Raw genomic sequence first — 281,525 nt, 5'->3', positions numbered from 1 at the left:
GATGTATCTCCGGCGAGGCTGGAAAGTGATGTCCGGGTGGCAGTGGAGCGCCGCCGGCAGTGGAGCGCCGCCGGCAATGGGAGCGACAGCTGTCCGCGAATGCGCAGGAGCTCAGCGGATATATAGCGGAGCAGTCCAGCATCAGGACAATCCAGAATAGTGCCGACCAGCTCAAAAACATCTCGGCCCACATCTATCCCAAAAAGGTAGACATCTTCAATGTCCTCGATCGACAGTCCCGCCAGGCACACGACACTCCAGTTTTTCCACCCGTCCATCGTGTATCTGGCAAGGAATGTCCTTCCAAGACAATCAGGCTCCCCTTAATTCAGCTTTCATCTTTCTTTTTGTTATTATATTTGTAGACTTGCTTTTCTGAACTCAATAAAAGCTGCTTTTGGATATATGGTCCTCACAAGTCAGCCACTAAAAACAAACCTGTCACGGTTCTGGGTCAGGTTGACCCAGTATTTTGAGTTATGTTTTGGTTTATTTTTGAATGATTGTTCTTTATGTTTCTCTGGTGCTTTGTTGGGTTTTGTGATGAATCTGCCTTACAAGTTACTTTGGTGTGTTTGTTTCCTTATTCTCTTAGTGCTTTTGATGATTATGATGATGTTCTATGTTCCAGCTTATTCTGGTTTATTCTTAGTTCTGCCCGTGTTAAGTCTGTGTTTCTTAGTCTGCATCCTTGTGTCTTATTTCCTGTTTTATTGTGAAAGTCTATGTCTTATGTTAGTGTGTGCCGCTTTGCTCCCCCTGTCTCGTTAGTCCAATTTCTCCCAGCTGTGTCTCCCTCCTGTTGCCCATTCCCTGATTACCACCCTGTGTATATTAGCCCTGTGTTTTCCTGTGCTCAGTGTCGCGTTGTACCCTCAAGCTTTGTGTTTCCTCGTGTGCCTCGCTGCAAAGTGTGAGTTTATAGTTTTCCCGGTTTAGTTTAGTATGCTTTTCCCCTGTCAGCAAATAAAGCTGAGTTTTTTTGAGTTCATCCCTCGAGTCTGAGTGCCTGCATCTTGGGTCCAACTCCTGCCTGCCACACAGTGATTCATGACAAAACCATTTTAGAATATAATTCATTATTGTAACCTACTTGAAGTACAATTAGAGAATCATTCTGTGAATTTTATTTGTTTCTTTCTTGAGGTTTTTCTGCTTTCCCAAAAAAGGAGCAGTTCTAAAAACCATTCTTACAACACCTATTACTGTTGGCACCTAATAATTGGCCCTCCATGATGCAGGCTCTGCTGGAGCATTCTTCTTGTTAAAAGGGAGTTTTTCCTTCCCACTGTCTATTAGATCGATATGATACACCACATTAATTGCACTGAAAGTAGCTGTTCATAACGCCACGTCTGTGAGACAGTTATGAGTATGAGTTGTGTGGATTTTTTTTAATTTTTTTTGCAGAAAGCTCCACGTTTTTGAACAGGACATGGGAAACAAAAGCAAAATTATTATTGATGTAACTGGAAATATTACAAAGGATTGTTGTGGAAGTTTTTTAAATGAACTGCAAATGCTTGATGAGCGTCTTTTGATCTGGTTTAATCACATGCTACAGCATGGAGAGACAGCAGCCTGGTAAGACGCCCATGCTGCTTTCTCTGAAGATGAAAACGGCGCTTCTTTAAATGCAGGGGGAGACAAAAACATTCCACAGCTCTTATGTGTTGCCCCATCACAGGAGCCTATACCTTCAGCTCTGTCCTTGAAATCTTCCATTCAAAAACGAATTACGACTATGTTTTCCCACTTAGCCATCACCTCTATTCTTCTAGAGATAAGCAGGAGGGCCCATGCTATATATCTACAAGAGGGCCATATAAAATAAGTAAACATACAGAGTAGCACATTAAACATCATGAAAACAGTGTGAACAAACTGATAACACTCAAATGTCACATGATCTGATTGGTTTCTTCTAATTAGTGGGGTGTGTAAATAGTGACATTTGCTGGAAAAGGGAATGGGCATTTAGAGGCTTTGCTGTTGACCGTTCTCTCTTCTGTTCTCTCAGTTTTCATGTACACCTCTAGACATGTAGCCACATCAAATTAATTTAAGGTGGCTGTGAATGATTTAAAACATTTTTTTGATGTTTTTCAGTGTTTTTGCGGATATGAAAATCTGACAGGAAACAACTGTGCTAAACAAAGACACCATGAAAAGTCATTGCAACTACTGCAGGTTTCTGAAATCTTCTTTGGAAATTTCAAAACTATCACTGTCACCATGCTGGTTTCTAAACAATAAACAATAAACAAACCAAAAAAGACTTGATGAGGAGGTCTAAGTTTGACAGTGAAACAGTTTGCTAAACTTGTCAAATACACGCCGTAAGTCAATGAGCTTAAAACTGATAATATTTCTTTCTCCATTCTGCCCATTACCCAACTTAGGATAGGGAGCCATCTGGGCTAGCCTACTCCACACCCCACCTCTGTGAGCAGACGACAAAATCAGCCTTGACCATCTGTGCCCCTGGCCTATGCACCACCTTAAATTTAAAAGGCTGGAGAGCCACGTACCACTGGGCGATCCAGGCATTGGCATCCTAATAGCGGAGAGAGTCGACTGTCCATTGGATGGCCAGGAACTACTTCTTCACCGCACAGAACCAAGCGTCTCCACCAACAGGGTCCTTCTGATATACACCACAGGGTGGTGCCCCCAACTTACCTGCAGGGGCAAAACGGCCCCCCTGTTCGAGGAGTCTCTCTGCAGAATAAAAGGGAGGGGGAAGGGGTTCCCCTACAGAGAGCCTTCTTAACCTGCATGAATGCCTCCTGGGACTGCTCCGTCCACTGGACCAGATCTGGGGCACCCTTTAGGGTGAGATCAGTCAAGGGGCTGCTCAGGTCAGCCAGCGCCAAGTACCGCCTCACCTCCTTTTTGGCCATGGGAGGTGGGCAGGATATGATGGCTGCTGTTGTATCCATCTGCGAGAGCACCAGATATCCCAGATAGAGTCCCTCTCTCTGTTGAACTGCGAACTTTTTCAAATTAGGTTTAAGTCCAGCATGGCCCAGGGACTCCAGTAGTGCGGCCACTCGCTGGACATGCCCCACCCAGGTGTTGCTGTAGATGATAACATCCTCCTAATAAAGCAGCATATTATGCCACGTGTACATTCAGCACCCATTCCATGTGGCGTTGAAAGGTGGCTGGTGCTCTGAACAAGAACAGAAGTGTGATAAATTCGTAAACACTGCACGTTGTGAAGAAGACTCTTGGGAATCTGCCAGTGACCCTTGGTTAAATCAAGTGTAGAGACAAAATGTCGGTCCAAGAGCTCATCGACACGGGCATCAGATCAGCATCAAACTGTGACACTTAATAAACATACACAGATACAGAGTGGTGCATGAAACATTATGATAACAGTGTGAACAAACTGATCACTGGGAGTTGCGGTCACATTATCTCACTGGTATCTTCTGCACTCAAAAAAAGGAAATTGGGTGGTTGTTACATTTACAAAAGTCTAACTTGTCATTTGAACAAAATAATTTTATGTTTCTATGGAGAACACAATTAAATCATGTTGGATCTGCATGAAATTCAACAACTTTCTTCTTGTTCAGATGACATGACACAATCTAGGAAGAGTGGTTAGTTGCCTGGACTCACGAAATTCACAAAAACACACGAGATTTCAAACCACAGGAAAATCACTGGGGTTATAAGAGGAAGACAACCACACACACACACCACGTGTTGTTACTATTTATTATGGTTTAACTTGTCAAGGACAAAAACATAAAGAAAATTCTGCATCATAGGTTTCCTACATTTGTTAAGTCTGTATTAACAGCTCAATGCCATGGTGGGTCGTGCTGTTGACCTCTCCAGGATGTAACCTGCCCCTCTTACCAAATCACTTCCGGAGCCCAGATAGATAAGAAGATGGGTGGATTGGAAGTTGCTGTAAATCCGTTGAATTTTTGTTGAACATTATGTAATATGAATACAACATGTACTACAGATGTAAGTTACATTTGTTCATTCAAGAAGATTATCGTTGGTGTAACAAACAAATATTTTACTAGGTCATGTAACAAGACTGACTTTTGACGTGCCAAAGTGATATAAAATAAAAAATAAATAAATTTAATTAGACTAACTTGGTACAAACATGTGGATTGAATAAAAGTCAACTTAATTGAATGTTAATGTTACTGTTATGTTAAACCTACAAACATATCGTGTTGAAACAACACATTCAAGATTGATTAATAGAACATGATTTGTTTCGATGGAATATAAGTGGCAAGATAAAATTACGTTCATCCAATGAGTTATTTTTTTTGAGTGGGGTGTGGAAATAGTGACTTTTGCTGGAAAAGGGAATGGGCATTTAGAGTTTTTGCTAGTGAATTTTCTCTGTGTTCAAATTTTTTCATGCATACTGCTATACATGGAGCCACATCAAATTGATTTAAGGTGGGTGTGAAGGACGTTAAGAATGGATGGTTTTTTTTAGGGTTTTTGCACAGATGCATTGTGGATTCATCTCTGGCCTGATGAAAAACTGACATGGAACCATTGTGGTAAAACAGATGGCATAAAAAGCGGATGTAACTACCACAGTTTTCTGAAATCTTCTTTTGAAATTTCAACATGATCACTGTCACCATACTGGTTGCAAAAAAAAAAAGAAACAACAGTTTGCTCAACTTGTCAATTACAAGTCATGCCAATGAGCTCAACACTGATAATCCTCCTTTCTTATACATTTTATGACTAAGTTTTATCAAATAAACTTCATGTTTTTTTCAATATGATCACAAAAAAGTGACTGAGTCCATCCGCTCAGCAGGAAAGTGTTAGGTACATCTGTGTGACAGGTGGAGGGTTAGAGGCCAACAACTGTGACCACAATGTGGGACATAGAGGGGTTAGAGTGACAAATGAAGAAACTTAAAAACCAATTTAGAGGAAAGCTTTAATAAGGGTCAAAACCTGCTATGTCCATTTTAATAAAACAGGTAAGCTAAACAGATTATCCAATCTCCCTGTGCCCCCCCCTTTCTTTTCACTTTCTTCTTATCTCTCAGCTGCTCACAGCAATAATTAGCTTTTCCTCATCCAGGCTCTGCTGGAGGTTTCTTCTTGTTAACCGGGAGTTTTTCCTTCCCACTGTCAGCAAGGGATTGTTTATTGATTAGGTTCTATTTTTTAAAAGGTTTTGGGGGTTTTAAATTACAATACATTATTGTTGTGATTTGGTACTACATAAACAGAAGTGAATGGAAATTAATTACAAGCACCACCTTGATTTTTTCCATTAATATATTTATTCTCCTGAAGATTCACTTCAAACCATGTGCTCTAACCTTTTAATTCAGCTTTCATCGTTCTTTTTGTTATTATATTTATAGACTTGTTTTTCTGAATTCAAAAAAAGCTACTTTTTAAAGATATATGGTGCTCACAAGAAAGCCACTAAAAAGCAACTATTTTAGAATATAATTCATGATTATACACAGGACTCGAACACAAAGAGTGAACTTAAAATGGTAGCTTTATTGTTGGGAGAATCATTCATAGAAACAAACTAAGACCCTGAACATGAAAACTAAACTAAACCACTTGGAAACCAGAAAGACAGCCAGATTTACAACACATGAGGAGGTACGGCGTGAGGAAAACACAGGGCTTAAATATACCAGGGAATAACGAGGGGATGGGAAACAGGAGGAGAGCACAGCTGGGACTAATCAAACATGACAATCAAAGGGGCAACACTTAAAACACAGGACACAGGACACAGACTATCAAAGAAAAAGAGGAAACAAGAGACATTCACAAAGACGCCGACTTGACACTGAGACAACTGACTGGGGGGACAGAGGGAACAGACAAGTGACTACACGAGGAACACGGGGAAGGCAAAGTAACAGAAACCTAAGGAACTAAGAATAACACAAGCAGAACACAATAAAGAGAACGAAAGTAACAATAATCAAAGAATATAAATTAACCAACAAACATAAAACCCTGGGTCACGGACCCAGCACCGTGACAGTTTAGCAGTATGTCTGTTACTGTAACCTACTTTAAATACAATTAAGTGCAATTATACATTTTTTCTGTGAATTTTAGATGTTTTCTTAATGTGGCTTTTCTGCTTTCACAAAAAAGGAACAATTATAAAAAACATTCCTCCAACACCTATTACTGTATGCTAATAGTTACTACTTTGATGATTACTACTCACATAATGTTAGACAGGTCTGCAGGAAGGAGAGCAGAAAGGTGAAGATGTCCGTGCAGAGTGCAGGGAGATCCATGAGGACTCCACCTTCTCTGCTTGTCTTTCTGTAAAAGTCACCACACACCACTGATTCAATTCAATTCACTTAAATTTTATTTAAATTCGCGTCAAATCACAACAGTCTTCTCAAAGCACTTCTAAGGCGCCCCCAACATACAAACAAAACCGACCAATCAGAAGACCCCCTGTGAGCAAACACTTTGGAAACAATTGGAAGGAAAAGTTCCCTTTAATAGAAGAAACCTCCAGCACAACCAGGCTCAGGGAGGGGTGGTCATCTCCCGTGACCAGTTGGGGTGACTTACTTTACTTACTTACTTACTTTACATGCTGTGGAAGCGTGCCAGTGGTAATTAATGATGTATGATTCAATGCAGAGAGGTCTATTAATTAAGAAGCAGAAAGTTAGACGTCATCCAGGTCTTTATGTCTTTAAAACATTCCTGCAGTTTAACTTATTGGTGTGTGTTATCTGGCTTCATGGATTGATAAAGTTGGGTGTCATCTGCATGTGAAAATGTATGCTATGTCTTCTGAATGATACTGCTTAAGGAAAGCATGTATAATGTAAAATGGTGTAGAACTGGTCCTAGCAAGGAACCCTGTGGAGCTCCATAATTAGAAATTTATAGTGTAAAGAAGACTCTCTATTTGCATGAACAAATTGTAATCTATTAGATAGATATGATAAAAACCACTGCAATGGTACCAAAATTAGCTGTCTTTAATGTCACGTCTGTGAGACACAATTATGAGTATTTTTTTTCCTTCATTATTACAAGTATCTATCATTACTAGTTAACATTAAAGGAATGATTGGCTCAACAGTGTTTTGACTTTTTGTCAGCCTGCCTACAGTGCTGAAGAGAAACCTAGGGTTGTTCTTATTTTCTTCAGTGATAATTAATAAGATGTTCTAGCTTTATGGGGGTTGTTGAATTAAAGAAAGGAATTAAAGATGGCTGTAAAGGAAGTTAGGATGTTGAAGCTTGTCAGGTTTATAGTCTAGCTTTTTTTTTCTTTTTTTTTTAGAGATTTTGCACAGATGCAGAGTGAATACATCTCTGGTCTGATGAAAAACTGACAGGAAACCATTGTGCTAAACACAGACAGCAAGAAAAGCCGATGTAACTACCGCAAGTTTCTGAAATCTTTTTTTGAAATTTCAAGATTATCACCTGAACCATCCTGGATGCAAAAAGAACAAAAAAATCAGACGTGATGAGAAGATCTCGAGCTGACAGTGAAACTGTTTATTTGACTTGTTGATTAGCAAATGAGCTTAACACTGATAATCCTGCTTTCTTACACGTTTTATGACAAAGTTGTATGAAATAAACTTCATTTAGTCAATGTGACCACAAAAAAAAAAAAAAAAAAGAAAAGAAAAGAAAAATGACTGAGCCCATCAAGTCAGCAGGAAAGTGTCAGGTACATCTGTGTTGGAGGCTGTGTTGATGATGGCGACATTCTGGGAGCCAGCAGCAACAGCAAAGTTGATGGGACTTTATTTTTTCCAGCCTGTAAGCTATTTAGTTCATTTATAAGCTATGTTTTGCTTCCAGGCTGTGACAGATGTTTTTATGCTGTCTGTGAGCCCAGAGGACTGAACAAGAAATGCTTTGAAATTAGAATAGAATAGAATAGCTCTTTATTGTCACTGTTACAAGAACAATAAAAGGCAGTTTGGCATCTCTCCGTGTGAAATACACAATAGCCTAAGTAAGTATTTACATAATAACACAGACAGCTTTACATTTACACAAGAAAGATATGTACAACTTAGTCATACACCTGCATACATATAGATACACCCATACATACATACACATATGTATATATACATGCATATACGCATGCGTACGTACACACACACACATATTTCCACATACACACTTACACATATTTATACAGACCCATGCATGCCATCTGAGGAGCAAGTGCATTGTGAGGTGCAGCGTGTGATCAGTGATATTGCACCCATATTGAGTGGGGGGTGGGTCGTACTGTTGCTACTATAATAAATATGGTTATTATAAATACAGTTTACAGAGGTAGGAAGGTTGGTTGCATTATAGTATAAATAGAGATATGATGAATAAATAAAATGTAATGTCCATGAGTGCAGTTATCCTCTAATCCTACAATAAGTTACAATCTGTGCATTTGCAGAAATGGAGCTAGCATTAGCTAGCTAAAGTAAAACATGAAGCACACCTAGACGCTCGGCTTGACACGGGGCAGGAGGAAAGAAACAGACATAGGGATGAGACAGACAGAAGAGATAGAGAGGGCAAGAAGCATGATGGACTGGGGAGAAGGCACATGACAGACAGCGGAGACATGGAATGAAACACAAGGAGGCGAACATGTGAACAGAAAAGGGAGACAAAACATAAGGACATGATTAGGACCTGGAGAACGAGGGAGTGAGAGACACTGAGGGGGAGAGAGCAATCATGGACACAGAGGAAGACCAAACACAGACATGACTGTGGAAATATACACAGAGGACATGTGTTGGTTCTTTTATGAAAGAAGATGATCCACACATACTCTAAATATGACTTTATCTTTTCTTTATTCAGGCTATCAAAGGTTTGAATTAAAAATCTCTTTGCTCCGTAGATGATCTAAAGGAACAAAGAGCACCATACCCAGACTGTAAATGCTTTTTATTATGTGTGATAAACAGGACACTGAGGTGATTGTTAAAAAACTTGGATGAAAGCCACGGTTCTCCTTATTTGGCTGAGATCCAGCACTTCAGCTCACATTTCCTCTTCTGCAGTTTTTGGGGCATCTCATTATGTGGAGACGCCACCTCACCCATCACCGTGGCAACCACCTCTGACCCTCTGGTCATACCTGCATAAACAGATAGTGAGAAAAAGGTCTGGAAGATGAGTGGATGATGGGGTGGGTGCAGTTTTCTCTGAGGTGGGGTCAGGTGGGCTGTCCCGGGCTCTGTGGGGCTGAGCGGCGCTGCTGCACTGGGCCCCCTTTCCCTGGAGGGTTGCAGAGTATGGGGGTGCCTACTGGGGTCAGCGGGGGAGCTGGCCACAGGGAGGGGTCACTTGCCCCTCCCTTCCTTCCCTCCCCATCTCCAGCTGCCTCCCTCTTCCTGCTCCACCACAATCACCCACACATGCAGGGCCTTGGGGTAAAGATGTGTCACCAGGGTGCAGGGGAGGCATCTCCCCCCCCCCTCTGTCCCCATCTGGCTGCCTGTGCCTCAATTTTATCCCACAGCTTAGACATTCTCATTACTCACACTCTCATAACACATACATATAGGATCTTGGGGGTGGGCACGCTACACGGAATCCAAAAGACCATCAGGGTGTCGTCGTTGCCCACCTCTCAATTTTAAATACACGTAGACATTGAGGGCTAGCAGGAAGGGCTATGCGCTCACCTGCTGCTCTCTGGCAGGTAGCTCCATGCCCTCCTGGGTTTTAAAGGCACCTTAGAACACACATGCATCAACACTACATATGAGCGGGCGGAGGGAGGTTTGGAGTCTTCACACACCCCCGTTCTCTGCGGCCTGCTGGAGCGGGGGGGCTAGGAGGAGGAGTTGGCTGTCCGACTGGGGTCTGGAATGTACCTGCTGCAGAGACTCAGGTCTTTTGGAGTGAAGGGCCCACTCCTGAAGACCTTCTATGACTCTGTGGTGGCCTCAACCATCTTTTATGGTGTGGTCTGCTGGGGTGGCAGCATCTCTGCCGGGGACAGGAAGAGACTGAACAGGCTGATCCGAAGGGCCAGCTCTGTTCTAGGATGCCCTCTGGACCCAGTTGTGAAATTAATATTTTTATGGATTAAAATTGCTACTCCTCTTTGTCTAGAATTATAACAGGCTGAAAACACATTAGGAAACTCAGGTGTTTTAAGTTCATTCAAACCTGTGACAGGCCTGTGAGTCTCTTGTAATAAAACAACGTCTGCCTGCAGGTTTTTAAGTTGGTTAAATTTTTTTTTTAACCTTTTTTCTCTGGAGCCAGCTTCGTGCACATTCCATGTGACAAATCTTAGTGCGACCGTAGTTGTGTGTGTATGGTGAATGATGTACGCTGTGTGTCTCGCTTAGACGGGTGAGGAAAATGGAAACACATCATTTGTTTGTAAATAAAGAGAAGAAAAAGAGGAAGAGAGAGAGGAAAAAAGGAATAAAAACGGAAACATTCAAATTAAGGCATTGACTGAGAGTGATGGTGACGGTATACTGAATTAGCAAACTGATATTACAAAGTTAAACAGATGTTAATACAAGAGAGTGTGAGTAAAGAGAATCGTGTAGCGGTGTGCGGTCAATACAGCCACGGAGTGGTGCCGGGGTCGCAGTAGATCTGTCCGTCTATGTAGGGCCGGTCCACGGCGATGACGGGAGCCTTTCTGGATAAAACTACGTTAGACTGGGAACAGGACCTTGCGTCGTTCCAGTATCTCTTTGGGGAACTGGTCGTTCACGCTGAAATCCGTTCCTTTCAGCTCTCTGCCTCTACTCTTCACCTGCTCCTTCTGCTTGAAGTGGCCGAATTTGGCCACAATAGGACGTGGTCTCCTGCTTCCTGTCTTCGGAGCCCCAATGCGATGCACTCTCGCTTCGACTTCTGCAACAGCCTCTACTGTGGTGTTACCTTGTCATCTATTGGCCGACTACAGCTGGCTCAAAACGCTGCAGCAAGGCTTCTGACTGGCACGCGCAAATGAGAGCACATATCGCCTATACTTGCCTCGCTACACTGGTTGACAGTTTTCGAATTGATTTTAAGATTTTGACACTTGTTTTTAAATCATTGCATGGACTAGCTCCTATTTGTCTTTCTGATCTTTTAAATTGGTATAATCTTTGAGGTCTGTGGACCAAAAGCTGCTAGTTGTTCTTGGGTCTAGATTAAAACACAGAGGAGATTGGGCTTTTGCTGCAACTGCTCCGAAACTGTGGAATAAACTGCCTTTACATATCAGGACCTCTTCAACATTGGATACTTTTAAAACTCTTTCTAAAGATCCATTTTTACTCCTTGGCTTTTAATTCTGTATGAGTCTGTCATTATTTTATTCTAATTTTTCTCTCATCTTTGATTTTACTTTCTTTTAAAAATTTTGTAGAATTTTATTTTATTGTAGGCCTACAGTACTTTGTTCAACACCTGTTGTTTTTAAAAGTGCTATATAAATAAAACTGATTTGATAAAACCCTTTTAAGTTCAAAAACATTTGTGCTTTGTGTGATTAAATGTGATTAATCAAGATTAATTAATTAATTACAAAGCCTCTAATTAATTAGATTGTTTTTAATTGAGTCCAATCTGGGTGTCTTTTGTCAGCTAGCAGCTGGTTTATTTGTGCTGCCAGACGCTCGTGGAGTGCAGTCAGCTTCTTAAGCCAGTAGGCGTGAACCATGTCAGAGCCTGGTGCTGTCCAACTCTTCATACTGGAAACCCTCTCTTGGATATCTGCCACTGTGATGGTTACTGGACCCTGTTCAGGGTGGTCACTGTGGTCTGCCCCCAGATCCACTAACCACTGAGCATTACCGTTATGGGTTGCGTCCTTCTCCCATATGCTTTTCCAGTATTCCTCAGTCTCCAGCCTTGGTGGTGCTGTTCTCATATTCCCCTGCTACTGAGTATACACCTTGGCTGTTTCTGTGGAGAACAGCTGGTTTATTCTCCTGCCTTCGATCTCTCTGGTGTACCTCTTCAAGCTGCGAGTTGTTGCTTAGCAGTTTCCAAGGCCTCAGGTATGGACAGCTTGCTGTACTTCTTAGGCACCTTCTTCATCGTACCTTTCTGCAACTCCGATAGTTGGCTAACCTCCCTCCGTGCTACCTTGTTCTTAGCCTCTAGCCTCCTTCTCCATGGAGGGTACTGCCCCTTGTGGCTGTTCAACTTGTAGACAAGCATCTCACTGATCACTGCTGCCATATTGTAGATCGGCTTGTTAGTCTCGGTAATGGTGGCTGTAGCCTGTATCTAGCAGACCTTCTGAGGGGCTTCACGTAGTCTTGGTACGGGGGTCCAGGTTTCAAGCTTGGCCATGATCTAGTGATGGGTAGATGAGGCCTCGTGAAGCGTTTCAGCACATTCCCCAAACTGTATCGATACTGAGTCGACACAGTGTTGCTGTTTTGCTCCATACTGTCACCTGCTGGACCTTAAGTATCATTGCAGGCAACTTACTTGAGACTCACAACAGACACTGATTCAATGACCTAGTCATACTTGTATACACTGTAAGGTATTGTACTTTCCATGGAATCATTTTATATTTTTTACATTGCAAATATTGTAGACATCTTTAAAATATATTGTGAATGACATTAAGTGAAAATTAAAATGAAGGTATTGTGAATGTAACATTACCCATTTAAATGTATTTGACTCAGAGTTTATTATAAATTTCTATTCAGAAAAATAAGTTCATCCAATGTTTTTGCATTCAGTCCATTGCGTTTTTGGACACCATTTCCTCAGCTTTGGAAAACACACGCTCATAGGGCACAGATGGAGCTGGGGTACACAAAAACTGTAAACCCAGGTGGAAAAGGTTCGGATAAGATGTCTTCCTATTTCCCCAGTACGTTAAAGGATCCTCTGATCTTGGAATGTTTCTCTCCAACACTTTCCACAATACTAAGGGATTGTCTTTTATAAAAAAAAATAAATAAAAAAATTCAGGACTGCCTGGTCAAAAACAGTCTTCCTAGATGCTTGATTTCAAAATAATAAAACACAATGAAAAAAAAAATGATGATAATGCTGCTCAATGTCTATATAGGCCTACCTGTGTTCATTCTCGGTGTGTTTGTCTCCTCATTTTCATGTTTGGCTCTGTAATGCCTAAACATTGAGGAGGTGCTTTTGTTTGTGTAAGAAAGCTCCGCAGAACAGATGCGACATTTAACCTGCATAAAATGAAATCATTTACACAAATATAAATAATTTACACTGCAGGTCACATTGCTGTTTTTCCTATTCTGATAGATTACACTGAAACAAAGACAGACAGTTACCTTATTTGCAGTTAAAAGATCGAAATGATCCCACACAGCAGAAACTTTTCTTTTTCTTTTGGGCTCCATTTTTTATGGAGAGATATGTATTATCTGTTTCTTTGCGAGAGTAATTTTGTTTTGTTTTTTTGGTGGCGACTCATTCCGTTGACAGATGCAGATGTGGTACCTTTTAAACACAGTTTGGAGCGTTGGCAATGATCGACACAGCAGCTGTATCGATCACGTGACTTTTTCTTAAAGCGACACACGCACCGATACAGGCTTCGCTCTGTGAGCTTGATACATGCGCTGGTGGGTCAGTGCTGCTGGACCCATCACTACCATGATCCTATCTTTCAGGTCAGTTCCTCTCGCACTCAACAATCCTTCTCCTATCGCACTTGGGGCTAAAATTACCAGTTTATGATGTATCTGCTTCACATTAACACATCAAGTAAAAAACAAAACAAAACAGTTTATTTGTTTATTTGCACATAACGATTAGATTGTTACTTGTTTTCTTCTAGCTCTGTTTTGCCCTCCACCACTCCTGAGAGAAATACCTGGTTTTTCAAATGCTATATGATCCGTACCAACTTTTCTCTCACTGTGTCTGTGAGTCTGTCTGTGAGAATTTCTGTGGCTGTGCGGTTTAGCACAGAAGTTTCCTTTCTCTCCGACAGCTTAGACTCTCAGTCAGTCGTACTCTATCCGCTGACAGTGAAGGATCTCTTTCTGCTTTTTGTGTTCAAAAATAATTCATGTACATGGATCTCCTTCCAGTTAGAAACCCACAGTCTGCTGTGGGCAATTTCAGGAAGAGAAATAGAGACAATTCACTATCTGCACCCTTGCCAGGACAGTTAGTCCTTTCTCATGTCACACTCTAATCACTCTTTCACACAGTTTGCATGGTTTCACTAAGGACACTCACAATCATGCTCTCATACCGTTTACAATAACACTATAAGTTGCAATAGCACTGATGTCAATGAGAAAATCACTTTTTTCCCTTTAACCCAGACATCTCGTAAGGTTAACCTCCCTTTTATGAGCCACGGCAAATATTTCACATTAGAAAAATCATCAGGGAATGATCTGTGGACTCGACTACAGACAAAGGGCAAAGGACTCGTGATCACCGGTTTCAACTGTGACACGCAGAAGGTCGGGTGAATCCTAAGGGAATGCGGGCAACTTCAGCCTGACCGCTGAGGGGCTGATCTTCACTTACAAGGTTTTAAATAATCAGGCCCCATCTTATCTTAATGACCTTGTAGTACCATATCACCCCATTAGAGCACTTCGCTCTCACACTGCAGGCCTACTTGTTGTTCCTAGAGTATTTAACAGTACAATGGGAGGCAGACCCTTCAGTTTTCAGGCGCCTCTTCTGTGGAACCAGCTTCCAGTTTGGATTTGGTTTAGTGTATATATACACTAACAGTAACAAATTTATAGCAAACATGTTCTGCAGTGTTGTATTCTGGGTGCTACTGAGAGCAGACTTTATATTTCCTCCTTCTAATATTAAACAACAGGGGAACAGAAGAAGACCAAACCAGCAGGGTCACCAAAGATGGCGGCCAAGCCAGCGGGAGCACAGAAGAAGAAAAAAGATGAGCCAGACAGACAACAGAAGAAGAATGTGGGAACAAAAAGGAAGCGAGGGCAGGCACCCACACGCCAACCAAGAGAAGACGTCAGGATGTTCAATATTCATGATCTTACTATTAATTTTAAAAAGAGTTACTGTAGTTAGATGTAGTACTTGTATTAAAACGTCAAAGCTTCTATTTGTTTGGCTTATTAGAGATTTAACTGAAAACCACATCAGGTGGTTCACTGTGATACCAAAATACCCCCAGTTAGTCTTTTGTATTCATTGTTCTAGATAAATCAGGATTAATGTACTGTAGAAGTGAAAAAGAGTTTAGAGATATTAGTAATGCATGGAATTAATTTTCCATGGTAAACTACTTAGATAGGTAGTTATTTGAAGTCATAATAAATATTGTTCGTGCACAGAAACAATATTTGAAACATTTTCTTTATTCTGCATTGAGAGCAAACATTGACAGAGGCACAGCTTACACACTTACAGTGTGCTGACGCAAAGCTTTGTGTACGAAAACAATATTTGAAACATTTTCTTTATTCTGCATTGAGAACAAACACTGACAGAGGCATAGCTTACACACTTACAGTGTGCTGACGCAAAGCTTTGTGTAAGATTTAACTTTTTCCCCCCTGGAGAATCCTCCTGATCCAGTGAAGGTGTTTTGAGATATCTGTATAGACATTGGGGGCATCCGGATAGTTACAATTTCCCAGCTTGGTTCCAGGAAGCCGTTTGTTGAAAGAAACAATACCGACAGCCATTCCCTTGCAGACCAGAGGGCCACCAGAATCACCCTGTAAGGAGGAAGTATGTATTTTGTTCATATGATACTTAATGCAGGCTGCTCATATATTCCTCAACAAAAGAGCAGTTAGCAAGATTTTCCAAGGAAAGGACAGAAAAGGTACCTGACAGAATCCTTTTGTTGTGTTGTATCCACCTGCACAGATAATATTGGGAGGAAGACCACCCCATCTTTCCCTGCAGACTTGTGGGCTGACGACCGACACACGCACCACTCTCAGGTCATCAACACTTCTACCGTAAGTGTTTATCTTACCCCATCCAGCCACTCGACACTTCTCAGTTTCATTTAATGTCATTTCACGGAGGGGAAGTCGAATGAATTTAATTGTTTTGCTTGGTCGGACAGGTCTAGACAGCTAGAGGCACAGAATTAAAGAGTAAAGATTAAGAATACGTGAAAACCATGTAACTGCAATACAGAACATCTATCATTTATCTTTTTTTTAAGTAAGAGCTTTTTACCTCAACTAGAAATGTGTTTTTCAATCAGCATATTGTAAATGCAAACACTCAAAGATATAAAACTTCCAGTGTGATGTGAGAAAACAAAAATGATGAACCTTACTTTTAAAAGCATGATGTCGTATCCAGAGTTAACATTCCGATAACATGGGTGTTTGTATTTCTCGGCAATCATGAGCTTATCAGCACTCCTCAGATGGTGGTTACCAAGGACTACGTACCTAGGATACCTGAATAAAATATAATTCTAAGATCATCAGCAGATTTTCTGAAGTTACATAAACAACATGATGAATAAAATATGAATACATTTCTTTATAGTTAAATTCAGTTTTACTTCAAGATCTTAGCATAAGTTTTATAAAAATTCTCATGGTTTCAGTTTGTAAAGGAAGAACTGCAACTTAAATTATGACCATTACATTATACAGTAGTAAATATATATACATGTATTTATATATATATTTATATAGGACATTGGGACATTTTGGGGAAAAAAATGGTCTAATTAGAAATTTCCCTCGAGCAAAGATTACTTACAGGTCACAGTGTGCAGCAGTCATTACAAAGTTCTCAGACACGAGAAATCCTCCACAAATATGGTTGCCTCTGTTATCCTGCACTGATGCCATATACAGCATTTTGTTGTCTGGGGCTATTTTCCCATTTATAATTTCACTTCCGAGGACTAATAGCATTAGGAGGAAAGAAAATAAAAATAAAAAACATAAATATTCCACATGCAGGCTGGAGAAGAGTATTCATGGTGCAACTTACCATTTTGCCCGAGGAATGTCAGCGCATGAATCACCGCAAATTGTTGCAGAGCAAACATCTCGCTGGTAAAATGCTCGATCTGTTAACTTGAGAGCGACGGGTCAGTCCTTTTAAGCAGTTTGTACTGACTAATATCTGACTTTTAACGACTTCCTGTGAGTAATGTGGTTTTGAAAATTTTCACAGCAAATACTTCACTACTCCTATCTATCACCATCTGTTATATGCGCACCCATTTCTCATTAACAGTATTGAATTTCAAACAAAGTACTGCTAAATGTTCTGCTTACTCTCTTTCTTTTTCTATGGGTGGACAAGATGCTTTAGCTTGGAACTAGAAAAACCAAAATCAAACTGAAGGGCTCAAATAGATACTTGAAGATTTTCACATTTGTTTTTTGTTTTAACAAGAGTCATGTTGTCATGCTGCAATCTTGGAGAAAGAGTAAATTAGATGCTTTCCAGATGGTAGTGCAAGATGAATAAAAACTCCACTGGCTGAAATGTACCACCATTTCTTGTAATGTAATGTGTATGTGTTAGTCCCCATAGGGAAATAGTTCCTCTGTATTTAACCCATTCACCCAGTGAAGCAGTGGGCAGCCACCAATGCAGCGCCCGGGGAGCAGTGTGTAGGGACGGTCCCTTGCTCAGGGGTACCTCGGGGTAGCCGTGTAGTGGAGTTGAACCCCCGACCTTCCGATCATGGGGCCACCACTCTACCTACTGAGCTATCCCTCATTATTTTACCTCCTTCCTGACTTCCTCTGTCTATATTGGATTCATGATTCAGACCTGTTGCCACTGATATCTGTGACATTTGATCCTTTGACTAATCTTCTCTCAGCTTATTGAAATGACTATAAATAGAAATAAGTAAATTTGGATATTAGGTTATTACAAATATGCAGAAAAAGGCTTGGGTTCCAGATTGTGTTCAGTTACAAATGCTGAAATGACCATCTCTTTCTTATTTGTGTGCGTATTTTCTTTCTAAAACCAGGTTTGTGTTTGTTTAGAGGTCCACCCATTTGGTGGTTGTGGGCAGTGTTTTCCGGTTTTTAATGTTTCATGTTAGAAAAAAAAAGCAACCCAATTTCAGCATGGTTAAGCATGGTGCAGTTTAATATTTAAAACTGGTGTTCGTTATGGCCAAACTGTTGTTTGCCAGTGGTGCAACGGATCAAAAGTCTCACGGTTCGGATCGGATCACGTTTTTTTCGTCACGTATCAAATCAATTTTTGGATCAGCAGAAAAAAAAAAGAAGACAAAAATTTAACTTGCCATTTACTTATTTAAGTATTTTTTGCCTATTAAAATCATTCAACTCAAGACTCATTCCACGCAATTATATAAAAACAAATTAAGCAATATAGAGCAGTACAGGGCTTTCTATCTACCACTCCGCTGTGATATAATGAGCGGTCACGGTCACGTAGCTTTCCGTTGTCCTGGAGGTCCACCCATTTGTAGTTAGGGCAACAGAAGATGCCTCAGCCATAACTTTAAACTTTTCCTGTTCATACATGCTTGGAGCAATCTTGTCACTAAGGTGGACGCGCAACAGGATGTCATAGCGTGGCTCAAGCACCTTCATCATAGTTTAAACTAGTGCTGTCAGCGTAAATCTAGTTAAAATGACGTTAATGCCATAACTGCATTAACGCGGCAAATCTCCGTTAACTAGTTACCGCGGATCACCCCGTGCGTGGGGCTGCACGGCATCAATGCGTCAACTAACGCGTTGTCTAGTTTAAACCCCTTGTTTTGCACAACAGAATACGGCCTCCCGTCTGCAGCTAAACACCCCAATAGCTTTTGCAATAGCTTTAGCCCGGTCGGATAGGGCAGCAAAAGGCTGCTTAAACACCGCAAACTCCTCTGCTCCTCCAGCGCTGACCATAGCTATTGCTTGACAGACTGACCACGCGCACCATACACATACTTTTTTCTTCTTTTTCGAATCTTCGGATCACTTGCGTGCCGAACCGTGGAGTGGGATCGGTTCGGATTACGGATCAACCGTGATCCATTGCACCACTATTGTTTGCACAGAAGTCCAATAACAAAACAGCACTCGGGTTCAGATCCGAGAGGCCGTTCCTCCCAATCTCGCCCTTCCAGGTCTCACTGTCTTTGCCCACGTGAGCATTGAAGTCTCCCAGCAGAACAACAGAGTCCCCAGGGGGAGCACCCTCCAGTGCCCCACCCAGGGACTCCAAGAAGGCTGGGTACTCTGAACGCCGCTCGGCACATAAGCACAGACGACTGTCAGGACCCATTCCCTGACCCGAAAGTGAAGGGAACAAACCCTCTCGTCCACTGGGAGAAACCCCAACATACCAGCAGCAATTTTGGCACAAAAGTGGCACACAGTGAAAGTGGTAAATGTAAACAAAACCCTACACATGAACTAAGGGTGAGAGGGAAAACACTTGACCTCTGAATTAAATCAACCTAATAAACTAACGCAAGCTTCACATATGGGCTCTAAGTAGCTGTAACTAAATACACACTGAGACTGGCAAAAACTACAAGACAAAACTCCTGCGAGGGATGCTGAGAAAGTAAACAAAGCTATTAAGCACTAGACTAGGCTAGAACAATCTCCACGATAATAGTCAAGCATGAACACAAGAATCACACCGCGTGTGCGGCAGCAGAGTCCAAAGGGAAAAAGTCTCTTTAGTTGGCTGGGGAAAATAGCCTGAGCACGACACTAGGTATTGTGCGGAGCAGGCACACAAGGTCGAGGGTTACAGGGTTACACTCTCAAAGTCACTTGTGTAACACTTCCAGCTCTTCAAAAATCACAGACGCTCAGAAAGATTGGCTTTTCACGATTTATTCCTGCAGAAGACATAAAACACACTCAACAGGTGTCTTCTGATGGTACCAGCAATTGTAGCTCCCTCACAGTGCAAACGCGTGCTGTCTTGACAGACTTACAATTAACTTTTTAATAAGGAAAAGATGGAAAATAATAATTTCTCCCATTTTACAGTCTGTCACACTGAACTTGTATACAAAAAGAAACCTTATGACTAATAAAATACATTTCACAATCGTGTAAAACAAAATAACAGGATAACAGAAGCATCACCGACTAAACATTTCCCTCTAGTGGACAAATTAACAATAGCGCATTACATTTTCACTTGCTTGTGCTTTACAGACAAAATGACTGTTAACAAGCTCACGTACCTGCAGAAGACATAAAACACACTCAACAGGTGTCTTCTGATGGTACCAGCAATTGTAGCTCCTACAATGTAAAACAACATCACAAAAAGCACAGAAAAACAGTAAATCCAAACACATTTCCTGCTGTGCGCAGCAACCACTAGGGGGCTGACAAAGACTTACTGCCAAAGAGCATAAATATGGCAGAAACACTAGTTAACAGCAACCCGCCTTTGTTTCAGTTACACAGAAACTTTCTAACATCAATATGAACCTATATACATCGACATGTACAACTTATGTAACAACATTCACACCAGAAACCATAAAAATGCCAGAGCCTTTCATTACAGGACTTACCCTCACAGTGCAAACGCGCGCTGTGAGGAGCGGAAGCCTTAGCAGCTTCTAAACGTTAGAGTGAGATCCGGTTTCTGGGTTTTCAAAATAAAATATAATAAAAAAAATGATAAAATTCACACTTAAAATGATAATTAAGAACAGGTAAGTGCATGTTTTTCATATGTATTTTTAACTCCGTTACACTCACCCCCACTGAATTTTATCAAATTTGAGCCTCAGGTACCCACACTAGTATGCACCAACCAGCCAGAGGTCAAAAATCACAGACACCAACTAAACGTATCCCTAAGGATGAAGTGGGATGGGAGCAGCGCCAAACTCCCAACCCAGCAACTGGCAGCAGGGTGCCCGAAATACACCCTACTAATAACCCCTTACAAGGTGTGTACCATGGCTCAACAGAAAGAAAAAAAAAAAACAAAAGCAAAAATGTAGAGTACATAACAGCAAGTACAAATCCCATCATTCAGGTAGGCATATAAACAGAACATTTAGTTAGAGAAGGACGGGATCAAGGACTTACAAACTGACTTCACATCAAACCTGTCACGAACCACGACTTGATTTGACATTGTCTGGATCAGTCTATTCACAGGTTTGACAAGTCGCCCAAGTCTGGTTCTGATCTGGGAACCATTCCCGGTTTGGCTATAGTCAACCATTGGGGACTGAGCAGCAATGGCAGGAGCAACTACATCCACCACTACGTCAGGTGTAGTAGAGCATACTTGTACACCCTCCCCACAGCTCGTAGCAATATTGACCTCCTGGGACGCCATGCTAGAACCGGTTTGGTCAAAGTCCACTTCAACAGACAAGGCCGATGCGGCTGGCAAGACTGAATCCACGCTTGAAACATCAGTAACATCTCCCTGAGACCGGCTGGACTCCGTCAACTGCGACACCCATGCAACTGTCCTCTCTCCAGGGTCCAAAGGTTCAGAGATAACCTCCAGGTCAGCTGTCCCACCCATGGCATTGGGTGAGCGGTTACCATGAGCACCAACACAGCTCACAGCAGGGGCATTCAAATCCCCCTCCCCAGACGCAGCCCCATCATCATCTTCAGGCGCCGTGTTTACATCCCACGTAGAGGAGACGTGATCCGAGGTTCCAGCATCATCCTCCAGGGGCAGGAAATTCGCCACCAACAGCAGATTCCGGTGGACCACTCTCTCTCGTCCGGAAACAGAATCACGGATCTTGAAAGTGTGAGTATCATGGTTCACATCGATCACGGTGTAGACCGTTGACTCCCACCGATCAGCAACCTTCTTCTTTCCCCTCTCTTTCTTGTTAGCAACCAGGACTCTGTCACCAACCTCAATCCTGGAACCCTTCACTCTCCTGTTATAGAGTTGCGAGTGACGACGCTTCTCCTGCGTAGCTCGGGCGCGTGCAATGACCATTGCTTCCTTCACATCTTCCCTGAGGGAAACCACATACCTGTCATAACAGGTAACAGCTGGATCGCTCAGGACAGAGCGGAACAGAATGTCAACAGGCAACCGGGGCGTGCGACCAAACATTAGGTAAAAGGGTGCAAATCCAGTTGTCTCATGTGCGGTGCAGTTGTACATGAACGTCAGAGTCTGTAGGCGACGTGGCCAGTCCACTTTCGAGTCTGGTGGTAGGGCACGAATCATTCCACCCAGAGTCCGGTTGAAGCGCTCCACACTGCCGTTCCCCATCGGGTGGTAAGGTGTCGTGTGTGTCTTCTTCACACCAGAGACTCTGAGGAGCTCACTTATCAATTGGCTCTCAAAATTAGCACCCTGGTCGCTGTGTATCCTTTCCGGAAACCCGAATACACAGAAGTACCTGTCCCAGAGAAGCCTTGCAACCTGTTTAGCCGACTGGTCCTTGCATGGGAAGGCCTGCGCCCAGCCAGTGAAGTGGTCTGTGATGACCAAGACGTCGACGGACTTGTTGTGTGAGGCCTCAGCCGACCAAAAGTCGATGCAGACCAACTCCAACGGTCTGGACGAGGACACGCTGACCAAAGGAGCACGCCCGTCTGGTTCGATAGTCTTACTGACCACACAGCGCTGGCATCCCCGTACATGGTCTCGCACGTCACGCCCAAGGTTCAACCAGAAAAATCTCTTTCTAGCCAGGTCTAAACTCCTGAACTGGCCCTGGTGACTGGCATCATCATGGATCCCTTGGAGGACCTCAGCCTTCACCGAGTCAGGAACCACGAACTGCAGTCGTCTGTTACCTGATATCTGGTCTCTGGAGACTCTGTACAACACACCATTGTTGAGGACCAGCTTCTCCCAGTGGCTCAGGTATCTTTTGACAAGGACTGGGTCCCCTACCCGCTCTCTCCTCGAGGGTCTCCTGTGTCTCTCAACGTAGAAGACGACGCGGGAAAGCACTGCATCCTGCAGCTGTGCATCCCTAAGTTCTCTCTCTGAATAGGCAGGTAAGGCCTCCAGACCGGGGGACACCAACTGTGGCAGGTGATGTAAAGCCTCTATTGCTCTCCCTCTTGGGCCGACATCCCACTCGACATGTGACTGCAAAACAGCTGTGACAGCATCTTCAGCCAGAACCAGGGGATTCAGACTCTGCATGCCTTGGGTGTCGGTGGACGACCGAAACGCCCTCTGGATTGATGCATGTGAAACTCATCAAGGAAGTCTGCATATCTCTCAGCCAGCAGTCTGTCACTTACATTATCCTTCACAAAAGGCAATCGGCTCAGGGCATCTGCCACAATGTTCTGACGGCCTGGGACATATTTAATGACAAAGTCATAGCTTGCAAGTTTAGCCACCCAACGTTGTTCACAACAGTCCAGCTTTGGCTTGGTTAAAATGTGGGTCAAGGGGTTGTTATCAGTCCAGACGGTGAACTTGTGACCTTTGAGCCAATGACTGAACTTGTCGTAGACCGACCACTTTAACGCCAGAAACTCCAACCTGTGTGCTGGATAGTTTCTTTGAGACTGAGACAGGGATTTGCTGGCAAAAGCAATCGGTCTGGGCTTAGTTCCACCGTCCTGGATTTGAGCCAACACTGCTCCAATGCCATCCAGTGATGCGTCTGTCGAAAGCAAGAAGGGGCGAGAGAAGTCTGGGTGAGCCAAAACGACTGTATTTAACATCAAGCTCTTGAGCTTCTCAAAAGCCTCCTCTTCTCTGGATGTCCAATCCGAAGCACTCATCTTCCTGCATGGCCACCTCACCTTAGTTGTTCCCTTGCCCTTCTTCACAGCACCTCTCAGGAGCTCAAACAGAGGTCTGGCAACAGCAGAGTACATGGGGACAAAGTGTTGGTAGTAATTAATCATCCCCAAAAATGATCTGACCTTTCGTTGGGAAGGAGTCACTCCATCAGTGTCCATGAGGTCCACGCTCCTCATGTTCGCGATAACTTCGACTTTGGATGGGTCTGTTGATACCCCATTTTGATCGATGATGTGACCGAGGAACTTCACGGATTTCCTCAGGAAGAAGCACTTTCTGGGGGCCAGCTTCAAGTTATGCCCGCGCAGCCTCTCAAACACCATTTCCAGGCGCTGCAAGGCAGTGTCCTCGTCTGGAGCAAACACCAGGAGATCGTCCAGGTAACACAACAGGCTCAAATAATTCTGGTCACCAAAGATGCTGGTCATCATGCGCATGAAGCTCGCAGGGCTGTTGCACAGTCCCTGCGGCAGCCGATTATACTCATATAGACCCATGGGCGTGGTGAAGGCAGAATATTTCCTGTCATCCTGCTTAGAAATTATATTCTCTGTTTTTTTTCCTCAGATATTTTTATTAAAGTTTCTGCATCCATTTTTACAAAAGACAAATTGAACAATATGCCGTTTTCTTGAAATTATATTCTCTGTTAACTGTAGCTTGGATCAAAGGGGATCAAACGCTAGCTTATTTTGATAAACAACATTTTCATATGCAAAACTCGAGTGGCATTACGGGTGGCAAGAGATTATTTTAGGGTGGCACATGCCATAGCAATTTACATAGCATACTGCGTAAAATCAGTACATTTGAACGAGGTATCAGTGAGTTAACCCCTAAAGGGTGATAACTTAATATTGCGTTGCTTAATATAATTTCAAAGGCTATAATTTAATTTAAAAATTATATTTGCTGAAGTAACTGTGATATCATTTGGGTTAAAAAAAAGTGTGTGTTTTTGTGCATTTTTATTCTGCACTTAAGTTCAGTAAATGTTCCATTCTTATGCTAAAAAGTTGTCTGGGGTCGATTCTTTTGTTGTCTAAACTGCAGGCAAGGGGTTTACTGTTAGTTTCTCTGATTCATGTCTATATAAGAACTATTGTGGTATCTGTTCTACACTGTAAAATCTAATGAGTTCCCAGAACTAAAAAAAACTATACAAACTCGTTGCCTCAAAAAAATTGAGTAAAGCTTACTTACCGTCCCGTTTAGTTCTTTAGCCATCAGAATTATTGTGTGAAGGCCAAGAAACATGCCCAACGGATTTAATTTACCAAGTGCATCATTATGGCCTTACCGCATTGGTCCATTTGACTAACCTTTGTTATTATTATTTATTTATGTGACGTCATTTCCAGAGTAAAACCGCAAAGGATTGTAGGTACAAGTGGCGAGCTAGAATGGCAAGAAGCAGTTGCATTATTAACTGCCATAGCCGGTCGCATGATTTGAACCTAATTTGTTGCGCTATGCTGCTTTATTTACTGTGGCTTTGCGGGCTAATGTTGGTTGTGTTTTGTAGGTAAACTAGCCAACAAAATGCTGGAATGCGATCCAGACTGGGCACCCTCTATCAACCTGGGTCATACCGAGTTTAAAACTGCTACCACAGATTTGATCGGTTAAGAGGTAGACCGATATCAAACAGTCACGAAAAGTCCTGCATTCCTTTTCATTCCATTTCTCACTATTTTAATATCCTATGATATGATGGATATATTTCATCATATTTTCACAGAACATTATTCCACAGTTTTCTAATGGGTATTTCTGAAGACAATTTTTGTGACTGGTAAACTTACCTTTGTACAGACGACGGTCTTATGTTCTACTCTGAAGATTTCCAGGTCCTGTACCCATCCTTCAGTAAACTGGACCTGGGCTTGTTGCAGGGATCTGAAGTTACCAAACACTTCATGAGTGTATGCCCTCAAACTTAGGCCCATATAATTAATGAGCGTGATGAAAGCTGGGCAGCACGCTAACGTCCTTACGCCACTCTGTATGCTTGCATGGGTCTAACTCTTTCACTCCTTTGATATTTTCCTCACACTTTTTTTTTTTTCCTTTTCATCAAGCCTGTCTTTGTACGGACCTGCCGTGTTCTCCTTCATTTTGTACATAACTGTTTTTGGGACAAATAAAATGCAAGTAGGGATTAAAACCACAGAATTAATGGTTACCAGTGTTGGAAATGCTAGCACTTGATGCAGTGTTTTGATTTTGCTGCCACTCGTACCTACAATGCAATGCTCGAAAGTCACATGGTCTGTCGATTTCTATATGTCTCGGCTGGTGAGGCAAGCAGTGTGAGGTTATTAAGAAGGACCCAAGATGCAGGCACAGACTTTGATGCGATGAGTGACACGAGGTGAAAGTACAGACTGACACAGACTCACAAGCTATAACCTAAACTGGGAAAATCGAATGAATGAAACTGAAACCGTGGGCAGCACGGTGGTTAGCGCTGTTGCCGCACAGCAAGCAGGTCCTGAGTTCAATTCCACCATCAGGCCAGGGGTCTTCCTGTGTGGAGTTTACATGTTCTCCCCGTGTTTGCGTGGGTTCCCTCTGGGTACTCCTCCCACTGTCCAAAGACATGCAGCTTGTGGGGATAGGTTAATTGGATAATCCAAATTGCCACTAGGTGTGAATGTGCGAGTGAATGTGAGTGTGAATGGTTGTCTGTCCCTGTGTGTTGGCCCTGCAGACTGGCGACCTGTCCAGGGTGTACCCAGCCTCTCGCCCTATGACGGCTGGGATAGGCTCCAGCGCCCCCCCGACCCTGAAAAGGAGAAGCGGAAGCGAATGGATGGATGAAACTGAAAACTAAACTCACGGGAAGACATGCAGGGAAAAAACAGAAAGAAGCGCAAAGGAAACAGACAGACCCGTGACGAGCACAAGAGGACACGCACTATAAATACACACAGAGGGACACGCAGCTGAACTGAATTTACATGAGGAGACAGAACTTAGAGACACGACATTGACAGAACAGGGCGAACACACGGGCAGGGATGACTAAACACTACGCCGAGGAAGAACAGGACCCAAAACCATAGCCAGAATACATAGTAATAATAATAACAAACACAAAATGCTGGGTTAAATAACCCAGGACAATGAAACAATAAACACGACACCACAGCAATAACCTAGATAACATTTAATACTAAATATTCAATGTTATTTTGTAGCATGTAAGACTGACAGCGCACAATGGGCTTTGAGGGAGCAGCCAAGAAAGATATAGTTTGTGTCTGTGCGCACCCATGTGTGCACCTGTGTGCATACAAAAGGTTTCTCCATGTAACGATCTGCTAGAAGGCGTGGGGAGCCACAGCCCCGCCTCCCAAACATGCTCTATACCGCACCTCCAGAGAGGTGATGGTGCCTAGACCCAGGAGATGTTACCCTTTTTCCTAGGGTGGAGACAAGCAGACTACTCCCGGTCCGGCAGCAGCAGGGAGGCCCTGCATCCAGACCCCGATCCGGTGGAGATGAAGCCAGCTGCAGAGGTGTGCAGGTGGATAGCGAATGAGCAACAGCTTCTAACTTTTCACTAGTATTCATTTATTTAGAATATCAAAAATAAAAGTGCTACCTCTACCACACATTACTTGAGAGCTCACTAGTCTGCATACACACGGAAGAATCCATTACAGAGATGATACAAAGAAGAACAAAAACAGGGGTGACACACCAGTTATGAGACCGGAGGCGCCACCATGCGGCGCTGCACTGCATTACAACAGCAACTGCTACATGCTGCGTGCTGTTCTAAAGTGCATTTAAAACAACACTTATATTAATATTACATATGCAATTTAAATAAAACAATTAAATAAACTTCATGTAATCAGCCCAACTTTTATTTTCAAATGCAAAAAAGTATATCAGCCAACATACTGGACACCGTTCTGCTGAACAACAAGCAATTATATTGCCATCATTGTTGTAATCTTACAGTAAAACAAAGTCTCCGATTTAAGATATAATTGCAAATGTAATTGCAGAAGAAAGTTTTTAACATTGTCCCAATTTCCCTTAAGTACAGTGGCAGTGGATGTGGGTTGGAGATGCAATGACCTTGAATATGCAGGTGACCATCTTCACTGACCAACCATCTGTGACAGAGGACTCATCTGTCCTGGTGTCCTCTAAGCAAACCATCATATTTTTAGAGCACTAACTTATTTGCTGTCTAAAACATTTTGTCTGCATTTGCTATAGAACAGAAAGACAATTCAGACAATCTCAGGCTCCCTCCCCATCCGAGAGCTGACATTCAATGTCCCGTTTATCAGTCTGCATAGCCCTGACCACCACCCAACACACAATAATGTCATGAAAGCATATTTTTAAAGAGGCTATGCAAACATGGGCAATAACTTTTCATTCTGATGATCTGCAGAATAATTTGGCTATAATCATTGGCTTCCTGTTAAATCCAGAATTGACTTCAAAATCCTGCTCCTCACATACAAGGTCTTAAATAATCAGGCCCCATCTTATCTTGATGACCTTGTAGTACCATATCACCCTATTAGAGCACTTCGCTCTCACACTGCAGGCCTACTTGTTGTTCCTAGAGTATTTAAAAGTAGAATGGGAGGCAGAGCCTTCAGTTTTCAGGCCCCTCTTCTGTGGAACCAGCTTCCAGTTTGGATTCAGGAGACAGACACTATCTCTACTTTTAATATTAGGCTTCAAACTTTCCTTTTGATAAAGCATATAGTTAGTGCTGGAAAAGGTGACCCTCCCTTAGTTATGCTGCAATACGTGTAGGCTGCTGGGGCATAGAGATGTGTCGGTTGCGAACGAAATGGCTCTTAGAACCAGGTCTTTGAAGGGAGCCATGTTTCTTTTTTTTCTTTCTCTCACCCTCTCTCTCACTTTTTTCACTTCACACCGCAAGTGAGCCTTGTGTTTGCGCTAAACAGAGTGGGGAGGGGAGCAAACACAGCCTTATTTTTGCGCTGTCGTTCAACTTGGCCGAGTTTCAAAATATGAGTTTAAGCTGACCAATGAAGTGAGACTCACTTATGTGTTTTTCTGAGCTCAAATCGGACATTATTTGACAGTTTTATTTTAAAGGAAAGCATCAGTGTTGTCAACTATATTTACTCTCTAAGGCACTCAGCATCACTGACCATTACCCCGTGGAGGTGGAGCTGAAGAACAAAGCAGGAAGACAGAAAAGGATGGCTGTGCCTGACGGGACAGCGATGACATCTGGGGAAGAACAGTCTCAGAAGAAAGGTGTCTGAGACGGTTTAATAAAGATGAATTTCAATACGATTTTAGTTATTTTATAAAGGAGCAAATACCTCATGAATCTCATGGCTGATTTCAGTTCAGTTACATTCTAATTGATTATGTAGAGTTGTGTAGATTTACTAGTAAATTTAAAGGGTTAAGGTAAATTTAAAAAGTAGAGTTACTGGAGTTACAGCTGATAGTATTAAAATGTCAAAGTTTCTGTTTGTTTGACTTACTAGAGATTTAACTGAAAACCACATTAGGTGGTTCACTGTGATACCAAAACACCCCCAGTTAGTCTTTTGTATTCATTGTTCTAGATAAATCAGGATTAATGTACTGTAGAAATGAAAAAGAGTTTACAGATATTAGTATCGCTTGGAATTCATTTTCCATGGTGACCCTGAATTTAGATAGGTAGATATTTGAAGTCATAATAAAATATTATTCGTGCACAGAAACAATATTTGAAACATTTTCTTTATTCTGCATTGAGAGCAAACACTGACAGAGGCACAGCTTGCACACTTACAGTGTGCTGACGCAAAGGTTTGTGTAAGATTTAACTTTTTTTCCCCTGGAGAATCATCCTGATCCAGTTAAGGTGCTTTGAGATATCTGCATAGACATTGGGGACATCCGGATAGTTACAATTTCCCAGCTCGGTTCCAGGAATCCGTTTGTTGAAAGAAACAATACCGACAGCCATTCCCTTGCAGACCAGAGGGCCACCAGAATCACCCTGTAAGGAGGAAGTATGTATTTTGTTCATGTGATACTTAATGCAGGCTGCTCATATATTCCTCAACAACAGAGCAGTTAGCAAGAATTTTCAGGGAAAGGACAGAAAAGATACCTGACAGAATCCTTTTGTTGTGTTGTATCCACCTGCACAGATCACACTGGTCGGAAGAATGTATCCGGGAACATGTTGAGCCCAAGCATTCTGGCAGACTTGTGGGCTGTTGACAGACACATCCACCACTCTCAGGTCATCAACACTTCCACCGTAAGTGTTTATCTTACCCCATCCAGCCACTTGGCATTTCTCATTTTCATTTAATGTCATTTCACGGAGGGGAAGTCGAATGAATTTAATTGTTTTGGTTGGTTGGACAGGTCTAGACAGCTAGAGGCACAGAATTAAAGAGTAAAGATTAAAAATAAGTGAAAACCATGTAACAGCAACACAGAACATTTATCTTTTTTTAAGTAAGCACTTTTTACCTCAACTAGAAATGTGTTTTTCAATCAGCATATTGTAAATGCAAACACTCCAAAATATAAAACGTCCTGTGTGATGTGAGAAAACAAAAATGCTTACTTTTAAAAGCATGATGTCGTATCCAGAGTTAACATCCCGATAATATGGGTGTTTGTATTTCTCTGCAATCATGAGCTTATCAGTGCTCCTCAGATGGTGGTTACCAAGGACTACGTGTCTAGGATACCTGAATAAAATATAATTCTGAGATCATCAGTAGATTTTCTGAAGTTACATAGACAACATGATGAATAAAATGTGAATACGGTAGATAGACAGACAGACAGACAGACAGATAGATAGATCATTTTGAATTTTTTTAAATCTAATTAGAAATTTCCCTCGAGCAAAGATTACTTACACGTCACAGTGTGCAGCAGTCATTACAAAGTCCTCAGAAACAAGAAATCCTCCACAAATATGGTAGCCTCTGTAATCCAGCACTGATGCCATATACAGCGTTTCGTTGTCTGGGGCTATTTCCCCATTTATAATTTTACTTCCGAGAACTAATGGCATTGGGAAGAAATTTAAAAAATTAATATTCCACACTCAGGCTGGAGAAGAGTATTCATGGTGCAACTTACCATTTTGCCCGAGGAATGTCAGCGCATAAATGACAGCAAATTGTTGCAGAGCAAACATCTCGGTGGTGAAATGCTCGATCTTTTACGTTGAGACTGGCAGTTCAGTACTTTTTAAGCCTAACAAAGGATGTTTGTTAGTTTGTACAAAGGACTCAAAGGAAGTGGTTAGTTAACCACTTCCTTTGAGTTTTGAGTTTTGAAACTTTCCACAGCAAATACTTTCCACAGCAAATACTTCACTACTCCTATCGATCACCATCTGTTATATGTGCACCCCTTCCTCATTAACAGTACTGAATTTCAAAAACACTACAGTTAAATCTTCTGCTTACTCTCTTTCTTTTTCTATGGGTGGACAAGATGCTTTAACTTGGAACTATAAAAAACAAAATCAAACTGCAGGGCTCAAATAGATACTTGATAACCAATAGATACCCAAACAACCACCATATTCACTCATGGCACTCCCACCGGCATCAGCTGGAGGCCTGCCAAGGTCGAAGCTGACTAGAACAAAAATTGTTCCCTAGTACAGTAGCCCACCGGTTGCCCGGGGCGGCATCGTGCTGGGGGGCGGCATCACGGTCAAAAAAGTAAAAAATTTGCTCGTACTCATGCTGCCCCGACGTCATGCCAGCGCATTTTGGGAATGTCATAAGCACCGATCGGTTTTCTATCGCCCATTTGCTGGAAATAAGGGTACCCTCGATTGCGAGGTGCGCCTGCTGCTTGCGCGGTGCACCTGCAGCTTGCGCAACCCATTCTCACTCCCGACGCATAAAATACCGATGATTTATCACGGGTTGGCTTGCGGCACAGGGAGGAGAGGGCGGGGCGGCGGGGGATTCTCTGGCTGGTTGGAGCAGCATTTAATAACCAACTTTGAAAATAAAATAAAATAAAAACAAACCAACAAACACGAAAACACCAGACATAATGATACAGACTTATAATTTACACCGATGTTTTTTCGAAATTCTGTATGCAAAAAGTGAGCGCGAGAGCCCTCGGTGCGCCTGCTTGCAGCTGTGCTGAAGTCAAAGTAAACTTCTGTCATCTCCGCTACAGTCCAGTATATAGACAGACGAGACGACGAGGCCCCAGTTACAGCAGTGCAAGTAAACAAACAATAAATATAAGAAGAGTAAGAAAATAAATATACACTTTAGGACTCGGGGTAAAGGATCAATAACAATTTAAAATTTTTTATTTTACAGTTTGATGATTTAAAATCTCCCACACAACCTGTCGAAAAGGGGAGGGGGGGCGGCTGCTTCCAAATAGAGCACATTTCATTCATAATGTTGTAAATCCAAGCCCATTATGTATTCATGATTTGAATCCTGGGTTGTGCGAAATCCCAGAAATAAACCCTAGACAAAACAAATCTGTGAACTAAGGTGTAGGTCTATTAGGTTATGTTGTGGTGATCCTCGGGTTGGGGGACTTGTGTTCATACTGGAGTGCAAAATTAAAACCAATGGAAGATGGACAAGACAAGTTCAAAGCCATCAGGTCCTCAGTTTAGAAAAAAGAGAAAAGAAGAGGAGAAACGAGCAAAAGATACAGGTAAGCAGATGTGTCGTTGGATAATGGCAGGTCATCCTGAAACAATCAGAATCGTATTCAGAATACTTTATTAATCCCTAAAGAAATAATGTGGGTTAGTGTTGCTCCAAGAAGAAATTCTAAAAATAGTAACAGTAACAGACTAAACTCCAAACAATACATTATGTAACAGATTTTACACATTTAAGAAATAGCACTAATATATACAGATCACTCAGTTATAAATATCAAGGATTATCAGAGGTGATTATAAATAAATATCAAGAAAATTGATGAGAATATTCCAGAGTAGAAAAGAACGTGTATAAAAAGGGAGTAACTATTGCAGGGTTCATGGATGTTAGATGGACAGGGAGATGGCCAGGCAGGAATGATTTCCTGTGTCGGTCAGTGGTGCTTTTTCGTAATCTCAGTCTCTCACTGAACGTGCTCCTGTGACTAGCCAGCATGTCATGTCATGTCATGGAGTGGGTGGGAGGTATTATCCAACAATGTCTTTATCTTGGACAACATCTGCCTCTCAGACACCACCCTAACAGAATCCAGCTCCATCCCTACAACATTACTGGCCTTGTGGATCAGTTTATTTAGTCTGTTGGCATCTGTGACTCTCAACCTGCTGCCCCACCATGCAACGGCATAGAGGATAGCACTGACCACAACAGAGATACAACAAGATAACATTAATTATCCCTATACTGTAGACTTGTTGACCTTTTCTCTCAGCTGAACACGGGATACACACACACATATGCATGTAATTGACCCCCCCCCCCCCCCCCCAAAAAAAAAAGAAAAAAAAAAAAGAAAAACAAAACAAAAACAACCTCAGAAGATTCTCCCAGCTGGCGTAGGATGGCAGCAGGACGGGATGGCTGTTTGTCTACACCGGCTCACTCCATACCCCCGTTGCTAGTCATGTCTTCAGATGGTGTAAGAGGTTTAGATTAATGTGCTTTATGTGCTGAGGTGTTTTTTTTACTGACCTCAAGCTGCTCTCCTAGTGGAGCCCAGTCTGAGTAGAGTCCATTTTTTTCTTCTCCTCCTGTCCCAGATGTTGTGTATTTCCATTGTTTTTCCTAAATGCTACTTATTCTGACCTGTCTTACCAATGTGATGTTTGTGTAAAATATGTATGGTTGGAAGTTGTCCATTTTCACTACAGGCAACTGCAAGTGACAAATAAATAGGGTTGGGTTTTGATTATCGATTAAAATCGATTCTAGCTTGGATAAGGTGATATCGATTCATTAAAATCCTGAATCGATTTTTAAATATAAATTTATTTTGCCCTCAGGTTAAAACTCACAAAATTTCAACAACCACCAAACAGCTAAAACAGTAAATGAGAGCAGTTACACGGATTCTGAACAAAGACGTAAACACACAGCGGATCAGAATCAGTGAGATGTCGCCTTTCTCACCCGACGGCACAGACACGGTCGGGGCTGAAAGCAAACAGCTCGCTGATTCTGGTGTTTCAGCGGGTCCGTGCTTTGTGTTTACGTCCTTTTTGCGCTGACTCTGAAGCTGCAGCTTTTATCTCTCTTCAAACAATATTGACTGAACCAGCAGCAAAAGAAGATCCAAACTACGCTTCACATAAACATCGTCATGAATTCCCTCGTATTTTTGCTGTTTTGCTTCCATCACGATAAAATCACAATTCATGCACAGCTCTCTCTGTCTCTTTCTGTCTCTCTCTCTCTCTCTCTCTCTCTCTCTCTCTCTCTCTCTGTGTATTTCAAGGACAGTTTCCCATCTAAAAATCTGTGTTTTCTCCATTATTCGCTTGCTTATTACGCACAAGTCTACCGTTGTTTACAGCGCTGTTGGCCGCTGTTTTTTTCCTTTTACTTACTTCCGACAAGAAAGCCTCATTTCTGCTGTTCAGTAGGCTACTGAACAAATTTAAATTTTTAAAATTATGCAAAATTGCAAAACGCTTAGCTGTGTCTCTAATAAAACCTCTGTAACTTTGCTCTGCTTCACTTCAGCAGCATCAGGTAATGTTCATATGTTGATTAATGGTTTTCTTTTGTTTGTGATCTACTGCAGAATATTTTTAAGGTCATCTGCTATAAAATCCCAGGCCAGGAAAATCTGCTTCATGCTTTTCTGTGTTTTATCCTCAGTTACTTTGACATAAAGGCATCTGCTGTGATGCTCACACCTTGAATGAAGTATCGCAAGTGTCAGCTTTCTTTTAAAGACAAAAAAATATGTAAATGTACTGATGCGTGATCAGAATGATAACATTTCTAACTGTCTGAGGCAAAATTTCCCCGATTCGAATAGAATAGAATCGTGGATCGAATCGATTCTAGAAATCAGTGACGATACCCAGCCCTACAAATAAAGGCTTCATTCATTCATTCATTCATTATCAAGAGTCATGTTGTCATGCTGTGATCTTGGAGAAAGAGTAAATCAGATGTTTTCCAGATGGTAGTGCAAGATGAATAAAAACCCCACTGGCTGAAATGTACCACCATTCCTTATGGATGGATGTAGACACTCATTATTTTTCCTCCCTCCTGACTTCCTCTGTCTATATTGAGGATGATTTAAACCAAAGATTTCAAATTTGGATTCATGACACCATCAGACCTGTTGCCACTGACATCAGTGACATTTGGTCCTTTCATGGACTGACTAATCTTTTCTCAGCTTATTGAATTGACTATAAATAGAAAATAGTAAATTTCGATCTTAGGTTATTACACATATGCTGAAAAATGCTTTGGTTCAAGATTGTGTTCAGTTATGAATGCTGAAATGAGCATCTCTTTCTTATTTGTGTGCGTATTTTCTTTATAAAACCAGGTTTCTGTTTGTTGTAATCAGAGCACCACCTATTTGGTTGTGGGTAGCTTTGTCCTGTTTTCATGTTTCATCCTAAACAAACATTTCAACCCACTTTCAGTATGGTATTATTACTGCCGGTTGAGCTCTGACGATTAATTTTTTTTAAAACCAGGTTTCCTGTTTGATGTATTTAGAGGTCCACCCATTTGGTGGTTGCGGGCAGTGTTTTCCGGTTTTTATGTTTCATGTTAGAAAAAACATCAACCCAATTTCTGCATGGTTAACCACGGTGCAGCTTAATATTTAAAACTGTACATCTCCTGCACTTTCAACATATATATATACACTACCGGTCAAAAGTTTTAGAACACCCAAATTTTTTCTTTTTGGGGGGAGGGAGGGTTAGCTGCTGCTGCCTCTGGTCCCTTCACCTCAAAGCATGCAAAGAAGTGGTTCAGCTCCTCCGCAAGCGCCGCATTGCCCTCAGTCAATGTGGTATTGCCAGGTTTGTAGTTGGTTAAGTGCTGAACTCCCTGCCATACCTGTTGTGAGTTGTTGTTGCTGAAGTGGTCTTCAGTCCTCCTCTTGTACGGTGCCTTGGTGTCTCTGATACCTCTTTTCAGCTCAGATCTGGCTGCACTGTAATGCATACCATCACCGGATATGAAAGCGACATCACATTGCTTCAGCAGGACCTGGACCTCTTTAGTCATCCAAGGTTTCTGGTTGGAATACACCCAGAGACGGTTGTAGACAGTGACACTGTTGACACAGAAGTTAATATATGAGAGCACTGATGTTGTGTGCTCTTCGAGGTCCTGGTGTTCAAACACATCCTAGTCTGTGTTTTCAAAACAGTCCTGCAGCTGGTGTGATGCACCTTCTGGCCAGGTTTTCACAGTCTTTGTTGCTGGGTAGGGCTCTCCTCCTAAAGGGAGTGTATGCAGGGATCAGCAGCATAGACATGTGGTCTGACAAACCTAGATGTGGTAGAGGGGTTTCTCTGTAGCCTTTTTGGATGTTGCTGTAGGCTTTATCCAGTGTGTTTGTTCCCCCTTCTTGCACATTTAAAATGCTGGTCAGATCTGGGGAATACTGACCTTAAGTCAGTACGGTTGAAGTCCTCAGCTATAATGTGCACTGCTTCAGGATGGAAGTTCAGCTGAGTGCTAAATGTCTTGTGCAGCTCCTCCATGGCTGAGTTGGTGTTAGCATCGGGTGGTACATACACGGCCGATGACAGTAAACTAGCAAGGTATGTAGATGGGTCTGCATTTCACAGTCAAATATTCCAAATCCAGGGAACAGTGGCTGTCTACAGTCTTTGTGTTTTTGCACCAGCTGTCATTGATGTAGATGCATAAACCCCCTCCTTTTTTCATACAAGAGTGGCTGGAGTGCGGCCTGTTAGCTCAGTAGCCGAGTCTGGATTTGATTGCTGCAGCCAAGTCTCTGTGAGTAGTACAATGCTGCTGTCCCGTACACACGTACTTGTTGACTGCAAACTGTAATCTCAGTTTGTTGTTGTTGTTGGTTACAGACCTGACGTTGGAGAGGAAGATACTCGAAAGCGGTGGCTTAAATGGTTGTTTCTTTAGCCATGCTAGCGGGCCCGCCCTGCAGCCATGCTTTTGCCTCCTTTGTTTACGTTTCCTCTTTGGCTTGCCACTGGGAAGAACCAACCACAGAGACCCTGGAGTTCTTGTCATTTCCTCCAGTGGCGAAAGTCTTACATAATGTTCCTTGCACAGCTTAATCCCAAACAGATCCCTAATCTGCCTCTTTGGACTCTGGGACCACAAACACTTTAACGCACAGTATTTTGCTCGTATCCTAGTTGTCAGAGTCTAGCTCGTGCTCTTGTATATAGTGTAATTCCTGTATTCATTTTCACAGTATCTTCTCTCTCGTGACAGCCCAAGCTCTCGTTCATCTTCTTGTATATAGAATTCATATTTGTAGTATTTTGTTCTCGTCACAGTTCAAGCTCACTAGATTTTTTCACTGCTCACAGTTTAGTGTTTTTTGCTCTCGCCCCTGTATATAATCCCCGTCCCTGTTTCATGAGTGTAGTTCTGTGCTCACGGTCATGGTTGTTTCACACCCCTGGTATATGGTCACTGTACATGTCACAAGCTTTGCCACTGTTCCACTTATTGAAATAAAAGTCATGCTACTTATTTTTTCAATTTAATTCAATTTTCTGTCCTGGGTGATAGGCGAACCTAGCCGTATCTATCCACTCCAGTACTTTAGAGAGTGCTGCCCTGGGCACAAAATGCTGACCTGCTGGCACTGTTCCTGGATCCGGTTTGGTTCTGAGGGCCTAATCAATGGCGTCTTGTACCTCCCACGTTACTCCTCCAATTCTGCAACTAGCAGGCAGAACCGGGACGTCTCTCCGGAGTCTCCTCACCGGAGTTGAATTGATGTGAAAGCGCAATGGGCTTGATGTTTCTTGACCCAGGACAATAAGAAATAAAGAAATTAAAGCGAGCAATAAAATAAGGACCATCGGGCTTGGCGTGCATTCAGTGTCTTTGCATCCTGCAAAGACCGTTCTTATGGTCTGTCCATACAATAAATGGGTGCTCAACGCACTCTAGAAGATGACACCACTCTTCTAGGGCGTCACCGCAAGCAGCTCCCGATCCCCCACATGATAACTCCAATCCGCTGGCGAGAGCCGACAGGAGAAATAGGAACAGGGTTGTAACTTGGACGAGGGACCTGAGCGCTGGGACAGAATTGCTCAAACCCCCACATCGGAGGCATCCACCTCGACAATAAAAGGTTTGCTGGGATAAGCCTGTGATTTGGTACTACATAAACAAAAGTGAATGGAAATTCATTACAAGCACCACCTTAATTTTTCCATTAATATATTTATTTATATATATTTAATATATTTATTATTATGAAGATTCACTTCAAACCATGTGCTCTAACCTTTTAATTCAGCTTTCATCTTTCTTTTTGTTATTATATTTGTAGACAGCAGTAGAGCATGACATGTTGTAGAATTTAAAAAGTATGTTTGAACAGTTTAATCTGCTTGTCTCTGGTGTTTCTACAGCACCACCTAAAGGTGGAAACCCATTACAGTTCTGCAGGTTTGTGTGTCATACCAAACAGCTTCATTTGAGCTCTGACTCATTTTATAAAAGGTTCAAAGTAGTCCTTGGAAAAGATTTTAAGATATAATCCGAAACTAATGGGGAATGGGGATCCAGGGTTCTTAAAGGGAACAGGCATCCATAACATCCACCTCTCTTCAGGTCAGTACACTCTTAACTCATGCAGGCTCGCTGCACTACAGGGAGTCTGTACACAGGGAAAAACAGAGTAAGTTTCCTCAAAGCATAAAGGCCAGCAAATGACTTCAGGTGCCAGCCACTACCTTAAGCTGATAAGATCATGTGAGACAGGTGGGTGATTTCCTCAGGTGTGTAGAGCCAAGGCCAAGACCCTGAAATAAGGCTCAACAGGGAGCACAAACAACAACAAAAATCACAGATAGAAGAGAGGAGAGACAGAAACTGAAGCAGAGAGAAAGAGACGAGACAAAACCTGAAGATGTCAGCAAGGAGAACTAAAAGACCACAATATAACATTTTGTATGAGTGCTCTATATTTTGCTTTTCCCAGAAACATGGAAGAAATCAAGTGACATGACTGACTTTGTTGTAAACACTTTGTTACCATTGTTACTAAACAGTTTCCCCTTGAAAATATGACAAGACGGAAACATCAGTTTGCTACAGCGTTTGCTAAAAAAAGGTCTTGCCCAACTAACAGTACCTCATCTTGATAACTGGCCATATATTTGTCATTTTTAACTATAACTGAAACTGCAAACACATATTTAAAGTTTACATCGTTAGAACAAATACAAAAGCTTCTGTTCCAAGGTTAATGACGTTAATGATGTCGATACGTTGAATATTAACAATCCAGTTGTTTCTTTCATTCAACCAACCACTTTGATCAAGTTGTATCACTGGTGGGATGCTTTAAGTTTCTGTCAAAGATTTATGCAGTTGACAAAAATCTGCCCTGATTCATATACAATGTTTCTTCAGATATTATCAATGAGCCAGCTTGAGGATTACCAACGGCCACTTTACTGTTTGAAGAAAAATAAAGAAAACAAAAGTATATAAAAAAAACAACCACAAAAAACAGTCCACTGAAAACAGCACCAATTGTTTCAGAGAACAACTCTAAAATTCTTCATACTTTCAAACAGAAAGTTTGTGTAAATATTGTGGATATTTTGAGGTGACAGAAAGAACATCCTGAACTTTTACACAAAGAGTATATTCTCTTTGGCAGATGCTGAAAGCATCAAATATTCTTAGGAAAATGTCGACTGTTGACATGAGATTTATCTCTGGTGTGTCATAAACATTCACAGAACACATTTAACATCTGATTAACATGATTCAATCATTTACAAACTTTTTAAAGATACCTTTACACTTTATGTTATAATTGTTCACATAAGTACATGTATACAATTATGTAATGTACATAAAGCATACATGTATATTACATACATAAAGGGCTCCCAGGGTTATGTGTGCACTTTGCCTATGTGTATTATTCTATCACATAAAATTACACATCCAGTCAAAGAAATGTGTATTTCTTTGTTTCCATTTAAAGATTTTTACTTCTCTTTTAGCTCGGTTTTGGACTCCACCGCTCCAAAGGGAAATATCCAGTTTTTCAAATGCTAAATGATCCGTGCCAGCTTTTCTCTCACTGTTGTCTGTGAGCCAGTTTTATTGGCTGTGTGGTTTAGCACGGACGTTTCCTTTCCTGCTTAGACTCTCAGTCAGTCGTCCTTTTTCCACTGACAGTGAAGGACCTCTTTCAGCTCTCTGTCTTCAGACATTTGAGTTTGTTGATCTTAACCTAATTGGTGAGTTCTTTTCTTTATTTTCGGTTTGTTGCTTAAAAGAATTGCTTTAGCATTCAAAGTGGTGATTGAGCTGCTTTTCATTTTACTGGACTTTTGATTGTTTGATGCCAGGTCAGAATTGGCAGGAAACCAGACAGACATTTTCTCTCAGCCTCTTATATTTAGTTGTTTTCATTTTTCTTTCTTTGAATTTGAATTTTACTTTTGAAGTTTGACTTCAAGTTGACATTGTAAAATGGTTTATTTTAAGTCAAACAATTATCAATTTGGCAGCCAGGTGCCCAAACCAAACTAAAAAGTGAAAGGAAAGGTCTAATATATCCACCACCATCACTTTCTTAGTGGCTTACCTGAGTTAGGGTTAAAGTCAGGGCTGAAGCCTTTCACAGGTCTCTCTGGGCAAGTGTGAGCTTAGACACAAAGCACTGTGTCCAAGTATGGTCAGCATTCTCATTGATGTTAAAGCCTCTGAAATTATGTAAATGCTGTTTGGTTTTACAGTCAGAATGAAGATCGCAGCCTTCAATGTCAAGAATCTTGGAGTGAGAAAACTCAATAAAGATATTGTACGAAATAATCTAATCAAGGTAAGTCATGAGACATTTACAACTTAATTTGATTAAATTATGATGCTGTTTTATTGTTGAAGTGTGTTTGTGTCATCAACATATTCAAACATTTAATTATAGAACGTATTGCCACAATAAGAGTTGCTGACTTTTAAGTGTGTGACGTCAGGCCATTTATACAGAGTTATTTAAGTTTGTTCACACTGGCTTGTAAAAGTTGATGTGTTGGATTCCCAGTGGTTGCTGAACTGTTGCACCAGACTTTTATTTCTTAAATGTATTTTTACTAAGTGGGTTTTGTGTTTCTCTTAGATTGTGTCTCGGTACAGTGTGGTGGTGTTACTGGAGGTCCGGGATCCCAATGACAGGGCAATGAGCAAATTTCTCACAGAGCTCAACAGACACAGGAAAGTCATCACAAACCACATTAACAGGCATTTACACCTGCTGACCTCTGGAACTAACTGACAACAACAGTATTCCTGCTGTAATGCCGAACACACAATATGTACAAAACCTCCCAAAAATAAAACTGAACTACAGTTATGTCTCTTTTTGAACAGGGGGAACAGATCTCGTCCATACAGGATGGAGATTGGTGCCCCAGTAGGACGACATTCCTACAGGGAGCAGTTTGTCTTCTTCTACAGGTACAATCATCTGACATTCATGTTTCATAGATTTCTCACATGTCCGGAATTAAAAGCTCAAATCTGTCAAGACAGATCATTGCATTTAGGAGAAGATTTTAAGGAAAATAAAAACATTTTTTAAAAAGTTTAAGATAATCCACAGAAATGATTTCAGATATTCTTCAAACCAAAATATTAACTTTTATTCTTCTACCGTCCATTTTATGCTACTTATCCGGGTCCAGAATGCAGGAGCAACAGTCTAAGGCAGAGGTGGGCAACTCCAGGTCTCGAGGGCCGGTGTCCCTGCAGGTTTTAGATGTGTCCTTGAACCAACACAGCTGATTTAAATGGCTAAATTAGCTCCTCAACATGTCCTGAAGTTCTCCAGAGGCCTGGTAACGAACTAATCGTGTGATTCAGGTGTGTTGACCCAAGGTGAGATCTAAAACCTGCAGGACACCGGCCCTCAGGGCCTGGAATTGCCCACCTCTGGTCTAAGGGGAGACTCTTCAACATTTATTGCATTAGATATTTTTTCCTTTAAAAGAAATAAAAGCAATCTATGAATGTTTAAGAGAATAGGTGAACATGGCTTTTAGAAAAACCACCTCCTCTCCCTCACCTACTCCAGCTGTTCTGGGAGGACACGGAGGCGTTCCCCAGCCAGCAGAGAGACATGATACACCAACCCTACACCAGCCTGTCTGTCCCCAACACCCCGACACACTAAGAGTCAAAAACCTGGAATGGGGACTCCACCCCATTCCTGGCCTCAGACTTCCTCAGACAGCACAAGATTCACAACAATAAGCAACTTCTCACGATATAAGTCATCTCAGTTTGGGCTGAGACCTTGGCTATATGTTAGCATGAGGGAAACAGATGTGTGTGTATTTTCTGTCTCAGACAGGATGAAATGAGTGTGACTGACCGTTACCAATATGAAGAAGAAAACAAAGATGTGCTTGCCAGAGAGCCCTTTATTGTGCAGTTTCGCCGCCGTTCAGCCAGACGTATGTATGAGTGTGAGCTTTTGTCCTCTACTTCTACATTCACAGGGACCAGTTTGAAACTGGTGACGCTGCTCCTTCTTCCAGGATACAGGATAAATTGTCCATGAATGTCCATACACGTATACAAATAAACAAGTACTACTGTGCATGTTCACCTGTAACTAACTGGTTATGTTTGTGCTTCCAGTTGTGAAGAAGCTTGTTCTGATTCCCGTCCACACCAAACCAAAGGATGCTGAACATGAGCTGCGTGCTCTTCACAATGTGGTCCAAGATGCAAGAAGGAGATGGGGCACTAATGTAGGCTGGAAATGAAAGAGTGACGAATTTACAGAATGGATTTGTTTACGATGCTAAATAACAATAATAACAATAATATGTTGATTAGAGCAGAAAAGGTCATGAAATGATTGATAGTTACAATCATTGGTCTGATTGTCATTCTAGACTCTTCAAGCACTTCACAGCAGCAAGCTGTGGACAAATTAGTTTTATAAAAGCACAATTTTATAACAGTAAATTATTTTTATTCGTTAAGATAAAGTTATTGTTGACAAGAAGTCAAAATAATTTGCTTCTCAAGTTATTTAAATTAATTTGTTCTTTGAAAACCAAACCTGTGCCGTTATTATGTTTGATATATGAGCGTAACTAAAATGAAAAATCTGAAATGTGCTCAAACCTAAAGACTGGAGAACAAAATTATATTAAATGATATTGTTATAAAATATTTACCTTTGTATTTTCATATATATTGTCTTTCAGAGCATCATGATTTTGGGGGACTTCAATGCAGATGGACGTTACCTGTCAAGTACTAAAAGGACAAACATCAGAATGAGCTCTCGTCCCTACTTTTGGTTGATAGATGAAGACGCTGACACCACTACTAGTGACCTTAATGACCATACATATGACAGGTATCTTTTCTTTATGTTGTTGTTGTCTTGCTGAGAGTCACACGATTTTATTTTTAGCTTAGAAAATATTTGAATATCTAAATTATTATTATTTATAAATATAAATACTTTCCTATTTTAAGATTAGGAAATCCGGGTGGGCAAGATCTGTTTCTATGCTGAAAAAACAATCAGCGCCCCTCCTGCCTCACAATGGTTTCACTGCCTACACCTCCCTAGTTCTGTTTCATTACAGTCTTAAAACAAAGAAAGTGAAATGCTTCTTGATGGCAAATTGTCATCTGCATGTTAAAAAAACAGGCAAAGTCAAATGAATGCATGATTGTGACTCTATTTCCTGCCAACAGGATTGTGGTGTTTGGAAAGAGGATGAATGACGCAGTTGTTCCTGGCTCTGCAAAGCCTTTCGACTTCAAAAGAGCGTACCGCCTAAATTGTGACACAGTAAGACTTTTAATATTGAAAACATTTAATTTAACATGGCAATGTTTACGTGCAAACATCTCACTTCACCGCTGTTTGCCATGTTTTTCTACTTGTAGACTCGATCCGTCAGTGACCACTACCCCGTGGAGGTGGAGCTTCGGGACAATTAACGTATGAAGAATCGTAGAAAAAAAGCGTTATTTTTAAATTGAGAACCTGCCTTTAAGTGAGATAGCAAACAAATTTCACCCCCAGTTTTAATCAGGAACCATGTGTTTTTCTTATATGTGTAGTTATATAACGGTTCATGTTAAAATAGTTTTTGCTGTCTTTTTTTTCATATTATGTGCAATTTTATGTCAAAGAAGAGTAAATGAGGCACTCTGCCTTTTAGTAAAATTAACAACTGTGTTTTTGGAGGAACTTCATAGAAAAAAACAGGATTGAATTGATCCCCTGGGTTTCAATCAACCAACACTATGGCAAATAAACCTTTACATCCACGCACAACTTGCTTTGTTTTTCTTTCATGTTCAATTTTATGCAATGACTGGACAAGTGGAGCATGAATTGTCAGGGTTCCTGCGTTTTCAGCTTGTTCAGGTTCAGTTTATTTTGTCACTCGTTCTCATTTTCTGTTGTTCTGTTCCTGTTACTTCTATGTATCATTAGTTAGATTATGTTCAGCCATTCACTCACCGGTCTCTAATCACTAATCATTCAGTCTGTGTATTTAAGTCCCTCAGATTCATCAGTTCATTGTCGTGTCATTGTTGTTGATGTTAGGTTGTCACTGTATGCTTTGCTCATTCAGTCATTCCGTCTGTCCGTCCGTCCGTCCGTCAGCCATTTCCTGCTCCTGTTCTGTTCATTCACTCCATCTGCACTAAACACCGGCTTTCACCGCGAGTCATGCCTGTTTTGAGTCATCACTTCCTCTCCTCCACACACGAAGCCCTGACATGAATGAGATGAAATATGGTTATCTAAGTGATTTTACAGGTTTTATTTAATCATATAGTTTTATATTTTAAATAATCATTTTGTTTATTTATTGTATTTTTGATTTGGATTGAATTTTGCAAATGTATCCAGTTACCTCATTAATGTTTCCACCCGGGGAGGGAGCCTGGCCCAGCTGTCACAGGGCAAGAAGCAGGTTACACCCTGGACAGGTCTCGACAGGGTGCCAGACAGTGGCAGAGCTACAAATGCAACTATAAATGTTATCTTTGAAGCAGTCCTTGCAGACAAAAGTGACACCAGACAGAAATTTAACGCCCCGGTCGCAAGTTTAACTTAACCGTATAGATGTAATATTCTTCTGTGAGAAAAATACACCCCTCTCATTTATCCCATGGACACATTGGCTGTTTTAAGTGCTGCCTTTCTGTATTGTTTTGTTTATTTGAGACAGAAGCGACAATGTCATGTAGTGTTAAGATAACAACTGCTCTACGCACACTGTAAGTAACAAACTAATAAAGTATTCTAATTTTACCAAAACTGGAAGAGAAACTTGTTGAACAGCAGACATCCTGACTTTCTGAGGTAACACAGTCCAAGTTGTTGAGCTGAAGAAAACAAATGTCTGTTTGTATTTATACTAAAGTTTTAAATTCTCTGTATGAATTTGTACAGAAGTCTTTAGAAGAAAGCTGCAAACATTTTGTTCTACTGTAGAACATTTGAACATCACTTTTTAATCTTTTCATTTTATTAATGATATTGATGCAAAGGAGCTGTGAGCATTATACCTTTTGTTTGGTTATATTTAGTATTTTGTCCAACAAAGAATTAAGAACCCAACTAGCATGACTCATTTGTTCTGTTAACACTTTGTTGCCATTGTTATTATGCCGTTTCAGACAGGCAACATAACAGGAAGGAAACAGCTGCTACCACAGCGTTTGTGAAACAGCCGCACCATCCAGACAAGATGTCTCAGTGGTGTGGGTGTGGAAGGACATTTTTTGTTTTTTTGCACATCAACAGGAAGCATCCTGTATTTTAAAATGACCGGGAAGCAAGAAAGAAGCGGGAATATTTGTGTGTAGGAAGAGATGAAAGGCACAGCTTGAGTCACAGTGGAGGAAAGAAGATTTTTTTATTACCAAGTGAAGCTTTATATATCTCTGAGGATAGAGGAAACTATATTATGTATTTGGTATATGAATGGATTGTCATGACCACAGCCATGGATAAAAACATGTCACACAGCCATACCTCACTGACCCTTTAGACATCTATGTGTTATCCTGAGGCCCTTTCTAACATCATTTCCACAAAAGAACGTCCTCTCGTTTTGTGCTGACAGGAAGCACCAGATAAATATAAAGTTGTGAAAATGTTGCTTGTAATCAATGATTTTATGATTTGAATACTCGCCCTTTTAGCTCTGCATTTGGTCTGTGCCATCTCTCAGGGAAGTGTCTGCTGCATGTATGAGCATGCTCATACTGCGCGGGCTGTCTCTCTGCCTGCAGAAACAGTCAGTCAGTCCCACTGATAGCAAGGACAATTCAAAAGGACATCATAGCCAGACTGGTGAATTCCTGTTCTTAGTTTTCTGCATTTTCTACAGAAAAAGGTAAGTTTGAGAAATAATTGCAGGCAATTGAGCAACTGTTTATTTGACTGGACTTGCAAAATTTGCATTGTGTAATTCAAAGTTAGAATTGGTGGGAAACCAGCTCGACTGCTGTGAAGCTGCCAAAATGATTTTCAGATTATATGCATTTTGTCAGGGGAAGTTTTTTGCAGGTGGGAGATATTTATCTGCTAAAGTCAGCCAAGCAGAAAAAGAAAGTAATAAGTAATAATAATAGTAATAATAATAATAAAAATACTATAATACTATAAAAAGGTCTTGAGGTGTCAAATAAGAACATATACATCATAATAAAAGGTGTTAATAAATACATATTTCAGGAACTGTTAGAAGAACGCGACTGGTTTTGACAGTTCAGATTTGTTTCAGTTTTAAATGAAAGAGTTTCCTGTCTGAAAACCGCACAGTGTGCCAGTTTTAGTGAAGCAGAGTCATCTTCACTGCTATGATCACTTTATTATTCATCTATTGAGTGAACTGTTGAGGATCTGCACCTGCAACTTTAAATAGACTGAATGAATAATAGTTTATTTCTATTCATGAACAGTGTTTATGAATAGCATGTGCATCCTCCTGTGTCAGTATTTCTTGGTAACGTGTCAACAACACTGCTGTCTGCTTTATGTCTCTTGTGGCTATTAATGAATAAAATCACACTAAGAAAAACGCTTTGCACTTTTTTCTTCTACTGTCTTGTACTTTTTCACTCTGTTTTATTTAAAGATAAGGCTAAATGATATAATCTTTCCATGCTAATAAAACACATATGATAATAAATTAAATAATCCTATTTTCTTTACACTTCTGTATGGTTGTGATCATGGTTACACGCGGTAAAGCCAAGTTGTTCTCTAGGTTCACCGTCCCAAACAATAAATGTGTAAATTTAATCAAGATATTTGCTCCTTGTTTGTTTCCAATGACTAAATTTAGCTCTGCACCTCTCACAGAGGCTCTTGACCAATTCCTCCCTGCTTTGCATCTTTTTATCACCGCCTGAGTTCTTGTGCTCTGGTTTAAATATATATTTTTTATCTTAAAATGTTTAAACTAATACTTTGGGTGTAGAACTACCAATATTTGCAATGTATTGGACAAACATGCAGAACATCAGCACACTCCATTATCCCTGAGTTGCTAATAAGTTGCTAAACGGTGTTATTGTTGCTGAAGTCTCTGTTGTTAATTTTGTTTTTACAGTGACCATGAAGATTGCAGCATTTAATGTGAAGAACCTCGGAATGAAAAAAGTCAATAATGACAATATACTGAAAAACCTTATCAAGGTAAATCACAGTCGTGGAGCACACTGTGACCTTTTTGACTTACTTAGAGTTTTGATTGTGTTTATTAGTTTCGTGCTATTGAATGCAACATGAGGTTAAATTTGTTTGGTTTTTTTTAAACACAGTAATCCACCACTACAGTCTGTGCCCTGTTCCTTTTTTTCATATCTCACAAAAATAAGTATATTATCTAAATGCTAACAACACATAGCTGATTATAGGACCATTTATTCCTTTCATTTTCCAGATGTTGTTCACGCTGGCTCATGAAAGCTGATGCATTGTTTAAATTTGTGGTGCTTGCTTAATTGTCTTTGAAGCTTCTTCAAATTACTTCTAATATTTTCTTTTATGCTACAGTCTTTAAACGTGTTTTTTACCGTGTTCATGTGTTTCTCGTAGATTGTGTCCCGGTACAGTTTGGTGGTGATGCAGGAAGTTCGGGATCCCACTGGCAATGCGATGAAAAAGTTTCTCACGGAGCTCAATAAATATGGGTGATTTATCTCGAATTATATAACCTGTAACTATCACAGAACATCTGAGAGGTTTACGACGAAGCAACTGTGGCTTAGCGAGTTGTTGTTTTAGAACAATGTGACTACCGCTGTTAGCCAGTTATTAAACTGGGTGGGAGGAGTTTTGGTTTAAAACTGGCTGGAACCTTCATGTTTTTGCTGATTTTTTCATATACAGCATGTTTTATGCACGTTCAATACAGATTCTATGCTCAAGGAATAGGTTTGATACTTGAAAGCTGTTAAATCGTTTGTTACTGAAACCACAGAATGAAGGCCAGCTGTAAAGTTTCAGCAGCTGTGCGTCACATTTTCACTGGGATTTAAATCGCTGACACGTTTAGTCACACAAAAAAGAATAAAAGTTAAATCGAGCTGTGTTGTGTTTTTCAACAGAAAAAACAGATATCATCCATTTAAGATGCTGAGCAGTGAACCAATAGGACGAAACTCTCGCAAGGAGCAGTTTGTCTTCTTCTACAGGTATCCATCACGAGGTTCACAGTTGTGTTTGTCATTGTCATCTTTTTATATACAAATAACATTATACAATGTACAAAAATGAATAAAAGGACAGAGACTGATTAAAAACATTACAATTTGTTTGTGTGTGTATCTCAGATAAAGGGAATAAATGTTATTTTGTACCGAAAACTATTTTTTTCTTTTAACTTTTTAAAAGGTTAAACTGAAATCTTTGAACCAGTTTTTGAAAAAACTAACAAATTAACTTCAATTTTAATCTTAAAACTAAAAATAAATATGAATATGAAATAATAACACAAAAGTACAGGAATTGTTGTTCATAGCAATAAGTAAGTCCTTTTCATATTTCAGTGTTTCTGTTTAGCGTCCAGGAAATTAATCATTGTCAATCTATCATCCCCAGAAAAGATTAAAATACAGCTGTTTATCTTTGTGTCTCAGACATGATGAAATAAACGTGGCAGATTACTACCAGTATGAAGAAGAAAACGAAGATGTGCTTGCCCGAGAGCCCTTCATTGTGAAGTTTGAATGTCCAAATACAGGTATGTATGTGTATATGATCAGAATCAGAATCAGAATACTTTATTAATCCCTGGGGGAAATTATTTTTTGTTACAGTGCTCCATTTTAAACCAACATTAAGACAAGACAGACAATACACTAACTAAGAATAGTACAATATATACATATATACACATACATACTTCACTCATAAATAAATAGTTGGAAAAGAAACATGTGTAGCTGTAGCAGCAAACAGTGTGTTAAGTGGATGCGTTGTACAGGGAGATGGCCACAGGCAGGAATGATTTCCTGTGTCGTTCAGTGGTGCTTTTCGGTAATCTCAGTCTCTCACTGAACGTGCTCCTGTGACTGACCAGCATGTCATGGAGTGGGTGGGAGGTGTTATCCAACATTGTCTTTATCTTGGACAGCATCCGCCTCTCCGACACCACCTTGAGGGTGTCAAGCTCCATCCCCACAACATTGCTGGCCTTACGGATTAGTTTATTAAGTCTGTTGGCATCTGCGACCCTCAGCCTGCTCCCCCAGCATGCAACAGCATAGAGGATCGCACTGGCCACAACAGACTCATAGAAAATCCTCAGCATTTTCTGGCATATGTTGAAGGACCTCAGTCGCCTCAAAAAATAGAGACGACTCTGGCCCTTCCTGTAAAGTGCTGTGGTGTTTTTAGCCCAGTCCAGTTTATTGTCAATGTGTACTCCAAGGTATTTATAGTCCTCCACGATGTCAACACTGACCCCCTGGATTGAAACAGGGGTCAAGTGTTTCCTGGTCTTCCTGAAGTCCACGATCAGTTCCTTGGTCTTTGCCACGTTGAGCTGCAGATGATTCTGCTCACACCACGTGACAAAGGAGTCGACCACAGCCCGGTACTCTGTCTCATCATCCCTGCTGATGCATCCAACCACCGCAGAGTCATCAGAAAACTTCTGAAGATGGCAGGTCTCTGTGCAGTGGCTGAAGTCTGTGGTGTAGAGGGTGAAGAGGAAGGGGGAGAGGACAGTCCCCTGTGGTGCCCCTGTGTTGCTGATCACCTTGTCAGACACACACTGTGGGAGACGTACATATTGTGGTCTTCCTGTCAGGTAATCAACAATCCAGGACACCAGAGAAGCATCCACCTGCATCGCTGCTAACTTATCACCCAGGAGGGTCGGCCTGATGGTGTTGAAAGCACTGGAAAAGTCAAAAAACATGACCCTCACAGTGCTCGCCGGCTGGTCCAGATGGGTGTAGACACGATTGAGCAGGTAGATGATGGCGTCCTCAGTTCCGAGACGAGGCTGATAAGCGAACTGAAGGGGATCCAGATGTGGTCTTACAATGGGTCGCAGCTGGTCCAGGATGAGCCTTTCCAGGGTCTTCATGATGTGGGAGGTCAGTGCCACGGGCCTGTAATCCTGGGGGCCACTGGGACGTGGCGTCTTTGGTACAGGGACGAGGCATGATGTCTTCCACATCACTGGGACCCTCTGCAGACTCAGACTCAGCATAAACAGTTTATGAAAGACTCCACTCAGCTGGGGGGCACAGGTCTTGAGGACGAGGGGACTCACTCCATCTGGTCCAGCAGACTTGCCTGAGTGAAGTCTCCTCATTTGCATCTCAACCTGGTATTGAGTGAAGGTGATGGGTGGGGGAGGGGTGTCAGGAATCTCAAGGGAGGCAACATGTGAAGAGAGAGGCTGGCACAGTGGTGTGGCTCTGGATTCCAGGCTGACTACAGGTGAGGTTGTGGGGGTGGGAGCAGACACTGTGGTGTCGAATCTATTGAAAAACAGATTCAACTCATCACTCATCACTCATCACTGATCTTTGCTTCAGATCAGTCTGACTTGGTTCTCCCGTTTCAGGATAGACACTTAAATCCATTTACTATGATTTAAATGTATTATTTATTATTGTTAAATTAATGGCACAGATATGACCAAGAACAGAAGAAGTACAACAATTTTACTATAAAAATCTACTCTAAGTGCCCAAAGTAAATAAAGTCATTATGTAGGATCATATATTAACCATCCATCCATCTTCTTAACTACTTATCTAATTTGGCGACACAGGTGTTGCGTGTGTACCATCTCATTAGCCCTTTGGCAAAAGGCATGGCACATTCAGGACAGGTCACCAGCCCATCACAGGGCTACAGACAACCACTGATGCTCACACTCTAAATTCACAAGTTAACATAGCATACATGTCTTTGGTCTGTGTGAGGAAGCCAGCGTACATGAAGAGAGGTCATGCAGTCACAGCGAGGACACGTAAACACAGGAAACTCCCAGCCAGCCAGTAGATTCATACCAGAGATGACTGCAAAATTAGTGTGTACATTAATATTATAGCTGGGGATTTTTTGAATTTCTCAAACATATATGAATTACTCATATACTTTGTAGCTTTAACCATCATAAAGCGGCCAATAGATGCCTTGATGCTCAATCATCCAGGTAGAAAATCTCTAAAAGTTTCTGTAACGTTTTCAGTGGAAAATGCTACATCCAGGTGAACAGAATCATCTTTTTGGGCATATCTTAATATATCATTTATTAGTAGATTTATATTTCAAAATATTAAAAGTAACAATTGTTTTGGTGTGCAGTATTTTGGAATCCAAAATAAAGAAGAAAGTAAAAAGCATAGAAATAAGGTGCAAGAATATTAAAGCTGTACTTCAGGAAAATACTTGAATAGATATGCAACAGATTTTTCACTGTAAGACTTACAGTATTATAGACAAGGGGCACCGGGGCAAACCATATTTCAGGCTCAGTCTGTGCCACCCAATACAGTCAACTTACTAAAGTCACCGGTGCCACCTCATCAAAAGTAAATCAGTAAATCGTATGTTTATAACGTCTCTTTGTGCTTCTAGTTGTGAAGAATCTGGTTCTGATCCCAGTCCACATTGATCCAGATGATGCTGAAAATGAGCTGGAAGCTCTGGATGATGTGGTTGAAGATGCAAGGGAAACATTGGAAACTGATGTAAGCTTTAAATCAATAACATATAATCGATATGTTAAATATGGTACAAAAATAATAAATATTTTATTTGATTATCAAGCAATCACATTTTATTTCATAGCACATTTCACACAAGTTAGTGCAGTTTAAAATTCTTCATTACCTCTGCTGATGTTAGACAAGCTGATAATAAGACACAGAGCTGAAAAGGTGTAAGCAGGATGAAGGTACATCAAAATAAAACTAACTTAATAAAAATATCGTTAAGAAAAAACCTGAAATGCCCACACTGAAGGTTCACACTCAAGCGCCCGAGCTATTGTCCTGAATATCATTACTTATCCTACTGATATAAACTGACCTGGTTTGTACACAGGGTTATACGGCTGATATAAGGTAGGATAGAGAAGAAATACATGTGTTCTTAATTATATAATTTATATAATTAGATATTTAATAATTATATCATTATATAATGTTTTTTAAATCCCAGTTTTTTAATGCCAATATATGTGCTCTGTGTGGCGGTCTGTTCACAACCATAGATAGGAGGCTTCCTTTGTGCAGGAGGTAAGAAATATGAGACAAGAATCCTATGTAGAGCATTCGACTTACAATGTAACCAAACAGATCCATTATTAAAGTAAAAACGAATTCCTTGTATAAAGTTAAATGCAATATTATGAAACATGTTAAAGCAAAAACACCATTTCAAATAAATGCACATAGTGAAAACAGCAAATATCAGATCAGATGACATCTCAGCTTTGTGCCATTACTTAATTTACTGCTGGCTCAAAGCCAGCCTGTCTGACATTACATGTATTATGGACCATGTTTGTTTTTTTAATAATTTTGAACTGACAGCATAAAAGATACCGTTACTTCTAATAATAATAATTGATCATTATAATAGGTAAAAAAACAAACCTCTGCTCTAATCCCAGTAAACACTTTCTTGATGACTTTTATCTCAGTCACTCATTTAAGTCATATTCAATAAAACGATATTTCATTTTGTGCATTGTAGTCATTTGAAGTGTCTGAAAAAAACAATAATCCATGATATGCTCACATGCTAACGTCTTATCAGTCACATCTCAGTCATTAGGCAGGGAGAGCGCAGCTTCAAGTCTGAACCTCTCCTCATTCATAACATCTGGTTTAAAAACACCAAGGGCCACATTAACTAACTACTTACATCGGCTCAAACTGTGTTTGGGCATAAAAAATGGATTAATGTGGGTATTTACAGGCTTCATAAGAGGATTCCAAAAAGCCTCGGCTGGTGTTACATTGTTTATATTGTTCCAGCCATAATTTTAGTGGATCTTGCAAAAGTTATTATATAATGTTAATTGACACTTTCCAAATACTGATGTGAATTTAAAAGACATTTTTAATGAAAAAAGAATAATAAAAAGCGTAAAATGAAAATCGATAATAGCACTGATGTAATCAATATGTGTTATAATTTACAATGCAAATTTTAATTTTGCTTTTTTCTGCAGAACATCATGATTTTGGGCGACTTCAATGCAGATGGACGTTACCTGAATGATGAAACTAGGGAAGCTCTAAGCATCAGTTCTGCTCCTTATTATTGGCTGATAGATGAAGATGCTGACACCACTACTGGGGCTAATGACCATACCTACGACAGGTTTATTCAGATTTGCCATGTCTAATTCTACTGTCACTGTCTGCAGGGACTCTGTATTTTTTTCACATATTCTTCATCTCTGGATATAGTGTGTGTTGTATTTTGTATATATATTTATGGTCGTTTAGCAGCAATGTGGGACAGTACGCTGTACGATTGTACATAGTATGACAATAAAGAATTAAACTTAAGGTCAAGTTACATTTATAAGATTTAATCCAAAATTTCATCTTTGTGTCATAATTCAAGTTATCAAGTGTTAAAAGCAGACAGGGGGGCAGGGCCTTCTCTACAGTGGAACCAGATCCCAGTTTGATTTGGGAGGTTGACTAAAACTTTCCTTTTGATGAAGAATAAAGTTAGGGTTGTATCAGGTGACCCTGAACCTTCCTTTGGTTATGCTGCTATGGTCTTAGAGTGCCGCGTGACTTCCTGTGACACACTGATGGACAGCATTTCTTTTCTACTAAGTCTCTCTTTACTTCTCAGGTATTTATAAATCACTGCTCGCTAATTAATGTGTCTTCCACATACTGTGTGGTCCTTATGCTGCAGTATAAACCAACATGTTGTGATTTGGCACAATAAAAATGAACTTGAATATTTCAGTCTAGTTTTCTTAATCACTGAGCGTTAACGGACTCATTGCTGCCCCCAGATGTAGACGAGCAGTAAGCACCCACTGGAAGCGAGGAACAAGTGCAATCATAACCTATTTATTGACCCAGTACATTACAGAAAATTTTGGTTGAACAGTACAAAATATTTCAGCAGCCCTGCAGACCAGCTTGCTGGTTTGTAAAACACATCTGTTTAACCGCCTGCTGTTGAAGAACAGTGGACAGCTGTTGCCTTGAGCTTTGGTGTATCACTGAAAACATTTGTATAAACTGGATTCCCTGCATTGCTACTTGTCACTAGAAAAGTGTGAATGATCTGATTACATATAAATCTTTCTCAATTCAAATAAACGCACAATGGTGTATTAAACCCGATTCGTTGATCCCCATGATAGAACAAAGAAAACCCGACTCAGGAGTGGTCAAAACGTTTATAATTCTTTATTCAATCATCTTCCGGAAGAGAGAGCCCTGCACAGTCCAAAGCCAGTTGCAGAATCTCTAACATTAGAAGCTAAAAATGTGTCTCATATAGGTGTTATTTTGGTCCTTCACACGTCACACATCGTTTCGATAAAAACAAGTCCTTGTATGCAGTGTTGGTCAAGTTACTTGAAAAAAGTAATCAGTAACTAATTACTGATTACTTCCCCCAAAAAGTAATCCCGTTATTTTCAAAAGTAATTAATTACTTAGTTACTTAGTTACTTTTTAAAAACACGATTTACAACCTGAATAGGTAAAGCGATAGATCTTTCAGCCCAATTCTACTTTTTCTGCATAATCCATCATACAAAATGTAATCAAATGGAAAAGTCTCTTTTTAAAACTTGTTTTATTAGTTTTAATCTTTTAACTTTATGTATCAAGCAAAAATTAAATTATATGCAACATTCTCTGACTGGAAGAAATTTGTTTAATATTTAAACCTATTTTCTGCACATTCCAGCACATAAAATAAAATATTTTTTGTGTTTACACTCAGTCTTTCAAATAGATGCAAGTAAAACACAGCAGAAAATAAATAAAGTCAAAGACTCAGCGGTCCTTTTGCTCTATTTTCACCTGTAAAGCAGGAGTGGGGTAGGCGGAGGTTTACCCTGGTGCAGGTGTGCCGCAGCGGTCAGTGGAAGAATCCGCGAGTTTCTCTGTGAATTTCCCATTACATCGTTGCGCACTCGGTGCTTGTTGGAAGTTTAGGGGTTTTTTTTCGCTGTAAAAAGAAGTTTTCTTCCCACGCACGATGGACGTTAATTATTTGTCACTTTTTATGGAATCAAACTTAAAGTAAGGTCAGTACTTCCACGCTTTAAACGCTGCATGCTCATACTCTTTCCTGCACTCGATATAGGGCTTTGGAGCGTGATGTCATGGGGGTGGGCGTGGAAAGGATTTTGGCCCGATCCGCCATTTTGGGGGTCTAAGTGAAAAAGGAGCGAAAGCATAGCCATGGTTCGTATTTGCTGTGTGGTCGGCTGCAATGTTCGATCGCACGACTGGCAAGAGAATAAGCTTGAAAATGGTTTATCTTTTCATTCTTTCCCAATCTGGAAGCAACATGAGGCAGCTCGTGTATCGATGTTACCAAACGAAGGCGTCTAGCCTGGATAGCAGCTGTGAGACGAGCTGACGTGCAGTTCTCTTCCATCTCCATATATCTGTTGGTGCTCCAGACATTTTCATTCCGGTAAGTTCTAAATATGTTCATATCACTCTTTATAGCCTATTAGTTTTATTTTCGATGCACCCTGAGCTCATAGCAAATTAGAACAAACATCCTACTGAGTGATTTTGCAGAACTACCTTCTACTTATAGAGTTGCTAATTATTTGGCATTATTGCAGCAAACCAGCCAATGAAATGGATGAAACATCGTGACTGGGTTCCAGCGCTACACAATGTACCTGCTTCAAACATACCACCATGCCAATCAGATTACTTCTTACAAGTAAGGCGTTACTGCCCATCTCTGCTTGTATGTACTAGTTCCGCTTTTCTGTCTGGTTTCATGTATTCTATTAATATACCTCTGCAACTCTTCCCCAGACATCCTGTTTTTCAGTCTGGCTAAGCACTTGGTTTATGAGTCAAAAGTATCCTTGCTTTACAAACCTTCATTATTAAAGTACATAAAACAATATAATCAGAAAATAAGCACTAAGAATATATTAATTACATGACAGTTCTCTCCCTTTTCGTGTTTCCTAGGAAACACGACACAATTCCTAATTTATCCCATTAAGTTTACTTGCTTGTTAAAAGGCTAAAATATAACAAAAGAGATTATGCTAAACAAAATGAAACCTTTCAATTGCCCAACCCTATCCGTCCCCTCAACGGGTTGTATGTTTTCAATGTTCCCTTATTATTTTGTCATAATTACTTCTATCCACAACAAATAAATCAAGCTCTATTACAGCACCTGTGAAATGTGAAATGTCCTAAATCTACTTCCTACACCCCCTTCTTTACCCAGAATCCCAATTTAAACCCACTTCTGACTTCCCTCAGTGCTCACTGTAAACTCCAAACAGATACAATTAGCTTTTTCTGGTAAAAGGTCCTAGATTATTTTGTCAATCTTTGGAAACATTCTCTATAGTAGTGATATGCGGATCGATCCTGAAATATCGATTCCTCCGATACCAATCATTTATGTTCTAGAATCGATTCTCACATTAAAATATCGATATTTTAGTAATTTAGGGTAAATTTGTAGTTTATCATTAACAGGAACACAGTGGAAAGAAACTATAACATTCGGATCGTTTACATTCAAAGGAACTACTTCCTCTTCCGCCTTTCATAGTCATGTGCGTAATACGGCTGTATAAATGTCTCACAGCCCCTTGGCGTGCGCACTCACAACAATGGCTGAGCGTAATTGTGCGGACGTATTTTACCTCCACAAACAGCTGAGACGTGGTTTGCGATACATGTGGCAAAAAAGTGAGGTGTTGTGGCCATACTTGCCAACCTTCAGACCTCAGAATTAGGGAGACATTCAAAACGGCTGTTGGGGTGGGGGTGCTAAATACATTTTACAGTGTTGATTTATCAGATAAAATACAGCGGGGGTGTCCAAATTCAGCGGCTGCTTCCACCTGAGGACCCGGCCTTCGTGGTCTAAAGAAAGCCGGGTAGTACGTCATGAGCTCCCTCGGTGGAGTGAAACTCTGCCGTCTGCTCCTTGCTATCTAAAATATAACCGGGCACTGACGTAAACTCTCGACCGTCTCACACTTCTGTTTAATCATTTTCTGTTTGACGTTTATTCAGCTGTGTGAAAACCCCGGAGGAACCCTCCCGAGAGATTAATAAAGTTAAATTTAATTTAATCTAATCTAATCTAATAACTTCAATCTCAACCAAACCGATTTACTCACGAACAAATAAAACACTGAAAAAGCCAAACAATAACATTTTTAAGTTATCAAAGTGACTTGTATATCATGTTTAACCCGACTAGTGAAAGACCGTGGGGGTTTGAAGACGATGTGTCGATCGGCTCAGATATTTGAAGTTTAGTTTAGAATGGTGGCTCTGGGAGATTTTCGGGAGGGGCACTGAAATTTGGTATTCTCCCGGAAAAATTGGGAGGGTTGGCATGTATGGTTGTGGCAACATCACTAGCCTTGTCAAACACCTCAGAGTAAATCATATCACAGAATATGACGAGCGTATGTTGAGGCAAACTGAAGAGGAGGAGTGGACAGGTGCTGCTAGGGCGAGACAGACGTCTCTCACGGAGTCCTTTAGTGCTGCAGGCAGGCAAGGTGTTCAAATAGAGCACAACTTCAATTTTTTTATTTCAATATGATGAACTCTGCATTACTAAGTGATAAGAACAAGTACTCTGATGTCCTGTAAACATTATGATGCTATAATTTGAGATACAATAAATAAAATACGTTTTTGTACAAAGTATCGGTATCGGATCAGTATCGTCGATACCACCCTGAATATTACTTGGTATCGGATCGGAAAGGAAATCAGTGGTATCGCACATCACTACTATTTACAACTACATGAATGTACTATTGCTGTGATTTATTACTGTTACTGAAGGTCCGCGGCTCCGAACCGTAGTAAAGAGACCTCTGGCTAATACGGTGGGTTCTGTGTCGGGCTCGTAGCCAAAACCTAGCTTTAATTTGTTGTCTGGGTCAACTTTGCTAGCGAGAGACAGAGAGAGGCGTTGAAAGGCTGCTCCAACGGAACTTATTGTTTTTGGAGGAAAACACGAACACAGCGTACAGTCGAGTCTTAATAGCTTACTTACAACTGGGCTCGTCAGGCTCTCTTCTTGGCTGCAGTGGTTATTATTATATTTACATGCTTCCAGCTCCCGTTTCTGCTCGATGACAACTCATACTTTTCCTTTTTCTCCCTCCCTCGCTCACAGACACATAACGTGCATGGCAGTCCATTCTCCCTGCAGCACGGACTACACTGCCTATGATGCTACATTCTTTAGAGCTATACATGTAGCATTCTGCCTATTAGCTTACCACAACAACAACAAAAAGGCCTCTCTCACCCAGGAAACACACAGAGAGAGCGTCACCCTGTAACCATGGCGACCGTAACGCTGCCACCTGGAACAACAGAACGTAGCTGTCAAAGAAAACCCAAACAGTCCTGACCCGCCACAATATGAAACAGGGAAGTACCGCCGTGTAATCCATTTATTTCAACAAAGTAACTGTATTCTAAATACCACCTTTTTAAACAGTAACGGAATACAGTTACTCATATTTTGTATTTTAAATACGTAATGGCGGTACATGTATTCCGTTACTCCCCAACACTGGCTGCACGGCAAGTATATCAAACTCAGCTTAGTAGAATTTGTTTGGTATTGCTTGACCACTATGGATTGGATTTTACTGAGACGGTAAGGCATGGAATCCCTAGCTATGAAGGCAAAGCACGTCGTCTGTCAGTATAAGGTGCAGTTACTATACAGCTAAACCAGCCGCTAGCTTGCTGGCTAGCATTGTTGTTGTTCACTAATTTGTTAGCTGCCAGCTTTCTGTGACCGTGTAAAAATAGCAGTTGCTACACGGATAGTTTCTACACTGTTAATACCCGTTAGGCGGCCACGACAACCAGCTGCCACTGATGCATCAAGGGCTTCATAAAAATAGCGACATTATCAGTTTATGTGTTGTATAGAAGGTTGCAAGTTTCAGTTCAGAAATTATAATGCTTGTAAATGTCATGTTTACCGCCATCATCAATGGTCATCTGCTGTGTCACAGTGTCTGACTTTGCAAGCACCCTTTATATGTCAACAACCTTATTGTCAGAAACAGCTGATTGATCTGAAAGACCTATTCTGTCATCTAAAATCTCACATTTCAAGAAGAGAGGAAGTGCATTGCCCATTTAAAAACTGTGATAAAACCTTTTCAGTGGTGTTGTCTTTCACAGCCCACTTATCTAGAAAGCACAAACACTCTACAGCTGTCCATGTCTCTCGTTCATACTGTCTTCCTTCAGTTCCTAGTGAGGTTCAGTCCCTTGTTGCTGAAAGCCAGTCAGATGAAGGGTCACAGGATGATGTCTCTGAGGAGGATGTACTAGCCTCCTAAGACCCAAACTCTTTCATGGCATGCATTTTAAATTTTTCTTTGCCATTTGGGTTGATTGGGGCCTGATGAATGTAAAATCAAAGAATTACCACATTTGTTTTTGCCTAATTTTTGTTTCTGAGACAAATGAGATCCACATATGAGGACATTGGTTTTAAATTTTGATAGAACAGTGGCAGTATAATGTCCTCGTAAGTGAATATCAGGCCCTTGTAGAGAAAAATTAAGTATTTTCGTCTAGACGTCCCAAAATGTGATGTCCACATATGTGGACGCCAGGTCCTAGGAGGCTAGACATTGCACAAATGAAAATTTTGTACATGAAGAATCTATGCATGTCTTACATTAAATTGCAGGAAAAATACCTTATCCTTTCCTCTACAATACAGCTGATCGTAGAAGAAATGAATAGTCTTAATGGAATGTGCCTGCAATACACAAAGAATCAACTTGAAACATTGTTACAAACAAAAACCGAACTATCTGAGAAAGAAATGAAAAATGTGTTGGAGACCCTAGATGAGATACACTGAACAAAAATATAAACGCAACACTTTTGTTTTTGCTCCCATTCCCCATGGGATGGACGTAGAGACCTAAAATTCATTCCAGATACACAATATAACCATCCCTCCCAAACAGTGGTCACAAATCAGTCCAAATGTGTGGTAGTGGGCACATCTGCTATATTGAGATAATCCATCCCACCTCACAGGTGTGACACATCAGGATGCTGATCTGACATCATGAGTAGTGCACAGGTGTACCTCAGACTGCCCACAACAAAAGGCCACCCTGGAATGTGCAGTTTTTTGCGCTATTGGGGGTCTGGGGACCCAGAACCGGTCAGTATCTGGTGTGACCACCATTTGCCTCATGCAGTGCAACACATCGTCGCATGGAGTCTATCAGATTGTCAATTGTGGCCTGTGGAATGTTGGTCCACTCCACTTCAATGGCTGTGTGAGGTTGTTGGATATTCGTGGGAACTGGTACACGCTGTCGTATACGCCGGTCAAGCACATCCCGAACATGCTCAATGGGTGACATGTCCGGTGAGTATGCTGGCCATGCAAGAACTGGGACATTCTCAGCTGCCATCTGCCCTGAACAATGTGAACCATGATTCATCCGTGAAGCGCACACCTCTCCAACGTGCCAGACGCCATCGAATGTGAGCATTTGCCCACACAAGTCTGTTACGGCGACGAGCTGGAGTCAGGTCAAGACCCCGATGAGGACGACGGGCATGCAGTTGAGCGTCCCTGAGACGGTTTCTGACAGTTTGTGCAGAAATTGTTTGGTTGTGCAAACCAATTGTTCCAGCAGCTGTCTGGGTGGCTGGTCTCAGACGATCTTGGAGGTGAACCTGCTGGATGTGGAGGTCCTGGGCTGGTGTGGTTACACGAGGTCTGCGGTTGTGAGGCCGGTTGGATGTGCTGCCATATTCTCTGAAACGGCTGTGGAGACGGCTTATGGTTGAGAAATGAATATTCAATGCACGGGCGACAGATCTGGTTGACATTCCTGCTGTCAGCATGCCAATTGCACGCTCCCTCATTGCTTGTGGCATCTGTGGCATTTTGCTGTGAGACAAAACTGCACATTCCAGGGTGGCCTTTTGTTGTGGGCAGTATAAGGTACACCTGTGCACTACTCATGATGTCCGATCAGCATCCTGATGTGGCACACCTGTGAGGTGGGATGGATTATCTCAATATAGCAGATGTGCCCACTACCACACATTTGGACTGATTTGTGACCACTGTTTGGGAGGGATGGTTATATTGTGTATCTGGAATGAATTTTAGGTCTCTACGTCCATCCCATGGGGAATGGGAGCAAAAACAAAAGTGTTGCGTTTATATTTTTGTTCAGTGTAGATATCCATGCATCCTGCAGCCCAGCCCTTTCCACAGAGTACAAAAGAAAACAGTATTTTGAGGAGAATTTTTCTTATGTACATCCACAGCCCATTTTTTGGGGGGGTTTGACAGAAAGGAGCAATATGCCCAATATGTACCCATAAAATATACATTTAAAGCTTTGCTAAAAGACACTGATATGCTGGAATAGGGTTCTACTTCAAAGAATAAAAAGTGCACCTCATATCTTAAATAATGTGTGCGATGGATCTGTATTTAAATCCAATCGTCTTTTTTCTGAGTCAGGTCTCACTTTAAAAGTGATACTGTATCAACATGCTTTCAGGGTGGTTAATCCCCTTGGATCAGCAAAGAAAAAACACAAGATGCTTGGTGTCTGCTTCACTTTAGCAAATTTTGATGCTTTTCATCGATCCACTGTTGACAACTTGCATCTTTTGCTTGTGTGCCGAGAAGCAGATTTCATAAGTTTTGGCCATGAGAAAGTTTTTTCTCAATTGATAGCAGATCTTAGAGAACTGGAGACAAATGGACTGAATGATCATGGAAACATTGCTAAGGCAACTGTCTTTTGCATTGCTGGTGACAATTTGGTCACAAGAAAATTTTAGTACCTCTCACTATTTCTGCCGTTATTGTCTCATAACCAGAAGTGAGCTAGAAAATTTTGAACACCATGCTCCAATCCATACAGTACAAGAGTACAATGACACTGTTCAAGAACTGCAAAATGGTGATGCAAGTATAGTAAGAGGTTTGAAATTTAACTCTGTCTTTAATTCACTGGCGTTTTTCCATGTTTGCCAGCCAGGCCTCCCACCCTGTATTGGCCATGATCTGTTTGAGAGTCATCATTACCTCACTCATTACCCTGCCTTAATACTAAAGTTTGGCCCACTCATTCGACTGTGGACAATGAGGTTTGAGAGCAAAAGATGTGTGAGAAGGACACAAAACTTCAAAAATGTATGACACACACTTGCAAAGAACCATCAGCTACTGCAGGCGTACCTACATTCTGGCAAAAAATACTTTTTTTGCACCCTTATTGGTGGTTAAGAACTCCACTCCTTTCCATGCTGAACTGTATAGCGAAGCAGTGCACTCTGCAGTTGGACATATTTTAGTCAAAGAACCCAATGTTTTGTCAACTACTGAGGTGCAGTGGAAAGGCACCAAGTTCAAAAAGGGACGCTTCCTGTGTCTAAACCAAGGTGAGGGCACTTGAATTCAGACAGAGAGAGCTCATGTTGGTGAAGCAGGACCAGCATGTTTATTTTATTGTTACACCTCATGATGTGTCCTATATGCCAGAATTTGGATTGTATGAAGTGAAACAAGCAAGGCAGAGCATGAGGTGTTGGAAACCTGGGCTAAGACTAGATTATTATCCTTTGCCTGTGTACAAGCTTTGTGGGACAAGAGTAATTTCACTGAAGCATAGCATTCTTGACTCAGAGAAAAGATTGAGTTTTTGACATTTTACACTCATGCTTAAAAAACAGTCTCTAATCCCTTTTAGTCATCCTAGTCATGGATACAGAAAGTCCACTTCTGTCCTTCATTAAGTCAAGTCTACCTAAACTGAAAGACCCTGAGCCTTTGCTTGAGCTTCTGCAAGATTTAGGAGTTGAGGGACTGGAGGACCTGAGCTATCTGAAGGAAAGTGACCTCCTTCCTGTCCTGCAGCCAGTTGAAGTCAGAAAACTTCTCTCACAGCTTAAAAAGACAAGTATGTATTTCAATTCTGTATGTAACAAAACTTTCATGTCATAAAAATATGCATATACAAATATACTTACTGGCAAACTTGTTGACACAGTTAATAGTGGACGGTAGTTGTGTTGTACTGCACGGCATTATAGTGAGAGAGGAACACTTCGAAGTGTATCAATTGAGCTGAGTGTATAATTATGTTAACTACTGATATTCCCAGATTGAGCTTTGCGATGTCTGCGTACAAATATAAGACGTAATCCCAGTACTGTGTCCTTTATTAGGCCATCAAGATGTGTTTGACAGTCCTCCAAGCAACCAACAGTTCGGCCAGTACAAGTCCAGTAGCACGGTCTGACGCGATGCTCATTTCTGGTGAGTACATGCCTCTGTTTTACAGAACGACTCTCTTAAAGTGTTTGATAAGATAGGTTTATATAGACTGTAAAATCACTCATGAATGTTCTCAGACTCAAAAAAAAGAAGAAAAAAACTAATCCAACAACAACAACAACAGCAGCAACAACAAAAAATAGTCAGGTCTCGCAGTTGACAATAATAAGGGGAATTTGTCAAAAATGGCATTTATAGCCCAATGCTAATAACAAACCTCATTGATCTGACCACATACCTTATCCTTCCACAGAAGTGTCACTGGTTTTCTTTTCCTTTTCTGCAGTCAGTATCAGTACTAACTCTGTTGATAAGAATGAACTTTGACAGTCAAAATAATGGATGTTATATTATATGAATTGATGGCTTTAAAGTGTTGCATCATTATGTCATAACATCTTATGTTCTATGTTTCAACTCTTCAGGTGGTTTTAGCTCAGCAAGTACAATCTCAACGCAGTCAAGTAGTTCCATGGATATGGATTTCAGACCTCGTCGACTGCCTGACAACAGTTGGCATTTTAAATTTCAAATTCCTTGGGATCATCATCAGAAAGCTGGAAACAGGAAAACGGCCAACAAAAAATGAGGGACTTGAAATCATCCGACTCATTGTCAGTGAAATCTTAACCATATGCCCAACACCTGGGAAGAAACACCTCAGTGAGATAGCAAGAAAGATGACATTGACCTACCCTGTGGCATTTACTGATGTAATGGAAGGGGAAGCTGTAGGCAGTGGGTATGACACTCTCACTAAAAAGATGGTCAGCAGAGTGGATAACCTGAAGAGAGGAATGACTTCACTTTCCTTAAAGAGACAGCTTATTAGCAGCAGTGAAGAAGAGGGTAGCCCCACTCAAAAGAGAAGGCTAGACAGTTATGGGTGCATAAACTGGCAACCAACACGGCTTGATGAAATCCCTGAATTCTAAAAACATGAAAAAGAAGAGTAAAAAAAATATACAGCGAAAGATGCTGTGACACCAAAGCTATTGAGAAAATGATGAGGGTCACCTTCGTCACTCAGAGAAAAGACATTATTAGTGGAACTGAGACTTATGACTTGACGAAGGAATGGCCATATTTGCTTGAGATAACTGGCATGAAAATTCATTTTAAAGAGCTCACCGGCATGGATATGGGCGAGAAAAACAACAATGCAAATAAATGTGCCAGAGTTGTTTCATTCCTTAAAAACAATGACAAGACCGAGAGAATGGCGGCTATCTTCAGAGAAATGGAAACATCTAGCAAGAATGTTGCAGATGTCAATGTTGTAGTGTTACACAAATTTGCTCGTTCTGACGTGTTAATGCAGATCAGTCGCATTGACGTGATTAATGTTAATAGCACTAGTTTTTTGTGTTTCTTTTGTGGTTGTTTGTTTTTAATGTGATGTAAATATGATTGTGTTGAAAGTGTCATGGCTGTGTGCAGGCAGGGAGAGAGGACCCAAAATGCAGGGCTCACGGAGGCAAACTCAAAACACTCGGCTTTATTGCTGGAAAGCAACTGAATAGAAAACTAATTAAACTGAGAATACAAAAACAAACTAAACAGGCAGGCAGGCTGGCAAACGGAACACACAGTGAAAGTGAGGGTACGACGTGACAACAAGCAGGGGAAGACGTAGACAATAAATACAAGAGGTGAACAGGACTAAGAGGAAACAGCTGGGAGACAAGGCTTGTCATGGAACGGACATATTATAGTTGTTTAAGAAGTGTTACTACCACCTAGTGGTAACTAAGCAGAATGTCTTTTTTGTAGAGGAAGTGGTATACAGGAAGTAGTGTGCTCTTTAGCTGCTGCAGTGACAGCATTTGTAATCTGATGGCAATCTCTGCAATCCTGGTGTTAAAGTCCACAATATCGGCTTCATCCTAAGTTCCAATACATTTAATGTGTATTAGTAAGTTTTGACACTGTTTTGAGTTAAATCATATGGAGGCAGGTAGATGCTTGTATTTTTTCAGCAGATGCTTCATCTGTGGTCGTGTGTTTTTCACTAGAGCAATGTTATTCTCCCAGTGTAATGGAACATGTCTTCATTGTGTATTTTGTATTCCTTTTCTTTGTACAGTTTTACAAAAAAGAGAGAGAGAGAAAATTTATTTTCATCATTAAATCCTGCCAAACACAACAAGCGGCCTGTTTCTTGGAGGATGAAGTGCTGGGAATAAACATTGTTAAGATAGCTGTATAGCTGAAATTACGTTGTCTGCAACAAACTTTAGTGAGGACAGCATAAGGCTGATGCTGATTACACTGACGAAACCGGGAGAGCACAAACAGAACACACTGACAAAAGACACAGACCTTCAAAATAAAACAGGAAATGCACCTACTGAACTCAAAAATGTGGTACAGACAGAAGAGAGGGAACACACATGGGCAGACACAAAGGGAGCGCAAAACCAAACCTTTAAGAACCAAAGGGTGTAAACCCAAACACACAATCAGCATAAGCTAGAACAAAGAATCATAATAACAACAACAAAATAATAACAATATAAATAAACAAAAAGCTGGGTCAAATGACCCAGAACCGTGACAAAAAGTGAAAGTCTATCTCTCTCTCTACTCATATAAGTCACTGTAGGGCACTCTTTCTCTCGTGCTCTTATACGATAGTAATTACACAATAACATTATATGTAATAACATTTTGGGATTTCTGTGTTTGGTAGAATGGATAGCTTAGATTTGTCTTCATAATCCACAGCCACAATAATGATATTGTTTTGTTAACGTATAAAAGTGGTGTGTTGTACCTGTTTGTCGTTAAAAGAAGGACCAGCCCACCCAAAACAGGAATCCTGTTTTTAACAGTCTTTCTTTGTTCTCGCATCGCTCTTGTGACTGAATGATGTAACAATGAAAGCACGAGCGAAACTAACCCACAGACTGGTTGTACCAGATATTTTAATGCTCCTTCCATCTGACATTAGATACTCTCTGCAAACAGGCCAGCAGTCTGAAACTCCACAGACTGCACAAGCTGAACTAGAATTTCCCAAAACCAGCTGTGCGTGGAGCATAAAGTTACCTGTAAGGGTGACTAATGCCCAATAACCAATTATTCAAAAAAACAAACAAAAAAAAAAAACAAGCACTGCCATAACCAATGGCCGGCATAGTATACAGAAACATCTGTGGTGAGTATGCCTGGAAGTGTGGCAGGGTGGTGGAGAATTACCGAGTTAAAATCCTGTGGGACTTCCAGATACAGACGGCCAAAATAGTGGTGGCTAACTAACCGGATATAGTGGTGGTGGATAAACAGGAAGACGGCCGTAGTGATAGATGTAGAGATAGCAAAATCAGGAAGAAGGAACATAAGAAGGTGGACAAGTACCAAGGGCTCAGAGAAGATCTCAAGAAGATGTGAAGTGAAGCACAATTTGGCCCCTAAAGTGACTTTTTTTTTGTTAAGGAGGCTTTGGTTTTTGTTGAGTACAATGTTAAAATAAGTTCTTTAAAAAGCAAAAATGTATTTAATACCCATATGGAAAAGATATATATAAATCTTATAAAGTTTGTATCTGTCTTGTGTGAAACTTGTATGAAAAGCATACAAGAGTGAAAACAGATATAAGATCCCTTGAAAGATTATATAATGAAACTTGTATGTTTTGGATACTTCCTAAAACAATATATGAAAGTAATGAGAAAGTGGCCACTTTCATGAGTAAATCATATAAGTTTTTACTATTTCTTTTCCATATGGGTATGAACGCATAATTTGCAGAGAATAGCAACATTTTGAGGGATTGGCTTTGTTAGTTTAGTGAGAGATTCAAAAGCTAATGTGTACACTTATGTCTGCATTTTTATTTTGCTAAATACGAACAAAATTATACAAACAATATTGCTAAAGTTAGAAGATTAACATTTTACATAAATTTAATTACTAACTAGATGTCACGGTACTGGGTCTGTGACCCAGGGTTTTGTGTTTACTGGTTAATTTATATTTGTGGATTTTTGTCATTCTTAGTTTCTGTCATGAACTGGCTGTGTGGAGGCAGATGAGGACCCAAACGCAAAACTCACGGAGACAGGAGCTGAACTCAAAATACAGCTTTATTGCAGGCCTTACAAAGAAACAGAACTAAACTGGGAATGCTAACAGAAGACCGAGGGAACACAGAAAGGCACACAGGTTCGGGGAGGAGACATTGATGACACGACACTGAACTGAGGGAGACATGCACATGAATGCACACGGGGGACACAGTTGACACAGATAATCGTAACGAGACAGGGCAGGAGTGAACACAACATGACACATACTGACAAGAGACTGTCAAAGTAAAACAGGAAGTACACAGAGGTTCAGACAGGAGGAGAGAGAGCACAGACATAACGGGCTGGGGAAAACATTGAATGAAACACAAGGAGGGGAAACGAGGGCTCACAGATACAGAGGGGGACACAGGGGGTAATCAAATAAGGAACATCTTTAACAGAACCTAGGAACCACGGCATAAATAAGGAACAAAATACAAAAATACAAGAAAACTAAGAATGCTGGGCCAACATGGCCCAGGACCATGACAGTTTCCTGCTTGTGTTTATTCTTAGTTCCGAGGATTTAGGTTTCCGTTACTTTGCCTTCCCAGTGTTCCTTGTCTAGTCATGCGTCTCTATGTTCCCTCTGTCTCCGGTGTCAGTCATGGCTCTGTCTCAGTGTCAAGTCCGAGTCTTTTTGAATGTCTCTGGTTTTCTTGTGTTATTTTGATAGTCCCTGTCCCATGTGCAGTGTATTCTGCTTTGCTTTCTTTGTCTCTTTATGTCTAATTAGTCCCCGCTGTGTTTCCCTTGTGGTTCCCGCTCCCTCCTTACTGCCTCTGTATTTAAATCCTGTGTTTTCCTCTGATTGTTGCTCATCTGTGTGATTTTTTTTCTATGCTGGAACAACAATAATTGCTTCTCATGCCTCACAATGGTTTTGTTCACTGCCCACAGTTCTATTACTTAAAAGACTAGACAGAAAGGACTTAAAACAGAGAAAGTGAAATGCTTCTTGATGAGAAATGATCATCAAATGAATGCATGATTGTGACTCTATTTTCTGCCAACAGGACTGAGGTGTTTGGAAAGAAGATGAATGATGCAGTTGTTCCTGACTCAGCACAGCCTTTCAACTTCAAAAAAGAATGCTGCCTAAATTATGCCACTATAAGACATTCAATACGCAAGACATTTAATATGGAAATGTGTACATCTAAACCTCTCACTTCTACCACTGTTTGCCTGTTTTGTTGTTTTTCTTTTACTTGTAGACTCAATCCACCAGTGATCACTCAGTGGAGGTGGAGCTTAACGTACGAAGAATCACAGAAAAAAGGCTATTTTTTGCTTACTGGTCACATTGGATAATAAGTGAAGATGAAAAGATGACTTTGATAAACAATGTTGGTTAAAATGTTTAATTAACAAAAAAAAAAGGTCTTCTCATCTCAAAGATCAACTAGAATCAAATATGGCCCTTTCTCAATTCTCATGATGATGTCACTCGTCCATAGTTTTTACTGCTGTCCCCTCTTAATTTAACTGTGATTAATATGTTATGAAGCTTAACTTTAATCTCAGCCAAACCGATTTAGTCAGGAACAAACAAAACTCTGAAATAAACCAAACATTAACAAGTGATGTAAGTGACTTATATACCCTGTTTAACCTCAGTAGTGAAATTTCTATTAATAAAAATAGTGTACATGTATGCCTTAATAAAAACAAACAGGTGAGATTTTAGAACGCTTTTATTTTTATTTTAGTGGACGATCAAAAATTACAATAGACAGCTGCTGGGGTTTGGAAGAGAACTGAACAAATATTTAAAATATAATCTGTTCATTTTGAAGCAGCCTTCAAAATCTCCACGTCTTAACATGCTGCTTTTGTTCCCAGTGAAAATGTTTCCTCCTGAATTGAAATATATCTCAGCCAAACCGATTTAGTCAGGATCAAATAAAACACTGAAATAAACCAAACATTAACATTTCGAAGTTATTTAAGAGACTTATATATAATGTCTGCTATGAAGCTGGCGGGTCACAGACGTCTCAGAAAACGTCGGAGCACGTTTGGAAATATATGATTTCTTGATAAATCAAGCAGATATTTGAAGCTTACACAACTACATTTTCGCTTGAAAATAAGTTAAAAGTTTGTTTTGTGACCCAGAAAGAGTAATATTTAAAGTTTTTAGCCACGCTCCTCCGCCATTGCTGCGTTTGGATGCATTCTGGGATATTTAGCTGTACCAAGTACACACAAGTCACCACCGATACATGCTCAACGGTCTGTGACTGTTTCTTTTGTTTTTTTTTCTTTTCACCTGGGCGTTGCCTTTAACTGCCTGATCAGCCAGTCACATTCTCAGCTACTGAAGACACTTGCACCTACATCGTTTCCCTCTGACTGTCGCAAGTATCAGTCTCATTTCCATGTCTGCAGCCTCGGGCTCAATCTGATACACTGTTGCTTTTGTAAAAGCCGCCTGTTGTGGAGACTCTGTGAAGACCCCAGGACCGGTATGTAACTTCTGAACTCATCATCTTTGCTTTCAACATAGTTTTCTAACTGGCCTAACTGGTGGTCAAACAGATGGGTCCTAAATCATTCACTTTATATGTGCTAGACTCTGTGGGAATGGACGTTAGTCTGTTAGTGTTACTCTTTGACATGGTGACAGTCCAGTTAGTTTAGCCTGTAGCACACCTGCACCTGAGACCTGTACTAGGAACCAGAATTTCGTCGGATTCAGGTAACTTCATAGTTTTCTACGAAGGTGTTTCACTTTTCAACCAGGTAAACCTACGTACAGTATGTAATGCACACTAGAGATCAACAGGTATGAAGTCACCGCCCATACCATCCTGTCAGTTCTTTCAAAAAAAATAATAATGTAATTTTACAGCATGAAATTGGATTTTACCTTTGCTTTATGTGATTTTTGCTTATGGTATTGTCTTTAGCACAGATATTACTGAAAAACATGTGAATTCTGATTTAATTTACTGTATAGCCTATATCAGGGGTCAGCAACCTTTAACACCCAAAGAGCCACTTGGACGCGGTTTCCACGCAAAAGAAAGCACTGGGAGCTGCAAATACTTTCTGACATCTAAAGTGAAGATAACACTGTATATATTGTTGTTTTTTTTACCTTTATGCTTTGTGTAAACAACTAAAGTGTGTTGCTTATGAAATCCATGAAGTGCTACCGAGAAAATTACATTTTATTTATGTAATTAACACATTTTGAACTCTTAAAGAAATATACCAAAAGGAAGTCAAAGGAGCTTGCAAAGAAAAGCGTCTGGACTTCTTTAAGTTGCTTGAAGACGTTTCACATTGTTAAGCCGCACTCAAAGCCGCACTCAAAACGTGCGGCTATCCTAAATGGGCGTTCTTAAAGTCAGCAAAGAGGCACAGAAAAGAAGACCAGACACCAGCGAGGGAGGATAAGAAGGACAGACGCAACAACATTGTCATCCCCTATGTAGCCGGTGTATCAGAAAAACTCAGGAGAGTTTTCTCCAAGCATGACATCCCGGTTTACTTCAGACCCAGCAACACGCTCAGACAGAAACTGGTTCACCCGAAAGACAAAACGCCAAAACACAAACTTAACAATGTGGTGTATGCTGTACAGTGCAGCGAGGGATGCCCAGACCTCTACATCGGAGAGACCAAACAGCCACTTCACAAGCGCATGGCACAACACAGAAGAGCCACCTCCATGGGACAAGACTCAGCTGTCCATCTGCATCTAAAGGTCAAAGGTCACTCTTTCGAGGATGCCAATGTTCACATTTTGGACAGAGAGGACAGATGGTTTGAAAGAGGAGTGAAAGAAGCATCTATGTCCACTGTGAGCGACCATCTTTGAACAGAGGCGGGGGTTTACGACACCAACTCTCTGCCATCTATAATCCAGTTTTGAGATCCCTTCCCAGACGCCTTAACGCCCACTCACATCCTGGGCCATCTGACCTCAGGAATTCGCATGATAAGGTGGGGCCAGGTTTCACAATGAACTCACCCGAAACTCTGGCTGATTGGGACCCACGCCCAGTTTTACACCTTGGCTCAGGCGATTAGAGGATCATCAGGGGGTCCTTTTGTCCCTCTGTGGGGGGATACTCCCACTAGGCTTATATCTGGGACTCTCCACCATTTGACCTTAGAACTGAAGAAGCTTCTCGGATGAGAGGTGAAACGTCTTCAAGCAACTTAAAGAAGTCCAGACGCTTTTCTTTGCAAGCTCCTTAGACTACGATGACCTGGATGACTGAGAACCTTTACAGACATACCAAAAGCAAAGACACCCAGCTGAACTAAAATGATCCATGTAGTAAACAAAAACTGTTGTGAGCCACCAACCTCATATCGCCTTTGGGCTTTTGGAGCCTTGACCTGACTTTTAAAAAGTAATTGGAAAAAAAGCACTATGCTGCTGAAAAATGAAAAATAAATATTTGCAAAATTCTGCCTAAATATGCATTTTACCTGGTTAATGTATGTGCCGAGGCGTGGTCTGCAGTGCCGCTGCATGGGAGTCGGAGCGGCACCTGCAATCACGCCTCGCCGCCTTAAAGTCTGTCCTCTCTCTGCTGTTGTGTTGTCGGGCTGTGAGCTGAAAAGCTACAGCAACCATGTGTGAAAAGTGGTCAATAAAGAGATGCTGAAAAGCAGCGGGTTTGTCGTGATATGTTTACAATGGGACTTCTGCTCCTGAACCTCTGTTCACAGCATCTGCAAATCGGGGCTGTACGAAGTCACTTTCATCTTTATGCAGCACTGTAAGCTGTCATCTGTGAGGCGTGAGCGGTGTTTGTTTTTAACATAGTTCACGGTGAAGAATAGTTGCTGACATAATGTGGAGCATTATGATACTATACTATATAAAATACTATGATACTATAAAAAGGTCTTGAGGTGTCAAATAAGAACATATACATCATAATAAAAGGTGTTAATAAATACATATTTCAGGAACTGTTAGAAGAACGCGACTGGTTTTGACAGTTCAGATTTGTTTCAGTTTTAAATGAAAGAGTTTCCTGTCTGAAAACCGCACAGTGTGCCAGTTTTAGTGAAGCAGAGTCATCTTCACTGCTATGATCACTTTATTATTCATCTATTGAGTGAACTGTTGAGGATCTGCACCTGCAACTTTAAATAGACTGAATGAATAATAGTTCATTTCTATTCATGAAGAGTGTTTATGAATAGCATGTGCATCCTCCCGTGTCAGTATTTCTTGGTAATGTGTCAACAACACTGCTGTCTGCTTTATGTCTCTTGTGGCTATTAATGAATAAAATCACACTAAGAAAAACGCTTTGCACTTTTTTCTTCTACTGTCTTGTACTTTTTCACTCTGTTTTATTTAAAGATAAGCTTAAATGATATAATCTTTCCATGCTAATAAAACACATATGATAATAAATTAAATAATCCTATTTTCTGTACACTTCTGTATGGTTGTGATCATGGTTACACGCGGTAAAGCCAAGTTGTTCTCTAGATTCACCGTCCCAAACAATAAATGTGTAAATTTAATCAAGATATTTGCTCCTTGTTTGTTTCCAATGACTAAATTTAGCTCTGCACCTCTCACAGAGGCTCTTGACCAATTCCTCCCTGCTTTGCATCTTTTTATCATCGCCCGAGTTCTTGTGCTCTGGTTTAAATATATATTTTTTATCTTATAATGTTTAAACTAATACTTTGGGTGTAGAACTACCAATATTTGTAATGTATTAGACAAACATGCAGAACATCAGCACACTCCATTATCCCTGAGTTGCTAATAAGTTGCTAAACTGTGTTATTGTTGCTGAAGTCTCTGTTGTTAATTTTGTTTTTACAGTGACGATGAAGATTGCAGCATTTAATGTGAAGAACCTCGGAATGAAAAAAGTCAATAATGACAATATACTGAAAAACCTTATCAAGGTAAATCATAGTCGTGGAGCACACTGTGACCTTTTTGACTTACTTAGAGTTTTGATTGTGTTTATTAGTTTCGTGCTATTGAATGCAACATGAGGTTAAATTTGTTTTTTGTTTTTTTAACACAGTAATCCACCACTACAGTCTGTGCCCTGTTCCTTTTTTTCATATCTCACAAAAATAAGTATATTATCTAAATGCTAACAACACATAGCTGATTATAGGACCATTTATTCCTTTCATTTTCCAGATGTTGTTCACGCTGGCTCATGAAAGCTGATGCATTGTTTAAATTTGTGGTGCTTGCTTAATTGTCTTTGAAGCTTCTTCAAATTACTTCTAATATTTTCTTTTATGCTACAGTCTTTAAACGTGTTTTTTACCGTGCTCATGTGTTTCTCGTAGATTGTGTCCCGGTACAGTTTGGTGGTGATGCAGGAAGTTCGGGATCCCACTGGCAATGCGATGAAAAAGTTTCTCACGGAGCTCAATAAATATGGGTGATTTATCTCGAATTATATAACCTGTAACAATCACAGAACATCTGAGAGGTTTACGACGAAGCAACTGTGGCTTAGCGAGTTGTTGTTTTAGAACAATGTGACTACTGCTGTTAGCCAGTTATTAAACTGGGTGGGAGGAGTTTTGGTTTAAAACTGGCTGGAACCTTCATGTTTTTGCTGGTTTTTTCATATACAGCATGTTTTATGTACGTTCAATACAGATTCTATGCTCAAGGAATAGGTTTGATACTTGAAAGCTGTTAAATCGTTCCTTATTAAAACCACAGAATGAAGACCAGCTGTAAAGTTTCAGCAGCTGTGCGTCACATTTTCACTGGGATTTAAATCGCTGACACGTTTAGTCACACAAAAAAGAATAAAAGTTAAATCGAGCTGTGTTGTGTTTTTCAACAGAAAAAACAGATATCATCCCTTTGAGATGCTGAGCAGTGAACCAATAGGACGAAACTCTCGCAAGGAGCGGTTTGTCTTCTTCTACAGGTATCCATCACGAGGTTCACAGTTGTGTTTGTCATTGTCATCTTTTTATATACAAATAACATTATACAATGTACAAAAATGAATAAAAGGACAGAGACTGATTAAAAACATTACAATTTGTTTGTGTGTGTATCTCAGATAAAGGGCATAAATGTTATTTTGTACCAAAAACTATTTTTTTCTTTTAACTTTTTAAAAGGTTAAACTGAAATCTTTGAACCAATTTTTGAAAAAACTAACAAATTAACTTCAATTTTAATCTTAAAACTAAAAATAAATATGAATATGAAATAATAACACAAAAGTACAGGAATTGTTGTTCATAGCAATAAGTAAGTCCTTTTCATATTTCAGTGTTTCTGTTTAGCGTCCAGGAAATTAATCATTGTCAATCTATCATCCCCAGAAAAGATTAAAATACAGCTGTTTATCTTTGTGTCTCAGACATGATGAAATAAACGTGGCAGATTACTACCAGTATGAAGAAGAAAACGAAGATGTGCTTGCCCGAGAGCCCTTCATTGTGAAGTTTGAATGTCCAAATACAGGTATGTATGTGTATATGATCTTTGCTTCAGATCAGTCTGACTTGGTTCTCCCGTTTCAGGATAGACACTTAAATCCATTTACTATGATTTAAATGTATTATTTATTATTGTTAAATTAGTGGCACAGATATGACCAATTTTACTATAAAAATCTACTCTAAGTGCCCAAAGTAAATAAAGTCATTATGTAGGATCATATATTAACCATCCATCCATCTTCTTAACTACTTATCTAATTTGGCGACACAGGTGTTGCGTGTGTACCATCTCATTAGCCCTTTGGCAAAAGGCATGGCACATTCAGGACAGGTCACCAGCCCATCACAGGGCTACAGACAACCACTGATGCTCACACTCTAAATTCACAAGTTAACATAGCATACATGTCTTTGGACTGTGTGAGGAAGCCAGCGTACATGAAGAGAGGTCATGAAGTCACAGCGAGGACACGTAAACACAGGAAACTCCCAGCCAGCCAGTAGATTCATACCAGAGATGACTGCAAAATTAGTGTGTACATTACTTTAATATTATAGCTGGGGATTTTTTGAATTTCTCAAACATATATGAATTACTCATATACTTTGTAGCTTTAACCATCATAAAGCGGCCAATAGATGCCTTGATGCTCAATCATCCAGGTAGAAAATCTCTAAAAGTTTCTGTAACGTTTTCAGTGGAAAATGCTACATCCAGGTGAACAGAATCATCTTTTTGGGCATATCTTAATATATCATTTATTAGTAGATTTATATTTCAAAATATTAAAAGTAACAATTGTTTTGGTGTGCAGTATTTTGGAATCCAAAATAAAGAAGAAAGTAAAAAGCATAGAAATAAGGTGCAAGAATATTAAAGCTGTACTTCAGGAAAATGCTTGAATGCAACAGATTTTTCACTGTAAGACTTACAGTATTATAGACAAGGGGCACCGGGGCAAACCATATTTCAGGCTCAGTCTGTGCAACCCAATACAGTCAACTTACTAAAGTCACCGGTGCCACCTCATCAAAAGTAAATCAGTAAATCGTATGTTTATAACGTCTCTTTGTGCTTCTAGTTGTGAAGAATCTGGTTCTGATCCCAGTCCACATTGATCCAGATGATGCTGAAAATGAGCTGGAAGCTCTGGATGATGTGGTTGAAGATGCAAGGGAAACATTGGAAACTGATGTAAGCTTTAAATCAATAACATATAATCGATATGTTAAATATGGTACAAAAATAATAAATATTTTATTTGATTATCAAGCAATCACATTTTATTTCATAGCACATTTCATACAAGTTAGTGCAGTTTAAAATTCTTCATTACCTCTGCTGATGTTAGACAAGCTGATAATAAGACACAGAGCTGAAAAGGTGTAAGCAGGATGAAGGTACATCAAAATAAAACTAACTTAATAAAAATATCGTTAAGAAAAAACCTGAAATGCCCAAACTCAAGCGCCCGAGCTATTGTCCTGAATATCATTACTTATCCTACTGATATAAACTGACCTGGTTTGTACACAGGGTTATACGGCTGATATAAGGTAGGATAGGGAAGAAATACATGTGTTCTTAATTATATAATTTATATAATTAGATATTTAATCATTATATAAGTTTAAAATGTTTTTTAAATCCTAGTTTTTAATGCCAATATATGTGCTCTGTGTGGCGGTCTGTTCACAACCATAGATAGGAGGCTCCCTTTGTGCAGGAGGTAAGAAATATGAGACAAGAATGTGTAGAGCATTCGACTTACAATGTAACCAAACAGATCCATTATTAAAGTAAAAACGAATTCCTTGTATAAAGTTAAATGCAAATATTATGAAACATGTTAAAGCAAAAACACCATTTCAAATAAATGCACATAGTGAAAACAGCAAATATCAGATCAGATGACATCTCAGCTTCGTGCCATTACTTAATTTACTGTTGGCTCAAAGCCAGCCTGTCTGACATTACATGTATTATGGACCATGTTTGTTTTTTTAATAATTTTGAACTGACAGCATAAAAGATACCGTTACTTCTAATAATAATAATTGATCATTATAATAGGTAAAAAAACAAACCTCTGCTCTAATCCCAGTAAACACTTTCTTGATTACTTTTATCTCAGTCACTCATTTAAGTCATATTCAATAAAACGATAATTTCATTTTGTGCATTGTAGTCATTTGAAGTGTCTGAAAAAAACAATAATCCATGATATGCTCACATGCTAACATCCTATCAGTCACATCTCAGTCATTAGGCAGGGAGAGCGCAGCTTCAAGTCTGAACCTCTCCTCATTCATAACATCTGGTTTAAAAACACCAAGGGCCACATTAACTAACTACTTACATCGGCTCAAACTGTGTTTGGGCATAAAAAATGGATTAATGTGGGTATTTACAGGCTTCATAAGAGGATTCCAAAAAGCCTCGGCTGGTGTTACATTGTTTATATTGTTCCAGCCATAATTTTAGTGGATCTTGCAAAAGTTATTATATAATGTTAACGGACACTTTCCAAATACTAATGTGAATTTAAAAGACATTTTTAATGAAAAAAGAATAATAAAAAGCGTAAAATGAAAATCGATAATAGCACTGATGTAATCAATATGTGTTATAATTAACAATGCAAATTTTAATTTTGCTTTTTTCTGCAGAACATCATGATTTTGGGCGACTTCAATGCAGATGGACGTTACCTGAATGATGAAACTAGGGAAGCTCTAAGCATCAGTTCTGCTCCTTATTATTGGCTGATAGATGAAGATGCTGACACCACTACTGGGGATAATGACCATACCTACGACAGGTTTATTCAGATTTGCCATTTCTAATTCTACTGTCACTGTCTGCAGGGACTCTGTATTTTTTTCACATATTCTTCATCTCTGGATATAGTGTGTGTTGTATTTTGTATATATATTTATCGTCGTTTAGCAGCAATATGGGACAGTACGCTGTACGATTGTACATAGTATGACAATAAAGAATTAAACTTAAGGTCAAGTTACATTTATAAGATTTAATCCAAAATTTCATCTTTGTGTCATAATTCAAGTTATCAAGTGTTAAAAGCAGACAGGGGGGCAGGGCCTTCTCTACAGTGGAACCAGATCCCAGTTTGATTTGGGAGGTTGACTAAAACTTTCCTTTTGATGAAGAATAAAGTTAGGGTTGTATCAGGTGACCCTGAACCTTCCTTTGGTTATGCTGCTATGGTCTTAGAGCGCCGCGTGACTTCCTGTGACACACTGATGGACAGCATTTCTTTTCTACTAAGTCTCTCTTTACTTCTCAGGTATTTATAAATCACTGCTCGCTAATTAATGTGTCTTCCACATACTGTGTGGTCCTTATGCTGCAGTATAAACCAACATGTTGTGATTTGGCACAATAAAAATGAACTTGAATATTTCAGTCTAGTTTTCTTAATCACTGAGCGTTAACGGACTCATTGCTGCCCCCAGATGTAGACGAGCAGTAAGCACCCACTGGAAGCGAGGAACAAGTGCAATCATAACCTATTTATTGACCCAGTACATTACAGAAAATTTTGGTTGAACAGTACAAAATATTTCAGCAGCCCTGCAGACCAGCTTGCTGGTTTGTAAAACACATCTGTTTAACCGCCTGCTGTTGAAGAACAGTGGACAGCTGTTGCCTTGAGCTTTGGTGTATCACTGAAAACATTTGTATAAACTGGATTCCCTGCATTGCTACTTGTCACTAGAAAAGTGTGAATGATCTGATTACATACAAATCTTTCTCAATTCAAATAAACGCACAATGGTGTCGATGAAAATGCACAGAATGGTGACTGTATTTTCTGCCAACAGGATCGTGGTGTATGGAGATGAGATGTATGATGCTGTTGTTGCTAACTCAGCGAAGCCTTTCAACTTCCAGAAAGCCTACAAATTAGGGAAGAAAATGGTAAGACTTTTCACATGGAAGTGTTTACATGCAAACACACGTATTATAACGTTGTGCATTCTCCACCATGCTGTCTTCAAAAGGATTTCTGACTTGTTTACATTCAGGCTCAATCCATCAGTGATCACTACCCTGTGGAGGTGGAGCTTGAAGAGGATTAACATTTGAAAATGAGCTCATTGAACCTCCAGCAAAGAAGAAAGGTAATTTTTACCCTATGAGGAATATATAGGTGAATGGGTCACCTCAGAAATATTTAAACTTTACAATAGAGATAGCAATCCCCTCAGGAGACGTTTGTAGAAAAGATAATAAATAAGAAAAGCCCACTCTGCTCACTGAAAAGAAAACTACAAATACACTTCCATTTATATCTAACGCAGACCCGAGCACACATGGATCACACCTGGCTAATCGATTATCCTCGTCCTGTGTGAGGTCAAGGAGAAATTAGGATCCAAAACAAAATAAGTGCATATCATGCATTTTTTTTTCATGCAATTTGAATCAGATGAGACTAATGATGCAAATAAAAACAAGAACTCAAGTGATGCAGAGCGAGAATGGACATTAGGAAATTTGTTAGCAAAAACTGCAAAAGCAGCAATGACTTTTTTACGTAACTTTACTCTTCTAATGATCCAGCTTTCCCACAAAATCGAAAAACATGACATTCTCTGAAAAAAAAACTGTTTGGTAGATTCTGCTTTGCTAGAATGAGAGAATGTGAAAACTATAACAAGACGGATCGGGGACAGTGAAGGAAATCTGAAGCTTCAGTTAAAAAAATGTTAAAAGTAAAAAAATTTGACTTTTTCTCCTTGGTTCTGGATGAGCGCTCTGATGTCTGACACAGTTAATCATCTGTTTATGTGGGACAACACAAGAGTTTGACATTATGGAGGAGATGCTATCAAAGCACTCAATGAAAACTTCTATGATCCCCAAATAGGCGTACACTGAATTCAGACAAACTGGGAGGTGATCCATCTGATGCCTGTCCAGGCAAAATGTCAGACTTTTGAAGCAGAAGATAGAGTGACTCAAATGAACTCAGTCCTGAAATTAGTATTTTTCATACACAAAGGGGGGGGTATCAGTCTGTGTAAACATGAACCATGTGTAGATGTTAACGTCATCAGGGTGAGAGCACTTCAAGTCAGTATCACAGCTGGATTTTTATTCTTGCTCACGACATCAGATGTGAACAAATCATTTCATATTTTTTTAATTTATCTTATTTTTTATTGAAATATTCTTACTTTACTTTTAGTGTAGTTTAACGTGTGTTCTATTTGTGTGAAGTTTGGGTGTTTTAATACATTTTTTGTGCTTAATCAGTTCATATTATTTTTTTCTGTTTTATCACATTTTGTCACATCGTATTATTCGCTTTTAATTGAAGTATTTTGAACCTGCATGGAAGTTGCTGTACACATAAGCTTTCATTGATAAAACTTTTGAACGCTTAGATGAGATTAATTCTATTTCTGCTTCTGTTGTTTTCATTGTACCTTTTTGTGACTCTACATCAAACAGGTTCAGAGAAGAAGGCTGCACAGAGTTTTTATTGTTTTATCTGCAATAAACTAATCTGAAAGAATCAAATCTGGTTTGAAAGGTTATTAATTTTTGCATTTTGTTTTTCCACAATGGTGGCTGCTTGTCAGGGCCTGGCACCTATGGCTCGGTCGGGCTCCTTCGGGGCTGGGGTGCCCTTGGCCTCTGGGGCTTGGTCCACTCTGACACAGCTGGCTGCCGGCGGAGTGGACCGAGCCCGTCACTGCAACCCCCCCTGGCTTCTGCTCCACAGCTGCTGGGTGACCCCTCATCTGGGGCTCTCCTCAGCTCTTTCCGGGAGAGTGGCATGGTTGCCCCTCTGTTGGTCTTCCTTGGTCTTTTGTGCTCTGAGGGTCTCTGGATGTCTGGAGCCTGGATCTCCTCCATACCTGCTTCATGCCCTGGAGGACGGGGCTATGACTCCCCACACCCTCTAGCAGATCGTTACATGAAGGAAGCTTTTGAATACAAGCATAAATACAAACATTACCCACAAGGGGTAGTGGATAATGTTGGGAAGCACTAATGTGGCAAGGTGTTCTCAGGTTGCCTCTGTGGTGGCCATCTTGTTTTCCTTGTAAGGAAGGAAGGCCCGCCTCAGTTGCAGCTCTTTTATAGGCCAGTCTGGATTGAGAAGGCGTGGTCTCTAGAGTATTCAAAGCTGGAAAGAAATGGATAGGGGGCCATTTAGAGAAGTTGCTGTCTGTATGTGCAAAAAATTGGCAAGAGACAATAAAGTAAATACTTCAGTTAAGGCAGAATGATGTCTGATGTTTTCCTCACCACACGTCTCTGCGTAACATCCAATCATATTAGTGGAGGTGAGGCCAACAAACATTGACTGGCTGCAGGTGCTACTGTCAAGGTAGCTGTCAGTCAAAGCAGCCACGTGCATAACGTTAAACCTTAGTAAAATCCACTGTGGTTCTTCCCTTGTACAGCTGTTATAGCCATAAAGACTAAACCTTTTTGGTTTAATTCAGGATGTTTGCTTTTTTTTTTCTTACAGCCTGGAAAAAATTGTTTCTTTTAAACACTCAAGTCTGGTGTTTGACCTCCTTTTGAATCCAACTTCAAGTGGTCACAAAAAGAACTACAGTTCTTGGCACTGCACAGTACAAGATTCCCTTTTTCCTCCTTGGGCTGGAGGCCTGTATCTCTGATGACTACAGGGCGCCCTCTATTGGTGTCTACCAGCCAGTGAACATGAAACGGGTATTTTAGGTTAACTGAAGGTAAACGTTTTCCCATGACTGCAGCAGAGTGCTGCGGGTTGATGATAAACCCCTCAGCTGTATGCAGACACAGGAAACACCGCTGCTGATAACAGACACAGATAGGCGTGGTGTGGTTTTGCATATGCATGTAGTGTGTGTGTGTGTGGTTAAGAACTTCCTAGTCCAGTTTGTTTCTGCAGAAGTCAGCTTCAGTCTGTTTGCTGGCAGATTAGCCGCTTCTTTCATTTTTCATTCTGCTGTTTAGCCACACTCGTGAGTATTATTTTTACATTTTTAGTTTTCTTACTTTTATAAAACTAAATGCTCATCTGCATTAGTTAGAATTCCTCACTTTAAAAAAATGAGTAAAATATGTTTTGCATTCATTATAAGGGGAGTCAAAATGAAACCCAAATACTTCTGTTTGTGCTCATTTGTAATGTTTGAAAACCTACAATGTCAGCGAATGAACAAAGAGCTGTTATATCTATAGAGTTATATCTCTACTTAGTGGCCATTCAAAGAATCCCTTATTTAAAAAGTTTTAATTCAAGTGAAATAAAACAAGGAACTAAATATAAGGGTTTTTTTTACTTCCTTGTATTTCTATATTTTTAAGAAAAATATACATCAATTATTCTGCACGGATAAAAATGTTTTAAACAGCAACCATGCCATTATCTTAGTTTGGAATACTACATATAATAATATGCCTCATTACTAATAAACTATTTCTGAGCTTCAATCTATTACTTTTGCTATATTGAGCTAATTTTGCTACTAAAACCTGCTGATGAATTAGACAGGTGGAGTTTAGTATTGGTCAAATCAAGGAAAATGGTGGTTTTTGGGGATCTCGATGCCATCTTGACACTGTCACTTGAGCTGTCTTTGTTCTCGCCATATTTGTCTAGGTTCCCATGGAGACAGGATTATTTGGGAATCTCAAAAGATTTTTATAGTAAAGTAGCATAGGAGTGGTCATATATGGCACACATCATACAGAGGTCATACCGAGGTCAGAGCGTGCCTAGAGAGAAGCCGCCATGACCCAGACACTAGAACAGGATGGTGGAGTGGTTACGATTGTCACCACACAGCAAGAGGTTTCCTGGTTCATGTCACGCTGATGTCATGCAGTGGTTGGACCCACGCGCAGGACTCAGAGATGGAATATTTAACTCAAGGCGGTAATATTTATTCACTGGCAGAAAACAAACTTTACATGAGCACTAAAACAAAATTCAAACTAGAAAGTATGATCTAAACTGGGAGTTCATGATTTGGCATGACATAACCTGACAAAACATGACGACTGAGGAAAACACAACTAACGCAGAGGACGCGACAACGACAGGGAAAAACACAGGGCTTAAACACATACTAGCGTAATCAGGGAATGGGAGACAGGAGGGAAATGCACTCATGACGAGACACAGGGGAGCAGAACTGGAACCATAAACATGGGACAAGGACTACCAAAGTAAAACAGGGAACAAAGACAAAGCACCAAGACGCAGACTAGACACTAAGACATGGGAACAAAGGAACCTGAAGCACAAAGATGATGCAAAACAGAAACCACAATCCAAGGACTAAAGATGTAACAGAAAACCATAAATCATAATAATTATAGTTAGAATTATCAGTTTACCAATAAATACAAAGCACTGGGTCTGTGATCCAGTACCGTGGCAATTCAAATTCAAGCTGTGGCTTTTCTGTGTGAGGTTTGAATGTTCTCCATTCACCTGTGTGTGTGTGTGACTTGTAGTTAAAAGCACTTTGACTGATCAGTTTTATTTTTTATTTCACCTTTATTCATACAGGTAGTCCCATTGAGACTCAATGTCTCATTTACAAGAGAGACCTGTTGCAGACAAACATATTAAAATTAGATTAGATTAGATTAGATGAAACTTTATTAATCCCTCGGGTGGGTTCCTCCGGGAAATTCAGTTTCCAGTAGCAAAGCACCAAAAGAAGTTGCATGTTACAGATACAGATACAGTTACAACAATAAAAAAGACATAAGTAAATAATAAAACAAACAATAAAATGGCTAAATATGTCTAAAGTAGAAAACAAGAACAAGTCCCCAGAGACGATATCACCAAAACATTTGTACGTCTTTTGCAAGTCAAATCAATTGAGAGAGCTTCAAATCCTTCTGCAATGAATTCCAAGAAGTCGGGGCAGAAAAGGAGAATGCTTTCTGTAACGATGTCCTGAGACCGCAGTCTGTGACTAAACCTTTTGCATAACATGTACTCTGATACCAATAAAATGATAAAATGATACTGATGAACCATCCTGCATAAGACCAATGAGGACCAGTCTACCAGACAATAAAGTACAGTGTTGCGTTAAAGGTTTACAGACAGTTATAAAAAATAGTGACCCATGATAGACAGAATCCAACAGATGAAGAGAGTGAGCAGAGACAGTGATATAAATTATATCACTGTAATCCAGGATGGGTGAAAAAGTGGCAGCAAGCCTTTTCGTGGCTGTGAAAAAGAAACATGATCTGTTTTTGAAAACGAACCCCAACAACCTCAGTTTCTTTAAAAGATCGTCAATGTGTGGCTTAAAGGAGAGACTCAATCACAATTCAATCAATCAATCAATCAATCAATCAATCAATCACAATACCTAGGTATTTGCATGAGGCCACAGTTTCAGTAGAAATGCCTTGAGTAGATACAAGAGAAGGAAGTACTGCCGGCACCCTCTTTCTGTTTGAGAACAGCTTGACTTTTTTTCCCCTTTATTTAAAAGAGCACAACAATAAGTAATTGTATCATGTGCATAAAAATGAACAGGCATCTAGATTTTGTCTCACACTGTTTACATAGTAAATAGTAGTATTTCCTATGTAAATAATGTAGGCCCCAGGACAGAACCCTACGGGACTCCATTAGTGACATTTAAAAAAAAACTGGAAGAGAGACCACTGAGCTGCAACTGCTTTGTTTGAAAGTCCAATTTCCAGTTATCTCTGACGTAAAACTCTATAGTCAACTGTTTAAAAGCTTTGAATAGATCAATAAAAAGAGCTGCGCAGTACTTATTTGCGTCCGAGGCTTCATGGGGGTCATTGAGAAATTTTAGGGAAGCTGTGACCGTACTGTGTAGTTTCCTAACTCTAGATTGGAAAGGAGATAAAATACTATTTTCCTCCCGATAACAAAGGTTGATTATTAACCAACCTTAGCTAAGACAGAGTTTGGAAATTGGACTGTAATTATTATTAACCATTGAAGAATCACCACCTTTCAGTGGTGGGAGTACAAAGGCACACTTCCACATCTCTGGTAAAGGACAAGTGTAACATTTAAAACATAAATTATCCCTGCTCTCTGAAACCTTTATTTAGGATTAAACATACATTTAATATAAACTTATTATTGGGAATTTTTACCCAAGGTTAAAAAAAACCTTTCATGTGCCAAATGTTACTGCAATGAGAAACCGCATTAGAGGAACTGGACTCCCTGGAACTTCTCCATTTTCAATAAAAGCTGCAATTTCTCAGGCCCTTCACCTGGGAAATTGTAGCTTTAAAGTGATCAGAGACATATTTTAGAATATACATGTCGCAAAATAACCAACCACAGTTTTTTCAGTGTTTAAGTTTTAGTTTCTCTTTCTTCCCTTTGCTTTGGTTTCTTCTTTTTTCTGCCACGCTTCTCCATTTTCTTCCTCTGTTTTGATTCAGCAGACGTTTGAACAATTCATCACACACTGTGTGTTGGTCGTCTAAAACAGAGTTGATCTCTTGCAGAATCAAGTCAGAATGAAGATAGCAGCCTTTAATGGCAAGAACCTGGGACATAAGAAAGTCCATGACAAGTCTGTCATCAAACACCTCACCAAGGTGATAATAATTTTACCTTTACAACAGAAAGCTTTAAATACAACACCAATGACGAAATGTGCAACACTTAAATGATGTGTTTCCTCCAGATCATATCTCGGTACAGTGTGATTGTCCTGCTGGAGGTGGTGGATAAGAGCGGCAAAGCCATGGAAACGTTACTTCAAGAACTCAACAAAACTGAGTGAGTTCCCTGCAGTGATAGTGTGTGAATTTAATTATTTTATTTATAATATTTTTATGTAGAAAACTGCATGTTTACGTGGCTCTGTTTTCCTCGGCACTAACAGAAAACACCCCTACGTAAAGACTGCCAGCAAACAACTGGGGCGAGACACCTACAAGGAGCAGTATGTCTGTTTCTACAGGTGTGTGAGTCTAAGTTCACTCGAATACAACATCTCAGTGGTTATTAATCAGACTTTAATTTGTGTGAATGTGTGTGCACAAAATGTGAGATTCATGGCCAGACACACTGATGTCTGACTATTTGTGTTTATCTCTCAGACCAGATGAAGTGACGCTGAAGGACTCCCACCAGTATGAAGACAATCAGGCTGGAGATGAAGATGCCTTTGCCAGAGAGCCCTTCATCCTGCGGTTTGATTGTCCAACTACAGGTTTGTGCTTTTTACTGTGTTTCAGTAACGCTTTAGGTTACAAAACAAAACAAGTGGAAGTGCCAACCACTGCAGTTCTACATTTTAAAACTTTTGTTTAACCCTGCTGCTTGTTTGCGCTCCAGTTTTGATGACAAATCCTTTTATTTTATCAGTTTCATAATTCATACTAATCAGTGTTGAGCCTTTAAATAGAGAGTTTGTGAGGCAAGATGAAGAAGCAGTATGCTGCTCTTGTCTTCAGTCATCTGTACTGAGTTTCAATTACAAACAGTACCACCTCATCCACATTTTCTTCGCATGAATATAGTCAGTAGCACACTAACACATATTTCACATACATTTCTACAGAAATCATATTTTAGGTAGTGCATAACATGAACTGTAAGCTGGAACATATGCATCTTTTTGATTTGAGCTGACACTTTAGCTGACTTCTCACAGTATCGAAATCATAGTTTTAGGAATTGCAGAAAATCTCTCAATAACTAGCTTACATGGAAATAATGTCAGAAATTAAATGAAATGTCTTCGTCAGAAAAATGAAATGCAAAACGAATCGCTGTGGAGGGTTTGTGTATCCCAGGGATCCTGAGGACTCTGATGTTGTGGGTTTTCTATGATGGCAAATTCGTCTTGGGTGATTCAAAAGCCCCTATGAGTATAAAAAATAGGAAACAGTTCATTTTGCCCAGGATAGAGTTACTGGGTCCCTCCCTGGAACCAGGCCTAAAGGTCAGCGCCTGGCTGCTGGGCCTTAGTCCATGGGGCACAGCCTGGAACAGCCCGAACAGGGGACATGAGCCCACCCTACTGTTGGTCCACCACCAGCAGGAGGTGCTGTAGGGGTTGGATGCAGTATGTGCTGTATTGAGTCCAGGAGCACAAGCACCCTGGCAGATCAATCCCCAGCTACCGGGACTAACGACCGGGACATTGAATGTCGCCTCTCTGGTGGGGAAGCGCTTCTAACGTCAACTGAAGATACTGTCGGGTTGTGGCAGAAACACTCTGACGACCTCCATATTCCCACTGACACATCTTGGGAATGAGGGGGACGACTTGTCCATCACTGGGGGGTGAGGTGACTGTGGCAGTTAAACAACTCCTTGGTGGCAGGGCCCCTGGGGTAGATGAGGTTGGCCCGGAATTGCTGAAGGATGTTCGAGGGCTTGCTGCCACTTGTCCTCACCTGGGCTAAGTTGAGCCACTGAACAAGACCTCTGAACCGTGTTTATGGAAAGACTAAACTGACACTGTGAAATTGTAATATTTACTCTATTCAGGTGTACTTTGTATTGAGACCTCTTTGCTTGTGAACTCTTTCAGTGGTACAAGATCTGGTCCTGATCCCTGTGCACACAAAGCCAGAAGACAGTCTGAAGGAGCTGGACGAGCTGCACGATGTGGTTGAAGACATCAGGAAGAAATGGAAAAATGATGTAAGTTTGAGACAAGAGCCCTAAGAGTTTAGTTCCTGTGTCTCTCTCCTCTCTGAGACACCTTCTTTAGATTTTGGTTGCTTCGTGGTTTGATCATAGTAATTTGTTGAGTTGTAGATGAGATTATTTTTTCCTTCAGCGGTAGCAAAATATTGAAACGCATACATTAATAAATTATTTTATTATAAAAATTGTGTGAACACACACACTCCACATCTTCTCGGAGCCCTTGGTATTTCTCCAGCTTCTCGTGTTCCTTCTTCCCGATGTTGCTGTCATTGGGAACGCTACATCGATCACTACGGCCGTCTTCTTCTGTTTGTCTACCACCACTATGTCCGGTTGGTTAGCCACCACCATTTTGTCCGTCTGTATCTGGAAGTCCCACAGGATCTTAGCTCGGTTACATATATATATATAAAACTTAAACTTCATGCATGCATTTACTGTATTACACTTTATAGATGTTTTGCATGTTAATTACATGTAAATTCTGTCTGGGTTTGATAAAGCGTCACAGACCAAAAACCATCTTGAAGATAAGCTATGCAGGAAACATTGGAGTTTGAAAGTGAGCAAGACAAATTTAAAAAATATATCTTTTTATTATTATATTATGTTATTATTACCTTTTTTTAATCACATAGTGAATCAGAATCAGATTATATTTTAACTATTTGATTTTGTCTTTCATGTAAACAGACTGATAACAGCGGAGTTGAAAAAAAAAACAGCTTTAAATACACAAATGCATAAAGTTCCTGATTCATCGTATCCTGATTCTGTGCCTTTCAATTGGCTTCTTACAGTGAAGTAATTTGCAGTAAACCACAGAGAGTGGTATTCAGTTATTGTTCTGCCAGCTCCTCACAGAATTATGCAATAATAATAAATATATGACACCACATAAACCTTGGTGCTGTTATTTAATCAGTCTGTCATTGTATTAAGTGAGTTCTGCTCTGTCGACATTTTCATTTCTTTTGTAGAACATTATGATTTTGGGGGACTTTAATGCAGACGGACGATATCTCTCCAAGAAGAAGAAGGAAAAGATCCGCATCTGCTCTCCGTCCTACGATTGGCTCATTGATGACGATGTCGACACCACAGCTAGCAACAACAATGATAACACCTACGACAGGTGACACACATGATAATGACATAGGAGGAAACTAAAGACTCATCTTTATTTGGCCAAGTTTGTGCAAACAAACAAGGAATCTGACTCCGCTTCACTTTTCTCTCTTCATGCTGTGAAAGAAATGTGTGTGTTTATATATGTACACACACAAACACACACATACATAAAAAGCAGCGGGTTATTTCAGCGTTCATCAGAGTGACAGCGTGGGGGGAAGAACCTGTCTCTGTGGTGGCAGCATGTTTAGTAAACAGCGTCTGTAACGCCTGCCTGAAGGCAGCAGTTTGAACATGCGAGAGCTCAAAAAGAGGAAGATACTTCTACAAGAAATAATATTAATGAAAATTAGTGAGTATATTACTCTTCATACTATCTGCACTATCACTCCACATTTCTCCATATAAGGACACAAGTCGAGGTAAAGTGGACGGAGTGACGACTTTCTTTCAAGAGAGAAATCTGCACCACTGAAGCAAAAACCAGGAGAAAGAAACAGACGAACTAATTCATATAGGAAAATATTCATGAATCACTGATTGATGTCTGTACAGTTTACTTTGTGGGGAAGCACTATTTGTGTATTTTTGTGAGCTGAGCGACAACAAAGCCTCTGCAACATGGCCGACAGGCCTTTTTTTATTATTAAACAGAGTGCCTCTCACAGCTAACGTCTAATGTTAGGGACATTAGGGAATTTCAAACTGAGAGAAAAATAAAGGGATAAAATTATTGGAACTTCACACTGAAAAGTGTACAGAAAGAAGTTCTTAATTTTTTTTATGCGTCTCCTCTTCCTCAAACAGAATTGTTGTGTATGGAGAGACCATGTCGAACGCCATCGTCCCCAACTCGGCCAAGTCTTTCAACTTCCAGCAAGAGTTTAAGCTGACTGATGAGGAGGTGAGACTCACTTATGTGTTTTTCTAAACCGAAAGATAGAAATGATTTGACAGTTGGCATCATTTTAAAGGACAGCATCAGTGTTGTTGTTCAACTATATTTACTCTCTAAGGCACTCAGCATCAGTGACCATTACCCCGTGGAGGTGGAGCTGAAGACCAGAGCAGGAAGACAGAAAAGGATGGCTGTGCCTGACGGGACAGAGATGACATCTGGGGAAGAACAGTCTCAGAAGAAAGGTGTCTGAGACGGTTTAATAAAAATGAATTTTATAAAGGAGCAAATACCTCATGAATCTCAGGGCTGATCTCAGTTCAGTTACATTCCAATTAATTATGCAGAGTTGCTGCTTGTTTCGGAATCAAAGTGATGTGACATATCTCATTTTAACTGAAATACACTAATAGTAACAAATTTATAGCAAACATGTTCTGCAGTGTTGTATCCTGGATGCTTCTGAGAGCAGATTTTACATTTCCTTCTTCTAATATTAAACAACAGGGAAACAGAAGAAGACCGAACCAGCAGGGTCACCAAAGATGGCGCCCAAGCGAGCGGGAGCACCGAAGAAGAAAAAAGATGAACCAGACAGACAACAGAAGAAGAAGAATGTGAGAGCAAAAAGGAAGCGAGGGCGGGCATCCAACACGCCAACCAAGAGAAGACGTCAGGATGTTCAGTGTTCATGATCTTACTATTAATTTTAAAAAGTAGAGTTACTGTAGTTAGAGCAGATAGTATTAAAATGTCAAAGCTTCTGTTTGTTTGATTTATTAGACCACATCAGGTGGTTCTCTGTGATACCAAAACACCTTCTGTTAGTCTCTAGTATTTATAGTACTCGACAAATCAGGATGAATGTACTGTAGCAATGAAAAATTTGTTTACAAATATTAGTATTGCATGAATTCATTTTCCATGGCAAACTGATATCAATGTTTTATAGACATGTTTTTGAAGTCATAATAAAATATTATTCATGCACAGAGACAATACTGTTCAAACATTTTCTTTATTCTGCATTGAGAGCAAAAGCTGACAGAGGCACAGCTTCCTGTAAACACTTACAGTGTGCTGACGCAAAGCTTTTTGTAATTTTTTCCCTTGAGAATCTTTGTGATCCAGTTAAGGTATTTTGAGATGTCTGTATAGACATTGGGGACGTCCGGATAGTTACAATTTCCCAGCTCGGTTCTTGGAATGCTTTTGTTGAAAGAAACAATACCGACAGCCATTCCCTTGCAGACCAGAGGGCCACCAGAATCACCCTGTGAGGAGGAAGTATTTACTTTGTTCATGTGATACTTAATGCAGAGTGCTCATATATTTCTCAACAACAGAGCAGTTAGCAAGAATTTTCAAGGAAAGGACAGAAAAGGTACCTGACAGAATCCTTTTTTTGTGCTGTATCCACCTGCACAGATAATATTGGGAGGAAGATTGTATCCAGGAACCTTTTGAGCCCAAGCATTCTGGCAGACTTGTGGGCTGATGACCGACACATTCACCACTCTCAGGTTGTCAACAACACTACCGTAAGTGTTTATCTTACCCCATCCAGCCACTTGGCACTTCTCATTTTCCTTTAATGTCATTTCATGTAAGGGAAGTCGAATGAATTGAATTGTTTTGCTTGGTTGGACAGGTCTAGACAGCTAGAGGCACAGAAATAAAGAGTAAAGATTATAAATGAGTGAAAACATGTAACAGCAATAGAGAACATTTATCTTTTATCTTTTTTTAAGTACTTCATACTTTAACTAGAAATACCTTGTTTTAAATGAGCAACTTGCAAAATAGAACACTCAAAAATGTAAAAATTCTTATGTGATTTAAGAAAATAAAAAAGACAAAAAAAGACAAAAAGCCTTACTTTTAGGAGCATGATGTCATATCCATGGCCAACATTCTTATAATCTGGGTGTTTGCATTTCTTGGCAATCTTCATTTTCTTATCAGCCTTCTTGAGGTTGTGGTTACCAAGAACTACACGTTTAAGATCCCTGAATAAGATATAATTCTGAGATCATCAGAATTAGATTTTCTGAAGTTGCATGCACAACAAGATGAACAAAAACTAAATGATAAATTTCTTTTTTATTAAATTCAATTTTATTTATTCACTGCAACAGTTACTTCAGGGTTCTTAGCACGATTGTTGCAATAATTCAGATGGTATCAGAATTATTATATTATTATGATCATTAGATACATATACTCACAAACACACACATACAGTATATATATATACATATATATATATATACATATACATATAGATAGATAGATAGATAGATAGATAGATAGATAGATAGATAGATAGATAGATAGATAGATAGATAGATAGATAGATAGATAGAGAAGCATAGGACATTTTAAGGCAATCATTTGTTTTCCTAATCAGGAATTTCCTCAAAGAGGTGATTACTTACAGGTCACAGTGTGCAGCAGTCATTACAAAGTCCTCAGAAACAAGAAATCCTCCACAAACATGGTAGCCTCCGTGATCCTGCACTGATGCCATATACAGCATTTCGTTGTCTGGGGCTATTTTCCCATCTATAATTTTACTTCCAAGGACTAATGGAAGTAGGAGGAAAATAATTTAATTAAAAATATTAATATTCCACATGCAGGCTGGAGAAGAGTATTCATGGTGCAACTTACCATTTTGCCCGAGGAATGTCAGCATATGAACGACCACAAATTGTTGCAGAGCAAACATCTCGGTGGTGAAAGGCTTGACCTGTCAGCTTGAGACCGAGGGGTCAGTCCTTTTGAGTCATGTGTTTATACATTTACAACACATGACTTTTAACCACTTCCTAGGGAAGTGTGGTTTTGAAACTTTCTACAGTAAGTACTTCGTTATTACTATCTGTTATATGTACACCCCTTTCCCACTAACAGTAATGAATTTCAAACAAAAGACAGCTAAAGTCCAAAGGCATAAACCAGATTAGTGGCCTGTTAAGTCAGCGGTCCCCAACCTTTTTTGCGCCACGGACCAGTTTATGCACGACAATATTTTCACGGACCGGCCTTTAAGGTGTCGCGGATAAATACAACAAAATAAAACTAGTACCGGTACCGAAAAAAAAGAAGATTTATTCATAACACACGTGAAAAGATCCAGGAAAACCGAGTTAACGATAAAAATAACAAAATAACGCTGAAAACCAATAAAAACCCTGAAAACCACACATTTCACACCCGAGCCTCAACTCTCACGGCCCGGTACCAAACGACTCACGGACCGGTACCGGTGATTAGATTAGATTTTAATTGGGGAAATTTTGCCTCAGACAGTCAGAAATATTATAATTCTGATCAGTTATCAATACTGATACTCGTGATACTTCATCAGCGATGTGAGCATCACAGCAGATGCCATTTTAGTCAAAGTAACTGAGGATAAAACACAGAAAAACATGAAGGAGATTTTCCTGGCCATAAACATTAAAAATATTCTGCAGTAGAACAAAAATGGAAGAAGACCATGAATCATGAATCTGATGCTGCTGAAGTGAAGCGAGGTTTTATTAGAGACACAAATATTTGCGTATTGCAATTTGGCATAATTTCAAAAAGTTTCTTCTTCATTTCTTCAGTGTTGAACTGAAAAAAAACCATCATCTGACAGCACTGTACACAACGGTAGACTGTCACGTAATAAGCAAGCGAATTGTCATGGTCCTGGGTCGGTGACCCAGTGTTTTTGGTTTTTGTACTTTTACTTTTGATAGTTTTATGTATTATGACTGTTGTGTTTTGGGTTCCCTGGGTTTAGTTTGGGTTCCCTCTGTTTGGTGTCATCTTTGCCTGTGTATCCCCTTTTGTGTATTAAGGTCTCTGTGTTAGCTCGCGTCTCTGAGTCTGTGTGTGTGTCTGATCTCAGTGTGTTCAGTTTACTTTTCCCCTGTCTCGTTATGCCTGAGTACTCCCAGCTGTGCCCTCCTTTTGTGTCTCATTCCCTTGTTATCCTTCTGTGTATTTAAACCCCGTGTTTGCATCTGTTAATTGCTGGTTTGTCTGTGTTATTTGGGGTTTTCTTGTCAGTGAATCTCCCTCCATCATCCTGTGAACTCTCCCTGCAAATTGCTTTCTCTCGTGTTCAGGTTTGTTGTTTAGGTTTTAGTTTTCCCAGTGTAGTTTATTTCTAAGTTCTGTTTTTCGCCACACTCACCTTTTGTTTGTTATCACTCGGGTTCTGTGTCAATAAAGCCCTCTCACTTCACTGCATATCCACAGCAACCCGTGACACGAATAATGCAGAAAACTGAAATTTGAGATGGGAAACTGAGAGACAGAGCTTTGCAGGAAGTGATTTTATTGTGGTGGAAGCAAAACAGCAACGGTAAGGGAGAATTCATGACGATGTTTAACAAATATGAAGCGTAGTTTTGATCTTCTTTTGCTCCTGGTTCAGTAAACTTCAGTTGGAGAGTGACAAAATCTGCAGCTTCAGAATTTGAGCTGTCGGCTTTCAGCCCTAGCGGCGTGTCCATGTTCGTGCCGTTGGGTGAGAAAGCCGACACCTCACAGATTCTGATGCATCGGGTCTGTGCTTTGTGTTTACGTCTTTGTGTGGAGTTTGTCTACCTGCTCTCATTTACTGTTTTAGCTTTTTGGTGGTTGACGAAATGAAAGCTTTATCCTGAGATTCCTTCGTTTCTGGTGAAATACATTTATATTTAAAAATTGATTCAGGATTTCATGAATCGATATTGTGTTATTCAAGCTGAAATAGATTTTAATCAGAAAATGGATAATTGAAACCCACCCTAGTTATAACAGTTGCACAGCCATTAAAGATCAAAACAGGTTCTAAAAAATTTTCAGGGTTTTCTTTCCCTCTGTTTGCTTCTTACTGTCTTTGAGGCTCAGGACCAGCACTCCCCACATTATATCAAACTCTTACAAGTCTAGAAAAGGAGCTGTTAGACAGAAAGACATCAACTGAGTGGTATGTATTTTTGGTTTTCCAAACTGTCTAAACTGTATATAGTGAAGTCCGCAAGTTTTTGAACATTAAATTTTGATTTGTGCCCAAATTATTCAATTCAATTTTATTTATATAGCGCCAAATCACAACAAAAGTCGCCTCAAGACGCTTTATAGATACAGAGAAAAACCCACCAATCATATGACCCCCTATGAGCAAGCACTTTGGTGATAGTGGGAAGGAAAAACTCCCTTTTAACAGGAAGAAACCTCCGACAGAACCAGGCTCAGGGAGGGGCGGGGCCATCTGCTGCGACCGGTTGGGGTGAGAGAAGGAAGACAGGATAAAGACATGCTGTGGAAGAGAGACAGAGATTAATAACAGATATGATTCAATGCAGAGAGGTCTGTTAACACATAGTGAGTGAGAAAGGTGACTGGAAAGGAAAAACTCAATGCATCATGGGAATCCCCCGGCAGCCTACGTCTATTGCAGCATAACTAAGGGAGGATTCAGGGTCACCTGGTCCAGCCCTAACTATATGCTTTAGCAAAAAGGAAAGTTTGAAGCCTAATCTTAAAAGTAGAGATAGTGTCTGTCTCCTGAATCCAAACTGGAAGCTGGTTCCACAGAAGAGGGGCCTGAAAACTGAAGGCTCTGCCTCCCATTCTACTTTTAAATACTCTAGGAACAACAAGTAGGCCTGCAGTGTGAGAGCGAAGTGCTCTAATAGGGTGATATGGTACTACAAGGTCATTAAGATAAGATGGGGCCTGATTATTTAAGACCTTGTATGTGAGGAGCAGGATTTTGAAGTCAATTCTGGATTTAACAGGAAGCCAATGGTTATAGCCAAATTATTCTGCAGATCATCAGAATGAAAAGTTATTGCCCATGTTTGCATAGCCTCTTTAAAAATATGCTTTCATGACATTATTGTGTGTTGGGTGGTGGTCAGGGCTATGCAGACTGATAAAAGGGACATTGAATGTCAGCTCTCGGATGGGGAGGGAGCCTGAGATTGTCTGAATTGTCTTTCTGTTCTATAGCAAATGCAGACAAAATGTTTTAGACAGCAAATAAGTTAGTGCTCTAAAAATATGATGGTTTGCTTAGAGGACACCAGGAAGGATGAGTCCTCTGTCACAGATGGTTGGTCAGGGAAGATGGTCACCTGCATGTTCAAGGTCATTGCATCTCCAACCCACATCCACATCCACTGTACTTAAGGGAAATTGGGACAATGTTAAAAACTTTCTTCTGCAATTACATTTGCAATTATATCTTAAATCGGAGACTTTGTTTTACTGTAAGATTACAACAATGATGGCAATATAATTGCTTGTTGTTCAGCAGAACGGTGTCCAGTATGTTGGCTGATATACTTTTTTGCATTTGAAAATAAAAGTTGGGCTGATTACATGAAGTTTATTTAATTGGGTTTTTTTTTTAATTGCATACAGTGTAATATTAACATATGTGTTGTTTTAAATGCACTTTAGAACAGCACGCAGCATGTAGCAGTTGCTGTTGTAATGCAGTGTAGCGCCGCATGGTGGCGCCTCCGGTCTCATAACTGGTGTGTCACCCCTGTTTTTGTTCTTCTTTGTATCATCTCTGTAATGGATTCTTCCGTGTGTATGCAGACTAGTGAGCTCTCAAGTAATGTGTGGTAGAGGTAGCACTTTTATTTTTGATATTCTAAATAAATGAGTACTAGTGAAAAGTTAGAAGCTGTTGCTCATTCGCTATCCACCCGCACCTCTGCAGCTGGCTTCATCTCCACCGGATCGGGGTCTGGATGCAGGGCCTCCCTGCTGCTGCCGGACCTGGGGTAGTCTGCTTGTCTCCACCCTAGGAAAAAGGGTAACATCTCCTGGGTCTAGGCACCATCACCTCTCTGGAGGTGCGGTATAGAGCATGTTTGGGGGGCGGGGCTGTGGCTCCCCACGCCTTCTAGCAGATCGTTACATGGAGAAACCTTTTGTATGCACACAGGTGCACACATGGGTGCGCACAGACACAAACTATCTTTCTTGGCTGCTCCCTCAAAGCCCATTGTGCGCTGTCGGTCTTACATGCTACAAAATAACATTGAATATTTAGTATTAAATGTTATCTAGGTTATTGCTGTGGTGTCGTGTTTATTGTTTCATTGTCCTGGGTTATTTAACCCAGCATTTTGTGTTTGTTATTATTATTACTATGTATTCTGGCTATCGTTTTGGGTCCTGTTCTTCCTCGGCGTAGTGTTTAGTCATCCCTGCCTGTGTGTTCGCCCTGTTCTGTCAATGTCGTGTCTCTAAGTTCTGTCTCCTCATGTAAATTCAGTTCAGCTGCGTGTCCCTCTGTGTGTATTTATAGTGTGTGTCCTCTTGTGCTCGTCACGGGTCTGTCTGTTTCCTTTGCGCTTCTTTCTGTTTTGTCCCTGCATGTCTTCCCGTGAGTTTAGTTTTCAGTTTCATCCATCCATTCGCTTCCGCTTCTCCTTTTCAGGGTCACGGGGGGGGGCGCTGGAGCCTATCCCAGCTGTCATAGGGCGAGAGGCTGGGTACACCCTGGACAGGTCGCCAGTCTGTCACAGCACCAACACACAGGGACAGACAACCATTCACACTCACATTCACTCGCACATTCACACCTAGTGGCAATTTGGATTATCCAATTAACCTATCCCCACAAGCTGCATGCCTTTGGACAGTGGGAGGAGTACCCAGAGGGAACCCACGCAAACACGGGGAAAACATGCAAACTCCACACAGAAAGACCCCGGCCTGATGGTGGAATTGAACTCAGGACCTTCTTGCTGTGCGGCAACAGTGCTAACCACCGTGCTGCCCACGGTTTCAGTTTCATTCGTTAGATTTTCCCAGTTTAGGGAAAGGATGGGTACAGGACCTGGAAATCTTCAGAGTAGAACATAAGACCGTCGTCTGTACAAAGGTAAGTTTACCAGTCACAAAAATTGTCTTCAGAAATACCCATTAGAAAACCGTGGAATAATGTTCTGTGAAAATATGATGAAATATATCCATCATATCATAGGATATTAAAATAGTGAGAAATGGAATGAAAAGGAATGCAGGACTTTTCGTGACTGTTTGATATCGGTCTACCTCTTAACCGATCAAATCTGTGGTAGCAGTTTTAAACTCGGTATGACCCAGGTTGATAGAGGGTGCCCAGTCTGGATCGCATTCCAGCATTTTGTTGGCTAGTTTACCTACAAAACACAACCAACATTAGCCCGCAAAGCCACAGTAAATAAAGCAGCATAGCGCAACAAATTAGGTTCAAATCATGCGACCGGCTCTGGCAGTTAATAATACAACTGCTTCTTGCCATTCTAGCTCGCCACTTGTACCTACAATCCTTTGCGGTTTTACTCTGGAAATGACGTCACATAAATAAATAATAATAACAAAGGTTAGTCAAATGGACCAATACGGTAAGGCCATAATGATGCACTTGGTAAATTAAATCCGTTGGGCATGTTTCTTGGCCTTCACACAATAATTCTGATGGCTAAAGAACTAAACGGGGCGGTAAGTAAGCTTTACTCAATTTTTTTGAGGCAACGAGTTTGTATAGTTTTTTTTAGTTCTGGGAACTCATTAGATTTTACAGTGTAGAACAGATACCACAATAGTTCTTATATAGACATGAATCAGAGAAACTAACAGTAAACCCCTTGCCTGCAGTTTAGACAACAAAAGAATCGACCCCAGACAACTTTTTAGCATAAGAAATTTACTGAACTTAAGTGCAGAATAAAAATGCACAAAAACACACTTTTTTTTTTATAGCAGTATGCTATGTAAATTGCTATGGCATGTGCCACCCTAAAATAATCTCTTGCCACCCGTAATGCCACTCGAGTTTTGCATATGAAAATGTTGTTTATCAAAATAAGCTAGCGTTTGATCCATTTTGATCCAAGCTACAGTTAACAGAGAATATAATTTCTAAGCACAGGTTAAGCTCAGTTGGAGGAGCAGGCCGGCCCCTAGTCAAGTGGACTTGACGGGGAGAACATGCAAACTCCACACAGAAAGACCCCGGCCTGATGGTGGAATTGAACTCAGGACCTTCTTGCTGTGGACTTGACTAGGGGAGACAGCAACCATGGAACACAGAAACAGAAACCAAAGACAAGAAAAGATAAACAATGAGAAAATCAAAGTTCAATAATTATACAAAACACTGGGTCACTGACCCAGGACCATGAGAGTTTAGGAAGAGGGGAAAGTTAGTTTGGGGAGTGATGGCAGCAAGAGAGAGAGAGTGAACAAGAGACAGCGAGAGATCGACAGCGACTTTTGAGAGAGATTTGTGACTTCTAGCGTGTGTAGTTAGTGTGCAGTGTAGTTGTTGTTTTCTTTTGTGTCTGTGAGAGTACCAGTGAATATCACAGTTGCTGCTAAAAATCCACCAAAGGCAGACTGCAGTGTAAATGCTATCTTCACAAGCTCTGTACGAACTGATGAAATGGTGAATCTTATGATGCCTGAGACCGCAGTCTATGACTAAACTGGTTGTGTAACATGTACTCTCATAAATAGAAGGTCAGTAAAACCTAAATAGATTTATATATAAAATCATACCAATGAACCATCGTGCGTAAGACCAATGAGGCCCTGCTGCCTTTAAAACGGCGGTGGTGAGGCCCCTTCTGAAGAAGAGCAGTTTGGATTGTAATGATTTTAATAACTACAGACCTGTATCCAACTCACCATTTTTAAGTAAAATCTTAGAAAAACTTGTTTTTACTCAGATTAATGACTTTTTGAATGATAGACAGATCCTGGAGATATTCCAGTCTGGATTTAGGGTGAACCACAGCACAGAGACGGCTCTCCTAAAGGTTTTAAATGATCTGAGATGTAACTGGGACTCCCAAAAGCTCTCAGTCCTGGTGCTACTGGATCTAAGCGCAGCCTTTGATACAGTAGACCACGCTATTCTTTTAAACAGACTGAAACACATGGTGGGCCTCTCTGGTGCTGTACACAACTGGTTCACTCCCTGTCTCTCTGACAGAACTTTTATGGTGAGTATGGATACATGCTCCTCTAAGATCCATAAAATGACATGTGGTGTGCCTCAAGGGTCGGTTTTAGGCCCTGTACTTTTTAATTTGTATATGCTCCCTCTCGGCGGTGTCATCAGGAGGCATGGAGTGAACTTCCACAGTTACGCTGATGACACGCAGCTGTACATCTCCGTGTCTCCTGATGACACCAGACCAATGGATGCCCTTTTTAACTGTATTCTAGATATAAAATCTTGGATGGCAGAAAACTTTTTACAGCTTAACCAGGACAAAACTGAAGTTTTAATCATCGGTCCCGAGGCTCAGAGAGAGAAACTCTTGTCTAAATTAGAGGCATTTTCACTATGTCCTTCACTACAAGTGAAAAACCTGGGTGTTATTTTTGACTCTGAGCTTGGTTTTATCCCACATATTAAACATGTAACCAAAATTGGATTTTATCATCTTAAAAATATAGCCAGAGTCCGCCCTATTCTCTCTCGGGCCAACACGGAGATGCTGATGCATGCTTTTATTACCAGTCGCATTGATTACTGTAATGCCCTGCTCTCTGGTCTTCCTAAGAAGAATATTTCAACTTTACAACTTTTGCAAAACTCGGCAGCTCGTGTGCTGACGAAGACCAGAGGGCGGGCCCACATTACACCGGTTTTAGAATCGCTGCACTGGCTCCCCGTGTGTTTCAGGATCGATTGTAAAGTTCTTTTATTGGTTTTTAAATGTCTTAATGGTCTCGGGCCTTCTTATCTCTCAGATCTGCTTTTACCATATGAACCCTCGCGGACCCTGAGGTCCTCTGGTACTGGCCTTTTGATTGTCCCTAAAGTCAGGACACATGCTCACGGAGAGGCAGCTTTTCAGTGGTATGGTCCTCGTCTGTGGAACAGCCTGCCGGAGGAGCTCAGGGCCGCAGAGAACGTACATGTTTTTAAGAACAGGCTCAAGACCACCTTTTTAATTTAGCTTTTACCTAACGTTTATTTATTTTATGCTTATTTATTCTTTCCTGTTATTCTATTATTAATTTAGGCTTTACCTAATATTTATTGATTTTATTCTTATTCATTTTTTAATCTTCTTATTCTATTTATATTTATATTGTATCCCGTTCTTATTTATTTTATCGTTTTACCCTGTATATATCCTATTGTGTCATATCTCCAGTGTTTCCTCAGAGGGCGCTCTCTGCACCGGGGCTTTGATCGACCGTGGCTGCTGGGGCTCTGGGGGTCCTCTCAGCCTGGCTGGGGGGCTCCTTTGCCTCCCTCCTGCTGTGTGCCCAGCCTGGAGGCTGCAGTCTGTGACCGGCTCCCAGTGCAGACGGGTCCCTGTGATAGTGTTTCCTCACTTGGCTCATGCGTACCCAGCCCAATTTTACTCTTTAAGTGTGTGTGTGTGTGTGGGGGGGGGGGGATATGCGTGTATTCACATCGTTTATGTTAATGAGAGTGTGGGGAGTGAGTTGGAGGGTGGGGTGGGCTGCTTTTAACCATGTAAAGCACTTTGTGCTACATTTTTTTTTCATACAAAAAAAAGATTGATTGATAATAAAATATTATTCGTGCACAGAAACAATATTTGAAACATTTTCTTTATTCTTCTTTGAGAGCAAAAGCTGACAGAGGCACAGCTTCCTGTAAAAACTTACAGTGTGTTTGAAGCAAAGCTTTGTGTAAGAAAACAATATTTGAAACATTTTCTTTATTCTGCATTGAGAGCAAACGCTGACAGAGGCACAGCTTGCACACTTACAGTGTGCTGACGCAAAGCTTTGTGTAAGATTTAACTTTTCCCCCCCTGGAGAATCCTCCTGAACCAGTTAAGGTATTTTGAGATATCTGTATAGACATTGGGGACATCCGGATAGTCACACTGTCCCAAGTTTTCACCAATTGCCTTGTTGAAAGAAACAATACCGACAGCCATTCCCTTGCAGACCAGAGGGCCACCAGAATCACCCTGTAAGGAGGAAGTATGTATTTTGTTCATATGATACTTAATGCAGGCTGCTCATATATTCCTCAACAACAGAGCAGTTAGCAAGATTTTCCAAGGAAAGGACAGAAAAGGTACCTGACAGAATCCTTTTTTTGTGTTGTATCCACCTGCACAGATCACACTGGTCGGAAGAATGTATCCGGGAACATGTTGAGCCCAAGCATTCTGGCAGACTTGTGGGCTGTTGACAGACACATCCACCACTCTCAGGTCATCAACAACATTACCACGAGTGTTTGTCTTACCCCATCCAGCCACTTGGCACTTCTCATTTTCATTTAATGTCATTTCACGGAGGGGAAGTCGAATGAATTTAATTGTTTTGGTTGGTTGGACAGGTCTAGACAGCTAGAGGCACAGAAATAAAGAGTAAAGATTAAAAATACGTGAAAACCATGTAACTGCAACACAAAACATCTATCATTTATCTTTTTTTTAAGTAAGCACTTTTTACCTCAACTAGAAATGTGTTTTTCAATCAGCATATTGTAAATTCAAACACTCAAAAATATAAAACTTCCAGTGTGATGTGAGAAAACAAAAATGATAAACCTTACTTTTAAAAGCATGATGTCGTATCCAAGGTTAACATCCCGATAATATGGGTGTTTGTATTTCTCGGCAATCATGAGCTTATCAGCACTCCTCAGATGGTGGTTACCAAGGACCACGTATGTAGGATTCCTGAATAAAATATAATTCTGAGATCATCAGCAGATTTTCTGAAGTTACATAGACAACATGATGAATAAAATATGAATACATTTCTTTATAGTTAAATTCAATTTTACTTCAAGATCTTAGCATAAGTTTTATAAAAATTCTTATGGTTTCAGTTTGTAAAGGAAGAACTGCAACTTAAATTATGAACATTACATTATACAGTAGTAAATATATATACATGTATTTATATATATATATTTATATAGGACATTGGGACAAAAAAAAATGGTCTAATTAGAAATTTCCCTCGAGCAAAGATTACTTACAGGTCACAGTGTGCAGCAGTCATTACAAAGTTCTCAGACACAAGAAATCCTCCACAAATATGGTTGCCTCTGTAATCCTGCACTGATGCCATATACAGCATTTCGTTGTCTGGGACTATTGTCCCATTGATAATTTTACTTCCAAGGACTAATAGCATTAGGAGGAAATAAAAAAAAAAAAAAATTAATATTCCACATGCAGGCTGGAGAAGAGTATTCATGGTGCAACTTACCATTTTGCCCGAGGAATGTCAGCGCATGAATCACCGCAAATTGTTGCAGAGCAAACATCTCGGTGGTGAAAGCTCGATCTGTTATGTTGAGACTGGCAGTTCAGTCCTTTTAAGTAGTTTGTACTGACTAATATCTGACTTTTGACCACTTCCTGTGAGTAATGTGTTTTTGAAATTTTCCACAGCAACTCCTATCGATCACCATCTGTTATATGTGCACCAATTTCTCATTAACAATATTGAATTTCAAACAAACTAGTGTTAAATCTTCTGCTTACTTAAAAATGCTCCCTGTCTTTTCCTATGGGTGGACAAGATGCTTTAGCTTGGAACTAGAAAAACCAAAATCAAACTGCAGGGTTTATATAGATACTTGAAGATTTTCACATTTGTTTTTTGTTTTATCAAGAGTCATGTTGTCATGCTGTAATTTTGGAGAAAGAGTAAATTAGATGCTTTCCAGATGGTCGTGCAAGATGAATAAAAACCCCACTGGCTGAAATGTACCACCATTCCTTATGGATGGATGTAGACACTCATTATTTTACCTCCCTGCTGACTTCCTCTGTCTATATTGAGGATGATTTAAACCAAAGATTTCAAATTTGGATTCATGACTCCATCAGACCTGTTGCCACTGACATCAGTGACATTTGGTCCTTTCATGGACTGACTAATCTTTTCTCAGCTATTGAATTGACTATAAATAGAAAATAGTAAATTTGGGTCTTAGGTTATTACAAATATGCAGAAAAATGCTTGGGTTCCAGATTGGGTTCAGTTACAAATGCTGAAATGACCATCTCTTTCTTATTTGTGTGCGTATTTTCTTTCTAAAACCAGGTTTCTGTTTGTTGTAATCAGAGCACCACCTATTTGGTTGTGGGTAGCTTTGTCCTGTTTTCATGTTTCATCTTAAACAAACATTTTAACACACTTTCAGTATGGTATTATTACTGCTTTCCCATCAGAGATGAGCAAAACCATTTGGTTGAGCTCTGACAGTTAATTTTTTTTAAAACCAGGTTTCCTGTTTGATGTATTTAGAGGTCCACCCATTTGGTGGTTGTGGGCAGTGTTTCCCGGTTTGTATGTTTCATGTTAGAAAAAAAAAATCAAGCTTAATATTTAAAACTGTACATCTCCTGCACATATATCTATCTATCTATCTATAAAAAAAAACAAAAAACACCCAGCACGCCCCTGCGGGCGGTTTATCCTTCTAGCTCGGGTCCTCTACCAGAGGCCTGGGAGCTTGAGGGTCCTGCGCAGTATCTTAGCTGTTCCCAGGACTGCGCTCTTCTGGACAGAGATCTCCGATGTTATTCCCGGGATCTGCTGGAGCCACTCGCCTAGCTTGGGAGTCACCGCACCTAGTGCTCAGATTACCACGGGGACCACCATTACCTTCACCCTCCACATCCTCTCGAGCTCTTCTCTGAGCCCTTGGTATTTCTCCAGCTTCTCGTGTTCCTTCTTCCTGATATTGCTGTCATTCGGAACCACTACATCGATCACTACAGCCGTCTTCTTCTGTTTGTCTACCACCACTATGTCCGGTTGGTTAGCCACCACCATTTTGTCCGTCTGTATCTGGAAGTCCCACAGGATCTTAGCTCGGTCATTCTCCACCACCCTTGGGGGCATCTCCCATTTTGACCTCGGGACTTCCAGGTTATACTCGGCACAGATGTTCCTGTACACTACGCCGGCCACTTGGTTATGGCGTTCCATGTATGCCTTGCCTGCTAGCATCTTGCACCCTGCTGTTATGTGCTGGATTGTCTCTGGGGCATCTTTACACAGCCTGCACCTGGGGTCTTGCCTGGTGTGATAAACCCCAGCCTCTATGGATCTTGTACCCAGAGCTTGTTCTTGTGCTGCCATGATTAGTGCCTCTGTGCTGTCTTTCAGTCCAGCTTTGTCCAGCCACTGGTAGGATTTCTGGATATCAGCCACCTCCTCTATCTGCCGGTGGTACATACCGTGCAGGGGCCTGTCCTTCCATGATGGTTCCTCGTCTCCCTCCTCTTTCTTGGGTTTCTGCTGCCTGAGGTATTCACTGAGCACTCGGTCAGTTGGGGCCATCTTCCCAATGTATTCTTGGATGTTCGTTGTCTCATCCTGGACTGTGGTGCTGACACTCACCAGTCCCCGGCCCCCTTCCTTCCGCTTAGCGTACAGCCTCAGGGTGCTGGACTTGGGGTGAAACCCTCCATGCATGGTAAGGAGCTTTCTTGTCTTTATGTCAGTTGCTTCTATCTCCTCCTTTGGCCAGCCTATTACCCCAGCAGGGTACCTGATCACGGGCAGGGCGTACGTGTTGATGGCCCGGGTCTTGTTCTTACCATTCAGCTGACTCCTCAGGACTTGCCTGACCCTCTGCAGGTACTTGGTGGTTGCAGCCTTTCTAGCGGCCTCTTCATTGTTCCCATTTGCCTGCGGGATCCCCAGGTACTTGTAACTGTCCTCTATGTCTGCAATGTTGCCTTCTGGTAGTTCAATCCCCTCAGTTCTGACTACCTTCCCTCTCTTTGTTACCATCCGACTACACTTCTCCAGTCCGAACGACATTCCAATGTCATTGCTGTATAGCCTGGTAGTGTGGATCAGTGAATCGATGTCTCGTTCACTCTTGGCATACAGCTTGATGTCATCCATGTACAGGAGGTGGCTGACAACTGCTCCGTTCCGTAGTCGGTATCCGTAGCCAGTCTTGTTAATGATCTCACTGAGGGGGTTCAGGCCTATGCAGAACAGCAGTGGGGACAGAGCATCTCCTTGGTAGATCCCGCACTTGATGGTGACTTGTGCTATGGGCTTGGAGTTGGCCTCTAGTGTTGTACGCCACATCCCCATTGAGTTCCTGATGAAGGCTCTTAGGGTCCCATTGATCTTGTACAATTCTAGGCATTCCAGTATCCAGCTGTGGGGCATTGAGTCATAGGCCTTCTTGTAATCAATCCAGGCAGTGCACAGGTTGGTCAGTCTGGTCTTGCAGTCTCGGCTGACTGTTCTGTCTACCAGTAGCTGGTGTTTTGCGCCTCTGGTATTCTTGCCAATTCCTTTCTGTGTCCCACTCATGTATTGACCCATGTGCCTGTTCGTCTTAGCTGATATGATGCCTGACAGGAGCTTCCATGTAGTACTGAGGCAGGTTATTGGTTGGTAGTTGGAGGGGACCGGTCCCTTCTTGGGGTCCTTGGGGATCAGGACTGTCCGACCTTCGGTTAGCCATTCCGGGTGTCTCTCGTTAACTAGCAGCTGGTTCATTTGTGCTGCCAGACGCTCGTGGAGTGCAGTCAGCTTCTTTAGCCAGTAGGCGTGAACCATGTCGGGCCCTGGTGCTGTCCAACTCTTCATACTGGAGACCCTTTCTTGGATATCTGCCACGGTGATGGTTACTGGACCCTGTTGAAGGCCTGTGGTACATAGCCGATTATTAGAGATAGGTTGACCATATTTAAGACTAAAGCATTAATTAATGGCAGGACTCCTTTGAGCAGTCTTGTGTTAAAATGGTTAAAAAAAAACATTTCAAAACTGATTTCCCATGATTACTTAATGATTACTTAACTTTCACTCCATAAATCTTCCACAATAATGATCACAGTTGTTCTGCACTGATCTAAATTTTAAAAAATGGCTAGAGCAACACCATAGCTGGACTGGCCATCTTGCATACTGGGTATTTGCCCAGTGGCCGATGGTGATTTTTCGTTTTTACAGCCGATGTTTTTTGTTGTTGTTGTTGTTGTTGTTGTTGTTGTTGTTGTTGTTGTTTTTGTAACGGTATAAACAGTGAAAGGTAGTGGATTGGCCAGATGCTGGCCGATGTGTAAAAATAACTTAGTTGTTTGGTGGTGGCTATGGCGGAGCTTCCACAGAGGCCAGCCGGTGTCAGGTGAACTGAACTTCAGGTAAGAAGTTATGACCTGCAGTCTATCTGGGTCAGATATAAACCAAGTTTAGGTGGAGTTTATTTTCGTTGTGCTGACTTTTTACAGTCAGTTACTGCTACTAGCTAGCATGACGGAGTTTCTATACAGCTGGGTGGGTGTTATGATGTTACTGATAGTGAACTTTATTTTATTCATAAGGTTAGTTAGTAGAGTTGCCAACCGTTCCGTAAAAAACGGAATCGTCTCGTATTCAGAGAAAATATTATGAGTTTCGTGTTGAGCTGAGAAGGAACACAGTTTGTCCCGTAGTTCAGCTACAATGAAAAAGACACAAAGCTGGAGTTATTCTGTGTCTTTACGCTGCACAGCTGTCTCTTCTTCTCTCATTCTCCCCCCTCCCTCTCCTGTTGCTACTTCTATCATGAAACTGATCAATGATCAGCTGATCGCATTTTCTCTCATTTGTTTATCGTACACTTTGCGCCAGAAACAGGAAAACAGTGGATGTCGCGCTAAACAACAGCAGCACGTTTAAGTTTGATCAGCTGTTGTTAGAATTTATTTAATTTCTAGTATCAGCTGATGTTTGCTGGAGCCACAGCTGTAAAAGCTGCTGGTCATGATATCGGTTTGGATATGTGGTGAGAGGGAAACATGAAGATGAAATCAGGAGATGTCCTTACTGAATCATCAGAGCTGAACAGGTGATGGAGAAACAGGTTTACCTTTTAGGTGACATGAATGAGTTGAAGGGAAGTTATGAACTGTTTCTGAGAGACAAATAACACCAAGATCCTTTGTAGCTGACAGCTGGTAACTGTGCAGGGGCGGGTCTAGCAAAGTTTTGCCTGGGGGCCAGGTAGGGCATTAACAGGGAAAGAGGGACACAAAGAAATACTTTTCTTTCTTATTCTCATTTAAAATGTCTCACTTTTAATAAATAATTATCTGAATCTTACAAGCAAAATTTTTATCTGATGTAACATGTATAGAAATCATACATATACCAACAAGACTGTGTACATCACTGTCACAACAGCGTTTGTTTTCATTCAAAGGCTTTATGGCTCTTCCTATAATACCTGGTGGGCCGGTCTCTAGTCAAAATGCCCAGGCCGATTTTTGGTCCCAGTCCAGCCCTGCGCAACACATTCATATGATGCAACATGCCACTGTGAGTTTAATCTTGTTTAAACAGTTTTCTTGCTCAATAGCTATTAATTTTATGCTGAGTATTATATAAAATAAGTTACGCGTAATGTTAACTTACTGTGGCTTGAATTTCAGACTTTCGCTAATTTTCAGAAGCGATGTCAGATTGTTTTCCTGTTAGTCATCGTTCGTAGACCACAAGCAGCAACATCCGTCAGCCTTATCACCAGATCACCACATCCTAGACATATTGTTATTTGCTTGACTCTTAATCTCTTCCTGGTTTGTCTATCTTTCTGTGCTAGGGTCTGTGACCACATTCTCTAGTACATTTCTTTAGTCTATATGTAGATAGTAATATCTACTTTTCTTTGCTGATAGATAATATTTAGATAAATCAAATGAATGTTAGGTGAAAGTCAAATTGGTCATAGTTACCAAATATTTTAGAAAATTGTAGGGTGCAATGCAGTAACTTTGTCTTTAACTTGTAATCTGTGATTTTTACTCATATTAGCTTCTTAACAAAGAAGAAGATGAAGATTCTCACATACACATTTACACATACAGCCTCAAGTTGATGAGTGTTTTAAACTGATAAATCATCAGCTTTGTGATCAGCGCTTTCAAGTTTGTAATAAAACTGGTCATAAAGATAACAGATACATTCTTATTACTAGTGCTTCATAAATTCTGTATAGGAGAAAATTAAAAGAAAAAAGAAAAGAAAGAAAAGAGATGGATGACTTGACTGCTGTTATCTATTGCACTGCTAATTGCTGTCTGTCTAGTAGAACTGTTAAATGTAAGCTGTTTCTTTTAAGTCGGTGTGAATAAACTTTTGCTTTAACCCCCACAACCACTGTGGATGCACTGTGGCACAGATAAATTAGAACAGACGTAGGTGATAAACTAGGTGGGTGAGACATTCAAAGTAAAATTTTTATTTAGGTCGCACCTATCAAGATAAATATCACAAATGCTTCACAACCAAAATGTTAAAACATTCAAACTAGTGCTGGCAGTGTTAATCTCGTTAAATTACGTTAACGCCATAACCACATTAACGCGGCAAATCTCCATTAGCGAGTTACTGCGGATCGCCCGGTGCGATCAGTACTGCTTAAGATGGTGGATCTGCGCCAGTCTTCGCTGGATCGTTGAGCTATCAGTCAACTTGTGCATCTGTAAACCTGAATCTTTAAAGCTTTTGTGATGATCTCACTAACCTGACCTTTTGTGTGTAGATCGTTTATGGAACCTGATTACGAGAGGAGTGGCAGAGGAGGAGGACTTGGAGCTTTTGTACAGAGAGTGTGGAGCACCTTTTCCCCTAACCCTGTTTCCCCACGGACCCTGGCGATCTGGACCCCTTTCCCCTGCACATTGTATATGGCTACTTGGTGATTGTGTTCACTGTAAATAAACGCACTGTCTTTCGCATAACAGAAAAACCTGGCCTGCGCCTGAGTCCCTTTCAAAATCCTTATCAAAATCGTTCAAACAAATAATTACTAAAAGCAAGTTTTAAAAGAGGCGTTTTTAGCTGCTTTTTGAAAGAGACCACCAATTTCACAGATCTCAGGCGCAGAGACAGAGACTTCCAGAGTCTCTGTATCCTTTAGTTTTCAGCCGGCAGGCCCTGATCACATGACCTTGGGGACCTGCTGTGGTCAGATGGATGTGAAGTTTCTCTGATGTAAGCTGCTTTTTCTCCATGCAGAGCTCTAAAAGTTAAAACTAGACTACACAGGTTAGACGCACATTAGATCACTGTGACAGTTTTCTGGTCCCACCTTTGATTCATCAGCATGCTATTCTGAACTCATTTGAAATCAAATTTAAAGCTAATTTATACAGGTGAATGTCTCTCTATTATTAAAAAAAAACAACAAAAAAAACCACCATGTATTAGTGGTGCTCTGCACCAACACGAGGTTCTCACTGCTGTAACCCGGAGTTACATTTGTCACATCTGATGGATTTTGTGGTATCGCTCATTTTTGACAAATACTATATCAGATTTGAAATTGAAAATATAAAACTAAACTATTTTTGATCAAAGCTTTTTAAAAAGAACTGTTTATTTTCTTTTTTGGATCTCTCTCTGGCTATAGTTAAACCACAGGAACCACAGTTTCCAGTGTTCTCACAGTCACACTGAAACAAATGCTTTACTATTTTTTTTTCTTAATTTAAAACATTAAATCGCCAAGGATTTAACAGACATTTGTCATTTTCTGTCCACCACACATGAAAAAGAGACTTATGGTCTAACATGATGAGTCCATCCATCCATTTTCTTTACTGTGTATGCAAGCAGGGTCTCAGCAGCCTGGAGCATTTCTCACATAATATTGTGTGAGAGGCAGGGTACACCCTCAACAGGCTGCCAGTGCATCAAAACATGGTGTAGGGTCTGTAACTTACAATATAAAGGATCTTGAGGCAACTGTTGTTGTAATTTGGTGCTGTATGAATAAAATTTAATTGAACTGAACTGAATGATGCACTGGTAACCAAAGAAAAGACTCTCACAGAGGTAAAACAGGGAGACTACAAGCCACATGAGAGTTGCCAGTTTACAGTCACAAATTACTCGACGTGCATGTCTTAAAATTAAAAGTAGGTGAAATAAAACTGAGCATAGAAAAGGCCCAAAAGATTCTCACGGTGACATGACAATGTTAACCACCGCAGCACCGGCTCACAGGAAATTTCTGTGCAAACCAAACATCAGATATATGCTACAAAAACAAGTTCGGTTTTTTTATCGCTAAAAAACATCAGTGAAACCAAACTAACTGGAAAAATGAGACATGATTTGAAAGTAGCGTCATTATTTTTTATTTCTAATCTAAGAGCAAGCAGGGATATCTTTGCAATACAGGAGAGATATCTGAAGCTATTTTACATTTATCCTGCAGTTCACATACAGTATTATAATGCCAGATATTGCAGATTGCACATATTTACAGTGTATACTTAGCATTGCTTTTTATTGAGAATGTTTTTGATCCAGGAAAGGTGCTTTGATATATCTGTATAGACGTTGGGCCAATTTGGGTATTTACAATTTCCATTTATGTTGAAAGACACAACACCGACTGCTGTTCCATTGCACACCAGAGGGCCACCAGAATCACCCTGTAAGGAGGAAGACACTTGTTTTATTTATCTTCTATTTAACGCTACAAGTGAAGTGATACTTTCTTTAAAAGAACAGAGGACATACCTGGCAGAATCCATTCTTTGTGTCAGATCCTCCTGCACAGATAACACCTTTTGGAAGAGTAACTTTGGCTTTCAATTTTCTCTTACAGACATTAAGGTCAATAAGAGGCACATCTACCCATCTCAGCACATCAACAGCTTTGCCATTGGTTTCTGTGATACCCCATCCAGCCACCTGACACTTTACATTGTCTTTTGCTTTAATCTCCTTCCTTGCCAGTTGTATCGGTTTCACTTTCTTGTCCAGTTGAAGTTTCCTCGAGAGCTAGAAGAAGCAAAAAAGGAAAAGAATAAAAGGACTGATAGAAACCAACTCTGGTGAAGTACCAAGTGGAGTAGTTGAAAGCAGTGATGCAGTTGACCTGTTTTTGATTGTGACTGTAATGATTCACATTCAAAGATATTTACTTACTTTGAGGAGCATGATGTCATTACCAGATACAACTTTGTCATATTGTGGGTGCTTGCATGTCTTTACACTGTATCTCATTTTGTTGTTATTAACCTTCTTCAGATTGTGGGTTCCAATTACAACCTCCATAGGAGAACTGAGCGAGTGAATATTAAGTAGGTGTTAGCTGGGTTTTTGGAGAAAAACAAATAAAAGTACACAGCTTGTTCACTTACTTTTTGTAACAATGTGCAGCCGTGAGCACAAAGTCTTCACTGACAAGAAATCCTCCACATACGTGTTTTCCATTGACCTGCACAGAAGCCATATACTGCATTGAGTTCTGTGGGACATTTTTGCCATTTATGATTTCACTTCCATGCCCTGCAAGAGTGAGAGGAAAAAAGTTAATGTAGGATTTTTTCAATAGATAAGTAATTACATTTTGCAATCTTACCATTTTGTCCAAGACATGTTAGAAGATAGAGAAACATAAGATCGTGCACAGCATGCATCATCTTTCAGCCTTTCGTCTTTGAGGTGTTGAGTCAGACCCTGATATTCAGACTGTGGTTTTCATCTGCTTGCCCTTGACTTCTTACTTATATCGTTTCTGCATGAGTGCAACCTTTAAAAGGATCGCTATGATGAGCCTGTGCGGTCAGTCAAACTGTGAGGCATCACAGACCATACTAATGTTTCAGTAAATAACGCCTGTGGTTGTGCTGCCTGGAAAGAGCATGTTATGAGGCGCTCGTGCATCTATTGAGTGTTTTTCGTTTAAATGCCTCTCCAGGCTTTCAAAATGAAAAACTTAAACCTTTAGCCTGTTTGTGGGTTGCTATCACGGCAACGATAAACCCAGTGCTAGCTGAGTAGATGATGAGTAAGAAAAGCCACACATACAAGCTTTAGGTTTGACTCTTTGCTCTCTTGCAGTTTCTTACAGCTTCTGTTCTGATAAAACGCTTAAAGTCATTGAATCAGTCAACAATATAAACAAACAACAATGCTTATTTATTTCAGTAAGTAATCTGCATGTTGAAAAGGGCAATGAGGCAGTGATCTTATTGGCTGTTGGTTCGAAGACTTTCTTGTTTATGAAATGTGAAAATGAAGTCGGGTATTTGTAAATAATTTTCAGATAATAAGAACACATAAGCAAGTTGGAATACTGTGGAATAGAGTAATATATGATGCATGAAAGTAGCATTTACCAAAATAATTGCAGTCAAACATTCTTAACCAGTCTGTTATTATTATGTACTAGTATCAATGTGAAAAATGTAGATGCTGATTTGGACATTTTTTATGTTTATAGGGATTTTTTTAAAAATCAGTGTAACTATCTACATGTTCAATAAGCTCATTTGTCTTTTAAAGCAATGTAAAAAAGAAAAAATCTGCATTGTCCTTTTGTTTTTTGTTTTTGCATGCTTTTTGGACAAAACATGGGAAACAAAAGCTAAATTAAAAAGGGTGTAACTGGAAACATTACAAAAGGTGAGAGCAGCATTTAAAATGAAACTCTGAGCAAACACAACCACACAGAATGACTCAGCATGATCATAATCAGATCACAATCTGATTGGTGTTTTCTGATAAGTGAGGTTGTGGAAATAAGAACTTTGTCAAAGGGGATGGGACTGTTCTCTCTTCATGCATACCACCAGATATGTAGCCACATCAAATGAATTTAAGGTGGCTGTGAAGGATGTTTAAAAAAAACAGAACAAAGAAATGTTCTTTGGTGCAGAGCGCCATGATGCAACACTTAAACCGAACCTAAACCACAGTTTCCAGCAGTAGCGTTAAGGGTTTTGTCATGAGCATGCCTGTATCCTCTCAACACAGCCTGGAGCTTGTCAAACTTAGAGTCTAGCATGTTTTTTAGGGTTTTTGCACAGAAGCATTGTGGATACACCTCTGGCCTCGTGAAAAACTGTCAGGAAACCATGGTGCTAAACACAGACAGCATTAAAAGCAGATGTAACCACCACAATTTTCTGAAATCTTGATTTGACATTTCAAGATTAAAAAAAATTAGGTCTGCTCAACTTGTCAGTCACAAGTCATTAGCCAATGAGCTTAACACTGACAATCCTCCTTTCTTAAACATCGCATGATGAAATTTAGAAAATAAACTTAATGTTTTATTCAGTGTGACCACAAAGAAGTGAGCTAAACAGGAAAGTGTCGGGTACATCTGTGTGGCAGGCACAGGAGGACCCAAGGCATTAACTAAAGGACTGAGCTTTATGGCTGTTACTTAGAAACTCAAAAATCAATCCAAGACGCTCACCTGCAGAGGCCAACAGTGAGATCAAGTAATCCGGAAGCCAACCAGCTTGCCAGTGACTGAAATAGAGGAACTCTGGAGGCTGGCGTTGGGAGAAGAAACAGGACTCTTCTGGAGACTGGCGAGGGAAGTGGGAGGAGACAATGGTTTGACAGAGGGCTGGCATCAGCAGTAACGGTGACCTTCTGGAGGCAAGGCTGGAGGTGAACAAAACAGGTGGCAGGATGCGACACCAGCCGTGGTGACTGTGACTGAGTCACTCTGGACACACAAACTGACAGGGTTGGCCAGCAACTAAGCTGGAGTCCTACCTTTAGCCAGGCAACGTTGGGGATTGGGGCAACCTTCTGGAAGTCAGCAGCAACGGCAAAATCGATGGGACTTTATTTTTTCCAGCCTGTAAGCTGCTTAGATCATAATAACCTGTGTTTAGCTTACAGACTGTTTTATTTATTCTATCTGTGAGGCCAGAGGGCTGAACAAGATGCCGCTGGTTCTGCCTCACTGCTTTGAAATCAGTTAAAATCTGTGCATTTGTGGAAACAGAGCTAGCATAAGCAAGTATCCAAGTAACCTTATGTAACTTCTGTGATCATGTTAACAAATTAGGTTTTTCTTACCAACCACTTTGGCCAAAATGTGTGACACAGAGGAGTTAGAGTGGCATATGAAAAGGTCAGCCGGTCGTCCTGTGCTTTCTTTTCTCTTTCTTCTCATCTCTCAGCTGCTCACAGCAAATGGTTGGCCCTCCCTGATCCAGGATCTGCTGCAGGTTTCTTCTTGTTAAAAGTGTTTTTCCTTCCCACTGTCACCAGGTGCTGACAGAAGATTGTTTCATTGTTTAGGTGTCTTTTCTTATAAAGGTTCAGGGCTTTTACGTTCTAATATCCTGTTTTTGTGATTTGGTACTACATAAAAAGTGAATGGAAATGAATTCCAGGCTCCACTATTTTCAGGTTAATATCTATGAGAAAACTTGGTTGACCGAACATACAAACTTTACCCAGTTTTTCTGCCAACTCACCACGTTAATTTTTTCATTGATATTTTAATTTCACTTTCAGATATTGACTACAAACGTTTTTTTTTCTTTGTGAATTTTAGGTGTTTTCTTCATGTGATATTTCTACTTTCACAAAAGGTTCAGTTCTAAAAATATCGATCCAGCACTCCTGTCTGTCTGCTAATAGTTTATACTTTGATGATAAGTACTGATGTAATAATGTTATAGAGGTCCTCAGCCAGGAAGGATCGCAGCAAAGTGAAGATGTTCATGCACGGTGCAGCAAGATGCATGAGGCTACCATCCTTTCTGCTTGTCTTTCTGTAAAAGTCACCACGTGTTGCTTATATTGAGCAGGTTTAGAAGACCACAGAACACAGCAATGTACTTCAGTGTTGCTCTATGTTCCAACCGATGACCTCTTTCTACGTCTGAAATGTGACTTGACAAACCACTGACACCACAGTTTGAACAGCCGAGTTAACGTTCCCACCAGTTATGAAACTAGAACAAACAGCTGTCTAAATTATTTTCAATAAATCTCATAATTGACCCAAATTATATAATTCATTTGGGTTTTTTTTGGTTTTTTTGGGTTTTTTTTTTTTTTTTTTTTTTTGTGTCCCGTTTGGATCTTTAGCCATCAGAATTGTTGTCTTAAGGCCAAGAAAGATGCCAAGCGGATTTATTTTACCAAGTGGATCATTATGGCCTTGCCATATTGGTCCATTTGATTGACCTTTATTATAATTATGAATTTATTTTATTTTCAGTTGCTACAAACGGGACAGACATGACTGGGGGATAGGACAGGGAGAAAGAATGAAAGAAAGAGAGGGAGAGAAAGAAAACCAAAGGGGAGAAGAGACGGTGAGAAACAAAAAAAACACCTGGGTCACCTGTATGGAGAAAAAAAAACAGAAGAGAAAGCAAACAACAAAGAGCAACATAATAAAAAAAAAAAAAAAACCGCACCATCACAATAAACTAGCTAGCAGTAGATATCAGTAGATACTAAATAATAAACGATATTGTGCAGCACGCAAGATAGACAGCGCACAATGTGCTTTGAGGCAGCAGCCAAGAAAGCTGTAGTCCGCGTCTGTGAATACCCGTGTGTACACCTGTGTGCATACCTGTGTGGATCAGCATGCTTGCATTCCAAAGGTTTCTCCATGTAACGATCTGCTAGAGGGTGTGGGGGGGCCACAGCCCCATCCACCAGGGCATGAAGCAGGTATGGAGGAGATCAAAACTCCAGACATCCAGAGGCCCCCAGAACACAAGAGACCAAGGAAGACCAACAGAGGGGCAGCCGCGCCACTGTCCCAGTAAGAGCTGAGGAGAGTCCCAGATGAGGGCTCACTCAGCAGCCGCGGAGCAGAAGCCAGGGGGAGTTGCAGTGACGCGCCCGTGAGCTCCGCCGGCAGCCAGCTGTGCCTGAGTGACCGAGCCCCAGGCCGAGAGGCCGGGGGCACCCCACCTCCGAAGTGGCCCGAGCGAGCCCCAGGTTCCAGGCCCCGATAAGCGGCCGCCAAGGAGTGAGCCGGTGTGTACCCGGACGCCCACCCCCAGACACAAAGAACCACCAACGCACCGACACCTGAGGGAGTCCGCCACTGGCAGGGGAAGTGGTGGTGGGTGGAGATAGGCCTCCAAACCTCGGAGGGCCTGAGATGTCCCCAGAGAGGTGGCGTCTGATACCCAACCTGACATATAGACACAGACATACAGGCACACACAAAACATTCATTCCCACCTCAGCTCTCATATGCACTCACTAACACCAACGCAACGTGGAGACAGAATAAAGAGACGCTACACACGATACACTCCCCAAGCGTACTCGAACCGGTCTAGGTACCCTTGCCCCTGGAGGGGGGAACTGCACCCAGACCCAGGTGGTGTTACCCTTTCCCTGCGAGTGGGAGAGGCAGGACCGCCCCGACTCGCAGCACGAGGGGGCCCCACACCCCAGACCGCAGTCGGACGGCCAACTCCTCCTCCTAGCCCCCCCGCTCCAGCATATATATAATTCATTTGAAGTAGTAAGTCAAAGAAGAAAACTACATTAGAGATCAACACTTTAACACGTACAACTGGCTTGCTGCATTAGCAATGTTTGGGCCACTGAAACTATAGAAACACCAACATGTTCTCAGGTCAGTTAACCTTCTCGAGGCAATGAAGTGAGAAAAAAAGGAGGAAAACTGACACAAAAACATGAAGATTGACCTTTTGTCTTCAGTGTGTCACATCAGCAAAAGGGGAAGTTCACAATTTGTCCAAAGTCTCGTCTCCTCTTTAGATTGTTAAAATGCTGTAGTTTTTTGGCCTTAAATTGTAAACACTGGATATATTACACCACAGCTCTGTTGTGTCCCTGCTTCTCTCCTCCTCTTCTGACTCCACCCTGGGGAGGTTTAAATGGTCATGAGACACCTGAGACACCTTACTGTGTTCAGACATCCTGCACTCACCTGTTTCACTTCTTTCTGCTTCTGTCGTCCATTTTCTGCTCAGTCCAATTCAAATTTTATCATCTCTCTCTGTCATCTCCAGCCAATCCAAACATTTATCAGCTGTTTTTCATCTAATCCTCCATCTCGCTTCATCATGAGTCTGAGTCGTACCAAGCGAATCAGCTCCAGTAACTCAGTTCGGAGCAGCAGCGGCTCCAGGAGGCTGAGTGGTTTCGGTCCAGTTCAGGGAGGTTTCAGTGGCATCTCCCTCAGCAGCAGCTCTCTGTATGCGGGCACCAACGGGCATCACCACGGCCTGGGGGCTCCGCTGGCATCCCTGTCCGTCAACAAGAGCCTGCTGGCTCCTCTCAACCTGGAGATCGATCCAAACCTGTCCATGAGCCGAGCCCACGAGAAGGAGCAGATCAAGAGCCTCAACAATCGCTTTGCAACCTTCATAGATAAGGTAAAGAGACCTCTGCTGAGGCTGGTTCGGAAATTATTACTAAGTATTTTGATCATTTATGAAGAAAATATACATTATAGTTTTCAAAGTTTTATCATTCCTCTTATCTAAACATCACACAGCTGTAAAGTATAAAAATGCATCTTTATGTTTAGATTACTTCAGAGTGGTACTACAGGGACTAAAAAGCTCGAGCAGCTTCAGCTGTAACTTCTTCAGTTTGAATGAAAAACTGACTCAATGTAAAAGGAAATTAAGCTAGTGTTTTATTACAATTTCAAACTAATTATCTACAGCAAGTTCAGTTTGCACTTGTTTTTCATGCAGCAGAGGAACATAACACTGTCCAGCTCAAAGAACTGTTATAAAGATATAAAGTGTTCAGCCAGGTTCCGCATTAGTTGCGTATATTTTACAATTTTACATTTCATTCAAGTTTTTAAATGACATTTATTTTTCATATTGTGTATTTGTGACTCATCCCTTTTCTCACCAATATTGTGCATTTATTTCCATTAATTTGTAGTATTAGAATTTTTTAAGCCTTTTCTTATTTATTGTGTTCAGTCTATGTCATAAATCGCTGTGCGGCAGGCAGGAGTTGGACCCAAAATGCAAGACTCACAGACTCAGGAGATGAACTCAAAAATCACAGCTTTATTTGCTGGTAGGACAAACTAAACTAAACTAAACTAAACTAAACTAAACTAAACTAAACTAAACTAAACTAAACTAAACTAAACTAAACTAGGAAACAACAAACTAAGCACTCACAGAGAGCCACAGGGAGATCCGCACAGTATGAGAGACAACACAACACTGGCTCAGAGAAACACAGGGTTTAAATACACTGGGGAGTAACGAGGAGAATGAGACACAGAAGGAGGGCACACCTGGGAGAAATCAGGACTGACGAGACAAGCAAAGCAGGACACATTCACATAAGACACGGACCTTCAAAGTAAAACAGGAAGGATCACACAGAGACGCGAACTTGACACAGTGGAGACAGCAACTAAGAAACACAGAGACATAAACCAGAGGACTCTAAGAACCGAAAGACACAGAGGGGAACTCAAACATGCAGACACAGACTTACACAGAACAGAGGGGACACAGAGAAACATGAAGGGCAAGGGATCGAAACTAGAAACCATAGAATAACTCACACAAGTACAATAATACAAACATCACAAAGAACTAAAAACGCTGGGTCAGGAGACCCAGGACCCTGACAGTCTAAAGTTCAGATCAGTCTCTTCTTCTTGCTGTTTGCTTTGTCTGAATTTACAGGAGAACATTTATAGGAGATGGTCAAACATTATTGGGCTGGCAGCAGTAATCACTTACACATTTTTTAAAAAATACATTTGTGGAAAAGCTGTTTTAAGGTTGCATCATCGTGGCTTTTGCAGCTATTTGTAAAATTCTTGTTTATGAACAATGCAGATGAACTTTGACATGCCCAGGATATCAAGATTGTGCATTTATGATTCTGTGGATTTATTAGACATGTTATGAAAAAGCTGCAGTCTTGTTGGCTAATTGAAGGTAGAAATAACATTATCGTGGGCAGCATATATAGGACCCTAAGTTTCTATTCTAAGTGTTATGAAAAAGCAAATAGGGGAGTAAATGTGAATGAGAAGATGCCTTGTTGAAGTTCCTGAAGGACACAGGCTGCACACATTTCCCACAGAAGGAGCAATCGGCCCTGTGATAACACTGGACATCGATACCCTACTTAGGGAACATCTCTGCTTTCTCACGGAGTAGGTAACACTTTCACAATAGAGGCTTTGTTGGCTTCTCGCATCAGCGGAGATTCACTTCAGGCGTACAGAAACAGAGAGCTGAGCTGGACGGAAGCCCGTTTGTCCAAATGTGCAAAATAAACCTCCTGTTTTTTTGAGCTATGTGAATGTTGACATAGTTTCCCAAAGACAATGTTTATCAGAAAGGTTGTTAAAGATCTTTGATATTCTCTGATGTCCTGTACCTCTATTACTTTTGTGCACATTTAAAGAAAATATGCAAATATTTTTGTGAAGATTCAATTAGTAAATAAAACATATTAATAATAAGAATTTTTATTCAGTTCAATGAAGACATCAATAACAATGACATCAATGACAAATCTAAGGTAATGATTTAATACCTCTTGAAGCAGCTAAAAGTGTGTAAATTGTAGCTAAAAAACTAACAGATCACCAAAACATCTTCATTTTAAATGCTTTTGGAGTTTATTTGATATTTTGTGTGTGCAGTTCTGCAGAGCTGTAAAATAAAACCAGACAGTCTATCCACCGAATAAGACAAAATATTGTGAATGTTCATAGAAAACATTTGGAAACACCGTCCATTCGTCTCTGTAAATGAGATGGCTTATGTGACTTCCCCCACACAAAGAGTCCTTGTCCTTAGAGACCTTCAGTTGCAGAAGCTCATGAGAGTCAACCTGGCTTTTAAAAAATGTCTAGCCCAGTTTTCCCCTCTTTGTTCATTTATCCGAGATTGGATTTCTGCTTAACCTGGGATTAAAATCTGGATGTTGTAAAATGACCCCCTTACTGATGATGACAATTACTAAAATGCAAAGTTGAGTGAATTGATAAATAAACTGACCTTGCAGTGACGACTATAATCCAATCCTACTTAGGAGGAACTGTTTAAATTAAACATTAGTGAGCTGCTTCTCTCATGCAGAGAAGTATTTAGTGAAATGCATCAGGAAGACAACGTCTCACTTGTTGTAAGACAATGACTCCAGTTAAAGCTGCATGTCAGTGAACATCAAAGTTGGAGTTAAACATCTGAGATTAAATGGTCATTTACTGCATGAATGTATGGCACTGGGATGCTGGATATTCAAGCTATCTGTCCCATTTCCGTCCCATTGAGTTCAATTTGTAACCTGATAGATCAGACTAGACACGGTATGGTTGTGTCTCAGAGGGAGGTTATTCTGTCATGAACAGAACACGGGCTTTGTGTTGGAAGGTATAATAGGCGCTGGATGTACCTGGCTGCAGGTAAGAAACACGAGCCGGGCAAGTACAGGGCCGGAATATATTCAGGTGTTGACACTGAGCTCGAGCTGGTTATCTGCTGGAGTTATGGCATTCCTCTGTGCCTTATTCTGGAGCTGCTGCTGATGATTGCAGTCTTTATTGGTTAAACAGATGGTTATTTTCTTAATAACAATAAGCAGTTAGTTGACAATCTAAAGAGATTCAATGTAGAAGCAGAAATTATTTAAGAAAAAAGCAAAAACTCTATTTATTAACTGAAAGCATTTTTTCTGAAGATTGTGGAGAAAAACAAGAATTAATTGTCAGCAAAAACAACAGTGTCGTAATACAGCAATGAGGCAATACATTACAAAAGAGCAATGAGCCATACAATCCACCTATGTGCTGTAATAGCCATTTTCCAAATGTTAAGAAACACTGGGGGTAATAGTGACTTTAAAAGAGTTTAAATTCAAAGATCAGTGCAGAGTTCTGCCATCTATGAAGAAAGGCGGCTTACGTATGAACATAGAAGTTGTAGCAGTTGTAGTTTGGCCACTGCACCAAAATTAACTGGACTAAAAGTTGGATTTTGGAAGAGAAGCCACCAATGTTTTCTGGACTGTTGGCTGCTGCCATGCTGTTTTGTTTTTTGTTCATTTGTTTGTTTGTTTATTTGTTGTTGTTGGGGGGGGGGGGCAGAAGTGACCCAAATTGGTCGAGAGGGTGGAGTGCTACTGGTCTATTTAACCAAAGGAATCAACGGCACAGACATATGGGTCCAGTTCAGAGACTGTAATTAGAGGATAGCTGGTGCCCGTCTTGGAGTAATGAAAGCTCCACTAATAAGATGCCCACTGGAAGACCTGACTGAATCGGCCCAAATGACATAATGACATAGCTCTAGACTTTCCAAGAGTTGTTATGTTGATAAACATCTTATAATAGAGTCACTTTTGTTTTCTAGCTGTTCCTTCGATCCTGATGATTAGAAACAAAAAGTGCATTATGACAAACCTTCACCGTGTCTTTGAAAATGCTAAATGATCTGTGTCTTCTTCCCTCACCAGGTACGGTATCTGGAACAGCAGAATAAGATGCTTGAGACAAAACTGGAGCTGCTGCAGGGTCAGGGGGTCAGCCGATCCAATGTGGAACCCCTGTTTGAGGCCTACATGGCAGGTCTGAGGCGCCAGATGGACCTGGTCAACAATGACAAAACGAAGCTGGATGGGGAGCTGAGAAACATGCAGGGTCTGGTAGAGGACTACAAGCACAAGTAAAAAATGACACTTTAGAGTTTTCAGCTCAGGTGTACGACCTGCATGGCTGAGAACCTACACAGACATACACAGGTGTATGTTTTATTGTAATAAAATACCCTGTTCTCTCCCTGTCACAGATATGAAGATGAAATTAACAAGAGAAACAACCTGGAGAACGACTTTGTTATCTTAAAAAAGGTTGGCATTTAGACACATCCGTTCATGTTCATTCATACAGGTGTGGCGAGTAATACAAGCCCCTCTATTGTCCTTCCTCATTGTCCAGATTTTCTCTCCTGTATTCTCACACGCAGAATCCATAAATAATTTAGCAACTTTCCTGTGCAGCTGTGCGAGCAGCATCTTGTGTCATTTCTTAGACATTACAGTAATCTCAGCAAAGATTTCTGACTTCATACTATAAGTTTCCCAATTTTTCTGGCTCCAACTTTGGGTCTCAAATTGCTCTTTAAAAGAAGTCAAAATACATTATTTTGGTGTCTGCACACATACCTTCAAAGTTTTCTTAATCTGAATAAACAAAATCCTGCTCATTGTTCTTCCTGATGACTCAAACAGGAGTATTTCCTCCAAGTGCAGGGGATTTTTGAACACAAAAATCTGTGTCTTCTAATCAGTTGTGTGTTTCCCTGTGTGTTTTAGGATGTAGATTCAGCCTATTTGGTCAAGGCTGATCTGGAGGATAAAGTCGGAGCTTTGACTGATGAAATAAACTTCCTGCGTAACGCGTATGAGGAGGTAAACAAAGGTCCTTATTCTTCGTGTAATCCTGGATTTCCACACTCTTCCTTTCTGGTTTCCAGTTGTTTCTCGGATAAAGCTACAATTTCCACTTTGTTCATTGTTCTGTTTTATATCATGACTCACTGGAGAGTCAACTTCAAAACACTGTCTGCCTTTGAAATGCTTTTTATGCCAACCTGCGGAAACATTTGTTGTTGTTGATGTTGTTGTCAACTGACTTCTCTAGAGATCTTCATAATAAATTAAATTAAATTAATAAAAATAAAACACACTAAATCACCAGAGAGATTTTCAAACCACTGAAGTATCACTGAAACAGGCCCAGACATGCAGTGTGTGTGTGTGTTAACATTGTGATTCCATATGCTGAGCTTATTAGCAACACGTAAAATATTTTTATCATCTTTTTTCCCATGGGGTGGCACAAGTGCAGGAAGATGCATGAGACAATAGTTGATCTTGCGGGTTTTTATACTGACTGCTTCTCTTTGATTTCCCTCAACTTGACCAGGAGCTGCGTGAGCTGCAGGCGAGCATTAAAGATACTTCAGTTGTGGTGCAGATGGACAACAGCCGCAGTCTGAACATGGAGCAGATCGTAGCTGAGGTCAAATCTCAATATGAGGAGATTGCAGCCCGCAGTCGAGAGGAAGCAGAGGCCTGGTACAAGAATAAGGTAAAGGAGAGAAAACAGGATGATCCCTGGACCAAAGGAGCGACGCTAACAACACAAGCGCTTTACAGTCACTTATTTAAGCGGTTGTCAGAGTTCCCCTGCATAAACATGTGTCCTGTCACGCTCCAGTTCTAGATTTTGAACTGTACAAGAGTAGCTTTTCCAGGACTCAAAGTAACTGTTTTAGCTCTTCTCCCTTTAAGACAACTTTCTCCTGACTGGCTGCCCCACACAAAGCTTCTGTGTCTGAGATGAAAACATCAGGAGCATTAGCTCACTGACATCCTGCAGAACCGATGGTTGAAAATAGTCTGAAACCATGTATCCAATTCAAGGTGGAAAGGCGGGGTACACCCAGAGAGGTCATCAGTCTATTGCGGGCTAACACAAAAAAGAGACAATTCACACCTGTGTCTTTGGACTGTGAGGTGATTCCACAGTACCTGGACAGAACCCACACACGCACAGGAAAAACAGGCAAACATCACACAGAAAGGTCCCAGGCATAATCTTCAGTGCTAACACTGCACGTCCACGATTCCCTCCTTTACATGAAATAATTTTCTTTTGCGGTCCTCGTACCATTCACAGCTATTCTATTTGCAGTTTGACCAAATGTCAGTCCAGGCCAGCCAGTTTGGGGACGAGCTTCGCATCGTGAAGGGAGACATCGCCGAGATCAACCGACTGATCAGCCGCCTGCAGAGCGAGATAGAAGCGGTCAAAGCACAGGTACACATGGAAGCAACATTAAACTCAGAAAAATGCACTTCAGGTCCCTCATGGATGATCTCTTGTTCCCTTCCTCTCTTCAGCGTGCCAGTCTGGAGAACCAGCTGGCTGAGGCGGAGGAGCGTGGAGAGCTTGCTGTGAAAGAAGCCAAAGCTCGGATCAGAGACCTGGAGGAAGCTCTGCAGAGATCCAAACAGGATATGGCTCGACAGCTCCGGGAGTATCAGGTGAGTCAGGAGAAGACATGGATGGAAAATATAAACTATAAGTAGAAACAAAGGATAGACAAGAAAACATAGAACATAAGTGAAATGAAATTATGTGAAGTGAAACTGATTCTGTCTTCACCTGCAGGACCTGATGAACTTGAAACTGGCTCTGGACATTGAGATCGCCACCTACAGGAAGCTGCTGGAAGGAGAGGAGGACAGGTGGTTATGGTTATTCCATTCAGACTCTACCACTGCAGAGAGTTCACCAGAATATACATCCTTCCAATCCAATAAGAATAAATTGCGAGGGGCTTATGTACAATGTTACTTGAATAATCTTATGTTTGCTGACTCTGACTATGTGTAAACTACTTCATAAACCATTTCTTTATTTATGCATACTCATGGATGGAGTATGCATGGATGTGTGTATCCTTGAGCCTGACTTTCACCATTATGACCATCATTAGGGTAATTTTAGTTCGATGCTTGATTTACTGGAATGAGATTGGCAGTGACATACTGGCACTGAGACTAAGAGTGATTAAATTAAAAATTGATATTATGGATACAAATATTCATACGATAATTTTGTAAATTAAACAGCTTCACAAAAATGTGACGTTGCTGTAGATGAGAGAATGAAGCAGGGAGCTAAATTCTTTTTGGATTTTTTATATACTCTGTTTTTGTTCCTGCACCCAAATTTCCCCTCAGAAAACCTCTGAATACAAAGAAAATGTTGCAATAAATAACATTTTTTAATTTGTCGGTGTGCCACAATAATAATAATGTAGTTTAAATATTAAATTAATAATTAGAAACAATGGAAACAGACAAGGATCTGATTCCAATGGAAAGGTTTTTGTATTGCTAACACCTACTTCCTGTTTGTCTTTATTGTGTGAATGCTGTAAGGTTCAGCTCTTTCTGCTAATGCCAGATAAACCTTTGTGGTGCTCATGACTTTTATACTTTTTGCTGATAAGCCATTTTGCAGCTCTTTGTTTCCCAGATGAAGCCGGAGATTTATCATGATTTATTCATCCACCCATTTTCTTCTGCGTATCTAATTCAAGGTCAACGGGGCTATCATACCCCACAGAGCGATAATAGAGACATCAGTGAGAACTACACCAGGATGAAATGAAACAGAATTTAGGTTAATGTTAGGGTAGAGTGCCCTCTACGGGTGGGAATCTGACACCACATGGTTACAGCCCAGGATGGAACAGAAGAGTTAAAGAGTCCACAAAAGTGAAATATAAATAACCTCTTTTTCTTTTCTTTGTTTCTTTTTTGCCTCTGCAGACTTGGACAACAGTCTATCCTCAACATCCAGCCCATCTCCAACTACAGTAAGTGTCAAACACTAAGGCAGTTTAGTGTATGAATATGAATGTTTTTATATGACTAAGCCCTTGATGCTCTGGACTGAGAGGTTACATTAATAAAGACAGAGAATTTGTATTTTATGAAATTCTGGCTGACACATCTTCCTGTATTTTTCTTCAGGTTTCTCTTCAAGTACTAAAAGCACTAATGGCTACCAAAGTGCCTCCAGCTCTCCTGCCCCGAAGCTGCTGATAAAGACAATTGAGACCAGAGATAACAGCAGATACAGCATTCACTGAGAGCACACTCACCGGTCCGCTGTGATTTCTAAAAGCTGTCTCTAAATGTGTGAGGGGCTCCACGGGACATTTCATTACTTTGCTTAGAATAATGGAAACACAAATGATGTAAATGACAAAACCGAGTGGGAGTAGTGCTGGGGTTTGTTGTTAGTTTCTAATACTGTTAAGGATTTAAATGTGTTTAGTTTAGTGTGCTGAGTAGTCTAGCTTTAATCATATGGGGTTTTGATAACCACTGTGGTAGAGTGCTGTGTTATTTACTGTCTAATATCTACTGAGATCATAAGGTCATACGACTATTGGAGTTTAGAGTTTAGGATAGCTGGTTATAAAGAGATTTTTTTGATGCTACTATAAAGAACATTAACTTTCTTTATCTACAGAAGTGGTTTAGTTTGAGGGGGCTAAGTTACTCTTTCGTTGCTTTTAAAAATAAAGTGATCATAAACAAAAATGTTCGTAGAGTTTTTATTCTTTCCTGTTTCTGAAACTTCTGTAAAAGCAAAAAAAATTCAAAGTATAACAAACGCCATGCTAATCATGCATCACATTTGATTTATTTATATTGATGTCTCTGTCGCGTTGCTACACACAGACTCAGCATTTCAGAGGACCCACAAAAATGTGCTATTTTTATACAGTCAGCCCCATCTTCCCCTTTTTCAATGTAATTAAGCATCACTGTTACAAAAGACCAAACAATATTACAGCATGAACATGCACTAGCAGTTAAAATGAATATACCCAGAGTTAACAATATACAGTATCTGAAAATACCAGAGCCCCTGCTGAGGTTAGAGGTTTGTCCCATGGCAAAGTAAAACAAACAACTACATACCTTTCAATCCATCCATCAAGCTTCATCCAGTTTAGGGTCGCTACTTCTAGCAGTTAAAAGTTTGATTCAAAGTAATAGAAGGAAGTTCTGCCACAATACGTATTTTAAACACGTCTGTAGACGTCACTATTTTATTACTACATTCAATTTAATATAAATGTTATCCAACACATTAAAAATGCATAGTTAGAATCACAAAAAAGCCACCCATAAGTCAAAATTTCCGGTTATTACAAGGGCTACGTTTTTGACTGTTTTACAATCTTTCCAATATTTTAAAATTGAGGATCGTTTCAGTCCTACATTAAACTTCCGGGGGCGTGGAATGGAACGCAACAACGTTTTCTATTTTCTATTCCGTATTTAATAGTTTTGCTCGTGTTCAATTAAATACCAATAATTAGTGATGGGTCCAGCAGCACTGACCCACCAGCGCATGTATCAAGCTCACAGAGCGAAGCCTGTATCGGTGCGTGTGTCGCTTTAAGAAAAAGTCACGTGATCAATACAGCTGCTGTATCGCTCATTGCCAACGCTCCAAACTGTGTTTAAAAGGTACCACATCTGCATCTGTCAACGGAATGAGTCGCCACCAAAAAAACAAAACAAAATTACTCTCGCAAAGAAACAGATAATACATATCTCTCCATAAAAAATGGAGCCCAAAAGAAAAAGAAAAGTTTCTGCTGTGTGGGATCATTTCGATCTTTTAACTGCAAATAAGGTAACTGTCTGTATTTGTTTCAGTGTAATCTATCAAAATAGGAAAAACAGCAATGTGACCTGCAGTGTAATTTATTTCATTTTATGCAGGTTAAATGTCGCATCTGTTCTGCGGAGCTTTCTTACACAAACAAAAGCACCTCCTCAATGTTTATGCATTACAGAGCCAAACATGAAAATGAGGAGACAAACACACCGAGAATAACACAGGTAGGCCTATATAGACATTGAGCAGCATTATTATAATTTTTTTCATTGTGTTTTATTATTTTGAAATCAAGCATCTAGGAAGACTGTTTTTGACCAGGCAGTCCTGAATTTTTTTATTTTTTATTTTTTTATAAAAGACAATCCCTTAGTATTGTGGAGAGTGTTGGAGAGAAACATTCCAAGATCAGAGGATCCTTTAACGTACTGGGGAAATAGGAAGACATCTTATCCGAACCTTTTCCACCTGGGTTTACAGTTTTTGTGTACCCCAGCTCCATCTGAGCCCTATGAGCTGAGGAAATGGTGTCAAAAACGCAATGGACTGAATGCAAAAACATTGGATGAACTTATTTTTCTGAATAGTAATTTATAATAAACTCTGAGTCAAATACATTTAAATGGGTAATGTTACATTCACAATACCTTCATTTTAATTTTCACTTAATGTCATTCACAATATATTTTAAAGATGTCTACAATATTTGCAATGTAAAAAATATAAAATGATTCCATGGAAAGTACAATACCTTACAGTGTATACAAGTATGACTAGGTCATTGAATCAGTGTCTGTTGTGAGTCTCAAGTAAGTTGCCTGCAATGATACTTAAGGTCCAGCAGGTGACAGTGTGGAGCAAAACAGCAACACTGTGTCGACTCAGTATCGATACAGTTTGGGGAATGTGCTGAAACGCTTCACGAGGCCTCATCTACCCATCACTACCAATAATCAAAATCTAAAATAAATTAATTGAACATTAATTTGCTGAAAGCAAAGAGCCAGAGCGTCTGCTGAGCACGAGCTTTCAGCTTGTGGCAGGGGGTTGGGCGAACAACTCAGGACCGACGCTCCCCTCGCCTCTGATTGGTCCGGGTCGTGAAGTTTTCGCGCCAACGCGCTGCATTGTGGGGGACTGATAACGGAAGTTGTTGTGTCCTGAACAAGTTGGTGGGCTGTGTTGTTTGGCAGTGGGAAAGAGGGGCGCTGTGTTTTGGTTTTTAGATTTGAACTCAGGTTGAAATTATACCTGTCGCGGATGCGGGGCGAAGAGTCTTCGGATTCGGAGTCGAGCAGGATGGAGGAGAGCTCGGTGCGGAGGAGTTTGGAGACGTTGTGTCAGGAGCTGAACATGGACGAACAGACGGCCACAGAAGCTATGGACAACTTTACTGCCATATGGAATACATATACTCTGGAGGTGAATAATGTCCTCTAAATAGTCAGTAGCTGTTTATTGAGTCAGACTCCTGCTAAGCTCATTACTGTAGATTAATTTTCATGTGTAGTGAATGCTAGACCCGGACACGAATACAGCAGTTAAAGGGCTCTGTTTTTACTTTCCACGCTGGAGTCGCACGGGTTAGTCGATCGCCACTGTTTATGAACTAATTATATTGCCAGTAAAATGATCGTGCTGATTTATTCCTGTGTCAGAGTCACCCCTGGTTTCAGCCTCTGTAATGCAAAAATACTTAATGTCCAAGGGAAGCTTTAGTGCTACAGCAGGTATCAGCTGGATCAAGCTAAGTATATACAACATAATAAACTAAAAATAGATGAGAGACTAAAGACAGCGTATATAGATTTATTTGGCATTTATTTTGTTGAGCTGTTGTTGTCATATGTTGTTTATTGTTTGGGTTGCTGTGATGGCGTGAGTTTCTGATAAAGTAGACACTAGAGTAATCATAATGTTTTATTTATTGAATGTAACTACTGTCCAGAACCACAGTCTTTGGTCATATCAGGGTTTGGACTGAATAACAAAAAGGGGGGAACGTATTGTTACCACTGACCTTGGTCATGAATTTATTTTTTTTATAAACATAAAGACGCTTGACTTGATTATGTCAAGGCTGTTCTTGTATACTAGTGTGGGTGGGTAAAGCTGTGCAGTAATTTAAAGAGTGCTTGTGGTATAGGGATGCACCACTGATGAAATTTTAGATTTTTTTTTATTCACTTAAATGCATAAAATTCATGGCAATGTTGTTTATTGAAAATTAAAATGAAAAATAATAAATGGGAATTATTTGAAACCGCGAGTCATGCAAAGATAGCCTACTCTGTGTAACTACTCCATGCTCTTAAACTTTGTTTCATTATTGTGTTCATTTCCTGTTTTTATGCTTGTCTTATTTGTTCTGTAAAGTGTCCTTGAGTGTTTTGAAAGGTGCTTTTAAATAAAATTTATTATTATTATTATTATTATTATTAAAACTTAAGTAGAATCCAAAAATTAAAACATGGATAAAAGCAGGAAAGGATATTTTTTAAAAACACAGACACACTCTTATAAGTATAATGTTGATTCCTAATTCATATTTATGAAGCTGTAACAGCAAAATGTTTTCTGATCAGTTTGATGTTTCTTGACTAAAAAGATGAATATGATTGTGCATCACGCAGCTGTTTGATCACAAAGCTTTCTGTTTATGGTATGTATCAAAAGACAGATGTGTAAATGTTGTGTTGCTGTTTCTCTGCAGGGAGATGTTGTACACTGGCTAGCATGTTCGCTGTATTCAGCCTGCAGGAAGGGGTCCACTCCCACAGTGGGCAAAGGGCTGATGGAGGGAAACTGTGTCTCGCTGACCAGGATTCTTCGCTCCTCGAAACTCAGGTGAATCTTTGTCAGCTCTGCGGGACCTGACTGTGCAGTTTAAGAAAAATGTAGCAACTGATAAATCAGTGAAAACATCAGTGTGCCGAATAAATTATGAGGTGGTAACTTACCTGGTTTTAGATGACTGATGGTGAAGAAAAGACTCAGATTCAGTGTCTTCTTTACAGATAACACAGAAAGTGAAAGATTTTTCTGTATTATCTGTAGAAAAATGTGACCATAAACAATGAATATTTACAAACTGAAATCCTTTAAAAAGTGTGTTACAACATTTCCAGTTATAGTTTTAATGGGAGCCTATCCTCCATTGTTTTGTGTTTGAACACGTACACTTCTGCTTGTTCTGTCCCTTCCTCAGTCTGATCCAGTTCTTCTCCAAGATGAGGAAGTGGGCCGACATGTCCAAGCTCTCGCAGGACTTCAGGCTCCGAATGGAGCGCCTGGAACGCAACTTTGAGGTCTCCACGGTGATTTTCCGCAAGTTTGAACCCATCTTCATGGACATGTTTCAGAATCCGCAGGGAACCGACCCGCCACGGCAACCACGCAGCAGGAAGCACAGGTAACGCACACGGAGCTGCTTGTCTAACCCTTGGTTAACATTCTTGTAAAGTTCTATATCTAAAGTATTAAGATTTAAATTTGAAGGTGTTTGCTTTAAATCCCTCTGATGCCTGACTCTGCAGTGCAAATTATATTAAAGTACATTCAGTTTTCGACACTGCTTAGCTATAAATTTGCTTACTATAGATTTAATTTTGTAGTGAATGTATTTTAGAGCTTCATGTAAAAAAGCACCTGAGCAATAATAATAAAGGGATTCTCACTTTATTTAAATGCGTAGTTCCATGCTAAACATGGGCTGTCTTTAGCAGAAGCTTCTGTAAATTTGACAAATTCACTTTATTGGTGACTTTAAGCCCAGACAGGACAGGACGTCCTTTTAGTCCTAAATTTCACTAATGCTGGTTAATTCATGTAGCCGTACGAACATCACAGAGGACAAATTCTCTGAAAAGCTCTCCTGTTTATCAGAGGTATGCTTTCCTCCTGTCAACAGCAGCTCATACCAGAAAGATAGAACACGTTTGATTTTGGACACAGGGTCGTTTTTGTTTTGTTTTTTGTGATCTTGTCTCATACCATCTTTGCCTCTGGTTAGTTACTCTGACCACACACTTAGTCACCAGCCGTCAGTCTGGAAACGCAGAGATTTTATTCTCGTTGTCACATTTAGTCAATACACACAGCATGACCGTGTCCTCTCTCTGGGTCTGCAGGCGGCTGCCCTGTCACATCAGTGATGTGTTCAAGTTCTGCTGGACTCTGTTTGTCTACACTAAAGGTACCCACAACTAAGCTTGAAAGGACACTTTACATTTTCGAATAACTGATTTCACAAATTATTATGTGCTGAATTTTTTTCTCAGTTTTAGTTTCTTTAAATACAGCTACTAAAATAATTATTATTCATTACAGCCGTGATACATGATGTAACTGTGTGTTTCTGTTTGTGAAGGGAACTTCCGTATGATTGGGGATGACCTGGTGAACTCGTACCACCTGCTTCTCTGCTGTCTGGACTTGGTGTTTGGAAATGCTCTGCTCTGTGCCAACAGGAAAGACCTCATCAACCCGACGTTCAGAGGTGGGGGACCTGTGTGGTTGTCTCAAAGCGTTTTTAGACTAATTGCAAGACCGATTTTTAAAACTTTCAGTTATGTGTTATCTTTTCCAGAATGCATTCCCAGAAAGCTCTACATTGATTAACTCCTCAGGTTTTTGTTTCCTAAACAGCTGATCATTGTTTACACTTTTACAGCTGTGATCAGAAATGTTACATCAGGGCGATTAATCACAACATGACAAATTCCTTTTATATGATCAGTGTTTTACGTTTGTACAGTGAGACACTGATTAGCTTCTCGGGAAATTCAGTTTGGGGAATAAACTCTGAGCAGCTGAGGATCACAAAATCTAAAATCAGGTTTTATCAAGCAGAAAACGTAATCTTAGGATCGAGTAGCTCAGAGTTTTCACTAAACCTGCTTTTTGGAACAGGCTGTTGTTGCTCCAGTACCCTCACAGTACATTGGTTTATTTGTGTGTCTGTGTGCAGGTCTGCCTGCTGCGTACCGTGCTGATGGACATATTTCCTCTGATGAGCCTCCTCCATGTGTGTTGGAGAGATTGTGCGAGCTCCACGACGGCCTGGTGGTGGAGGCGAAAGGCATCAAGCAGCACTACTTCAAACCTTACATACAGAAGCTGTTTCAGAAACAGGTGCATTCGATTGATCCTAAACACATGCATACATGTGTTTAATCATTACAGTTCTTTTCCAGCTTTTTTTCATTATTTATTTTTAATTTTTTTCAAGCAGTAATTTTGTTTCCCTCCAATCTGCTGCTACCTCACATTTCTCACCAATCAGATCCTGAAAGGTCACGATGAGCTTTTGACTGAACTCTTGGATCCTCAGAACTTCATCGATAACAAGTGAGCAACAAGAGAACAGAAAACAGCTTGTGCTCTTCCCTCTTCCTTCTGTTTTAGAAATGTAGATACATTTATGTGTGTGTTTGCAGTAAAGCCATAAACAGGGAGTATGAGGAGTATGTGCTGACGGTGGGAGACTTCGATGAGCGAGTGTTTCTGGGAGCCGATGCCGACGAGGAGATCGGAACTCCAAGGAAGATCGTTCAGGAGCCACCTGCCAGCCAACAGCTGCAGCAACACGTGGAGAAGGTAAACACACACACACACACACCATTAACAACACACACTGAAGGTATAGTCACCAACAAAAGATTTGAAACACCTGCCAGAAAATACCAGGTCACCAGTAAATCAAACAAAAGACTGAGAAGAAAAAGTGATTTTCGATTTAAATAATCGAGGTTTTCATAATAAAGTGCGAGGTGAATGCAAAATCCATTTGATAAAGTTTGTATTAAAGCAACAATTATTGACCAATGTTAGTAAATTAATAAGAAAATAAAAGGAATAACAGGAAAGCCATTGCTTTTACTTTTAATGTAGTTTAAATAAATAATAAATGGGCCCAGCCCAGGATGAACTATTTTGTCTTTAAGGACGGATTTAAAAGCAGCCAACAAAGGAGTAGATCTGATATGAAGCAGCAATCTAAAGCTCAACTACAAAAAGTGTGATCCTTCTTTGATTCAAACCTGGATCAGCGAACTCGATAAAAAGTCACAGAGATGGAAAAAAACCATTGTGGTGTTACTTCAAGGAAATTTACTCTCTCCCTCTCTCTATGCAGTCTGCCTCTCTCGCCCCCTCCACCCCTCTGACCGGACGAGTGTACCTGAAGGAGAAGGACCTGCTCGTCACTCCCGTCTCCTCGGCGACACAAAGTGTCAGCAGGCTGCAGAGCATGGTGGCTGGTTTAAGGACGGCCCCCAGTGACCATCTGATGCAGATCTTCAAGTCAGTCTTTTTTCTTCTTTTTATTTGTCTTTGCAGAACTACAGCACCAGTGAAAGGGTGTCCAAACTTCAGACTCGTACTGTACTGTACTTATCTTGAGCATGAAAATAGTGAAAGGAATACATTTAAATTAGAGGAGAAAGACTGTATACTGTAGATTTAACAGTGTGAGTAAAGAGTAGAGGAAAAAGGAGAAAAAGTGATTCAATCATGATCATTAGTCTGTGGTTTTATGAGTAAAATTGTTTGACTCAGTCATTTTTAGTTTTTCTGTCAGGGTGTTTTGAGCAGGACTCTTTGATCCCCACCTCCTCTTGTCTGTAGAGTCTTTGAACCTTGTGGTGGGAGGAGTCAGAGCAATGTGGGGCATGTGCATGTAGTAGGAGTTTCTTAAATTGTTTATGAAATGCTACCATATGTAAGTTTCACCAGCAGCCTGTTGCTACTCTACCATTTTGGACTCCAGTTGCTAGCTAATGAACTCAGTGTAGCAGGAAATGAACCGGTTTGTTTTGGTGTGATTGTGCCAGGAGGATTAGGATATCTGTTATCAGCTGCAGTGTAAGACACTGAAGCTGCGGTCCATTGTACTACACAATGAAAAGTGTCATTACTCAGCTGAATGATACTGTAGATCACTACAACATCACCCTGATTAGCCTGCTGGTAGGGAAATGTAAGATGAGAAAATCCTCATCTTGAAAAGCTTGAATTCTCCGACAGATTTTTAAAAAATGCTAATATTTATTATTATTATTAGTAGTAGTAGTAGTAGTAATATTATTATTAAGTATTTAATATTTAGTGGCAATTCATGTATCATTTAAGAGAAATAAAAAAACAATAAGAGTTTGAATATTTGTGAAATGGACTGTAAGCATTCAGTTACCATGGATCTATTTTCATATATTTCTGAATCATTAAAAATCCTCTGAACATTTCTTTTGAGTCACAGTTACATCCTCCAGTAGATGAAAGCACGAGACATAACCAAGAATAACACAAGAGTTTACAGAAACAAATGTTTCAATAATGCGCTTTTCATAAGACGCATGATCCTGAAACCAGTATCACTCAGTCCCTTTGTGGTGTTTTCTATACTCAATAATGTAAAAACATTTGTTTTGCCTTTGTTCTTATTGAAGGTCCTGCTCCAGAGATCCCACAGAGTCCGTACTGACCCGAGTGAAGACACTGGGACAAACCTTCAAAGAACATTACACCAACGACTCGGAGGACACGCCTGGCTCTCATATAGGTAGAACACAGACGGTGGTTTGAGGAGAGGTGTCTTCAGTTTTTAACAGACGAGAGGTTTTTGGTGATGACTAATGGAATCTCACTGTTGTGCACTTTTCTACTCCGATCACTGAATCATTTTTCTGCAGTATGAATTAAAATAGTATTAATTAAACTATGCTGGCTGTCAGACTCACCAAAATCCCTGTAAAGCATAAATTCATGTGTGTCTTTTGCTCCAGACTTTGCAGAGAACCGTCTAAAGCTGGCTGAGATCCTCTACTACAAGATCCTGGAGAACGTCATGGTCCAGGAGACCAGACGGCTGCCTGGCAGAGACATGAGCGTAAGCAGCAGTCAGAGCGTGTTTCATATAATAATGAGCCACTCACACACTACAAGTCATTTTTACTATCCTACCTCAACGTAGATTGTTCTCCACACAACACTGACATCATTCCTCATCTGATGAGGCCTGTATGTATCTCTATCTCTAATTATACCTGTGGGTATAATTAAATATAAATTTATGTTGCATAGTAGCATCAGACTCAAAGTGTTTCTCACTCATATGTCAGTCACAAAAACGATTATGCAGTTGTCAACTACTGGATGAGATGCACGGATCGAAGACGCAGCTAATTTATATCGAGCACCCCCAAAACCCGGGCAGCAAGCCAGACTGTAGTGAAAACACAGAAGAATGCTAACACAGATGTCTGTAGAGTCTCTGGCTCAAGTTTAAAGGTGTGTTTGCGTTGTCAGGTTTTGCTGGAGCAGGATATCTTCCACTGTTCCCTGATGGCGTGCTGTCTGGAGGTGGTGCTGTTCGCCTACAGCTCCCAGAGGACCTTTCCTTGGATCATCAGTGTCTTCAAACAGGTTCCTTTCTACTTCTTTAAGGTAATAGACGCTTAGAGCACACGTGCACACACACACACACAACCTTTGCTGAATAAAGGGTTAAAAAAAATAATTTCTAGACCACTAAAATCAATTTCCATCTGTGTTGCATCTGCTTAAAGTCATTAAACCAGATGCAGTACAGATGTTTAAATGAACAGCTCCTGTTTCCGGATTGATGAGTAAATAAAACCTGTCCTCTCCCCAAGCAGTTTGGGGTTTTTCACCACTCTGGATTGATTTAGTGTGTTTGTGTGCACAGGTGATCGAGGTGTTTATCCGCTCCGAGGAGGGCCTGTCCAGAGACATGGTGAAACATCTGAACTCCATCGAGGAGCAGGTTCTGGAGTGCAGGGCGTGGACCACAGACTCTGCCCTGTGGAGCGCCTTGCAGGCTGCAGGGAACAAGGTTCCCACAGTGGAGGAGGTCAGAGGAACACACATAATCCATAATAATTATAATACTGATAAAAACCTCCAAACTGTCTAGAAATACAAGCTCTCTCAATGTGCTTTGCATAATTTGTATCTAAAGGCTCAAATAGAAATTTTAATAAACATAAAATGTCTCAAGTCTAATTTTTCATCATAAAGAGGATCAGTCCCATAAACACGATACTGGTGAAGACTATGAGGCCAAGAGGCAAGTGAAGAAAGATTTACATAGGAAATCACTGAAGTGGGAGCTATTAGACTAATTTCCAGCTTCATAATTTTATCTTTGGACTCTACTGGAGCAGCTTTGCATGAATCACATGTTGAGAACTTGGTGCAGCTCCTGAGATCATCAATTGTATGGGGGAAAAATGTTACTTTTTCTGTAACTGTCAACTTTCAAGTTGAAAAAACATTTACCATTCATATCATCCACAAATATGAATTTGTCTGAATCACAACATGAAATTTCTCTATTTTTTTTTTTTATTTTTATTTTTTTTTTAAATCTGAAAGTGTTAGATAATACAGTATTAGATAAGAGCATATCAGATTCAGGAAGTTGGGAGTGCACAGTGCAGTTGAAACGCATAACTAACAGGTGGGCGGGGCTTGTGTGTCACTCTAATTGATATGAAGAGCCAAGAGTAGGAAACAAAAACATGTAAAAATCTGTTTAGAGAAGTCTTCAATAAACACTAAATCTCATCTCTTTCTGCAGGTGAATTTTTCCTCCAGTCTTGACACAGGTTCTGCTTCTGGATCTTGTTCTGTCAGTGGAGGGCAGTCCCACCTGCCCATGGTGGCCCTCTCACCAATCATCCATCCCCGCATCAGGGAGTTCAGGTCCGGCCTGGGCAGCGCCCGTAAAGGTGGGTCTCTAAGCCGGGCGGGTCTTCAGGTTGTTTTTCTAACTTAATGTTAAATTTTTTGTTTTCTCTTCACCTCTTCCAGATGTGCCTCCCTCTCCACTGTCCGTACATGACAGGTACAGCTCTCCTGCAGCTGGCAGCGCGAAACGGCGTCTCTTCGGTGACGACCCACCAGCTCCGTCACCAGGCCTGAACGCCGGCTTAAGCCCAATGTCCTCTCCAGCAAAGAGGCTGACCTTTGGCACAAGCAGCACCCTGAAGATCGCAGGACAGGGGACACAAACCACCGTCCTGAGTATCCCACTGCCAGGTGCTTACACCTTACACCGTTCCTGTTTCACTGTTGTCATGGTTGCATCATCAGCCAAAACAGGATAAAATTACATATTTTTTATTTATTTCTTTTTTTTAAACCTCCCTGGCACTGAATAAGCTGAACTGCCACCAAAAACAGAGACTTGGAGCACTCGCATTTGCATTTCTTTACACTGAGTATTCAGGCTCCATACAGAAGAAGGTCAAACCCTCAAACTGAGACGGTGTTAGTACCTTGCTCTGATGCTGGACATGGATTTAAGCCTCTATCCCTGACATGCTGATAGTTTTCTTTGCTAAAATAAGTCCACATAAACGTTCAGGCAGTTGGTTTTTCCTGCTAAACATCTGTTTGTGGGAATATCTGCAGGTACAAATAACACTGACCGCACCATCACGCTGATCCCGGTTCAGCCGTGTGATTCGTCTGCTCCCATCACGGCTCAGTTCCTGCTGACCGCCTCTCCGAGCCGGCCCACCGCCGTTGCCACGACCTCTGATACCCAAGCAGGAAATGGACGACCGAGACGCACAGGATCACTCGCTCTCTTCTTCAGGAAGGTACGGACTGTGAAAGGAGTGTGACATTTTACGACAGGCTGGTTTCATAAAAATCTCTAGTTCTAAATTTAAGAATTTAGAATTTGATATTTTTATGTTTCTATAACCTGATCACTCTACTCTTTTTGTCTGGGAAAGAAACGTGTTAATAAATAAACCTTAAAATGTGCAGAACATAATGCAGGTTCCAGTTTAGATGATAAACATCCCACTAGAGCTACAACCAACAATTCAGATTTAATCTCTTGACTTCTTTTTCCTCCTTCCCGCTCAAAAAAAAAAAAGAGCCCTTTTTTAATTTGTATTTTTATTCACATAAAATGTCTCTTTCAGATCTTTGATCAGAACTTTGTATGTCATGCATTACACTGGTGGTTAGAGTAATACAGTTTCATCCCCTCTGAATATGAAAATAAGTAAGAAATAAATACTTTTCAGTTTTAAGATGTTTACTCAAGTAACATGAGCTGCATTAGCCACTGCCCTCCATACATTTATCTTTGACATTTTATTTTTCTACTTGTACAGCAGCTGGAAATGATGAATTATGAAATTTGCAGGACATATAAATCTCGTCCCTCTGCCCTTGCAGGTGTATCACCTGGCTAGCGTACGTCTGAGGGATTTGTGTGTGAAGCTGGACATCTCGTCCGATCTGCGAGGGAAAATCTGGACTTGTTTCGAACACTCTCTGGTCCACTGTACCGATCTGATGAAGGACCGGCACCTCGACCAGCTGCTGCTGTGCAGCATTTACATCATTTCCAAAGTGAGAACCCGGAGAAAAGCTTCACATTTAATTAAGAAGAACGTATGGCAGCTGTTTTTAAACCGCTTGAGGCTGCTGCGCTGGCTTGCTGGGAAATGTCTTTCTGGCATTTTAACACTGTTTTCTAATTTCTCAATCATGATTTTTCTCCTCGGAGGGAAATGTCTTTCTGACAGCTGCTGTGAGCAGCGACCTGTGCAGGAAAATCAGGCTGAGTCAGCCAGAGAAAAGCAGACAGTTTATTCACAACATTTTATCCTTTAGCTGTCTTAGCTGTCAGTATAGTTTCTCCGATGGAGAATACATTTAATACATGCAGGCTGTTACTAACCTTGCAAATGAAGCCCAGCTGAAAGTTTGAGCAGCATCAACTGTGTCACATCATCGCAGTAGTGTGTATGTATCCTGTTCATTTGTTCTTTTTATAATTGAGCCCAAGTTTCTTTTCCACTGCTGGAAATTCAACTACTAGAACAAAAAAAACCATGTGCTTGTAGTAGAGGTAAGGATACCTGAGTTTAGAATCACCTGTGTACTAACGTGATGTTTCTCCAGAACAACTTACCAGAAGGATCAGGGCGTCTAGTTTAAGAAATCAATTTTGTTTGTACATCTCTTGACTCCTTCCTTCCTTCCTTCCTTCATTCCTTCCTTGTAGATCACCAAAGACACTCACACCTTCCAGGACATCATGAAATGTTACCGCAGCCAGCCGCAGGCCAACAGCCACGTGAGAAACCCCTTTAACACAAGCTAATTACTGATTCTCTTAATCAGTAATGTTATGTTTGTAGAGGCTCCACTCTTACACTCTGTGTTTATACATGTAGGTGTACCGCAGCGTCTTACTGCGTCGCACTCCCAGAGAGCAGGTGGCTGATGAAAACATGGAGGTGGATCCTGTTTCGGGTGGAGAATGTAAGCTCTCACAGACATATGTTTCTTAATGACTTCCTTTAATGTAGCATCAAAGCAGCAGTGTTTATTGGCAGCCGTATTTCATGAACATTTTTAATCAGTTGTTGCATTTAAAGACTGGCAGCATCTTCTGCACAGCAGTTTGTGATATCTGAATTTAACCTTTTAAGATGTTTGAGGTTAGTCAGGGATTCTCTCTTTATTATTTATTTATGTATTTGTACACGCTGGAAGCTTCAGGTAAACTTTTTACAGATGGCGCTCTGAGGGCTGACACGTTATCCATCTTTTTTTATGCTTTTCATCAGACATATAGTCTATAGTGTTATCTTCAGGGGAATAAAAATATACATGTATTAGCTGAGAACATCCATCTGTGTGTATTCTACCACCTCCATCTCCCCCAGCAGCCGACACTCATGCTGTACAACCATAAAACGCTTTAACTGCAGTAGATAAATCTGACTAAGACCTGGAAACGTCTCAGATTCTCAAACTGTCTCAACTGAGCTCCTCCTTCCAGACACCGTCCATAGGAAGTGCACTGGTCACTGCCCACAGCTGAAGCTCTCTGGCTTCACTCTCCCCTCACTCACGCACAACACCCAGCTAGACTTCATCTCCTCTACCTAAAGCACCTACTCCTTCCTCCCCACCTGGATCAGGCAGTTCACCTTTTTCCAGCTGAGAACCTACAGCCTTAGATTAACTGAGAGAAATGCTAATTAGCTTTAACATTATTTCAGTTATGGTCCCATATTAGGACTCATCAGAGGGGATTTGACCAGTCTAATTCTGGGGCACGAGTGCTTTGAAAATATGCACGAAAACGTCCCAATAAAGAAAGAAATAGAGAAATGACAAAGTTGTTTTAATACATGAGGAAAAACACGACATCGAGTATGATCAGACCGAAGGAGGAGATACTAGAGCTTGTGTTATGCCACCCAAAGTAAAAAATTGATTCAACCCACTATTTAGTTATATGACAGGAAGAGGAAACAGTGGAGGGAAATTAACGATGTAGTTAGGTGATAGAAAAGCAGGACTTTAAGCAGCTGGCTGAAAAGCTGATGATATGAGGAAGGAAAAAGTGGAGCTCGATATTTGATAAATTACTCAAAACCGTTAATTTGCTTTTCTCTTCAGCTGCAGAGAAAACCAATCAGCACTCGGGAAACTTAAACTGCAGCCAATCAGGAGGGGAGGAGGAGCGTGGTGACCTCATCCAGTTTTACAACACTGTGTACGTCCTGAAGATGAAGAGCTTTGCTCTGCGATACGCCACCAGCGATAACCGGGTACGCTCCTGTCGTTACCTGTCTCCAAGGTAACGAGATTATTGCGTGGGTGAATGTTTGTTCTTGTTTGACGTGGCTGTGTCGGTTCCTCCAGGCGGACGCTCCTCCTCTCTCTCCGTTTCCGTCGGTCCGGGCTCAGCCTCTGTCTCCTCGCCGGATCTCTCAGAGACACTCGCTCTACGTCTCACCTCACAAGAACTCAGCAGGCTGTCTCACGCCGAACTCCTACACCTACAGGATAAACAGCAGCCCGTCTAAGGCAAGAACACACTGTCACTCACACACATGGCGCCAAAGAGTCTCTGTAACAGGACCGAGCTGTATCTGCGATGAAACACAATGTGCCGTTAGTTCTATAAGGTTGTAAAGGACGGCACATCCATCGAAGACTCTGAGCCAAATGGATGAAACAGTTCTGTGCTTCATAGCTGTTGTATCACTCGGCCTGATTGGGACACAGAAATGTGTCGTTTTACACTTTTCTCTGAAGTGTCTGTTGTTCAATGTTGTTTAACTTCCCAAAACTTCTTAGTCATCTTTTTCGATTCACATTGTAGTGATGATTATATGCAGGCGCTTCTAATGTTCTTGTGAATTTATAGTTGGGGGTCTCTCCCCTTTCACAATAAGTGCCCAGAAGCATTTCAAAGATGGCTGCAGAGTGGTGGGTTTTGCTTCTAAAAGACTGTATTTAACCGTTTCAGCCGAGTAAGGTCCTGTAACTCCTAAACTTTCTGTTGATAATTTTAGTCTCATTTAAATCTTGGTCCTTGGTCTCATCAGTGTAATCAGTCATCATCTAGAACAAAGTCTTAAAAAGTGTTGATGGTCTGTAGAAACAGCCTCACAGTTTATTAAAAAAGTGTTTTAAACACTCTGCTCAGGACACATGAAAGGTTTTGTACTAGTTTGTTGTCGTTATCAATAGCTGTTTGTGTGTTGGGAGGGTGTTAAGAGCTCTGATGTACAGCTGGGACATAAACCCAGATTTACAAAAATCCTTCCAGGAAAATATCCTCTACAGATTAGATTTAAAAAGAAAAAACATTTATCATTCATATCATCCACAAATATGAATTTGTCTGAATCACACCCTGAAATTTCTCTTTTTTTTTCTTTTTTTTTTTATAATCTGAAAGTGTTCGATAATACAGTATTAGATAGTGAGAGTGCACAGTGCAGTTAAAACTCATAACTAACAATAATACACTATAAAAATAAAATGGGAGCAATGCTTCAGTGTGTCCTTTCCTCTCTGCAGGAGCTGTCAGACATCAACCGGATGATCCGGCAGGGCTGCGTGAGCAGGAAGAGAGCCTTCAACATGGAGGGGGACGTCATGATGTCGTCGGCATGCGACTCCCCGAGTAAGAGGGCGTGTCCGGAGAACGGCAGCAGCCCAGATGTGCTGCTGAAGCGCCTCCAGGATGTCGTGTCGGAGCGGCAGAGTCACTGATGGGCCGACAGAGGGACAGAAACTCAAACCTGAAACTCTGCCAGGAAAGTAATGAAGCATTAAGATTAACGGCTCCTCAGGTTCAAAAAGAAAAATCCAGCGACACACAGAGACGTGTTTGATTTCAGGAAACTTAAAGCTAAGGTGCCTGTTTTATGTCTCACATTTGATTTTAATCCAAGGGCACAAGACACCGAACGCACAGCGATATTGATGCTTTTCTTGTTTTATCCACAGCAAGTTGTAGTTCTGCTTCCTGTCTGTCGATCACATTGTTTGATCCACATCACGAAACAAAACTCACACGAGGCGAAACGCTCACTGAGATTTGCGTTACGTCTTTGCACAGAGGTGCTTGTTATATTCGTGTTCAATCCTCGGTGTGACTCACGTTCAGTTCCTTTCATTTTAATCCCGCCCCTTTAATTTAATCAACCAATCCGCTTGAATCAGAGGTCCCGTTTTTGATCTTTGAGCTTTTAATCGTTCTGTTGCCTCCACTCACTTACTGCCAGTTTGTCCTAGTGGCCACCTGTGGTATTGCACCTGAAATTCCACAGGGAAAGGGTTTTTGCTTTCCCGCAAACCTCTTGGGGGGGGGGGGGAATGTGTAATGAGGTCGGTTTTAATTGTTCTGGTTTTAAATTTTGTTGATGGAGGGATTAATGTTTCTAAAATCGTTCCTAGCAGCTGAAAAATCTGTGTGTGCTTAGATACATGTAGATCCCAAATCGGGGCTTACACGATGCATCCCTGCTGCCGCCGTCTTATTCAGGAGGTCTGACTGACTTTGGATCACATTATTATACTAAACAGCAAAGTTGTTTTTCAGCTCTGTGGTGTTCCAAAGAAACAGATGCTAAATCAAAGCACCAATTATATATATTTCTTTTTTTCTTTTTCTTTTTTTTAAACAGATTTTACTGTTTGAGAAACATGTTTGATTAGATAACAATAAGTAATCCTTCCTCTAATCTGACTTTTTGTTTAAATCAATGTCCTGGCATTATAATAAGCTAATGTTGGCTTATGTCAGGAAGGATAAACACCTTTTATAATACTATTATGAAAGCTATGCTACAAGTCTTATTATGACATATAAAGGATGTTAACTGGCTCGTCAGCTGTGATCATCCTAAATTACCCGGTCGAGCGTTAAAAAGTTAAATATGTAGCTGGATTGTGGCTATATAAATATGTTAACCTGCACTGCGTTGTTCACATAACTGCTGATTTGTGTGCAGATTCCTAAAAGATAAAGTCAGAAGACTATCGTGGACTCCAGCTCTTCAGACTGAATCCCTCGTCTGCAACTTTCATGTAAAGTACTTGACAGGAAGATAAACTGGATTCAATGATGGAGAAGTCCCACTTTTATATTTAACATCAAAACAGAGCTGAAAATAATCAGCTATGATTCTAAAATTTGGTAAACCTATTCAAGCGTTTGTAACTGCTTGAAAATCAGTTGAAATTTCAGCAAATTCTGATGATTTTTAATTATGCATAGGTCTCTTCCTTTCACAGACGTAAAGCATTAGAAGCCCAGAGCCTCCTGAACAATATGGCGGCCTTGTTCTTGCATTGCTTCACTCAGTAACAGCGATCGGTGTAGCGTCTGTGTCAATGGACTCTGTAAGCCAAGCGGTAACTTGTCATTCTCAGGCGAGCGTGAGGCATCTCCATGGAGTCGTTCACAGTCGCAGTCCCACCTAAAAACAGACAAACTGTGGACTCTGCCTGTAAACTGAGCCATAAGCTGGTGGTGATCGTCTCATTTATTACAGTCGCCAGCTGAGCATCACATGCAGCCAGCTTGATGACATGTCTGGGGTCAGACGTTGGTCTTTAAGCAGCTGTAGTAGCAGACTTTGTTTTTCAGTGTGGCGACAGCTGTTTGCGTGTTTGTGACTCAGCACTTTAAAACTCTTCTTTCATACTGCAGGAATTACCTTTCTTTGTTTTAACAGACTCAAAGAATATTTGATATTTGGAGTATCTAATCATCCACACCTCTCATACATGATTTCCAAAACAAACAAAATATAAACACCTTCTCTTCTTTCAGAGAAATCTGATGTGAACACTTTTTGATTCAGAGAGCCTTTATACATGAGTTTTCAGGGTCAGACCTCTCAGCCTGTCTGTGTTGGTGCCTTTTTTTGTACATATGCAAATAAATAACAGTATTAAGGAAAATAAGTGGAGAAAAGGAAACGCAGAAGTATCTGAAACCTTTTTCAGATGTCTGAAATAGTTGAACGTCTAAACCGTGTATCGTTTCCTTGAGATGATGTCTTTCACTACACTTCCTGCAGATGTCTCCTCTTTGTTTGGAGACTTGATTTCTGTGGAGAAAATGTCTTTTATTAGTTTTAATGTTTCTTTTTATTTTGTGGTTTGAACCATGTTGTGCTGTAATTACAGGTGTTCTGCTCGGCTGAAGCAGCATTTTTGTACGCAGGTGTGTAGTATCTACACTCGACTTTATTCTATGATGTGTTAGAAATCAGTCTCTCAGCTTCTACCTACCGTGGCTTTTTCATAATTGCTAAAAAAAAGTTTTGTAAAATAAACATTTAAAAGGTGTTGAGTTGTTTTATGGAAGGCCTTAAAAACACTGATCGATGGGCATCGCCCGTCATCTTCAGTGATATTTGTATTTTCTACAAATAGTCAAGTTTTGTATAATAAAACTCTTCATTGTGAAATTTAGCTTTCATGTGTCCCCCTTATTTTGTTTTTTTAATTTTCTTTGGTGAAAATATTTTTAAAAATAATTTAAAAGTGAATTCTTGACGTTTCACATCACTTGGGGGGGTGATCAGTACCATGAAGGTCCTGGGTGAGTGGCCACCGGGCTGCTGAGGCCTTTCTGGGTGGAGTCTCCCTGCACCGCCGTGGTTTTTCTCCGGCTTCTCCCACAGTCCAGACCTGATGTTAGGTTAACTGGCCCGAGGACAGCTGGGATAGGCTCCAGCCTTCCTGCGACCCTAAATTGAATAAGTAGAAGAAGAGTGATGGATGACTGGATAATGTAAGTCGAGGCTCCTGAAAACCACTAAATGGCCCTTGTGGTGAGGTTCCACTGGTCAGGAAGTGACCACACTTCAACTGTTATTTGGTAGATTCAGTTTTATTCTGTAACTCAAGACATCACTTGTTCACTTTTTCTGTTTTCATATATTCATTGTGATTTTCTGATGATTTGCTGAGATGCGCCGCATTTTTCTTCTTTGTCCTCCGGGCTCGCATGCTGAGACAATGTCTGACATTTTGATCGGCTCTAAAGTGAACACCGCAGGCCGGGCACTTTAGGTAAAAGCCAGACTTTACAAATGCCAGTGAAAGCAGAGAAGACTGTCGTCACAGGTTAAGTGCTGGCTGCCCACTCTTTTCTGAACAGGGAAAATTTTGAGTCAACACCAAACCGCACGCTGTGCAGATTTCAGCAGAAATCGAAGAAACTACTGCAAAGAAAAGGAAAGACGGAGGAGAATGTAGTTCTTATGGAGTGAAGCTGGCGGGGGTCTTTTTTTTGGGCAGAGGAGAATATAACAACGTGACTCACTTTGAGTCTCAAAGGGGAAAAAAAGTGTATATATTTCCATGAGATGAACCAGTTCATCAAAGGATGGCTACCAAACAGAAAAGCAGCTGAAATAGCCGTTCGGGCTCTTGTTCTTGAGGTTAACAGTGCTTTGCGCCTTGTTTTTAATTCCATTTATGGTGGTTTCTCTTTGACAGACCTTGACAATCATAAATCCTATCATCTCTTCAAATTCCTGACTGGGTTAAATGTTGCCAAGTTTGTTTTCGTTTGCAAATATTAAGCTAAACTCTTTGAATAAGAGATAAAAGTCTGCGCTTCAATCACATCTTAATCGTTTGATTTAAAATCCACCGTGATTACAGACGCGAAACTACAAAGACTGTGACTGGATCTCTTTGGCTGTGCCTTGAAATTCTGACAAAGGGCAGCTTTGTATTAAAGTTACTCTAATGGTATTCAGAGAAAACTGCAGCTTGTCTCTCAGAACTCAAACACTGTGAGGAAAAGAAGAAAATCTTAATTCTCCTCATCCTCATGAATGCAGTCGTTTTTATCCTGTTAAACTGAACACAAAGACCTGATCTAAAATTAGCCCGGCTCAGTATTTAGGCCACCTCTGTGAGAAGCTGCCTGAGAGTCATCCTCTCTGTGGTTTGCCTGTGCAGCGTCTCTGACGGGCCACACGTCCCCCCCACCTTACGTCTCCACAAGGTGAGTGCTGATAATTTGCCCGAGGCTGCAGTGAAATGCATCCCGGTCGTCGTGACATGAGATTATTCACCGTCTCACACCCTGCCGGCTCTTTGTTCATGGATGACTTCACACCAGCAGCCAGTGTTTCTTCACTGAGACCGAGCAGGGGGCTCAGAATCTGTTAGAGGAAACCTGTGATGTTTAACATATTACCTGCCACTGCTGTTCCTTTATGAGGTTCTTTTCACAGTCATGACGCCCTGATCTAAATCACCGCTGTAGGTTCACTTCCACTGCTGGCAGCCATTTATCCAAGATCCAAAAGTCAGGTCTACAGTATACAACGCTGTTAAACAAGGCACAGACTGTATTTATCAGATGGACACAGCTTATGGGTGTGAAAGACTCATCGTGGGAGTGCCTTAAACCTGCATTCTCTGTAATGGCCAGCAGGGGCCGACTGCTCTGACCGTATGGACTTCTATGAGAAAACAGCTCTACTGCTCCCCTGATGTCTGCCCTTTACTGATGAATTAATGGTCTCATCTGAAATTTTCAAGCCTTACTGAAAGACGCAGTGCTGATTTTAAAACTCTGAGGTCTCCATTAGTGTACAGAAGAAGGATGAAACAAGGCGAGGTGCCCTTAGTTTCTTAGGTTGAAAAAACATTCAGCTTGTGACCAAAGAGCTCCCGCTCTGAACTTGCAGCTTCATAAGGGGCTCTTGAGAGATTGTCTACAGTAAATAATGGTTCTATCAGCCTGCAGGCCAAAAATTACATTTTGGACAATTTTTTCTTTTGGAAATTTTGAGCATCATTTTGGTAGAAATGGATGACATAATAGACATGCTTCCCTTTTTTCTATACAATTTAATACATTTTCCTACACAATATGTCTTTTGTGGTAAACACACATATCCTCAGAAGTACAAGGATTCAGAGAAAATGCAGAAGGAAGTCCAACATTCGTTTTGTGACTAACTGTCATATAATGTTGTCTTTTCTTCTTGTTTTCCATCAGCCTCAATAACAGAGTTTAGATGTGCTTGACTGGTAAAAATCCTCCCAAAACACAGAAATGTGTGACATCTTTTGAATGTGTAGAAGGTTTTAAACATCTCTGAGATATTAAAGTTCACAGGACTATGAATTATTCATGGCCGGGCGACGCATGCACGTTCATTGCATTCTGACTTTCCAATCTCGAGCCAGGGAAACAGAATCCCATGTATTATTGTGTGTGTGTGTGTGTGTGTGTGTGTGTGTGTGTGTGTGTGTGTGTGTGTGTGTGTGTGTGTGTGTTGCCTCCGCAGAGATAATACTAAATGAGAAAGAAAAAAAGCAATATTTGTTCAACTGATGCGAGATTTTTGTCGTTTCTTTACTTAAAAAAAGAAATAAATTTCTGCCATAAAGGGATTTGGTAAAGACGTAAATTTGACACCAAAATGAAGAAACTTAAATATCCAATGTTAAAAAATTCTTTAACACTAAATATACTCATGAACTAAGAATATTTTCTTTCAGGGTTTCTGCCAGTTTCAGGTAAAATCACTCCCTGATTTCCTGATTTTGGAGAAGAGTCAGATCTGTCAGATCACAAACGCCTCAATTAACAGGCTGCAGTTTGGTTTGGGGGCGCTGTTGCCTCATTAAATTAGGGAAAATGTCGTGAAGTGATGTAGGTCAAAAGGCGCAGAGTGGAGAGGTTCCTGTGACTCCACCACCACCAGCTCAGCTCAGCAGACACCAGCAGGGAAAGCCACGAGCTGGTTTTGCGCATGGTCAGTTTCACCTCAGTCATTTTTTCGCCTCTCTCTCTCTCTCCCTCTCTCTCTCTCCGTCCTCTTCACTCATCATCATCCAGCAGCATCCATCTCTCCGGATGTCCACAGCCGTCGGATTCCTGTCTGGTCGCGCCCTGGGCACCAGGTAAGACCCCGCTGTCATCCCCATCACTGCCCGCTCTCAGTGCTCCGGTCCTCTCATCGGTGCCCCTGCAGGTGATCGAGGCTTTTTTTCCTTTCTTTTTGTTTTTTTTCTCTCGGGTTTCTGGGATGCAGCGCGGGGTGGATGCTGCCTGCCTGGATACTGACTCGTTTCCCGGTGTTTCCCTCCAGAGAAATCCGCACTTGAGTCGCTGCCTGGTTGCATAATTTACCTCTGAATGCGATCATCGCAGACTCGGACTCTCCTTCCTCGTTTGGTCCGTGTTATCTGCCGTCTGCTCGGGGTAATGAAAAGCGTGTCAGTCAGTGTGGTGCTTATCTGCCCTGGTTCATCCTGATATCATCTCCACACACACGCACACACACACAGGCGGAGTGCACTGGTTCAGGTTTTGGCAGTTTGGCGCATCGCAAGGTCACGGTGGTGCTGGAGCACAGCCACAGGGTGGAATGACGGGTTGCTCATGGGCACTCGGGCTCCCAGATGTGATCCATCGAGGCGGGCTCTGATGATAAACGAGAAGTGTGTCAGTGGGCTACTTTAGCCCGGAGCTCCCCGGAGATTACAGACGAGTGATGCGCTGCTTTGTGGAGCAGAAATCACAGCTTGGTGAAAAGGCTGTGCTGTGTTAGAGCAGCCCTGTCTAACATGTGGCCTGCTGTTGGGAAGTCATTCATAGTGATGAATAATTGTTAATAAGTTGCTTTGCTGGTCTACAAAGAAGTAATATTTTGCTCATTCGGTTACAAAACACTCCGCGTGGAGATGTTTTCTGCCTTTAAAGAGCCGCTGTGAATATCCCTGCGCGTGTAAGAAGAACAACAGTCAGACTTCATGTTTACATTGCATTTATTTTCTTTAGAGCAGGGGCGTGCCCAGAGCAGGACAATTATACTAGAAGGAAATGGATACAAGCTGTGGTGGATTGTAACTTAGTACATTTACTCAAGTACTTTACTAAAGAATCATTTTAATGTACGTTGCTCCTTTCTACTTTTACTCCACTGTATTTTGGATGTCAGTATTTTAGTACTTTTTACTTCATACCATTTATTGTAAAGCATTAATTACTTCATATATTACATATCTAAGAATATCAATATGAATGTGTTATTCTGTGTTAGGGACTGAGTGCTGTGTAGAGGAAATTACATTATTGTGTTTGGGATGTTGAAAATGATGCCGTTGCCCATCAGATGCCTTTGCATCAGTTTTGGCAAAACCACTGGTTCTTTGCTGAGCTGCCTGGAGACACAACACTGGTCCCATTTTATGCTTGAATGATTCATGGGTCAGTGTTAAGTGGCTGAGCAAAAAAAGGTTTTTAAAGCAGCCAAGGTCTAAAGAAAAACTTTGAAAGACTTTCAGAAATTCTGGATCCTTGGAAGCAAAATCTAAAGAAATAAGGGACTAATAAGGTTTAAGACTTGCACAGTATGATTGTAACAGCTGATTATAGCTTTTACTTAAGGAGAACTTGTTTCACCACTTTGAAAAACATTATTAAACATTGCTTAACATGAAACATTGTTTTCTAAGCTTGTGGGGCCATTTTTTCTGTAATGTTTTTTACGCTGCACTTTATTTTTAATCAAACGCTCTGATTTCCTGTAGGGTCCCTGCCTTGTTTTGTGCCATTCAATTTTAAAAATTCATTAAAACAAAGACTTTAATAGACTGTTTAATAGCTTTTATTATCCAGTCATTTTAACTCTCCTGCCCACTTGAGATCAGTTTATCAAATTGGGTTGATTTTGACTATGAACTAAAAGCGTTTTTTATACTCCCACATTGGATCTTCAGACTTGAGCTATCGAGCCTCTTTAATATTCACACCAGCTTGTGCTTGATAAGGATCACACCCGGGGCTCTGAGGTGTTAACCAGCACAGGCAGACAGTTTCTTCTCTGTGAAACAAAAATAAATAACTCAGTGCATTTTTAACCTCCTAAGACCCGAACTTTTCCACGACATGCATTTCTAATTTCTCTTTGATATTTGGTCACATTGGGGCCCGATGAATGTAAAAAGAGAGAATTACCAGATTTTTTTAACCTTATTTTTGTTTCTAAGAAAAATAAGAGCCAAATATGAGGATATTCGTTTAAAGTTTTGATAGAACAGCAGCAGTATAACGTCCTCGTAAGTGGATATCAGGCCCCTGTAGAGCAAAATTGAGTATTTTAGTCTAAATAACCAAAAATGTGATGTCCACATATGTGGACGGCAGGTCCTAGGAGGTTAAAGCAATTGTCTCACTTTGTTTAAATTGCTCCCTGCTGTTAACGCATCTCTATGCACATATATCAGTTTTCACCTTGACCTGGTTTAAAGAGCTTACAATGAATTGAAATCAGCTGCAAACATCTCTCTCTCTTCCTTTACTTTAGGATTTAGCTGGTTTTAACTCTCCATCACCGGGAGAAGTGTCAGCGCGACAGTGATGACAGGGAGAAGAAATGGGAATGAATAACCATGAAGGTGAGACGTGTGTGATTAAATGTGTGATGGATTCCTGTCTGCAGGTGGTGTGGAGACAGCAGGCCTGCAGGATGAATCCCCTCTCAGGTGTGACAAATAGTGCACGATTCTTCTGGTTTCACTGAGGCGGAAGAAGAAGCGAGACGTTTATTTCACTTGAGCAAATGTGAAAACAGTCGAGTAAAAATTTGCATTTGAAAGTAAAAATGTTATTTTAATGCATTTGTGAGACAGACCCATTAAAAGTAATCAAATTATCATAAATCGCTGGAATTAGTTTTGATTAATATATATATGAATACACAGACGTGTAGTTTTCATTTTGAGCTGATTTGTACTTGTTCTCAGTCACTTCTTGTTATAAATGTCCTAAAAATATGCAAACTCATTGCCTCAGAATAAAATTAAGTAATATCAGGGATGAGTTTTAACTAATGTGTTTATTTTGAGTCTGCAGCACAGAGCTCAGTTACACAAACAGCCTGGTCAAAAACAATGTCAGCAGTTATTATCCAGTGTTTAATTACTGCAGTGATTAATATGTTTCAGCTGCCAGCAGGTTATGTAATCCTAACTGCTTCTCATTTCTTAAAGAACCACGTAGGAAGACACAGCCCATAGTGGAAAACATGTTACTCTGTTTCATGAGGATCAAATTATTGACCTGCATCAAGCAAAGAAAACAACCAAACAGAAACACTGAAGCAACTACAGCTGGTTAAGAACTGTTCAATGTGTTATTAAAACCTGGAAAGATAGAGTTAAACCATCATCTCTGAAGACAGAAGAAATTCAGTTGAATAAAAAGCATTTCTACATGTGCAATCTGAAAAGAGCTCAACCTTAAGAAAACTACCGATCGCTGAGGTGAACCAAGAAAAAGGAGCATAAACACTGAGCGAAGGCTGAGCCATGCAGTCTGCCTTTACAAACATTTATGAAAGAATGGGTCGTTCTGAAGAGTGCACTCAATTCAAGTGTGGCACTCTAACAGGATACCACTGTTGCAGAAAGTCAGTTCATGAAATTTCTTCCTTCATAGAGTTTCCATAATCAGCTGTAAGTGGTATTATTGCAAAGTGGATGCATTCAGGAACCACAGCAGGGATTGGCCAGTACGTACTGACCAAACTTCCTCTGACATCATCATCAGCACAGCTCCTGTAGGTGTGCGGTGTTGGAGGCCCAGTGCGTTTGTTCATATCGTAGAACAAAGTAGAGGACGTGTGCTTAATATTAGGGTAAACAGGAAGTCAGATTCTTCTTTGAACATTAAAAGTTTAACCAGTTCATCGATGAATTCATGTGCACGTTTATGGAAATTTTACAAAGATTCCTAAAAAATGGGATGGATCTGAAGTAACCCTTTGACAACTTGAGAACCTCTTCTGACCATGACTGATAAATAAACTATAAGGCTACATGTTATTAATGTGAGCCTACGATCAATCCAGTCTTAACCAGAGACACAGAAAATGATTTTTTTTGTAGGTCAAGTCGGGCTCCGTTGGATTATATAACTCCTTTCATATGTGTCATGAATCATATAATATTTAATCTATTTATTCAGTGAGGATAAAGCCGAGTGGAGGTCCAATGAAGACATGAGCACATATCGATGGAGTCCTCTTTCAACACCGTAGAGCTCCGGGAGCTGCGAGGGAGTGGAGCCCGGCGAGGCCCATCTCCGACACCGACTTCAGCACCCTGGACAGCAGCGACGCTGGGCTGCTCCGCCCGGGGCTTTGAGAACGCCTCCTACGAGCAGGATGAGGAGCAGGACCTCCGTCAGCAGGAGCAACAGCCGACGAGTTATCCGCCTTCCACATCAGGAAACAGTAAGGTGAGCGCGGTGGGGTTTGGTGGTTGTGGCAGACATTTGTTTTGGATGTTTTTAAAGCAGTCGCTTAAAACAGTCCTTATGTGACCTCGGCAGATTCGGGTTACAGAGCGAACCCCGTAGCCAAAAGTGATGTAACCTTCCAAATCTAACCTGAGCCAGAAATCCAGCTTCACAGGCATCTCTTTGGAAGATGAACCCTGTGAGAAGAGACAAACACACGCTGGCGTACAGCTGCGGGCCTGGAAAAAGAACTTGTCCAGGGTTTTCTGGCATGTTTGTCTTCAGGAAACAGATTTAAGCGTCCTTCTTAATTGGAAAATGGCTTTGTACTGATTGCTGTTTAGATGCCTTTGGGGTGACATCACTCTCCCGCCCGGGCTTTTATTTTGTTTGTGCTGTTTGTTAGACTGTCACGACTCCGCGGAGCTCATCTGTATCTGTACAGCTTTTACTGACACATGTCGGTGACATTCATCAGTAACAGGTCGTCGCGCCGACGCATTTTCTCCTCTTTGATGTGATCTCACTGCTTTCTGTGAACGCTGACCTCAGCGCTGTGCTCTGGCTTGTTTATCTCATCCTTCTTTCTTTCTTTCCTTGTTTTTTCTTCTTCTAATTCTTTCCTCCCTCTCCACTTCATTCCTTGCTTCTTTTCTTTCTTTCTCAAATTCTCTTTCTTGTGTCACATCTTTACTTTCTTTTATCTTCATATTCCTTCTTTTCTTTACTCTTTCCATTGTTTCCTCCTTTTCCTACTTCCTTTTTCATTTGACCCTTTTTTCTTTCATCTTTCTTTTTGTCTTCACCTGTCTGTTGTTCCTACCTTCCTTTTTTCCCTTCCTTCTTTCCTCCCTCTCCCCCTCTCCCTTTATTCCTTCCTTCTTTCGGTTCCTGCTCCCTTTCCCTTTCCCTCTGTTTCTTCACTTCATTCGCTCCTTCTTTCCTTGTGCTTTTATTAATGATTTTATCTGTTCTGTCTTTTCCTTAACCCCTTCATTCCCCCCTTTTTCTGTTCTTATTTCTATATTTTTCTTTCCTCTATTCTCTTCTTTCCTTGTTTCCTTCCTCCCTTTCTCACTAGCATCATCATCAGGAGATCTCACCACAGTCGTATGATGAGGAGGAAGGCGGTGGTGGAGCAGGTGGAGGTCAGGAGGACGGTCAGGACTTCACTGAATTCCGCCCGGTTGATGACCACTCGGCAGACTATGGCTTCATCTTGGCGCTGGTGTTCCTCGTGAGTGGGATCGTCCTTGTGGTAATCGCCTACACCATCCCACGGGAGCCCAAAGTCGACCCTGACTCAGTTTCGGCGCGACAGATGGAGAAGCTGGAGATGTACTACGCCCAGCTTGGCTCCCACCTGGACAAGTGCATCATCGCGGGCCTGGGCCTGCTGACCCTGGGAGGGATGTTCCTGTCCGTGCTGCTCATGGTGTCCATCTGCCGGGGCGAGATGTACCGACGCAGGGCGGCATTCGTTCGACCCAAGAGGACTTACGGCTCCATCAACCTGAGGATGAAGCAGCTGGCGACTGGAGAGGCGAGGTTAGGTGAGGGCGGGGATGGAGGCGAGGAGGTTTTGGTGGAATGCGCAGAGACGCGGAATAACGTACAGCCAGAGCCGAGCCGGGACTCCAAATCAGTACCGGGACCAAGCAAAAACCCTCCTCCTTCTCTTCCTGCTGCTTCTTCTTCTTCTGCTGCTGCACGTGGAGTCAACTAGCTCCACCCTCTGCCTTCCTCTGCGCGATCCCCCAGGTGCATTATGGGGATGCAGGTCGCCCGTTTGTGCCGAGGGGAGAACCCCATCTTAAGCAAGAGACTTCCTGCCGGAGCTGTTACCCGGCATGTAGGGATGAACTGAGCTTAAGGGATATTTATTCTGACCAATCACAAGGGATGTATGACTTTACAACAGAGGGCTCAACTGGGTGGAAGACGAGAGGTAAGCCTGTGGCAATGTGGATAAGAGCACATGTGGACATGAACGGATGCATATCAAAGATTAAAATGAAGATTTTGAATCCTAGTATGTTAATCAGATTCATACAATATAAAGCACATTATGATATAAAGCACCGCAGAAAGTAAGATTAGCATTTTATTGTGAAAATTCTTTACTGATGCTGAAAGGAAGTTCGGTAATTAAATCTAGCCATATTTTAAGCCCTAACCAGCAGGTTCACCTTAACACACTCACACTAAATACTCGGCTTGCAACGCTGCTGTGAATAGCACTATAACAGACTTCACAGTAAATTACTGTAAAAGAAAGAGCAACTCGCAGTCATACAAAAAACAGAGGCAACAGTTTTGAAAGCTTGGCGACGTTCACCTCCAGCCATTAATACTGAAGGTTAACCGCAGAAAACCCTAAAAAAAAAGCTTAAAATGTTCAGTTTAAACCTGCATTAAGCAAAATAAGTGACTGATTAAAAAGATGGAACAGAGCTCGTTTGGCTCCTTTTAGCTGCTTGTTTTGTTTTTCTGGCCGCACAGACAGATGTGGTTTAATGTTGGGAGGTGGATTCAAGCTGGAAAGGGTCTCAATTCGTTCCATCTGACATTTCTGTGACTTTTTTGTAGTAAAACTGTCTTTGCTTACTTGTAATATAAGTTTATTATCATATAATTGCTGGTTTTTGTGCCCACATGATTAATGGGACCTTGTTGGAGTTTGTTTTTGATCTTTTTTAGTTGCTAAAAGCTCCACTGTGTTCCCACTTCATCCCGTTTGATGTTTGCCTTTTTTTTCTCTATAATGCCAGCCTGCTGGGGCTGATCAGAGTTGTAGAGTAGCATTATGATTCATTTCTGCTTGTGTTTGTGATTATTTTTTCCTCCATTATTCCCTCTCTTTATCTTAGTACCTTGTTCTTTTGCTGCTCGTCACTGCCCTGTGGTCGCCAGCTCACCTCTGGCTTTGTCTATCAGGGTTTTGACAAACACCTAAACAAGAAGAAATCTTTTACAAAGCTCAGAAAATCTAAGAGGAGCTGCAGATTTAGCTAATAATGGATCTGACGCTGCAAGCTTTCTTAAATTTTCAGTTAATTTGTTGTAAAGGTGTCGGGTGAAATGCTCATGTTCAGATGATAAAAAGAAAGTTTTTCTTAAAATCACAGATTCCTCACAGCTGTTTGTGTCTTTGTTGATATTCTGCCAGCAGATTTTTAGCAGAGGCAGGAAAAACCCTCCACGGGGAACTTTTAAGCCATCAAATATTGATTCTCTTATTGGCCTCAAACGTCCAGAATCCATCTGTCTATAACCACACAGCACATGCTGCTGCTGCTTTCTCTCACTGTAAGTACAGAAAATGGCAGCCCAGTGAGAAATACTCCTCTGTGCATTGTCTGCTTTAACTCACCAGCTTAAAAGCTGATTATGCCCCCTTGTGGTCAGAAATTGCTTAATGCAGCTTTAACGTTTGGCTGGCTGCAGCGAGAGCTAGGAGGTAACGAGAGGTGTTAGCCTGGCAGGTGCAGAAGTGATACACGTTACCCAGAAAGCATTGCTCCAGGCGTCAAAGAGCATAGTCGTCTGTAATGATTTCTTTTATTTTCTTATTTTTCTCTTTGACAAACAGTTTCTGAGCAGATCTTGGTTGGAAATCACGGCTGTTTTATCACAGCAGACACTAGATGAAGAACACAGTTTGTTTGTTGTTGTTTTGTTTTTGTTTGTTTTGTTTTATCACAGAAGCATTTCAAAATCAAAATTTTAAGCCACAACAATGAGTAATTTAACAGGGGTCACATTCATTTTTGCAAGCGACAGAACCAAAAAAGAAAATGTGTAAAAATCGACTTCTCCAACAAGCCTGTTTTACATAAAAGTGTCAGTGAATGCAGCATCAACAATAAGTATCGTGTCACATATCTGGTGTCTCGTGCTGCATCATCCAAAACTGTTGCCTCATGGTTACTGATCAGCATTTTCTGTGAGCATCAGCTTCCACAGCAGAGACTCCATCAGAGAGGGAAACTTCATCTATAAGCAGCAGCTGCTTCTCCAGAACTTGAAGTCATATTTATATAAAACGACCCTGTGCTACACGCTAGACTTACATAGACTTTATGGTTTGTATCATTTGAAAGTGCGCATGAACTTTTTTCGACTGAGCAGTTTTTATGATCAGTGGTGGACGAACACTTCAGATCTTTACTTAAGTAAAAGTACTAAACACAAGAAAGAAGTCCTGCGTTAACTCGAAGGGGACCTGTTGTAAATCCTTATTTTCTGTCATATATCCTGTTACAGTGATGGAAAGTCACAATACTCAGCTTTGGTTTGTATGAAGTCACAAAGAAAGGAAATCCTTCATATGGTCTTTTCATTCAGAGAGCACAGAAGCCCCGCCCACCTGCCTTTAAATATATTCTATTTTCAAGGCAACATCCAGTTTAAAATAAGTAAGGATTATTTTGAACTTTAAATCATGCAAAGCTATTTTGGCAGAGAACAAAAATATGAAGCAGGATGTGAGCAGAATTGGCTCCCTTGATAGTAATTGTGCACATTTTTGCAAACTTCACGCTGATTACAAAGCACAGATCCATTGTTTCGTTTGTACATTTAGACAACCGAGAGTAATGTTGGTGTTAAAGAGAGTGAGTGTTTATTTTATCGAGTAAAAAACTGTAGGAGAAAAAATGCTAATAAAACAATTTAAAGGACATGGGGCAAAAATAATTAACTTCTATAACTTAATGTTTGAGCTCTACTTGTGTTTAATTTATAATGATCCTTATAAACAGATTCTGTATGAGTATGAAGACATTTTTGGGACAGGAAGCCTTTTGGTTTCTGTTTGTACTCCAGGCTTTGGATAGATGCGGGTAAACAGTTCATGTAGGGAGGAAATGCAGGATTACATTTGTCAAAGTGTATTAGATAACCATTGTGTAGTATCTTATGACAGTTAGTTTTTTATTAATTATAAAAAAATTACAAATGGAAATCGTGGCCTGGCTGGTACCACAAAATTAGCCATTATACCCAGTGGCTAAGTTATCAGACATCCCAGTGGGTTCCCAGAATTAATTACTTGTGCCTACACAACTTCCATCCATCCATTTATCCATCCATCCATCCCCTTATCCAATTCAGGGGCACAGGGAAGCTGGAGCCTATGTATTTAGTTACACTCCACCACTGATTATAATCCGAACGTCTATGAAAGAATCCAAAAGCCTAAAATGGGTAAAAAGCTGATTTCATCTTAAAGAAGAAACATTAAAGTGACTTGTGGATGTTTTTGAGTGGATTGAACCTTTAATGACACCACTTATTTGTATAATATGTACACTGATGTTATTTATGTCATGTAAGGATACGATATGCCTTAACAAGTAAACACCGGCACTGTACATTGTGTATACACTGATATTATTATGCTAACGTATTACGGTCTGTATAGTGAGCCAGTTAGCCAAGGGTAATGTAGCCACACACACACACACACACACACACACACACACACACACACATTATTGAGTCCAGCTTGCAGTGGCGCACACACTGATACTAATCTCAGCTGTTTTTTGACGTTTTACAGTTTTCTTTCACAAATACTGTAAATATAACCTGCAGACATGCAGGATGTGGAGGACCTTCAGAAACTTCTGCTCCAGAAACACGACGCAGGTATGCAAAAGTATAAAAAAAAAACAACGAGTCACAGCGAACCAAGTTCTTTCTGTCAGCAGCCACTTCGTAAACATCACACAAACTGCTGAGTAACCCTGCGAGGCCTAAACCATCACAGGATCAGAGGTTTGGTCGAATCCTAACAGAAAAAATGACTTTTGGGTTCTCTGTTATTGTTAGGTCTCATAACATAAAGCGCCTTGAGGCAATTATTGTTGTGATTGGTCGCGATAAAAATAAAATTGAAATGGAATTGGAAATGTGACTAGTTCGCAAAGTGTGTTAGCAGAATTATTAAACTTTTAATTCGACTGTGAAGATATCAGAGAACGATTTTAAAAAGTGAAAGTCCCATTGTTGATGGCACAGATTTAGGGGTAATTATTAGTGATGATGGCTTTAACGTCACAGACAAACGGTCTTACGGCCGATCAGCTGGTGTGAAGGTCGTTTGAGCCTTAAAATGTCAGAAAAAACTAAAATTGATTTTTTTTTCTCCCACTGACAATAAAAAAATGTTCTAGACATATATTTATCACTTTTAAATATCCCTACTATGATCACACTTTGGAAACAAAGAATTTGAGGACATCAACAATGACCATAACTTTATTGTTATTTAACTAACGATAAAATATTTCTGCTTTCAATGAGTCTTCTGATTATTTTAGTAATAAAACATTTAACATAAGAAAAAAAAGGCCAATAAATAGACAAAAGCATGAGCTTCAAATATATTGAATCTATCAACACTAACGTAATTAAAAACATTAATAGTGTAAGTAATGATTAAAAAGTAAAACAAAGACATAAAGAAATATTTTAACTTTACATGAATTATTATATTTATTAATTACAAACAGCAAATGTTTGATGACACAAATATTCAAACCTGTTAAAGGTTTTTATTTATTTATAGTTTTATTGTTATTTTACCAGGAGCTGCATCCAGGTAGAGACCAGGCTAACGGTGAGCAGCGTGTAACCTCATTCGCTCCGCCCCTGCTGAAGTGTCCTTGAGTAAAACAAAACCTGAGATCTTTGCCGCCTTCATGTGAGGGGGCTTCATGGTTAACATCGGGACACACGTGAGGGAACGATTCCCATGTTTTCAGCAGCTGTCGTCCTTCGCTGCTGCTGAAAGCTGCCCTGCTTCCTTCTCACCTCCGCAGTCAGTGTGTGATCACACCAAGCTCACTGTGACAGAGGAGGAGAACTGGAGGCTCACTCAAACTTTACAGGCACGCTTTCAGCCAAACGTGTCTCTGCTGGATTAGTCACGCTGGCTGTGATGGAGGTTCAGAACAAATCTGAGTCATGATGCACTGATCCGACCGACACAGCTGATGCTGTCTGGTGTTGAGAGCAGTAGTCCATTAAAAAGTTCTCCTTCAACAGTAATTTTCTCACTTTCCCAAAGAAATGCGAGAGTGTTAATTAAACAGCTGCAAACATGTTGGCTGCGAGCACAACCAAAGACACACAAAAGGCTGACATAGCGCTGAAAAATATGTTCCAGTAACTGTAAAAGTCAGAAACACCTTTCTCGGGCACATTTTCAGCATCTGCTACTTTTACATCACACTCCAGAAGTCCTGAACTTTTCCCTCAGCCAAAAGCAGGTTTTGGAATATTGGAGACGCTCTGTGGGATATATAAGTTCATGATAGTTTGATCACTTACTTACTGCAATAAAATAAAACATGAAAATGAAATGACAAATCAAACTTCTTCTCAAGTTCTTCTGCAATCATCCACGGAGCGCTGCAGCATCCCCAGCACTCCTTTCCACAGGTTCTGAATCCTGTTTAGCCTCATCGACATTAACAAGAGACATTAATTTAAAATAAAACCTTAAAAAAAGACAGAAGAAGCAGAAGTGCAAAAATGTCAAAGTCGTTCCAGGTTTTCAGACTCTTTCCTGTTGCACTGGATTCAGAAACAGTAGAAACGCCAACATGGAGATAAAGTTTCAGGCTGAGATGCTTTAGCGTCATGCAAGTAGAAGTGAGGATTGCAAAGGTCAAAGTGTCACTTCATTGTCATCGTGTTGCTTTGGAAACAGGCTGAAGCTTTCCTATTCATGTGTGGATGAAGTAGAGAGGAGTGAAGGAGGGGAGGAGATGTGGGCGAGGCGGTGGGATGCAGCCGAGTCGCCGGGTGACGTGAGGTGATTCTTGAAGAGGCGGATTTTCAGCTTAGCGGGGAAGACGAGGAGTGACTCTGCATGAATACTTTGAATGACACATTGATGTTTCCCCGCTGGCCTCTGGGCAGCCAGAAATAAAAAGACAAGGCTTAAGGTTTTAACAAGGTTGGAAAAAAACAAGTCTGAACCTGGTTCTCTTTGGGGGAGAAACAGATTAGGCCTGTGGACCCTGCAGGTCCTTGTTAGTGGGGAGAAACAACATCACAGAAGGAACGATTGTTGGTGCTCGGTCACTTCACACAGGTTGGATGCACAGAGCTGGAAGAAAAGGGCTTGAAAGGGTCTTTAGTTCAGTTATGTGGATGGATGCAGTCAGGTGAGGAGGACACAGAAAGAATGAGGATTACACTTCGAAAAGCTCATTCAGATGGGAGGTGGGGGGCACGCATGAGAGTATTTTTTCAAAACTTCGGTCTTAGAGCTCATATTGGTTTGAATTTGATCAACTACATGTGAAAATGTGTGAAAATGGTAGAAAACCAGCAGAAATTCAGAAATGTAATCATCACTGAGCTGCATTCTGACTGTGTTTGTAATGTCAGTCGCAGGTTGCACAGAAGTCAGAGTCCAAATAACATGTTTCATACATGAGACAAAGAAAAGACTGCTGTGGATTTTTGTTCTGCCAGATTTTGGTTTTGCAAATAAAAATAAATATCTGAGCTGCTGGAAGCTTTGAAAAATGCCAAGTTTAAAACAGATTTGCAGAAACCAAACGAACGCTTGAGCTTCTCCTCACATCCTTTAATGCTGGCTAAATTTGTTTGTGCTGTTGTCGCTTTCTTTTGACAGCCAAAGTTGTGAGCTCATCAGGAAACTGTCTGCACTGGTTTAAGATCAATTGAGAAGTAGGGTCATTTTCCTCACAGGTGCAATCAAAGTGTAGAGGGCGTTGCCCCTGCTGGTCATTAGCAGGAATACAGCTTTGAGGCTCTTCCACACCAGCTTCATTATTCAGACCTGAAGGCGGGCATTATGAAGTCTGCGATGAGGACGTAGGTGAGCTGTTTGTGAATATGCAGATGGAATCAGGAAAGAAGAGTCACGAGTGAGAAACACTCACTGTCTTCGTTTGCTAAAGTGACTCATAGGTCTGCATATATTTATTAGCTGCACTCCTGCCCTGACGGCATTACTACAGCGTCGCTGCACTCACAAAGGGTGAAGAGTGAGGTCACAGTTAAATGCACAAATGGATTTTATAATTAAGCAGATGTAAACAGATGGAGGATGTGAGCGTCTGAAAAGTGTGAAACTATGTTTCTGTGTTTCACTTCCTCTGTGACATCCTTGAATGTCAAGAACTTTGACCGAAGACACGAGAGAAAATCAATCTTTATTCCGCGGGCACCGCCATGACTCGGTTGCCATGGAAATAGTCTATTTATATCAAAGGACTGTTGGTAGAGCAGCTCTCGGATGTCATGAAAAGTCCTTGTGAGGACATGATAGAGGAGACAGTGTCTCAGAGTCTCCTGAAACCTCTGGCTAGGACGAGATGCACACTCAGCCTTTGTGGGAATAAATAAATTACACATTTTCCAAGAATCAGAGCGTTAATTCACTCCAGGCTAAGAGGAGAGTTTAGCTGAGTAGTCAGAACTTTAAATGCACGAGGATAAAACCGACAAAAAACTCTGCTGGGCTAATGAATAAAACATTAGCAGCTAGACTTTCTTAAATTTCCTTTTATTGGCATCTGAGACATACTCAGTAGATTCTAAAAAATGAATAAAAATGTAATACTCCTTGCACAACAGAGAAAATATGATGATATTAAGTCTCTTTATCTGGTTTTATGGGATATAAACAGAAGGTTTAATGTTTCCCTGATTCACCGAGTGCAACTTGGCAAACCAGCACCAAGAAATATTTGCAGAATAACCTGTGAGCTTTAAGTTTTTTGTTTTGTTCTCATTGATGTAAAGACAAGTACTGGATAAACGTGCCACTGTAGAAATGATACCCTAATTTCATTTCATGGAAGAGAAGGGTTTACCAGCTTGTTTCTGGATTTTAGGTTTTGAAAATTGAGCGTGAGCGTTTTGGCCGTCACCATGTTGGTCTTTCCGAAGCAAAGGTTGGACGACCTGTAACCTGCATCATAATATTTATCTGATAATTGCACTAAAATGCTCCAACAAGGCGTTGAGGTCCAGTTCAGTGACTTGAATTTGAGAAGGTGGAGCCAGCACAGCTAACAGCTGCAGGTGTAAGCACGAGTCAGTCAAAGCAGCCACATTATGAATGAAGACAAACGTCCACAGAGGCCAAAACAATTTTAGCATCAGGCTGTAAACATTTTATTTCTGCTGTAAAGTCTGAGTCTGTGGGGACTGACTCACGTTCATAGCCTCAAATGGACATTCAGAAGAACGGCAGGTTGTTTGTTTGTTTACACATTTGCATTGGTTTCATTTTTCAGCCGCTTGATTGGAAATCAAGGTGATTATGTACAGAAACATTCATGTGTGTTTTTGGAAGTCGCTGCCAATCGACCCACTTTGTTTTTTAACCAAAACAAGGTGTTAAATGTATTTTCTAATCTCAGCTGTTATAGGCTTGAATCAGGAAATGTAAATGAACCTTGTTCAGTCAGGGTCAGTCGCTATATTTATCAGCATGGCTCTGTTCCACACAGACACAGAACAGAGAAGGCATCATTGGATGTAGAGTTTTACACCGATTAAGTCAGAAAGAGAAAAACAAGTGGGAGGAGGTGGGTTGCAAAGCAGCTTACAGTAGCATTTCAGGTATGGGAAGGTTAAAGCAGCCTGAACAACCCGCCCTTTCTGTGATTTGCTAATTTGCTCTTCAAATCAATTCCAAATTAAAGTCGTCACTCTGCAGTCATCATGAAATGCTTCGGGACTTATTTTTGGGCATTTCCTAAAACAGCTGTAATTTCAGTGCTCTATGGGACACAAAAAAGGTTAAAACTTTCCCTGGAAGTTGAATTTCTACCATCAGAGTTCTCTCAGAGAGCTCAGGAGTCTTTGGTGCCGGGTGCTTCTCTTTGATAACGCCCCTGGTATCAGCTTAAATATGACGAGGTGAATGCTAGCGGACAGTTATCAGGCACAGTTTGACTTCGCTCTGCTCTATGTTTTTAAAAATATCTGCATGCACCTGCACCCCCCACTTCATCTAGTGCATATCTTTATTTTCCTTCCTTCCTAGTTTAAAGCAGAAATATCAGAGCTAAAACGAACAAAAACAATCTGGTTGCACAAAAAGAGAAAAAAACGTCCTCACCCTCCCTCATTTCTCCACACTGAGTGGTCAGAGGTCAAAGTTCAGACACAGCACAGCATTCTCACAGCTGTTTGGGATTCAGAACGATGCTCAAGGACACTTCAGCAGCACACAGGGTTGTGACCCTGATTTGATTCTCATTAATCACAACACGTCCCGGCGCCACCGCAGGTCGCTGTGACAACAAGCTCCTGGTTAAAACAGAAATGTAAGCGTTCTGAAAGGTCCTTCCTTCTGCAGGCTGCGGCTCGATGTTTCCCTTTATGTACAAATGTGACAAACAACAGTAGCATTTCACTCTGAGACTCAATGAATGTACAAACTAATACTGTAACGCTGGAGCTGGTGCATCGCGGCAGAGTCGCCCAATCTCATGATCTCTGTCGTTCACACGCGAGCCAGTTTGGTGTAAACAGTCACATGACTTCAGTATAAAGTACTTTTTTTTTCTTCTTCTCTGAAAAATGCAGAGGTAATAGATGTATATTTGATTAGATAAAGTGATATTTCACACCGGTGGAAAGTTTTTTGGACGATCTTCAGTGTCAGTCAGCTTCCACGAAGCTGAAATGATAAAGGATTCATATTGTTTTTGCCTGATTTGATGGATCTTTGATTGAGATATATACACATAGGCTTTAAAGTCAGATAACTCCAAGGCATTGTCCTCTAAATAACAAATGAAATGCCTTTATGCTCACGGCATGGTCATGTTTAATCTAAAGAAAGTTCCTATCATGACCAAACCATGAGAATAAAAACATTTTAAGAGAGTTTAATTTTGGAGCCTTAAAACAGGGATGTCAAACGTACCAAACAACGAGAGCCAGAACTGGCCCGTCAGAGGTCCAGCCCGGCGTGCTTTGCAGAGAAGAAGGGCTCAAATTTAACTTTTCATTAAGTAAGAATCACAAGACTCCAAACTGTTATTGTCTCCTGAGCCTGAGGTCCTACTGACAAAGGCTTTATCCTCAGGCTGCCACATCCCAATAAAAGTAACAGAAAAAGCATTAAATAACAGAAAAGTTTGTTTTTTCTTTATAGATGAACCATATCAAATATCATTTGTCTCCATTAAAGAGAAATCAGAAATTATCTGTGATATAACAGAAAATTTCTCTTTTCTTAAATCAGGAAACAAAGTCTGGCTAATGTCAGTACTTTCTTGTGATTTTATGGATCCATTTCTTATAGTGTGGATTAAAGCCTGAGTGATTAAAGCCTGAGTGGACATGCTGATGGGATTCTTTGAGTTATCACTGCGCTTTTCTCTGAGTTTATTACATTCAAATGAGTTTGACGTTCCTGCTTTAAAAGAAGTAAACATGGAAACCATCTGAGGTCACGTTGCCTCGAATCGTGTCAGCAGCAACATTTTCAGACGTTACATAAAAAGCAGAAATAAAAGAGTGAGCGACGCCCCCGAGGCGGCCTCTGTTTACAGCTGACTGTTCAGTAATTTAGATAAAAAAATAAACATTTCTGTCCAAGTGAAATATCGCTTTATGAAAGCAGAATGAAGTGATGCATATTAAGGTCTAAGAAGTGTACAAAAACTATGAAAAATATTATGTGGCCTGAGAAAGAAGTTTTGTGTTTGTCTGTGAGTCTTTTGCAATGAATATATGACAATGAAAGTAAAGTTTAGTACAAAATATGACAAAAAAAAATAGAATTTAAAGGGATATATCACTTTGATTTTAAGGTGGAATTTTAGTTACGTTATATTATAAATTAATGGAAACGTTTATAGATTACAGATTATTATAAGTAGCAGAAAGTAAAATAAAAAAAACTCTCTGTTGATATTTGAGTCTTATAATGATTGTATTACTTGAGAAAAGTGACATAGCCCTTTAACCTGAGCGAAAACCAGGGTTACAGAGACTGTTACAGAGCAGGCGGTGTGTGAGATAATGCTGGTTTATTACTCCAAGTATAAAATAGTCACATTTATTGTTATATTCATGAATTTAAGAGAACTACATTTATCTCTTCACTCTTGGTGCTAAGTTGCAAATATCTGTGTAAAAATCATCTTAAAGTCGTTTACTTGTTACAAAAGAAGAACAAAGCTCTGTCTTCATGAAAACCTGGTCAAATAAATCTCGATATTACTCGACTCAGTAGCTCCTCCTGTATTTTCTGTGAACTTTACTTATCAGAAGGCCAGACGCATAAAAGTTGCACAATCAGACTGTTGTGGATTGAGCAAACTTTGCAGCACCACCATTTCTTTTCTCTTATCTTTCAGAGTTGATGGTCTCATTACAGTTTTCATTAGATTTTTCTAATCTAATGAGATCAACAAATTGCTGTTCTTCATTGGTGTTTACTTACCTGCCAAAATAACTCGAGAATTTACAGAGAATTTAAATGCAAAGGTTGAATTACGGAAGCGCCTACAGTTAAAGACCAGAGTGCAAATTATGCTTGTGTACATGCATGCAATTTCACAGTAATTAAGACTTTAGAGAGCGGGACCGTGCATGCACAGAGCTTTATAAGCTGTGTACAGACACAGATTTTGTCACAGACTTTTATGAATGTGGCTCAGGAATCTGTTTGCTGTTTTCCTTTTCTCTAGTTTCTCCAGTTTGTGGAAATTCAGAAACAGCAGGAAATCATCCTTTTATGATGCTTGTTTTCCCTTTAACTTCAACCAGCGGTCATTAAGAGGGAGCCATTCGAATTACAGGGTAGTTATGATGCTTTAGTTGCCCCCAAAACAGGCCTGAGCTCCCGATAAAGCAACCATCTTCAACCAGATCAGGATAATTAAAGGCTGGTTTTATTTGTAACAGCATTCATGTGATGTATTCTGTGTGAACCTGGTGTCTCACAAATGTTTCTCAGTGTTTCCTTTTTAACTTTAGTCCTACATAAAATGCTGCTAACTGTTGTATGTTTTTCCAAGTTTGAATCCTTGCAAAGGATCGTTACTGCAGGTAATTACTGTAGAGGATTCAGATGCTCTTTAAAATATACATCAGCTTCTTTCTGTCTAAAGAGGAAGTTTTAAGGACTTTGTATGATCTTTACAAGAAACCAAACCTCAGTCCCACAAAGAGTGAAGCGGATTTTCTTACGTTTGTTTTTGTTTTAAATTTCATCCAATAATAAATATTAGATTGCATATTTGCTGATATTATCGTCCCGCCTAAGAACAATCTAAATTGCTCGAGCTGCACAGACACCTGTTTTGCTCACTGATGTATTGAATGAAGAGCACAGAGGATTTTGTACAGTCTCAAACCGAGTTGTGTTGTTAAAGCTCTACCATGACCAGTGTTTATTAGTGAGAGTTGTTCATTACCATTTTATAAATCTTAAAAATTCTGAAATCCTGATTCACGCCTTTCTGTGAATGCGTTTGAATGTAACAGTTTCAAATGTAACTGATTTCAGCAAATATATTCTCACTCCAGCGATAACTACAAATATATCTGCCATCTCCTGTTTTTGCTCTTCACTTGGTTTTAAAAGACGCTGCGTTGTGCGCTTCAGGAGGCCAGTGAATCTGCATGTTATTAATGTGTGACGCTCTAAAGGTCCGATGCCTTGTTCCTGTACATACTGAAGAGCCATGTCCTGTATGTAACGACGATGCTGGTTTTTAAGTCTGATTTTGTTAACGTGACCAATAAAATTGCTGTTGTTTTTAATGCAGGCTGCTGCTCTCTGTGTTTATTTAGCAGTTCAACTTCTGCTGGACCTTATTTGCATTTCATCAGGTTCAGAGGTGAGAAAAACATCCTGCAGATTAAGCTCCCACGCTGTGGCAGCAGTGCAACCTGGTGTTACTGCACAATCAGAGGGAGGCTTCCTCTGTCTCCGGGTTAAACTTAGAAAACTTTTTCCAACTTCAATTCATCTTATTTAAATCAAACATAACAACAACCTTACACACTGGTGAGTATCAGATATAGACTGTATGTGAAAGATGGATGAAGCCACCATGACGCATCCACACGGTTTGTGAAATCCCGTCTTGGATGTTTTGTCAGTTACTATCACATAGTTCTGAAATCAGACCTGATGAGGGCTTGAGCTGTCCCTGAGTAAGAGTAAACCCCGCTTTCTACTCGTTTTTTACTTTAAGACCATGATTTGCTAAATTTGCATGATTGCATTCAATAGGATAGGACAAATGAAACGATAGGAAAATCTGAAAAGCCCCCTGCTGACCATCAGAAAGAATCTCAGTTTAAGGCAGCTATGCACCAGCTTCACTTTTCTAACCTGGAAGCTGTGGCCAAGGCACCGGCATCCTGTTTAATAGTCACAGATTAATAAAATCCCCAAATTTTACTGACTAAAACTGAGGTATGAGATGAATGAGCTGAGGTGAAGCCTGGCAGACAGCTATCAGCATGACTGTGTGAGCATGTGCAGTGCAAACGTTCAAGTCCTTATAAAATTCAAATGGGTGGCTGACTTGTTAAGAATGTCAAAATAAAATAATTGTGACTCATACAGTTGTCAGGTTGTTAGAAAATAGTTATAGACACTGAATCACTTTTATGAACCTGATCATTTCTGCTGTAGGGTTCGATGTTTTAATATGGGAGTTTGCTGGGACTGACCTGCTTTTACAGCCAGCCTCCAGTGGCCTCCTCTGCAGTTTCTGTTTCTCTGTCTTGGCTTAACTTTACACCTTTGAAGGTTGCAGCTTTTTAAAGACCCACACATCATCATCATCATCATAGTATAAACAGTATCATAAATGGTGGAGGCTTCATATCAGCTCTCTGGGAAAAGCTGCAAAAAATATTTTTTGTTAATCGTTACTCATCTCACAAAAGGATATGACATCATGCAGATAAACCCTGGCTATATAAAAAACAAAATAGAAGGCCTTAAGGGAACCAGTATAAACTTGAATTGTGTTATTGCTGTAAAGCTATGCAATCAACATCTACACTGTACGGTAAGTAAGCAATAGGAGCTTAACTGAAACGCCTGCAGATCTAACCACTGCAGTGGTTTTCATATTTAAACTCCGCCCTTCAAGTGTCCGAGTGTCCCGGCTGAGCTGGTTGTGACTTATTTTTAGATTTTTAAAAACTGACTTTGCTCTTTAGCATTAAATTCTATGTTCTAGTCTGTCTCCAGGACTCTGTCTCATTGTTATAACTGTCAGTCTTTAAACTGAGTTCTTTTTTCTTAAAGCTGCATGACGTCTTTTTATGTCTCCTCTTGTTTTTGTTTCTTGTCCCTTTTATTTATGCTCTTGAGTCAGATAAATCCCCAGTCAGCATGACTCATAAATGTCACAGATTACTGTTTTCCACAAGACAAAATGAGAACCTTGCCTATCTTTCTACCCACACAGGAGCATTAGTAAAGACCCCCTGACGATCTAAAGGTAAGTATGCCTCACACAGAACCTCTCATTAAATTTAATAGGAGAAACATCAGATGAATCTGACTGAGCTGTGTTTTGATTTTCAGACACTGATTTATGTCCCTGTCACTCCCACTCACTCTTTTTTTTTTTACTGTCCTCTTCTGGCTGCCATTTACATCCTAACAAAGCAAAACATAAAGGCTGTTTATGTGGTGTTAAACTAAAACTATAACTTTAAAAATATCCTGAAATAAATGGAAACAGACTGTTCTTTTTATGAATTTTAAAGAGGAGGAAGTCAAAGCATGGAGGAAACTGTGTGCTGACAACATCTCAGAGCAACATACCTCACAGTCCAAACTCTAATGAGCTCAAATGGGTAAACTCAGTTTTATATTTTAAAAGAACACCATGCAGCCATTCCTGTGTTGGCTTTTCCAAGTCAGTTGAGTGCTTAGCTAGCTTGGTTAGCGTGCTGTTTCCACAAACAACATGGATACAATGCACACACAAGAGCTGCTAACTAGTGCTGAATGACACAAACACACACACAAATACTCATCAGTACTCGAGCACAAACTTCTTCTTGATGTGTGAGAACATTTACCTCAGAAAGCATCAGAGAATTTCTTTAAAAATGCCCCAAATGCACAAACACATCAAACGAAATCCAGTTCAGGGACTCCAAGCAGTGAACGTGAGGACACTCAGACCCCTAATTTTAAACCTAAATAAAACACCTCACATTTGTTTTGAAGAGAGAAACAATCATTTGATTTCAAAATTATTTTTGTAGCTGGCGGCTGTAAATAACAACAACAACAACAACAAAAAGGGCTGCTGCTGTGATTTTGGATATTTAAACATGGGTATGACTCACTTTTAGTGACAGCCTCACGTGGTCATTAGAGGAGCTGCAGTTTGTTTGAGCAAGTTTTGGTCCACAAAAAATCTGCATGAAGCAAGAAACATATTTGGGCCTCATAATGATTATTATGTTCTCTACTTATGAATAAGAGAAAACCCTAATACTGTGTGGAGTCCCCCAAAGATCAGTCCTTGAGCCTCTGTTGTCTTTACATGCTTTCTTTAAAGGAAAATCATTCAAGAATACAAGGTCACTTATCATAGATATGCTAACGACACCCAGATTCATTTGGCTGTCTCACAAACGACTTTGATCCTGCCCTGAAAAACTGGAAGTCTGGATGCAACACGGTTTCCTTCAATTAAAGAGAGACATGTTTAAAACAAAGATGCACAGTTGCAACTTGAATCTACAGCCTGAATCCATGTGATAAATGTTAGTGTGATCAAAGTTTCACTGACCATACTAGGGCTGTAATCAAGTCATTTTACTCTTTCTGGCATCATTGTATTATACTCAATTGTATATAGCATTTGTATTCTATTTTATTCTATTGTGTACAGTTGTGTACAGTATCTTATTCTTATCTTATTCCAGTGTTTTTTCTTCTTCTAATTTTTCTATATAACTTTGCACTGTCCACTTTCTGCTGTTACAAAACAAAACAAATTTCCCACGTGTGGGACCAATAAAGGTTATCTTATCCAGTGCGATCCCAGCAGGAAGCTTATTCATGCCTTTATTTATTAAAAAAACACAACCAGCGGATAGTTAGTTAGTTCAAAATACTGCTACAAGAATTTTAAGGAAAACCAGGAGTGACATCACTGTGATTCTCTGCTCCCTGTGTTTGTTTCCAGAATTGAATAAAAAATATTCCTTACTGCCAGGGTTATTTAGAATAAAAAATATCCAAAATATTAATCAGTTCATCCAGGGCTGCTGGGCAAAAGGCAGGGTACACCATGCACAGGTGACCTGTCTATCACATAGAGACACAGGGAGCCACGGGTGATGAGAAATGAGCCTTGTGTGGTTCTAGAGCCACTGGTCTTCATCAGCTTTTCACCTTACATGTTTGCCATGAATCATTTTCTTTACAGGCCTTTTTTTCTCTTCAAGAAACCAGCACTGTAAGAAAAAGTTGGTCCACAAACTTCCTCTTTAGCTCTGTATTGTTCATTAGTTTCAGCTCAACAAGCTGTTATTTCCCCTGCAGGCAGGCGACAAACAGCCATCTCCAGTCCTCTGCCCAGGGAGTGCTGAGAGGTAAATATAGCACAGGAAGCTGATGCTCTGGTCACAGCAGCGCTCTCTCAGGTGCTTGTTAGAAGATAAAAAAAAAAAAGGCACACAGTGTGAGACAGAAAAGGCCTGAAAACACAGAGTTTATAACAAGCTGTTTAAACTCCACGACCTGATGCTGAAGAGAAACGTCATCTCAGTCTGCAACCATGGTGACAGAGCCTCTGTTAAACTGAATGCTAATGTCAGTATGCTAATACTGATGTTTAACAGCTCAGAGGTTGGAAATTAAGTCAGTGCCACAACTGCAGTTCCTCTGCTGGCCACTTGAGGCTGCTTCAACGGTGAGCCAGCATCCACGGTCTCCCACGTGAAAGTATCCAACCTTACAGCTAAAATAAACAATTTTACAGCCTGATGTTGAAACTGTTTTAGACTCCATGAATGTGGTTTACCTTCTTAAAAACTTTGAGATGTGAACTCGTTATTATTAAAACTTAAATTTAGGCGTGTGGCTGCTTTGGTCGAGTCAACATCCCGATTGTGCTGTTGGTGCCTCTGAGAACATTTTATTACCAATAATATGATTTGTGTTAGTTGTACTACAGCCTGTCCAAGGTACCTGTGATCCAGTTTTGGTGAGTAATTTTACACTATGAGTCAGATTGTGTTTCTCTGTGAACGCACCTGTACAGTTTTAGCTGGCCAAGCTAGCTCGCACTAATTGGTAAGTTAAAAAAAAAAAATGACGAAAACCCAAATTCCTGATTACTGTCAGGTACCAACACAGTAGCTACTGTAGAGGATGCAACAGTGGGTATGTCCATCTTTGATGTGCAGTTTATAGAAAAAAAAGTTCAGTAACAAAAACCAGAGCATCTCGTCAAAGGGTTTTTATTCAGTATATATTACTGAGATCATTAAATAGACTTGTTCAATTGACAACAATCTAAACACAAATAGAGAACCATGTTTCAGTGTTCTTTAATATTTTCACATCAAAAATGAAAAAGAAGAAGCACTCTTTTATTAATAAACTGGTAGATGGAGTTTGATGGGATCTATTATTTAGGAAGCAAAGGGCAGAGAGAGGGGTTTTCACTCGTACGTGTTTTTAGATTTAAGCATCTCGGTGGTTCTGTTGATCAAAGGTGAGATTTTTCATTTATGCAGTAATCTCCAGACTCGCAGATCTCGCCCTGCAGCCAAATGTCACCTCATTACTTCACAAAATAATACTGCTCAGCAATGTTCAGATGTTCAGTATAAAAGACAAAATATGAGTTTATTATGCACAACCTTCATCTGTATGGCATTGTTTTTAGGGGCTCTTTTATTTTCATTTCAAAGTCATGGATATTTGAGACAGCAGTAACTGGGCTTTTGTTATGTCAGTTTGCATCCAAAAGATTTAATTCATATGAAATGAGCAATCAGAAAACAAACCCTCCTTCTCAAAAAGAGAAAAATGAAAATCTTCAGGCCACAAACACGGATGAAACCAAACCCTCAGAGAGGAGAAGGCGGCTGCTATCGGCTGGAGGAAAAGATGCTGATGTAAATAGCAAACAGGAAGTAGAAAAACGGGAAACAATCCAGGGTACTACATGAACATGTCATCGTAGCCAGGAGGGGGCATGTGGTCTGGATCCGGCCTAAAAAACAAAAACAAGAGAAACACACAGAGCTGTTGTTACAGTAGCCAGTGGAAGGTGGGTGGTTCGATCCCTGACTCCTGCTGTGCACACGTCTTAAGTCTACTTGGGCAAGGATCGAGTGTGAGTGTGAATGTGAGTGCACAGGTTAGACATAGATAAAAGTGCTGTATGAATGTGTGTGTGATTTGGTGAATGAGGAGTAACCAAGTGCTCAGCTGAATAAAAATGGAGGTAATGGAGCAAATACACCGCCTGCCAATGATTAGTGGAGTCCACTGCCTGCTGTTGGACTGATTTTTGCTATTTTATTTGGAAAAGTTTCTGGTGTGTCTCCTTTATAATTCAAGATAATGCACAGTCAACCTGGAAAGCACAAAAGTTCTTGTTGCACTGATTTCAGTTGTTCACAACACAAAGCAGAAGCTCTAACAATTAAACCCTCTTTCGTGCTTCCTGACCTTTATTTTGGGCTGAAAAGCTTCATAACAGAAGCAGATTGAAAAACTGTGTATGCATTTCTGCACACTCACAGCACTTAAGGCTGCAAACAGAGGCATCCTTCATCTAATTATTTTCCTTATGGTGGTCTCATTTGTGAGTTTCATCTATATCAGTTTGGAGCTAGATAAATGCCAAGCAGGCGATTTTGCTTTGCTTCATTGCATTTGCTGAAAATGCTGCTGGGGACTCCTCTGCCTCTCCAGCAGGAACTTGAGCCGGACGGTCGCGGCTGTTGGACTGACACCGAGCGACTGGAACTTTAAACACACAATCTTACTGCAGAACTAAGACGTTTTTTTTTTTCCAGGACAACAGGCAACCTTCACTTTTTTATTAAATCTGGTTTATTAGTCTATTTAGTTACAGAGTCACTAAAATCTGTGTCTATAAATGAGGCTGGAAGGTGACTAATATACTTTTTTTTTTCTGTCATTATCTTCACGTTTATATCAAAAACAACAACTTTAAGGCAACTTTGCATGATTATCTAATAATCATGCAACATTTTATTTTACAATGAATCTTGAAAATGGCACCAAATGTTTCTATAATACGTAAGAAAATACACAACTGTTGTATTTAATTTGCTTCAAAGCTGCTTTCAATTTTATTTGTTCTGTGAAGAATTTATCTTTCAGTGGAGTAAATCATACAAATCTAAGATGTTGTAACCATTATAAGCCTTTATTTGGATTGACACAGAGTCAAGAGCTGCCTCCATTATGTAAGGTGGCTCCTCAAAACTCTTTAAATTGCTAAAATGGAGAGGCCATCTGGTATTACTGAGATTAAAATGGGTGCAGCTTTGTTGTGTTTCATTTCTGCTGAATTAAATCTGGTGAAGCTGCAGCTGAGAAGTAAAAAAAAAAAAAAAACTTTAATAAGACCACTGACTGATTTAATGCTGCTCTTGGATTTGGGTTTTTGATCAAGTCGAAAGAGAAGATCTTTTTTTTTTTTTTGAGAATTTATTTTATGTCGAAATTCAAAGTGTCTTTGACCCTTTGAGAGGTTCAGTAAAGCCTCACAGCTGAGGAGCTGTTACAGCCTGAATTAGTGCAGACAGATGGAGGCGTGTGTGTGTGTGTGTGTGTGTGTGTGTGTGTGTGTGTGTGTGTGTGTTTGTCTCACCCTGGTCTGTGACGTCCGACGGGTCCAAACGGATCGAAGCGAGCTCCTGGGGGAACGGCTCCAGGAGGCAGAATGTCTGGTATCCCACTAGACGGGTCAAAGCCAGAGCGAGGATAACCTGACCTCAAGGGGTCGACTATCATCCCACCACCGCCGCGAGACCTGAGGAGGGGAGGCGGAGTTCAGAGATTCAAGAGAAGGACACGTGTCAGCTGGTTTTGTTGACTTTGTCAAAGATAAACAGGCTACAGGTTTTATCTGAAAGTGTTTAAAAATAAATCACTAGTTAAGTAACATTAATGTTATTATAACATAAAAAAAAAAAATCCTAAACAAGTTGTACTTTCATGATTGTAATGGATGACGACGGAGCTAAAAACCACCCACCGCGGAGCGGCGGTTTCAAAAGTATTATCCAGCTTACGCTCGACATCCAAACAAGACTGTTTCAAAAACAGACGTCATAAAGAGCTCCCCAGTACAGAAATCAAACCAAAGAACAAAACGCTAATACACACTAAACACAACAAATAAAGTCCACCATGAGTTGGTTTTTAAACACGCCCACTTTGTCAGTGTACTTGAAGCACAGGTTAGGGGGATAACATCTTGCAACACAACCCAAAAACATATACAAATGGATGCCCTCTGCCCTTTTTACATTGTGTACATGTGCTGTGGGTCATACTGGATCACTTGGCTGCCATTAAAAACCTCTCATGGGCCTTATTGGCTCGGCCAAAAGCTCACCTTGTAAGTGAACCAGAAAAATCTTAAGGTGGGGTTGAGTTTAGCAATTATTAAAAACTGTAAGAAAACTAGTTACATAATAGCTGCGACTCAGTTTGGAGATGTTTGCTTCGTTCGAGTCTGAAAAGGGAAGTTGATGTTAAAGTGTCTTAAGAAAACTTTATTTCTAATGGCCAGAAGGAGACGACTCCTGGTGGTTATAAAGAAGTCTGTGGGAAAACGGCACTCTCTGAGACCTCATTAAACACTTTCCTGGAGATTTCATGGGCTGAGTCGCCTGTTTCAGGTCATACTGAATAAAACGGGGAGATCATTTTGTAAATTATGGCCACTTTTAAAGAAAAATAAGAGGACTGTCCAGTGTTCGCCCATTACCTTCAGATTTGTCTGTTACTCTCATTAACCTTGCTAGTCTCATCTGGTTACACAACACCAAGTGCTGACAGCAAAAATAATTAGTGCGAGGTTTTAAGAGTGGGTGATGTCACAGTAACTATGTCCATCTTTTATAACATCTATACTGTAAAAAACAATGTGCCATCAGCCGCCTTCTGGACGGGCTAAATTTAGTCTCTAAAAACCATAAAGCACAAACATACCAACATTACAAACGTGACGAAAGCACAACAAAGCAAGACAAGCATTGAGCACCTATGACCACAGGTGTGTTTTAACCAGGTTTTCATGTTTACATAGAAGCGAAGAGTCCCTGAATCATATATAGTGCGACTTGTAGAGATCTTTTAAAATGTTAATATCTTTTTCTGACTAAAATATGTTTGATTTTGAACCCTGTATGCCAAGCAATAGCTCTCTTTATGAAATTTATACTGGTGCCACTACCTGGACTAATTGTAGAAGAGTAATGCCTGCATACTCCTGGGGTAAAAATATCAATCAGTTATTAAAGGGCAGCTTTCAACAAAAACTTGGGTTTGATTAATTTGCTTTACTTCCACATTACAGTGAGGTATTTTGACAAGCTGATACTTAAAGCTACATATGGGGAAACAAGGAGATCAGATTAACCTTCAGTGATTTAAAAAGTGTCCTGGTGGAAGGTACTTCAATACAAAGCTTGTGTTAGCACAATAGAAAAGCTCGAGCTGATAAAAAATTAATGTTAAAACTAAACTTAGATTCTGAGTCTGCAGCTGCTTTTGTTTGTCATCTTTTCTGCGACTCTCTGACATCTGAGCTTAAAGCTTCGCTTTCAGCTGGACACGCGCCAGTAATCCAGAGCTGTCCGCTGCTGTGAGGGCCGACTGTTCATCCTCAAATCCCAGATTAGGGAAAACCCAGGAGAATGCGTAAATGCATGTCTGAGATTGAATTCCATAAACAGATTTAAAGGATTTAAACATGACAGGAAGAGACAGACTCACCCAAAGGGATCCAGATCTGCTCCTCCAGCTGCAAACGGAGGAACCATGGGGTCGGGCCTGACACACACACACACACACACACACACACACACACACACACACACACACACACACACACACACACACACACACACACACACGTAAACATCAAAACCAGTTACATACAGGATCAGTCTAACATCATTTTACAATGGAAAACAAACTACAACAGCTAGCAACGTGTCACCACTGCAAGAGCGAAAACAATAAAAACACGTTACAATAAAAGTAAAATTATAAAAATATAAAAATCTTATATCATACAATGAGCAGCTTAAACGTAAAACGAATGTGTTATGAGGTGGTAAAGACTTCCTGTATGTGTCCATGTTTCTGAGGAGATAAAAGAGTGAGAAAAATGAGTTCGGCTGCATGTCCGCTAAGTGGTGCAGAGGATGGTCTGGGTCCATTAATTATCCATAGCCATTTACCACACACAGCCACGGTCATTTGGAGGACCTTCGTCAGTTGAGGAAGACATCCCAAGTGCGGTGATTCAAACTGAATTCAATGATATGACGAACTCTCTCAGGCATGTTAATGCATTCAGCATGCGCTTTAATATTCACGCCACTGAAACGCTCCTTCGCAGCAGCGTGTTCGAGAGGAGACTACTTTTCAGTCACAATCCTTCCACATTTCTGGTTGCTGCCATGACAACGTCTGCAAGGAGCACATCAAACTCCACTAACGGTGTTCCCTCTGAGTCTTAATCAGCTCACCGAGCTCGTCCATATCACTGACTACGCGCCTCACATTCCCCATGATAATCAGTGGGACAGTTCCAGCACTGAAACCCCGGCATTTCCTCCTTTGGTCCTCTGGGATAATAGTAGGACTTACTTCAGGCAGTCAAATTGTCAGGACAACCAGAAGGTGAAGATTCTCAGAGAGAAACGTAAAGAAAAATCTCTGGTGAAAAACACACTTGATGGATGCTCAATCATCCAGGGAAGAAAATCCCCAAAAGCTGATTCTGTTCATCTGGACGTAACGTTTTCAGTGGGAGAAACTTTTTGTCACTCATCCAGGTGACTTCTTCGGTCTCAGCTGACTGCAGGTTTCCCCAAATCTTATAAAGTGTACATTTGCATAATGACTTAAACTAGCATAACTGAAGGAACAATGGGCTGGGAGGTCAGTTCCTTGATCATTAATATGTAAATTCTCAAGGAGGGGGCCTAAGGGTACATCTCTCACCATCATACAGTGCTGTGATCGCAGCCATTCCCCAACTCTCTGTGAATGGTACTCATGGCCATTGATCAGTGGCCACTGATCACAGGCTTTGATCAGTGGTTGTTGATCAATGGTCATGTGAATTTGCATATCAATGATCAATTAACTGATCTCCCAGCCCATTGTTGGAAACAAAAGGTTTCTGCCACTGAAAACGTTACATCCAGATGAACAGAATCAACTTTTGTGGATTTCCAAAAAGAGCTGTGCGAGACGACCATATTAGGGAAATCCTCTCTTAGTGACATCATTTAGAGCCAAGAGTAGAAAAAATTAGATCAGTTGTCATTTAGAGTGGTCTGAAAGCTGTACGTAATTGTACATACATGGACCTCATATAATTTGAACATTCCCTTTCCAGGCTTGTTTGAGACGACTGAATCTGGTTCTTTTTAGACGTTAAAAATGCTCAACTTTGGGACGATAGTTGATGTAGAAAATTTAGTTTTATTGCATTTTGAATGCAGAATATTGATGTCCATTTGACAATCGCTAGCTGGTTCATTATTTTACATACATAGTTACCTTATTGATTATTAAAGTATTCTGATTGTGGTATATTTAAAAGAATGCAAAAATTAAAAAAAAAAAATTACTTTTTAAAAGGCTTCCCAAATGTGAAAACTTTTGGGAAGTCAGCTTTTGGGAGACTGAAGGACTGAGGAGACACAGTAAAGGAGTTGTTAGCACTGTCACCTCACAACAGAAAGGTTCCTGGTTCAAATCCCAGCTGGACTTTTCTGATTGTAGTCTAAAGGGCTTTAAGTGGTCAGTAAAAACCAACGCAAAAAGCAACACGTTTTAAGAATCTGTGAGTTTAACTTTTGAAAACTAATTCTGATTCCCTAACATTTCATAGATGTTTGGGGGGGTAACAGTTTCCATCTTAACAAAAACATGTTATCTAATTATTTTAGAATTCTCATTTATTTATTGATCCTACAACCATTATTTCACTTTAACTGGATCCTGCAGCTTAGAATCATCAATGACTAATGTCATTTATAAAAGACAGTTGCTCTAAGAGTAACTTTAAAAATGGAAACACACAGGCATGCTTGATTCAGCTTCTAGTAAGACTGGTGGAGAGTCCCACATCTGATCCATCCAACCTTCAGGTCTTCAGGTTCTGCCCCCTCCCTTGTCTTTCCTCTTTCTACTCAGTTTTAACTCAGTTTTTGCTTTTGCCATCACTCTGCTTGTTTCTCTGAATTGTTCCTCCCGAATCTTCTCTTAAGGATTCAGGAGTGCTTTCTTACTTTCTCTCCATTATCTTGGTCTGTTCTCCTCTTAACTTTTACTTTCTCCCCATCTGTCACCGTTTCTCATCCTCATCTCCCTCCTCCTCTGTCTGCACCTCTCTCGGGACAAGGAGGTGACAGCAGGAGGTCGATAAAGTGCTGACATCATCTCGCATCTCATCTGAGCGGGTCATGGCTAAGAGGACGGGGGAGGAAGAGGAGGAGGGAGATGAGATGAGGAGTGAAAGTCAGACTGATTCTGTCTCGCAGCTCTCGCTCACACACATGATCATGTTTCCATCACTTCAGACGACGTTACACTGACTTCATTTCCAGGATAACCACATTTAACATCACCAAACAAAATGCGCATTTTTATCAGAAAATGCTGCCATAAGTTAAATTTAAAGTCACTTTTAGTGGATGTTAAAGCTTTTCACGTTTACTATAAATAAACAATGAACGAATTAAAAAAAACAAACAAACAACAACCCTGCTCTCTTCAGCTTTTGTTCTATCAAACATCACCCATTAAAACACCAGTATGTGCCAATGCACTGGTGTTTCTTAAAGTTAACTAGTTAAGCTTAGCCAGGTAGTGAACCACGTCTGCAGAGATGGACTAGAGTGAAATTAATCTAAGGGACTGTTTGGTTTATTCTTACTTTATTCTGACTAATGATTTCCTGCTAACATGGATAAATTGCACTCCATCTTATTTCACAAAATAAAATTTTAAAAAAAAAGGACAGCTAATTTATCCAAGCTAACTTATTTGCTACATCTACCTGCCATTTTTCTATGACTACACTATAACATCTACTGTGACACACTAAGCAGATTTTTGCAGATGAGCTAAATTTAGCTCATCTGTTAGCACCATCCAACCACCCTGTGTTGGCTTTGCTTTGTGTCACTATGAATGACTAAAATAAATACTGTTCTAGACAGAAAGAAAGCTGTTTCCAAAACATTCTTTTCCACCAAAGAAAAATATGTTTAAACATTTTTAAATGGAGCTCAATTCATATCGTAAATAGTTTTTAGTTTTTCAAATGTGTAGAATCATCAGGAAAATGCCAAGACATCTGTTCAAAAGGTAGCCCAGACTCCCTGCCTTAACTATATGCTGAGCAATCGTGCTTACTTACAGTCAGCCGCCCAAAGGTCCATTTTCAGTAAGGAAAAAAACTCCTTAGTTAATATCAAAGACAAACAGTTAGGCGTGGTCACAGCCCTGACCTCAGCAAACGCTTTCTGATGCCTTTATCGGCTCAGTCAGGTCAAACTGATTAAAACATGAATGTATTTGGTAAATTATAGAAATTCTAATTTTCAGAAATGATGATTATCCAGGGTACGTTCACTAGGTAATGACAAGTTGTTAACCTGTGAGACGACAATATCCTCAGCTTGTAAATCAGATGCACTCCGGTCTTATCACGTCTGTTTCAAAAGAGACTTAACACACCAGAGAGTGGCTCCATCCATCTTTGGTACTGTCTATAGCTACGACCATGGATCATGTTATTTAATGTAATTTGGCAAGCTACATAAAATAGTGCAGCGTAATAGTGCAGGACAGGTGCAGTATATCATCCCTGTTTTGGCTAATGGCTGCTTGCTTGCGGACTGTGAACAAATATGAGAAGGAGAGTGATGACTACAGTGTTTCACTAAGAGCCTTCAGACCTCTTTTCTTTACAACACTGTGTCTGTACTTACTGCTCTCTGACTCGCCTCACCCTAACCTTACTCAAACCTTCTGCTTAGCCCACAGGGTTTTTATCTTTTTTTTAAAATTGATTTTATCGTTAACTCTGTTTCCCTGGGTCTTTTCCTGTGTGTTATGAATAAATCTTCCTTTTTTGGTACCGGTAGTGGTTTCATTTTGTTGTATTTATCTGGGACACCTTAAAGGCCGATCTGTGAAAATACTGTCGGACATAAACCGGTCCGCGGCACAAAAAAGGTTGGGGACCGCTGATATAGAGGATGTTACAAAGACACACACACCTATTACACTCACATTCATTCTCTGGACACTTACCAGAACGTTAAACTAAGTCTTTCCTTGTAATAATTAATTTATGGGAACTTGCTTTGTGTCCCCAGAAGGGAATGTGTAAACAGATTTAGGTCCCTGAACATGAGTAAAACACACACACACACACACACACACACACACACACACACACACACACACACACACACACACACACACACACACACACACACACACACACACACACACACACAGCCTGAGCTCTGTCCAACAGATGCTCCGTCTAGACGTATTACAAGCCACAATCTCAGCACATCCAGAGGTTTGTGTGTGTATCAAATGCCAAAATGTCAGTCATAAATATTAATAACACGAGCCTCTGATGCCATGAAAATGTTAAGGATTACAACTTGTTGGTTGTTCATTGATTTTCTGTCATGTAGTTCTTTCCAAGTCTGCAAAGTGCAAACAAATCTAAAATCGTTCAAGGTTAAACTGGACTTTTAGACTGTTCGAATTTATTAAGTGAGTGAGTAATGCACATTAATGCACACAAAACAGGAAAACCTGAACACGCCAGACTGCCAATGAATAGACTAAACTATATTCAGCCTGAGTAAAACTAGAAATACCACAAATATAAGGTTAAAACTTCATTAGATTAATTACTTGATCCTATGCTGGTGGGAGAACCTCATTAATGAGCAAAAGTAGGTGGATATAGAAAAATTAGCAAGCAAGGCATTCGTTATTATCTCTATTTGACTCATAGTTTCAGGCAGTATCCTCTTTTTTCCACAAATGCAAAAGAGAGAGAAACCAGGAACATTACAAATATGTGCTAACAATAACTGTGTGTCACACATGACAGTAAAATGAACATATTTAACGATCAGTTCATGAGTTTTGTTGTAAAGTTTTGCATGCACAGTTTGTATCATCACCAACCAGTGAGGGTGTGTCCCCTGGCGAGGATTCCTGCTGGGAATACGGAGGGGGTCACTGTCCTCTCCTCTTCTTCTCTGCTCCTCCTCTTCCTCATCCCGCTGACTCTTCCTCTCTGCTCTCTGTCCGGTCGGTCTGTCCAGGGGGGGCAGCAGCTGAGTCTTCACCTTCTCTGACAAACTGTCTGCATCTTTGAACACACTGCAGAGAAGAGAGATGACTTCATTTATTTTTCAGCTCTATATGTTTATTTTCTGACTATACCAGAGTTGCTAAGCATGACTCACAATTCAAAATAATCTTTAGTTATCAAACAAACTGCCCTTCAAGGCCACCCTCCCTACCAGACAACCTTTTTATAATAGGCTTTTTCCAACAAATAAAAGATTTCAACAACAATCTGAGATGACCTTATAAGGCAGGCTGAGTACGAGGCATACTTTATTACTATTTATACATTTCTTCCTAAAGTTGGAAAGTTTGTCCCTTACAGGATCCAGAAGTCTAACACAACAGTTAAAATAATCAGAACAACATAAGACAACAGAATAAAAGCTTAATAAAGTAGAGCAGCTCAAAAAAAAATAACCTGTCAAATGTGTGAAGCTGGTCAGTGTTCACGTGGTCGTTGATGTTCACCGTTAAGTCCGACACCTGCTGTGTGCTGGAGTTCTACACACACGCGCGCGCGCACACACACACACACACACACACACACACACACACACACGATCCATTAAAAAGATAGATTAACATTGAGAATAATATCTCAACAAACCAGCAAATAATAAACTGAACCTAAATCATATTTTCTTATTTTACGCAACTGTGTGTCAGATCTTTGCATAGATCTACATTTCTCCAGTCTTACAGTGCAGTAATACGACCCGTATACGAATGACAAAAAACTAAAACTCACTGAACTAAACACTAAACTAATCGAAACATTTTAATCGATACAAACTCGAATGACCGGAAAAAAACCCACAAATTTAAAAGTAAAGTGTTTGCGACCTCACCCCTGGCTGCAGTGATGTCTGCTCTGAACATCAAGATTCAAACTTAGAAAATCTGACTTGATCCCTTTTAAGGCTTTTTAATGGATCCTTACATCAGGACTGAAATGCAGGATAAACTGGTCGGTCTATGTCAGTGCTCCAATGAAAAATAATCCAGAGGAAAAAATCTTCTTCTTAACCTCCTAAGACCTGAACTCTTTCATGGCATTTTAAATTTCTCTTTGCTATTTGGGCTGATTGGAACCTGATGAATTTAAAAACTAAGAATTATCAGATTTTTATTTTTTTTTTTACCCAATTTTTTGTTTCTGAGAAAAACGAGATCCACATATGAGGACATTCGTTTTAAACTTTGATAGAACAGTGGCAGTATAACGTCCTCGTAAGTGGACATCAGGCCCTTGTAGAGAAAAATTAAGTATTTTGGTCTAGACAACCCAAAAATGTGATGTCCACATATGTGGACGCCAGGTCCTGGGAGGTTAAGGGGAATTATGCAAAGTTTCAGGTTTCTGCTGTCATTAATAGAGGGAAAAAACCCCACACACTACCATAATTTTTAAAGCACTATTTTAAATTGCCATTGTCTAGAAAACTAATTAAGACCAGTCCTTCAAATGTTTATGTGCTTACCATCAGATTGAAGATCAAGGTGGAATCAACAGTGATTGCCTTGAGGAGCATTTGGGTGTCACTGTTGTTGGCTTTGTATCGCAGACTGTACAGCTCTTTGTTGTTACTCCAGTCAGCAGGCAGGAGCTCGGACTTCTTATCACTGCTGCGGGCCTGGAGCAGGAAGGTCACAGAGGTCGTGAAGACAGATAAAAACAAAGGGGGTCAGTTCAATCAGAAACCTGCTTTTTCTTTTCACAATATTTGTTATCAGAATTTGGCCAGTTCACTGCAAATAACAAAGCAATACATAAGAACTACAGCAAGAAATATGTGTTATTATTAGATATGACATATACTAATCTCATCACTAAGGTTGTAAGATTGTTGTAAAAAAAATTGTAAACAAATTGCAGATTCTTGTGTTGCTGCAGTAAAACAGACTAAAACTAGCTAACATAAACAAGACTAACTCTATAATTAAAATGTGACAAAACAACATTGGTCAATAACGTAAAAATTCCACATAATAAAATAAAAAACGAACGTGGAAAAAATAAATATAATAATGATAATGATACACATAAAAATCCAGTAGAGTGAATTCATTTTTTAGGTGCATAAAAATTTCTCATTATTTATATCTAAAAAAAAAAAAAAAAAAAAAAAAACCTTTTCAACATGTCATCATGTTCAAAATAAAGAGAAATGTCTCATTTGGAACTGGGTCACTTTACTAAATGGTAGGTGTCATTCCAGAGTGTTTTTATGTAAAACAATCACACAGAGATGCCAAACGTTTCCCTTTTCACGTTAAATCTCATTATAAATGCTTCATTTTAAAAATAATACTGATTACCTGTTGATTTCTGTAAAATGAACAATGGGAGAGGGTGGAGGATAGCAAGGCTGCACACTAACACGAATCTGTGTCATAAACTCTCGTGGTGTTTCAGGATGACTGCCCCCAGTGGGTTAGCCAGCTAAAGATGACATGACAGTTTTGGTAAACTGTCCCTCTTAAAACAGATGCCGTCAAACTGAATATCAGCCATGACAGTTGGATTAAAGAAACCTAAAACGCATTTCTCACACTTTTAAATTCTTCGCGTTAACGTCAGCTTCACACGGGAGGTGATGCTTGTTTATGAAGCTATAGCTAATGTACGTTGAGAATTACATACAGAACTCCCTTGGAAAAACCGACATTTTAAGAATTATTGGAATTACGGTCTGAAAAACATCGAAAACCACATATACAGAATCTTTTTGCTAATATTTAATTTGCATTCCTCAATTTGGCGTAATAATGATGTAAAAAGAAAATATTATCTTTGCCATAATGTGGGATAATTTAACACAAGATTTAGCTAAACTAAGCGAACTCACCTCGTCTCCTGAGCCGATGCACCTGTATCCGTTCTTTATCAACTCCCAGTGAACAAAACACACAACGGCGTCCTGCGGGCAGGTGATGTTACCTGCGACACAGGTGTACAACACCTCCAAGCCAGCCATGTTTTCCTTCAATCTGCCAACATCGGTACAGTTTCAGGCAAAAGAAATGAAAACGAAAGTCTGTGTAGCAGCTTCACTGAGTCAAGCTGCAGTTCGGTGCCAAGCAACAGGAACCATTTCCGCTTCCCGGCTTTTCAGTTTAAAAGCACCAGGGAGCTGACCGAACGGCACATATCTGCAAATATCCAGTGATATTATGTGACGTAATGACCTTTTTTCATTAAGCTTTATTTCTATTTCATTTAGTATTTTTAGCTTCAATTAAGTTTCATTTTGATTCACTCTCAGATTAGGTTTTCTTATTTCAGTTCAGTTTTTCTTAGTTTCTTGGTTACTTTTACTATAATGTGAGTGTATTTGTAAGGGGGAAATTTAGACGAAGTATTAAAATACAAACTCAACTCTTCATGTCATGTAGGCATGAAGTGTTGCGTTTCTCAGCCTTACAAAACATGTGCACCAATGCACCAAACTAAAATATTTTTCTCATACCTGGGTTTTATTTTGTTTGGGTTAAATATAATAATGTTGAAATCGGCCCTACTTCAATTCATTGCATCTTAAAAGAGCTCATATCTCTGTATAACTGTTAATTTAAAACAGGGGCCTCAAACTCGCAGGCCGGGGGCCACTTGCAGCCCACGTCACCCCTACTTGGGGCGTGTATATTGACATGAAGAAACATAGTACAATTTGACCCTTGAAGTTATTTATTTATTTATTTATTTATTTATTGTTAGGGTACAATAAGTGCAATGTTAAAATAAGTTCCTTAAAAAGAAAAAAATGATTTTATATGAAAGCAATATGAGCAGAGAGTACAAACATGTTGAGGGATTGGCTGTGTTAGTTCAGTGAGAGTTATTTGTAAAGAAAACAGTTTTCACTAGCAGTCAAAAACCAATGTGTACACTTATTTCTGCATTTTTATGTTGTTAAATACAAACAAAATATAACAGAAATGCTGCCACGTGTCTGGCCAGAAAGAGAGTACCAATTTGTTTATTTGGCAGTTCAATGAAAGGCTTCAGATAGTTAAGAGTGAGGGAAAAAATGCGTTCACCTTTGCAATTTTAGCTTGTTATACAATATTTGAAATTCAAAAACAAACTAAACACTACATTTTCTAAGATATTTGTGTGTTTTCTTGTTTGTTTGTTTTTGTACTCCTAGAACACTAAAGTGCTCTCCAATAAGATGACAATGCCAGCAGTGGCCTACAGCTTTAAGACCCCTGATCTAAAGAATAAAGATATGTACGCATCAAAAACACAAGCGATAATTTAAAAAAAAATCTAAAATGTCAGTTGATTAATTTTCAGACGGCATTTTATGCTTGTTATTGTATTATTTGTGTGAACCTATTTTAATGATCCCAACTTGATCAGGAAAAAAGTAAATTTATATTTTTAAACCGAGTCAATTTTGTTTTGATAAAATAAACGCAGGGTTAGCGGAAGCGCACTGGTTCACTGTGTACGGCTTTTTGTTTTGATCCCATTCAAATAGCCTCCGGATCAAAACAACTAAAGGACAATAAATGTTCCGCTTTGTGTGCTTGCTCTGTTTGTGAGAGTGTGTTTCAAATGTAAAATGAATCGTCAGTTGACATCAAGCAAACATGTAAAAAGATATCACATGCACCAAAAATTATCTATCTATCTATCTATCTATCTATCTATCTATCTATCTATCTATCTGGACTTTTGGTTCCCTCCCACCTTCCTTCACGTTTGGAGACTTGATTTCCCGTCGTGCACCTCGCAGGGCGGACAGCGCTTCCTTGTCAAGATGGCGGCTCCCTTGACTCTGCTGTTGATTGTGGCCGTTACGATCCGTGCCGCTTTGTTCCGGTCCAGTTTGGCGGAGCTGATTGCAGAGAGGGTGGAGGTGGTGTCGCCGATAACCGCCTGGAAGAGAGGTAAGCGCGGGTCCAGCGGTTTAGAGCCGCTGCGTTCCGTTCACGTCCGGGTCCCCTCACCTCTCTCTCATCCGCGCTGTTATCCGGTAACTCGGTCAAACCGGTTCAGCTGCAAAAATCAGCAGCTGAGACTAAAATTCAGAAAGTTCGGTGATGTTTTACTGACATTAAGCTAAGAACGGACACGTTTTACTTTCTGTAGGGGAAGATTTAAACAAGTGTTTCTTTGCTATTTCCAATGAATGGAGCTCAGTGGTTGTTTCTCTGTCAAACATCCATCGACCACCAATAATAATGACGACCAGAGTCTCTGCCAGCGGCTGAACAAAGATCTGCACAGTCTCTAGTATTTGTGGACCCCCTGTAAATGACCCCCCTCCTATGACCCACATTAGTTTCCACGGGGTTATTTGCGCATAGTAAAGTAGACGTTACACCTGTAAAACATCTGGCTGACGTGTATAGTGTGTGTATAATGTTACATCAGCAAGTGTTTAAAAATTAATTTCCACAGCTACAGCCAATTTAAAATCACTACTTAGCCTAACAGGCACATGTCCCCCTGCCTTCAGGACCTGCTTGCTGTGAGGTGATGGTGCTAACAATCGCACCACCGTGCAGACACCCTAATTTGGACAAAAGTATACAAACAGACTGAAATATGTACACCCCCATGAATATTTGTTTAATTGCCCCTTAGCAACTGACTACCTCTTCTGTAATCATTGATTTATGAGGGCTCAAAAGTGATGGAGAAAATGCACATACCCCTGCCCCATGTGCTTCGATGGCCAGTAAATATCTGAGAATAATTAATGTACAAAAAAAATCAACTGGTTCACAGTGGGAGGCACTCACTGATTTGACTTTATTATTTGACATATTTGTATCAGCTTTCCATTAGTTACCACAGACAAAGATTTTGTTTTAGATGAATTTGTGAAATATTAGTGGACTGTGTTTAAGTTTCCATTTAGCATATTATGACACGGTACCTGACAGGAGCCTGAGGTGCAGGTTTGCAGTCAGTCTGAGGTTTTTCTGTAAAACACAAAACACGACCAACGTGCTGTGAGACTCGCACAGAAACACTTTGTGCATTTTTTATTCGTGCATTCAAAGACAACAGCCCAGTGCTAATAAAAAATATTAAAAGTTGGAGATTTTAACAGAATTTATGATTTTGGCTTCTAACGATAGTGGAATAGAGAAAAATTAGTTTAAAATGTCACTTCACTCTCGAAATTTCAGACCAAATTCACCAAGTTGAAGTTCCATAAATGCAAAAATAAACATTTTCCACAGTGACCAAAATAATTGTGGTTGTGATTTTTATTGTAATATAACAGTTTTAATAAAACTGTTTCTCTGTTTGCTGTTTCTTTGCAGTTGTTGAAGGTTTGGCTCTGCTTGATTTGGGAGTTTCACCATATTCTGGAGATGTTTTCCATGAGGTGAATCTCTCTCTCACACAAACACCTTTTACAAAGTCTGAGTGAACACTGAATGTATATTTGTACACTAACCTGAAAATAATCAGAAAATATGAAGGAGATGGTCTGGAAAACAAAGATGAAACATTCCAGATTCTCCTTATTTCTTGGTGAAGCATCACAGTGGAGGGGATTAGAGACACAGGCAACATTTCTAGAAACTTCTTTCAACAAAAGGTCAGATTTCCACTGAAGCAGCATTCAGATAACACCCAGGTGGAAACTTTGCTTACTAAGCAGCTGTGTAATAGCAAGAACTTCATCATCAGAACAAAGTGAAAGTGTCAGAGTCAGATCTTCTGAGTGAGGAGGGGCCTCCTCAGAGTCGGGCCATGGCTGGACCAAAGGTTTCTAAGAGATTAAATAGATACTCTAAAACATCCAGAGCAGGGTAGGGTGAGCACATCAAACTTTGTTCACAGATAATCAACAAACACAAAATGTATTATATCAAGATCACAAGAATCAATCAGCTGCCTGTTTGTAGACTCAAAGGATGAGTAGCATCTGTAAACCACCTCTCGAATGTCACATTCACACCAACAAAGTGCTGGTGCTCAGTCTAAAACCAGTTCCATGCATTTCCAGGTGCCGTGTTGGTGGAAAACGGACAATAAATGTCTTATTTAATTATATAGACGTGCTGGGATGTTTCATTTGTTCCTGGTTATTGATTTTTCCATGACATGCTTGCACCTCATAGGTGGTGTATTTCTACAACTGAGATCTGAGTCAGCAGAAAATTATTTAATGTGTTTGAAATCTACAAATGAGGCATGTTGATGTTTAGATGTTCATGTTGAATTCTCCTTCTGCTCTGATCCTTTCAGACTCCTCTCATCATCTACATGTTTCACTTTTTGGTGGACTACGCAGAGATCACATTTATGGTGAGTCTGAATACAAAACATCATTTTGAAGCATTTTTTTCTTTGGGGGCAGTCTCATTACTGGAGAGGGACGGCTGAGGTGGAGCGGACTTGTGCAGAGGATGGATAGGGAATATGGGTCTTGGCCAAGAGCTGCCAGGTGGGAGGAAAAGAGGAAGGCCACAGAGAAGATTCAGAGATGTAGTGAAGGAGGATGTTAGTGATCGGGTGACATGGAGTTAGATGTGACAACCCCTAAAGAAGAAGGAGATTAAACTCTGAAGTGTGATCAAATTGATTGTAAAGCCACACACAAACCTCAAACCTTTTTGAGGTTGATGTTGATGAGAGCTGGTTCTCTGAGCACAACCCAGAACCTGAACGGCAGGTTTCAGTGTCAATCCACAGTTTTAAAGTCCAAAGGCATCAGCAGAGACACCAGGAGCGTGCTCGATCTTCGATGCCCACAGCATTATACATGAATTCATAAACCAGGATTCATCGTTAATGCAAAGGTTTAATGTGATTCCCAGTAACATCTGAGAGACCAGATTCAGCCCTGAAGTAGAGTGTCTCCACTCTCACCAAGAAAACAAGAGCTTCATGGCCACACTAATACGAACTTCACTTATCATGAGCCGTGTTCACCACATTAACCTCCTCGCTACTTTCCATAAAATAGAGATTTTGGGGTGGAGGGCACAGTGGAGGACACCCAGCTCTTATCACAGAGGACCAGGCACAAGGGTCAGAACAGATTTCCCTCAGAGCTTCTTGAAAATAGCAGACATCAGAGTGAGATGACCTTGAAGTGGAAATGCAGCAAATGTTAAATCAGGTATACTTCATTTTACCGTTTCTGTCTCCTCAGCTGGCCGACGTGATCACCGCTGTGGCTCTTTACATGGCAGTGAAGGAGTACAACAAACAAGTGGTGAGAACACATCAAAATACACAGTTTAAGTACTTATGTGTAGAGAAGTAGGGTTGGCCTAAACTCCCAAACCCCGTCTCTAATAATGAACAGGAGTAACTTCAGCTCACGTGTTCTGTGTGAGACCTTTGTGTTTGGGGCTTTGTGTGTCTGCATCTGTTTCTTTTTCATATGTTTGTCTTTGATGCCGTTTCAGTTCAGAAAGCAGAAGTTTGCTTTGGAGGCCGACCGATACCCCATGGACTCTCTGGAGCTCATCAGAAGCCCCAAAGAAATGTACTACGTCCCTCTGAAAGTAGCCATGTTGTAAGTACCATCACTCATACGGCACACAAGTCGCACCTACAGAAATTCTCTCCTGCCAGATTCAGCTTCTTAAATTTCATCTTCTTACCCAGAATAACAAAGGTGTCACCACTCGGGCTCTTCCAGCTGCGAAGTTTATTATTTATTCTTGAGGCGACTGTTGTTGTGATTCGATGCTGTATGAATAAAACTGAATTGAATTCGGGGTCTAAAATGAATTCATATAATCTTGCTCAATTACAGTGAACACAATCACTCACCCACAAAACACTAAAATTCAGTCTCCACAAAAATGTCCAAACGATCCCGGATGAGCCCCCACTTATGTCCCAACTCAAAAGCCAAAACATAAATAAGGAGACGACCACCAGAATGTCAGTGAGAAAGAGGTTTATCTTGGCTAAAGTGGCTGCTACCACCCAGGCAAAGACTAGTGAGCCTCCCTAAAAGCCTGCTGCAGGTATGCTTTCATCCACACCGGACTAAGTGTGGTCAATTAGCACCAGCTGAACTCACTGAGGAGATTAGGGGCTGCAGAGGGACGTAACAATGACTAGATTATAAAATAATGATCATTTCCAGTTGATAAGAATCACGTTTTAGCCTCTCAACTTCAACATTAACAGCTGTGAAGAAAAGCTTCATCCAGACGATTGATAAAATTTCAGTATCACCTTGTGGAGGAGAACGCTTCACCTTCTCCGCTCTGAGGTTAAATTTGAGAAAATCCAGGGAAAACGGACAACGCACTGCATCTCCTGAAAATTCTCCTGTTTGTTTTCAGTTTGTTTACTTATTTAGTTACTAATAATTGTTCGTTGCTTCTTTTCGCACAGTTACCTGCTGAACCCGTTCACCATCTTATCCTGTGTCGCCAAGTCGACCTGTGGCCTGAACAACGCCGTGCTCGCCCTCTTCTTCCTCTCCACAATAAAAGGTACACTTCAGATCTTCGTCTCGTGTTTGTGTCCGAGCAGGAAGTGACTGTTTCCTGCTGATCCCATTCGTTGGCTCTGCTGAAGCTTTTTTTTTTAATTACATCAGAGGAACGTGAATCACTTTGCTTTTATTTAAATGTTGTTTTTTAGAAGTTTGCTGTGGTTTTATCAGGTTCTAAAAAATTTGCCTTCTCTTTGTTTTTTCAGGAAATGTCTTACTGAGTGCCATATTCCTCTGCTTGGCCACTTATCAGTCCATCTATCCCATCACCCTGTGCGCTCCTGCCATGCTGTATTTTATGCAGGTTTGTCGTCTATGAATGGAAGCAGATATTTCATTGTTTTAAATGTTTTATTTTCTCTCTGCTCTCACTTTTCTTTTGTCTTTTCCTTTGCTTGTTTGTTTCCGTTCCTTCGAGCATCATTGCTGGGATTTATCCACCTCCCTGTCTCTGCTCTTCCAGCGTCAGTACATCCCAGTGAATTTCCGTCGGGTCAGCTTCTGGTGGTTCATCGTGCAGTATCTCTTCATGTACCTCGGCAGCTTGTTTGTCCTCATCTGTCTCTCCTTTTTCCTGCTCGGCTCCTGGGACTACCTGCCCTCCGTCTACGGCTTCATGTGAGTAAAGAAAAGAAACGGCGGGGCTGAGGAGCTTTGTCGTCATGTAGTTTCTCTCAGGCACGCGTTCCTGAGTTTGTGGCAAAAGTGCTGAAGACAAGAAAGATAAATATGAGTCAATTTGGCCTCACTCGGGATTATTCACGTCTCAGACAGCCAGTCGTAGACTGTGCTAAAATCCAAACCTCACCAGCTCTTAAAGCCATCCGAGAGTCGACAAAATCCAAGCTGCTCCTCAAAGTCGAGCACCTTGACCTAAAGCAGCTGTAAGAACCACCCAAGACAGCAGGAGAGGAGCTGGAAGCCATCAATTGGCATAAAATAAAAGCACCGATGTCTCTGTTGTGTTGAAGTAAATTCTCATGTGAGGTTTTAAGATTTGATCAGTTCATTGGTTTGTTGATTTGAGGATTTCTGGCTTTTGTCAGAAAAAATTTAGATGAATGAGGTTATTATCTTCTCCACAGTAAATTAGAAATGGCAACCGTGGAAAACCCCAGATATACTCTAGAGCAGCCATGCAGAAACACAAGAGTGCCGCGGCCCACTTACAAACGCCCACAGAGCTCATCTTAAATCTTCACTCTAAACAAATTGTTAGAGAAAGTCATGTTTACGTGAAGATTTTCTCCAAAAACATAAAGCACACAGGCTGTTGGCTTTAAATTGTTAATGCTACACAGTCATGTGCAAAGTGTTAAGGACGGTGTGTGACCCACCTGTCACACACTTCAGCAGTACATTTAGGTCAGAGTAACGAGTAATATCACAAACTAACCACTTGATTCACCTTTTATATAAATATATTTTTATAAATATGTAGATGACATGCATACTTGTACATACAAACTGAATTTCTGTTACTGTGGTCCAGCTGCAGTACCTTAACGGCCCACAAGGGGTACCCAGCCCACACTTTAGGAACCACTCCTCTAAAGTATATCTAGCCTAATTTACTAGATGAACCCTCTCCAGCTGCCTGGATAGACTGCAGGAGGCAGCACAGGATAATCACTGTTAGCAATGCGACGTAATGAACTGCACTGCTTGCACATCAGCGTTGCATCAGACACACGCCTCTGTCAGCACCTCTGAGCTGCCATGCATAAGAGAAAATATCTCATGGTGTTGCATCAGCAGGAGGAAGAAACTGTCCATATTTGCGCAAAACGTCCAACTTTTTTATTGCATAATTACTCCACCAGAGGGCGCTGTGAAGCTTATTTATTTTCACTGTTCAGTTCCAATGAGTGCGTGTCATGTTTGAAGACAGAATAAACTCTGTAAGTGTGTCTGCATCTCTAATGGGACTGTTTTCTCTCCCTCCAGTCTCTCGGTTCCTGACCTCACTCCGAACATCGGCCTCTTCTGGTATTTCTTTGCCGAGATGTTTGAACATTTCCGCCTCTTCTTCCTCTGCGTCTTCCAGATTAATGTTTTCTTCTACACCATCCCTCTGTCCATCAAACTAAAGTAAGTCCAGCACCTCATTCTCACGTTAAAGGTCCTTCCAAGTTGACACAGTTTTTTTTTTTTTCCTGTTTAATAACCTAAACCTGAGTAAAACCACAACATGATGTATCATGTGTGTTCGTGTGTGTGCTGCAGGGAGCATCCCGTCTTCCTGATCTTCATGCAGTTAGCTGTGATCTCCATATTTAAGTCGTACCCCACTGTGGGAGACGTTGCACTCTACCTGGCCTTCCTTCCTGTCTGGAGTCACCTGCACAGATGTGAGTGGGGGGAAAAACCTGACAACATTTCCACTCAGAGTCGGTGTTCTTACAGATCCTGGTTAAAGTATCATCACATAAAAAAAATGTTTTGAATATTTACCTTAAATTTATGTTGTCTGGGGTCAGAAACACTGCCGATCAGTGAGAGTAAAGAAACATAGAAACAAAGTCTCTGAAACACTGTAGAATAAATATGAAATAATAATACAGGATGAAATTAAAAAGATCTTTAACACTGATTGGTCAGAGATTTTTCATCAGCTCCAAACTGTCCTCAAATGAAAGTCCTGATTTTTCTCTTGTAGCATCTTAAAGCTTCATTCATTCATGTTTTTGATTTATCAGTAATTATATGTCTTTGTTCCTGTTCAGTCCTGAGGAACATCTTCCTGGTGTCCTGTGTCTTGCTGGCCTGTTCGGCTCTGTTCCCGGTTCTCTGGCACCTCTGGATCTACGCCGGCAGCGCCAACTCCAACTTCTACTACGCCATAACTCTGCTCTTCAACGTGGCGCAGGTAGGATGGTGTGCATGGGAGCCAGGGGGGCAGAGTTAATGCTGTTTATTTATTTAGTTAAAGATAAATGCAATAACGCTGTTAAATGAAGTTTCATCCATTTTTAGATTTGGGCTTTTTTTTGTTTGTTTGTTTCAATATCACGTCTTCTTTCAAAGTGGCAGTAAAGGAAATCTTATTTACAAGAGGCGGTCTGTAAGAAGAATCCCCCCCGATAGTGCAGTCTCAGTGTCCTGATATAAATATATGTCCCCTTCAGATCCTGCTGGTGTCAGATTATTTCTACGCCTTCTTGAGGAGAGAGCACCACCTCACCAACGGGCTGTACCTGAAGAGGAAGGACGGCTCTGAGGCGACGCTGATTCTCAAATAAAACGCACCCGTGTTTGCTCTGAAGGGAGGAATAAACTCGTCTTCTTTTTATCCTCAGAGGGAACAAACAAAAACTGAAGGAGGGTAAAAGACTTTCAGACCTCCTGTGGTCCTCAAACAGATCAAAACGGCACACGCAGAACGTGCGCACGGTACAGCGTCACATGCAAACAATAGCACTGCAACATACAACATGACAGACGTGTGGGATGTCGACACGCGGCTTACTCTGAAGCCTCACCTCCACCTGTAACCTCCACCTGTGGTTACTTCCTGTAAGCCACTCTGGGAAAGTTTATTTTTTGATGCTTTGTTGTTCTTGCAGCTCCAGGTTTTATTTTAAAGCACCAGCTGTCGTGCTGAAGGAAAAACCTCTTTTATTTGATCATTCTCGCCCACGTGCACGTGTTTGTGTTTCCCTAATTGCCTTTTTGTTAAAAGTGGCATCTGTCGTGGTCAGAGGAGAAAGGAAAAAGCTGTTTTTAAGAGCTTAGAAACCTTTAGTTTCTCACCAGTTTAACAGTGTTTGCCTTTTACAGTCTGCTCTTCAGTTCTCGTTTACCTAAAGTCGTCTAAAGTAAAAACCAGTTCAACCTCATTGTGTTGCAGAACACTACCTGAGATTTTGATCAGAAACTGGAAAGTTTTTCTGGCGAGAAGCTGCGTTTGTCAAACATCAGATAATAACAACTACCGAGCAGGAAACGAAGACTGCAGTGAATGTGTTGACAACCGAGTCGCTCGAGTTTGGCATGTTTGGAGAGCAGAAACAGATAATCATCATTAAGCTTCGGTGGAGGGTTGGAGACTGGTCCCAGGAAGAACACACATAATAATGGATCCAAATATTTATGATGGTTTTGGTTGTAGATTTAAATATCACAGAGGAGTGGAGTCTGAAATGTAAAGGGCCTTTCTTCTTCTTCTTCTTCTTCTTCTTCTTCTCCTTCTTCTTCTTCTTGTTCTTGTTTTGGACCAAGTTAAAGCTGCAGTGAGCTCGTGTTTTCCACTTTCATATTTAACCCCAAATAATTCACCAAATGAATCCCTGCTTTACTCGTATTTCTGCATGTCATCAAGGTTATTTACTTAGATCAAATTTGTAATTAACATTAAAAAATGAACTCTGATGTCTGTTTGGTGAATATTAAGGTACCAACAGGCAAAAAAGTGTCAAATGGTTAATTAGTTATATTTAAAAAGTAAATTAAAACCAGCTGTTTTATTTTCCATCTTTATGTCCTTTATATTTACCATATTGACGTGTGAGTGGAATCAATCTGAACATCTTCGCAGATGAAAGGACGACTACATGCATGTTTATAAGACAGTGTCTCAAATCCGCTCTACACACTCGTTCTGTAACAGCATTTGTTACATACATACTATTAAAATCCCACAAAAACAGAATTACTATTTTATACTTACAGGAAATTATACAGCAAGTCAGATCCAATATATTTGTTTTGCAGCACATATCATAGAAGTGCCAAAACCTGCAGTTCCTCTAATGTCCACTAGAGTCTGGCTGTAATGAGTCAGTCCCCATAGGCTCCCATGTTAAAATGTCCAGTTTTACAGCACAAATAAAAATGCTTACAGACAAGTGCATCCATGGTTTTGGCTAACTAGTTTCCTCCTTCATAAGGTGTTTGTATTTTTAATGACTCGTCTGTTTAATTTTTATTTGGCTTAAAGTTTGATGCTGTTGCTGCTTTCACTCTCAGGCGGGTAGAGTTACAGGCGTCACCTCAGCTAACTGAGTCTGAACCGGACCTTTCGACTGTGTTTGTGCTGTTGGTGCCTTGTGGAGCAAGGAGCAAGTGTGCTTCAGCGTTGGTGAATGAAATACTAAAATCTGCCTGTACTAAGCACTAATTAGCAGGTACGAGTGTCTGAGAAACTGCACTCGGTTTATGAATGAAGTTGTTTTTTTTGTTCAAAGGTTTTCGTCAAACTGCAGCCAGATTCGACCACAGCGACGCTTTGAACACTGATTCAGTCACTTTGCTGGTGTGACTTCACTACAAACTCAGACTCAGCTCAGAAACCGTGTATGATGGAATTGGGACATGAAATCAAAGTTTTGTTTTCTGTTCATTGATGATTTCTCGTTGTAACATGAAATAATTTTATCGGCACCTGTGAACAACCATGTTTGCTTTCAGTACATGTTGGGAAACATGCAGTTACATTAAAAATGAAAAACACATCCTGTGTTTGTGTCTGCAAACTGCACCCACTCACTGCCCAGTAACATGACAACAGTCTGTTTGTTTTGGGCAAATAGCAACTGTTTTAATGCCAATGATTCATTTTTGGTGTATTTATTTGCTGCACTGAAACATTTGCTCAGATTTTGTTTCGTGAAAAAGGAGCTCTGTGTTGTTTTGATACTGCGCGTATGTACGAGTTTGATTAAAGTTCAGGGTTTACAAGGGCCGACGTTACGTTTGATCCGTGATTGTCATAAATGTTGATTAATAAACTCCGGGTGCTGGTTTAGACTCGTCTATTCTATTTCTCAATGCTGGTGTTTTCACACTGATTTGGTGCCAGATTACTAAATTTGAAAAACAAAAGTCATACAAATGAATCCCCCTCCACCTGCACATGCAGGGGGCAGGTGGAGGCCCAAAAGTCACGTTGGGCTAAAATAAATACTGACAGCTGATATTCAAAGTTCAGCCAATAAACCAGTTAAGGAATCTACAATGAGACTTTGGGTTTCCACAAAGCAGAGAGAACTCTTCAGGTGACTCCAGTGTAAGTTCTACAATAATCTGTGGATTCTTGGTACCCAGCAGAAAGCTGCAGCCACTTTATCCGGGGCTTTCTAATCTTTTGGCTTCGGTTCAGAGTTCTGACCTCATGCGGCTCTAGAGATAAATGAGCAGGTGCTTGAGAAACACTTGGAAGTCATTCACCTTGGAGAGCAGAGTCCTTAGATTTGATTTAGGATTAGTTAGGATCTTTCCGATAGAAATCAAAAATCCCACAGAAAAACATCCACACCACATGATTGTGCAGCCGTGTCTGACTGCAGCTATGTTACGAAAGAGATTATCTTTGGTGTGTGAACTGTGGTTCAGTCATGTTGTTCCTTCTTATAATCTTTGGTCTAACCTTTTAACTCATGCATATTTTTTTTCATCCCAGTGACCATTGAAATTATAGTTGGGGACGTATTCATTTAGATATGAAGACAGGAGTTCCAAAATAACTGAGTGGTGAGATCTTGTTTCTCAGTGAAAGCTGTTAGACCAAGTGGACTTCAGATATATCCTGAGGAGCATAGATATTTTTATTTTTATCACCCCAAAAACTTACCTTTGCATTGCTATTGTGGCCTACTTCTGAAAATTAATGAAAAATAATTAATAATACCAGGGCCTCGAAAAAAAAAAGAGGCAGGCAACTGGGATGCTGAAGATCTGAAAGAGGAAGAGCGTTTTTCCCAGGTGGACCAAAGAGTGGAGAGGATAAAGCAAACACAAAGGGAAATGTAACATCATCTTATATCTGAGTTAGGATTGTGGAGGGGCAGGAACCATCACTGCTGGTATAAACACACAGTCTCACATCCACACCTACATCCTGTTTAGAATCACCAGTTAAACCAAGAAGAACATCAGTGAGGAGGAGAGAGCCGGAGTACTCAGGAGGAAACCTGACATATAACAGTGCAAACAAATAATTAGCTCACTGTTTGTGCATGCTCTCTTTCAATATACCTGCCTATATCAGAAATGTTGATCAGTTTGAAACAAAGGCTGACTCTGTAGCAATCGTCAGATGCAGATAACCCAGTAATGTGGGGAATTCTCTGCATGAGACAAGCAACCTTGTGAAATGTATTTTCCTCGTTCTTTGACCATATAGGCATCAGATAACATGCCTCATAAGTCAAAGTTGGACTTGACTTCTGTTCAGTTTGCTTAGGACGAGTAACCGGAGGAGACGTGAGTTTTCCAACTACAGCAGAAAGATCACCGGGGACTCTGGAGTGCTGCTAAACCTGCTGCTAGTTCATTGCCATGGAAGCGAATTTTAAAAAAAACCCCAAATGTGAAGCGCACTATTTCTTTTTTACAGCCATCTGCGGGTTTGCTTCGATTCCAGGGCAAACTGGCTGCACAATCTGAGTCTGAAAAGGAACTCACCTGTTCGATCTGCCATGAAATCTTCAGAGATCCGGTCATCCTCTCATGCAGCCACAGCTTCTGCAAAGAATGTCTGCAGTTGTGGTGGAAGGAGAAGGACACCCAAACCTGCCCACTCTGCATGAAGATACCCTCATCAACTGACCCACCTGTTAGTTTAGTGCTAAGGAACCTGTGTAAGACTGCTTTAGAGGAGAGAGCTGAGAGAGCAGAGACACCAATAGCAGCATCTGAAGCTCTCTGCAATCTGCACGCTGAGAAACTCAAACTCTTCTGTTTGGACCACGAGGAGCCCGTGTGTCTCGTATGTCGAGACTCAAAAGCACACAACAACCACAGATTCAGACCCATCGAAGAAGCTGCACAGGATCAAAGAGTGAAGCTCCAGGTGTTTCTCAAGTGTTTACAAGATAAACTGAAGCTCTTTGAATACGTGAAAGCAAACAGTGACCTCACTGTAGAACACAACGTAGTGCAGACTCGGTACATAGAGAGCCAGATTAGGGAGCAGTTTAAGAAGCTTCATCACTTTCTGTTTGAGGAGGAAGAGGCAAGGATCACCGCTCTGAAGACAGAAGAGCAGCAGAAGAGTCGGATGATGCAGGAGAAGATTGAGGCTCTGACCAAAAAGATAGCAGCTCTTTCTGAAACCATCAGTGCCACACAGGAGGAACTGAGAGCTGATGACTCTTTGTTTCTCTATAACTACAAGGCTGCAGCAGAAAGAGTCCAGCAGCGACCCCTGCTGGAGGATCCTGAGGTGGTCTCTGGAGCTCTGATGGATGTGGCCAAACACCTAGGCAACCTGGCCTACAACATCTGGAACAAAATGAAGGAGACAGTTTCCTACACTCCTGTGATTCTGAATCCAAACACCGCTGAAGGACACCTCATCATCTCTTCAGATCTTACTAGTGTGAGACAAGGAAGCAAACAGAAGCTTCCTGAAAACCCAGAAAGGTTTGACAGCTATTCGATCATCATGGGCTCTGAGGGCTACGACTCGGGGAGTCACAGCTGGGACGTTGAGGTTAGAAATGATGGAGTCTGGTGTCTCGGTGTGCTACAGGAGTCAATTAAGAGAAAGGGACAATTAAAGACTGGATTCTGGGAATTAAGTCGCCACGATGGGAAATACAGAGCAGTTGCTCCAACACTTCCATGCAAAGTCCTCGCAGTGAAGACGCTCCAGAGGATCAGAGTTCGCCTGCACTGCGACAAAGGGAAGCTCTCATTCTTTGATATTGATACCAACACACTCATACACACCTTCAAACTCACTATCACTGAGAAGTTGTTTCCTTACATTGAGACCAAGACTCTTCCGCTGACCTTACTACCATCAGCCATCTGTGTAACACTGGAAGAGCAGCCACGTTTAAAGGGATCTAAAGAGTATATGGTCCATATCCAATGTAGTTAAGCATGTTTAGATGCTGGTCGAAGAAGTCTGCTTAGAAATAATCATAGACTTGTAATCAAACATTTCTATCATATAAAATAAATGTGGGTGTCAGAGTATCAGAATCACGTCCACAGATAGCCAGTAACAGGTGTGTCCAACAAGGAAATGCATGGCATTGGTGATGGATACTCCCATGGTACCCATCACCATCGGATACGAACAATGACAGGAACAATGGTGGAATATAACTTATCCGCATACTTCAGAATTAATAGTAAAGCACAGAAATATCTCTGTTATGCAACTTTGTTACTTCACTCCACTTGTAGATGGAAATATATATATGTGTAAAAGTTTAGCTATGAACAGAACGCCACCACTGAGACTCCTGCTGTGATTAACGTGTCCTGGTCTGTGTTCCTGTTCAGGGTCGTTGTTCAAATGCTGCACTACCAGTATACTCATATCTCAGTATCTTTACACAAAAATATAAATATGTTCTGACCAAATACTATTAAAATTTTAAAAAGCAGTTCTTTCACCTTGGTCTAAAATATTATGTTGTTAAATGTTACTTTTTTAAAACTTAAAGTTTAAGCCAAAATGTTTTAGTTTGACAGTGCATCGCCTTGTCTTGTTACTTAGATTGTGTTCACCTGTCTCTCCTTCCCCATCTGTTGCTTGCTTTATTTTTGTATTAAGTTTGTAAGTTTAATAAAACTGCTTTTAGTTTACCCCTCATGTTTTTGAGTCCTCAGTTTGGGTCCTGCCTGAGACGTGACATACGTGGCAATCTGAGCTAAAACATCTGGAACAAGATGAAGGAGGTGGGCTCCTGCACTCCTGTGATTCTTCATCCAAACTCTATTCATCTACACCTGAAGATCAAAACTGTTTTCATGTATTTACACAAAGAAAGAACCACAGATGATATTACCAGTGACTGTGAGAGTGGAACAGCATGTGGACCCTTTATCCACATGTTTCATCTCCTGTTGTTTTGGTCCGTACCTGAGTGTGATTACTGTGTTCACACTGCACAGACAAACCACACCAAGGGGGAAAACAAATCAGAGTTCAATTTAAACCGACTAAACACTGCAGGTGTGAAAACACCCATAACCCTTTACTGCATGAATTATGACAACCTCAGGCAGGAATGTTAAGTATTTTTATTCATCTTTAGGCAAGAAAAAAAGATTTGTGAACTTCATTTTTTAAAAATGTACTTTTCAAAGAGTCTTTTGAAAAGTACATGTTTGTTGAACCAGCTCACACAAAGAGAACTTGTTTATCTTAAACCTGAATCACAGTACACCTCTGAGTGCACTTTCTGCTAGATTGTCATCATCTAAATCCTCTGAAGCCACATCAGTGTTCACTTTCTTGCCTTTATATAGAGTGTGCTTTGATGTTGTGGGGAGAGCTGGGAGTCTGTCAAAGGAAGTGATTAGTGGACTGCACTTCTGAGTCATTATTACTCAACTTTCACCCATAAGTAACCACCGGCATCACATCGGTTAGATTTTGGCAAAAAAAAAAAACCTCCCCTTACGTGGGAGCTTCCTCACAGGCTGTTAGAGGCAACAACAGAATCAGGGAAGCTCTCATTTTATATGATATGTTAGAATCTGTAGTAAAATCCTTAATAACACATGAAAATGGGTCTTTTTAATCACAATGTTTGTTCAGAATGAATTGCTGAAGTGGAACATCTTTGAATGGCAGAAATGTACACATATAGGGAAATGTTACTTGCTATTTGTCTTCCTCTTTCGATGTGGACATAAAATCACATGACAGCTTCATTTTGTCACCAATGCGTTAAAACTGACCATCAGCAGCAGACACAACCAGAGGAATTGCAGCTGCTGGGGGAAGAAAGCCGGGAACACTGAAACGGAGGAAGGCCGGGGTACATCTGAACCTGCTGCTCAGGAAGTAAGTTTCAGGAAGCTTCCTCATTATACAATGCAAATCTAAACACTCTGAATAGATCGCTGTCACTGTAGTTCTAAATATTTAACTTTTACCTTTGATTAAAAAAAGAAATTGCTTGACTTGAACTTTTTTGCAGATTTGTGTGCTGCAGTTAAAAGTTTTATGTTTTCATTAAATAAATATTTCTCTTTTGTGCATCTACTTTAATGTTCTCTTGTTCATTAATAGTGTAGCAACCAAAAGTAATGTGTTAAGGAAATTCTGAGCTTGCAGTTGCAATTTATGGACACTGAGTGAAATGGTCTACAGTACTGTCTCTTTACTCAGTACCATCCTGTGTCTGGTGTGCTTAGGTTAACTATGAAGCAAGATTAATGGGTTAGCCGGCTCTACTGAGCCAGAGATTTTAGTGTTGATGGCTGTTCTCGATTTATAAATAAATAATAAATAAATAAAATGTTATTTATATAGCACCTTTCAGAATCACAAAGTGCTGCACATAAGATAACAAATAATAAAAAGGTAAAACAGACAATTTAACCAAAAACAGTTTTAAAAAGGTGAGTTTTGAGTTGTTTTTTAAAAACAACTACCGAGTCCACAGTTCTTAATGTATGAGGGAGAAAGTTCCACAGTCTGAGGGCCAAAGGTGGCAAAAGCTCTGTCACCCTTAGTTCTCATATTATAGTACTATAGTTTTATAGCAAGTAAGCCCTGATCAGATGACCTCAGGGATCTGCTAGGGACATAGGGCTGTAGCAGATCGTAGATGTAGGGCGGCGCCAGTCCATGCAAGGCTCTAAATGTCAAGACCAGCATCTTAAAATGGACTCTAAATTCAACAGGAAGCCAGTGTAGCTGAAATAGCAGTGGTGTCACATGTGAGTACTTGGAGGATTTTGTCAACAGCCTATAGCTGCAGCGTTTTGCACGACCTGCAGACGAGAGAACCTTTGCTTAGACAAACAAAGAGTTACAATAGTCCAAGCATGAGGAAATAAATGCATGTATAGCAATCTCCAGTTCAGGGCGAGATAAAATAGGGCTTAACTTAGCCACATTTCTTAAATGATAAAAACAAGACTTTTCACATGCCCATCCAATGTGAGAGTCGAGTCAAAAGTGAAACTTAAATTCCTGATAGAGGATTTAACAAACACTGAAAGAGGACCAAGGGCTTTCACTATCTGGGATAAAATGTATTCGATTTGCCTGGTTAGATCACCAAAGTGGTTTAAAATTGTTGGGAAGTAGCACATCTTCACTGATTCCAGTATGCTGTGTGATAAAGAGTCTCTGCTGAAGGAATATGACATTTTTAAGCAGGACCTTACTAACATCAGTAAATTAATTTGAGGCAGATCTAATTGTGCGTTGCATTGAATACATCATCTGGATGGGAGCATTTGTTCGATATGCCTTTCTGCAGATGGGGCCTTTCCAGATTTGCAAGTCCATAGGCACTAATGCACCCCCAGAGATTCAGAAAGCATTGATTACAAGCTGGATGGTCTCTCTCCTTGTCAGTCCAGAAGATGCAGTGCTTTTCTGAATCATAATCAGTTATGGCTGCTTTGACTGAACTTTAACTTGCGTTTGCAGATGGCACAGCAAACTGTGCTCGCAGACAATGATTTCTGGGAGTGTTCCTGAGTCCATGCAGTGATCTCCACGACACAATCGTTCCTGTTTTTAATGCAATGCTGCCTGAGGGCAGGAGATTTTTTAAGTCTTGCCAACTTTTGGGATTCACATTTAAACTGAGTTCTTTTTTCTTTCTTCTTTTTTTGTAGGCAAAATGACTGAAAAAGATCTCTCCTGTCCTATCTGCTACGACATCTATAGAGACCCTGTCGTCCTCTCATGCAGCCACAGCTTTTGTAAAGACTGTCTGCAGCTGTGGTGGAGAGAGATAAAAATAAAAACCTGCCCAATATGCAAGACGATTCCTTTACTGAACGATCCGCCCTGTAACTTGGTGTTAAAGAACCTCTGTGAGGCCTTCTTAATGAAGAGAGTTCAAAAACCTTCACAGTCGGAGTCTCTCTGCAGTCTGCACCATGAGAAACTCAAACTCTTCTGCCTGCACGATCAACAGCCAGCATGTCTCATCTGTCGAGATTCAAAAGTGCACAACCGTCACGGATTCAGACCCATTGATGAAGCGGCACAGGATTACAGGAAGGAGCTTCAGGAATTATTGAAGCCCTTACAGAAGAAACTGGAACTATTTGAACAGGTTAAAGAAAATTACAGTCAGACAGCACTCCAAAGTAAGATCCAGGCCTTTTACACAGAATGGCAGATTAAAAAGCAGTTTAAGAAACTTCACTCGTTTCTAAAAAAGGAAGAGGAGGCCAGGCTGGCTGCTCTGCGGGCCGAGAAGAAGCAGAAATGCAAGATAATAAAGGAAAAGATTGGGGCCCTGAGCAGAGAGATAGAAACTCTTTCAGAAACAATCAGAGCCACAGAGGAGGAACTGAGAGCTGAAGATGTCTCATTTCTGCACAACTACAATGCTGCACTGAAAAGAATCCAGCAGCGCCCCCTGCTGGAGGATCCACAGCTGGTTTCTGGAGCTCTGATAGATGTGGCCAAACACCTGGGCAACCTGACCTACAACATCTGGAACAGAATGAGGGAGATGGTCTCCTACACTCCGGTGATTCTGGATCCAAACTCAGCTCATCCACAACTCATCCTGTCTGAAGATCTGACCAGTGTGAGTGTGGGACTGAGAAAGCAGCTTCCTGACAACCCAGAGAGGATAGAAAACTATTTTGTCATCCTGGGCTCTGAGGGCTTCGACTCGGGGATTAACAGCTGGGACGTTGAGGTTAGAAATGATGGAGTCTGGTGTCTCGGTGTACTAAAGGAGTCTGTTCAAAGAAAGGGACATATACACACTGGATACTGGGAACTCTGTCACCAGGATGGAAAATACACAGCATCCGCTCCACCGCTTCCAGATAAAGTTCTCTCAGTGAAGAAGCTCCAAAGACTCCGAGTTCAGCTGGACTGGGACAGGAGGAAGCTCTCGTTTTTTGATCTGGACACCAACTCACACATACACACCTTCAAACACACTTTCACTGAGAAGCTTTTTCCATACATTGGCACCAAGACTCTGCCGGTGAAAATATTACCAGTGATGGTCAGTGTAGAAAAACACAGGGTTCCATTATCAGTGAAGTTTTCGCCTCTTTCTAAACTCGGTCTGATTTAATCAAAGCAACTGAGAAATAAACGTTCTTATAATGAAACAAAGCAATCTTGTACTCAGTCTCCTGGAAGTCTTCAGTGTTACTGTAATAATTTGTATTATCACAAAGTCTTTACTTTACAATGTTTCTGAGGTGACTGTGTTTGTGATTTGGTGCTGTATAAATAAAAATTTAATTGAATGTTTTTTGTGAAGAGAGATGTTTGTGTATCTATCAGACATTCAGACCTGCAGTTCTGCTTAAGTTCTTATTACTTTCAACATCCAAAAGATCAGGTCATCTAGGACAAAAATAGACACACACACAAAAAAGACAAAAAAAGTGAATTAGAGCACATGAATAAGCTCTTCTTAATTCTCTCCAGCAGGGAGAAAGTATGTAAACTCCTAGGCTGATAAACATGAAAGTCACCAAGGGGAAATCAACAAACTGCCGCATTTGATTCCCAAAGAGCTATGAGCTGAAAATGTGATATGTCTTAGCATGGTGTGCCGTGTATCCTTTAAAAAGAAGACAACATGAGGTCCTCGGGCTGTACAAAGTGTACAACCCGAGGACAAAACAAGCCAAAGACCAAAGACTCCATCTCCAGATTAACCGGACATGAAAGTCTTGTTATTAAGAAAGACAAAGTAATATAGCAAAAACCAGACATAGGAATTGTGAAGCGCACCCAGCAGATCAATTAATCCCTTTATTGTTCACTTTAGGCTCATAAAACTACAATAAACGGTAAAACTTACCAAATATGCATCTGCACAGCGCTGTCTCTTTAAATGCTCTTTTTTGCTCTCTCTGGTCCTTGGTTTTTTTCCCTGCCCAGTTGAGTACCGAGGCCAGCTCATTTGGCGGTGCGGCGGACCCTCCAATCAAGGCAAAGCGTCTCACCTATAGACACATTTTAAGAGATGGAATTAGTGTGTCTCATGTCTTAAATGTGTACGCAAGTGCTTGTGTGTTTAATCAACAGGCCGTTGTTATGTATTTAAATCACATCTGACAGCTATTACACTACAATAGTTACAAAGTGAACATAACCTTTATATACTTACTATTGCCTTATTTGCCTCTTGTGATTGAAGAGCTGCCTCTGCATTGTTTAGCTCCTCCATGTTGTGCAAGGGCAAATCCAGCAGCAGTACCCCAGCATCTAATGATTCATTGCAGCAGGGATGGCGCTTGGCTCTGACCTCCTCACGGAGTTCGTTAACTGCTCTGGTCAGGTCTGACAGCATCGTTAACATCTTTTGTGAGGTCACATCTGTTTAAAAAAACAATTCTAGAAAGATTAATGGCTTAAGCAGTGAGAGGCAAAAAACTAATATATCCATAAGTGACGGTGTAACATTCTGCATTCAAGTATAAGTTGTTGTAACTGCTAAAAGTGTTTACTAGTTTTTTCCTGTCACATATATTTGATATTTGTATATGTAGCTTGCCATCACCAGTGTGTGAATGTGTGTGTGAATGGGTGGATGACTGAATGTGTAAAGTGCTTTGGGGTCCTTAGAGACTAATAAGTGCTATACAAATACAGGCCATTTACCATTTATACCATGTAAACTCTGAAATTCCAAGATTTTCGAACTTGCCTTGTAATAGTGGCCTCACAGAGTCTCTGGAATCTACAGAAAAAATAAATCACAAAAGGATGACATTCAGGAGTATAAACTGGTGTTCTGAAGATAAGAGTACAATGGCATTGTGATGCAGCTTTAAAACTATTTTAAAAGCATACCCTTTATAGGGAAGACATCGACGTGAGTGCTGTTTAGAAATTTATTTAAGAATACAGACAACTTTTCAAATTTTCACTCGAGGCACCTGGGGAAACCTTTTTTTGTAGGCTGCTCATCCTCTGAGTCAGTATATGTGTACAGGGGATTTGGTCTGAAGAAAAGAAGTTAAAAACGGTCATAAGTAATTGTAAATGTGCTTTTGGCATATTTTTTCCTAAAGTTACAGTTTGATTTCTAACAACACACACAGGAAACAGAGACGTGCAAGAAGGTACAGTATAGAGATTGACAGACCACGTGACTTTCGCGCATTGCATGCCGGGAACTCGTGGCAAAACAATCCAAGTACCTGCATCAAATGCAAGCATTTGCAGCACTGCAAAATGTTCATTCTCCGGTTCCAAAACCTTCTTTCTTTTTCTTTGCCCCCCAAAAAGTTATGTACAAAACGAAGGAGAACAATGCCGGTCCGTACAAAGACAGACTCGACGAAAAGGCAAAGAAAAGACACGAGGAAAAAATCAAAGGAGTGAAAGGGTCAGACCCTTACGAGCACACAGAGTGGACAAAATACGTTAGCGTGCTGCCCAACTTTCACCACGCTCATATTTATAATTATATGGTTCTTGGAGTGAGTGCATACACTCATGGAGTTTAGCAACTTCAGGTCACTGCAACAAGCCCAGGTACAGTTTACCTACGGATGGGTACAGGACCATTTCAATTGAATTGGTACTGATTTCAATTGAAAGCCTGTGTGCGCTAGTACCTCTTGCCACGAGTTCCCAGAATCCTTTGCGGTTTTGTCCCTGAATGACGTCACATTTTCAATCTCTATTTTCTTGATGTGAGCTTCTACTTGGGGTTTTTTCTTCCAGTTAAGAGCAGAATTTCTTTAGTTAAGATACTGGATGTTGTGTTTTTCTCCACAATTTTAATTATAAGCTAGATACATTGCTGCTAACAGCAACAGGGATGAGTCAGTGAGTCAGTTGGGCATGTGAATCATGATTCATGAGTCAGTAAAGTGATTCTCGAGTATTGAACGATTCGTTCATGATTCGAGCATCACTAGTCTAAAGTTTTCGTGTGCGAATAGACTATGGTTGTGTCCCAATTCAGGGTCTGCACGCTAGGTTTCTTTGAAAAATACTTTTTTATATCCAGGTTCTTCCTTTTTTCTGTCATCCTCCTCTCCTCCTCGCAGCGCAGGCTTGCCACTGCTAAAACTAAACAGAGCTCCCTGAAAGGCACAGCCAATCACATTGGCCATATTTTTGTCACATGCGGTAGGACTCCAGTAGAGAACGTAATTTAACTCTTTCTGCACCGCTGGGTGAATGAGACGTTGACAGTTCGTTTTTTTTCTTTCTATCGTGTTTGTTTTTCTTTACTCGAAGAGATCAAATTATTGGTGGGGACAATTCAATAATCGCTGGATATTGGTGGGGACATGTCCCTTCCGTCCATGCCAAATCTACGACCTTGTCTTAACCCAACTGAGCGTTTTACTTGTTGAAGACTAAACTTTGGGCAAAAAGGCCTACAAACAAACAGCAACTGACAGCTGCTGCAGTAAAGGCCTGGCAGAGCATTAGAAAGGAGGAAACCAAGCATCTGGTGATTTCCATGAATTCAAGACTGGGGCTCCCGGAAGACTGTGGAATTAGGAAGGGCAGGTTTTCGAACAAGAGCGACAGGATTAACCCGTCCTGTGTGCCAGAGAGGACTCGGATCTACTATGACAACTGTAACTTGCCATTGTTCAGTACAGAGGCTAGGTTGATTGAAAATAACATTAAGTTATTTGAACTCCTCGTAGATGTCACATACATACTTAAAAGTACGACTGCTGAGCCAGACAGAACTGCTCTCAAGTGTTGCAATAAAACTGGCACCAAACAAAAAAAAAAGTAAGAAAGAAAACTTCAGGCTGCCATTGCAGTGAAGGCATAGCAGCCTGAACCAAGTAACGAAGCGGACGTTTTATTTTCAGGTATTTAATTTGTTCAATTACTTTTGAGCCCCTGAAATAAAGGGATTGTGTTAAAAATGCTTCAGTTCCTCACATTTTATGCAATATTTTTGTTCAACCCACTGAATTAAAGCTGGAAGCTGCACTTTAACTGCATCTGACTTGTTTAATTTAAAATTCATTGTGATAATGTACAGAAACAAAATTAGAAAAAAAAATGTCTCTGTCCAAATATGAATGGACCTAACTGTATGCTTGAATGATTCATAGGTGATCTACAGTTAAGTTTATCAACAAGCAAAACAAAGCATCTTTCCTTTTACAAAAATCTCCTTTTATTGGATTTTCTCAAACCTGAACACAGAATGGCAGGAGGCTGCTTTTTCTATTCTTTTACGATGCAAAAACATGTTGCAGCAGCAGTAACCACTAATCTGTCTCCTTTTCTCTTCAACTTACAGAGTTACTTAAGCACATTGATCTTTTTATGTTGGTCATTGTTTTTGGTGTTTCTTTTTTAAAAACACAACTGTTAGGCCCTATTTATGCTTTAGTGTTTGAAATTATTTTTTAATGCTATAATTTCTTGTCAGCATTGTTAGCCTGTGTGTATTCTTTGTTTGCACCCTTTGTAACAGGAGACTTCTTCTGTTTGTCAGGATACATTGCTGAATGAAATGCTTCATGTTAACATATTCTGTGCTCATGTAATCCTTCAGATGTTGACATATTAGTTACCTTTTATAACTCAGTGTTCTAATGGCATCCTGTGACTTTGGTAGATAACTTTACCAAAAACATGCAAAGTGTTGCCATAATCTGTACTGTTCTTTGAACCTCTTACAAAATTAAATTAAAGTAATAAAGACAACCTGGTTTCATGCACCACCATTTCTACAACACCTCTCTCCCCCCCATATAGGAATGAATCACACACCCTTTTAAGTATGCATCTTCCTCATTCATTGCTCATACTGGTGTCAAATTACATTCACCGTGACACTTTCAGTTTCTGGACTATGTGTTTAGATTCTTTGTTAGAAAAGAGAGGACGTTCAACGACAGAAGGATACGGGGAACACTGAAATACAGGGAATATCAGGATACTGACACTTCAACACGATGCTGCTGATTCCATGTTACAAACAGAAGTTTTACAGAAGGGAAAGTAAGTTTGAAGAAACTTCTTGAGTGGACGCCTCATTGTTTTCATTGTTGTCACTCCAGGACAAAATGTCTTCTCAGTCGGAAAAGGATCTCTCCTGTCCCGTCTGCCACGACATCTATAGAGATCCTGTCATCCTGTCATGCAGCCACAGCTTCTGTCGATTCTGTCTGCAGATGTGGTGGAGAAAGATTCTAGAACACAACTGCCCACTGTGTAAGAAGATAAACCTGTCAAATGATCTGACCCGTAACTTGGCGTTAAAGAACCTGTGTGAGGCTTTCTTACTGCAGAGAGATAAAAAACCTTCTGCAGTGCCTGAGCCTCTCTGCAGTCTGCACCATGAGAAACTCAGACTTTTTTGTTTGGATCATCAGCAGCCGGTGTGTGTCGTCTGTCGAGATTCAATAGCACACAAAGACCACAGATTCAACCCAATTGAAGAAGCCGCCCAGGATCACAGAGAGGAGCTTCAGAAACACCTGAAGCCCTTACATGATAAACTGAAGGTGTTTGAACAAGTCAAAAGAAAGTTTGATCAAACAGCAGAACATATAAAGGTCCAGGCACAGCAGACGGAGAAGCAGATAAAGGAGGAGTTTAAAAAGCTTCAGCAGTTTCTACAAAATGAAGAGAAGGCCAGGCTGGCTGCTCTGAGGCAGGAAGAAAAGCAGAAGTTAAGAAAAATGGAGAAGAAGATTAAGTCTCTGAGTAGAGAGATAAAAACTCTTTCAGAAACAATCAGAGCCACAGAGAAGGAACTGAGAGCTGAAGACGTCTCATTCCTCCACAACTACAAGGTTGCAGTGATCAGAGTTGAGCAGCGCCCCCTGTTGGATGCTCCACAGCTGGACTCAGGAGCTCTGATAGATGTGGCTAAACACCTGGGCAACCTGACCTACAACATCTGGAATAAGATGAAGGAGAAGGTCTCCTACACTCCTGTGATTCTGGATCCAAACACAGCTGAATCACACCTAATCCTGTCTGACGATCTGACCAGTGTGACATTTGGAGGGAGACAGAAGGTTCCTGATAATCCAGAGAGGTTTGACCATTATAAAGTTGTTCTGGGCTCTGAGGGCTTCGACTCAGGGACTCACATTTGGGATGTTGAGGTTGGAGAAGAGGGATTTTGGGGCTTTGGTGTTGTAAATGAGTCTTATGAGAGAAAGGTACAAGCACTGTCAGGTTTCTGGCAATTAAGTTTCCAGGATGAAAAGTACAAAGTACAAACAACACCAGATACAGGTACATTGTTGTCAGTAAAGAAGCTGCAGAGGGTCAGAGTTCAGCTGGAGTATGACAGAGGGAAGCTCTCATTCTTTGATCTGGATGCCAACACACTCATACACACCTTCAAACACAATTTCACTGAGAAGCTGTTTCCTTATTTTGGTACTGAGAAGAAACCACTGAAGATATTACCAGTGATCTTGAAAGTGGACGAGCATATAACTCCTCTATCAACAGATTTTTGATCTCATTTTGAAACCAGTAAAAAGTCCTAGCATTAATAGTTCCAAGATACTAAGAAAGAGCAAAAAAAGAATCCACACACATCCTCCTCATCCTGTACATATTTGTTTCCAGGCAGTTCTTGTTTCTTAACAACATGAAGATACAGTTACAGAAATATTCAGCTACGGTATTTGCTGCTGAGATTTTAACAATATAATATAAAATACACCCAACAAACTCACATACACAACTTTATCTGGGAATAAGAAAAAAACCCAGACATGAATACAAGCGTGAGGAGCGTCTACAGAACAGCAGGGGGCGCTGTTCAACCATTAGATGCAGCTGAATATAATAATGTAGGTGGTTCCACCTACCACCTACATGTTTATGCCTAACAAGCACTGAGTTTAAAGCCTCCACAATTATTTTAAAAAAGTGATTTTGCCAAACTGGGAAGTTGAAAAAACAAATGTCAGTTTTATTCAACTGCTAAACTGTCTTCAATAATCTGTTGTGTGTAAAGCCTCTTCAGCTCAACTTCAGCTTATCGTTTTCCTTTCTAAGAAGACTGTCAGCTGTTCCCTTGTGCTGGGCTCTGAGGGCTTTGACTCAGAGATTGTGATCTTGAAGTCAGAAATGATGAGGACTGAACCCTTGGCCTGGTGACGGGGTCTTGTCTAAGAAAGGGACAAACACAGACTGGATTCTGGAAAATATATTTGTTTGAAGGAACTAACGCAGCAGCCTCTTCATCACTTCCATGTAAAGTTGTTTCAGTGAAGAAGGTCCCGAGGGTGGGAGGTTAGCTGGACTGTAACAGAGAGATGCTCTCATTCTTTGATGTGAACATTAACACACACCTAGTTGTTTCCACACTGTTGTGATTGAAAATGTTTGATTTATTTTACTAAATTAGGTGGTTATAATCATTTTCATACATTTACTGCAAATGTGCTCATAATGAGTTGGCGCTCAGTCTTCTGAAGGTCATAAGCTTTGTTCGGCTTTACTGTCCGGACTGATATATTGTAGGAAATGACTGTAACCGGAAGGTCGCCGGTTCGATCCCTGGACTCTCTGTCCTGGTCGTTGTGTCCTTGGGCAAGACACTTTACCCTACTTGCCTACTGGTGTTGGCCAGAGGGGCCGATTGCGCGATATGGCAGCCTCGCTTCTGTCAGTCTGCCCCAGGGCAGCTGTGGCTACAACTGTAGCTGCCTCCACCAGTGTTTGAATGTGAGAGTGAATGAATAGTGGAATTGTAAAGCGCTTTGGGTGCCTTGAAAAGCGCTATATAAATCCAATCCATTATTATTATTATTATTATTAGAGTGCAGAGGGGTAATTGCAAACACGCTTACACACATAGATAGGGATGGGTACCGGTGTCCGGTGCCATGATGGCACCGGTTCTGACATAAACGGTAGTAACCAGACCGAAAAGCAGCGCACATTTCGGTGCTTTATTTCGGTGCTTTTTTTTCCTGAGCTGAGATACACTTCTAGCCAATCATTTTACGTTTCCGAGGATAGTAGGCGGGTCCAGGTACGTGCGTTCTTTTAGAGCAGAGCTACAGATTAAAAATGCCCAAGACGAAGCGGTCAAAAGTCTGGCTGTACTTCACAGCAAAATATGCAAACTCAGCAGCCTGCAACAAGTGCTTTAAGCTGATATTGTGATACTGTCAAAGGAGGTAACACCTCAAATCCGATGAAACACCTGGCGACGCATAGTGTTTTTTTTTAAAAGCCCAGAAATGCGCCGTATGATAGCTTGCTGCGAGACCTCACACCGAGCGCATCTACTGCGGGTGTGGTGCCTGTTATCTGACCCGGAGTTAGCAATATCCCCCAAAAACCCCGAAGAGGAGAGTCCTGGCCCCTAGCCCTGCCAGTGTAGCAGAAATGATGAGGATGATGATGCAGCAGCAGCCGTTCTTCTCTGCGTGAGTAGCTTAATGTTGTTCGTGTGTAATTTACGTTAAGTAGGCTAACCACGTTATTACATTAATGCATGTAAGGTGAACTAGCAAACATCATCATAGCTACATGCGGCTGTCTTCTTGTTTGATGGCAGATACTCCCTTCACCCTGGCCAAAAAGGCTAAAATGACCAAAGAAAAAGTGGAAAACAGTTAAACATGAGAGGTTTTGGACAAAGTTTGTGTTTTTTTCCATTGATTAAGCACTGCTTCCAGCCAAGAGTGATACCATATATGCCCCATAGCTGCAGAAAAGGCTAACATTGTTATCTTTTTACAAAAAAACCAGCTGAACATGAGAGGTTTTTGGACCAATTTTGTGTTCTCCATTCTTTAAGCACCGGTTTGAGCACCGGCACCGTTTCAAAAGTACCGATTTGGCACCGGTATCGGATAAAACCTAAACGATACCCATCCCTACACATAACATTTCAACTGCAAAAAGCAAAATAAATCCTTTTTAAAGAGACATACCTTTTTTCTGAGATTCCTTCCAAAAGTATGAACACAACAAACACTGAAACCAAAGCATGAACCACAGAAGAAATCACCCCTCACTCAAAGAGTCTCATGACCCCTTTATCATCAGGTTTTGGGTTTGGTTTCAAAACCAGCAAAACGTTGCTTCATTCTTCTCAGGAGAAAACAGAAATATAACATGTTCCTTCACACTGAAATACATCACTGTGTCAGGCATACAAGAAGCATACCGGGTGGTGGAGATATGAACATATGCATATAGGCCGTGACTAAGATAATTGTCTGATATCTTCTGTCTTTAGTGCTGAAATCTGATTATTATTATTTTTAAATGACGGGACTAATTATAGTAACACATTTTAGGATAGAATTGTGCAAAAGTCTTGAGCCACCACACAATTTATTATATTGTTCTGGGAAAATAAGTGCCACATATCATTAAACCATTTACAAACATCTCTGTAGATACAGCATATAAGGTCAGCATGAAAGTCATATGATCTCACATTGCTTCAGTAATGTTGCTGCTGCTGTTTTAATTTTTAACAGTGGAATTTTAAGGTTTAACTAAATAAACTGGAAGTAATTATGTGCTTATATATCAGACTGTTGTTTAAAAAAGTGCCCGAAGATACAATTTATTTATACTTATCTATACTATGTTGTCTGTTATGTGCAAACACACCTCTGGGCCATCGCTTGAGTTAGGGGACTTTTTTATGCTTGAATAAATAATTTACGATTTGTCACAATGAGGAACATTTCAGATTTTATGCCTTTCATCTATTTTTTATTTGAAAGTGAAAAGAAAAAAAAAACGAGGTCAGAGCAGTGAAAAATTGAAGATTCATCACATTAAGGAAAACTTAACATGAGACAGCTGCACAATAAAAGCATAAAAACCCCACAGTGCTTGGGTTGTGTTACTTTGCTTAACAAAGAACAAAGTACATTATCAGATATATCCAATAAAAGCTGGCATCCTCTGCCAGGTTAAACAGGTGGAGCTACCAAGGCAGACCCAGGACACGCTGGAGAGATTATCTCTCCAGCGTGTCCTGGGTCTGCCTTGGTGTTTCCCTGGATAAGCTGAAGGAGGTGCCTGGGGAGAGGGAGGTCTGGGCTTCTCTGCTTGGGCTGCTGCCCCCACGACCCAGCCCTGGATAAGCAGAAGAAGATGGATGGATGGATGGATCCTGTTTAATTTCTTTTTTTCCCCAAACATGTATCCTACCTTTACCGCATCTTTTAAACTTGTATCCTGTTGTTAACATATATCTTACGTTCAACATTACCTCATTTGTTTAAACTTGTATCATGAGTGTAGTTTTAGTTAAAAAAACACAAAAAAACGTCAGAAGCACCCGTGCCGTTTTCTTTTAAAAATAAAAGCCGACCTCTGCGAGGCAATAACACAGATGGCTTAACCTTTATGTTCCCTGTCAGGGTGGTGCGATACCCCGGGGTCATGGAATCCCCCCACCCCTCCGTAGAAAAAAAAAAAACACAACAGAAAGACCGAGCGATACTCCGGGGATCGCGGAGTACCCCAACGGGATTGTAAGGGGGTTGTAAGGGGATGGAGAAAGGCAAGAAATGTAACACTTGGCAGACACACACAGAAGCTGCTGCAGCAGCAGGGTTGTGGACAGGCTATCACAAACCAGTGGCGTGTCTAGAAACTTTTTGTTGGGGGGGCCAGGTACGGGCACAGATTTGGAGAAGGGTGGCAGATGTAACTGGCAGATAATGTTAAAAAAAGATTCTACCAACCGTTAACCATAATTCAATAACCCTATAAACCTAATAACCGAATGCACTTTTAACTCTTATTAGAATGAGATTTTAACCACTATGGTGCAAAGTTTTTAGATACTGCGTTGATAAAGTACAAGAGATACAATCAGTGCTTTGTCAGTGTTTATTCAGCATTCAAGTTTTCCAGTTTAGGTTTTTGTTTTGTAGTATTCTAGCATTTTTCAGCAAAATAAAGCTGCCTTTTTGAGTTCATTCCTCTCTGTACTGAGTCCTGCATTTGGGTCCTAATCCTGCCTGCCACACAGCGGAATCATGACAAATCCAGCATCTGGTGTTTGTCATGATTCATCTTACCATCTTGCAATCACAGCATTGTAAGTTGGTGAAAGATGTACCCCCCTTGTTTCCCTTTTCCCTTTTCGAATGGCCTCCTTGACCTCCTTGTCCTGATTAACCTAACCACACTAATTGCATGTCTTTGAGCTGTGGGAAGAGGCCAGAGTACCTGGGGAGAACCCCTGAAAACACAAGGAAAACATGCAAACTCTGCACAGAAAGGCCCTGGCTCTGGACAAATGTTGAATTGAGTTGAATTCAGGGCATTCTTGCTGCAAGGCAACAGTGCTAACCACACAACCATGCTGCCCAATTTATGCTTTAAAATTTATGAATTTAAAATGTATGCTTGTATGTATGTATTTTTTTGGCATTGTTAGCCTATGTGTGTTCCATTGCTAACACTCATAGTGGAAAATTTAAAGACTGCTACTGATCTTTTTCAGGCTGCAATTGCTGAAAAAAAGGACTTCATGTTAACATATTCTTAACAAAATTGACACCCTATTCTCGAAGAGAAGCCGATGTGATGTTTGTGTATTGTATTTATGGTCGGAAGAGGTCCAGTTTTGCTGCAGGCAACTGCAAGTGACAAATAAATGGCTTCATCATCATTGTCATAGCAGAAAACGTATCTTTATAAATACATTATATGCATATTATAAATATCTTTATAAATACTCTTTGTAAAACATGCAGTTTTGTGTTGAGTTGTTGAGTTGAGTGTTCTGTACTGCTCTTTGACCCCGTTGCAAAATCAAATAAAAGTAATAAAGACAACCTGGTCCTCGTCTTGCAGAGAATATCAGGATACTGTGACTTCAACACGATGCTCCTGATTCCATGTTACAAACAGAAGTTTTACAAAAGTCACAGCTAATAGTGAAAGTAAGTTTGAAGAAACGTCCTGAGTGGAAGTCTCTTTGTTTTCATTGTTGTCCCTCCAGGACAAAATGTCTTCCCAGTCTGAAAAGGATCTCTCCTGTCCCATTTGCCATGACGTCTATAGAGATCCTGTCATCCTGTCATGCAGCCACAGCTTCTGTCGATTCTGTTTGCAGACGTGGTGGAGCAAGAATCTAGAACACAACTGCCCACTTTGTAAGAAGATACATTTTTCAAATGATTCACCGGGTAACTTGGTGTTAAAGGTGTGAGGCTTTCTTACTGCAGAGAGGTCCAAAAATTTTGCGGTGTCTGAGCCTCTCTGCAGTCTGCACCATGAGAAACTCAAACTTTTCTGCTTGGATCATCAGCAGCCGGTGTGTGTCGTCTGTCGAGATTCAAAAGCACAAAGACCACAGATTCAACCCAACTGAAGAAGCCGCCCAGGATCACAGAGAGGAGCTTCAGAAACACCTGAAACCCTTACAAGATAAAATGAAGGTGTTTGAAAAAGTCAAGTCAGCTGGGAGTCTGTTAAAGGTAGTGATTAGTGGACTGCACTTCCGAGGTATTATTACTCAACGTTGAGGACGGGATCATCTTATTTGATATGATGCATTACAATCTGTAAGCAAATACTTTGCAATAAATAAAAAAAAAATCACTGTTTAATAAATTAATCGCAGTGTTTGGTGAGAACGAATGGCTGAAGTGAAACTGCGTTGAATGGCAAAAATTATGTAGATATAGGGAAATGTTCCTTCTATTTGTCTTCCTCTTTCGATGCGGACATAAATCACATGATAGGCTTTATCTTGTGAGCAATGTGCTAAAACTAACCATTAAAGCAGACACAGCCAGAGGAAGTACAGCTGCTGAGGGAAGAAAGCTGGGAACACGGAAACAAAGGAAGGCTGGGGTACATCTGAACCTGCTGCTGAGTCCTTCTTATGAACAGGAGCTTTAAAGAAAATACAGCTAAAGTGGAAGTAAGTTTCATGAAACAGTTCATTAGTACACCATTTCCATCGTTCATCCACAATGTAAACACAAACAATCAAAATATTTTAAAACTTCTCTTACTATTCTGAATTGCATATATATATATATATATATATATATATATATATATATATATATATATATATATATTTAAGTGAGTTACACCTGAAAGTTTAATTTCAGAGTTTTTATTCCCACTGTATGGGTCTTCTGTAATCTGCTATATTGCTCATCAATACTGTAGCATTCAAAATGGATGTGTTGGGTTTGTAGCCACACATTTTGGACACTTGGTGTGAAATGCTCTGCATGAGCTGTCATACTCAATTATTCTGTGTGTGTTCTGTTGTACTTGGTAGTACACCCCTCTGAACTCTAAGTGGTTAGGTGGAACAATGGTATTTCTGATCCAGAGCAGGTTCTGTTCAGTGTGTCTGTAGAAATTCAGTGGAAGAAGCACATCTTCACTGCTTCCTGTATGCAATCCTAATGCCTTTTTTACACTGCTGGAATTGCAGCTAATAAATTTCAGTTTCATGTTTCTTTTACTAAGTTGCAGGACAGAGTCAGACCTGAACAGACTGAGGATCCTGTAATGTTCATAGGCACCAATTTTCTATTTTACTGATGTAGTTTTTTATAGTGTTTATAGATGTTATTGCAGCGTAAAAGAAAAACTATATAATTGACTTTACTGTGAGAACACAAAAAGGAGTGAAAAGTGAGGCTCTCTTTTAAAAAAAAAATAGAATAAATAAGAAAGAATAATGTCTTGATGCATGCTCAATCATCCAGGTAAGGAGAACCCAAAAGGTTGATTCTGTTCATCTGGACGTTTTCAGTGGAAGAAATATCCAAGGGACTTCTAAATTGTTGGACTTTATCCTGGTAAGTCATACTACCATAGAGTAATTTAAAAAGAAAAAAAATCTAGCACTATGAAAGCACGTGCTAGAGAACTAAAATATTTGAGTTAAATGAAGTGGTTGGTTGTAATCATTATATTAACAAATTGTTTATATAATAATAACAATAAATTGTTTTTATAAAGCGCCTTTCAAGACACTCAAGGACACTTAACAATAGAATAAAACATATTATAGAGATGACAAAGTGAAGAACAATAGAAACAAAAGCACAAGATAAAACGAACAAACAGTGGGTTCACAGTGAATATGCATATTTGAACAGATGGGTTTTGAGTTGAGAGTTAAACTGGGGGAGAGAACCAGTGTTTCTTATATCTGGGGGTAGAGAGTTCCACAGCTGATGACACCAAGGCTCTTAACCTGATGTGAAGGGAAAGCTGTGGAGTTATCTAAAGTGAGTGAGAAATGCTTTGCCTTCAGTAGGTTAAAGGTTAGTGTTACCGGCACCAGACCTAGGGGAATCTGGACCGGCAGCAAGCGGCACACAGGCTAGAGAGCACTGCGTAGCCAAATATGAGCAAACTGTGGATTAATAGAGAGGACACCGAAGTTAGCGTCTTGCTCAGGCCGGAGCTCATTTATTTCTGCATATACACAATACAAATCACACTAGATCATGCATTCTTCCCATAAAATAACAGAGTTCATAAACAAAAATGAAGTTACAAAAAGCATTCTCTCAAAAGCAAAATAAATACAAACTAATTCAAAATGACTTTACATACTCACAACTTACACAAAACACTCACGGTTAAAGCATAACAACATACCAAAATAACCCATCTCACATTCACACAACCTTTCCCCACATTCGCGCCATATACGCTATTACTTTTGAACATGGCGTCCCTTGAACGCAACACAACATGGCGGCAGACGACTGCAACGTTGTTTCACCAACAAAAAGCTTTCCCCTTAATACATGTACTTAGTACTGCTTGGCTAACACTAAAACAAACACTACAACACATTTTCGGAAGTCGCAGGTTGCCACTGTCATAGCATATACTTATAGTGCTACGTAGCATTATAGCATTATGCCGATGATACACTAATACTCATTACAACAAAATACCACAAAACAACATCATCACTCTCGTCTCAAAATATAGCCGAACAGTTGTTACTCAACTTACATGACATTTAGAACCAGTTCGGTAACATAAAAGTTTGTTTGTCAGTACCTGTGGATTAATAGAGAGGACACCGAAGTTAGCGTCTTGCTCAGGCCGGAGCTCATTTATTTCTGAGCTGCACATGCGCAGAGCCTATAGCTAGAGTCTCTCTGGTAGTTCCACAGCAGTGCAAGAGCACCATCTACTGGCATAATGAAATATAACCAATATAACAACACATAACAATGTCAAAATAAGTCACAATAATAAACAAAAAATAAGGGGGTAATTGGTTTTCTTACAAAAATAAACATGTAGCTTTTTCAACCTGTTACACTCTCCCCTGCTTTAAGAGATGGCTCCGGACATCTGGAACCAAACTAACACACTTCATGGCGTTTGCCCAAAGTCTTTAAAGTCTAATAGTCAAAACTATTACACTTCCAGGAGTAATGTCAAAAGGTCTTTTGGTCACCAGTCTAACATGTCCATACTGGTGTGGGGTAATAACAGTCAGGAACAGCTGGGTAAAGTGGCATGTGGCAGGGAACATATGCAAGCATCATGTTTGCTCCAGGTCTCCAGAGCTGATATGAAGGCTGTCCCATTTGGCTATATGTAAAAACCTCTCTCGGTTTCACAGCTCTGGTCGACCTCCGTATTGGTGGCACATCCCATTCTGGTGTCTCTGGGGCAGGGTCCCTGTTATCCACACAGCTCTCCGACCCTGTGTCCTCCATAAGATCCTCAGTTGCAGGTTCCTCCTGGGTTTCCACAGTTGGTGATGAAACAACAGGCATTGGGAAATCTGCTGGTTCTGTAGATACAGCTGGTGGGACTGCACTTCCCTGCTGCACTTCCACTGATTCCATTTCGTGTCTTATTGGCTGAAACTCAGGAGCTACAGCTCTCAGTTCACTGTGTGGTCTCGGCTGAGGCCTTCTGGGGTTAACTCTCCTCCACTGATACACAGGTATAGTTCTCAGGCTGTATGTGTACCCTTCCTCTTCATCCGAATGATCAGACTCATGTTCCACTGTTTCATTGGGGTTTGTCTCTCCCAGTCTTTGTGTTTGTCTTTTCTGACGTCCCTGCTGATCTTGCTCTACCGGCAAATCAGTCACAAGCAGCAGGAGGTTTCGATGCAGGACACGAAAGGTTTTGTCTCCTGTTTCTGATTGTACCCTATATACAGGTCCATCTCCAATCTTCTCAACAACTCTGTGAATTTTCTTTTCCCAGTAGGCACGGAGTTTGCCTGGACCACCCCGCTCGGAGAGGTTTCTGACAAGCACTCGATCTCCTGGTTGCAGTGCGATGCCTTTGATGTGCTGATCATAATGCTTTTTCCCCTTTGCAGAGGACTTTGCACTGTTTTCTGAAGCAATTTTATAGGCTTCCTGCATGCGTGCAGCCCACTTTTGTGCATACTCCTGTCTGGACTGTGACTCTTTTTCAGGTTTTAAATCAAAAAGCAGATCAACAGGCAAGCGTGGGGCTCTTCCATAAAGGAGGAAGAAAGGTGAATAGCCCGTTGCCTCATGTCTTGTGCAGTTATATGCATGGACTATATGGGGCAAATGATCTTTCCATTCTGCCTTTTTCTCCTCATGAAGAGTCCGTAGCATTTGTAGAAGTGTTCTATTTAGACGCTCAACAGGATTTCCCTGTGGGTGGTAGGGGGTTGTTCGAGAGTGGCCTATTCCTGCCAGCTGTTTGAGTCTTTGGAAAAGGTTGTTCTCAAACTCCCGGCCTTGGTCATGATGCAGCTTTTCAGGGTACCCGAAACGCGGGATAAAGTCAAGAAAGATTTTCTCAGCTGCTGTTTTGCCAGATTTATTCTTAGTCGGGTAAGCTTGGGCAAAACGGGTAAAGTGATCTACCAAGACTAAAATGTACTCAAAGCCACCTTTACTTGGTTCTAGATGTAAATAGTCAACCGAAATGAGTTCAAAGGGGGCACTGGTTGTTATCGAGCCCATTGGTGCTCTCTCTGGGACACTTGGCCGTTTCTGTTTGATACAAGGGCACTGGCGAATGACATAGTCCTCAATTTCACGCTGCATAAAAGGCCAGTAAAACCTCTCCCTTGCTAACTGAATGACTTTGTCAGCACCAACATGTCCCATATCATCATGCAGGTGTTTCAGTACAGTTTGCTTCAGCTTACTGGGTAGAATCAGCTGTTTTCTTTGTCCAGTCTGTCTGTACAGTATTCCTTCCTCAAGTACAAGTCTGTTCCATTCATGTACTAGCCTACGTGTCTCTTGTCCTAGCTGTCTCTTATCTTTACTATTAGGACTCCATCTACTCTTTTTCAAATTTATCACCTCACAGATAGGGGGGTCCTCCCTCTGCGCAGCCCTGATGTTTTCTGGGGTGATGACAGGGGCACCTTCAGGGGGTGTGTCATCAACACAGTGCAGTGCAGCCACCCATGGTACATCACCGTCTCTCATGGCTTTGTCTCCTTGCCAGATTGCAGAAACCACTTCTGGGGACAGTGTCTCAGTATACTCCATGAGGTGTTCCTGGAGTGGCAATGGATAGCGGGAGAGCGTGTCAGCGTCTGTGTTGGACTTGCCTGGTCTATACTTTACAGTGAAATGGAAGTCAGCTAATTCGCCCACCCACCGATGTCCCACAGCGTTTAACTTTGCTGTGCTCAAGATGTATGTGAGGGGATTATTATCTGTGTACACTGTGAAAGTGGGTGCATAGTAGAGGTAATCCCTAAATTTATCACAAATTGCCCACTTCAGGGCAAGGAATTCAAGCTTGCCAGAATGGAGATGGTAATTTTTCTCCGCAGGCGTGAGTGTCCTGGAACCATAAGCAATGACACAGAGCTTTTCCCCCTGTTGCTGATAAAGCACAGCCCCCAGGCCTTCATTTGATGCATCTGTGTGTAGCACAAAGGGCAAACTGAAATCTGGGTAAGCCAGGACAGGTGGACTGGTTAACATATCCACCAGACGTGACACCACAGTACGATGTTCTGCTGTCCATTGCACTGGTGTTTTGGAAAGAAGCTGACCACCATTTGTGCGCTTTAACTTGATTTTGGCTCTAGTTGAGCTACATTGCAGGCTAGGATCACTGGGACTCTCAATAAGCTTAAGCAGTGGTCTCGCTATTCTAGAAAAGTCCTGAATGAACGTCCTGTAATAACCTAGAAACCCTAGGAGTGCTCTGACCTCTCCCACGTTCTTTGGCTCTCTGTCTCTCAAATGTTCCACTGCTTCGAGATCTTTTGGGTCTATCTGGACACCTTCACTGGTCACCAAGCGCCCAACATACCTGACCTGACGCTTAAACAGTTCACATTTTTTGGGACGTAGCTTCACACCATGCTCTCGCAGGCGGCAAAGCACATGCCTCAGATCATCAACATGGTCATGAAAAGTCTTGGAAAAGCAAAGCACATCATCTAAATATGGTGAGCAGCACTCATCCCTCAGACCATCAAGGACCCCCTCCATGCATCTCTGAAATGCTGCTGGGGCGTTGGTAAGGCCAAATGGGAGGCGGATCCACTCGTACAACCCCCAAGGCGTGCTGAATGCTGTCAGGTGTCTTGAGCTTTCATCAACAAAGCCCTGGTGGTACGCACTACCCTGGTCGAGTATTGAAAACCATGAATAGCCCCCCAAATTATCCAGCAGGTCTTGGATGCGTGGTAGTGGGTGGCGGTCAGCAATGGTTTTACGGTTAAGGCCCCGAAAGTCAATACACAAGCGTAAGCTTTTGTCTTTCTTTCGGACACACACCACCGGAGATGAGTAGGGTGATGTGGACTTTCTGATCCAGCCGTTGTCCAGCAAATTCTGAACATATTCTTTTACCTCTTTATACAAAGGTTTGGGGACCGAATTGTAGGATGTCTGGACAGGCGTATCGTCTTTCAGATTAATTTTCAACTGCAAGCTTGGGATGCAACCAATGTCAGAGTCACTTTGGGCAAAAACATCTGACTGTTCATACAACATGTCTCTAACTACCTTTTGTTCATCCTCTGTCAGGTAGGACAAATCAACAGGTGGATGCCATCTCTGACCTTCATTGACTTCTGTCTGATGCTTTTCGTTACCTAGCTGAACTGAACACACTTTTACATTTGTATGGGCTGATGACCCTGCGTCAGCAGAGAGATACTTGACAGGTTTTACTTCAGTCACCTCTTCCAATGTACCTAAGACTGTTCTTTTGGAGAGAAAAATGTCATGTTTGGTAGGATTCTGAATGGGAATCTTAACAATTTTTGTCGACCCACTGGGGACATCTACCAAAGCTGGGAACAACTCCAAACCCTCAGGGCAGCTGTTCTCTAGATTTGGTTGGAAGAGTCGTGGGCCACCTCTTGGCCATTCTCTGACTCTACACTTTACTTCACAAATCTGTCCTGCAGGAATCATTACACCTTTTTTTTCCTGTTCTCACACTACACTCAGGATCTATTTCATCAGGGGTGGGCATCTGAAGTGCTGAAACTAGAGCATCTACTGCACTGCTGCTGACACTTAAAGCTTCTTTGAGGAGCGCAGACAGGTCAGCCCCACCTCTCTGTTCTTTATTGGTTTTTAGGATTTCAGCTATTACGTTGCTGCCTAAAATAGGACAGTTAAGGTTGTGCTGACTGATAAGCACTGGCACTTGTATGGCGACATGCCCATAGTTCACACTCTGAATTTGAAGTTCCGTGTCTGCCCAACCATTAAATGGAACGTCTGTACCATTAGCTGCTGCTATTTCCAGAGGCTGGTCTGAAAGGAGGGACTCAAGTGGCTTGATCTTAATGTGGGGGATGTTTTTCTCTATCCATGCTCTTGATACCATAGTCACTTGGGCCCCTGAATCAAGCAGCATCTTAAGTGGTACTCCATTGATGGCACATGAGACCATACATCTGTTCCCAATAAGCTGTGCAGTGGGTTTCGCTGGTGGTGCAGGACTGGGTACATTTGATCTCACCACACTTGAAGTCTTAGCAAAACTGGTGTGTGCTGGGGACTCCTCGGCTTGTTCGGTCACTGGCAGCCCCTCTCCAGTGACCTCACCCCGTTTCCCGACACCTTACGCCGCAGGCAGCCAATAGCCCGGTGTCCTGGCTGGCCACACGCAAAGCAGTGGGGGCAGCTCACTTTGCCTTGCTGTACACAATCACCACATCTGCCCCGGTTCTCAGCTGGAGGTGTTGGAGGGTGGTTCAGGGGCGAGCAGGAGTCTCCAGATGCCACACTATCAGTCTGGCTCACCACTTTAGTTAGCTGTCTGGTCAATGAAGACACTTGGGCAGTCAGTTCTCTAATAGCTGCACGGTTAGCCTGTAGCTCAGTGTTAACCTTCGCTTGCTCAGTCAAGTCCGTGTTAGCAAGCTGAGCGGCACTTACAGTCACAGGTCTGATTTTAGATGCTGTACCCAGTCGCCTCAGTCTCTCAGCTTCCTCACTGGTGGACTTTGTAATCTGTTCAAGCAAAAAGTCATCACTAACCTGCAAGTCATTAAGAAAAGGTTTGAGGTCTTGTCTCACATAGTTGTTTTTTTCATTGAACCCTTGATAAAGGGTGTGAAGAAATGTGCCCTGCACAAGCTTTTTGTCATAGCTAAAGTCTGCACCAGGCTGTCGTGACTCAAATAGTACACGCTGTTTTAACCCTATAATTCTGTACAAAAACTGCTGTGCACTCTCTTTGTCTTGCTGCTTAGCATTACTTAGCTCTTGAAAGAGTTCAGCGCTATTCTTGTCTCGAATATGAGAGCGGAGAAGTTTCTTCAAACCATCAACTGTCAAATCATCTTTGTTGGTTAACATTTCCTTGAGAGTACCAGGCTTCATTATCTTTAGCACGGTTCTGATTATTTCACACTCAGTAAACCCTTCTTGTAACCCCTCATCAATTTGTTTGCACAGACTACTGTAGGACATATCCGAGCCAAGATCTGAAATTTGTCCACCATGCAACTTGAATTCTCTGCGTGGAAACAAAGCTGCCACATCACTGAGACTCAAAACTTGGTCATATCCTCTGGACGGACGACTCACCCTGCCAGGGGAAACCCCAGCAACACTAGGCGCCGGTGACACTGAAGCTGGGATGTTGAAGTTCTTGGTGGGCGTATCAGTGTCTCTTAGCATGGATGAGGGAAAGGTGGAGATGTCTCTGTCCTGCGGTAGAATGGGCTGTGTGTGAGAGTCTGTGTTAGGGTGTGATGGTGGAGTGGGGATGTGGTCAGCTGGCATAGCCAGGTGTCTGTCAGGATGTGTGGGGTCAGTGTGGGGTGAAGTAGGGCACTCCTGCTGCTGGTTAGGAATATCTTCCATCTCAAGCGGCATGGCCAGATGATCTCCAGCCCCTCCGACGTCCGTTGACAGCAGGTCACTCACGATGTCGTCGAGGAGCAAGAGCTGGGCCATACCTTCATCCTCCAACGCTCTTAACTTTTCACCTCTGATGTACTCAACGATCAGGTCATACAGTTCTGGTTCACTTAAGCCATCAAGATTGCGAGTCATACTGCCATCCTCCACTGAAGAAACAACAGTGCGCAGCTGGCTCACACTCAAATCACAAAGTCTTTTCTGGATCTTTACTATCAACAACCGCCGTGGGGTAACAGTGGCCATCTTGACGTTTTGACTGTGACCTGGGCTCCCTGGATGACGCACTCAATGCAGCCTTCCCTGAGACTTTGGACACCAGTTCTGGTCGTTTGGCACACACGTCACCACTAGACGATCCCGGACGAGCCCCCAGTTGTTACCGGCACCAGACCTAGGGGAATCTGGACCGGCAGCAAGCGGCACACAGGCTAGAGAGCACTGCGTAGCCAAATATGAGCAAACTGTGGATTAATAGAGAGGACACCGAAGTTAGCGTCTTGCTCAGGCCGGAGCTCATTTATTTCTGCATATACACAATACAAATCACACTAGATCATGCATTCTTCCCATAAAATAACAGAGTTCATAAACAAAAATGAAGTTACAAAAAGCATTCTCTCAAAAGCAAAATAAATACAAACTAATTCAAAATGACTTTACATACTCACAACTTACACAAAACACTCACGGTTAAAGCATAACAACATACCAAAATAACCCATCTCACATTCACACAACCTTTCCCCACATTCGCGCCATATACGCTATTACTTTTGAACATGGCGTCCCTTGAACGCAACACAACATGGCGGCAGACGACTGCAACGTTGTTTCACCAACAAAAAGCTTTCCCCTTAATACATGTACTTAGTACTGCTTGGCTAACACTAAAACAAACACTACAACACATTTTCGGAAGTCGCAGGTTGCCACTGTCATAGCATATACTTATAGTGCTACGTAGCATTATAGCATTATGCCGATGATACACTAATACTCATTACAACAAAATACCACAAAACAACATCATCACTCTCATCTCAAAATATAGCCGAACAGTTGTTACTCAACTTACATGACATTTAGAACCAGTTCGGTAACATAAAAGTTTGTTTGTCAGTACCTGTGGATTAATAGAGAGGACACCGAAGTTAGCGTCTTGCTCAGGCCGGAGCTCATTTATTTCTGAGCTGCGCATGCGCAGAGCCTATAGCTAGAGTCTCTCTGGTAGTTCCACAGCAGTGCAAGAGCACCATCTACTGGCATAATGAAATATAACCAATATAACAACACATAACAATGTCAAAATAAGTCACAATAATAAACAAAAAATAAGGGGGTAATTGGTTTTCTTACAAAAATAAACATGTAGCTTTTTCAACCTGCTACATTAGTGCCAACAGGGAGGATTTCAGTTTTATCCTCATTGAGCTTAAGAAAATTAGAGCTAAACCAGGATTTTAATTCAGATAGGCATTCTCTAAGGGAAGAAAGTGGGAGGGAGGAATCAGGCCTACAGGAGAGATATAACTGGGTGTCATCAGCAAAACAGATCAAATTTGCAGAAAATGGTACCAAGACGGAGGATGTAAATTATGAAGAGAAGAGGGTCGAAGACTGAACCTTGGGGTAGACCAGAAGTGACTGGGAATAGACGAGAGCGAACTGATATAAGAGGAGATATGACTGGAACCACGCTAGGGGTGTTTCAGAGACACCAAGAGAGGAAAGTCTGCTTAGTAGGACAGAGTGAGAGAGGTCGTGTCAAAGGCTGAGCTCAGATCCAAAAGAATGATAATGTCGAGAAGACCAGAGTCAGCTCCGATTAGACGATCATTAGAGTAAAGTAAAGAAGTTTCTGTGCTATGACACGAGCGAAAACCATATTTAAACCTCTTGTAGATGTTATTATTAACCAGGTGTAAATTAAGTTGAGCTGCAACAGTTTTTTCAAGTATTTTAGAGATGAAGGGTGGGTTAGAGATCGGAGGGAGGTTGTTAAAGTTGTTAGGATCTAAAGAAGTTTTTTTCAGTATGGGAGTGACTGAAGCAATCTTGAATAATGAGGGTACGATGCTGGTGGTGAGTGAAGAGTGAATGGCAGCAGAGATGAGTGGGAGTAGGGAAAAGAGGCAGGATTTCACAAGGCCTGTAGGCATAGGGTCATAGGCAGGCTTGGATTTACATATGAACTCAGAAATATCAGCTATATCAGGAAGATGAAAGGTGGAAAAGGGCTCAAAATGGAGAAAAGGTTCTGGAGAGGGCGTAGACAACATTCGAACTGAGTTGCTGATGAATGTTATGAATTTTTGAAGTGAAGAACTGCATCAAGGAGTTACATGTTTCAGAAGAAGTGTGGTGGTAAAGCATTGGGGGGTTGAAGAAGTTTGTTGAGAACTGTAAACATAATCCTTGTGTTACCCTCATATTTACTGATAATACCAGAGTAGAAGCTTTGTTTGGCCTTGTTGATGGAATCAACAAGGAAAAAAAACTAAATAAAAAACAACAATTTTTTTTAAAGAAAAAAAAAACGTCTTCAGTTTATCAGGTATATTACCTTATGGGATATTTACATGTCTTGTTTTGTGTTTTTCAATCCCAAGCAAAATGTCTTCTCAGTCTGAAAAGGATCTCTCCTGTCCCGTCTGCCACGACATCTTCAAAGATCCTGTCATCTTGTCATGCAGCCACAGCTTCTGTAAAGACTGTCTGCAGCTGTGGTGGAGAGACAAACAAATAAAATCCTGCCCAATATGCAAGATGATTCCTTTACTGAATGATCCTCCCCGTAACTTGGTGTTAAAGAACCTGTGTGAGGCCTTCATAATTAAGAAAGCTCTAAAAGCTTCTAAAAAGTCTGAGGCTCTCTGCAGTCTGCACTCTGAGAAATTCAAACTCTTCTGTTTGGATCATCAGCAGCCGGTGTGTGTTGTCTGTCGAGATTCAATAGCACACAAATACCACAGATTCAGACCTATTGATGAAGCTGCACACGGTCACAGAAAAGAGCTAAAGGAATTGCTGGCACCCTTAAAGGTGTTAAAGATGAACACTGAATACACTAAAAGAGAGTTTGACCAAATAGCAGAAAGCATTAAGGTCCAGGCCCAGCAGACAGAAGTGCAAATTCATGAGGAGTTTAAAAAGCTTCGTCAATTTCTACAAAAGGAAGAAAAAGCCAGGATCACTGCTCTGAGGACAGAAGAGAAACAGAAGAGTCAGATGATGAAGGAGAAGACTGAGAATCTGAACAGAAAAATGGAAACTCTTTCAGAAACAATCAGAGCCACAGAGGAGCAACTGAGAGCTGAAGACGTCGTGTTTCTCCAGAGCTACAAGGCTGCAGTGATCAGAGTCAAGCAGCGCCCCCTGATGGATGCTCCACAGCTGGTCTCAGGAGCTCTGATAGATGTGGCTAAACACCTGGGCAACCTGACCTACAACATCTGGAATAAGATGAAGAAGAAGATGGTCTCCTACACTCCTGTGATTCTGGATCCAAACACAGCTCATCCACAACTCATCCTATCTGACGATCTGACCAGTGTGACATTTGGAGGGAGACAGAAGGTTCCTGATAATCCAGAGAGGTTTGACTATTGTAAAATTGTCCTGGGCTCTGAGGGCTTCGACTCAGGGACTCACATTTGGGATGTTAAGGTTGGAGAAGAGGGATTTTGGGCCTTTGGTGTTATAAATGAGTCTTTTGAGAGAAAGACAGAAGCACCATCAGGTTTCTGGCAATTATGTCTCAGGGATGAAAAATACATAGTAGCAACAAGACTAGATACATATAAATTTTTGCCAGTGAAGAAGCTGCAGAGGGTCAGAGTTCAGCTGGAGTATGACAGAGGGAAGCTCTCCTTCTTTGATCTGGATGCCAACACACTCATACACACCTTCAAACACAATTTCACTGAGAAGCTGTTTCCTTATCTTTTTACTAAGAAAGAACCACTGAAGATATTACCAGTGATCTTGAAAGTGGACAAGCATATAACTCCTCTATCAACAGGTTTTTGGTCCCATTTTTAAACCAGTAAAAAGTCCCAGCATTAATAGTTGAAAGGTACTAAGAAAGAGCAAATGCTTTCAGAGATTTTTCACTTATTCATTGTTTGTCCTATTTTAAGATCTGATTTCTGAATGATTCTTGCTTCTTTTTCTAGCTACTAGGAAATAAATTTGCCGTTTGAGAAAAACTATCATGGTTTTTTGTCCTAAAGTTAAAATGTGACCTGTTGTACAAGATATAAACGATTGATCAAGTCTGAGCTGCAGTTTTGTATTTGAAGTTCTTGTTTCTTTTACAACATGAAGATACCATTACAGAAATATTCAGCTACAGTATTTACTGCTGAGATATGAATTTTAACAATATAATATAAAATACACCCAACAAACACACATACATAACTTTATCTGGGAATAAGAAAATAAAAACAACCCAGACATGAACATAAGCGTGAGGAGCATCTGCAGAACAGCAGGGGGCGCTCTTCAACCATTAAATGTAGCAGACTATAATAATTCAGGTGGTTCTCCTACTCTATAGCTTTACTGTAAAGAATCAATCCATAAATTGAATAAATAAATTAAATATCTAATGGTATATGCCTAACAAGCACTGAGTTTAAAGCCTCCACAACTATTTTAAAAAGTGATTTTGCCAAACTGGGAAATTGAAAAAAACCAAATGTCAGTTTTATTCAACTGCTAAACTGTCTTCAATAATCTGTTGTGTGTAAAGACTTTTATTTTTGGCCTCTTCAGATCAACTTCAGCTTATCGTTTTCCTTTCTAAGAAGACTGTCAGCTGTTCCCTTGTGCTGGGCTCTGAGGGCTTTGACTCAGAGATTGTGATCTTGAAATCAGAAATGATGAGGACTGAACCCTTGGCCTGGTGACGGGGTCTTGTCTAAGAAAGGGACAAACACAGACTGGAGTCTGGGAAATATATTTGTTTGAAGGAACTAACGCAGCAGCCTCTTCATCACTTCCATGTAAAGTTGTTTCAGTGAAGAAGGTCCAGAGGGTGGGAGGTTAGCTTGTCTGTAACAGAGAGATGCTCTCATTCTTTGATGTGAACATTAACACACACCTAGTTGTTTCCACACTGTTGTGATTGAAAATGTTTGATTTATTTTACTAAATTAGGTGGTTATAATCATTTTCACACATTTACTGCAAATGTGCTCATAATGAGTTGGCGCTCAGTCTTCTGAAGGTCATAAGCTTTGTTCGGCTTTACTGTCTGGACTGATATATTGTAGGAAATGACTTAGAGTGCAGAGGGGTAACTGCAAACACGCTTACACACATAGATTATGATTAGAATAAGTCTTTGGGTCAGAGAGTTCTGAATATGATTTTCTAAACCAACTTTGAATCACTAGAAGAACAATGGATAATAGCATTAGATTATCAAGGCTAGGCAGAGAGGTGTTTCGCTTTTCTGTCTCTTACGGAGGAGGGAGCAGATACCAGACGAGGTCATGGAGACATGAGGATGCTTCGGAGCAGACACCAAGACTGCGTCTATACGGGAGGAAGTTAGCTGTTATAATCTATGTTTTTGTCTCACTATATAATGTTGTACAGCTCGTTTGAGGGTCATCCTTTTTGTCAAACATGCTGTTGGTTCACATAGAAGTCTGCAGCGCTGTGTAAACTTTCAACTGCAAAAAGCAAAATAAATCCTTTTTAAAGAGACATACCTTTTTTCTGAGATTCCTTCCAAAATTATGAACACAACAATACACTGAAACCAAAGCATGAACCACAGAAGAAATCACCCCTCACTCAAAGAGTCTCATGACCCCTTTATCATCAGGTTTTGGGTTTGGTTTCAAAACCAGCAAAACGTTGCTTCATTCTTCTCAGGAGAAAACTGAAATATAACATGTTCCTTCACACTGAAATACATCACTGTGTCAGGCATACAAGAAGCACACCGTGTGGTGGAGATATGAACATATGCATATAGGCCGTGACTAAGATTGAAGAAGTTTGATATTTTTCTGTCTTTCATATTTACTGCTGAAATCTGATAAAAAAAAAAAAACGATGGGACTAATTATACTAATATATTTTAGGATGGTATTGTGCAAAAGTCTTGAGCGACTGAACATTTTATTAGATTTTGCTGGGAAAATAATTGGCACATATTATTAAAACATTTACAAACATCTGTGTAGATATAGCATATAAGGCAAAGACAGCTTTTTAAAAAAATTATTCTCATTAGTTTGAAAGTCAGTATGATCTCACATTGCTTCAGTAATGTTGCTGCTGCTGTTTTAATTTTTAAATGTGGAATTTTAAGGTTTAACTAAACAAATTTGAAGTAATTATGTGCATATATATAGCAGACTGTTGTTTAAAAAAGTGCCCAAAGATACAATTTATATATACTATGTTGTCTGTTATGTGCAAACACACCTCTGGGCCATCGCTTGAGTTAGGGGACTTGTTATGCTTGAATAAATAATTTAAGATTTGTCACAATGAGGAACATTTTGGATTTTATGTATTTCATCTATTTTTTATTCAAAAAAAGAAAAGAAAAAAAGAAAACTGAGGTCAGAGCAGTGAAAGATTGCTGATTGACCACATTAAGGAAAACATAACATGAGACAGCTGCACAATAAAAGCATAAAAACCCCACAGTGCTTGGGTTGTGTTACTTTGCTTAACAAAGAACAAAGTACATTATCAGATATATCCAATAAAAGCTGATTTTTACAAAACAGCTAAATTAAGCTGCAGTGTTTGTTTTAAACTGATCAATAACACAATACAAATAGTCTAATGTTACAACAATGTTAAACAGCTGACTTCAGACAACAAGAAAAAAAAATCATTTTGTTTCATTCCCTTATTGACCCTAGAACTGAAGCTTTGAGTCTCCAAGCGACATAAAGAGATCCAGACGCTTTTTTCTTTCCAAGCTCATAAGATAATTTTGTCTTATTCCGCTTTTTATTGGACTTTAGATCCCTGGTTAAGTCTCAGAAGGAGACACAAATTACTTTTTCTGTTGCATGGGGGGGGGGGCATCCTCTGCCAGGTTAAACAGGTGGAGCTACTCACTGTAGCGACCTCTTTTTACATAAACAATCAGTCAAAAGATGTTTTCATGCTGTGGTAAACAAAGTACAAAAACAATACAATTATTATAAAAAGAAGAAATCAAAACTGTACAATAGGGAAGCATTAAAATGAAATTTAAAAATGGAGACAAACAGTTTAACTAATCCAAACATATTTACCAGCGTATTTCATTCTTGTGCAGATTCATTTACAGAGGAACTGCAGGCATCATGAAAAGCAAATTAAACATCAGGAGAAAAGTGTAACAAGCACAAGCAGAAATTATTTGTTTTGACTAAACAACTCATCCACATTTGAGTAAACTTTAAAACAATGCAAAAATCCCGTCCTGCTGATATTAAGCTGCACAGAAAACAAAAGCTGTAAAAATAACATAATTTTATCCATCTGTGGGATTTAGAGCATAAATGCACCAAAATAATTGTTATTTTGTATAATCTTTGAGGTGTTGGTGTTGCTTACAGTCACAAAAATTCTGTCATGTTCATAAAGATGAAAAATTCCACTCAGAAAACTGTTTGATCCGCTTTCTTTGGGGTATTTTCTCGATTGCATGAGTGTTACGTTTTTTAAATACTTTTTCTGGAAAGTGTAACAGAGTGCTGAAACACACCACTGTCACTGAAGGAAACTTGGGAGTAAACAAAGTAATTTCCCTCCTTCGGAATGATAAGCCCTCCATCTTTGTCGATCATTCCATGTAGAGGGTCAGATACATTCCTGCGCATCACTGCCTTTTCATGAACTGCAGCTGATCCAGCTGTAGAGATTAAGAAAAAAACCCACACATAAATAGACAGTTTGTCACTGTACTGGGTCGTGTGACCCAGTGTGTGGGTTTTAATGTATTCGTTCAATTTTATTTATATAGCGCCAAATCACAAAAACAGTCACCTCAAGGCGTTTTATATTGTACAGTAGATCGTACAATAACAGATACAGAGAAAAACCCATCAATCATATGACCCCCTATGAGCAAGCACTTTGGCGACAGTGGGAAGGAAAAACTCCCTTTTAACAGGAAGAAACCTCCAGCAGAATCAGGCTCAGGGAGGGGCGGGGCCATCTGCCGGGACCGGTTGGGGTGAGAGAAGGAAGACAGGATAAAGACATGCTGTGGAAGAGAGACAGAGGTTAATAACAGATATAATTCGATGCAGAGAGGTCTATTAGTCTCATAGTGAGTGAGAAAGGTGACTGGAAAGGAAAAACTCAATGCATCATGGGAATCCCCAGCAGCCTACGTCTATTGCAGCATAACTAAGGGAGGATTCAGGGCCACCTGGTCCAGCCCTAACTATATGCTTTAGCAAAAAGGAAAGTTTGAAGCCTAATCTTGAAAGTAGAGATAGTGTCTGTGTCCTGAATCCAAACTGGAAGCTGGTTCCACAGAAGAGGGGCCTGAAAACTGAAGGCTCCACCTCCCATTCTACTTTTAAATACTCTAGGAACAACAAGTAGGCCTGCAGAGCGAGAGCGAAGTGCTCTAATAGGGTGATATGGTACTACAAGGTCATTAAGATAAGATGGGGCCTGATTATTTAAGACCTTGTATGTGAGGAGCAGGATTTTGAATTCAGTTCTGGATTTAACAGGAAGCCAAAACAGGAGAAATCTGCTCTCTCTTTCTAGTCCCTGTCAGGACTCTTGCTGCAGCATTTTGGATTAGCTGAAGGCTTTTCAGGGCGTCTTTATGACTTCCTGATAATAATGAATTACAGTAGTCCAGCTTGGAAGTAATAAATGCATGAACTAGTTTTTCAGCGTCACTCTGAGACAGGATATTTCTAATTTTAGAGATGTTGCGCAAATGGAAGAAAGCAGTCTTACATATTTGGTTAATATGTGCGTTGACGGACGTCCTGGTCAAAAATGACTCCAAGGTTCCTCACAGCGTTACTGGAGGCCAAGGTAATGCCATCCAGAGTAAGAATCTGGTTAGATACCATATTTCTAAGATTTTCAGTGCCGAGTACAAAAACCTCAGTTTGATCTGAATTAAGAAGCAGAAAGTTAGCAGCCATCCAGGTCTTTATGTCTTTAAGACATTCCTGCAGTTTAAGTAATTGGTGTGTGTCATCTGGCTTCATGGACAGATAGAGCTGGGTGTCATCAGCATAGCAGTGAAAATGTATGCTATGTCTTCTAATGATGCTGCCTAGGGCAGGGATCGCATGTGGCTCTTTAGTCCTTAAAGTGCGGCGCCGCATGGTTTGAGAAAATAAATTAGAAATAAACAAGTATTTAGCTGAAGTATATTTTATTTATTTTAGTTCTTTTAAACTTGTAGTTCTAAATTGGAAGATTATTGTGATATTGAAATATAAAAATAAAATTATATTCTATTATTTTTTTATCGCTCAAAATAAGCGTCACACTTGCGGAAGCCGGTTTACCCGCCGAAACGCCGTACATTTATCGAGACTTTCAACCCCAGGTAGGCCAATTATGGATCTTCGGATCCACGTTATGTCAGCAGCTCCACTGTGAACTATGTTAAAAACAAACACCGCTCACGCCTCACAGATGACAGCTTACAGACCTGCTGTTCAGAGGTTCAGGAGCAGAAGTCCCATTGTAAACATATCACGGCAGACCCGACGATGTTTGCATGAAGATGCTTTTCAGCATCTCTTTATTGACCGCTTTTCACACACGGTTGCTGTACGCCTACAGCCGGCTGTAGCTTTTCAGCTCACAGCCCGACACATACCAACAACAACACAACAGCATAGATGGCACAGACGTTAAGGCGGCGAGGCGTGATTGCGGGTGCCGCTGAAGTGTGTCCGCCTCCCCTGCAGCGGCGCTGCAGACCACGCCCCGCCACACACATTAACCAGGTTAGATACATGTTTAGGAAGAACTTTCAAATATCTATTTTTCTTTTTTTCAGCAGCATAGTGCTTTTCTTTTAAATATTTTTTTAAAAGTCAGGTCAAGGCTCCAAAAGCCCAAAGGCGATATGAGGGTGGCGGCTCACAACAGTTTTTGTTTGCTACATGGATCATTTTAATTCAGCTGGGTGTCTTTGCTTTTGTTATATTTCTTTAACAGTTCAAAATGTGTTAATTACATAAATAAAATGTAATTTTCTCTGTGGCACTTCATGGATTTCATAAGCAAGACACCTTAGTTGTTCACGCAAAGCATAAAGGTAAAAAACAATATATACAGTGTTATCTTCATTTTAGATGTTAAAAAGTATTTGGGGCTCCCAGTGTTTTCTTTTTCGTGGGAACTGGGTCCAAATGGCTCTTTGGGTCCTAAAGGTTGCAGACCCCTGGCCTAGGGGAAGCATGTATGATGTAAACAGAACTGGTCCTAGCACTGAACCCTGTGGAACACCATAATTGACCTCAGTGTGTGAAGAGGACTCTCCATTTACATGCACAAATGTAAATGGAGTCTATTAGATAGATATGATACAAACCACTGCAGTGCAGTACCTGTAATACCTACAGCATGTTCTAATCGCTCTAATAGGATATTATGGTCGACAGTATCGAACGCTGCACTGAGGTCTAGCAGGACAAGCACAGAGATGAGTCCACTGTCAGAGGCCATAAGAAGATCATTTGTAACCTTCACTAAAGCTGTTTCTGTGCTGTGATGAGCTCTGAAACCTGACTGAAACTCTTCAAATAAACCATTCCTCTGCAGATGATCTGTTAGCTGTTTGACAACTACTCTTTCAAGGATGTTTGATATGAAAGGAAGGTTGGAGATTGGCCTATAATTAGCTAAGACTGCTGGGTCTAGAGATGCTTTTTGAGTAAAGGTTTAACTACAGCCAGCTTGAAGGCCTGTGGTACATAGCCGATTATTAGAGATAGGTTGATCATATTTAAGATTGAAGCATTAATTAATGGCAGGACTTCTTTGAGCATTTTCACCGGAGCTACAGCTACAGAGTCGTACGTAGTGGGGAGGTAAAATTATTAACAAGATAATCAACCTCTGTTGGAGTAGCGTTCAGGTAGCTGCTCTGCTCTATGTTGGTACAGGGCATTGAATATGATAACAGTGGGTGGATTATATTCTTAAACTTAGTTACAGTGCTTTCAGAAAGACATCTACTGTGATAAAGTCTACTCTCCACTGCTGTGTAATCAATTATTGTAAATGTAAATGTTATCAGGAAATGATCAGACAGGAGAGGGTTTTCAGGAAACACTGTTAAATGTTCAGTTTCTATGCCATATGTTAAAACAAGATCTAGAGTGTGATTAAAGTGGTGGGTGGGTTCTTTTACATTTTGAGAGAAACCAATTGAGTCTAATAACAGATTAAATGCCATGTTGAGGCTGTCATTTTTAGCATCTACATGGATGTTAAAATCACCCACAATAATTATTTTATCTGAGCTCAGAACTAAATCAGATAAAAAGTCTGAGAAATCAGACAAACTCTGTGTAAGACCCAGGTGGACGATAGATGATAACAAGTAAGACTGGTTTCTGAGTTTTACAGCTGGGGTGGACAATGTTAAGCATCAGGCTTTCAAATGAATTAAAAGTCTGTCTTGGTCTTTCGTTAATTAATACGCTGGTGTGAAAAATTGCTGCCACACCGGCCCCTTGGCCTGTGCTTCGAGGTTTCTGGTAGTTAGAATGACTCGGGGGTGTTGATTCATTTAAACTAACATAATCATCCTGCTGCAACCAGGTTTCTGTAAGGCAGAGTAAATCAATTTGTTGATCAATTATTAAGTCATGTACTAACAGAGACTTGGAGGAGAGAGACCTAATATTTAATAATCCACATTTCACACGTTTTACTCTTTGGTTCAGATGTGGATACTGTATTGTTCTTTCTTTGTGATTTTTTTATGTGTAAGTTGTTTGTTGCTGGTTTCTAGTTTGTTTTTTGTCTGTTCGGGAGCTGACAGTCTGTGTGGAGATTTTTTTTTTTTTGGGGGGGTGGTAGCAGGAGGAGAGAAGCTGCACAGAGGCGTGTAAGACTGCAACTCTGCTTCCTGGTCCCAACTCTGGATAGTCATATTTGGGGGGGCTTAATAAATTTGTCTATATTTCTAGAAATGAGAGCTGCTCCATCCAAAGTGGGATGGATGCAGTCTCTCCTAACAAGACCAGGTTTCCTCCAGAAGGTTTGCCAATTATCTATGAAGCCCACATCGGTTTTTGGACACCACTCAGACAGCCAGCAATTTAAGAAGAATATCCGTCTAACATGTCACTCCTGGTCTGATTGGGAAGGGGATCAGAGAAAACTACAGAGTCCGACATCGTTTTGGCAAAGTTACACACCGATTCAATACTGATTGTGACCTGCGATTGGGGTATCATTACTGCTGACGTGAATTATGATTTTAATGAATTTACGTTTACCCTTAGCCAGCAGTTTTGAATTTCCCTCAATGTCGCCTGCTCTGGCCCCTGGAAGACAATTGACTATGGTTGCCGGTGTCTCTAGCTTCACGTCTGAGAACAGAATCACCAATTACCAGAGTCTGACCCCCGGCGGGTGTGTCGCCGAGTGGGGAAAAACTGTTAGACACATGAACAGGTCGGTGGTGTACCTGGGGCTTCTGTTTAAGACTATGCTTCCTCCTCACCGTTACCCTGCCACCCTCTTTCACCAACTGCTTGGGGTCTGCTGGGGAACAGCTAGCGGGGCCTACGCCATCTTCGGCTGCACCAGCTACAGGGGCCTGGCTAGCTACGGGTGAATGAAGGGTGCGAAGCAGAGTCTCCAATTCAGTAATCCTGGTCTCCAGAGCTGCAAATATGCTACATTTGTTACAGATATCATTACTGCTAAAGGAGGCCGAGGAGTAACTAAACATCTGACACAATGAGCAGGAAAGTGCAGAAAGGACAGGTGAAGTAGCCATGGTGCTAACGAGTCGGCTACGAGCTAAGCTAAGCTAGCGAAACAGTAATAATAACTAGAAAGCGAAAATTTCTGAAGAAATTTTAAGTGTGCCTATGCCGCCGCTAATCAGTATAGTTTGCCATTCAAACGGCTACAGAGAGCAAAACTCAGCAGAGCAGCCATTCTCCACCATGAACTATGGTAAAACCAAACACCGCTCGCGCCTCACAGATGACAGCTTACAGTTTTGTGTAAAGATGAGGTGACTTCGTACAGCCCCAATTTGTAGACGCTGTGCGCAGAGGTTCATAAGCAGACCCGACAATGTTTGCATGAACACACTTTGAAGCATTACGTTATGGACCACTTTTCACACATAGTTGCTGTACCCACACAGCCGGCTGTAGCTTTTCATCTCATAGCCCGACACGTACACACAAAAAAAAAAAAAAAAAAAAAAAAAGCAGAGAGAGCACAGACTTTACACCTGAGAGGCGTGATTGCAGATGCCGCTGAGGTGGGTCCACCTCCCCTGCAGCGGCACTGCAGACCACGCCCTGCCACACACATCAAACACGTAAAATAAATATTTATGCACTTTTCATTCACTTTTTGTTTGTGTTATTGTTACACAGTGTTCTGAATGATTAACAATGGTCTACAGCCAATCTTGTGTATTATTATACAAACTTTGGTTGTAAGATTCAGATAACTATTTAATAAAAGCTAAATATTTTATATGAGAGTAAGAAAGAAAAGTATATCTTTGTCTCATACTCTCATCAGACAATACATGAACCTCTCAATAAACAAAATATATGCTCGGCTTAAATGACAAACCGCTATTTTACACAGTGGAACACTTATTTTTAAACAAAACCAATGCAGTTCGCCACTGACAGTGCTTACCTTTGCACATCACAGTAAACACTGAACCAAGATGGCGCCCACGCGAACGAGAAATCTGAACTACGGTGTCCTGCAGAGGACAAATGGTCAAAATTGCTAAAATTTACAACATATATGCAGCTCAACAGCGACACCTTGTGACTTATTCCAGTCACTACCTTACATATACATAACGTCTTACCTGACATTCAGTTCACCGGACACTCATACTGAATCACCAGCCCATATAAATGAAAAATAAGTCCAGCAGCCAACCAAGAGTCATCACGAAAGACTAGGGGTGACACGACAGCGTGAGCGGGCCTGGGTGTCAGCCAGCCCGGCCTGGGTGTCAGCCAGCCCGACCTGGGTGTCAGCCAGCCCGACCTGGGTGGCAGCCAAGCCGCGCTAGCCAGCTAGCCGGCTAGCTGCCATGTGGCGGTGAAACGAGAGCGTGAGCCGGCCTGGGTATCAGTCAGCCCGGCCTAGGTGTCAGCCAAGCCGCCCTAGCCAGCTAGCTGCCATGCGGCGCTAGCAGTAACATCGTGAGAGATATGGGACTTCTTGATAAAATATGGGACTTCTTGATAAAACGAGCAGATATTTGAAGTTTACACCCCTACATTCTCCTCTGAAAATAGGGGAGGCTGTCATAAAGTTCAACATCAGTAACTTAGCGCGCACAGCTGTATAGAAACTCCGTCGTGCTAGCTAGCACGCAGTACAGTTATTGTAACTGTCAGCACAACGAAAATAAACTACACCTAAACTCGGTTTATATCTGACCCAAATAGAGTGCAGTTAATAACGTCTTACCTGAAATTCAGTTCACCGGCCGCCTGCTTCTCCTGCATTGGGTTTCCCTTATCCACGATTGAGCTCCGCGTTAGCCACCACCGGTCGATCGGTGTTTCTTTCCCCCGCATACGAGGGGAAGAGACATATACCGGTGGCTAACGCGGAGCTAGCTAGCCACCGGTATATGAACAACTCAGTTATTTTTTCCACATCGACCAGCATCATCGGCCCATATAAACGAAAAATAAGTCCAGCTAAGACAAAGACTGTTTGCGGAGCGATCAGGGGTGAAAGGAGTTAGAGACGCCTCACTGAAAGCCAAGCCTGGGTGCTTTTGAGCGAAGCGGCGCTAGCTAGCCGAGCTAGCTAGCCGGCTAGCCGGCCGGCCGAACTAGCTAGCCGGCTAGCAGCAACATCGTGAGAAATCTGTTGCTAATATGGGATGTTTTGACAAAACGAGCAGATATTTGACGTTTACACACCTACATTCTCACCTGAAAACCGGTCGATCGGCGGCCGCCTCACATGTTTCTTTCCCCACATATGAGGGGAAAGAGACACATACCGGTGGCTAGCTAGCTCCGCGTTAGCCACCACCAAACAACTCAGTTAGTTTTTCCTCATCGACCAGCATCATCGGCCCATATAAACGAAAAATAAGTCCAGCTAAGACAAAGACTGTTTGCGGAGCTATCGAGGATGAAAGGAGTTAGAGACGCCTCACTGAAAGCCAAGCCTGGGTGCTTTTGAGTGAAGCTGCGCTAGCCGGCTAGCTAGCCGCGCTAGCTAGCCAACATCGTGAAAAATCTGTTGCCAATATGGGATGTTTTGACAAAACGAGCAGATATTTGACGTTTACACACCTACATTCTCACCTGAAAATATCTTAAAAGTTTACTTTGTGACCTAGAAACACAAATAAGAGGAATATATTAAACCAAGTGGCAGCCGCCATTGTTTGACTGGTAGAGGCGTGCTTTGAATTGTGGGATATGCAGTTTTCCACCAAGCATACACCCTTGCCGTTACCATAACTATTCAATGCTTCGTGCAACCTTAAGAATTCCAATGGTTCCTGAAAGCACCGACGCTGTGCGCGCCGTTCATATTGTTGTCATTATGGTAATCCAAATACGGGGACATACCACTAGAGTGAGCCAACACACCACAAATTAAGTGAGTGAGCAAACACACCACAAAGTAAGTAAAGTTTCACTTTCGTTCGTTCCCATTCATTTGAATGGGCAAAAACTTGCATTAAAATATTCATATTTAAAAAACTATAGAAGTAATAAACACCAAAAGTCATAGCACACCATTCCTGATCCAGCCGCACAAAATGATATAACATATATGAAGCTTGTGTCAAAACTGTGGGATGAGTTACGCGCGGAAATTTCAGGCTGAAAAAGGAAAATAATAATAATAATAAGAAGAATAATAATAAGAATAATAAATCCGAGCAATAGTAATAAGTGTGCCTTTTGGCATAGGCACACTTAATAATGGATTGGATTTATATAGCGCTTTTCAAGGTACCCAAAGCGCTTTACAATGCCACTATTCATTCACTCTGACATTCATACACTGGTGGAGGTAAGCTACAGTTGTAGCCACAGCTGCCCTGGGGCAGACTGACAGAAGCGAGGCTGCCATATCGCGCCATCGGCCCCTCTGGCCAACACCAGTAGGCAAGTAGGGTAAAGTGTCTTGCCCAGGGACACAACGACCAGGACAGAGAGCCCAGGGATCGAACCGGCGACCTTCCGGTTACAGATGCGATGTTAAAGTATGCACACAGTAATAAATGTCACAAATGATAAGTACCATAATATAAATAAACAACACTGCAGATCCTATGATCTGATTTCTGTCTTTTAGTTTATTAAAAAGTGAAGCACCACACACTAGTTTGTCTTATTTCCCAGATGTACATAAGCATGATTACACAGTTACACAATCATACCAAAACTCTGTCCTGATAGTTTCCACTGTCTCTTTTTTATCAGACATACTGAGACAATATTCGGGATAAATAAACATGAAAACAATTTATTTATTCAGTTTAGAGGTTTTTACATCACATCATTATAACCAAAGGGCCTGTTTCACTTGAATCATCCACTTGATGGCGCAGTAGAGCAAATGAATCATCACAATGCTTCACACCATGAGTCGACGAGTTGGATGGAAAGCTTCAGTTCATCATGAGGCTTCGTCTCACCATCAATAAGTTTAGCTCATCTAGTTAATTTCCAGGTTGCTGTTTAGGCCTTTGTTTCTTAATTTCTTTTGTCAACTCCCCCTGTACTCAGTCTCCCTGGTTCATGCACTTACCTGACATGTGTCATGTCTGTGTGGTTATGTTAAGTTCACGTCATGTCTAATCTCCATGTTTCCTGTTTTACTTTGAAAGAGTCCGGTGTTCCTTGTTCAGCTTATGTAGTTTCACGTCCCCTGTCCTGTCATTAGGTTCATGTGTGTCAGCTGTTCTCCCTTGTGTTTCCACTTCCCCTAATCATACTTGTGGGTATTTAGTTTCTGTTTCATTCTAGCTACGTGTCATGATTCATAGTTTTTCAGACTCTGTTACTGGTCATGTTCATAGTAATCTGCTCCTGTCATGTTTTCATAATCTTTCATGTACCAGTCCAGAATTCTGTTCTTTGCTTTTTCGTGTCGTGTTCATAGCTCATTGTTACAGTTCAGTCAGAGTCTTAGTTTATCTTAGTCCTTAGTTGTTTCCCAGTTTAGGCTCTTTGTTTAGGTCATTGCCATAGGCTATGCTTGGCTATTTTTGCTTCACTGTTTACCAGCCCTAATAAAGGCTCGCTTTGAGTTCAGTAAAAGTTTTGCCTCCTTCGTCTGTGTCCGCACCTGGGTCCTCCAAACACCTTCCACATGGTCTGCCCCCGCTGACTGTGACACAGTTGCTGCAATGTAAAGTTGTTTTCTGTCAATGTTGTTTGCAGCTTAAGTCAAAGTGGATGATAATGGTTTATCATGACCTGTCGTATTTCTCAGATTATTGTAACTGTAATTACCTTTTTTTAAACCATACAAGTGGTTACCTCTATTTTATTTTCTTAACACTGACTCCAAGGTGATTTTAGATTTCCTTTTAAAATTCTCAAAATTGCATTCAAGTCTCTGAATGGACAAGTTCTAGATTACATCCCTCAACTCTTTTTTTTAAACATGCTGCTTCTTGCTATTTTCACTCACAAGCTCAAAATCTATTAGTTGTCCTTTATGTAAGACTGAAGACAAAAGGGGACATATCCTTTCAGCCTGGGGCACTAAGGCTCTGGAACAGTAATAAAATCAAGCAGATTAGCTCTGCAGCAGTATTATTACAACAGGTACTGAAATGCATTCAATTATTTTAAATTTAAAGACAAATTACTGTACTGTTGGAAATAAACACAGAAAAACATCAAGCCCTCTACTTGAAAATCTTTTATTTACTTTAAGCTTCATATATGAACTTTGAACTTTTATCAACAAACCAAGTTGACTAAATATTTGGTTAAGTAAATATTTCAATAAAGGAATTCCTGTAACACATTTTGCATAGACAAACAGAAAAAATGCATTGCGTAGAAAGAGGATGATAACAATGTACCTACATTTTGGTTGCCAGACTTTCCTCTTCCAGTCCACAGAGCAGCATGATGATTGTGAAGATCCTGCTGGGTGTCTTGTATCTCTCAGGTCAGTTATTTATTTGGTCTCCCTTTGCTAGTCCTTATTGCTCTGATATGTTGTAATACAGCCAGCTTACATGTTGAGAGATGTTTATGATTCATATTTTCCTCACAGGGTGGCTCGTCCTCTCCAAATGCCGTCGGTACCACTTTGTTAATAAGTCTTTTACTTGGTATGAGGCTCAGAGCTACTGCAGAAAGAACTATGTAGGCCTGGCCTGCATTGAAAACAGTGAAGAAATGAACCAACTTATCAATACAGTTTCATCTGCTGGTTACAACTCTGAGGTCTGGATTGGTGTTTACATTCATTTACAACGGCGTTCTGCATCTCAGAATGATGATGATTCCTGGAACTGGAAAAAACAAATTCAAAGTGAACCTTTCTTAGTTTCCTATTTTTGTCAAAGCATTTCAGTGAGTGGACAGTGGTATACCAACTGCTCAGTGGAACATCCATTCATCTGTTACAATGGTGAGAAAATAGCAAAGCGCTGTCTTTTCCAATAAAGACTGTTTTGATTCATTTTCATTTACCCAGAAAACTCAACATGACCTGTTCCTCTACCATTTCTAATTGCAGGAACTTCGCAGAGTCCTCAATATGTTCTTGTTAATGAAAGCATGGACTGGTTCCGAGCTCTGAGGTACTGCAGGGAGAACTTCACAGACATAGCCAGTTATTCGATATCTAACAGTCAGTTGCAAATACTGCTGCCAAATGGGGATCGAGCGTGGATAGGCGTCATTTCACATCCTGAAATTCGCCAGAGAGATTGTGGCAACTCCTCATTCAGATACTGGGATGACTCTGGAATCATTCCCAGCATTTTTCGCTCATTGTTTGGTGTTGCAGATTTGCAGAGGTCAGGAAAATGGAGGTTCATTGAGTATTTCACAAAAATACCATTTGTCTGCTTTGACAACCTGCCAGCTCCTGGAAAGGAAAATGTTCAGAAAAAAGGTACGTACGTGTTAAGAAAATTTTGCTTTAGTTTTAGTGATAATTTAGTTATTTTTTGTCATAATTTAAGCATCAATATTATTTTGGTAGTCTAGATTTAACTGAGTAAATATCATAAGATTACAGTAGACTAAATCAAAAGTTGTTTTAGTTCTCTAACATATAAAGTGTTAAAGCTTGCTGTGTTTTTACTGTTGAGAGTTGCTTCACATGGTTTACAAAGAATCTCATTTTTTACATGAGATGCAAAATGTGTCCATATGTCTGCTCTTCTCTTCCTCCAAACATTAGCATTTTATCATATCTTTTTGAGAAACTGTGAGAAGGGGAGTTAGTGGTACTGCTTACAGTGGGCAATCAGACTTACTCCTCAATGTCATGGTCCCGGGACTTCTACCCGGTATTTTGTGTTTCATTTGATGTTATTATGTTTTAGGTCCACCGTTTATTCTAAGGGTCCCTAGGTTGTTCTGTTAAGGTTATTCGATTTCCCCACGTATCTGTGAGTCCCCGTGCCTCGTTTCTCCTCCTTGTGTTTTATTCCACGTTTTCCCCAGCCCGTTATGTCTGTGCTCTCCCCGCGTTCTCTCCTCCCCTCCTGTCGGCGCCTCTGTGTACTTCCTGTTTAACTTTGACAGTCTCCCGTCAGTATGAGTCATGTTGTGTTTGCTCCTGGCCTGTCTCGTTATGATTATCTGTGTCAGCTGTGTCCCCTGTGTGTTCCCATGTCCCTCGTTATCCTTCTGTGTATTTATGTCCACGTCTCCCTCCATTCTGTGTCGCATCCTCCCTCATGACTGTGAGCCCCGCCGTGTGTTTCCTCATGAGTCAGTTCCTTTAGAATCTCCCAGTTTAGTTTTATATTATTTTGTCTCGCCTTAGTCTTCTGTTAGCAATGAAGCTGTATTTAGAGTTCAGTCCTGTTTCCTGTGAGTTTGCGTTTGGGTCCAATTCCTGCCTGCACACGGCCTGATCGTGACACTCGAAACTTATTGCAGATTATTTCTGATTGGATCACTTCCAAACTTTACGTGTCATTATAATTTTGTCCTTGCGCATTCGTTTTTTGTTTTGTTTTGGTAATGTTTTCTTTTTGTCAGAAAAAATGTTATTGATTAAAAACTATTTTGAAAATTATTGGTCAACAAACATTTTGAGACCCAAAAATAAAACTGAAAACTCGTCATGATTTCTTTTGTCTTCTCTTTCTCAGTAATAAAAATGAGCTTGAATCTGGAGGACTTGTCTGTGGATCTGAATGACAGAGCTGTCAAAGCAAACCTCCTAACAAAGGCAAGTCTCTGCAAGTTCTATAAGTGACAAAAATATTGTTAGGACTTCGCTGTAATATTGCAATATGATTTTGTGCCTTATCTAAATGCTGAGATATAAAATAATGTCAGAAATCAAGCTGATAATTTTGATAAATCCTTCAGTCTTCAGGACCTTTGCTGTCAGAAGCAGCCTTTGTGTGAGGTAAAAGCCTTTTTTGTGTGTTTTTAGTCACCTGGAGGCTTTAAAATGTTTACTGTTTGTGTTTCAGCTGCAGGACAAACTGGAGGAAAAAGGAGTGAATGGAGTCAATCTGAAGTGGAGAAAGCTGCCTGATGGAGCAGTCTTCCATAAAGAGGAGAAAAATACTAAGAAGGAAGAAAAGAAGAAAACTGAGCTGTGAAATTTAAAACCAACTTTACTGCCACTTACAGCTTAACAAATTTATCAGAGCCCCATCCAGTGTAAGGTTGCTGATTCTCATTCCCACTGCTTCTCGACAGGGCCATTTACAAAGAGTTACGTCAGAAAACATTCTGTAAAGAAAAACATTTACTGATGTTACTGAACGACGAGGACCCAGTGTTGAGAAAACTGACGGTCGATATCATTAAAAATCACCTGATCGTTCTTTCTTTCTTCCCCCCTTTCTCACCGTCTCTTCTCCCCATTGGTTTTCTTTCTCTCCCTCTCTTTCTTTCATTCTTTCTCCCTGTCCTATCCCCCAGTCATGTCTGTCCAGTTTATAGCAACCGAAAATAAAATAAATTCATAATTATAATAAAGGTCAATCAAATGGACCAATATGGCAAGGCCATGATGATCCACTTGGTAAAATAAATCCGCTTGGCATCTTTCTTGGCCTTAAAACAATTGTGATGGCTAAAGATCAAAACGGGACAAAATAAAAAAAATCACCTGATCGACACTATGCAGAATCCAGCCCTGTGTGAAGCTGAAGAGGCTGAAAATTACAGGTTATCTGTGGAAACCTCTATCAAGAAGGTGGTGACGCGTGTCATTAACAATGCCAGTTCACCTTGCTGTACTGAAAAAGTTGATGCCATCACCCAACGGCTGTTCATAAAACTCTGGCCTAGACTTAAAAAAATCAAAATCGACAATGTGATATTCCTCAGTGATATGGTTTACAGCTCTTTAATAGAGAAATGGAAAGAGCCAGATGTCATACTGACATTCATGGAATTAGGCCACAAACATACAGATGATGTAATTGTAAAGGTTTTCAAGGAGCATGCCATCACTGTATTGGAAAGTGAACATTTCATCACAAGCTTCTTTCTCTCTGTGGGTCATGCTGTATGGATCGCAGGCAGAAAATACTTGGTTAGTGTTGTGTAAGTCCCTAAAAGTAGATTCTGTTCATCTGGACGTAGCATTTTCAGTTTCAATTTATTTAACATCTAATCGATACATTTTAAGGGTTTTAGAGTGCTTTGTAATGATGTGCGTCCTTTGACGTGACAGTATTTAGTCGCTTTGAAGCATGCCTATAGCATAGCCCATCAGTGGTGTCAGTTTATGTGTGGGTATATATAATATTTTTATATTGTTAAAAAAGTACATCAATGTAAAAAATTTAAAATGATAAATGTGTAAACTAAAGTCAAAAGCTGTGCGGTTTATGATGTCAGTGTGGCCCCCCGCTCCTTTTAATATTATCAGTTATAGCCAAAACAACGAATAGGAGCAGTACTATATGGTACTATTTGAGGTGCTAGTACTAGGGCTGGGCGATATGACCCAAAATTCATATCTCGATATTTTTTAGCTGGATGGCGATATAAGATATATATCTCGATATTTTTTTAAAGCCATAAGGTAAGAACAAAAAGAGAGTTCTTAGTCAAAGCTGTGTCCCAGATGTCACATGTGCACTTTTATTTACATACAGCATAGATGTACATGAAAAAAACTACTCAAAAATAAATTATAAGCATTTATTAAATAATAATGCTCCATAAATAAAAGAAAACGATGTTGTTTTTGTGCATAACAAAGAGCTCACAATTGTGCAGTCAAAATGTAAACTAAAAGACGCTGAGCATAATAACAAAGACAGATTTCACAGCTGCTCTCTTTCCAAGTTCGTGACTGACAGCCTGGAGTTTGAAATCCGCTTCATAACTGTGTCTCTTAACAGGTGCCATTTATGGTCCTTATACACACACAATACGGTAATATTACGTTGAAGCACAGTACGTATCACTCTACGAGGTTCCTCGGTCGGTAGCCGTAATGCTCCGACAATCCATCAAGCCGGTGCAGCTCCATAGCTTACCAAAGTCGTACTAAAACATTTTTTGACATATTGCTGAGCGCCGTGTACCACATAAAATCGGTTCGCGGTCATCAAGCACAACCAGAATTCATACATAAGGCGCACTGTCGATTTTTGAGAAAATGAAAGGATTTCAGGCCGTGCATGGCGTTAGCGTGGCTAGCTCGTTAACACGTTGACGCCGTCCAGCCCCACGCACGGGGCGATGCGCAGTAACTCGTTAATGGAGATTTGCTGTGTCCATCATGTCGTTGCCTGCAGGTGAAGCGATGGGGAGGAGGGGGAGTTGTGTTCAGTGAAGGAGAGGCCAGGCCGAGTAACGTTGCGTAAAGACAAAAGCGGACAAAAGAGGCAAACTTGTGGCTCCACAACTATAATTATAACGTAACATAGACTATATCGATATAAACGATATTGTCACATCTTATATCTCGTATAAAAATATATCGATATTTAAAAAAAAAAAAAACTCGATATATCGCCCAGCCCTAGCTAGTACCCTTTTTTCCCCCCAGAAGACAGTGCAACAGATCTTTGGCTGATCAGTTTTTGAGACAGCGCCAGATACCAATAAAATGCCAATACCCATCTTTGAAAGATACGTTCAACTTTCTAATATTTATTCTTTTCTCAGAGCCTGGTCAAATATTGACTTTATGTTTGATGTCAATCATTTTAAGATGCTGTATTTAAACCAAACTAGATAGCTGGCAGAGTTCCCTTTGTAAACGTAATGAAACTTTGGTATCCTCAAATGTGCACATGCCAGATATTTAACGGATACGTTAAACATGGCAGAAATAATCGTGTTTGTGTACAACATTGTAAAATTGCAGTGCTTTTCAGCTAAAATGTCAAAAACTAACCGTAACCAAAACGATGAAGGTGATGATGTGACTTTTTAGATTTTTAAATAAAACACTGTAAAAAATTCCTTTGTTTAATTCTGAAGCCCTTTATAGTAGTGATGGGATTTCCGGCTCTTTTTAGAGAAACGGCTCTTTAGGATCGTCTCACTAAAAAGACCCGGCTCTTTCGGCTCCGAACCGGCTCTTCAAGTTGTTTTGTTGCTTTAATTAATTTATTATTAACAATAATATAAAATTATGCACAAAAGGAATTACTAACGTAAAAAAAAAGTGGTTTTATTTATATATGTTTATATATAAATATATGCGGTGGCCCCTAGACACAAAACACGTACAAACTCCAAAAAGCACATACAAACTCCAAAACACATTTCTAGCATGAACTGAACTTCCAAAACAGAGCTACCTAGATCACTTAAATTACACAATTCAAAGCATGAAAGCATATGTGTATTGTTTGTGTATTTATACACAAGCATTCATATATAGTCAAATAATTTTAAAAAAGAGAAAAGTTCATTACCTGTTATTACCACACACCAAATCCGGTCGTTGGTACTTGCTGGCTTGTGTAGCCACTAGGTAACAAAAGCTCAACACTGTGCCTAGCATCCTGGAGCACTTCTGTTGTGTTTTGTACCTGTTTTGAGTTTTTATGTGCTTCTGAGTTTGCACGTGTTTTGGAGTTTGCACGTGCTTTGGAGTTTTTACCTGTTTTGGAGTTTGTACGTGTTTTTGCGTGCTTTGGAGTTTTTACGTGTTTTGGAGTTTTTACCTGTTTTTACGTGTTTTTACCTGTTTTGGAGTTTGTACGTGTTTTGGAGTTTGTACCTGTTTTTACATGTTTTGGAGTTTTTACCTGTTTTTACGTGTTTATACCTGTTTTGGAGTTTGTACGTGTTTTGGAGTTTGTACGTGTTTTGGAGTTTGTACCTGTTTTTACATGTTTTGGAGTTTTTACCTGTTTTTACGTGTTTATACCTGTTTTGGAGTTTGTACGTGTTTTGGAGTTTGTACGTGTTTTGGAGTTTTTACCTGTTTTTACGTGTTTTGGAGTTTTTACCTGTTTTTACGTGTTTTGGAGTTTGTACGTGCTTCAGAGTTTGTACATGATTTGAAGTTTGTATGTGCTTTGTCTGTAGGGGCCACCGTAAATATACTTTTATTTATTCACTCCACATAAAATGTAATAAATAAATCATATAATACAAAAACCAACTATTCACATTTCAACTTTTAACTATTTAAATTTTCAGCTTTTTCCTTTTACAAATTTAAAGTGAAACAACACAAAACACTGCAAACCACAACACAATTAAATACAAATTATAATATGAAAACAAAAAGAACATGCATATCCTCTGTCATATGGGCCTGCATGACTAAACTTTCTGAATCCTTTATCATCCACAACTGAAAATAGTTGTGGATGATTACTATACCTTTCTAATGTGACGTTTTATCCCTGGCTCTCTTTCTCTCTCTCTTCCTCCCGCTTTGTTCCTGTGCTACTGAGTGCAACTACCGCCCCTCCCCGCCTTCCAAGCGTAAAGTAAAAAGGCTCGCATGCGGAGTGAAGCGGAAAAAAAGTGCGAGAGAGAGGGTGAGAGAAAGAAAAAAAAACAAACCCCAACGGCTCGCGATAAGGAGCCGGCTCGCGTCGTTCACGTCAAAGACCTGGCTCTTAGTTCGCGACCGACCCGTCACTACTTTATACCTTTATTAGTTTTATTATATCAACCTCTAAAGAAAAATCCTAATTTGTTTAATTTATAAATAAAATAATGGTTTTATGTGTGTTGATTTTTGTTCTAGTAGGAAGTCTAATACCCAAATAAATTAAATAAAAATAACCCCCCACACAAATAGCCACCATAAAGGAAGCCAGTACTTGAAATGCCAGTTTTAATGACACAGCAAATTTTGTTACTCGATGGTTTTACCACAGAAACGTATTTTCTTTTAAACTACTGCCACAAAACTTTAATGCAATTAAGAACAACAAAAAAAATTTCCTCTCTGATTATAAGACATGTTGGGTTCACTTCAATGGACTAGAAGTCTACTTTAGATACCATCTAAATCATCGATTGGTGGATTTGTTTTTTGGTTTTCTGTTTATTAATTTTTTTATTTGCTTTGTTTAGAGGAAAAGGGGCCATAAGTCCTATTAACCTGTAACAACTGTGATACTTGCTTCTAATAAAAGATATTTGAAAAAAATAAATAAATAAATTATATATATATATATAATGTGTGTGCCCAGATTTTCTTCAACAAACGTTTCTTAATTTCATAAACTGTGTCATCTGTATACAGAACGTGTGCCTTTTTAAAAGCACGCCTGACAAGTTCTACCACACAGACTTCAACTGAAAGCTGCTTCTGAGCTTTGATTTCAGAAGACTCTGGCTCAAGTTTCTGTGTGGATGCTACAAAGTGTTTCTTGAAGATGGAGATGAAAAGTTTGTCAACTGTTGGCTCTCCTACTTCCAATAGAGTTAAGGTGTGTTTTGGGTTGGAGAGCGCTTCCTTGCAAAAGTCTTTGAAAATGACCTTTGCAAGATCTTGTAGGGCCTTTGGTGATAAAGTCAAATCTGCTGTTTTTATTTCAGAGCAGATTTGATCTAAAAGGCGCTGGTGGAGGGAGTCTGATGGGCAGGCTGTGGATTTTTTTGCAGCCTGGGAAAGGACAGCCTGAAGGACCACGCTTATGAGCCCTTTTCTCTCTGCTTCACCTCGAGGTGACGCAGAGGGTTTCTGCTCCTCAGAAGCCACGGCTGCTTTTTCAGCCTCTGAGGCTTCTGTGTTTGCCATTTGTGAAGGTTCCACAGACAGCGAGGACTCCAGATTTTTCTCTGGTTGTTCTGTCTGTGGGACCTGCTGATTGTCCTGCTGGCTGCCTGACTGGGTGCACGTGCAGTGTGCAAATCTCCCTAACAACACCTGGATCAGTTCTTTTATGAAGCCTTCTCTGGCTCCGTGATCTGACTCCGGGCAGAGCTGCACCATCTGAGCAGCCATGTGAGACATTAGCTGGACAGTGCAGTCATCTGGGCGACCAACCAGCATGGATCGCACCTGCGACATGTTTAGGTTATCAAAAAAGCCATCTACGAGGGTACCCACAGTGGCTGCGTTAATGTCATCCGAATACATTTTCGTGTTAGTGTTTTCTCTTACTTTGTGTGTCTGGTTCCGATGCATGGACTCAACTGAATGACAGTACCTGTAGCAGCACCCCTATTTATGGGTTTTCGAGGTCTTTGTAATGACGTGCGTCCTGTGACGTGACAGTATTTAGTTGCTTTGAAGTATGCCTATAAGCCCCGCCCACTTCTAAAAAGAATGCCTAGCAACAGCGTCACACAAACGCACCGGCGCTAGCCGCGTGGATGTGAAACGCGGGGAGAGATCACGTGGAGCCTGCACGTCCACTGCTGTCACCGACACGGAATACTTTTAAAACCCTTCCGTTATAGTTTGTGCTGTCACCAGGCTGTCCGTGATGGCGGGTAAGCGACGGGAACGTAAATGTGCGTGTAGCTTCACTCGGCTAGCAGAGTGGTCACGTTAAAGCGAGCTATACGTGAAAGTTTTCAGCCGTGTGGATTTTTAAAATACTTTGTCATTTCTGTCATTCAGCGCAGCTGTTCAGCTCTTTGAAATGCAGATGAAAATAACGCGTTTTTCTCACGGTGGAGCTCACGTTTTTTTAAGCACAGCACCGGAAATGACTTCAGATACCCACGTGTGCCACTACATATATATTATTTATATGATTTGTTTCTGGTTTGTGAATTGAACTTAAGATCAGATGTGATGGAGTTGGAGATGGAGACACTTGTCGAAACCGGAAATGCTGAGACTCTCAAAGCCCTGTACGTATTTCCTGATATATTCTCTTATCTGCAGGTATCTAAAAAAGGCTCTCCCTTGAGCTTCAAAGTCTCTGTGCTGCTGCAACATGTTTTGCATTTAGATGGTACTGTAAGGTTGAAGTGCTTCGGTGGTGATAGTTTTGGAATATGTATCATTTGCGTCAGTTGGATTTGGTGACTGTACTGCAGAAGCTAAATGCCATACCAAATGTTCTTTTCCAGTATTACTGCATGACTACTAAAAAGAGACAAATGAGATGTTTTTGTACATTAACAGCTAAAAGTTGTCATTTTTCATAAATAAAATGGAAATGCGTATTTCATGTCTCAATGCGTTGCTTTGTGGTTTGTTTGTTTCCAAAAAATGAAGAAAAAAAGCAAGAAAACAGAGTTAATGGGGGAATAATGATCAGGGGTGAAGAACACAAGACTTGTATGTTCGCAGATGATGTTCTTCTTTTTATTACAAATCCTGAATCTAGTTTGTTCCAATTGATGACCTTACTAAAAGCCTACAATCACTACTCTGGCTATAAACTAAATATTCAAAAAACTCAATCCCTTACGTTCAATTATACACCTCGACCGGAAACTGTAAAGAAATTCAGCTTCAAATGGGACTCTACCACAATAAAATACTTGGGAGTAAACCTAATGAAAGACATGTCTAGACTCTATGAAATTAATTATTGCCCCCTCAACAAAGAGATCAAATCTGACCTAACTCGGTGGTCTCTCCTCCCATTGGATATGAGTAATAGAATAGAAATAATTAAAATGAACGTTCTGCCTCGAATCCTCTATCTCTTCCAGTCACTACCCCTGGAGATACCCCAAAAACAATTTGACGAGTGGGACAGATGGATCTCACGGTTCATCTGGAACGGCAGACGACCGAGGGTCCAGTACAAAACGCTGCAACTAAAAAAAGAGAAGGGAGGGAGAGCTTTGCCGTGCTTACAAGATTACTACTACGCCGCACAACTGAAGCCCCTGGTAAACTGGTGCTCCCCAAACTATGAAGCTAAATGGAAAAATATGGAAATTACACAATTAGACTTCCCACTACAGTCACTTTTAGGAAATAAGAACCAAGCTGAAAAATTTTATAAAGATTTGAACCATTTGACCCGGTTCACCCTGAAACTATGGTTCAGGGTAGTGGGGAAACTACAAATAGAAAAACAGGCTAGGACCTTGAATTGGATAGCTTATGACCCGGAGTTTGTGCCTGCCAGGCTGGATGGGACCTTTAAACAGTGGTCTCTGAGAGGAATTACTTCTTTTTGTTCACTAGCAACAAATGGGGGATTCCAAAGCTATGAAACCATCTCAGATACATACGGACTGGCAAAGCATGACTTCTTTAGATACTTGCAGGTTAGAGACTATTACAACAAGACGTTACTAATCAGAGATGAAAACGAATACGACCTAATTCATATCTTCCAAGAGGCATACAAGAGAAAGGACTCTAAAAAGATGGTCTCAAAAATATACGGTAGTATACAAGCCTCTAAAAATCACTCTACGTTGTACATTAAGCAGAAATGGGAGAGGGAATCAGGCTCACTAATTTCAGAGGACAGCTGGTGGGGAATATGTGAGTCTCAGGCTACCACTGCAAATTCAAGGTCCTTAAGAGAGTTTGGTTGGAAGAATGTAGTGAGATTCTTTATCACTCCTAAACTCACAGCTCGGCAAACAGGCTCACAGAGCCAGGGCCTATGTTGGAGAGGTTGTGGAACCCCCATGGCAAACCATTTTCATGTCTTCTGGGCCTGCCCAAGGATCCAGCCATATTGGGGGGAGGTGGCCCTTGAGATATACAAAGTAATTGGGATTAAAATAGTCTATTCATTTGATACGTTGTATCTTGGCAAATTGCCTACGGCACTCCCACATAAAGATAATTATTTATTGAAAATACTTTTGGCTGGCTGCAGGAAGGCCATAACCCGAAGATGGCAAAAGGCAGACCCTCCAACTAGGGCCCAATGGGGTGGGGTAGTGGAAGAAATTTTTGGAATGGAAAGACTTACCTTTGCCCTTAGACTCGAGCTTGAGAAATTTAAGAAGCTCTGGGAAAAATGGGTTGTGTACTCCCTTTGTACTGAATAATTGAATATTACCATGATGTAAGAAGATGCTATTACTGGAATTGTGTATGTCTCCTATGCTGACCGTAAGTTTTGTATTCTCATACTGTAAACTGACAAATAAAAAGTTATAAAAAAAAAAAAAGCAGAGTTAATGGGGAAAAAGGTCTTTTATTTCCTTAAAAAAACATATTCACATTCAACAGCATATTTGGTCAGGTCTTGTTACAGGTTTAGTCAGTGAAAAGTTCAGACAGATACATTTGAAATCTGAAAATACACTGACATTAATGGCCTAAACTACTCCATGTGCTGACAGCACCCCAGCAGCACTTTATGATAGTGACTGAAGTCATTTATAAGGCAAAAACTAATCATGAAAAAAAGTGTTTTGTATTTAAGTCACCACTTATGTACGGACTCAAAAACTTCCCTGTAGCCTCTCGCATGTATGGTTTAATACATACTGCAGCCAGTTTGAACCTTATTTATCTTAAAGGTTGTCACGCATTTGCTTAAATGTAGGAAATCTTGACTACATTGACTACATGCTTTTTATTTGTTTTTGTTTCTAATGTCTCTGTAAAGCACTTTGAATCACCTCGTTATTGAATTGTGCTATACAAATAAACTTGCCTTGCCTTGCCTTACAAACAGTAGTTTCCTGATGGTCACATCGGAAAAAGAGAGCCGGAATAAATACAAAATGCAGATTTTAAATAATGAGCTTATTTACTAAGAGGAACAACATCCTTCCTGGAAATGTATGAAAAACGCTCCATCCCAAGTAACTGCCCCTCAAACCAGTTACTATGTTTGAGGGGCAGTTACTTTTTCACATAGCCCCCGGTGCTTTTGTTTACTTTTTTCCTTAATAAATGAAATCATCATGTAAAAACTGTATTTTCTGTTTACTTCAGTTACTTTTGTCCACGTGTGTTTGATCTGAAACATGCGTGTGTGACAAATATTTGAAAATCTAAGAAATCAGGAAGTGTAAATACTAATGCTAGCAGGCTTGATTAGCAAGCTGCATCCATAAACTCTGCATGTTTACAGAAAGAGAAGGATATCTGCTAAAGCACAAATGTCTGGAATAGCCTCAGCCACCCCGTATATATGTCAGTACAGTAAAGTTGCACATTTTGATTTGGAAGTCTGTAGTGGATTGACTTGCTTTTTGAACAGCCTCATGTGGCCATTAGAGGAACTGCAGTTTCTGGGTGCCAGCTTTATTTTGTAACTATTGATGCTTTGTCTTGTCTGGCTTTTTATGTATTAAACAAATACAATATCTCATATAAAATGGTGTGTTCCAGACTGAGAATCAGCCTGAGGATTGTTCTTTAGATATTTGGAAATCTGGAACACTTAGAAATACATTTATTAGTTTTTACTAGGGGTGCAACGATACACAAAATTCACGGTTCGGTTCGGTTCGATACTTTGGTGTCACGGTTCGATATTTTTTCGATACAAAAAAAATGTTCATGCCTTTTTAATTTGTCATTTATTAAAATTATAAATATATATTTTAACTCAAAAGTACAGTTTTTAAATGTAACCCTAACCCTTGTGCGTGTTTTTTATTTTGACAGCGAATGCGCACCTGCGGACCACTTATGTGCAGCCCTGGTTATTTAGCTCGTCATATTGCAGCCACAGAAATTATTTTGTCCATGAAACCATAAAGCTGCACTTTCTTTTTGCCTTATAGTCTGATTTGTCATAACTTCTCCGTTTTGTGGTAAGCTTTTCTTTGGCTGTCACTTCTTCACTATGACCTGTCTTATTTGGCTCAGCAGAACTAAAATATATATATCCTGCTGCTTTTACACACGGACTCACATAAGCTCAGCGATTCTCTGCACGATCAACCTCTCACATGTTTAAGCTTGCTGCGGGAGATTTCACTTGTCATGTTTGCATAGTAAGCTAACGATTAATAAGACGATGTCAGAGGAATTGGTGCACAAATTATCATCACTCGCAGATCAGTGCTGTCGCTCTCTATACACAGTTCGCACGATTGCAAAGTGAAAGCAAAAAAACAAGCGCAAATTCAAACGCGATTTCAATATGTCACATATTGACAGTGGCTCACAGATGCCAATGACATAATTACCCAGCTACATTTCTGAAAGAATGCAAAAGCATTGACATATATTTTTCCTTCCTACAATAGCCCGACGGGCAGGGCAGAGATAGATTTTGGTAGCCCGACTGAAAAAAATCGCTAGCTCCAGGACGTCGGGCTAGCGATATTGCAAGCCCTGTATCTGATTGAGGAATCACTCATCTTTGGAAAAGAGAGTTTATTACAGAGAAATGTCTCTTTCCAAAATAAAAGCTATACTATCCGCTTCTTCTGGGCTATATTCTCAGCAGCATAAGGAGAATCATGTGCTAACAGCTGTCTAAATGACTCGGCTAAAGTTAGTAGCATGCTTGTTGTTTTGGTCTTTGCACTAGGATGATGTCAGCGTAAATGTGCAGTCATATTCGTTGTGTTCCCACTAGTGCTTTCAGGTTGATCTCGTTGAAATGACCTTAACGCCACAACACGGCAAATCTCCGTTAACGAGCTACCGCCGATCGCCCGTGTGTGGGGCTAGACGGCCAACACGTTAACGAGCTAACTGCGCTAACACACTAGTTCCCACCCATGTAATTGAGCATTGCATGGCACATCCAACATACTGTTTTACTTTAGTCCATGACTCGCTTACCTTCAGGGTCATACGTCACATGAAAACCAAAATAATTCCAAACGCCAGATCTGAATGAGGGTGGGGGAGGTCCATGTGTCTTGCTAGCTTGCCCTGCGCTCTTCCTTCTGACTATGCTGTCTGTGTTGAGCGCTCAGTGGATCTGCGCTCGACAGTGCAGCCTAGGCGGAGTAGTCGAACGCAGATTCACTGAGCGCTCAACACAGACAGCATCGTCGGAAGGAAAGTTGATAAAATAAATTACAAATGTTGTATTGTTCGATACATATGCGTACCGAACCGAAAGCACTGTATCGAACGGTTCAATATCGATACGAATATCGTTGCACCCCTAGTTTTTACATACAAATGTTACAGTATAAATGGATAAAAAGGGGATATAAAGCTGGAATGTGTCAGGGCTATGAGCTTTCACTCAGAGAGGAAGCCACAAGTACATTGTAGAAAACGCAACAGGAACGTACAGCATACACAAAAAAAAGTCAGGTTCCACCCATGGAACCTTTTGGATGTTTCAAACTTCATACTGTACCATGCTTCACTTCTGGGGGACGATGGTGAAATTGAAGCCATGCTCCTAATCAATCATGAGCTTCTTGAGGGAGTTGAGATAGGCTGGGATGAGGGAGCTGACTGACTCCTCGTCATCGTTGAGGATCTTCTCTCCTCCGCCTTCCGAGCCCACTGAACTGGGTGACCGGACTCGGCCTGGGTACGGAGTGCTGTAACCCTGTTAGAACAGACACAGGCCTTAGAGTCAGAACAAGTACTTAGTAGAAGAGGCTGACATGGAGTTATTATTTAATAAACCGCGTAATACACCTGATAATATACTGTTCCAGAGAATACTTACGGAGGAGTATCCCTTGCCGAAGCTTCCTCTGTTCTTGGTCCTAATCTTGGTGAGCGCTGATTCAGCAATGTCCGCCCTCTCTTCGGCATCATCCAGCTCGTGCACGGTCTTCCTGTACTTTGCCAGGTTCATGTTAGCTTGTTCCTCCTGAAGTGACAGCAGTGTGAGTTAAAGCCCACAAACACCATGCTTGGAAACGTGTTCAGAGTAAGAGGATGAGGTGACGTACGGCCTCCTCTACTTGTCTCTTGTAGGCCTTCATCTTGTTTTGCAGCCTCTCCACCAGCTCCTGCATCCTCTGCTGGTTCTTCTGGTCCTCCTCCGACTGGAACAGCAGTTCCTTCAGCCGACGCTCGTTCTTCCGCAGCGTCTTCACTGTCTCAGCGTGCCGCTTTTGTTCAGAGTCCAGCTCCAGCTCCTTCACCTGCATGCAAAGAGTATCTACTATTGTGTGCAGGAAGGCTTCATATTTATCCACTGAGTGTTTAGTGAAGACACACTCTGTTACAATTTGCTGTTTGTCAAAAGTTCCATAAAAGCAGAAATGTGCTGCAGGCCAGACAACCAAAGTTGTCTAGCCTGCAGCACAAAGTTATGAGCTGTATGTTACATTGAGTATAACATACAGCTCATAACTTTGTTTTGTCATATTTCTGCATATGCCAGTGTGCTACATGCAAAGGCATGTGCAAATGGCTAGCCACTAGCACGTAAATATAAATCCTTAATCCTATAATTCGTTTTTATATCATCTTATTATATTGTAAAAATAAAGAATGGTTTAGAAACATCACTTTTAGGAGGATTTTCTTGCAGGTCTGACTTTTTATGTTTTTATGTACTTTAGGGTAACGGTTCAAATAAGTTCCAGGAGGCAGCATTTTCATGAAGTCTGCCGTGTTGCAAGATTTTCTTCTGGAAGAAATTTAAACTACAGCAGTATTGATTATTAATCAACTTTACACATTGAATTATTTTATAAGTATAACAGGTAAGTACTTCTTCTGTGCAGACACTTATAGCATGGATACTCGTGACCACACTAGCTAAAGTAACTTAGCTCCTCTTTGACTCCCATCACCCTTTGGAACACAAACTTGGAGTAATTAGGACCCTACACCACCGGGCAGAAGATGTTCCCTCTAAGCCTGAAGGAAAAAAGAAGGAACACACACATGTAAAGGAAGCACTCAAAACCTGCGGCTATCCTAAATGGGCGTTCTTAAAGTCAGCAAAGAGGCACAGAAAAGAAGACCAGACACCAGCGAGGGAGGATAAGAAGGACAGACGCAACAACATTGTCATCCCCTATGTAACCGGTGTATCAGAGAAACTCAGGAGAGTTTTCTCCAAGCATGACATCCCGGTGTATTTCAGACCCAGCAACACGCTCAGACAGAAACTGGTTCACCCGAAAGACAAAACGCCAAAACACAGACTTCACAATGTGGTGTATGCTGTACAGTGCAGCGAGGGATGCCCAGACCTCTACATCGGAGAGACCAAACAGCCACTTCACAAGCGCATGGCACAACACAGAAGAGCCACCTCCACAGGACAAGACTCAGCAGTCCATCTGCATCTTAAGGATAAAGGACACTCCTTCGAGGATGCCAATGTTCACAATTTGGACAGAGAGGACAGATGGTTTGAAAGAGGAGTGAAAGAAGCCATCTATGTCCACTGTTAGCGACCATCTTTGAACAGAGGCGGGGGTTTACGACACCAACTCTCTGCCATCTATAATCCAGTTTTGAGATCCCTTCCCAGACGCCTTAACGCCCACTCACATCCTGGACCATCTGACCTCAGGAATTCGCATGATAAGGTGGGGCCAGGTTTCACAATGAGCTCACCCGAAACTCTGGCTGATTGGGACCCACACCCAGTTTCACACCTTGGCTCAGGTGATTAGAGGATCATCAGGGGGTCCTTTTGTCCCTCTGTGGGGGGAAACTCCCACTAGGTTTATATCTGGGACTCCCCACCATTTGACCTTAGAACTGAAGAAGCTTCTCGGATGAGAGGTGAAACGTCTTCAAGCAACTTAAAGAAGTCCAGACGCTTTTCTTTGCAAGCTCCTTTGACTACGATGACCTGGATGACTGAGAACCTTCACAGACATATAGCTAAAGTAACTGCACATATCCCAGAGCAGTTGCTTCACAGCTCCAACATTGTGAGGCTAAAAAGAAGCGAAACAGTTCAGGCATTCTGACATGTTTGTGTGTACCTTTCCCTCCAGCTTCTGGATGATCTTCTTTCCTCCTTTCAGAGCCATCTGCTCAGCTTCCTCCAGTCTGCTGCTCATCTCTTTGATCTGGGCTTCCAGTCCTTTCTTCACTCTCTCCAGGTGGAGCGTGTGCTCCTGCTCTAGACGCAGCTCCTCCCCAACTCGTGCAAGCTGACAGAACAGAACATCCGTTTCCAGCGTTACCGACCTCGTCTGTATTAATCTGCTGCGTGCTTCGACTTGGAGTCATCTCATGTGTTTTACCTCACAGGTGGCCTTCTTAGCTTTGTCTGTGCATCCTCTCATCTCGGCCTGGAGCTCCTCGTGCTCCTGCTGCACAGTCTGGAGATCCACCTCCAGCTTCCTCCTCCCGCTGAGAGCCGACTGGAACTGGACACACATCAGGAAGTCTGTGAGTGTATGTGGGTCCGGTTAGAATGAGTGAAACAGAAGCGAAGGCACCGTGTAATACCTGGTTGTTGAGATCGCTGTATTTCTCCCCGGACTCTTGCAGTTCTATCTCCAGAGCCTTTCGGGCCCTCTCGGCGCTCTCCAGGGCCGCGTGGGTCCCCTCACCCTCGCTGACCAGCAGAGAGCAGCGTCGCTCCATGGCCACCTGCTCCTCCCTGCACTCCTCGTGGCTCCTCACTTCCTCCTCCAGCTGAGCCTGCAGCTCCTGTGACAGACACTTGCTCTGTGAGCAGGGTGGTGTAGAAAACACTTACTGTACTTGCCGAATGTTGTGAGCAGACCTTGATCTGTTGCTGCATCTTCTTGCTGTTCTTGCTGAGCTCTGTGTTGCTCTTGGTGAGTAGGTCCACCTGCAGTTCCAGCTCATTGATGTCAGCCTCCAGTTTCTTCTTCAGTTTCAGTGCCTCCGACTTCTCTTTCACCCCTACATCCAGACTGGCCTGCAGGGATTCTAACGCCCTCTGGTGGCTTTTTCTAACGTTGGGCGTGAGGGAACAAGATGAAAAACATTGTCTTAGATAAACAGCAAAATAAAGATGGCATATAAGTGCCAAAAATGAGCTCTAATGGCCACTTAAGGGTTCTGTTCATTCTCCTCTGTGTTCATGAATCTTTAGCTTTCATAAAAGCTTTGAGAAAAAGTTCTGTTCTAGATTTAGATGCTTACTTAAGTAAACAAATTAAGAAGCTAATGATTATGCTCATCAGAGTTAGCCACTTAGACTTGGAGCGTACACCTGGTAGTTGGGCTGGATCTCTTACCAAAAACCAGCTGCTCTAGATTTGGCTGGACTAGACCACGAGCACCTCTTTCAAAGGGTCTCAGTGTGGCTTATTTGGTTTGCACTAGAGTGCAATTACCATGTTCACTTCTGCACAAACAAACCACATCAAGGGGGAAAGTTACCCAAAGTTTAAATAGACTAAACCCTGTTCCAGTGTCATGTGTAACTGTGTATTATCTGCAAACTTTAAAAAGAGACATTATGGTGGAGAAAAACAGAATGCAGAGAAACATGAAGGATGAGAGGAAGCTGAGGTACCTCGCAGCCTCCGCCTCTTCCTCCTTCTCCTGTAGTCGGCGCTCCAGGTCTGCTTTCGCCTGAGACAACTCGAGCTGCAGCCTCAGCACTTTGGTCTCCTCAGCCTGGCAAAATGGGAGGAACGAAGAAGAAATGCACAATTTACAAACAACAGCTTCAAATATTGGAGCAAATCTAGACTTGATAAAGCACTCACCTCCAGTGCGGCCTCAGATTCCTCCAGCGAGGCCTGGAGCTCTTCTTTCTCCATCTCAATTTTCTTTTTTGCTTTCTGGAGCTCATGCACGCTCTTGCCTCCATTGGACAGCTGCTCTGTCAGGTCTGCTACCTCCTCTGTGGGACAAAGAAGAAGTTGCATATGAGGCAATCCAAGACAGGCAGCTGTATGTTCATTTCAGCCCTCACATGTGCGCCGTCATACCCTGGTAGGCCTTGTTCTCCCTGCGCAGAGCTTCTAGCTGCTCCAGAGTCTCTTCATGAGCCGTCTTGAGTTTGAAGAGCTCGCTGGCGTGTTGCCTGCTCTCCTTCTGGCAGCCCTCTACCTCGGCCACCAGCTCCTCACACTTCTCTTTCCAGTCTCCAAGCTGCTTTTCCAGGACCCTCTGCTTCTTATCCAGAGCCTGCCCACAGCTGCTGGCCTAAGGCAGGGACCATACACTGCTATAACGCCAAAGCTTTATGGCAAGGCATCAAATAAATGAGTATATAACGAGCCGCTCTGTCTACCTCCTCCAGGTCCATACAGAGCTCTTCCACCTCTCCCTGCAGCCTCTGCTTGGTTTTCTCCAGTGAGGAACATTTTGCCTGGGTGGCCTCCACGGCCTCCTCAGCCTCCTGAAGCCTGCTTGCCAGCTTCTTCCTGTGACACACGTATGATTTGGACTTCTGAGACACATTACAGGCTCAATTCAAGGCATCACACCTCGTCAGATGAAGATGATAGCTGCCAGTATCAACACCACGTACTTGGTCTCCTCTAGCTCATCTGCGTGCTGGATGGTGTCGGCCTCGTGTTTGGTGCTCCAGTGCGTCACCTCATTGTTGAGTTTGGAGACAAGGCGCAGGTTCCACAGACAGCGAGGACTCCAGATCTTTCTCTGGTTGTTCTGTCTGTGAGACCTGCTGATTTTCCTGCTGGCTGCACGTGCAGTGTGCAAATCTCCCTAAGAACACCTGGATCAGTTCTTTTATGAAGCCTTTTCTGGCTCCGTGATCTGACTCCGGGGTGAGAGAGGAAGCAATCGAGCCGATGCGCCCCTCCAGTTCTCTGAAGAGGCTGTGGATGCATCGCTCTTGTGGGATACAGTTTTTCAGCAGTACTGCTGTGGCAGAGTCCGCGCAGAGCTGCACCATCTGAGCAGCCATGTGACACATTAGCTGGACAGTGCAGTCATCTGGGCGACCAACCAGCATGGATCGCACCCGCGACATGTTTAGTTGATCAAAAAAGCCATCTACGAGGGGACCCACAGTGGCTGCGTTAATATTGTCCAAATACATTTTAATGTTTTAAGCTGCAGCAGAGTGAACGACTGTGTCTGTTCTTGTGCTTTCTCCAAACTTGAGGTGACACAGAAGGTTTCTGTTCCTCGGCGGTCACAGCTTCTTCAGACTGTGTGTGATGTTTTCTCTTTTCGGGGATTTCTTGTTCCACAGACTGGCCCCTGGGCTTAAAACTTATATCCTTTTGTTTTTTGTAAAGACCTCATTCCAATCCATTTTATTAAATGAAGTTATTTCTATTAATTTTGTGCTTAATGTTTTGGCTGCTGAAACAGGAAAGTGTATCTCATGTATTCTGTTGATTGTTTGTTCCACTTGTGCGCACCTCTGTATGTATGTTTTCTTGTAAATGTACGACTTTGTATGGATGAAATCTCACTAATAAATATCACAACAGGATGTTCTCGGCATTTTCTACCTAAACAGTTTGGATTGAATGACAACTACTCAACACACGTTCAGTCAAAGCTGTACACACACACACACACACACACACACACACACACACACACACACACACACACATTTGTCCAACAGACAGTGAAAACAAGCAGAAATCAGAGTGTGATTTTCCTTTTAGAATTTTATTAGATTTTCTGATTTTTGTTCAATAATTTAGAGTGTTCTAGTCAGTAATTTACTGACTAGAAACAAGACCCCAATAATCGGACAATTCCCTCTGAGCAAGCACTTGGCGACAGTGGGGAAGAAAAACTCCCTTTTAACGGGGAGAAACTTCCGGCAGAACCAGGCTCAGTGAGGGACGGTCATCTGCCGCAACCGGTCCAGGGGTGTTTAAAATGACTCGATTGGATGTTAAATAAATTGGCTTGTTTGAATTGTTTGTTGTTAGCCAATTTAAGAGTCACTTTGATGCCAGCTAGTCAATGTCAAATTGTTGTTGTTTTTACAGGGGAAACACCGGCGACTGTCTGCGGGTGATGGCTAACCTCCGACCTATTGATGAGAAGAACCTTCTGATGCGACCTGCTGGCGCCGCTGCCGATATCAGATGTTCTTTAAAGGTTTCGATGATTCTTTGCTCACCTACTTCATGGTCGAGATTAAAGAGAATCGTGACACACTTGGGGTCCTTATACTCCTTAAGGAGAGATTTGTAAATGACCTTGTGTAAGGTTCTGAAGGACTTTGAGGAGGGCTGAAAATCGATATGTTGGACATCAGCCCAGATTTTCTTCAACAAACGGTTTGTAATTTCAGAAACTGTGTCATCTGTATACAGAACGCGTGCCTTTTTGAAAGCACGCCTGACAAGTTCTTCCACACAGACTTCAACTGAAAGCTGCTTCTGAGCTTTGATTTCAGAAGACTCTGGCTCAAGTTTCTGTGTGGATGCTACAAAGTGTTTCTTGAAGATGGAGGTGAAAAGTTTGTCAACTGTTGGCTCTCCTAATTTCAATAGAGTTAAGGTGTGTTTTGGGTTGGAGAGCGCTTCCTTGCAAAAGTCTTTGAAAATGACCTTTGCAAGATCTTGTAGGGCCTTTGGTGATAAAGTCAAATCTGCTGTTTTTATTTCAGAGCAGATTTGATCTAAAAGGCGCTGGTGGAGGGAGTCTGATGGGCAGGCTGTGGATTTTTTTGCAGCCTGGGAAAGGACAGCCTGAAGGACCACGCTTATGAGCCCTTTTCTCTCTGCTTCACCTCGAGGTGACGCAGAGGGTTTCTGCTCCTCAGAAGCCACGGCTGCTTTTTCAGCCTCTGAGGCTTCTGTGTTTGCCATTTGTGAAGGTTCCACAGACAGCGAGGACTCCAGATCTTTCTCTGGTTGTTCTGTCTGTGGGACCTGCTGATTGTCCTGCTGGCTGCCTGACTGGGTGCACGTGCAGTGTGCAAATCTCCGAATCTCTTCTTCATCCGAATACATTTTCGTGTTAGTGTTTTCTCTTACTTCGTGTGTCTGGTTCCGATGCATGGACTCAACTGAATGACAGTACCTGTAGCAGCACCCCTATTTATGGGTTTTCGAGGTCTTTGTAATGACGTGCGTACTGTGACGTGACAGTACGGTATTTAGTTGCTTTGAAGTATGCCTATAAGCCCCGCCCACTTCTAAAAAGAATGCCTAGCAACAGCGTCACACAAACGCACCGGCGCTAGCCGCATGGATGTGAAACGCGGGGAGAGATCACGTGGAGCCTGCACGTCCACTGCTGTCACCGACACGGAATACTTTTAAAACCCTTCCGTTATAGTTTGTGCTGTCACCAGGCTGTCCGTGATGGCGGGTAAGCGACGGGAACGTAAATGTGCGTGTAGCTTCACTCGGCTAGCAGAGTGGTCACGTTAAAGCGAGCTATACGTGAAAGTTTTCAGCCGTGTGGATTTTTAAAATACTTTGTCATTTCTGTCATTCAGCGCAGCTGTTCAGCTCTTTGAAATGCAGATGAAAATAACGCGTTTTTCTCACGGTGGAGCTCACGTTTTTTTAAGCACAGCACCGGAAATGACTTCAGATACCCACGTGTGCCACTACATATATATTATTTATATGATTTGTTTCTGGTTTGTGAATTGAACTTAAGATCAGATGTGATGGAGTTGGAGATGGAGACACTTGTCGAAACCGGAAATGCTGAGACTCTCAAAGCCCTGTACGTATTTCCTGATATATTCTCTTATCTGCAGGTATCTAAAAAAGGCTCTCCCTTGAGCTTCAAAGTCTCTGTGCTGCTGCAACATGTTTTGCATTTAGATGGTACTGTAAGGTTGAAGTGCTTCAGTGGTGATAGTTTTGGAATATGTATCATTTGCGTCAGTTGGATTTGGTGACTGTACTGCAGAAGCTAAATGCCATACCAAATGTTCTTTTCCAGTATTACTGCTTAGTACTGCTTGACTACTAAAAAGAGACAAATGAGATGTTTTTGTACATTAACAGCTAAAAGTTGTCATTTTTCATAAATAAAATGGAAATGCGTATTTCATGTCTCAATGCGTTGCTTTGTGGTTTGTTTGTTTCCAAAAAATGAAGAAAAAAAGCAAGAAAACAGAGTTAATGGGGGAATAATGATCAGGGGTGAAGAACACAAGACTTGTATGTTCGCAGATGATGTTCTTCTTTTTATTACAAATCCTGAATCTAGTTTGTTCCAATTGATGACCTTACTAAAAGCCTACAATCACTACTCTGGCTATAAACTAAATATTCAAAAAACTCAATCCCTTACGTTCAATTATACACCTCGACCGGAAACTGTAAAGAAATTCAGCTTCAAATGGGACTCTACCACAATAAAATACTTGGGAGTAAACCTAACGAAAGACATGTCTAGACTCTATGAAATTAATTATTGCCCCCTCAACAAAGAGATCAAATCTGACCTAACTCGGTGGTCTCTCCTCCCATTGGATATGAGTAATAGAATAGAAATAATTAAAATGAACGTTCTGCCTCGAATCCTCTATCTCTTCCAGTCACTACCCCTGGAGATACCCCAAAAACAATTTGACGAGTGGGACAGATGGATCTCACGGTTCATCTGGAACGGCAGACGACCGAGGGTCCAGTACAAAACGCTGCAACTAAAAAAAGAGAAGGGAGGGAGAGCTTTGCCGTGCTTACAAGATTACTACTACGCCGCACAACTGAAGCCCCTGGTAAACTGGTGCTCCCCAAACTATGAAGCTAAATGGAAAAATATGGAAATTACACAATTAGACTTCCCACTACAGTCACTTTTAGGAAATAAGAACCAAGCTGAAAAATTTTATAAAGATTTGAACCATTTGACCCGGTTCACCCTGAAACTATGGTTCAGGGTAGTGGGGAAACTACAAATAGAAAAACAGGCTAGGACCTTGAATTGGATAGCTTATGACCCGGAGTTTGTGCCTGCCAGGCTGGATGGGACCTTTAAACAGTGGTCTCTGAGAGGAATTACTTCTTTTTGTTCACTAGCAACAAATGGGGGATTCCAAAGCTATGAAACCATCTCAGATACATACGGACTGGCAAAGCATGACTTCTTTAGATACTTGCAGGTTAGAGACTATTACAACAAGACGTTACTAATCAGAGATGAAAACGAATACGACCTAATTCATATCTTCCAAGAGGCATACAAGAGAAAGGACTCTAAAAAGATGGTCTCAAAAATATACTGTAACCGAGGACAAGGGATGAGTAAACGGGGCAAAGAAATAAATTGATCGTTTATTTATTACATAAGTTAGACATAATAATTCCCAGTCATTTCCAGACAGGACTTACAACACATCCTGCTGATATCCCAGCTGCACATGAGACTTACCACACAAACTGTGCGAAAATAACAACACTGCAACCCGTCACACCCCGCTTAGCGACACTGCAATCGTGGCACACACTGCAAACAATTCGGGTCTCAGCGCAGCTGGGAATCAGTGCTATGTATGGCCTGTGATCTGGGAGAAAAAGGGAATTGGCACAAACAATTAAACAAAAAAACAAAAGGGAGGTTAGTCCGCCCTTACACAGCTTACTCTCAATCAATAACTGCCTTTACGGCTGGACGGACTAACCAAAACAAAATTACAAATCAATCAAAAGAACGAAAAAAGGACAGCAGAGACAGCACAGCTGAAAAACAAACAACATTATCAATTAAAATATTACCCAATAAAATAGCAATAGCAATAGCAACCCACTACCTTTTCACAGCTCTTCAGCCAATCACCTGGCAGAGAGCAACAAACTGCCAGGTGACACTTGTTACAATACGGTAGTATACAAGCCTCTAAAAATCACTCTACGTTGTACATTAAGCAGAAATGGGAGAGGGAATCAGGCTCACTAATTTCAGAGGACAGCTGGTGGGGAATATGTGAGTCTCAGGCTACCACTGCAAATTCAAGGTCCTTAAGAGAGTTTGGTTGGAAGAATGTAGTGAGATTCTTTATCACTCCTAAACTCACAGCTCGGCAAACAGGCTCACAGAGCCAGGGCCTATGTTGGAGAGGTTGTGGAACCCCCATGGCAAACCATTTTCATGTCTTCTGGGCCTGCCCAAGGATCCAGCCATATTGGGGGGAGGTGGCCCTTGAGATATACAAAATAATTGGGATTGAAATAGTCTATTCATTTGATACGTTGTATCTTGGCAAATTGCCTACGGCACTCCCACATAAAGATAATTATTTATTGAAAATACTTTTGGCTGGCTGCAGGAAGGCCATAACCCGAAGATGGCAAAAGGCAGACCCTCCAACTAGGGCCCAATGGCGTGGGGTAGTGGAAGAAATTTTTGGAATGGAAAGACTTACCTTTGCCCTTAGACTCGAGCTTGAGAAATTTAAGAAGCTCTGGGAAAAATGGGTTGTGTACTCCCTTTGTACTGAATAATTGAATATTACCATGATGTAAGAAGATGCTATTACTGGAATTGTGTATGTCTCCTATGCTGACCGTAAGTTTTGTATTCTCATACTGTAAACTGACAAATAAAAAGTTATATAAAAAAAAAAAAGCAGAGTTAATGGGAAAAAAAGGTCTTTTATTTCCTTAAAAAAACATATTCACATTCAACAGCATATTTGGTCAGGTCTTGTTACAGGTTTAGTCAGTGAAAAGTTCAGACAGATACATTTGAAATCTGAAAATACACTGACATTAATGGCCTAAACTACTCCATGTGCTGACAGCACCCCAGCAGCACTTTATGATAGTGACTGAAGTCATTTATAAGGCAAAAACTAATCATGAAAAAAAAGTGTTTTGTATTTAAGTCACCACTTATGTACGGACTCAAAAACTTCCCTGTAGCCTCTCGCATGTATGGTTTAATAAATACTGCAGCCAGTTTGAACCTTATTTATCTTAAAGGTTGTCACGCATTTGCTTAAATGTAGGAAATCTTGACTACATTGACTACATGCTTTTTATTTGTTTTTGTTTCTAATGTCTCTGTAAAGCACTTTGAATCACCTCGTTGTTGAATTGTGCTATACAAATAAACTTGCCTTGCCTTACAAACAGTAGTTTCCTGATGGTCACATCGGAAAAAGAGAGCCGGAATAAATACAAAATGCAGATTTTAAATAATGAGCTTATTTACTAAGAGGAACAACATCCTTCCTGGAAATGTATGAAAAACGCTCCATCCCAAGTAACTGCCCCTCAAACCAGTTACTATGTTTGAGGGGCAGTTACTTTTTCACATAGCCCCATCCACAAGCTGCATCCATAAACTCTGCATGTTTACATAAAGAGAAGGATATCTGCTAAAGCACAAATGTCTGGAATAGCCTCAGCCACCCTGTATATATGTCAGTACAGTAAAGTTGCACATTTTGATTTGGAAGTCTGTAGTGGATTGACTTGCTTTTTGAACAGCCTCATGTGGCCATTAGAGGAACTGCAGTTTCTGGGTGCCATCTTCATTTTGTAACTATTGATGCTTTGTCTTGTCTGGCTTTTTATGTATTAAACAAATACAATATCTCATATAAAATGGTGTGTTCCAGACTGAGAATCAGCCTGAGGATTGTTCTTTAGATATTTGGAAATTTGGAACACTTAGAAATACATTTATTAGTTTTTACATACAAATGTTACAGTATAAATGGATAAAAAGGGGATATAAAGCTGGAATGTGTCAGGGCTATGAGCTTTCACTCAGAGAGGAAGCCACAAGTACATTGTAGAAAACGCAACAGGAATGTACAGCATACACAAAAAAAAGTCAGGTTCCACCCATGGAACCTTTTGGATGTTTCAAACTTCATACTGTACCATGCTTCACTTCTGGGGGATGATGGTGAAATTGAAGCCATGCTCCTAATCAATCATGAGCTTCTTGAGGGAGTTGAGATAGGCTGGGATGAGGGAGCTGACTGACTCCTCGTCATCGTTGAGGATCTTCTCTCCTCCGCCTTCCGAGCCCACTGAACTGGGTGACCGGACTCGGCCTGGGTACGGAGTGCTGTAACCCTGTTAGAACAGACACAGGCCTTAGAGTCAGAACAAGTACTTAGTAGAAGAGGCTGACATGGAGTTATTATTTAATAAACCACGTAATACACCTGATAATATACTGTTCCAGAGAATACTTACGGAGGAGTATCCCTTGCCGAAGCTTCCTCTGTTCTTGGTCCTAATCTTGGTGAGCGCTGATTCAGCAATGTCCGCCCTCTCTTCGGCATCATCCAGCTCGTGCACGGTCTTCCTGTACTTTGCCAGGTTCATGTTAGCTTGTTCCTCCTGAAGTGACAGCAGTGTGAGTTAAAGCCCACAAACACCATGCTTGGAAACGTGTTCAGAGTAAGAGGATGAGGTGACGTACGGCCTCCTCTACTTGTCTCTTGTAGGCCTTCATCTTGTTTTGCAGCCTCTCCACCAGCTCCTGCATCCTCTGCTGGTTCTTCTGGTCCTCCTCCGACTGGAACAGCAGTTCCTTCAGCCGACGCTCGTTCTTCCGCAGCGTCTTCACTGTCTCAGCGTGCCGCTTTTGTTCAGAGTCCAGCTCCAGCTCCTTCACCTGCATGCAAAGAGTATCTACTATTGTGTGCAGGAAGGCTTCATATTTATCCACTGAGTGTTTAGTGAAGACACACTCTGTTACAATTTGCTGTTTGTCAAAAGTTCCATAAAAGCAGAAATGTGCTGCAGGCCAGACAACCAAAGTTGTCTGGCCTGCAGCACAAAGTTATGAGCTGTATGTTACATTGAGTATAACATACAGCTCATAACTTTGTTTTGTCATATTTCTGCATATGCCAGTGTGCTACATGCAAAGGCATGTGCAAATGTCTAGCCACTAGCACGTAAATATAAATCCTTAATCCTATAATTAGTTTTTATATCATCTTATTATATTGACATGTGACATGTGACACATTAGCTGGACAGTGCAGTCATCTGGGCGACCAACCAGCATGGATCGCACCTGCGACATGTTTAGTTGATCAAAAAAGCCATCTAAGAAGGGAAACACAGTGGCTGTGTTAATGTCATCTGAATACATTTTAGTGTTTTCTCTTACCTCGTGTGTCTGGTTCCGATGCATGGACTCAACTGAATGATAGTGCCTGGTAGCAGCACCCCTATTTAAGGGTTTTAGAGTGCTTTGCAATGATGTGCGTCCTGTGACGTGACAGTATTTAGTCGCTTTGAAGCATGCCTATAGCATAGCCCATCAGTGGTGTCAGTTTATGTGTGGGTATATATATAATATTTTTATATTGTTAAAAAAGTACATCAATGTAAAAAATTTAAAATGATAAATGTGTAAACTAAAGTCAAAAGCTGTCCGGTTTATGATGTCAGTGTGGCCCCCCGCTCCTTTTAATATTATCAGTTATAGCCAAAACAACGAATAGGAGCAGTACTATATGGTACTATTTGAGGTGCTAGTACTAGGGCTGGGCGATATGACCCAAAATTCATATCTCGATATTTTTTAGCTGGATGGCGATATAAGATATATATCTCGATATTTTTTTAAAGCCATAAGGTAAGAACAAAAAGAGAGTTCTTAGTCAAAGCTGTGTCCCAGATGTCACATGTGCACTTTTATTTACATACAGCATAGATGTACATGAAAAAAACTACTCAAAAATAAATTATAAGCATTTATTAAATAATAATGCTCCATAAATAAAAGAAAACGATGTTGTTTTTGTGCATAACAAAGAGCTCACAATTGTGCAGTCAAAATGTAAACTAAAAGACGCTGAGCATAATAACAAAGACAGATTTCACAGCTGCTCTCTTTCCAAGTTCGTGACTGACAGCCTGGAGTTTGAAATCCGCTTCATAACCGTGTCTCTTAACAGGTGCCATTTATGGTCCTTATACACACACAATACGGTAATATTACGTTGAAGCACAGTACGTATCACTCCGCGAGGCTCCTCAGTAGCAGTGTTGCCAACGTAGCGACTTTGTCGCTATATTTAGCGAGTTTTCAGACTCCCTAGCGACAAATCTGGCGACTTTTTCTGGTATTATTGGAGACTTGTTTATGACGACTTTTTGACGTGAAAACGCGTATCGCTCTAGATCTCACCCTGGGTCAACACACCTGAATCACATGATTAGTTCGTTACCAGGCCTCTGGAGAACTTCAAGACGTGTTGAGAAGGTAATTTATCCATTTAAATCAGCTGTGGTGCATCAAGGACACATCTAAAACCTGCAGGAAACCAGCCCTCTTGGACTGGGATTGGGGACCCCTGCTGTAGCTCAAACAGCATATGAAGCATTTAAATTCAGACCAACCTTATAAGCGTATAACACCGATGGGGAACAATGTGTTCTGCAGAATACTCTTGATACTTTAAGAGCAATTTGCCAATAATACAGATTCATGTGTAGTAAGGTGGTTTCATTGCTACTTTTATTAAAGGAGTGCTTCTAAAAATTGAGGTGGTCATCTCCGCTTGCATTTCTGTAAAAGCCACAGCATGCCACCTTGGGTAAGAATATGTATTCTTAACATTTTGCTGTCACAGTTTAGCTGTTTTCATTTCCACTGACACATCAGCTCCTAAGACCACAATACTACTACCAAAGTACTACAAGGATCCGGAAACAAGGACAGAGGGGGGATATAAAATATACCAAATGTTTCTTGAATTGTTAGCACAAGTGTATATGTGTATGTATCTAGTCGGGTTTATATGCAGTAGTGCTCACTTGTTTTCTTTCATTTTATTACTTAACTGTATTTCATGTAAGTCATTGATATTAAATATTGATTTTACAGAGGGGTGGTAAGAGTTTGGTTTGAGATTTTCCTGTTAATATTTGGATATTTTTCTTGCATTAACAATTTTTTGATTAGAAAAGCAGAATAAAATGTGCAAATTAGCTTCATTTATAGTTTGTTATACTCCTTCCCTCTAATACAAATATTTCATTTCTAACTCTGAGTGTAAGTGCATAATTTAATAATAAGTGTTTCTGCTCACAAATGTCCACGAGCACAGACATGCACGCAAAAACTGCGTGACTCCTCGCTGGCTGTAACTCACCGCGCGTGTTCACCTGGAACGTCCTCTAAGAAGACGTGTGACCATTCTGATAGCCGTCTGTGTCTGCAGGTGAATGAGTGAAGCTACATAAACAGTTAAATTAGCATAGCTTACCAGCCGTAAACCCGACAACAACACAGTGGGTGAGGGTCGGAGGGGGGGTCGCTTGGCATTCTAACTTTAAAGGAAGGATTTTAACAGTATTTGCTGTGGGTTACAGCAGTGGACCAGCAGGCTACATGTTTGAATCCAAACAAGTTTCACTCAATCCCAACAACTGAGGATCGCCATTGTATAGCGGTCGCTATGGTAACGTCACGTCGCCGTCATATCGGATGTGGGCGGGGCTTAGCGCTAGAATCCCTTTGATCCTTTCATGTCTTGTGTGACATCACCTTGGTCAAAGTCTATAAATAGAAGCATTTGCACAGGGTTAGTTACAAGGTAAGTTTAGTCAGAGGGAGTAAGAGAGATTAATGTCTAAGACACAAACTCATCAAGTCCAGATTGTAAAAAACTTATATCATTTGAAAATATGAATTCTGCCATTGAAACGACCGATGCGATTCAAAGCTGCGCCACTGAAGACGACACTGAATGTAGTGTCGTCCCTGGCGCAAACATTTTACAGAGCGACGAGGGGAAATCGAAGCACTGTGTGTGCTGCCCTCAGTCGTGCAACCAGCAACAGAATCCGGGGGATCCAGAGTCAGTTGTTCTCCAGGAACCTCCAGTGTCAGAAGAACAGCTGCTCGTTAAAGAGCTAATAAATGCTGTTGTTACACGTGCCTCCAAAGAGGCAAAGGTGTCGCCGTCTGACATGATTCAGCAGCGCCTCTTCACAGCTCTGTGGGCACAAGTTGAGCAAAAGCCTCTCAAAATCACACAAAGGCGGATTAAAAAACTTGAAAAGGTGATTTTTAAAGACATCACCAAGCGGCTGGACATTAGCCCTGATCTCGTGATCATTGCGCTAGCCGTAGGTCAGCCGTACCTAGAGGTGATCATCTCCATATTTGAAGATCACCTCTTCCGTAAAAACCTACTGGCAAGGTTCTTCTCGTGGTGCGTTAGAGCCGAGGATGACGAGGACGAACAAACTAAAACCATTTCTCAAACACTTTTAGAAGAATTTAAAAGTAATATATTTCCAATAGTGGAGAAAAAATCATCATCTGGCATTACTGTCAGCGATTATGATGATGATGAAGAAGAATGTGTGAGCGCACTCATTGATGCTGTGCTCACACGGGCTGCGAAGAATTCGCACTACAAACCTTCTAAAAAACTCCACAGGTACCTGTTAAAACACGTGTTGTCTGACAACAGGATCAAAGATCTGCATATACATAAAAAAAACCTGAAAGATCTCGACAGGGCCATTTACCAAGAGCTACGTCAGAAAACATTCTGTAAAGAAAAACATTTACTGATGTTACTGAACGACGAGGACCCAGTGTTGAGAAAACTGACGGTCGATATCATTAAAAATCACCTGATCGACACTATGAAGAATCCAGCCCTGTGTGATGCTGAAGAGGCTGAAAATTACAGGTTATCTGTGGAAACCTCTATCAAGAAGGTGGTGACGCGTGTCATTAACAATGCCAGTTCACCTTGCTGTACTGAAAAAGTTGATGCCATCACCCAACGGCTGTTCATAAAACTCTGGCCTAGACTTAAAAAAATCAAAATCGACAATGTGATATTCCTCAGTGATATGGTTTACAGCTCTTTAATAGAGAAATGGAAAGAGCCAGATGTCATACTGACATTCATGGAATTAGGCCACAAACATACAGATGATGTAATTGTAAAGGTTTTCAAGGAGCATGCCATCACTGTATTGGAAAGTGAACATTTCATCACAAGTTTCTTTCTCTCTGCGGGTCATGCTGTATGGATCGCAGGCAGAAAATACTTGGTTAGTGTTTTGTAAGTCCCTAAAAGTAGATTCTCTTCATCTGGACGTAGCATTTTCAGTTTCAATTTATTTAACATCTAATCGATTCATTTTAAAAACCCTTGACCGGTCGAGGCAGATGGCCGTTCCTCACTGAGCCTGGTTCTGCCGGAGTTTTCTCCCTGTTAAAAGGAAGTTTTTACTCCCCACCGTCGCCTAGTGCTTGCTCAGAGGCAATTGTCAAATTATTGGGGTTTTGTTTTGTGCCATCTAATACACAACTTATCGTATTGGGCACTCTAAATGTATTTTTCATCAATAAAAAGATCCAAAAAAGATTATATTGTGAATTCTGCGTGTTTTCATTGTCACACAAATGTATACATTTTCAGCTTAGACTGAACGTGTTTGTTTGTCATTCTTTTCAAAATCAAAGATTTTAGTAGCAACTATTGTATTAAAACATTGCACAGACGTTTTACTCTGATTACACAAACCTTATGTAGGAGTAGGTCACAGATAAGAGGTATTCATTTGTAAATTTGACCTCTGACCTCACAGAGATCAAATGTGACAGGATATTTGTACTGTAATTTTCAGACTATAAGGATATTTGTATGTAAACTATAATTTCATATTAAGAATCCACATCAACACGTTCTCACTCTCAAAGTGTCAAATGTTACACTAGGTGACAAATCGTCAGTATGTTACGCTTTTGGCCACCCAACATGTCCCTGTGTTACTTGTTCGGAAAAATGAGGAAACATGAGAACCATTTCCAATCAATCTGCACGTGTATGTTTATTTTACTGTAATTGCTTTGGAAAACACTATCTAACACGATTAGGTTATGATACGGGTTAGGATTAAGGTTAGGGTTATGGCTGGAATACACAGCTGGAACGTGTATTACACCGGGAGCGTCATTCTATTGGATATCATCCACAATCCGGCGCGTATCAAATGGATGCGGAAGGTTACCTTTCACGTGTCTGTGGGACACCTTGGAGCGCGACTAATGGTCGGTATGTTACACGTCGGGAATGAGAACGGGCTGTCCACATATATTGGTATGTAATCTACTAAATTTTGCCAATACAAACAATGGCAGTAATGAATTAATTCATCAATATAATAATTAATATATATAAATATAAAAACACATTTATAAAAAAAAATTATTCACTGTCTACTTTAGCAGAAGGTTTTTAGCTGAAGATAGTTTAACCAGCTGTTTTTCCAACACCTTCATTTTTATCATTTAGCATCATTTTAGAATATAATACATTACTGTAGATCTCCCTAAGAACACCTGGATAAGTTCTTTTATGAAGCCTTCTCTGGCTCCGTGATCTGACTCCGGGGTGAGAGAGGAAGCAATCGAGCCGATGCGCCCCTCCAGTTCTCTGAAGAGGCTGTGGATGCATCGCTCTTGTGGGATACAGTTTTTCAGCAGTACTGCTGTGGCAGAGTCCGTGCAGAGCTGCACCATCTGAGCAGCCATGTGACACATTAGCTGGACAGTGCAGTCATCTGGGCGACCAACCAGCATGGATCGCACCCGCGACATGTTTAGTTGATCAAAAAAGCCATCTACGAGGGGACCCACAGTGGCTGCGTTAATATTGTCCAAATACATTTTAATGTTTTAAGCTGCAGCAGAGTGAACGACTGTGTCTGTTCTTGTGCTTTCTCCAAACTTGAGGTGACACAGAAGGTTTCTGTTCCTCGGCGGTCACAGCTTCTTCAGACTGTGTGTGATGTTTTCTCTTTTCGGGGATTTCTTGTTCCACAGACTGGCCCCTGAGCTTAAAACTTATATCCTTTTGTTTTTTGTAAAGACCTCATTCCAATCCATTTTATTAAATGAAGTTATTTCTATTAATTTTGTGCTTAATGTTTTGGCTGCTGAAACAGGAAAGTGTATCTCATGTATTCTGTTGACGGTTTGTTCCACTTGTGCGCACCTCTGTATGTATGTTTTCTTGTAAATGTACGACTTTGTATGGATGAAATCTCACTAATAAATATCACAACAGGATGTTCTCGGCATTTTCTACCTAAACAGTTTGGATTGAATGACAACTACTCAACACACGTTCAGTCAAAGCTGTATACACACACACACACACACACACACACACACACACACACACACACACACACACACACACACACACACACACACACATTTGTCCAACAGACAGTGAAAACAAGCAGAAATTAGAGTGTGATTTTTCTTTTAGAATTTTATTAGATTTTCTGATTTTTGTTCAATAATTTAGAGTGTTCTAGTCAGTAATTTACTGACTAGAAACATGACCCCAATAATCGGACAATTCCCTCTGAGCAAGCACTTGGCGACAGTGGGGAAGAAAAACTCCCTTTTAACGGGGAGAAACTTCCGGCAGAACCAGGCTCAGTGAGGGACGGTCATCTGCCGCAACCGGTCCAGGGGTGTTTAAAATGACTCGATTGGATGTTAAATAAATTGGCTTGTTTGAATTGTTTGTTGTTAGCCAATTTAAGAGTCACTTTGATGCCAGCTAGTCAATGTCAAATTGTTGTTGTTTTTACAGGGGAAACACCGGCGACTGTCTGCGGGTGATGGCTAACCTCCGACCTATTGATGAGAAGAACCTTCTGATGCGACCTGCTGGCGCCGCTGCCGACATCAGATGTTCTTTAAAGGTTTCGATGATTCTTTGCTCACCTACTTCATGGTCGAGATTAAAGAGAATCGTGACACACTCGGGGTCCTTATACTCCTTAAGGAGAGATTTGTAAATGACCTTGTGTAAGGTTCTGAAGGACTTTGAGGAGGGCTGAAAATCGATATGTTGGACATCAGCCCAGATTTTCTTCAACAAACGGTTTGTAATTTCAGAAACTGTGTCATCTGTATACAGAACGCGTGCCTTTTTGAAAGCACGCCTGACAAGTTCTTCCACACAGACTTCAACTGAAAGCTGCTTCTCTGAGCTTTGATTTCAGAAGACTCTGGCTCAAGTTTCTGTGTGGACGCTACAAAGTGTTTCTTGAAGATGGAGGTGAAAAGTTTGTCAACTGTT

General features: G+C 40.8%; 18 protein-coding genes, 1 long non-coding RNA gene and 1 pseudogene across 27 annotated transcripts; 11 read left to right on the top strand and 9 right to left on the bottom strand.

Moving 5' to 3' along the window:
• Positions 1-15,317: 15,317 nt before the first annotated feature.
• LOC120719943 (granzyme B-like) lies at positions 15,318-26,606 on the bottom strand. Its single transcript, XM_040009507.1, has 7 exons — positions 26,602-26,606; positions 21,380-21,382; positions 16,954-17,032; positions 16,717-16,864; positions 16,280-16,406; positions 15,816-16,070; positions 15,318-15,701 (listed from the first exon to the last, which is right to left on the bottom strand). The coding sequence occupies exons 3-7, from the start codon at positions 17,009-17,011 to the stop codon at positions 15,522-15,524; spliced, it is 768 nt and encodes a 255-aa protein (XP_039865441.1). The 5' UTR covers positions 17,012-17,032; positions 21,380-21,382; positions 26,602-26,606; the 3' UTR covers positions 15,318-15,521.
• Positions 26,607-29,423: 2,817 nt separating this feature from the next.
• LOC120719934 (granzyme B-like) lies at positions 29,424-30,947 on the bottom strand. The gene is made up of 5 exons (XM_040009498.1): positions 30,814-30,947; positions 30,588-30,735; positions 30,287-30,413; positions 29,819-30,091; positions 29,424-29,704 (listed from the first exon to the last, which is right to left on the bottom strand). Exons 1-5 carry the CDS (start codon positions 30,869-30,871, stop codon positions 29,525-29,527), a joined length of 786 nt encoding a protein of 261 aa, XP_039865432.1. The 5' UTR covers positions 30,872-30,947; the 3' UTR covers positions 29,424-29,524.
• Positions 30,948-39,824: 8,877 nt separating this feature from the next.
• LOC120719924 (deoxyribonuclease-1-like) lies at positions 39,825-44,190 on the top strand. The gene is made up of 9 exons (XM_040009489.1): positions 39,825-40,117; positions 40,619-40,704; positions 40,999-41,093; positions 41,250-41,336; positions 42,228-42,334; positions 42,522-42,634; positions 43,100-43,254; positions 43,602-43,698; positions 43,797-44,190. The coding sequence occupies exons 2-9, from the start codon at positions 40,624-40,626 to the stop codon at positions 43,848-43,850; spliced, it is 789 nt and encodes a 262-aa protein (XP_039865423.1). The 5' UTR covers positions 39,825-40,117; positions 40,619-40,623; the 3' UTR covers positions 43,851-44,190.
• Positions 44,191-70,390: 26,200 nt separating this feature from the next.
• LOC120719861 (deoxyribonuclease-1-like) lies at positions 70,391-91,157 on the top strand. 3 transcript variants are annotated; one of them, XM_040009398.1, is made up of 11 exons: positions 79,308-79,404; positions 79,512-79,607; positions 85,969-86,061; positions 86,151-86,245; positions 86,352-86,429; positions 86,569-86,681; positions 88,011-88,123; positions 89,113-89,267; positions 90,071-90,167; positions 90,280-90,406; positions 90,669-91,157. In XM_040009398.1, the coding sequence occupies exons 2-11, from the start codon at positions 79,575-79,577 to the stop codon at positions 90,854-90,856; spliced, it is 1,092 nt and encodes a 363-aa protein (XP_039865332.1). In that variant the 5' UTR covers positions 79,308-79,404; positions 79,512-79,574; the 3' UTR covers positions 90,857-91,157. The 3 variants fall into 3 exon arrangements, with proteins under 3 accessions (XP_039865340.1, XP_039865332.1, XP_039865350.1); XM_040009406.1 differs by lacking the exons at positions 79,308-79,404; positions 79,512-79,607 and adding an exon at positions 70,391-70,498 and having other exon boundaries at positions 86,343-86,429; XM_040009416.1 differs by lacking the exons at positions 79,308-79,404; positions 79,512-79,607 and adding an exon at positions 82,200-82,454 and having other exon boundaries at positions 86,343-86,429.
• A 3-nt stretch (positions 91,158-91,160) lies between these two features.
• Positions 91,161-92,958, bottom strand: LOC120719903 (granzyme B-like). The gene is made up of 5 exons (XM_040009469.1): positions 92,835-92,958; positions 92,600-92,747; positions 92,041-92,170; positions 91,550-91,822; positions 91,161-91,435 (listed from the first exon to the last, which is right to left on the bottom strand). The coding sequence occupies exons 1-5, from the start codon at positions 92,890-92,892 to the stop codon at positions 91,232-91,234; spliced, it is 813 nt and encodes a 270-aa protein (XP_039865403.1). The 5' UTR covers positions 92,893-92,958; the 3' UTR covers positions 91,161-91,231.
• An 8,781-nt stretch (positions 92,959-101,739) lies between these two features.
• LOC120720198 (urokinase-type plasminogen activator-like) lies at positions 101,740-112,827 on the bottom strand. The gene is made up of 10 exons (XM_040009831.1): positions 112,522-112,827; positions 112,301-112,448; positions 112,086-112,221; positions 111,675-111,938; positions 111,426-111,586; positions 103,386-103,477; positions 103,153-103,300; positions 102,721-102,847; positions 102,239-102,511; positions 101,740-102,124 (listed from the first exon to the last, which is right to left on the bottom strand). Exons 1-10 carry the CDS (start codon positions 112,580-112,582, stop codon positions 101,948-101,950), a joined length of 1,587 nt encoding a protein of 528 aa, XP_039865765.1. The 5' UTR covers positions 112,583-112,827; the 3' UTR covers positions 101,740-101,947.
• Positions 112,828-117,487: 4,660 nt separating this feature from the next.
• si:dkey-222f2.1 (intermediate filament protein ON3) lies at positions 117,488-127,029 on the top strand. Its single transcript, XM_040009344.1, has 10 exons — positions 117,488-118,294; positions 122,376-122,584; positions 122,708-122,768; positions 123,234-123,329; positions 123,847-124,011; positions 124,618-124,743; positions 124,827-124,970; positions 125,098-125,174; positions 126,267-126,313; positions 126,471-127,029. The coding sequence occupies exons 1-10, from the start codon at positions 117,794-117,796 to the stop codon at positions 126,587-126,589; spliced, it is 1,545 nt and encodes a 514-aa protein (XP_039865278.1). The 5' UTR covers positions 117,488-117,793; the 3' UTR covers positions 126,590-127,029.
• Positions 127,030-129,205: 2,176 nt separating this feature from the next.
• Positions 129,206-145,926, top strand: rbl1 (retinoblastoma-like 1 (p107)). Its single transcript, XM_040009332.1, has 22 exons — positions 129,206-129,561; positions 130,853-130,986; positions 131,348-131,551; positions 132,270-132,334; positions 132,509-132,637; positions 133,109-133,272; positions 133,424-133,488; positions 133,578-133,737; positions 134,276-134,442; positions 135,588-135,700; positions 135,924-136,027; positions 136,447-136,584; positions 136,847-137,011; positions 137,741-137,891; positions 137,974-138,201; positions 138,577-138,767; positions 139,360-139,536; positions 140,195-140,266; positions 140,367-140,454; positions 141,604-141,755; positions 141,850-142,014; positions 143,017-145,926. Exons 1-22 carry the CDS (start codon positions 129,400-129,402, stop codon positions 143,209-143,211), a joined length of 3,189 nt encoding a protein of 1,062 aa, XP_039865266.1. The 5' UTR covers positions 129,206-129,399; the 3' UTR covers positions 143,212-145,926.
• Positions 145,927-149,002: 3,076 nt separating this feature from the next.
• On the top strand, positions 149,003-168,521 carry tmem74b (transmembrane protein 74B). 4 transcript variants are annotated; one of them, XR_005692755.1, is made up of 5 exons: positions 149,003-149,391; positions 151,800-151,890; positions 153,461-153,733; positions 154,815-155,681; positions 159,297-168,521. XR_005692755.1 is itself a non-coding variant. In XM_040009371.1 (4 exons), the coding sequence occupies exons 3-4, from the start codon at positions 153,509-153,511 to the stop codon at positions 155,457-155,459; spliced, it is 870 nt and encodes a 289-aa protein (XP_039865305.1). In that variant the 5' UTR covers positions 149,003-149,243; positions 151,800-151,890; positions 153,461-153,508; the 3' UTR covers positions 155,460-159,399. The 4 variants fall into 4 exon arrangements, 3 of the variants coding, with proteins under 3 accessions (XP_039865305.1, XP_039865291.1, XP_039865313.1); XM_040009371.1 differs by having other exon boundaries at positions 149,003-149,243; positions 154,815-159,399; XM_040009357.1 differs by having other exon boundaries at positions 154,815-159,399.
• A 4,672-nt stretch (positions 168,522-173,193) lies between these two features.
• Positions 173,194-186,471, bottom strand: psmf1 (proteasome inhibitor subunit 1). The gene is made up of 7 exons (XM_040009319.1): positions 186,230-186,471; positions 184,862-185,014; positions 183,799-183,881; positions 183,213-183,410; positions 177,741-177,797; positions 175,606-175,767; positions 173,194-173,970 (listed from the first exon to the last, which is right to left on the bottom strand). The coding sequence occupies exons 1-7, from the start codon at positions 186,356-186,358 to the stop codon at positions 173,919-173,921; spliced, it is 834 nt and encodes a 277-aa protein (XP_039865253.1). The 5' UTR covers positions 186,359-186,471; the 3' UTR covers positions 173,194-173,918.
• Positions 186,472-188,117: 1,646 nt separating this feature from the next.
• Positions 188,118-198,566, top strand: pigu (phosphatidylinositol glycan anchor biosynthesis, class U). Its single transcript, XM_040009291.1, has 12 exons — positions 188,118-188,279; positions 189,669-189,733; positions 190,603-190,662; positions 191,513-191,575; positions 191,772-191,881; positions 192,718-192,818; positions 193,027-193,124; positions 193,284-193,438; positions 194,768-194,911; positions 195,047-195,171; positions 195,547-195,689; positions 195,949-198,566. The coding sequence occupies exons 1-12, from the start codon at positions 188,150-188,152 to the stop codon at positions 196,060-196,062; spliced, it is 1,308 nt and encodes a 435-aa protein (XP_039865225.1). The 5' UTR covers positions 188,118-188,149; the 3' UTR covers positions 196,063-198,566.
• Positions 198,567-200,345: 1,779 nt separating this feature from the next.
• Positions 200,346-201,647, top strand: LOC120720190 (E3 ubiquitin-protein ligase TRIM35-like). The gene has a single exon (XM_040009819.1). It carries the CDS (start codon positions 200,346-200,348, stop codon positions 201,645-201,647), a length of 1,302 nt encoding a protein of 433 aa, XP_039865753.1.
• A 1,228-nt stretch (positions 201,648-202,875) lies between these two features.
• On the top strand, positions 202,876-206,969 carry LOC120719808 (zinc-binding protein A33-like). The gene is made up of 2 exons (XM_040009304.1): positions 202,876-203,570; positions 205,364-206,969. The coding sequence occupies exon 2, from the start codon at positions 205,369-205,371 to the stop codon at positions 206,794-206,796; it is 1,428 nt and encodes a 475-aa protein (XP_039865238.1). The 5' UTR covers positions 202,876-203,570; positions 205,364-205,368; the 3' UTR covers positions 206,797-206,969.
• A 3,790-nt stretch (positions 206,970-210,759) lies between these two features.
• Positions 210,760-213,400, top strand: LOC120719788 (E3 ubiquitin-protein ligase TRIM35-like). Its single transcript, XM_040009271.1, has one exon. The coding sequence runs from the start codon at positions 211,742-211,744 to the stop codon at positions 213,152-213,154; it is 1,413 nt and encodes a 470-aa protein (XP_039865205.1). The 5' UTR covers positions 210,760-211,741; the 3' UTR covers positions 213,155-213,400.
• Positions 213,401-218,601: 5,201 nt separating this feature from the next.
• LOC120719782 (zinc-binding protein A33-like) lies at positions 218,602-234,240 on the top strand. Its single transcript, XM_040009258.1, has 3 exons — positions 218,602-219,567; positions 220,376-220,468; positions 230,617-234,240. The coding sequence occupies exon 3, from the start codon at positions 230,621-230,623 to the stop codon at positions 232,046-232,048; it is 1,428 nt and encodes a 475-aa protein (XP_039865192.1). The 5' UTR covers positions 218,602-219,567; positions 220,376-220,468; positions 230,617-230,620; the 3' UTR covers positions 232,049-234,240.
• Positions 226,053-229,391, bottom strand: LOC120719768. Of its 2 annotated transcripts, none has more exons than XM_040009237.1 (2): positions 228,717-229,391; positions 226,053-228,468 (listed from the first exon to the last, which is right to left on the bottom strand). In XM_040009237.1, exon 2 carries the CDS (start codon positions 228,248-228,250, stop codon positions 226,652-226,654), a length of 1,599 nt encoding a protein of 532 aa, XP_039865171.1. In that variant the 5' UTR covers positions 228,251-228,468; positions 228,717-229,391; the 3' UTR covers positions 226,053-226,651. The 2 variants fall into 2 exon arrangements, with proteins under 2 accessions (XP_039865171.1, XP_039865179.1); XM_040009245.1 differs by having other exon boundaries at positions 229,083-229,391.
• Positions 234,241-234,536: 296 nt separating the features above from the next.
• LOC120719796 lies at positions 234,537-236,072 on the bottom strand. The gene is made up of 2 exons (XR_005692750.1): positions 236,021-236,072; positions 234,537-235,886 (listed from the first exon to the last, which is right to left on the bottom strand). It is a non-coding gene; the product is annotated as an uncharacterized LOC120719796 (long non-coding RNA).
• A 10,304-nt stretch (positions 236,073-246,376) lies between these two features.
• LOC120719705 (putative C-type lectin domain family 20 member A) lies at positions 246,377-248,724 on the top strand. Of its 2 annotated transcripts, XM_040009137.1 has the most exons (3): positions 246,377-246,832; positions 246,941-247,321; positions 248,535-248,724. In XM_040009137.1, exons 1-3 carry the CDS (start codon positions 246,445-246,447, stop codon positions 248,639-248,641), a joined length of 876 nt encoding a protein of 291 aa, XP_039865071.1. In that variant the 5' UTR covers positions 246,377-246,444; the 3' UTR covers positions 248,642-248,724. The 2 variants fall into 2 exon arrangements, with proteins under 2 accessions (XP_039865071.1, XP_039865077.1); XM_040009143.1 differs by having other exon boundaries at positions 246,830-247,321.
• A 12,090-nt stretch (positions 248,725-260,814) lies between these two features.
• Positions 260,815-266,693, bottom strand: LOC120719660 (annotated as a pseudogene).
• Positions 266,694-272,544: 5,851 nt separating this feature from the next.
• Positions 272,545-275,003, bottom strand: LOC120719746 (putative uncharacterized protein MYH16). Of its 2 annotated transcripts, none has more exons than XM_040009203.1 (3): positions 273,869-275,003; positions 273,628-273,774; positions 272,545-273,504 (listed from the first exon to the last, which is right to left on the bottom strand). In XM_040009203.1, exons 1-3 carry the CDS (start codon positions 274,055-274,057, stop codon positions 273,352-273,354), a joined length of 489 nt encoding a protein of 162 aa, XP_039865137.1. In that variant the 5' UTR covers positions 274,058-275,003; the 3' UTR covers positions 272,545-273,351. The 2 variants fall into 2 exon arrangements, with proteins under 2 accessions (XP_039865137.1, XP_039865129.1); XM_040009195.1 differs by having other exon boundaries at positions 273,857-274,998.
• Between the last annotated feature and the right edge of the window lie 6,522 nt (positions 275,004-281,525).

This window comes from Simochromis diagramma, unplaced genomic scaffold (assembly GCF_900408965.1).
Source record: "Simochromis diagramma unplaced genomic scaffold, fSimDia1.1 OVJJ01000320.1, whole genome shotgun sequence".
Lineage (NCBI taxonomy): Eukaryota > Metazoa > Chordata > Actinopteri > Cichliformes > Cichlidae > Simochromis > Simochromis diagramma.
This window is presented reverse-complemented; position numbering and strand designations above follow the sequence as displayed.

What these genes read in the sequence shown, in the direction of transcription:
- LOC120719782 (XM_040009258.1), top strand. Translation starts at nt 230,621, where the DNA reads ATGTCTTCTCAGTCTGAAAAGGATCTCTCCTGTCCCGTCTGCCACGAC.
- tmem74b (XM_040009371.1), top strand. Translation starts at nt 153,509, where the DNA reads ATGGAGTCCTCTTTCAACACCGTAGAGCTCCGGGAGCTGCGAGGGAGT. An exon ending in CCACATCAGGAAACAGTAAG is followed by an intron (nt 153,734 to 154,814) that starts GTGAGCGCGGTG and finishes CTTTCTCACTAG; the next exon opens with CATCATCATCAGGAGATCTC.
- LOC120719808 (XM_040009304.1), top strand. Translation starts at nt 205,369, where the DNA reads ATGACTGAAAAAGATCTCTCCTGTCCTATCTGCTACGACATCTATAGA.
- LOC120719934 (XM_040009498.1), bottom strand. Translation starts at nt 30,871, where the DNA reads ATGTTTGCTCTGCAACAATTTGCTGTCATTTATGCGCTGACATTCCTC. An exon ending in ACGACATCATGCTTTTAAAA is followed by an intron (nt 30,092 to 30,286) that starts GTAAGCATTTTT and finishes CTGTGCCTCTAG; the next exon opens with CTGTCTAGACCTGTCCAACC. An exon ending in CAACAAAAGGATTCTGTCAG is followed by an intron (nt 29,705 to 29,818) that starts GTATCTTTTCTG and finishes TCCTCCTTACAG; the next exon opens with GGTGATTCTGGTGGCCCTCT.
- LOC120719788 (XM_040009271.1), top strand. Translation starts at nt 211,742, where the DNA reads ATGTCTTCTCAGTCGGAAAAGGATCTCTCCTGTCCCGTCTGCCACGAC.
- pigu (XM_040009291.1), top strand. Translation starts at nt 188,150, where the DNA reads ATGGCGGCTCCCTTGACTCTGCTGTTGATTGTGGCCGTTACGATCCGT. An exon ending in CTTCCTCTCCACAATAAAAG is followed by an intron (nt 192,819 to 193,026) that starts GTACACTTCAGA and finishes TTGTTTTTTCAG; the next exon opens with GAAATGTCTTACTGAGTGCC. An exon ending in CCTCTGTCCATCAAACTAAA is followed by an intron (nt 194,912 to 195,046) that starts GTAAGTCCAGCA and finishes TGTGTGCTGCAG; the next exon opens with GGAGCATCCCGTCTTCCTGA.
- LOC120719924 (XM_040009489.1), top strand. Translation starts at nt 40,624, where the DNA reads ATGAAGATCGCAGCCTTCAATGTCAAGAATCTTGGAGTGAGAAAACTC. An exon ending in TACGAAATAATCTAATCAAG is followed by an intron (nt 40,705 to 40,998) that starts GTAAGTCATGAG and finishes TGTTTCTCTTAG; the next exon opens with ATTGTGTCTCGGTACAGTGT. An exon ending in CAGTTTGTCTTCTTCTACAG is followed by an intron (nt 41,337 to 42,227) that starts GTACAATCATCT and finishes TTTCTGTCTCAG; the next exon opens with ACAGGATGAAATGAGTGTGA.
- LOC120719746 (XM_040009195.1), bottom strand. Translation starts at nt 274,057, where the DNA reads ATGCAGGTGAAGGAGCTGGAGCTGGACTCTGAACAAAAGCGGCACGCT. An exon ending in AGAGACAAGTAGAGGAGGCC is followed by an intron (nt 273,775 to 273,856) that starts GTACGTCACCTC and finishes CTGTCACTTCAG; the next exon opens with GAGGAACAAGCTAACATGAA. An exon ending in TCGGCAAGGGATACTCCTCC is followed by an intron (nt 273,505 to 273,627) that starts GTAAGTATTCTC and finishes CTGTTCTAACAG; the next exon opens with GGTTACAGCACTCCGTACCC.
- psmf1 (XM_040009319.1), bottom strand. Translation starts at nt 186,358, where the DNA reads ATGGCTGGCTTGGAGGTGTTGTACACCTGTGTCGCAGGTAACATCACC. An exon ending in CCTTGATCTTCAATCTGATG is followed by an intron (nt 183,882 to 184,861) that starts GTAAGCACATAA and finishes GCGTGTGTGTAG; the next exon opens with AACTCCAGCACACAGCAGGT. An exon ending in CAGGGGACACACCCTCACTG is followed by an intron (nt 177,798 to 183,212) that starts GTTGGTGATGAT and finishes TGTGTGTGTCAG; the next exon opens with GCCCGACCCCATGGTTCCTC.
- LOC120719861 (XM_040009398.1), top strand. Translation starts at nt 79,575, where the DNA reads ATGAGCTCATTGAACCTCCAGCAAAGAAGAAAG. An exon ending in TCATCAAACACCTCACCAAG is followed by an intron (nt 86,062 to 86,150) that starts GTGATAATAATT and finishes TGTTTCCTCCAG; the next exon opens with ATCATATCTCGGTACAGTGT. An exon ending in GGAAGAAATGGAAAAATGAT is followed by an intron (nt 88,124 to 89,112) that starts GTAAGTTTGAGA and finishes TTTCTTTTGTAG; the next exon opens with AACATTATGATTTTGGGGGA.
- LOC120719903 (XM_040009469.1), bottom strand. Translation starts at nt 92,892, where the DNA reads ATGTTTGCTCTGCAACAATTTGTGGTCGTTCATATGCTGACATTCCTC. An exon ending in GACATTCCTCGGGCAAAATG is followed by an intron (nt 92,748 to 92,834) that starts GTAAGTTGCACC and finishes TACTTCCATTAG; the next exon opens with TCCTTGGAAGTAAAATTATA. An exon ending in ACTGCTGCACACTGTGACCT is followed by an intron (nt 92,171 to 92,599) that starts GTAAGTAATCAC and finishes TATCTTATTCAG; the next exon opens with GGATCTTAAACGTGTAGTTC.
- LOC120719943 (XM_040009507.1), bottom strand. Translation starts at nt 17,011, where the DNA reads ATGTTTGCTCTGCAACAATTTGCGGTGATTCATGCGCTGACATTCCTC. An exon ending in GACATTCCTCGGGCAAAATG is followed by an intron (nt 16,865 to 16,953) that starts GTAAGTTGCACC and finishes TAATGCTATTAG; the next exon opens with TCCTCGGAAGTGAAATTATA. An exon ending in CAACAAAAGGATTCTGTCAG is followed by an intron (nt 15,702 to 15,815) that starts GTACCTTTTCTG and finishes TCCTCCTTACAG; the next exon opens with GGTGATTCTGGTGGCCCTCT.
- si:dkey-222f2.1 (XM_040009344.1), top strand. Translation starts at nt 117,794, where the DNA reads ATGGTCATGAGACACCTGAGACACCTTACTGTGTTCAGACATCCTGCA. An exon ending in TGCGTAACGCGTATGAGGAG is followed by an intron (nt 123,330 to 123,846) that starts GTAAACAAAGGT and finishes CAACTTGACCAG; the next exon opens with GAGCTGCGTGAGCTGCAGGC. An exon ending in CCAGCCCATCTCCAACTACA is followed by an intron (nt 126,314 to 126,470) that starts GTAAGTGTCAAA and finishes ATTTTTCTTCAG; the next exon opens with GTTTCTCTTCAAGTACTAAA.
- LOC120719705 (XM_040009137.1), top strand. Translation starts at nt 246,445, where the DNA reads ATGTTTATGATTCATATTTTCCTCACAGGGTGGCTCGTCCTCTCCAAA. An exon ending in TCCATTCATCTGTTACAATG is followed by an intron (nt 246,833 to 246,940) that starts GTGAGAAAATAG and finishes TTCTAATTGCAG; the next exon opens with GAACTTCGCAGAGTCCTCAA. An exon ending in GGAAAATGTTCAGAAAAAAG is followed by an intron (nt 247,322 to 248,534) that starts GTACGTACGTGT and finishes TCTCTTTCTCAG; the next exon opens with TAATAAAAATGAGCTTGAAT.
- rbl1 (XM_040009332.1), top strand. Translation starts at nt 129,400, where the DNA reads ATGCGGGGCGAAGAGTCTTCGGATTCGGAGTCGAGCAGGATGGAGGAG. An exon ending in CAGAACTTCATCGATAACAA is followed by an intron (nt 133,489 to 133,577) that starts GTGAGCAACAAG and finishes GTGTGTTTGCAG; the next exon opens with TAAAGCCATAAACAGGGAGT. An exon ending in CATCTGATGCAGATCTTCAA is followed by an intron (nt 134,443 to 135,587) that starts GTCAGTCTTTTT and finishes TTCTTATTGAAG; the next exon opens with GTCCTGCTCCAGAGATCCCA.
- LOC120720190 (XM_040009819.1), top strand. Translation starts at nt 200,346, where the DNA reads ATGAAGATACCCTCATCAACTGACCCACCTGTTAGTTTAGTGCTAAGG.
- LOC120719768 (XM_040009237.1), bottom strand. Translation starts at nt 228,250, where the DNA reads ATGGCCACTGTTACCCCACGGCGGTTGTTGATAGTAAAGATCCAGAAA.
- LOC120720198 (XM_040009831.1), bottom strand. Translation starts at nt 112,582, where the DNA reads ATGATGCATGCTGTGCACGATCTTATGTTTCTCTATCTTCTAACATGT. An exon ending in CAAAGAATGGATTCTGCCAG is followed by an intron (nt 111,587 to 111,674) that starts GTATGTCCTCTG and finishes TCCTCCTTACAG; the next exon opens with GGTGATTCTGGTGGCCCTCT. An exon ending in ACTGCTGCACACTGTGACCT is followed by an intron (nt 102,848 to 103,152) that starts GTAAGTAATCTT and finishes TATTTTATTCAG; the next exon opens with GAATCCTACATACGTGGTCC.